Source organism: Brugia malayi (assembly GCF_000002995.4).
Source record: "Brugia malayi strain FR3 genome assembly, contig: Bm_v4_Chr3_scaffold_001, whole genome shotgun sequence".
NCBI lineage: Eukaryota > Metazoa > Nematoda > Chromadorea > Rhabditida > Onchocercidae > Brugia > Brugia malayi.
This window is the reverse complement of record NW_025062477.1, coordinates 3,708,495-3,941,977: the sequence shown is the minus strand read 5'-3', so window position 1 is coordinate 3,941,977 and position 233,483 is coordinate 3,708,495. Positions and strand designations below refer to the sequence as shown.

Below are 233,483 nucleotides of genomic sequence, written 5' to 3'. Positions count from 1 at the left end.
TGCTTAAAATGTTATTGCAATTTGTAAATTTTATCAATGAGACTTTATCATGAAATTTTATCATCAATTTATCATTTATCAATAGCTATAAGTAAGTAAGTTGGTATTGAAATATTTATTTGAAAAGTTTGATGAAAATTTTTTATCACAAATAGAAGAGGGAAGTGAAACGAAAAGAGACAGATAGGCTTTATGGCAAAGTTTTGTCACTGTGAATCATTGAAGTTATTGAAAGACAACTTTGACACATTTTTCTTTTTTTTTTTTCAAATATTTCAATCAATAGAATCATAAATTTTAAAATTTAAATCACGTGGAAATAATGACAAATGTGTGTCTATTCTCTGTTAAGCATAACAATAATAACAATTTTATTGTTAGATACTGATTGAATTGATTATCGGAAAATAAATTTTCCGGAATTTGGTTTTTTTTTTTTTAATTTTTTTTAATAAATATAAAAAATGTTTAATTATTTGTTATTTGTATTACTTTTTTTTTACTATTATTAAATAACAATGTTTAATTATTTGTTATAATAAAAATGTTTAATTATATATATTTGTTATATTGTAAATAAAAATTGTTTAATTATTTGTTTACACTATTTCAAATTTTCAGCTAAATATAATTCATTAAACCATAAATTTTCATTATTTCGAATAATTTTTGTTGTCATTGCTTTGTATTTTTGAAACGAAAATATTTTATTTTCAAATTAAATTAAATTTCAAAAAAAAAAAAGACATATCTCGACAAGTATTACAAATATATTTTAAAAAAAAAAATGTAATAAATTAGACAGAAAAAGGAAAAGAAAAGAATGATTATAAGAAGTTTAAATTGCAAAAAAAAAAAAAGAAAAAGTAATGAGTTAAAAAAAAAATTATAGAATAATTAAATTAAGCAAAAGAAAGAACGAATTAAAAAAAAAAAATCTGTACACATCTGAGATCAATGCAGCATGACTTCATAATTAAAATATATTTTAGTAAAATAAATAAGTAAACATTTGAACAATTTAAAAAAAAAAAACAAATCAATTTTATGCCAAACATCACAAAAGCTATGAAAATTTTGTGTAACAATACAAGAAAGTAAAACAATTTTATGAAATAAACACAGAAAATTAATTTCTTATGTGATGTTCTGTTAATGGCTCGTTGTAGATAATTTAAAATTTAAGAAAAATAAATAAATAAATAAATTTGAAAATAATTTAGTCTGAATTTATGAAAACATATCAGTAATTATTACCTTTAATTTAATATTTCTAGTACTAGAGTAATAAAAATGTGTAAATATTGTAATTATCACTGAGTCAGTAATATATTAATAGTATAAAAATAAAATGTAGTAAAATTTTTAATCTATAAAATAAATTAAATAATTTTTAAGCAAAAAAAAAAAGAAATAGCTCACTTCAATTATTATCTAAAATAATAAAAAATTAAAAAAGTTTTTAAATCTTTTTTACAATGTCATAAAATTCAATAATTATTAGTAGCTCAATTAACCCGCAAAATATTAATATCATAGTCGAAAATTGATTTTAATATTGGTAAAATAAATACAAGAAATGTTACGACAACAAATAAACAAAAATAACACAATAATATTACAATAGCAAATGGACAAAACAACTACTACAATAAATAAACCAAATGATATTACAATATGACAATAAGATAAAATAGCAACAGAATTGTTATTGAACATGAAAAGATTATGCAACATTTTTCATAAAAAAAAAAATTATATTACTTTTTAATTTAACAATTTCAATAAAAAATCTTTCATAACTAATTGATTAACATTTATGTATGATTTTTGTACTCATTTAAATGTTACTTATTGTTTCTTTTTTTAAATATTATTTAAATATTGTTATCAAAAATATATGTATATCTACTTTGAATTTTAATGACGAATTTTAAAAAATTTTTAGTGAGATTTTGAATTTTAATGAAATTCTGAACTTATAATATCATTTAGAGAAAAATGAACATTTGTATTAATTAATAAAAATATTTTCATGTCCACATTTTCATCGTTCAATAATTATAGCTTAAGCAAAATAGCAATAATTTATATCAAAAAAAAAAAAAAAAAAACAGTACTGTAAAAAAGGAAAGCATAACTGATAGCTTAAATAGTTTGTTTATATGACACTAAAATTCACGATCATTTAAATACAAAATTAAAAAAAAAGAATTGAAATGAAATGAAATGAATTAATTTACACAATTCTATAACAAAAACAATGGAATTCCCAAGAAGAACCATTTTTTATAAATGTAAATTTTAATAAATTACTTTTAGATGCTTAAATAAACGAATGTAAAAGCAAAGTACGATAAGCATTTAATGATTCATTTTAATAAAATGCTTAATTACTAATTAAATAAAAAAAAAATGAAATTCTGAAATTATAGCAAAAAAGTTGAAAATTTAATTTAAGAATGACATTTTTCTTTGCTAATTATGAGAAAATACATTCCAAAATTATAGTTCTTCAAGAGGAAAGGAAATTATTTATTGAAAATTAATTTCATATATAACAAAATTTAGTATATGAATGAAATAATATGAGCAAAATTAGATAGAAAATATTAAAAGGGAAAATAAGAGAGTAAAAGCGAGAGAGAGAGGGAGAGAGAGAGAGAAAAAAAAAGAAATCGTTTTGGATAAAATTTTTGGATGAGGAAAATATTTATGTTAAATATTTTAATTCCTACTTTCTATAACTAAGTATTTATTTTGTTTTCAAATTATCATTTCTTATCAACTGGTAATTATTAATCATTTATAATTTTAATAGATTAAAATTTTCAAAACAGAATTATAAGAAATTTTAAATTGATTTATACTAAATGCTATTTGTTTGCTTAAATTACTGATACTATTAAAATTACTGAAAAAAGGAAAAAAAAATTGTAACCTGACAAAATTGAAAAAAAAAAGTGAGATCACAGACAAAAGACCAATAATAAATAATTTTAAAAATAGCACTGGGACAAATTTAATATTGAAAAATGATTGATTCTTTTATAAATGTTAAGATATTACGGTACTTTTATGACAAAATTCAGTTATCGAACTATCGCATTTCGCCAAAAGTTCTATCATTTTTTGGGAGAAAATATGAGATTCCTGTACACCAATGGAATGTTTCATGAAGTAAATTAAAATCGAAATAGAATTATACTTGAGCTTATCATTCATTGAATCTGAAAAAAAAAAAATGAAAATTATGAAATGAAATGAAAAATTTTTGTTAAAAAAAATTTAATTCTTTCTTTTTCTTTTTTACATTATTGAAAAGAAAACCTCTGCATATTCTTAATATTATGTGAAAAAATATAATTTGAAAATGAAATTGATTGAAAAAATTTGCTAATTTTCTTTTCTTCTCAAAGTAACAAATAAGCTAAGCTCTGGCTTTCTAGAAAAGAAAAAAAAAACCACTGAGCATTATAAATTTAAAAATTTTTTTTGAAATATGCAGAAATTGAATAGTAAATTAAAATTTTGAAAAAGATTTTTTTGTTCAAAAATAATTAGCATGCAATATAATATCAAACAAAGATATAAAAACGGGAGGTCGTGCAAAAGGTGTCACACCTTTTTTCAGTGATCAAAAATAGAGAGTGTGTGCGTTAGTGCGACAATGAGATAGAAAGAATTCCACCAAAAATTCGTTGATGTATTTTTTTTTTTTTTTTGTACTTCAGATCCGGAATTCAGGATTTGCATTTTGTTGTTTGCATCGGAATTAACATTACTGGTTTCATTAAAAAACAAAAATTTTCTCTTCTTCTTTTTTTTTTTTTTTTAGCTGTCACAACATTACTTACCACTGTTACACAATCTCTAATTTGCAGATTTAAGAAAAGGAATTGAGAAAAGAGAGAGAGAGAGAGAGCAAAATTGAAATAAAACATAAATATTTTTTGTTTTTTTTTTTTTTATAAACTTTTGTCATTCAGCATTAAAACAAAAAAAAATAATTAAATAAAAGTTGACAAATTTAAATTAACCAAAAAAGAAAAAGAATTAATAATGCTCACTCTTCATTCATTTCTCTTATTCTGCAAAAACAATCACAATTATAGCAAAAACATCACAATAATATTTTTTTTTAAAAAAAAAAAAAGAAAAAGAAACAAAAAAAAAAGCTATGAATGAAAAATAGACGATGAAAAGCTTGTTGTAGGTAAGAAATTGATAAGATAATCTTACAAACAAGGATAACTTTAATATAAATATCCAAAATTGAACAATAGGATAGGTTTAGTTAGTTGTCTGAGATAATTGCCATCATGGTTCCATTTTGATGATCAAATTGTTTTTAGAAGATCAATGGATATGATAAATAATGATATGGGACAACTTTCACAACATATAACAACAAATAAAATTTAATATTAAGAAAACATGCATATCAAATTTACTATACATACACCACAATCATATTTAATACCAATTAATTATTTCGCTTATTAGCAAAGGTAAATAGTGATAGCAAAGCTTTGTGATTATGTCTCGTCAATTAAATAACACTTAATTATCATAATTGTTAAAAATTTTTACTTTTTTCTTTCTCTCTCTCTCTCTCTCTTCTTTTTTTTGATAAATGTAAATTTTGGAATTTTGCTTTGGTAGATTATTATGTTGAAATAAATTGCAAAAATTTTGATATGAAATTTGTCAAGCTTATCAATTTTGAAAATTGTATCACTAATAATGCTTTCCTCGAGAACATATCAATTTGATAATAAGAAGCAGCGCAAATTGTAAAAAAAAAAAAAAAAAAATGAAACTAAACGAAAAATATTACTTCAAATTGTCCAGAAAAACAAAACGATATCCAAGCAGAACACAAACAAATGAACGATTATTTAGAAAATATGCGACGAAATTTTTTTTTTTTGTGATTGACTAAAGAAGACAAAAACATAACGAGACACGACAAAAGTCTCTTCTCATGACTTGACAACACAAACTCCTTTTTTTTAAATTTTGTTTTTTTTTTTTTTGAACTATATTCATTTTTGCTCAGTACGGTTTATCTCTAGGTCGTTTCAATTGCACTTTGAGTCGTTTCATGCCAATTTGGAAGCCATTCATTGCCTGAATTGCTGCCATTGCTGAGGCGGTATTGTCGTAGGAGACGAAACCTGAATTGATAGGACGGTACTGTATTACAGTGCCAAGATTACTATCTTACTGTAACACCGTTACTATTTTAGTGATATAAATCATTGTGATGGTTGTATTAATGTGAAATTTTAATTCATTAATTATTCACGTGATACACATTCAACTATTACCTAAATATTGACGTCCGCATGCAACCTAATTAGTAAGATACAATGAAGTTACGTACTATATACATTTTATGAATCGATGAATTTTGCTAAAATGTGAATATTTAAGCAAAAACAAAAACAAAAACGAAAACAAAAAACAAAAAAAGAAAAGTAAACTCACCGAAGCATTTACTCTGATTGGTTGCCCTATCAATGAAAACTTTAGCGCTTATCACATGCCCAAAAGGCATAAACATTTGCATTAGTTCAGCATCACCGAATTCTTGCGGTAAATGATAGATGAATAAATTGCATCCTTCTGGACCCAAAACTAAAAAGAAGCCATTTAAATATTCGTTTATTTGAATAATTTAGCATGAAATAAATTTAATGATCAGTAAAATTTTAATTATCAAAAATTGCATGATACATTAAGAAGATTTCAAATTATGATTTGATATTTTATAAGCAAATAATGGAGAAAAAAAAAAAAACAATATGAAAGTATATGTGAAATAAAATAGATTTGAAGAAAAGTTTATATTTCTTTTGAAGAAAAGTTTATATTTATATTTTTCAAATAATGCATTAAAAATAAATGTTAAACAAAGAGCAGTGAGAAAATTTTTAGTAAAAGCAGAAACACAACATAAATAGGTATTAGGGAGAAGGATTCAGGATTGAAATAGGAATTAATTCCGGAGATTGCTTTTATCATTTCTCATTCTCATTATTTTCAATAACTAAATATAGTGGTTGTTGTTTGCGCCAGGAGAGAAAATTGCAAATCGATATAGTGCAAGCAGATGCTAACGAAGCTAACTGAACAAGCAAAGCAAAAATATGACAAAATTAAATTTCTATACGAATGAAAAGCGCAAATTTTCACATACTCTTTATTCATCAACAAAAATTTTTAAGTGTCATTTTTTTTTTTTTTTTTGCACATTCTACTTAATAAAGATGAAAAAAATCGTTGCAAAAATTTTGCATGCCAAAAATTTAATAAAATTAGATTTTCTATGATTGATTATTTCCGTAACTCTTTTTTTTTTTTGCAAAAATGTTAGATAAAACAATATTTCACGAATCTTAAAAGTTTTTCATAGCTGAAATTTTTCTCAAAAGAAAGTTAAAATTTGATTGAGAAAGCAGAGTATAAATATTTCAGTATTTAAGCTTTAAATCTAATCATTTTCTAACCAAAATATCCGAGAAAATAATATTTTACTTACTACTCAAACACAAATGTTCCTATTTCATATGTTTTTGCACAGTTTCAATTAATAATTTATTTAATATTTAATTTCTAGCAATGAAATAAATATTTTTATTTATCATTGATAATAGACCAAATTCATACCTTCTTTTTGCGCTCCTGGAAAAAGAATAGCTGCTTGCTGAAGGGCAATTGCTTGTTGCAAAGCTTGATTGTATGGATCTATAAAAAGAAAGAAAAAACACAATTTCAAGATAAATTTTTTTTCTAATTAAAAGACAATAATATATTTAGTATTCTGTAACTAAGTAATTTTACATTTCCTTAATATATTTTTTTTACCATGTAATTAATAAAGATAATCATTAATTTATTCACTTAGCATTAGGTTAATTCCTTTTAATTCATACATCCATAAATGCATTCTTACTTGCTTGCTGTTCAAGACTGACCAAAGGATTGTAAGCGGAAGGCAGCGTTACCGTAGATATTGTTCCGGCAGGTAATGTTCCGCTAGCTGGTAGCGTGTACGCTGTCGAATCAACAGCTACTGCTGCTGCAGTGCTTGAAGCTGCAAATTTGCTATGTTTGAGTTAGGAAAAAGTATCTATTACAAATAATTCTAATTAATAAAGATAATCATCAGATAGCAATAAGTATTAATGATTCACGTGAATACAAGTTACGTTTTACGTGAATATAATTTATTTTGTTTTTCTATATAACATAATGATAAACTTACGTGCATATTGTGTAACACTTGCAGCTGCAGCTGCAGCATAATCAACGGGTGCATAAGGTTGTGATAATGCGGAAATTGCTTGAACAGAATTAGCTTGCTGTAGTGGAAGTGCTGAGAGTGGCTGTAACGGATGTTGTGTCAGGAATGTTGCCGGATTTGTTGTTCCGGCTAATCCTGCTGCTGTTAGCTAAAATTGTGGATGATGATCTAAAGATAACAAAAGAAATAAGTAAAGAATGGAAAGAGAGAAAGAATAAGAAATTCAAAATTATATTTTATAACTTTTTCATTTTTCCTTCTCCTCTTCCTTCTTATTTCATTCCCTTGCGGTTAATTAAAAAAAAAAATGTCTCTGACGAGACAGAGATAAGTGCATTTGCAAAGATGGCACTTCTCAAAATAGCCAAATGCTGCATTTTTCATATCTGTCATTCATCTTAATGATTATAATTGAACCTATCTACCTATCATTACTAGTATTATCAATTCTCTCTCTCTCTCTCTTTCATGGCTTTTTCCCTCTCTTTTTCATCCCTCTCTCTCTATTCTTCATCTAAATTAGTTCATTCTTCTCGATCAATCCTTCTACATTATTTAAATTATTCATTACACACACACACACACGCACATCTAATGAGAGGACAGATGATATTAGCTGGAGCAGATGTTACGGTCATTTAAAATGTAACATTGAACAAATTTTCAATCTATTAATTTAGGCCAAACATACAATTAAAATATCAGACGCTGCATGAACAAATATTGTTATACTGCTATAAATTGATCATAGTAAACAAGCACTGAATTTTTGTAATGAATTGAACTGAGAAACTGACAAAAAAAAAACGTGGGTAAGTTGAAAAATTGACAAAATATATGGGTAAGTTGAGGAATAATCGATGATAGCTTACACACACAATTGCATGCATAATTTTCTCCAAAAAAAAAAAAAAAAAAAAAAAACAAAAACCTACCGCTGTTTGTGGTGCCATAGCAACCGGAAAATAAGCAGCTGCAGCTGTTTGCGCTGCTACAAGTGTAGCTTGCTGTTGTAGTAGCTGAAATTTTATGAATTAAAATATTTTTGAGTTCAAATTTCTGCTAACAATTTTCTATGAAAATAAGACCAAATGTAAATTTTTTAGAATAATATAGATGTGTTTTCCTCAGGGATTAATTAGCCAAATTTATATGAAACATTAGCAAATATCTCAGTTATTCAAATCTATTCTAATCTTTTACTTTATTTCTAAATATACTTTACAATTGAAATTAAACAATTAATTAAGGTTGTAGTTTAATTCTAATTAAGACTGTAGTTTAATTTTATCTTGGCTATATTTACGAACCTGTTGATATGCGGTATTATAAACGCCCGCTTGATTAACAAGTACCGGATTTAATAGACCCATTTGAGCAGCCATTTGCTGCATTCGGCGTAATTGTCGCTCTTTTTCTGTATCAGCGAATTTGACGACCAATGATGAGGAAGCACCTGGCATCGTTTGACTACCATGGAGAGCGTTAATTGCCATAGCAGCTTGTGAATGTGTCGCAAATTTAACAAATGCACATCCTTTTGATAGACCATCAGCACCTCGAAGTACGGTCACCTCAAATTTCATAAAATATTCTTTCTTTTTTTTAAATCTTTGAAAATGGATGTAATTTTTGCAATCTTATTGAATAAATTTTTTTAAATTCTTGTTAACGATAAACAGAATTTAAAATTTTAAGCAATGAAAATGACCAGTTGTAGTAGTAATAGTGTCATTCTAATAGAGAAAAATTATAAATAACTAATTTTTTCTTTATTTTTTTTTTCTGATCACTGAGAAGGTAAATTGGAATATATAATTTGAACAAATCAATTCAGTGTGCTATAATTTCAGTGCAAAAAAAAAAAGAAATACATTAAGAAAAAAAGAAAAAATTGAAATTTAGAAATTGTTACAGAGCATTTCAAACAAATGGAAAGTAAAGAAGAATAAAATTTGTCGTAAATCAATAAACAATGAGTTAAAAAGAAATGAGAAGGAATAAGATTTAAAGAAAATTATCGACTTTAGCCAGAAATGATGCAATTTGGAAAAAGAGGAGATGACAATAATAGATGATGAGGAAGAACCAAAAAGAGAAAAGTAATTTGTTTATTCTTTTTTTTTTTTTTTTTTGCTAGAGAAGTATGTAAGAAGAGAAAATGAAGAAAAATGTTAGAAGCCTAGGAAAAGAGAATCTGAGGAATTCAAAAAAAGGAATGCAAAGATTCAATCATCTTTTTTTCTCCCTCTCTCTCTCTCTCTCTCTCTCTCTCTCTTCACCTTTCTCTTTGTATTCAGTGAATTGAAAATGATTACTTGTTAGCTACTACTAATGTTTATCTCTATCTCATGGACAAAATTTATTATCCAGCAATTGATGATATAAGTTTACTTTGGAAGAAAATTTTCTTTCATATTGTAAACCTTTCTTTACTGAATTGAAAAAAAAAAAAAAAAATAGAAATCATACAAATACTTTTAAATTTTTAATAATTGAAATTAATCATTTGCAGAATTCTAACAAAATAGTCTTCAAGATATTTATCAAATTCGTAATCATAATGAATTATCAATTCAAATTTTTTCACAAAAAAAAAAAGGAAAATTTTTTTTTTGAAATTTACCTCATCAATGACACCAAAAGGAGCAAATAAAGAACGGACATCGTCTTCATTGTGTTGTTTGGATAACATTCCAACAAAAAGCTTTCTCTCTTCAGCATTTTTTGGTGATTCAGGACGACTTTCATTATCTGCCGGTTTTACCTGCATTGCTCGGTTCATCTAAAATTGAATGTAAATGTGAATGTCTTGAAAGTACATCTTTTTTTTTTTTTTCAAATTACAACTATAAATTTATGCGAATTAATTTCTTTCTTCTTCTTCTGATATATTAAACAATAAAAATTTAAATGATATAAGTTTAAATTTTCATTTTAAATTTGTTTATTGAAGGAACTTTTTTGAATTTTATAAATTGTTTACAAATTTTTTTTTTTTTTTTTTGAACAAATCTGCTTTTTGAAAAAAACAATTATGTGTAAAAAAGAAAAAAAAAACTTTTATTTCATTAGATGAAGATTTAGAGAAAATGTAAATTTTATTTGCAATACGAATCAAACTGAAATGTTTGAAATTTCTTAATATGAGATTTTAGAAGACTGAAGAAAATTTTTATTGAAAAAATTTGAAATAAAGGAAAAAGGAAAAAATGCTATTGAAAGAAAAAAAAATTAACAAAAAAAAAATCGGTTTATTCAATCTTTCTGAAAGTTGCAATGTAAACTTTTGCATATTTTAGAAAATTGTAATACTTTGAATTCTTCTAAACATTCATTCGTGAAGCTAATAGATTAGAACAATTAAAAATATAAATTAAATATAAATTAAATAAAAAAATTTAGAAAAAAACCATAGTCAAATGTTAATAAGACTATTAATAGCTATAAATTTGAAAAGTAGTAAATATCACAAATATTTTTTACTTAAAAACTTGCCTGAAGTGCAATCATTGTTTAGAAGAGTGCTAGCAAATTAATGAATTATTGGCCACAATGATTATGGATTATTTGTCTTGCTCCATTGTTTAATCTACTGTACGTTAAGCAGCACAGAATCAATTAGCTTCCGGTAGAAATAACCGGCAAGACACAGTGATGAAATGAATGGGATGGCAATAGGAGCTAAGATTGTAGCTAAGTTAAGCAATGGTCCAATACTGCTAGCATTTGGCTAATTTTCAAATTGAAGATGAAAATGAGAAAAGAAAAGAAGAGAAAGCTAAAATGAATTTCAAGAAAATATAAGAGAAGAGGGGACAGGGAGAGAGAGAGAGAGAGGGAGAGAGGGAGATAAAGAAGAAAGTTCAGTTCTTTTATAGTGCAGAGGATAAGAGAGGAAGGATTTCATTCCTAAATCGAACCAACTAGAAAAGAACTTCGAAACCTTTTCAATGATTGGTTTAAGCAGCATCCTTCTTTCTAAGCTTCTTTCCCTATCAAATTTACGACTGACAACGGAATTTTCGATAGGTAATGCAAATAAGTTTCAAATTTTCAAATCTGACATTTAATTTCGTTTTTCATAATGCAAAGTTAAATTTTTAGTTTCCGGAAGATACAAATGTTTGAATTTACCAGATTTCCGGTTTACTCAACTGTTAAGTAATGAAGAAAACTAAGAAATTATTCTCAATTAAGTTGCTTTACTATCAAAGACATTCATTCACACATGTATCCATACAGTGATCAAAGGATCGATATCACGAAAAGATCAGTATTTGACTTAATTTCGTATTTTTTATAAAATCATATTACGAAGCATTCTGTTTCTATTTATTGAAATCTAAACTTCATTTTATGCTTATTTGAAATAAAACATTTCAGTAATGTATGACTACTTGTTGACAAGGTTATTTAATGAAAGTACTTTAATAAAGGTAATTTTAATGAAAGTAATGAAAAAAATTATTGCTTTATCTACCTGTCACTAATTAAAATTGTCAACTTCCTTAACTTTCAGTAATAATGAGCATCAGGGTAATGCTAACTATCATTATTACTAATAAGAAGTCATAAGTTGGAAAGAGTTCATTATCTGAAAGTTTGAAAGCTATCATCAAATTTCTGAAATGTTTTTGACAACATTTTGAATTATTTGTTCATTTATTTTTTTAAAAAATTTACAAGGTTATAGAATTATGAGCTATTGGATGAAAGAATAACTTATATTTATGTTTATGTAAATATTTTGCAGATCAAGAAACTTTCTGATTGTGCTATTTTGCTTAAGATATTAGTATTATCATGAACTACCTTTGATTTATATAATTACATATTTACTTACTTTTTATATGGATACTATTTTCAGCAATTAATTCTAAAATAATCACTCTTATAAATCAAAAAACAATTGTTTGGAAATGAAAATATTGATGACAGATTCGAAAGTATAATTCACAAAATGATTAAACATAAGAGAGATATATCATATCTGAACTTTTCTATACTACTGTAACAAATATATTAAAAAAACAATCTTTTGATTTTTGTTTTTTCAAATTTATAATTGTTGAAATTTTATATAAATATGAAAACTAACTCCTGGAAGTGTCTTCTGATCGTGTAAGGCAGCTTGACATCTGACGGCACTGTCACGATGGCAGTACGTTAGGAATGCACAACCTTTGTGTAAACCCGTGTATTTATCTTTTAGAATTGTAAATTCATAAATTTTGCCGAAAGTTTCAAACAAATGTCTCAAATCTTTCTCTTCCAAATTGCGTGGAATCTGAAAAAAAATTTTGAAAAAATTTTATAGAGATTTATGAAAGATAACTGTTGATAGCAGTAAAAAAGTTTTTAAGTAAGAAATTTGTATTTCAATCTTGATGTAATTAATTAAATTCTAAAATTATAGATTCAAATATTTCTTAACATCTCTTTTATTCGAAATAAAAAAATGAAAGAATCTTTCATTCGAAAATTAAACAAACTTCATTTCCTAAATAATTATTCAAAAAACTTTTTCTCTCTGTCTTCACATTTATTTCAGATAAAATTATTTTTATTATATGAAATTATGTTTGTACAACAAAAGAATCGAGCTGTTGCCAAAGGGTCAAATAAAATTATTGATTGCTTCTTTGCTTATGGTATCAGATATATTCCAATAATTATAGCTTAAATTATAAAAAAAAATTTTCAAATGATTGCTTTTTATTATTTGAAATCACAATTGTACAAAATTTCAATTATTTCAAACTTGTTTGAGTTAAAATATTATTGATAAATTTATTAGTGTTGACAAATTTAATTTTAATCAGAATTTCAATCATTACAGTTATGATTGTAGTAGCAGTATGAAATGGATATGATAATATTCTTTAAAAAAAATAAGATTAAAACTTTTGATTTATCAATATGTTAAGCTATTTAATGATTTACACTATTTCTATGACATTTTAAGTATGCTAAAAGGAGAAAAATACTTAACATTTAACACAATTCTGAAATTATTCATCGGGAATTCTCGAAATCATTTATTCCGGTTAATTAAACTGAACATATCAAATCATATCATCAAAAAATTTCATAAAAAAAAAAAAAAGGGGGACGATGATTTCATTCATTTATGAAGAAGTACATGTAGTTTGCGGATTGAAAGCTGATTGGTTGATGCATAATAAAAATGATTGGCACACGTCTTTTTCTCCTTTCTACAGTAGTCTGCATAAATTTGTAAACAGATCTCATTCTTGTTTAGTTTATTTCAGATTAAATTTTGTATTTGAAAAAAAAAATAAATTTCAATGTTATTTTAGCACTGGCAAGTTTTATTTCTATCCCTATGGATTCTTCTATATGACAAATGATGAATGTTGGAGAAAAGGGAAAGTGATTTGATTGGAGGATGTAAGGAAGAACAAAAGGACAAAGATTATTTGATTTTTAGATCAAAGAAGAATTTGTATTGATTTTTTCCTGTTTTGAAAAAAGCAAAGTTAGTTTAACAGCTTGACCATTAAAGTGAGAGAGAAGATGTCAGATGGTTATGTCTGCTTTATCTGTAATAATAGACAGATGGACATCTGGTCACTGATTAAAAATTCACCAAATGGACAAATATTGGTTGAGTTCAGTGTTCATTTAAGGCTATATTCTTGTATTTAACAACAAAACGGAAAGAGGACTTACTTGTCCAACAAAAAGTTTGATAGTGTCAGCATCTTTCACCGGGAAACCATTACTATCGGTAGATGACGAACGACTCATCATACTATCACCATTCATTTTACTTCCCGATTGTTGTTGTTTATTTTTATTTTGCTGTTGATGATGTACCATTTAGGCATGCATAAATAAGAAATGAATTATAGGAATAGAATTTTTGCAGGTAGATGTTTTGTAGCAATTTTTAAGTAGAATTAATAATTTTTAAAGTAGAATTATTTAGTAGTAATTATTTAGTAATAATAAACAAGGAGCTTGGTAGCAATAGAATATCTTTGGATTTACTAATAATCCTTCTAATCTAATTAGAAATTCACAAAAAATATCAAATGTTTATGCACTATCACTTAGCTCCAAAATAGATAATGTCTAGAAAATGCAAAATCACAAATAACAGTAAATTTTTCAGCTCACAATAGGAATACACCAATAGTAATAATGTAAAAGCGCAATATATTGACTGCGGAATACGGAATGCGGAATTACGAATAAAGCTTGCACCGGCTAGCCGAATATAAATTATAGAATTCAAAAGCAGACATTTTTGTGCACATTTTCACCAAAATTTTTGAATTATCCAGTGAAAATACCGAGAGAATGCACGAAACAATCACCATTATCACAAAAAAAAAACCACACACCACAAGAAAGGGACGAGGAGGAGGCACATACTGACGGCGACAACAACGACGACGACTGCCTGAAAGCCTGAAAATAAGCGCTTACATCATGAATAGAAGGCTGGAGAACGAGCTATAATTGTTGTCAATACTAGGCTAGCGACTTTTTAGTTAGTGCTATTTGCATGCTGCAGTAAGGGAGGTGCTACTGCACAACCAGACAGCAAATAGATCAGGGATAGTAGATAAATAAGGGTACATAAATGGATAGATGGATAGATAGATAAATGGATGGATGGATGGGTGGGTGGATGAATATATTGGGTTGGAAGGAAGAGTGCCACTCTACTATTTCCTGGTTTGATGTTTCATTAATCATAGAAGCTTGCTTGAATGAGAAAGCTTTGCAAGGGAAAAGGATAAAAGGATCTGCTATGCTTCTTACATTTTGCTTTATCGAACAATCATATCAACTTGGCTAGAATTAGAATTTGCCATTTTCAGTCTGTGAAATGGACAGAGAGAGAGAGATTGCAATGGATTTGTTGGCTCATTTTTATGCTTAGATGAATGAATAAGGTAGGCTAATTTTATCGATAAAACTGCAGCAAGCAGGTAGATGGATGCAAGCATGGAGCAAAGCGAACAAGCAATTCACATATGCAAAAGGGTGGACTTTCCTGAAAAGCATCCATCAACTAACTACAAATTGCTTGCATTGCATGCAATTATATTATTTACTTGCTAACGCAATAAGTTACTAAATTAATGACACACAAGAATACATAATTGTCTTTTACTCTCTTTTAACATCTGAAAAATATCAAATAAATCAACGTGAAATAAAATATTGAACAAATCAGATTCAAAATAATTAGATATCAAATAAATTGATAAATGCAGCTCCGCTCAAAAGTAAGCATAAACTATCAGAGTACTAGAACAATTTCGAAAATTTCAATCACTATAGACTTGTTATCTTGCAAATAGTCATTAAATTAATTAATGAACTGAAAAATAAGGATGTAATTATACTGAAACATTGTTTTGTGTGTTTTTTTTTTTTTTTTTTTAAACAGTGATTTGATTATTATCCAAATAAACCAATGTAAATGGCAAATTTGGAAGTTCGAATCATTCAAAATAGATCATATCATATCTATTCATACTTGTATAACTTATTCTGAATAAATCATAGCTTAATAATTTGGCATTCATTATATGCTTTTCTAAAAAGTAATCTTTTATAAGAATTTTCTTTTTTTCATACTATACAAGGTGAAAGTTTTTTTGATTTTGATTATAGTAGTTATTTACAGAGAATTTATTCAATACAATTGCAAATTCTCCAAAAGAGGTTGTTTTCAAGAAATTACGAATTATATGTTATAAATGAAAGCATTGAATTGAACTGATAATTTTATGTCGAGAATCGAGAATCATTTTTTTCTTTTTTTTTTTGTAAATTTACTTTTATTTTACAGTTCATATAGCTGTACAGTTATTGTTTACTTTTCATTACGGTAATGTTCTGTGGGGAGAAATGTCCAATAGATTTACCTGTAAATTTATAGCTAACTAAAAACTATTTGTTTTAAATTAATCCAATTAATTAAATGATAAGAAATGAAATGTTACGAATGTAACATGCCTGAAATGAGTTTTTTTTGTGAACTGCTTTATTCTCAATGTTATTTTTAAATTAATTTTTATATTATATAAATATAATTTAATATTCAGTTTTCATTGCATAGTTCAGTTCAATTCAATTTTAGTACATTTTTGCTTCAATATGCTGGCTATTTATTTATTTTTCTAAATTCAATTTTTTCCTAAATTTGAAAGTAGACAAAAAAAAATTTTTTTTGATTAATTTAAAGTCAACAATAAAATATGCTAATGCATTTGTTCTAGGCATTTCAAAATAAAAATCTTTTATATGTTAGATGTTGAAGTATGAAATGATTGAAATTTTTATCAAAATACATTAAATGATTGTTCCAATTACTAGGAAATAATTGGAATAAATTACCATCGAATATAATTGAATATAATATATTAGGAAAAAAAGTGAAATTTATATTGCAAAAGATACATTTCATTATAGTTGTTCATCTAAATTTTATTATAGAATTGAGTGCAATTTAATAATATCAATTCTATGTGACAAATATTTGAAATTATTATGCTCAAGGTTAAATATTATTTAATTTTAAACTGATTAATATCATTTTGTGACAAAAGTTGAAATGTGTGCTGGTGTTAGTAACACATTCCTATCACATCGTCTCAAATTATTTTCTGTCCTATCATTTCAACAACCCCCCTCCTCCCTTTCTACACATAACACACACTGCACACAAATAGATTAATTAACCCTATTTTAAATCATTCCTCATTTTAATCGACACCCGTTCAACCTTTTCATAATACATTCTTTCATCACCACTAACACTATTATCATTCATTATCATTATCAGTTCATTTTCATTCTATCCCCTCACCACTACTACTACTTCTACTTCTGCTTCTACTACTACTACCCACTACTATTGTTGATGATTTTAATATTAAAGTGAAATCATATAACCTGTTTATAGTTATAGTGATTGTTGTTTGTATGATATAAATACTGACTCTTATTAATATCATTCAAATATTGAAATTTTAAATTTTCATTGAAATTTTAAGTTCCATTCCATTCATTTAATTATCTATTTAAAAATTAGTGCTTTATAGTACATTCCTGTTAATATCACTGCTATTTTTTTCCTTTTTTTTTTTTTTGCTCATTTTTCATTTCATTTTGCAATTAATTGAGAACAATTTTCATTGTTGACATTATGCCAGCACCTATTTTATTAAAACGAGATTGGCAACGTGATCATGTGTACCTAGTCCAATTTCCTCGAGCAGGTTGCATACCAAGTTTATCAATGTTTGCCTTAAAATTGGAAACATGGCTTCGAATGACTAAAATTCCATATTCGGTAAGATAAATTATTATTTAATTTATTTTATATCTTATATAAATATTTTGAATTAAAGTAATTAAATTGCATTATAATTAATTTAAAATAAGTAAATCGAATTGCAAAAATTTATTTGCTTTTGTAATATTTTAACTTTTTCTTAGCTTAAAATATGGATACTATCATTAACTTCACTTCCATATATATATATATATATATATATATATTATTATTATAATTTTAATTAAAAAATTTTTAATATGATGCAAAATTGAATTGTTTTACAGCGTTACATTCATTTTCATTTGCTTTTACAATAAGCAAAGTAATTTATTTCTTTTCTAAGTATCGTCATTTTCTGAACTTAATAATAATAAAGAATTTTTTAGAGAAAAACATAATAACAAATAAATCTCTCTCTATACTTCATATTTCAAAAATTCGAAGAATTTGGGTTGATGAGTATACAACATCTCAACTTTTCATTTGACTAATTAATTACATTTTTTATAATTAGTATCCAACTTGTTACCTTTGCTTGTTTAGCAAGAAAAAATTTGTTTACTTAAAGTTTAGTTACAGAGAAAAAAAAAACTTAGGAATATAATCTTTTAACTTTGACATAAAACCTAATACTTTCAAAATTTTATCTGTAAATTTTTGAGTATAAATAACTTTATTTGAAAGAAAAAAAAATTATTGAATGATTAGTGGTAGAGCATTTTTTTCGCTAAATTATTCTTCTTATTATGTATTTCTGTTGGAGAATGAATCAACTAACAATTCTTACTTTATATAAAGTAAGTCTATGCATTAGTAAATTAAAATTTAAATTAAAATTAAAATGAATTTATTGATTGATGCGAATAGAGGAGTACTATACAAGAGTATATTCTAGTATATTTCTATTTAATTGCATTTCTACAGAATATCAATAATGAATTCATCAAATTTTCGTCCAAAAAACAAATTCCATTTATTGAACTTAACGGACGACAAATACCGGACAGTAATTACTGCATCGAACACCTTTCTCGAGTTTTTAAGGTTCACTCTCAAGATTTTCTCATATCTTCATATATTTTCATCGTTAATGGAATTCATTTAAGTTGTGTTATATTACTTTTTACAGTTTTCTGCTAAAGTGTTGATAGGTTTTTCTTTCCGGAACGTTCCGGACAAACATTGAAATTGATTTTTGTTCTACCATAATAGATGAAAACTTGAACATTTTTTAGCTCTAAAAATTTCTCATTGTATTCTCTTTTGATTTTTTTCTTTTTTAAAGCTGTAAAATTCAATTGCATTTCAGATTGATTTGGAAGAACAATTAAATCCAATGGAAAAAGCACAAGCTCGAGCTTTTACATATCTCCTTGAAGAGTCTATAAGATGGTAATTTATAAAAGTTGCATTTCAGAATTTTCCTTAAATTATGACAATTTTTTGAAATCTAATTTTCGATCAATAAATCTTAGATGATTTCAAATAACACCTTATATAATTTCAATTAAAATGATTTTTACTTCACAAACTTTCCATTTCTGATTATTTTATTTTATAAGAGTAAGATATGTTATCAGAAAACTCTATGATGGTGGCATTCATAAATTTTACTTTTCAACCTTTATTTATATCACCTAATCAAAGTTTTACCTTAGGAAATATTATAATTATTAAAGATACAATTAATTTAACAAAAGATGAAATAATAAATGTAGTTTAATAAAAGATAAAAATTTTAATTCTTCAACATTCCTCAATGCTAGATTATAATTACAGGATTATACTTTATAATAGAGGTAAAAACAATAAATTTATGGCAACAGAGAAAGGTTTTATCAATCATTATAGAGGTGCTAAACGAACTCTTTTTCAATATGTATTTGTGGAACAATTTCGAAAAAAGGTATGTTTATAGTGAAAGTAAGAGTAACAATTTATTAATGATAAGACAGATAATGTGATTAATGATTAGATAAACTAAAGCATTGATGAAAATAACGATTGAAATGATGATTAAAGATTAAAATATTTTGATAGATTTGGAAATTATGCTATTATCAAGGAATTGGTAGGCATACAATTGATGAAGTGGAAAATATTGCAAAGAAAGATTTAACAGCATTATCAATTTTCCTTGGTGATAAACAGTACTTTTTTGGTTCATCACCAACAACAGTGAGTTTTTTCTTTTTTTTTTTTTGTTCCTAGAAATTTAATAAATAAAACTATTAAAGTTTAAAATCTCTTATTAAGTATGTACACAGATCATTTTATTTTATCAATTAAAAAAATATTGGATGAAATAAATTGATAGATTATTTAGTTTTAAAATTAAAATTAGTCATTGTTTTAAAGATTGTAACTCGTAATAGATTTGATGCTATAATTCATTGAAATTACTTTTTGAAAGTAAATTTCAATAACATTTATATTTCAGTTGGATGCAATTGCTTTTGGCAATTTAACACAGTTATTTTATACACCAATGGATAGTGATGTACTGCGAAAATATATGGAAGAAAGGACTCCAAATTTAATAAATTTCATTGAAAAAATGCGTGAAATATATTGGAAAGATTGGGATGAAGCATGTCAAACATTATCTCTTAACACTCAAAATGTTACTATCATTTGTAGTAATATTAACAAATGATATTTGCAAGAAGTAAATAGCATTTGTAATTAACTAAACATTTATTTATTACTTGTAATTAAAATTTATTTGCTTAAATGTAAGTGTTTGTTACAATAAAGAATGTTGGGAAGAAGAAGAAGAAAATTATGAATTGAAAGAAAGAATGAAAGATGGATAAAAGTAAGACTGTAGATAAACAAATATTAATGTTTAAAGAAGCTAATCATTATGTTAGCGCATTATAGATTAACTTTGTAAATGTTATTATTTGTGACTAAAATTATTTTTAAATTTTTATTTTTAAAAAAGAAAAAATGAGAATAAATTAGTGGATATAGTTGCATTAAGGATATTTTGTGTAAAATAATAAAAGTTTTAAATGATATGCATATATGAGCATATGAAAGTTAATGATAATGCAATCAGTAAGGATTATTGATTGATTGATAATTAATTTTTGTAAAATTCAGTGATTATTAATTGAAATTAAAAATTACATATACTTTTCGTTTTATACGTAATAAAATTTTACTTTAAAGTAACATTAATAGATGGTAGAAGCAGTTTAATGTGATATATTAGTATTTTCTTGTCCTAATACTGATGCATTTTTAGAAGTGTCAAGATTCATAGTTTAATTCAAAACTCAAATTTAATTTAAAATTCAATTTAATTTAATTTAGAATTTGAAATGATCCATTTAAACTCATTTAAAAGTATTACAAGGCAGAATCGAAGATCTCCTCTCTTTGAAAATCATTTTTCAGATATTTTCATCAAAAATTTCATCTCAGCAATTATTAAAATAATTAATTTCACTTGCATACTTATGTATTATCTCACTTGGCTTTTAATCCATAATTTGGCCTAGTTAGCCTAGTCTCAAACTTTCACTTACTTACTTACTTTCTTCTTCCATTTCAAATTAGCGCTTCAAACGGCCTCTCCTGCAGGAAAGATCGCATTTTCGGAATGCATCTGAAATTTTGATGCCAATTTCGCGAGATCCATTGATGATGATTGTAGGAGTTATAACGACATGTGGGTAATTTCAACTTAGTACGGGTAGATGTCGGGTATCTTTCTATTGGATAATCGCTTTGGAGGGTATTTTACATCAGGAACTTTAACAATATCGTAAAAAGATGAGAGTGGAAGGGTCGAGTAAGCTGGGTTTATCTGCTGATGCTAAGATTGTTGTTGCTATTTTGTAAGAGATTTAGACAGAAAGCTGAGCAAAGTTTGGAGAAGATTATTGCTGAAGAGATATTCATTTGATAATTGTAGAAAGTTGAAGATGGGACCAGCAGAGGAACGACATCGATGGTCTCAAAAGCTCGAGAATGTGCTAGAGGATCGTGATGCTTTGGAAGCATTCAAGAAATGGATGAAGAATGAGTCATCGTTAGCTGAACATCCTATCAATTTACATTTTGCCATAATAGCTTACAAGTAAGTGTTATTTAAAAGCTTTAAAAAAAAAATTGATACAACGGATGATTTTGTAAATTGAACCTATTTTAGATATTTCCTACAAAATATTTTCTCTTTTCTCTCTTTAGCTTGATACAGTGCTGGTAGCATTTCTTCTGGACAGTCAATTCTTCATATTGCACCTGTTGTAGTTGTAATAGCAATAAATATCCTTTCAGTAGTCATTAGTAGATTGATGTTTACCCTGCATATCCATTAATATATTTTTTGTTCTTGTAATTTATCTATTTAAAATGTTTAAGAAATATGTGTACGATGAAGAATGCTCGTGCTGCAGAACTTGCACGTAGTTTACACCAAAAATACATCAGTTTAAAAACGGGTGTTTGTTCTTTTTTACCTGAGGTATTAGTATTGTTATTACTTATCATACTTGTATTATTTATTATTGTTGTTTTATACTATTTGTTACAGTCAAAGTAATCTTTTGATTTTATTGTCACTAGTTGCTAAATCGACAAGAAAGTATTTCGGGTGAAAGCTCAATTAATTGTATTAGAGCGAAATTTGATGGTTGGTTTGTAATTTCTAGTATTTTAGGATCTTCGACGAGAAGTGAGCTTTCGAATCCATGCCTTTTCGGCTGGTGAGCCAGACCCAACAGTATTTGACTGTGTAATTCTACCGGTAGAGCAATATTTGCGACAGCAACATGCTCAGTTTGTTTCTTCCGAAGAGTTTATTGATGCTTATAATCGAATGGAGGAATATACACCGAAACCACCTCGTATTCCATCTTCACTGATGTCAAGTCGCAAGCAGCGGAAATCGTATCCTTGTCAACCAACTCTTACTGCCGAAATGTTGTTGAAAACACAACATGAACGAGAAACTACATTGGGTGAAAGGTTGGATTTTAGAGAGTTTTCTACGTTTCCAGTTAATAATAAGCGGTGATGTTATGTTATGATATTTGGATTTTCATCGATAATAATTTGTCCATATGTAATCTCCTAACGCTTTTCTGCCTTTGTAGATTACTTTAAGGTTAGATAGTGTTTTTCATTTGTGTTGCAGTGAAGTGGAGAAGTTATATCGACCAGTAATGAAAACACCGTACATTTGCAATGCAACAACTAGTAAAAATGATTCTGCAGTGTCATCGACTTTTTCAAGTGATGCTAACGGTCAGCATCCAGCCGTAAAATTAAGTACAATTCGAGAAGAGCAACTAAAGGGCAACCCAGCAACGCATACATTAGCGGTATGTTGAAATGTAGTTTAGAATGGAACAAAAGACTTTTGTTAAACTCACCTTGTTATAATTTAAATATGAAAAATCAAATCTACATTATCTATATTAATTGTAAGTTGTCGTCCTAGTACTTTTTTTTTTCTTCTGTATTTATGATGGAAAAGCAAGAAATAATTATGAATAATATCAGAGGGTGGAGAGAGTTGATGGTGGACCGATGGTTACTCACTGCACTGAAGAGGGTCGACGAGCTTTTGCTTCACTTCTAATCGAAAAATTGAATGTTTTAAGTGCTCGTCGAAAGAGAAATGATGTTATGAGTCAGCAGCTTCGTGCTATTGAAGTAAGCTGTAACTGTTTAAAACAGAAAATAGAAATCAATTTCTTTTGTCCCTTACGTTTTCAGGATCTTCAAAATTAAAATGAAATTGATATATCTTATAGAGTCGCAAGTGCTCAGCACGCGAAGTTGTGAACGACGTTGAACCAACAGCTGCTGAAGAAGATGATGAACTGGAACGATATGTACGACAAAGGATGGCTGATGATTCTAGCAAACCATCACCATCATATCATTCTCCGGATTCCCTCAATGCTCAATCACTTCGTTTTCGACGACGATCACCAAGTAAATTTGTCTTGGATTTTAAATATCCGTAAGATATATAATTAATTATAATGAAATTTGATGTCTTTTTTTGTCATCAATTTCTAATTAATAACAGAAGAAAATGTTAAATTTTACTCCTTGCAGTAGCTTATTTCCTATAGTAACATCTTGTGTTCTGTATTTTTAGGATCAAGCTCACCGGAACGCTTCCGACAGTACGTAGCTTCACCCATAGCTAATGTATTTTATGCGTCGAGTCCTTATAGCACAAATGGCTTTGCGCCACCACCAATTAGTCGACACAATCGAATGTCAAATGTTAATCCTGTTGCAGTAAAAGGAGCACGGTAAGCTGCTTACACACACAAAAAAAAAAAGGAATTTTTATGAAGAATATATTTTTTGGTAAAAATGAGATTTCGCAGTATGTAGTCATTCGAATTTTCTAGATGTGACATGAAGTCTATGGCTATTTATGATACCTCGGGTATCGAATCGATGGCTCCGTCATCTGTAAGTGAACGTGATGAAGCAGCACGTGCTGCTATCTTTCAGAAAGCGCGGATGCTTTCATATGGTGGTTGTGCAAGCAGCAGTAGTTCTGGACGAAGAAGCAGTCACAAACAACATCACGATTTCGGTTCACTATCGTATGTTGGATATTGTTGTAACATTTGAAGATATTCTTTATATTTATCACTGTTTTTCTTGCTCTTTAGTTTTTTTGGTTTTAGTTCTTCTTACTTCAGTTTTTACACTTTTATTGCTCAGGCGTTCACGAGGAGGAATGGATCCAAAACAGCTACTGACTATTAGTTATAAAGAGAAAGGACGGGTACCAGTAGTTGCACATGTTCCAGCTCATCCAATCACATTTCGAGAATTTCGTAAATACTTAGGAATTTCGTCAAAATCGAGTTTGCAGTTAGTTTTTTTGTACAATTGTTAAAGTCATTTCTTAAATTCAGTATATAAATTTCAAACGTTCATTATCTCGATATATATTTTGTGCATTTCTAGATTGCGCAAGTTTTTCTCTTAAAACACTTTTAAAGCACATTCGGTTTTTATTGCTTTAGTAAAAATCAAATGTGCTTCATCCTTTTCAGATTTGATTTTAATGTTTTTATTGCTTGATCTTTTCCAGATTTTATTTTAAAACTGCCTGTGAAGATGGTAATTCGCCCTATCAGCTGCTCCTTGTGAACGATGATGCCACAGTACTACCGGTATATGAAGGCCGCATAACAGCGGAATGCAAATCAGTCTCTGATTCCGAGTAGAAATCTCTTTGTTTATTTATTTGTCCATAAATGAAATAGTGATTATCAGGGTATCAATTACTAATTTTCTGAAATACTTATTTACCCTAGGCATTGATGTAAATCTTTTAGCACTCTTAAAAATTGACAACTGTTGCTTCAAACAAAAAAGTTTTTTCGTGATCTTTTATGGAAATTCGGGTTAGCTTTTTTTGCTAAAAAATTAGTGTGAAATTTCCTAGTAACTATTTACATGGACCGAAGTGATTACTTGTTTCTTCCAAACATTTCCTTCATTCGCTCTGCTTCCTCATCTTCTCATTATGAGTTCATTATTTTTTACCTATCTTTTCCGTATGTTCCATCTCTGTATTTCCGTAAATTTTTTATTTAACTGATTATTGTGTGTCACAAAATTGCAGTAAGCAATCGATATTTATTTGTATTGAGCATATTGTTAAAGGTATTTATAAATAATGGGTTTCCCATATTTTGTAGTTGGTTTCTTATTGTTTTATAAAATTTATATGATACTTTTTTATAACTGTAAATGTCTACGAATCGTGTGAGTTTCGAATTTATTAAAGTTTATAACAGTAGAATTTTATAAATTTGTTTTATGGCTTGTATGTCTTCGGAGTATACTTTTACGGTGATTCACTGTCATCTTATTGTACTGTGCTGTAATTCTGTGTTATACTGCTAATTCTAAAAGCTCAGTATAAGTTTATTATTATTATTATAAAGTTTGTTTCTAGATGTATTTGCCTTTTGCACCTAGATTTCGTATTATGGCAACTTTTGCTCTGTTATCGTCTTTGTTGATTTTCTGTACTTTTGTGTATGTATGTGTGTGTTTTTTTTCTATTTACATTACTATTTCGGTATAGTTCTATTTCTCTTCTGTCAATTAATAGTTTTATGAATTTTAATGTACTGTGATCTGAAGATTTTGTTGTAATTTTTTTTTTTTTTTTTTTTGCATTTTCACGCAACGGTACATCCTGTCATAATCGGCCACAATTCAGCTTGTTTTTTTTTTTCTTTTTTTTTTTTTTTTTTTTATGTTTTATTCGCCACAAAGGAGATTGCTGGTGAAATGTTGTACATTTCTCATTTATAGATGCTTTAGTTTTTCTTTTGCTTTTAATAAATGTGTACAAAAATAATTTCTTAATGTTTAATTAATTTTTAAGTTATGTTTCAACAAAGTATATGAAGTACTTATCAAAATTTATGCTAGGCAATAGCAGGAATGAGAATAACCTCTAAATTTCCCAGTAATGTTATTCTTATAATATTGAAGGTTGAAGGTGACATGAAAGTTTTGATATTACAATATTAAACAAATGTAGCATTAAACCCTATTAAATATTCTGAAAAGTTGATTTGAGGAGATTCATCAATCAATTGTAGCAAATCTTGTATAACATTTCTTCGAAATAAGAAAGTTAAATTAATGGAAGGAACTTATGTTATAGTGTATTTTAATGTATAGTAGCAAATCCAAAGTAAATACTGTTTCAGGACAATGGATAAAGAAGGTAGAATTGATGGTAATGTTTTCAATAAACATAATAATGAAAAGGGAGAAATCAAAGAAATTCAAGAAAGAGAAGAAATTGTCAAAATGTGGAAACATATGGACGAGAAGTTAGAAATGAAAGCCAAATCACTTAATCTTACAGCTATCAATGTCAAGTCGATATTACACGTGGGTTTCTCTTCAATTTTCTTCAGTTTCTGACATTTGGAAGAATCACATCACTTATAATGAACTAATAAAAAATTAAATTATCAGAACGATAATTCTGAAAAAGGATCTAAGTTATTTCTGAATAAAAAAATCAGAATTCCGTTGTCATAGAATTTTCAAAGTAATAAAAATTTCATAGTTTTTCAAAATTATATTGCTTGTTTGCAGCATATGATAAAGAATCCACAAGTGATATCTGTCATTATGGGATTAGATAAGAGCTCTGCAATTGCAGATCTTAAGTTGACAAGATCACGAACAAAACATTTATCCGGACAAGAAACGGTAATTCATGCAATTTAATTAGCTAGTAAAATGTGTTTACAATTGCAATTATACATAAATAGTAAACTCACCTTTTTTCATCTGTATAATTTGCACTGATTTTTTGTTAAACTTTATTTAAAAGTCTTTCAAATCGATGTTTTTGCAGAACATTAGTGTGAAAGAAGGAGATGTTGTGACAGTGCCTCGTGTTTCACGAACTTTCCTTGACGTTAATTATGATTCAAATGAAGATGATGATGATGATTATCTCCCTGAGCAGGTACTCTGTGTTATTCTTTGCTTTATAAGTTCGTTTCCTCTGATCAGAATTCCAAGGTTTTGTTTTACCTTTTTTTTTATTAGAAATTATAGTAAAATGAATTGATTGACTATGTCAGTAGGGTTTTTTTTTTTTTTTTTTTTATAATAAATTTAATGTCTCCAATTTTGGCTTATATTTTCAGGATGAGGAGGCGAGTGAAATAGAAGTAGAAAATGAAGCAGATACTGGAGAAATTTCGTTTGGTGTTTTGAATAATGCACTTCAGGTGTACTTTATTGATCTCTTTGGATTTCATATAATGATTACATATATAAAAGTTTTTATTTGTAAAAGAGCGTAGTCAGTTCGCTGTTTTAGGTAGAAGTTAGTAATGATGATGATGATGTGGCACCTGCATTACATACACGCTCAAAACATGAAAGTAACATTTATCCAGAAGATATACCAAACTTTGGTGATGATGTTTTATTGTACAGTGCAGTGGATGATCCAGAATATGTGGAATTCATTTCAAATCTGAACGATCCCTCAAAATATGATCTTGATGGTATTCATTTATTGTTTGTTGTTTTGAATGGTTATACTTTTCATTGCTCTCTATTGATAGCATAATGTATGTATTTATGATGCTTTTATTCATAAGTATCTTATTACAGAGGCCGAAGATCCAGAATATAATTTTCTTTCGGATGCAGATGCGGAAGACATAACAGAAGAGTATGAAATACGGAAAGATCGTGCCACAGAAATACCTTGTAAGTATATTTTCCATTTTATTCGCTAGCTGCATTACTATACACGAAGTTTTGTTATGAAGAGTTAATCACTAAGCAACTTGAAAGACTGATTGTTTTCTTCTTTTTTGCAGTACGAGAAGTTGAAAACTTGTTGCAAGACTTGTTGGAGGCTCGTTTATTGCCTTCACCTGAACATTTGGAGCAAACTATCGACTGCGTGAAGGTGATTTTAAGATATTCTTTCAAAATTGAAATTCAGAATGTGACCCTTATCACATCATAATGTTTTTATAATATTAGTAGTCGATAATTTCAGAGCATAGCTAAATTTATTTTTAGAAATTCAAATATTATGAAGCTCAGTTATAATACATCTTTCTTCACTTTGTATTGAGTTTTTGAAGTGATACTTTTTAGAAATTATATATAAATTTTTTAGGATGAAAATAAATCATGTCAGTTGGATAGGCAGGATGATTATAAGCCAAATATGAAGAAGACTAAAACAATGCTTATGGAATCTTTACCAGGAAATACTGAACCAACCACCGTTCTTGTGGATGCAACTTTGGATGATTTTCAGAAGATTTCGACATTGTCTTCATCTCTTTTATGTGCCAGTGTTGAAAATCCTCCTTTCTTTTCATTTTATGAACTTCAGCAGCTTATTGCTCAATTAGAAAAAGTAAGTATTGGTTTACATCATTTGCTATGTTTCAAAATATTTGTAAATATTCCTTTTTGTTAAAAAAATTTAAATAAATGCTTTTTATTTTTGCCGATTTATCAACGATAATTTTTAGTTAGTTGTTGTGCACATCTAAAATTATTAAAAAAAAAAAAAAAAAAAAGTTAGTTGTTGTGCACATCTAAAATTACAAAAAACAATCTAAAATTAATTTTAGCATGTGCAACTTTTAACTCAGTTTGCAGTGGGCTGTTATTTCAGTAAAGCAATGATCGAAACATATAATGCTTTTCAAGTTATGATTGTAAGTTTCAGGTCTTTGCAGTAGGTTTCGAAACATTGTTTAATAGGACATAGATTTTCATCTCGTGATTTTTTATGAATTTCTTTATTTTTTCTGTTTATGAAGTGAATAACATGAAATTATTTTCGCATTCTCTACAAAACTTGTCATGTTGCAGAATGAACTGAATGATTATTGTTTGAAACGCCCAGAACATTCTCTATTTAATATTGTAAATTTGGAAGATTGTATAGCTACATGCCATGATGCAATAGAATGTGAAGCTATTAGTGATTTTATTACTCATCGGCGGAAGTCCAGGAAATGTACGTTAAATTTTGATATAGATAGTAGATATGAGTATTTTGCGAATGAACAAAGTTGTTTTTTTCCTGAATAATCTTGAATTTTTAGTGCAACTTCCGTTACCAAGAACGATGTTCATTCTTTCTCGAAGTAGAGCATTGCTTTTTCCTGAACTACTACCACAGGTATAACTTTGTTATTCTTTCAAATAAAAAGTTGTTTACACAGAAAAATGTTTGTTGTCAATGAAATGATTACTTTTTAGGTTCGTATGGAGATTTTTCCCACATTTTATCCATATTTTATCCGAGAGGAAGAGTGTCTTCTAGCTCTTGGTTTGTATCAGTTCACTCATTTGAAACAATTTTCTGGAAAACGAAGATGTTATGCATTGATCAATGAGCATTTATTAGCAAACAAAACACAGTCACAGATACGGTTGCATTTGAAAAATTTTCGTTGCAGTAACCAACCTGTACATACGCTTTTCGTGGTAAGGATCCATTTTTTTTTTTTTTTTTTGTGATTAAAAAAATGATTTCAAAGACATCTTCTGATTGTTTAAAGTGGTGTTAAAGAGAGTGTTTTTATATAAAGTTTTAGCGAAGTAAAGTTTCAGAAGGCTGAAACGGGTATGGTAAACATGATTTTTCCGTTGGAAAATAGGTCGACCGCGATTTCTGGTCCCCCTTACTTATGGCCACAGCATCTTCAGCCTAAATGGCTCAAGGTTTCCTTAAGGAAATTTTCAATTTAGAATTACAAATTTTGCTCTATTCAGCAATATGTTCGTTTTAGCTTTCGGATTGAAGTAATAACACTTCAGTTTTTTTTTTTTCTTTTTTGCAGGCACTCGTTGAGAGACAAAATTATGATTTAGAATGTGAAAATCTTGCATTGGATGGTCTGACTTTTATGAAGATTACTAATGAAAATGATTCTCCATCACTGGTAAAACATTTTGTGCTAGTAATCTGTTTAGATTTTTCTTTTCGCTCTGCTGAATCTTTTGATATCGGCAACTGAAAATTTGATTTAAGTTAATTTTCCTAGATTATTTTAGTTAATCTTTCCCCAAATAACTATTTAGCTATGATCGTCTTTACAGGATCGTCCATATTCAGACCGTAGTTCTCTTTCGAACAGTCTTCAATGTCATACAGTAGATACAGATAATTGGACCTTCAACAGAGACGTACTGGCCATGTCAGTTACTTCGGATACTAACAACAGCTCTACTGGACATGCTTATGACAATGCTAAAATGAATGGACCAATGTCAACATGCGTTAACAATGGTGTGAAATTTTACATTTTTCATGCAGGATACGTAAACATATTTTATATTGTTAGTTTAATCATTATACATCAATATAGAACTTCTTATAGATCATACTGAAGTAGATGGTATTCCATCATCACCTGTTCGCAATCTTTTGCTTTTCGCATCCACCCCAGTGTGTGAAGTAACGAGCCCGTTACGCTCAAACTTAAATCAGTCAATAGTAAGTAGAAAATTGTCATCAACATCGAACCACTCAGCAGTCATTTCAATTGGGCATAGCAGATCACCATCAAACTCATGTTCCTTGAGAGTCGCATCGCCATCAAGTGAGAAGACGTCACCATCGATTTCACGTAATTCAAGGACTATATCATCTGGTAATGGCGAATCATTTAGTAACTTATTCACAATATTCAACAAATCGTGTTGTTTCTAGTTGGTTGTAAAATATTAAAACTCATTAACTTCATGACTAACTTACATCTCTACGATTAAATTTTTTGTTCAGCATTTTTTTGAAATTCAAGAATATAATAATTTATGAAGCTAAGTAATACCTCTGATTTACATTTTTCAGAGTCAGCAGATGTTGCCAGAAACCTTAATACGATCAAACCAGTAAGACTTGCACCATTCAAAAAGATGCCATCGACTAAAAGATTAGATAAAAACGAATATGAAGAAAGTTTTGATTCGGATCTGTATGAGTTTGACACAATTGATGAAACTGATGAAAGCAAGGAATCAAGTATTTCGGATGAAGAAGTTGCGATAGATTCGTCGTTTTCGCCAAATTTCAAGAATTCAATTTGTTTACAACAATCACCAAAGAGAATAAAACATAGCGGTAGTGATGATGATGCTTCGTCGTATTTTAGTACCGTTGATTCTGACTCGTCATGTTCAATGGAAGCTGATATACAGTATGAGAATGAGATGACACCATGTTCTTCTGCTGTGGTTATTGAGAAAAGTAAAGAAGTTTATGACGTTGCAGAAGGTATTTTGGAACTTTTTTTATTGAAAGATTAATAATATATTATTGGTTCTGTTCGAAGTTTTTAACTTCAGTTTCTCATTATTTCAAAACCATTGATGAATTGTTTCTTTTTTCAAATTGTTTTTGAGATCAATTTTAGATGAAGGTCATGGAGATTGTCAAGAAATTCGGTGCATAAGTCGGAAATCATTTCATTCAGGATGTTCCGATGCAGAAACTTCTTTGGACAAGCCAGAAAGTTCCTCAATGATATATAGATCATGTAATAAATACGCTAGTCCTGACAATGATTAAAAAAGATGTGGAAGTAGAATTGATTTTGGTTCAAATTTATGCTACTATTGCCGTTTGATGTGATGTGGCAGGCAGCATTGAATGATGAAGCTTTTTTTATAAAATCATTCGTGATATGCTACCTGATTCATCACAGTTATTTTTTTTTTTTTTATTAATTTGAAAGTTATGTATCACTTTTTCAGCAAAATGGGTTCCAAATACTCCAAATGGGGATACTGAATATTTTGATCCAGTAAGGTATAATTAATTTTTATTTTATTTTTATCTCATATGAATGGACTTGCAAATTGAGTTTTTTCTTTTTTTAATGAAGATTTAATTGTAAATTTTCAGATGGACACCAACAAATCCATTATACTGCAACAGTCTAATGGTGTTCGGCATGGAAAATAAAGCTGTTCAATGCGATCTTACAGCTTACAGTCCTAATAATGGAATTTTAGAGTACAGTGAAAATGTGACCAAGAATGATGTAATAACCCGACCTATTTCATGCGATTCAACTGCTAATCCTATTCAGGTGTTTGAATCTGTTCACTGCAGTAATCCTTCTTTTGCACAAGATAATGAAGAAGATGGTGGATCAAAAAAGGGACAAAATGAGCAGACGGTATCAAATGACAGAGGTCAGAGTAATGAAAGTGTCAGAGATGACCAACAACTACCGACTGATGCAACGGATGCTAGTAAATCATCGTTACGAGGCGATCAAGAAGTATGCTTTTATTTGATTATTTTATTGACTGATATTATCATTTATTGCGCATCTTAAGAAGGTACTTCATTGTTTGAGTCATTTTGATTTGATTTAAAAGTAATTTTGGAAAATAAAGTTATTTAGTGTGATTTTACAACTTTCAATCGTAATAATGATTCTTAAAGTTGAGGACACTAAAGATTACATTATTATAATTCGATAATGTAATTTTTACATAAATTTAGGGTGATGGTAGTGGTGGTGAGGGAAATGAACCTATAGATGAAGAGAAGCGACGAAAACGTGTACGCACTCGTAAAGATCGTGCAAGAGATGGACTGCATGGAATGCTTGATGCGGAACATCGTGCACTTCAAATAAAGTGTATGGCGCATGTCATTTTTAATGATTTTCAACAGCGTATGTTTATGTATCAAGACAAAGTAAGAGCTCTATGCGAGCTAATCGCTGAAGGTTCGATGTCTCCGGAGGTGAATAATTTTCATTTCTTTTTTTTTTTTACAAAGTATTTTGATTTTATAATGTAGATTGATGAAATTTCATATTTTAATTTGTCGGAGAATTTCAGATGTTCGAAAGGATGCACGATATTTTCGAAAAGGAACATGAACCGATGTATTTCCTTCTCTCTTTTCTCTTTCCGCAAAATTTACTTCCAACAAGTGTTCTTGAAAATCCAATTCGCAAGGCGTATAGTAATGCATTGGAGATGATATACAATATCGAGGTTTTGTATTTTAAAATTAAAAATTTTTCTGTAAAGTGCATGAACATGGTATAAGATTACATGATCTGGTACTAAAAGTAGCTATAAGAAATTTGGATTACTATAATCTTTATTGAAAAGTGTGAAATTTGAAGTTTACTTTGTGTTTCTTTTTTTCAAGTTAGGAAATGCTCATATTAGAGGTCATCAATTAATTAAGTATTCTTACGAAACCTTCAGCCTTCTGCTATTAAAGACGAGTTTGAATTTGTTAACTTCTTTTTCACCGCACCAAGTCTTTTCTTGCAGGCATTCACGTCTTTTGGAAATACGAGATTGTCCGCGCGCACTATATTCCGTAACGTACGTGATCTTGGTAAGGATGGTTTTTCTCCTGCTTTGATAATAACTGCTTTCCATTTGGAATATTTTGTTCATTTGCAAGAATGTCTTATACAATTTTTTATATATATTTCAAATCGTCTGGTTTCTTTTTCTTTTTGGAAGAATTTCAAGCATTTTTGAAACAACTAGGAATTGGTTTTTAGGATTCAATTGTACCTCTGAAGCCTTAACAACTCGTTTATCCGAGTTGATTGGTAATAAGGGTCCATTATGGGAAATTATTTCGCAAAATATTCCAACTCGTATTTGTCAGTCGAAGTAATTTTAATGTTATTATTGTATTTACCTTGCTGTTCTTGCTGTATTTTTATTTACATAATAGTTTTTCTTTGAAATAATAGGTTTGTTGATCATCAATAGTTCTTCAACATACTTGAATATCTGTAAATTATCGAAATGAAAGTCACTGGTTGGAATTTCAAAGAACAGAGATTTTTTGGAATATATAGATAATATTTACACAAATTTCAGTTATTCCGAAGCAGATTTTGAATATGTTGATTTATGCAGTTGGAAGAAAGTGGACGCCCCTTTTGAAAATGTCGATCTTACGACAGCGATTGGTGCTCAAACGGAGAAACATCGTTCCGGGGTTTTTGTTGGATTCTTGCGCAATCTCTTTACTGAACGGAAGTGAATTTTTTTTAATAAATAAATGCATTTTATCGTCTTGTTTACGTTGGTAATGTGACAGTGCCTCGATTTTAAGCTGCAACGTCAACGTTTTTTTTTTTTTTTTGTTTTTTTTGTTTTTTTGTTTTTTTTGTTTTTTTTTTTTTTTTTGTAAAATAAATGCAAGAAAATGGAAATAGCATTCTTATTAAACAAATTTTTGTTTTTTTCAAGCTTAATTCTAATTTAGCATATTTCAGAGGTAAGCTATATGAGGTTGTAGCAGAATGGAAACAAACAAAAATTACTCCATCAATTCCTCCACGCCGTCGACCTTCAGTAAGGAAAGTAAAGAAGCGTAAATACAAAATGCCAAATAAAGTGGAAATTATGAAGTTACCGAAAGCAACAATTCCGAAAGAGATAGCAGATATCAGTCAACCAACTGCAGGAAATCTAACGAATGATGTTTTGAGCATTATCTCTCCAAGGAAGAATACTGCAACTTTGCATTTCGTTCGAAAGCGTCCCATACAACCAGAAAAAATAGCTGAAACGAAGAAAAAACGAAAAAAATGCGAAGAAATTGTAATAAAACAGGGAAGTATTTTGACCGAGAATGATGATATCAGTAGAAATTTTAATGGGACTTCTGGAAGTGGTGCTGATATTGCATTGGAAAATGTTGCAGAATCTAAAGTTGTAAAAGCTGATTTAAATATGGATCCTTCGTGCAAAATTAACCCTGGCGAAGAATTTGTTCAATGCAGCATACCTTGTTCAGTTATGATGGATCCAATAAGGAAATGGACAATTGAAGAAGATCGAAAAATTTTGTATATTCATAAAGAAAACGGGTCTGATTTTGATCTTACAATGGCATCAGTTCAATTAGAATTACCCGAAATTCCTATTGATGAGTTGAAGCAAAGATTAGCATTTTTGCTTAGCATTTTGGAGCGTATGGAAAACACTGCTAATAAGTAAGTATGAAAATTTGCAATCTGATTTATTTTTATATTATCATTCAGTATGATTCGGCAAATTATGGCTATTAAGATAGCTTGTAGATCAAATACAATTTCAAATTTGGTTGACAAACAAAATATTTGCACATTTTAAGTTTTAATTTTCTGTACATTCTTATGTTGATCTCATTTTCATTTTTTTTTTATCTGTTCTCATTGATTTCTGGTGAATTTTGGCAAACGTATTCAATTTTGCAGTGGATATGTGTGTGTCTTTTACGGTGACTATTGTAAAGCATTTAGAATTAAAATTTATAGTAAGCTCTTTTTTTTTTTTTTCATATTAAGCTGTTTTTTTTTTTTTTTTTTTTTAGATATTTCAAAAAAATATTCACTTTAATAATTTGATAAATTTTTTAGATTAATATTATTGCAAAGAAATTTTTTGGTTGTATTAACTTTGTGTTAACATTTAGAATATTTTAGGAATTCCATTTATTTGCGCTGTTGTTTTTATGTCTATTTTCCAAAAATGAAACACTTTGATGGTTGATTTTAAAACATGATGAAAGATACTGGTATTTATCGATGGTATGATTGAAAAATGTTGTTTCTGTTTAGAAATTGCTGTGATGATGCAAGTTATAACGTATGATTATATAAATAGAAAAGGGATATTTATGGGTTTCTCCTTTCTCTTTCCTTTTCCAATAAAAGATCAAATATAAATTTTTGTTAAAAAAAAAGAATGGGAATGATTGTTGTCACTATTTTTTATGCATTTTTTTCTTCTGCTTATAACCACTTTGTGGTTCTTCAGCTTTTTGTGGCTCATATTGACTAGGCGGTGCTGGTGGTGCCTTTTGTGGATGAAGTGGACATGGGCAATAGATTGCATCTTTTCCAGGCATTCCAGGAATACCAGGCTGCAAAGAAATGGGAAATCGTGAAACGTAAATCTGAACAGCTTCAGAAATACACTAAAGCTGGAAAAGAATTTGAGAAAGTATGAAAATGGAAATCATAAAACTTGGAAACTTACAGAAAAGTATAAAGGAATGTGGAACTTACTATGCCTGGTTTCCCATCTTTACCATCACGTCCTTTGGCACCAGGTTTACCATCTAGTCCTGGTTCACCCGGTGGTCCGGGCTCTCCGTCCTTACCGTCCTCGCCTTTGGGACCTTCTGGTCCGCGTTGTCCATTTGGTCCTTTCTTGCCTTGTGGTCCAGTTCCACGTTTGCCATCTTTGCCATCCCGACCCGGTTTTCCCTTTGGACCATCAGGGCCAATCTGACCAATATCACCTTTTGGACCGGCTGGACCCCTTTGACCAGGCTTGCCATTCTTTCCTGGTGCACCGGGTGGACCTTTCGGTCCAGGTAATCCTGGTTGACCTACTGGTCCGACTGGTCCCGGTTTGCCAGGTGGACAATCGATACAACCGCCTGGAATGTTATAAGTTGCTAGCAAAGCAACTCCTGGTGTTCCAGGCATACCGTCTTCTCCTGGTAATCCATCTGCACCTTTCTCACCAGGTTTACCACGTGGTCCTGCTGGTCCTTCTGGACATTTCTTAGGTGATGGTCCACAATCTAAAAAAGCTCCATTAAAGAGTGAAGAATTTCTTAAAATTAAAATGATTTCAATAAAATGTACACTATGATAAAGCACTATGATTAAAGTAAAACTTACTGCATTGATTGTTTTGTCTTTTAGCTCGAAATACAGAAATATACGGGAAAAGTGATCGTTTGATATTATCGTATGAATTTACATTTACATATGTAATTTCACGCCATGTGTCCTCTGCTGTCATCTGCAAATTTACATTTTACTCAAAACTACTTAATACATTAAAATATCGTAATATTTCCATATAAAATATTTTTACTTCATTTTTTGTTATTGAAAAGTTAATTACTTTGAATTCTTCCATTTCCATCATTACATTAGTATTGAGTTCATTGATATCATGAAAGATCAATGCAACAGCAATTAGCGATAATATAATACAACAAACACTAGCGCTTGTTGCCACAGCAAACGCTGTTTTCATATTTTATATATTCTGAAAGAGATGAAAGAAGAAATTAATTTCGAAGTTAAAAAAAAAAAAAAAAAAGAATGATAAAATGATTGTTTGTATACAAAATGATACAAATGATTGTCTAAAATCTATACAAAAATTGACTGTTAGTAAATTCTATACTTTTCATAAGATAAGTGAATAATAATTTTACTTAGATTAAGCTAACAATCAAGAAAATGTATTAATTAATTTATAAGAATGAAATCTCGAAAAAGTTATTTAAGCGAATACTAACATTCTAAAAACAATGAAAAAATTACCATGTTTTTTAATGTATATAAATAATAAATGAATGAAATAAATTATTAAAAAATCTAACTTCCAGAATTTCTTTTCTTTAGGATTAAATTGTGTACATAGAGATTTATAAGAGAATGTAACTAATATTGAAATAATCAATTTGTGATACAATTGCAAAAGAAATAAAATTATAAAAATTTTGTTTGATTGAATCTCAAATTTGCTCACCGCATTATAAATAATACATTTTTGGCAATTTTATATTTACCAACTAAATAATTTAAAGTGAAAAATACCACCCTAAAATGAATCGTTTTCATCATTTGATAATATAACATAAATATTTTGCAATATTCTCTAATCAGTTTTAAATTTACAAATATTTCAAAACTAGCATTTATCTGTTATGAATGAATGAGAGAAGTTATGTTGATTAGCTTTAAAATGAAATAATAAAACATTGCTATATATGTTGCAAGAGGCATTTAACAGGTTTCTTATAAATGATAAATTTAGAACAAGAAATTATGTGATAGATTGTAGACTTGTTTTTATAGTAATTTAGTAAATAATAGTAAAATTTGTATGAAATTTAAAATTTCTATTTAACTATAAATTTCTTTTTTTTTTTTTTATTTTTGAAAAAGTGAGAAAAATTTTTAACAAATGGCTATTATAGTTGGACAATTTGAATGAAAATATTGCACTGATATGAATAATTTGAGATTGTATAATGTTTTGAATACGGAAATGTTTATAAAAAAAATAAAATATATGTTAAAATGATTAAAGTTAAAAATATTTTAGAGATTAAATGATAAAATGAAAAAAAAAAATTTTAAATAAAGTTTCTGAATTCATTTATCATAACATATAGCAAATTATTACATTGGTAGAAAGGCATGCAAATATGATAAAATCGATTATAATATCAAATAAATAACTGATAAAGTTTTTTTCATTATCAATTATCCTCTATACTCTTATCACTAATCATAACATAAATAATATGAAATACTACGAAGTTTAAATGATGACGATATTGAAGTAATATTTCATCAAATTATCAGTAACAAAAGTTGCCAATTTTTGGTAGGAATTTCAAAATTTCAATAGAATTTTTGCATTTATTTTATTGAATTCGATTCAAAAAAAAATTTTCCAAAGTTGATATCTGCATGAATAATTATTATTCTGTGCTGCAACATTGTTGCATTCATAGTTTTTCTTAATTCTTATCGCTCAGAATTGGCTTTTTTCTTTTTTGTTATATAAAATTCAATTTCCAATTTACCTAATTGGTTTAAGATTAATTTGTTTAAAGCAAAATAAGCAAAACGATTAGTATTATTTAGGCACTTACTAGTAAACAAATTAAAATGGCAAATAATTCTGAATTACCTATTATTTTTTTTTTTTTTTTTATTGTTAAAATGAAGAAGCAAATACGGATTTATTGATAACAGAAAACTTATCATTGCTTATTGTTATACTATAATTCTATTGTTTTTATTTTTGTAAAACTATCAGTTCATTAATTTATTCAATTTATTTCCTTCAGCATTCCATTCTAAGTTTACAATCTGAATTACCTATGAAACTATTCCGTTTTTGATCGTTTCCGAAATTTCGAAAGTTGTAACATCCGTATTTGCCTGCTATCCAAAACCGGTTGTTATCAGTTTGAATTCCAGAAGCTGTCAATAGTATCTGATAGGATGGTAGTCAGATATAAGCCGGAATATTGTATCTCTAAATTTATATTCCGTTATGTTCTCGTCTCTTCAGCAATATTTAATCTGTATTCTTATCACTAATCCATTCATAATTTGTTATATTTTTATCTTTCTTTATATTTTTCGAATAGTTTTAAAATTAAAACTTTAATCGTTTCTTTTAAATCCCACCGAATAGAAGAAGCTGCAGAAAAGATGTCATGAAAATCACAACAAATTAATGTTTCCGATTAGTTATTTCATGATACTTAAAATTCTTCATTCCAAAAAAATTAGAGAAAAAAAAAAATATAAGAATTATTTTCAGATCATTTTAACTTTACTTGAATGAATTTATTAGAACTCTGACATACAACTTAATAGATATTTAATAGATTGTGTGTTTTATTCAGAAAAAGAATGGTTAATCAGGAAATTATTTATGTGTCACTTACTTCCATATGAAACAAATCTACTCAATTAATCTAAATTTTAACAAAATTTAGAGATAATTAATTCTAACAAAATTTAGAGACAATTAGAAATTAGAATTAAAGAATATTTATTAAGAAAAGGAACTGCGCATAATTCTGTTAATGTTCAAAAACTCTTAGAAAGCTATGAATAATGAATATTTTATTTTCTGCCATAATATCACCTTCGAGATGATATTTTCGAAACGATATTGAAAATTTCTTATTAGATCCCTAAAATTTTCCATTAATGATAATGACAGGATGACAATTTGTCGTGTAGTTAGTTCCAAATGCACAAACATCTCTATTTTGATTGCATTTGATCGAATGATCCAGTGATCAAGTGATCTAGTGATCGGATGTCAAGTTAATCGAGACTGTCATATATTATGCCACAATGACTGTGACACATGATATGAATTGACCTTATGACATGTGTTGCTAACATTTCTGCTTGCTATTGGCACCTTTCTCTTTTCAAAGATTTGTAATTAATATCTGCATAAGCACATTTCATTAATAATAAGCAAGAACTGATTTCATTTTAAATTCATTTTAACACAAAAACTTGCATATAGAATATTTTGTTAATAGTTAATTAAAATACTATTTTTTCCGCCATCTTTTTGAAATTTTTTTTGCACTGTTTTCATGTCTTCTGTAAAATGAAAGAAAAAAAAAAGAATTCGTTACATCAGTGCAAATTTTTTTTTTAACACCACTTTTTTCTTTTCTCTGAAACTATTTCAAAGTATATTTTAGTGTAACATGAGTAAATAAGAAAACTACTGTTCATTACTTATCAGTTTAATTAGATAAGTGAAACTATACTGATGCTATCAACAATACGCTGTTTGAAATATTGACAGAATGAGGAAAAAAAGTGTTTTTAGTGATATACCAGTAATAGTCAAACATATGTATGTCAAATTGCTGTATTCCTATTTTATTATTGCATTTAGGATGATGCTACTTTCTTCGCTTATTACATCATTTTTCAGCATCAGATAACTGATACTGAGATCCTGAAGTGTCATAAGTAGCGAAGAAATTAATACTATACAGTTTTGAACTAAGAGGATTATTATTAAAGGAAAAGATTATGATCACAGAAGAGAAAATTAGGAAGAAATATTTGGTGGATCGATCAGTAAAAGTAAGTGTTTATAAGATTAGAACCATTTTGATAAGGCAAAATTTTTTGCACTGACCAAGCAGATTTCATGACAGCATTTCTATGCAAAATGACCAGTTCAAAATTTCCATATAACCAGGTCAGATATAATCGGATTGTTTGATGAACACAGGAATCCACTAACTATACCATTTTCATGTTTGATAGTGATGAATTTAACATCATTATTTGTAGTTTTCAGTATTATTTCTTTATATTTTATTTGAAAAATCTTTTATAAAACTACAAATTTCAATATCACTCTTCCATATGAAGTTTGTCCACTGAACTAATCGAATCTCGATAACACTAAACACTAAACTCAGGTGTCATAAGATTTTATTAAGAACCTCCAAGTTACTTTATAACTTCTATATTTTCAAAATTCGTGCTCAAAGACCTCACTATAACTATAGCAAAAACACAATTTTTAAAATCCAGGATGTCTAAGATTCTCGGATTCTACAAATCAGCTATAACAGTTTTATATAGTCTACCAAATCAGGTTTTTTAGGATCTTTAATCCTTGTTTACTGGTTTACAGCCTTTCACGTGTGTACTTGAAATAGCATTTTCTTAACTGGATTTCAACCAGATTGTCTAAAACTTGTATCTCAATAAAGATGGACCTAATTCTTTACGAAGGGAATGCGAAGACCAAAATATTTTAGAGAGATGTGAATTTAAGTCTTTTTTCTTTGAAGCAACCAAAAATTGCGGTATAAGCTTACTGCAGGTTCAAGATTTCGACACAAATTCGTCTGGATTATGTGGACACCTGATGAGCAGAAATCGATCCTATGATAGTGACAATTTTTACACCATTTGATGAAAGTGTAAAACTACTACTCAGAAGAATCCCAAATATCTTATATCAAAATGCAAAATATTTTACTGAGATTGAAAATTGTGAATACCTCTTACGAAAATTCTTTATAACTTCAGCTGCGTAAATTCTGTAAATCCATCAATACCTATTTTAGATAAACGCCAAAGTGAAATTGTTAGGAAAATATTTATTTTGAAAGAAAATAATGTACAAATTACCATGAATGTGCAAATTTAAAAGGGATGATAAAAGGAAAAAACTTCGTACTTCTGTATACCAAAAGTTTCCATCCAAATCACAAAATTAGGCACTTCTAAACTAAATTGAATTCTATTTATCTGAAAACTAAATTTTTTCTGGAAAGGAATACATTAAAATCACAAACAGATATAAAAATAATAATCTAGTGTTTGCGAACATACTCTTGGTATTCGCTATTCTCATTATTGTTTTCCTCATGGCAGACATTTTCCGAACTTCATTGGAAGAGAAATTTAACGTTTGAATCAGCTCTAATACTCAGCAGAATATTGAAAAGCATGAAAGATGTTTAATGAAAAGAAATTCGGAAGATTAGCTGGGATGATAATCAAAGGATAACATGAATTCCAAAAATTTACGTAATTCACCTAAAAATTTTTTGCTAATAATTTAGATAGTCACAGATAATATTTACAGAAACATTAGATTTTAATTTCAAAAAATGAATACCCGCAGACAAAAGAAGTAACGAGACTACATCATCATCTTTTCCCTCGTCCAGGATAAACAATTACCAGGACTTAATCTTCGTTAAAATCTAAAGAATTTAAATTTTCAGTAATTGCTTCGAACTTTTCAGACAAGCCTTGCTCATTGTTGATGTTTAATTCACTAGACATACGTAGACCAGCAATACCACGAACATCACCATCCAGACTAAGGTCTCCTTCTTCAATTCGTTTTATTGGACGAGTAAATTTACCTCTCCTACAGAAATACCAGAAGGAATTGCTAACAAACGAATAAAAGCACCGTGAGTACAAACATCTTTACCTCACTAACGAATTGAAATCTAAAAATCTAAGTTACTTATTGTAACTAGGAGAAAACAATAAAATTTACAATTCATAAAGATTTTCTTGCGCTATTATTGAACAAAAATCAAAGAATTCGCATAATTTTTCACAAGTTAAATATAGGCATACTTACCTGCCAAAATCTTTCCTGTACTGACACATACTGTCAAAATCAATGCAAAACAAGTTGCCCGCAATAAGTAGATCAATGCTGTGTAAAGCACGTTGATAAGCTTCTTCAATTTCGCCTTCGTGTCGACGCTCATAACGCCACCAGCCTCCATGACGAGCCTAGAAAAACATGTCATTTCTTGTGATATAAGCATATTGCAAATACTTTAAAAAAGACAGCATTTTAGATCCTCCATCTGACCACATAACAATGATTCACAGCTTTGTTCAGGCAACAATCACGACGCATCAATAAAATACTTACTCCATAAAACCATTGCACTTTGTCCGCATTCTTCTTCCGACTATCGAAATTTTCTGCCATAATGCTTACTGGTTCTCCAATAGTAGCTACTCTGTTTGTTGTCGGCTAAAATGACCAAAGCAATCGCAAAACTCCAGCAATTGTTGGAATTAATTTATTTGGGAATTCGCAAATTAAGAAAAAAACAGACCTGATCAGTAAGTGTTGTAAGTACTGGGTCACGAAACATATCGCAAGGAATGCATTTTCGACAAAGTGGACATGCTCCGTGTCTCAGGGCCACTCCTCGAATTTACTGGACATTAGAAAGTCAGTAATTTCATCACACTATGTAGATTTAAAAGTTTTTCTTATAAAATTGTTGTACCTACATGACTCTTTATCAAATGTACAGCAGTTATTCCGAATCTTGCAAAGAAAAGAACAAGGACCAACCTTTAATACATAAGAAACAAAACGTATGTCTACAGTCAGGTAATTCAGTTTTGTATGCAAATTCTTGATAACAAATTGGACATTCATCATACTTTTCTGACCTATCTTGTCTTAGGGAATCATCAACGTCAATTATTGGTTTTCCCACTTCTTCAATCCCATCTTTCCTTTCGCAATTCATTTGAACTGAAAAAATTTCAATCCGTTACTCATTTTAGAACATGAAAATAAGTGAAATAATACTAAAAATGAATCATACGAAGTTACTCAAAGGAATAGAATGTTAAAATGTTAAAATGCCTTGAAGATTATTACTAATTAGTAGAAATTGAAAGTTCAATGACATCAACTATTAAAATGTATGTTTCACGTAAAAAACATGGACAAATTTAATTTAATTAACTTCCAGAATGTTGCTTAGACAAAATTTCTGATGGAACACTGCATTGTTTCATTAATAGTCTCTCATTATAGCTCTCTTAAGAGTATCTGTACCTAGAATTGAGGTTTGTTTTGCTCTTATACAATGATCTGATTTGTCGTAAATGCAAAATTGCAAATTGCAACAGATCAAATCATTGGGAAGGAAAGTAAGCATCTCAAAATGATAAATTATGTGATTTTGTGCTGCAATCTAGCGACTTTATTCTTCCACTCTACCCTGTTCCCATTGTCAACTACGGTGTTCAATATATGATTTGCACGGAGGACATTAGGGTCATTGTTTTTTGATGTATGGCAGTTGGGATGACTTACTTGGGTTAAATTTAACTGCTTTGTAAGGTACTCCTCAAATTGTGCACACTCTAAAAGGTGCTGCTTAGGTTGTGCACACTCTAAAAGGCACTACTTAGGTTGTGCACACTCTAAAAGGCACTACTTAGGTTGTGCACACTCTAAAAGGCACTACTTAGGTTGTGCACACTCTAAAAGGCACTACTTAGGTTGTGCACACTCTAAAAGGCACTACTTAGGTTGTGCACACTCTAAAAGGCACTACTTAGGTTGTGCACAATCTAAAAGGCACTACTTAGGTTGTGCACACTCTAAAAGGCACTACTTAGGTTGTGCACACTAAAAGGCACTACTTAGGTTGTGCACAATCTAAAAGGCACTACTTAGGTTGTGCACACTCTAAAAGGCACTACTTAGGTTGTGCACACTCTAAAAGGTGCTGCTTAGGTTGTGCACACTCTAAAAGTCACTACTTAGGTTGTGCACACTCTAAAAGGCACTACTTAGGTTTTGCACACTCTAAAAGGTGCTACTTAGGTTGTGCACACTCTAAAAGGCACTACTTAGGTTGTGCACAATCTAAAAGGCACTACTTAGGTTGTGCACACTCTAAAAGGCACTACTTAGGTTGTGCACACTCCTGTCATTATGGGTGTGGCATTGTACTGTTGTGAATGTGTACGTTTGGGATGTAAGCAGGTATCATTTTTATTTTAAATCAAAAGGGCTAAAGATGTGAATTGAAAGGTTGTTTCCTGTTCTATTATAAAATCTGGTTGGGTAGATGAGTTGCTACATACTCATCATAGGCTCACATTTTAGTAGGCAATAATTTAAGCTTTATATGTTTGTCACAAATTGGATGTACTTTTATTCAGACTTCTTAAAAGTGTTAAATGCACTTTAAATGTTATATTTCAGTTTGAATTGTGCATTTTTTTTTTACTCTTTCGCATTTAATTTTGCGATACGTTTTTGGTATCTAAAAGTATTATGAATATTATAGTGCGTAAAGAATGCATTGCATTCGCCGTTTTGTGCGTAATTATAACACATCTTCCAGCTCTGGATATTGAACATAAAAAAGTTCGAAAAAGGTAGTGAATAATCGTGGCATATTGCTGAACAGTGAAACTGAATCATTTGTAAACATGGTTAGATTAAAGTTTTTGTCTCAGTTTGCTTTGGCATTATCGTAAGATGTTATACGTTAAATTTTTATAATGGTTGTTTTTTCTTCCAGGCTGGCGTACCGTATAAAACGGAGAAACCTATTACTCTTGACAACACCGAGTATCGCATTCGTATTACTCTCACTTCTCAAAACGTGCGGTCGTTGGAGAAAGGCATAACATTTTTTTTTTGCTCTTTTGAAACAATGTAATTTGAAGTGCTAGATCCTATTTCTATACTGTAAAGCACTCTGTTTAAGACCTGAAAATAAAACACTGAAAAGTTTTATTCAAAAAGATAATGATATAAACTGAAATGACATTTAATGTAATAAAAAGGGGGAAGTTTTTCAGTGGCAGTCAGTTTGGATTGAGCTTTCATAAAAAAATTTTTGGCTGAATTTTTTGGTCGAGTAGGATACTGTGTTGTCGAGCAGAAGTAGTGGGAATAGAATGACAAAGAGAGAGTAGTAGTATACTTGCAGAGAAGAATTTTCTATGTATTAAAATATTGTAGTTTGTGAGCAGCTTATCAATGGAGCAAAAGAAAAGAATCTTTTCATGAAAGGACCAATTCGCATGCCCACGAAAGTACTTCGTATCACAACACGTAAAACACCGTGTGGTGAAGGCTCAAAAACTTGGGATCGGTTCCAGGTTTGTTTATTCAAGGTTTTTCATTGAAAGTAAATAGTGGGGTTTCGACCCTAATTCATCTTTTCCCTCTTGTAAAACTTTTGCTAGAGGGAAGAAGGAATTAGTCTTAAATTATTTTAAGAATGTTAACTATTTCATATAATTTCAACTTGTTTTTTATTTAAGATGCGGATCCATAAACGTTTGATCAACATGCATAGTCCGAGTGATGTGTTGAAACAAATTACAAGCATTTCGATCGAACCTGGTGTTGATGTAGAAGTTACTATCAAGCATTCCTAATTTATCAATAAATAGAAATGATTGTTGTAAAATCTGAAAGTAGGCTGAGTCTTATTTATGATGTCTACACAGTAAACGACGTTGCTAGTTGTTGTTATGGAAAGGATGAATTCATTTAAAGTTTGTTATGGTTTTGGTCTTGTTTTATAAAGTAATAAATGCCGTTCCGCACTGTAACTATTTTTCCTGTATTAATCATAGAGGACCCTTGATTTACTAATAGGTAAAAAATGAGGAATATTTGCGAATTTCGCGATCCTACTTATTTTTTATGCTAAATGAAGAAAAATGGCGCTAAACAAGTAACTGCTTATGCATGAGTCTGTTCATGATACATTGGGACATCTGTTGGATGTTATTCAATTTCATTAATCAGCACGTTATGTAAACATTTTAAAAAAGTGTGAGACTTTCATACGTCAAATATCTTGGAATGCTTCCAAAATATTTTGGAAAATACGCAAGGAAGCTTGTTTTTTCACATATTTTCTTGACCTTTTGTGCCTCATTCCTATAATTTGTGGCGGAATAATCGAAGTGGATTTACGATAAGCAATCGTAGGGTAATGATTGTGTGAATTTAGTGGAGTATTACAATGATTACGTAGTTGGGTGCTATTCTATCCTTGTATTAACTTATCGTATGTTTTTCAGACTAATGGTCGTTGTGTAAGCTCTATCAGTTGTGCACTCAGTTTGCCTTTTGATTTTCTATTAATCCTGTGAATTATTTTTTATTCGTTGTAACATAGAGAAAGAAACATTTGTGAGGTAAAGGTTGCAAAACATTCAATAATATATGTAAAGATAGTTTCACAAAAGAAAAAAAATGAATGAACTTTAAAAATTCCGAATATTTGTATGAATTGATTGCTTATTAAAAACACAATCAGCATTATAAAATAAGAAACAATTATGATTCAAAAGTGTTCTGAGGAATGCAAGCAAAACAATATTGCATGATAGGGTTGGCCGAAGTGGATGGGGTGTTTTCCAGCGAAATAGAGCGAGCACCTCGACATCCAAAAAGAAAAAAAAAAAGAACAAAATAAAAAATAAATTAAAAATTTGGGATGACGTTGAATGAAGACGATCTTTGCTCTCAATTATATCATACCCGTGAATGACGGAATCTGTTTGTCTCTCGTTTTTTTTTTTTTTTTTCCCTATCTTTATACTTCCTTTCTTTTTTTTGGTTTTTTTTTTTTAAAGTAATTTTTTCGATCAAAAGGCCTTCATACGTTTCTTCTTTCCACTCGATATTTTTGTTGAAAATACGTCACATTCAATGATAGATAGTCTGAAAGAGATAATGGAAGAAACAATACGGTGACAATCGTTTCACGTAGTTCACGTGCTAACGTTAGTTGACGTATTTTTAATAAATCATTGGATAAAAATAATCTAATAATATTTTGAAAGCACGGATTAACATTACTAGACGACACGTAATAATTACTGAGAGACAATCGGGTTCCCGTGGTAAGCGATGTGTCACCTGGTGACCTTTCACCTTTCCGAAGAAAAAGTTGATGTTTTCAAGATAAGAAAAAGTACCCACAACTAAAATACAAGAAAAAAAGAGAGAGGAAAGAGAAAAATAGAGAGGGAGAGAGAGAGAGTTTAGATTAGCTTTTTGTATTGTACTGTGCCTGGTGTTTATTTGAAGAGAAGAGAAGAAATACAGAGAGTCAGAGAGCGAGAGTCACTTCCCTCTCTCTCTCTCTCTCTCGCTCCACTTGTTCATTCTGCTGTGATGATGAAGAAAATAGGACAGCCCATATCGGATGGGTGGGGTGCTTACCTCGGATGAGTCTACACCCATAAGAAATAGTGCCAAACAGATGAGAAATAGTGCCTGAGCAATTGCTCATCATGCAATATGTGGTTGACTTCTCAGAACTAGTCGCAACGCTGAACTGCTCCGCACCGCACGCATAATATGAATGAGTTGCCTGCAAGTGAATATTGCCCGTTTGGTTGGTTGGTTGGGTGGTGGTGGTGACAGGCGATGGGGGAGCTGCTGATAATGGTTCGTTTGGAGGAACGTGTTGGGGTGAGTGTGTGTGTGTTTGTGGGAGGGAGTGAGAGAAGGAGAGGGAGAGAGAGAGGGAGAGGAGACGAGAGGTGGAGGGATGCAGATACAACGGGCTGTATGCGGTCCGTTGTATTCGAACATTCAGCAATAATTTTTGTCTCATTCATATAGCATTTCGAAGTAAACCTGAAATGCATCCAAGAAATTAGCCTGGAATTCTTGGCTCAAATCAATTTTTGTAATATCATTTGGCTATGGCCAAGAATGAATGAATGTAATGTACACTTGTCTGTTCGTCTGTCTGTCTTATATGTAGCATATATTGATGGTATTATAGGATTGGATGAGAGACAGACAGATAGATAGACAAAGAGATAGATGGATAGACAGACAGGGGAAGGGAGGGGGTAAGAGATGGGCTGGGCTGTAATGGCGCTCTCCTTTTTCCACTGCTACCTAGTGCTGTGCTGATGTTGTGCTGCAATATGTCGAGGAGAGCAGTATAACGAATGGACGACGGGGCGGGGGGGACAAGGAGGGATGGCATCGAGTATTGAGAGAGAGAGAGGGAGGGAGAGAGGGAGAGAGAGAGAGAGGGAGACTTGGGTATATATCTATGTGTTGGGGAAGGTTTGGTTTCCTTGGAGTTATCAACCTGTTCACATACCTCATCTATTTATTGAATTGTGAACTGTTTTCTGGATTGGTAATTATTTTGCTTTTTTTTTCTTTCGGGAAATCCTGAAAGAGATATGAGAAAAGATAGTGTAATTGTGAAGAAGATAGAAAGAGAGAGAGGGAGAGAGAGAGAGGATAGAATGGATGGATAATTTTGCTTGTGTTGAAGATTTTTACAGGAAGGGTTGAGCAGGAAAACGGCCTATTATAATGGTCGCGCCAATGAATATTTGAATTTTTCAGATGAAGAAGACCTCTACTACTACTACTACTGCCACTACTGCTACTGCTACTGCTATTGTTGAGGCTTTTCCTCTCAAGACCCAACCATCCATGATGACATTTGTCGTTCTTAAAACTGTTGTTCACTGTCCCCAAAAGCAAAACTTTTTTTCCGCGAAAATTCATCGTTTCTTTTCTTTTGTAATTGTAATCGTTTGTTACTGTCTGTTGTTTGTTGGCTATTCCCTTTTTTTATTATTTTATTATTATTTGTGCATCGTACAATTATCACCTTAGGACTATCATTTATCACTGCAGCATTGCTATTCTCTGTCCATATGGCGATATCATTATTGGTATCCCACTACATTACCTTAGTTAATATTGTTTTAATCCTCTCTCTCTCTCTCTTTGGAATTATCACTAATATTTTGAGCTGTAAATGAGTTTGCAATGAAGGGAAGAATGTATGAATTTTTCTATTATAAAATAGTGATAAGCTTACAACTTAAAAAGATGTATCAATCAGATCATATTATTACTGCAAATGTAGTGTTGACCTGAGATGAGACAACATGACGCGATATTCGTTGATGTATTTCTTTTGTGATTCCTTTTTGTCTACAATTTTTATAAATTTTATTACTTGGATACGTACAGGATCATCTGTTTAGCACAATTTCTTTTTTGTGCCGTAACAACTTTGACCAGTGTAGCACACCTTCACCATTTATAGAAAACATCTGCGTCACTTATAGGAGGCAATCCTTGTTCTTTCCACTTGCTGCTAAGGGACTTTATTAATCTTGATAGAAATTTCTATTAAATTAACCAATAGCTTATGCACATATCATCAAAAACTTATTGTTTCTCTACGTTTAGCCTTCTTTGCCTTTAAAATTAACGTTTTCAAGTAAGGTAATGAAGAAAACGTACATATGTATTCTATTCTTTAGACGTCACAAATGTCACCTGAACTATTTCTATATATAATAGGCAAAGTGTAAGTGACGATTGTTCATTTCATATAGTTAATTAGAGTTATTCATTTCATATGGCATGCAGCTTTCTTTTTCCCACTGATATCGTTTGATGATAGCGAAATATGAGTCCCCCTGTGTGAAACCATTATCTTATATTAAAACTTAACAAAATTTGCGAAGCGAAAAGATGATAAAACATCTGGCGTTTATGACTTCATGGTTACATCACAGGATGATTAAATTTTGTGATGTATTTTTTTTTTCTTTCCTTATGTTTATTTATGAATTCCAATCAGTGACATTAACCTATTTGGTTAATATGCTCCTTTGTTTCAAGAAAAGCTAAGAATAAGAAAATCAAAAATAATTCAACTATTTGTTCATTCAGTATTAGCCTATTCCAAGAAGAGACGAAAATAAACGTAAATCTTTTCCATATCTTACATATCATATAATGTGGACAGTGAAATGAGTGAACTTTGCTGACCAATTCATCACCTTTTGTATGAAGTGTAAAAGCAATTGTTTTGATGATCGCTGTGGTACAGTGAAAGTGGGTTAGATATAATGTGTCATAATGTGGCAGTGGTTGGTAGTGTGATTAAATGATGAACGGATTTTCATGTCATTATGTACTCTTGGCAGTGCTTTTGGAGTTAGTTTTTCATTTGCATGTTGTATTTAAGTGCATCCATGCTCTAGCAGGTATTTTAATTAATTTTTCTTTTTTTTTTGTGTATGTGTGTGTGTGAAACTTAAGTTAATTTTGCAAGCATTATAAGTGAATGATGATTAACTGATAGGGATCAGAGATGAAAGCATCGTTTGGGAACGTTAAACATTTGAGAGTGTTCTAAATTAGAAAGCATATTTGTTATAATTAGGTAGAAAGCGATAATTGATGAGGTTAATTTCTTTTTGCGCGATAGAAATATGTGTTGACGATATATATATATATATATATATATACATGGCTGATTTTCGATATATGGTATGGTTATTAAATGATCTGGGCATTCGAACTAGATTTTGCATACTTTTTAGAGTGCTTATTTTATTAGGAAAGAAAATTCCTTGGAGAAGATCACTGAAAATAGTATATATAAATTCATATATCTTGTTAAAAAGGAAAGGTGTAAGATTCTTTCAGCACCTACCTTTGCAAAAGGTAGGAAATCGTAATTAATGAACTTCGAGACAGGTAGGGTTTAATAGTCTATGGTTATTTGAGTATGTGCTTTCATAGTCTGCTCAAACTTAGGCTCACCAATCGATGTGTTAATAGAAACATTTCAGTTGAAAAATGACCACATTAATTCGTATTGCGAATGGGGGGAATTTGTAATGATGTATAAGTAATGCTTCGAATATATAAGTCTTTTTAACATATCTCCATTCCCTGTATGTTTCTTTGTTTTATCTGTAATTGTTAGAATTTCTCTTCATTCTAATAGATTAAACCTAGATGGTAACATTGATTTCTGAATAAATGTGTTATTTGGTAGGAAAGATAATTCAATAATTTTATGCTTGGATATCTCCAATTATATTATATTTATATCCGTGGCGAGATGTTTCTGTCATTTATTTAATGCTTGTTATACTCTTTCAATTTCAATTAGTATTTCTTTCGTTTTACGTAATTCTGTTGGCACATTTTCAGGACATTAAACAAATTCTTATAAATTACAAGTTCTCACTAGCATTGGCATTCTTCCTTTTTGATATTACTCACATCGAGAATTGTGAGTTAAAAAAATGAAATTTATACACGTTTTATATGTGGTATATATACATACATGTGTGTTAGCACTTCGATTGTTCTTTCACCAATACTACTTTTTCTGTGGAAGCTAAAAAAACTAATGCGAAATTATGGATAGAAAAAACAAGCATGCAGCATCATGATTTGACGTCATGTGGAAGGGTGGGAATGTGTATTTTTCTTGTTTGAATATCAACCCGGGAATGACTAATTGCTACAAGTCAGTGTCAGTCCTAGCTGCAAAAGAAATTACAGATTTTTTTTTTTTATTTTTGAGATTCTGTGAAGAATTGCAATTGAATGGAATTATTTACTCCTGTGATATGTTGTTGCTTTTTTCTTGCCGCCCAATTGAAAATAAGTGGTATCTTATCCAGTTGGTTAACTCAGAAACTGGCAGACTTTTCAGAGAGAAATGGAAAAGGCAGAAGATATTGAAGAGGAGAATTAGTGATGTTGTTCTGATGATTTTTGATAACATTTAGGCTATACAGAGAGGAAATCCTTAAAATTGTGCAATTGTTTTGGTTGAGGTTGGTTTCTTCTAAGCCAGGTATCTGCCCTTCTTTCAGTTTTTTTGTCCACTCCATCGATATAATTTCCGTAAATGTACATATACAGTATGTATTAATACTAAAGATTCACAACTCATCAGATTTTAGGCGCTGCGAATTAGACTTGCAAAAAAGGTTACGCAGCATCGACATTATTAATACTGTTTCATTACTAATATGATACAACTATTACTCTATCACCATCATTTCATTACAACTGGTTGATTTCTTAAACGTAACAACACTGGTATTCAAAACGGTTATTCGTTGTAAACCGGGTTCAACTATACAAGTGGATGAAACTGTCCGACGAATGTTACAATTTTTCTAACTAAAGGGTAAAATTTTATTCATTTTTTGAATTATTTATATAATCCTGAGCCTCTGTAGTAATTTAAAATCGACGTTTATGCTGTAATGTGTTATAGCATTTAGCATTCTATTAAAATAGATTAACTGTCTATCAGTAGACTGTTTTAGTGCACCTCCGTATTAGGTTGTTGATTTGGACTGCGTAGCTTAAAATTTCGCTTTTATGTTGAAGGATTTAGGTTTCTCTGTATACTTAACTTTTGCAACTTCTATATTGAGAACATAAATCAAAATCTCCACTGTTACAGAAATGGCTACAAATGCGACATCTCAAGGTCCTTGTGCTGCTGAAACACCCAAATCAAGCAGTGAAATGTCACCTCAGGTAAAGTGTTCTCGATCAGTTCTTGAATGGATGGAATTTAAATTTCAGTCGAGTGTTATGTGAACGAAAAGAGTTTTTGCATTAATGGTAGTGAGCTTTGAACATAGAGTATAAGAAAGAAGAAATTTTGTTTGAAAAATGAAAGAGTATTTTTGAAGAGAAATACAAAGCGCTTGTGCAGGTTTAATATCGGAATTTGGTATTAGGTGAAATGTTGGAAGTGAAAAGTCTAAGAAATGGAAAAACAGCTTAAATGATAGTATTGGCTATTTGCCCCTAAAAAATTTTTTGGAGTTTTCGCATTTTGAGATTGATACTGGTAACAAGGAAAGAATAAGAATCTGGAGTATGCTTGACTACTTTCACTTTGAAATTCGGCTTCAGATATTTCCTAATTGTTGATTTCTTGCTGGAATTATTCTGAATTGCTTTTCAGCAGCAACAACAACAACATCAAACGGCCACACCAACACTGAACAATTTACTCCGTAAGGTTTAAGGGTGATAGATTGATCTCAATTTAGAAATTGAAAGAGATGAAGTTTGGAAATTTATTCATTTATGTTAGCAAATTATGGATTAAAATCTTCATAAACCACGATAAAAGCTACTTTAAATATTTGTACAGCTTCAGGAACAGAAGGTGCTGTTACGCCTGGGACACCCGTGTACAATATGATACCGCAAGGCCCACAGCCTCAGAATGTGCAGCAGCAAATGCAAATACCACCACATATTCAACATATGCTGGTTCCACCGCAACCTAACTTTTCATCTTCGGTTTGTTTTTAATAGTTTTAAACTATTTCTTCAATGTTTATGCTTCACTTTATGGAAAGCGTAAAAAGTCTGAAATTTTCAATACTGTGAAGAATAGTTTTTACAGCTTATAAACAATGAGTTTGCATAACATGCGTGCATATATGTTTTCTTTTTATTTATTTATTCGTTTGTTTACATGTATTTTTTATCCATTTCATTTATTTATATGTTTATTTACACGATGTGAGAGGTAGATCGAAATTCTATTTCGGACTTGTACTATTAAAACAATATTTTTGGAATTCATATGGCGAAAAAGTAGTGGTTCGGAGAGCTGATTCTCGATTTATTCGTTTCTGTGTATTTTAACCTGTTAGAAAAAACTTGTACTGGACTGTTTAACTAATCCTGATATACTTATATAGATGGTCGAAGGAGAGATGAGTTTTTGCTTTGATGTCAGTTAAAAAAAAAAAAAAAATTTTATAGTTGTTGCAAGTAATATCTACAACTTTTTAATTTATCGCCATTTTCCTTCATACTCGTCATACTTAATGCAATTTGGGAATGAAAGAATGAATGGATATGCTACTGCGTTAAAAATAGATTCATCTATATTAACAAAAAAAGAGTTTAGTATTGTGATAGTTTATTATTTAGAATGGACACCTAACGTAATTACAAAATATTTCTAATTTCTCATTACAAAATATTTCTAAGTGTTAGAAACATTTTATCCAAATATTAGTGACTACGGGTAATCTTGGCAAAAATTGTTTTACTGAAGAAAATGCCGATCTACTTCGTGCATGTGCAATAGTAAAAGTACTTGTAGGAAGTGCTTAACGCGGCGAGCACGCGTATGTAATAACATCTGACGAGCTTTAGTAACGTTTTTAACAATCCTTTTCAGTTTAACATCGAGCAGAATGAAGTAATTGGAAAATTCCAGTAGATTTTTTTAAGTAAAAATTTTGAATATTTTATGATAGGAAATGTTAAACTTCCTGTAATTTGATTTTGCGGATGACTTTTGATCTTTTTTGCATTGTAAGCCTGTGGGTTGATTGCCTGATGACGTGCAATTGTTTTTCTAATTTGCTTGTTAAAATGGGAAGAACTCATATCTTTTGGATGAATGAAATGATTAATGGAGATACTCGATATCATATGTTATAACTTCAATTATCCTTTATATTCATCTACATATATATACACACACACACACGCATATTAACATTATGATTAGTTCATTCATGGTTAATGGATTTGATTGAATTAAAAGAATGAACTCGCATTATATTGCTATTATTAGGGCCAGTATATGAGTTACTTTTTGTGCACTGCCATCATCATCGTTGATGTCTGATGCTTTTTCATCACTAATAGTTTTCTTGCTTAAATCTTGAGTACTTATTGGAAATATAGCAGTAACTGAGTTTGTGTTTCATGAGTCTTTATTCTTTGAAGTTTTCTTTCGTGATTCCTTTTTTGCTTCTAGAGAGCTTTCTTATGATTAGTTTTCTCTATTTTCCCCATTCATTATGTACCGATTTTTAGTGTGTAATGAAATATGTGTATTAACAGTAAGTTGGTAGCAAATTATCTTCCCTGTTTCTTTGACTGTGCATATTAAGCAAAATTTTGTTTTGATTTATGTTAGTATCACAAAATGGATGGAGATTGCTGTGCAGTTCACATGTGTACTGAGAGTGGTGGGAATTTCGGTAGCCGTGTGAAAATAAAAGAGATATCACCTTGAAAACAAATTGCAATACACATCGGTCGTTTCCGCTCTGTCCGATATATGCGGAGACGAGTTCGATTACATCATATGCAGTGCTCTTCATTATATCTCGAATCCTCCTGTAATTCCTTTTTATTGCTCTTTTCTAATATGTTCTTGTGCACTCGTGCATAGTCTAAGTGGTTTAGCATTTATGCGCTTCGCTTTTTTGTGGTAGAGTATTCATGATATTTGAGCTGCAAATATTCTGTAGTAGGAAAAGAAATATTGCCTACAATGATTTCTAATAGAAAGACAACAGAATAACAGCTGATAAAATAGTAAAGGCAAAATAGGAGGAGGATTAAATTATTGTTGTATTGTTAGATTAAGTGTAGTAGATACTTTGTTGTTACTGAATTCAAAACTGTTGAAATATTTCACTTTGAAATTGTTCCATTTTATATCATCACTAAGGCATTTATGTATTTTTAGGCATTTAATAGAATTAGCAGTAATATGTCACTAAGGTATGCGTAAGTGAATTGTGCGTAATTTTGTACTCGCAATGGAGTAGTGGAACTGGGCGGACTTGTCCGATAAACACACTAGATTTGACATGGTGCAAGTGTTTTTGTGAGATATAAAGAGTAAAACGTATATTAGATGCTGAGTATTCTAATTATGTGCGCTATAAATTGCTAAGCAGATCAAAGAAAATTAACAGGAGAAGGAGAAGTAGTGGTGTTACGAATTTGAATTTTTGTAAAATCGAAGAAAATAATAGGAAGAGGAACAGGGATTTTCAACGGATATGATGATGGTTCACTGCTTTGCCTTCTTGATCACTAACCAAAAGTTTCTCTTGTAAAGGACAAAAATTAGCCTTAATTGCTTTCCTCCTTTCTTCTATTCTTGATTGATGTTTCATACGTCAGTCGCAGCTGGGAACTGAATTTTCTGAAATTGACGGATTACGGTAGTAGGGAAGTGAGGAAGAGGGAGAAGCAGCTCAGTCCTAAGCATTTCAATCTCTTAGCAGAGGAAGACAAGCCTGATTTTCGTCCTCCCAAAATCATATTTTCTCCTCATTCTCTTCACTTGTTTATAAGTAAAAGTACATCTTTTCCTTTGTTAGCTGTATAGCCTTTCGAATTTTTCATTTTCCCAGCGGCAACTTTTTTTACTAAGAACTGCTTTCGTTTTTCTGTCACTCATACATACATTGTTGATGTGTAGCTTGGGGAGAGGGGGAAGTTTAATGTTAAATTTCTTATTTAGAGAAAAGATTCGAACAATACTACTGTGGCTGTGCATAGATAGATAGCTGTGTGAAGATGAAGGGAGAGGGGAAGAGAGGGAAAGAAGGGATGAAGTTCAGGATACCGTCACCATTGTCATTCAATGAGAGGAGAAGTGATCGAGGCCAGGCCATTGCCATTTCTCTGTTTCACTTCACTTCAAACTCGTTATTTCTGAAAGGACGACGATATGTTATATCTGCGTGCTCCCTTCCCTTCCCTTCCCTCTGTGGTGTATCTCATGATACTGCTGGGTGAGTGTGTATATATTCGTTAGTTCGGTGGCATTTCAGCGAGTCGTTCTGTGCGGTGCAGGAGCAGCAGTGCAGAGAGAATTTCGTTCATAGTCAACTTCTTTTTGCGAGATAAATGGCTCCTCGGTACATTCCCTTCGATTCCCCGATTATCGTTCTGTAGTCAACCAACAGCAGCACTAGTAGTAGTAGTAGCAACAGCAGTAGCAGCAGCAGTAACAGCAACAGCAACAGCAATCCACTAGTTCCGCAGGCACCCATCCCTTGGGGGGCCATCCATCGTGAATATGGCCCTTCTATCGCTGCTCCATCCAACCACCACCATCTCCTCCTCATCGTTGGTCGTCGTCGTTGTGTACATGCCTTTCTGCAACACACACACACACACACATATATACACATCCAGTATCGACATACCACACTACTCACACCATTCCACCGAGACATACATGAAATGAGCGAGGGACGCGATATGGAGGGGACCGAGTCGAATAAATTCTGCGTGAGGTTGGTCTGTCATTGAAATGAACCGCACGCCACTGACAGCAGTGTAGCACACTTGGCTCTTTATTGGGACATCACGACAGTGTTATGCTGCTTTTCTTTACTGTCCCTTCCAATAAAATGCTATCTTAAAATCATTAAAAATATACATCCACAACAGTACAGATAAATGATAATACTGATATAAAATCCATACTTACATACACACACTGATCATTTATCGAGTAATGACCAAGACGTTATAATATACACAAGCGCCAAAGGAAGCGCAAATGTGCATTCACTTACCAACATTTCTCATAGTACCGGTTATAAACTTATCAGAATATATGAAACATGACTGACTGGACAACAATTCTAAAGATGACAATAAACAAAGTAAACTATACAAAGGGGATACTATTAGTTACGATTCTTCTTTCAGTTGTTGTTTTAGGATTGTGTGTCATACAGTCTTCCTCAAACAAACAGAATCTTTTTTGAAGTTGTGAAAATGATACCATTTAATGACAAGTACACATGGTAAAGCATTGAGATTTAGTGAGGAATTTATCGTAATGTCGTGTGCTTCATGGGGGCGTGTTAGGAGAGGGAGAGAGAGGGTAACTGTAAAGGACTAATAGCAGTAGTGATAGCTTATCAATTTCATTTATTATTATTATTATTAATGATCTTTAAAGTGTTATTTTGTTGTCTTTGCCTTAAAAGAGAAAACGGGACAGTTATTAGTAAAATTCAAGGTTTGAATAATATCTATTTGTTACGAACATAATATGAACATTATCGCTAATATATGAATACTATATTCATATATTAATTGAATCGACAAAATCATGGAGTTAGAGCTCGTGAGTTTCAGCTTCTCCTTTCTAATAATTTCAAAAAAATCCCTCGATATTTCATTATTATTCAAATAAATACCTCTCTTGATGTTGATGTTTAGTATGTTTTGCATTATGTAAGAGTTAATAGAATTAGATAGCTCTCTACTTACATTTTCGTGATGAACATGAATAATTGGAATAATGGCAATTTTTATTGTGTAATCAAAAAAATGCAGTCAATATATAGTGAAGGTCAAGCATAGAGTTACATTTGAAAAGATTACATTTTGAATGTCGTGATGAAATGAATGATTTTTGTTAATAGAATGCGGTGAAGTGGAGAAAAAAACGGTAGTGTTTGATACTACTTTGAATTTTTATTTCAACATGCCTTGATTCCTCTTGTTGCATACATATTCCTTCTAAAGAAATTCGAAATAGGCCGTAACCAATGCATTGAAAATATCAAAGGAAGTAGAAGTAGTAGTAGATGTAAGCTATGGAACATTGTAAAGTTGTGTACACGAAATGAAATAGCATGATGTAGAATAGTTTTCTAGCTGCGGCTTCATTTTGAAAACGAGGAATTTATTGCTTGTTGGGGAATTCCCCATGCACTTTTGTTTAGTTGTTTAAGAAAAAAAAAAAAAAAAAAGAGAGAAGGTTTGAAGTCGGAAACACGTGGTCATATAAAGTGTATATGATGCGGTGTGGGGATAGGGGATGGTTTTGGGTCGTTGATGTTCTTAGGGAGATGGGAATAATTTGTATGTATGATATGACGATCATCAAATGGTTGCAGGGTGGGGAAGATGGATAAGAAGCCATAAGGAAGGGGTGCGAAGAAAGTATATGTTCATAAATAATTGCACACCCGTAAGACTAGTGGCTTAGGTATTGCCGAAATGCAAAACCTAGTGACGTCGCTATCAAACATTCATTTCAATAAAGAACAGTTATTGAAGAGATGGGCAGAGTGGAGGATGTGTTTGTTTTTTTTCCTCTTCTTTTTTTTCTCTTTTTTATACTGATTATAGATTTATACTTTTTCCTGCTTACGAATTTATTATTGGTGAGCCAGAAGACTTGCATAATTACGGAGTGGATTTGAGGTCTATTTCTGAATTTGAGTTAAAGTTTTCCCCTTTGTTTTAACTTTTGCTTTTTTTATCTTATTTTTTTTTTTATCTTATTAGAAATCGACTCCCCATTAATGTCCTCAGTGAATTGCAATGATTTAAAAAACGTAACCGACAAGTTAGAGAGGACCACTTTGGAACATTGCTTAGTCCATCTTTGTCTTATTTATTTGAATACGATTATGCAGTCATAATCAAAGATCTCGTATAAAATTCATTTTTTGTGTTTGGGTTAGGCCTGTTTCGGACAACTGAAGAAGTGAAGAAACAATTCCAAAGTTTTTTTCAGCAACCGTCATCACTTGCGAACGGTAGCTATAGTAGTCCAGGTTCGGTCGCTCTTCAAAAGGGAAATGTGAAGGGGAAGACCGGAAGACCGGATTCGCGTGATGTTGTGTTTTCACCGGCTGCTGGTCAAAGCGGACCACCACCACAAATACCACTGCATATGCAGAATTCGCCAGTTGGTACTGCATTACCCGGCTCTATCCGAATGGAAGTACCATCATCTAGTTCAACACTGGGTAGCTGCTTGATTTTGCTTAAGCTATCTTTACTTCATTAATTTTAGTGGACAGTTTTTTGAAGCAAATTAATGAAAATTTTCAAAGCAAGTTAATGAACATATAATGGGATTAGGCGACCTCTGTAGAAAATGTTTGATCATTTGAAATCAAACGAATCAAACATTGATAAGCCAGAAAAACTATTCGCTACTCTTGCCATTTGTAAGCAGAAACCTTGCTTTCTATGATATTTATATACAAACTTTTTGTCTCAGGGCCTCAACAAATGCAGCAACAGGTGCCTAATCAACAGAGTATGGGTCAGGTGCCACCTTCCGGTTAGTTCTTTTATTTTAAATTTTTTTAAAAGAAGTTATATATGTATAACACTTCATTTTTTCTAAATTCAAGATATAAGAAAATTAAAACTTTGCTCTTCTTACAGCATATTCGCCTGCTGTGTACCCATCTTATTGGCCGCCACAGCAAATGCGCTACATGCAACCAGGAAATGTTCATCCAGGCCATTATTATCCAGTACAAAATCAAGGTCCCATGCCACCATCAGGTAATTTAGGTTCGTAGTTCTATGTGATATCTCTTGCCTTTAGCAATTAATGATTGAAATATTACAAGTTATGTTGCAAAATATTTTCCAGCCTTTACTGGATATGGCATGCCACAGGGAGCACGTCAAATGATACCAGCAAATTCAGCTAAAATGCAGCAGTCATCACAAATGGAAATTCCACGCATGCCAAATGGGCCGGTACCATCTGATTGGCAGTCCAGAATGAATATTTCAAAATCTCTTCCGGTAAATGGTTAACGAAAGTTTGCTCATCATAACAGAAATGTCATTGGATTTGCTATGTTTATTCATATCCAGTACAAAATCAAGGTCTCATGCCGTGATAATTGCAATCTTTTTCATTCCAGAAACTGTCTGTCTGTGATAACTTAAGATTATAGTAAACCCTTCAATTATTACATAATAGATAATACAAAACTGGACCATTAAATATGGATTATTCTGTATTTTTTGCATTATAGGAAGCAGTACAGCAGACTGTTTCTGGACAGCAGGCATTGACCCCGTCTTCTGGAATGCCAGCACCTAGTCCAGGTGGCGCGTCTTCAGCCGCGGATGAATCTTTAGAGGATTCTAAATCTTTACCTGGTGCTTCGCCGAATCCATGGCCTCATACACCGTCACAGATGAGCCAAGGACATGTAAGCGTTTGTTTTGGGATCTTGAAAGATTTAACTTGAACAAGCTTTGCTGAAAGACTACACTTTTTCGTTGCAGAGAACCCCGGTGCCTGCAAACCGACCAAATACACCCACAGTGAATAAGCGGCAAGATTCAACGTCGATTATTGATAGATTAGTAAGTTTGTTTTCTTGGATATTGAGTGTAAAAAATGATTTTTACTCTCAAAATTTGGATTACTAGAACTTAATACTGTACGAGGTCGAAAAATCAATCTACAGAATGGAATGTTGAAAAACTACTTCAGAATTTTGAAGACATAATTTTCTTTTTATTTTCTGAGAATATCTTAATATTTTAGGTGGGGCCTGTAACTGCAATGAACCCGCAACATATAATGCCTGAAAGGAGAGCTTTCTTCGAGAAATTAGTCCAATTCTGTGAACAACAAGTACAAATTTATCTGCTTGATAAGAAAATTGCAACAGAAGACTGTCGTTATTCAGTCTAATCTCACAGAGCGTTATTTAACCGTAAACACTGTGCTAAATTATTTCTCTTTCACTGTTTTCGGGAAATTATTACCCGTTAATTTTTTCTATGTTCAGGGCGAACCAATCACGCAGGTTCCACAGGTTTCAAAACAAACGGTTGATTTGCATCGTCTTTATTTAGCTGTAATGAAACGTGGTGGTTTTGAACAGGTACTGACTATGTGTCATCTTTGAATATGTCATTTGTAAATTCTTGGCTTAATGGTTCTATATGACTTACTAGTAACTTTCTTAACATTCTGAAAAGTCTTGCTGGATTTTCTGCATTCAAGTTGAATTTTGGTTATTATTATAGGTAACACGTGATAAGACATGGAAACAGGTTTGTACAGAAGCAAATTCGGAGATGTCCGAGTCGTCTGCAGCTGGCTACCAGTTGAGGCGGCATTACCAAAAATATTTGCTAGGATTGGAATGTTTGGAAACGGGCAAGAATGCTAGTGAGGTAGTTGCATTTGCAGAACGGCTGAAAAAACGTCGAAAAGACAACAAGGACCATAATGCGCAGCAATATCCAGGGCCTGGTATGCTTAAATTGGTCTTTAGTATATATATATTATAATGAAAGGTGTGTGGAGTTAGTGGTGATGATAGTTTCCGTGTTTGTGCTGATTTCAGAGTTTTAGACGAAGTTCACAAATATGGGAAATGATTTTCTCACTAATAAGTAGAAAGAAATTGGGAGATTGAAAATTTTAGAAATTGAAGGAAAAAATGATTTATTTAGAAATTGGAGAAAAAATGTGAAAATAAGGCATTTTTGTACTTTTGTTAAAACTCTGTTTTATGAATACCACTTTTCTCAGTTTAGGAAAATACTTTTTAATGTGGTAAGAGCATTAATGTCTGCTATTACGCCTTAAAAGTTTGAAGTTAGTCCCGGCTTTTAGTTCATTTGGTCGCAAGAAATGAACGTTGTTAGTGCTAAAAACTTTATTGGTCACATATCGTATATTTCTTTTCATTACTTATAATTTTATTAGTTCATACACTCATAAAAAATGAGAGGATAAGATTGGCTAAAAGATGATAAGCTTCTATTTCGTTCTGATAAGAAGTGAAATGAACTGTCTTATTTTGGAATTTTATCTTTGTACTTTTTTCATTGAATGATATTATTTCTTTTGTCCTGCTTTGCACTACTGAAAAATAAGTTTGAAGAAGAATTTTATCTTGTTTCTTTTTTTCCTTCCCGGCATTTTTTGATAGACAAAGATTGAAGGAAGGTATTATAGATTAGTCATGCATAGCACTTTCTTCTTCCCCTTCTCATTGCTCTCTGTTTTCTTTTATTTCATCTGCTCTTTCGGCAGCATTCCGTATTTGTGACGTCATCAAGATTTCGTTTGCTTTGGCTTGTTGCCACTAGCCTATGTGTTTCGCGAAACCATTATTCCCATAATAAATTTACGACATTTTCTTTTATTCAAGAGGCTTTTTTACATGTGATAGAAACGTTCATTGAAAAGAAGAATTGGTGGTAGTTAACTTTTAACTTTTTCACAATTTTTTCTAACGACTTATGAAATTTATTTCTTCACATTTAAATATTTCCAGTTAAGTGGATGTTTGATGTCGACGACATAGGCTTACGCAGACTTAGACTTTTAATACTTTATTGTATCTTGATTCAGAAATTTTCGTTATCCTCGTTTTGTGTCATTCATATCCTTTCGTTTCTTTTTTACTATGTTTCTTCGTCATTTATTTTTTTGTTTCTATATTATCTGGGAATCCTTTGATTGTGTTACCAGTTATTTGTTGGTCATCATACTTTTTGCACTTGAATTAAGTCCCTTACTGTTCTGCAAATTTATCAGAATGAAGTGCAGAAAGATATTTTTAAACCTTCCACTGCCTTCACCTTATTACGAATGAGTTTTAATTGGTTAAGTCAGTGTCCAAAATTAAAGACTTTGTGGTCGGACATTTTGTGTTCAGTTAGTAGGAATTTGGCATGATATCGTCGCTAACATTTCGTTATATGTCTTGATTAGAATTGGTTGTAATTTAGTTTGTTATATACGAAAGTGATTACCTGATGTTATTCATAACAAGTATTAAATTGTATCGGTAGTACCGCTTTTTTTTCTAATGATTTTTTAATGGATACATTGGTATGGGTTTGTGTAGTATGGAAGCTGGGTGAAATCTAACTGGTTAGAATTTATGCTCATCGCATAATGAAAGAGTTAAGTACTGTTGTCAACTAAGTTTTTTCTTCTTAGTGTGAGCATGGTTGAGCTCTCATTTGGTGAACTGTTCCAGTATAGACGATTAAGATTACGATCAGTCGGTAAATTGAAGGTGTGCGAGATTGGCGAAGCAAGCCAGCCATTGGTAGCAATGCTTTATACGCAAAGCTTTTTTGTCCGAAATTCGAACAACAGCGGCTTCCGATTTTTTGTTTGCAAGTTTTTTTACTTTAATACTTAGTTTTAAGGCATTTTGAAAGTATTGGTCGACTTTTTTGTATTGGTCTCTCTGGAAGTAGCAAAATTTGGATAGTTTACTTGAAGGAATTTACATCGGCCACTGTTTTTAATGTAGTGTTATTTTATGTGATATCCAGCTGTAGTGGGATATTTGTTTGGACAGGCATAATATTGTAATGGAAGTTATTAATTCATTATGTTGAAGGGATAAAAGCTGTGATTCCACTAAATCTGTTGTTTGCTGAACTTTTTTATGAGTTATTTTTTTCAGAGGGATAGGTTCCTCTTGATGGTTATTGCTATGTTTTTCTTGGATTACAAACAAAATTTGAATAAACGGAGTTGCAGATAGTAAACATGGGTAGAGTGTTTGCTCAGTTTCCAGACTTCGTTTTCATTCTTCCCTGTATTTCATGCAAAAATGAGCTTAAGGTGGCATTTGAGAAGGTAAAAAAGGTAAATAAGCACACTGCTTTTGTAAAAGGGATAGAAGGAGAAAGAAGGGGACAAAAATGCAGTAGAGCTAGGTGCTGTTTCAATTTGATGTGAAGGCAGTTATTTTTTTATTTGTTTGATATTGGTACATACTCTTATACAAATGTGTGTTTTTTTTGCTAATGATTTAATATTTATTGTTCATGCTCGTGAGAATTATGCTAAAGGGAAAATAGGCTGTAGCGCCTCTTTTTCAAGTTCAAAATGAGTCATAAAGAAGCGTAAGTAATCAAAAGTATTGATACAATTTGCGATCTAGGAATGATCTAGGATCTAGGAATGATAGGAATGATCTGATGTATAGTGAAGTCATAATTCAATTTGAAGATAAGAAAAATAACAATGGACATTAAAAGATATTAAGAATTGCTCGACTGAGAATAAGCTATGAAAATTTACATTCAGCAGGAATTCTAAAGATATAAGTAAAGTTAACGACATGAAATCGCATCAAGCTTTCATGAATATTCTTCAAAATTTATAAACTCCATCCATTTAGTCAATCGGACTACACTTATGTATGACTATACAACATCTGGAACAAACTTAAAATTGTGAAGCAACTTTACATGAAAATGTGTAGCTACGTGCTTACGAACTAGCACTTTAAAAATTGGATGAAATGAGACAAGTTTTGCTTCATTGTCGTACTTATTCCTTCCTTTCGCTAACCGATTACCACTTTTTTGATCGTCTTGATGAGTTGTGTGCAAAATTCTACAATCAGCAATATGCAGAAAATTATTTCCCAGTAATATGTCCCAAAATACAGATTAAGTGTAAAAGTGAGTTCGGAATAAAACTGCTATCGTGAATCTTATTTGGTTAATAAAGAGACTATTTGGTAAATAATTGAAATAAGTTAAAGTTAACGATCTGAAATCACATAAATCTTTTACAAACATTCTTCAGAATGTGAGAACTTCATTCACTAAGATGCGATGGGGAGTAGTAACGAATATCTGAAGGAATATAAATAATTGCTCCATTCATTGAAGAGTGAGAAGAAAAGGCAGAGATTATATGCACCATGTTTAAATTGTTATCCTCTTTTATTGTTTTCGACGAGTCTTTATCTCGAAAAATCCCTATACTTTGAAATACAAAGTTTTTCTTGCCAAACAACAGCTCCATCTCTTTCCTTCTTACGAGCATTTTTTTCAGACTCTTGAACTCTTTTAGTATTGCTACTATTATTTAGCTATAGAAGAACTGTTCTTGAGGTGTTTCGGATGAAGGCCATCAATTTTAATAAGGCATTTAGATAATATGTGAAGCATTCTCCGGCTTATCATATCTTTTTCTGATCGGTACTGGAATTGTTCTACAAAGAAAATGTTGAAACTGCGAGGAGATAGTACAATGAAATCTTTAATGAATTTATTAATAGTGCTGAATTAAGTATCCATTTATGAGACAGTTGATGTTTTTATTTAATGTTGATATTGGTGCTCGTTTAAGTGTAGGTGCTTCTTTGTTTGCAAATACTGTGTTATTCATCTGCTATTACTTCCTTTTAGAGAGTTTTTTTATCTGGTAGCAAGGGATTATAAAAAGATGGTGATCGCTCAGAGGAATCAAAGGAATTGAGTAGGGACTTTTATACCATATATTACCATCAAAATATTGCACTATGAAAATTTTGAGATGTGAATTCATCATTCCACTCCTTTTTGTATTTGTTTCATGCAGTCATTTTTCTTTTTACAACTGTTACGTTAAGAAAGCTAAAAAAACTAAGAAATAATTTGTTATCCAACATACTTTCAACTTCTTGCATCTATATATTTTACTATTTGATCATCATGCTACTCGCAAAATGCATATCCTTAGCATTAACCGAATCTGTGAATGATAATTGTTGTCGTCTTCATCATCGTTTTTTTTTTTTTTTCAAATCATAATGACTAGAGGTATCCATATCAGTCTTTTAAAGTATCACCAACAGACAACTAAAATCATTAGATATAACTGGAGCAAGGCAGCGATTAAATGTGTAAAGGAAGGAGAGAGCACAGCAGTGATAGATAGAAACATGGGAGGGATGAAAGAAAATGATTTTAGTTACTTATCTAGCTGCACGAGCTGTATTAGAGTTATAGCCTAGGCTGCTAGACTGTTGTTTCTATTCTTTATTCTACTAGAATGTATTTGCTAACTCATGCTTGGCTAATTTTCTGTTCCAATTGGATAATGTTAATGCACTTCGGGCTTTAGCATAACTACCGAAAATATCTCAAAGTATAGTCATTGTTTTTTGAAATAGAACAGTTTGGATGGAAACAACAACAGATAATAGGAGCAAATTTGCAAATTACTCTGAACGATTAAAGTACTTTATCTGTCGAATCATTTGAACTGGTGAAAGGTCGTTGTTCCCGGTACCTTTCTCTACTTTAATATTTAGTTTATATTATAATTTTAATAACCATTTCTGATTGAAGGAAAGTATTTTTTTAATTTTCTCTGCTATTGTTGAAGTTATTTTGTATTAGCTGCATGAACTGTATGTGACTACTCATTTTTCGACAACACTTAGCAATGTGACAGTGTAGTTATTCGCCTGTTTCTCATGATTGCTGGAAAATTTTTCTGGAACACTGTCATCTTTATCAACGGATGTTTTTCTTGAATCAGAAAATGTATCTATGGCGAAAAAATAGCATGATCAACAACAAATTTGCAAGTCAGTGCCTTATTTCCAATGCCCAATTTTCTGCATTTATAATTTCCTGTCGATTAATGATTATTGCTGTTTTATGTTATGTTGCAGTAGAGTGTAGTATATGCATGTTCATATACTGTTAATAGTCTATACCATTTGTTGTCCATTATGAAACAGATAGCTCTTCTCTTACCTAATAAAAACTTTTCTTTTATTTGTATTGATAACGTTAGGAGAGCTTACATAGTTCTTGTTAACATTTGCCAGTATCTCATGCTCATCACCAATTGAACTTTTAACAAATCATTTTATTGCGTACATCAGAAATCTTTCTGCATCAATTTTTCCATCCAGAGTAAATCATAATCTCTGTCTCTCCCCATCATATCTTGATTGTTTTCAACATGGTTCAGTACTACTACTATTTCATTTCCTGTTTTTCCCTCTAGAATCTGTCAGCAATAGTGTATGTTTTCATTAGAATACTGTCAACCTATATATCTCATCTACTTGCTATAATCTTTATTCTTCCTCTTCGCAGAATTTGGCTTCTTATGATATCTGTGGTATGCAGTATCAATGCTGTAAGTCAATCATTGATGATAATGCAACACTGTACACATAACATGCATTGCATTGCTATCAACAGCAGTAATGCTGTGTACAGCTACAGGAGCAGCACAGAAATCAACAGGACCTATTATGTTCAAAAGATAGCAGCGTAGGTTGTACTTATCAGAAGCAAGGTGTACATATGTGGAGTTACCGGGCAAGATCATATCTGAGTAAGCTGGTTTTCTCTCTGTTTAAAAATTCATCGGAACAATATATATATATATATAATATAATATAATATAATATCTGCTACTTCAACCTCTCGATTATATTCTCTCGAAAGGCAGTTATATCTCTCTAAAAGTATTTTTGAGCTAGTTGTAAGAGAACTTCACAATGGATATGTGATGTGTACCGGTCTTCAGAAGTAGGCTTATCTATATTCTTTATTCCCATTTAAACTATTTGTTTGAATAGCGGCTCATACTGCTTGCTAATGAGTACATGTATCGTTATTATCTGTTTTTTTTTTCACCTGTTACAATATATTCGTTGACTTCTAATACTCTGATCTAGTAGCCGATCGTTATGTTGAAATAACAGATTGCTCATATGTTTTTCTTTCTGTTTTTTTAAGTCGTATTTTAATACGTAATAGGCGATGTAGCATTTAAGTTTTTTGTTTGAACTTTTTGAATGAATGGCAAAAGCAATTACAATGGAGTTGTTCCTTTTGTTTTTATTTTCCTTTATTTTAATTCAGCTGACTACATTCATCGTTTTTTTTTTTACCATTTCTTCACGTCATTCCTTTTTGTTTTGACGTCTTAAATTTATGTCACTGTCATTTGTAAAAGCACTGCTTTATCACTTTCCATTATTTCTGAGACGAATAATTGCTTGCTGCCTTATCTTGACTCAGAACAGTCCATTTAAACTTTGGTAATGTAATATGAGAAACCTAGCATAGCCTAACACATCCTTGGTATTTTTAAGGAATTGTAAAGTCCAGTTTAATTAAAATGGGGAAGAGTGAAGAGACTTTCTAACATCCGCTCGATTTACTGTACGGTGAATTTTGAATATGATTTTCTTCTTTCATTTTACACGAATTAGTCGATAAGAATATTCATATATTTGAACTTCACACTTGAAATCTTCGCGGTTTTTTCTTAAGTAAAAAGAATTTGTTTTCTGTTGCTTGCAACGGTAAGAGGCACTTGGTAATGGTTGAGAAAAATAGCATTTGCGGCAATAAATTATCATGTTGAAGAGAATATTTAAAAGAATATTTATGTTGGCCCTATGTAACTGTTTGTATCGTATAGCTTTTTTGAAATATAGTTTTACTTAATTTTTCGTTTTATCTAGTTTTTTGCTAGTATTAAATGCAAATGAACTTCAGGCCAGCCAGGTCCGGCAGGATATGGTCATTTGGGAGATCCGAATGCAGCTTACTTTTATGGCAGTGTGGATCCAACCATGCAAGGACGGCTGCAAGGCCCGGTTGGTTGGCAACCTCAAGGTTATCCACCTGGGCCTGCAGTCACCGGCCCACCTGGTGCTCCCATGTATCATCCTGGAATGCGACCTAGTGCTCCAATGCGACCTCCTTTGCCACCTCAAATGATACAGGTAAAGTTTAGTTTTTCAGCTTTCCTTACACGTTAAGCCTGTCAGTCTAAAAAGGTGTCATAGCGCTAAATCAATACTTAGTGATAGGGATGTGTCGATTAGTGATATCATTTTATAAGCGTCATTTCTTTCTGTATATTTAATAGGCTGACATAATTGTATTTCAGCAAGGTCCAGTAATAGATGAGCAACAGAGGTACGAAGAACAACAGCGGCAGCATTATTTTCACCAACAACAAGCAGCAGCATATGCTGTTCAGCAACAGTTACCGCGTACAACGACTCCGTCTACCTTACAAGTCAGAATTTTTACTTTTACAGACTCTAGAAAACACATTGGCAAAAGAAAACATTTTTGCTTAATTATTCTAACTGATGCTACCTATTACTGATGCTGGTTTATTTAAAATCTAGATTCAGATTATTAATTGTGCTTGTTTTAGTCGATGGTCCATCTTTTTGTATATTACTGATATGTAAGATTGAATTTAATAAAGGTTCCTCCATATATAAAGTAATTGGGCATTTTTGAAATGTTATTTAATAATGCCTTTTTATTTCGCATCCAGGTTGACAATCAGCAGGGTCAAGGTTCGCAAAGTCGAGCACCAAGTACAGGCCCACCACTGGCTTCGACTCCAGATAGTAATAGTAGGCAATCAACTGAAGATAATACGCCTTTGCGACCACCAAGTCATCCACAACAAATACCAAATGCGACGACCTCTTGTAATATCCCTCCATCTGTACCCTCACAACAGCAGTCTTCTGGTTAGTTATTTAAGAAACTGGTTGCTTTACTAATGTCTTAAAGTGGTTCTACAGAGAATTACTTTAGTAAAATGATTATAAATTCGAAAGCCACCATGATTAAGACTACTACTTCTTGATTACTGTAATTATATTGGCATCTTTAAATTTACATTGTTAAATTCACGTGTTTAGCAGTACCCTATTATGGACAACCTCACGCACCTCAAATGTATGGTGCAGCAAACTTGCGTCCAGGAGCGGGGCCTCCTGGAACACTGTCAATGAAAACCGGTAGTTATCATCAAACTTATCCACAGTCTCAACCCGGATATTCTGCTCACAATTATCAGGAAGGTTACCAAGCAATGCATCCTGGCGTAGCAACTCAAATGTACCAGCAGCAGGTCATTTTTTCGTTCGCTTATGTCTTTCCAATAACTTTTATATAGGTAAAATGAGTTTGAACTTTATTGCAGATGTGGAATTCCCAACAAATGCAGAGGTATTCAGGACCGCATGCAAATATACCCACTTCATCCTCCATGGGAAACGCCCAAATGGGTGCTGCAATGGTACCACGGGTTTCCGGAACTCTACCTCCTGAGATGCAACAGCACTATGCTGCAAGACGGCCTCCTTTTTGCTTGCAGACACCTGGACCAGCCATAGCTCCTGCTGTTCCAGGAACAACCAATCGATTAAGGGTTAGTTTCAGGTGTTGACATCAGTATGACAGTGTAATATCATTATGAGATGCTATCATTTACCTTGTAACTTGCATTGCATTAGCAACGTCGCAAGCTTTTACTGATGAAATAAGAGTGGTTAAATAAATGATACAAGCATGTTTAGGAATATCATGATTACAATTTTTTTTTTTTATCATGCAGTAGATTTTGTTAAATCGATAAAAATTCTAGTATTCGACTCCGTCATCTAATTCGACAACACATCAGCAGTTGCAGCCACAATATCCATCGCATTCCATGGTGCAGGTATTATTTTTTTGTTTTGTTGAGTCTTTCAAAATATGCAAATTTTGTCGTCCGCTTTGCAAAGATGAAATGTTAGGGTCGTATTTGTGGCGCGTTACGCATGTTCTCGTATTACTTTGAAAATAGGAAGTGATTTCTGTTACTGCATCGTTTTTTTGCGCTTATCATCAGAAGACAGTATTTCAATGTATTGCAGGGGGGTCGCGTAGTTGGTACATCGTCGAATCCCTTTCCGCATATAGGGCCATCGACATCAACAAATTTCACTGGAATGCATAGTACTACTGGATCATTGGGACAGTCGTCAGCGTCAGCTATAAATGTTGTTCCTAGTGGTATGCCTGCGTCTAATGCTAGTTCAGCTCCGGGTACTGTGGGTACAATCATACATCCTTCATTTGCCCAGTTCACTCAACCTCAGCCTATGCAATTTCCGGCAGGCAGTGTTGAAGCAACAACAATCAGTCAACGAAGGAGACGGAAATTGGTGATGAAAGATTTGATGCGAGTAAGTCAAAACTATTTACCATGTCTCTCAAGTTTTGGTTAAACAACAGTTGTATATTTCCCTATCTTGTAGGTGAGTACGAAACGTATAACGATGGCTTTACGCAGCGGTTTAGAAACGGAATCAACATGGGCACTGAATGCATTGAATGTTATGCTGTACGACGATTACGCTCCTCCTACGATGTTGAATCATACTCCTGGACTTTTGAACGTACTGGTCGAGCATTTCAGGGCATTGTTGTCTCTTCTTTATCCGAAAGTGTTTGAGGTTTTTATTTCTTCTCTCAAAAATATGGCTCAATTTATTTCTTGGTTGTTCTGTTCAAGTTAGCTAAAGAAAGTTTGAACAGTTTAATCTGCTTAGAATCTTGATTATGGTGTCGTCTGCCTCAATATATTTTTTATGAAGTTTATTGAAAATTTTGTATTATCCTCAAAATTAATATAAGTTTAGGTAGGCGCAGAATCGAAAGTACGAACAACGGATGATGAATATAGTGAGTTTTGGATACAGTCTTCAAAATTGGAACATACAGCAGCATCTTCATTGGTTGCTTCACGTAGCTTAAAAAATGAACCGACGAATTTCACAAAGGTGTCACGTACAGGTGAGTTTTACAGATGAGTTAAATGCTTAGACCAAATGTTTGTGGCAGACTAATGATGTTAAAAATATTTCGGTGGTAAAATTTCATGTTTAAAAAGAATCTTCAAAATTCGAAAAAATTTATAATGATGTTTTCGTTGCTTATAGCTCTGCGAAATCTTTTTAGGTCGAACAGTGCATATTGAGAAAAAGGAACTACCTGAACGTTTGAAACGAGCGAGACCAAGTGGATGGTCATGTGACATCGCGGATGGTAGTTATTTAACTGAAATTTTAGTAGGATTGAATAACAGGCGCTGTAACATTTCTAACTTTATATTGTATTTACGAGTTTCTTCATTTTCCAAATTGTGTGTGCACATATTCTAAACTCTCGATTATTATTTTCTATTTACAGAGACTCTTTCATTGAATTACCACGAGTCGCGAATGTTGAGTGGATTGGGAGGCGAAACATCTTCCTATCTAGCAGCTCGACTGATTACTGATATCGAATTCAGGAAACAGTTTAAAAAACCAAGGTTTTTTGTGAAAGAAATGAATGGAATATCGAAATTAATTGAAGCTGACATTGATGAAGTGGCATATTATAGCAAAATTGATAAGGTTGCTTGATATTCGTAAAATAATATTTTTTCATGATCTTCATCACTATATTCTTATGAAATTGAAGCAATGCGCATTCTATCTTGATGTCTAATTGTCATTAACACTCGTAATTTTACTATGTGTTGAATTTATTATTTGCAGTCAATGCGAATCATTCCGTCGGATTTGGAAAAATTTAGCGATGAAGATGAATACAAAAATGTAGTAGAGTTAAAAACTATACGACCAACGGCACTTTGCGTTCGTGATGAATCGCGATTACAGCTTGTAAGTTCGACTAAGAAGAAATTTCATTTAATACTTTGTCATTGAACGGGAACTGTGTACGTGTATGATTGCAAAATTGCCTTCCATTGCGAATGTTTGTTGTTATGAATCTATCTTTTCTACAGTTTCTGTAGCTATTTAAAATAATTTTTTTATATCTCAAAATTTTTTCCATATATAGGTGAGGCGTTGCTTGGCAGTTTCGAATGTTTTGCGTGGCTTGTCTTTTCTTCCTGGTAATGAAGGACCAATGGCTAAACATGCAGGACTTCTTTACATCATTGGGAGATTGTTACGACTTTATACAGACGAAAGAACGCTGAAATTACCAGGGTCACTTGCGAAGCAGTTGTCAAAGAATGTGAGTTCTGATTCCGTAAATCAGTTTTCTAATTTGACCTAATATTATACCACGTTAGAAAATCTTTGAATGCTTGAATGTTATTATAACATTACTTTTCGACTATAGACCATTATAATTTATGTCCTTATAACGTGTTTTGTTTTTAGGAGGAAATCCAACCTGTTCTAGCTGTTGGCATGCTTTCGGAAGCAAACCGTCGTTTGATGGAGCCCGGAGATTTACTAGAATCGGATGATGATAATGCTTTATTACTGTTTGAAACAGCTTGTCAGTTACGAGAAGATGCATTTGTTACGCTTGTGCATATTAGTGTTCAGGTGTGTTGTCTTTTAAACGACTGGTTACTGTAAGTTCGTTTAATAATAATGTTTGATAGCTTTTAATTTGACTTCTTTAACATACTTTGCATCTTCTAGCTGGATTTGATTGATTTTGAGTCAGATGTTGCTTGGCCATTATTTGATGCACTTATTCATTGGTGTGTAAGTAAGTGTGCTGAAGCGAAAGACCCGCTGATTTCAGCTGGTGTATCGCCAAGGTATGCTTTTTTTTTGCATGTGGTTACATGAAGTTACTATTATATTATTTTATGTGCAGAATGTTCTATTCACATGAATTTTGCATATATTGATTTACTATAACGGATTTTATAAGAAGTCTTTGCACTGATTGCTTTGATAGCGAAGCCAACATTATTCACTTTTCCAATGTATGGCTTTAAAGGAACTATGCTTTGGAAGCCTTGTGCAAGCTGTCAGTAATTGAACACAATGTTGATCTTCTGCTTTCTACGGGTCCATGGTCACGCTTAGAAAGTTTTATCAAAATGTTGGTGGGATTGCTTGCTTTGAATGAAGAAATACCAAGCAGGTTAGTGATTTGAGCTTTTTTATTCTTAAATTTGTTTATCGTGACGGCTCAGTTAAACACTGCATGTTTCCATATCAGTTCTGAAAATATACTCAATTAGGTCATTAGTATAAACCAGAAGGGAACATTCTATAAAATGAAGAGATATTTCATTGTCTTGTTATAATTCCTTTATTCACACAGGTTTTTATGTTGCGTTTTTACTGACTGCTGTTTTACATCTTCAGAGAATTTGCGATTGTTATACTTTGTGCACTGTGCACTATTTCCGAACCAACATGTTATGTTGTGGCGGCCGAATCCCCAGCTGTACATTATTTGGTGGCATTCCTTGAGATGGGCGATGCAAATATGCATCAGGTTTGCAGTGAGATTGTTTTATTGCGGGATTATTTTAAAGATACATAATATTTATCTATTAATTGAAACTTCCTTTTTTTTTTATAGGGTCGATACTTTGCATTTCTGACATTCTTGAAGCTAGAATCATTTTGAAATTGAAAGTGATGTTTCAGATAGCTCAGCAACATGGAATTCAGGCGCTTCGAGATAATCCGGAAATGATGGGTACTTCGGTCCCGATGTTAAGAAGGGCAGCTTCTATTCTCCAACAGCTCTGTAAAGTGCCAGCTTGCCGACAACATCTCATTCGTCATCAACAAAGGTTACTGCAGTTCACAATGTCACATCTGGTATGTTGTTAATCGGTTATTATTATTTCGTTTGTCGTGGTTTTTCTACCCTTATTTATTTTTAAAGATCTGGTTAGAATGCTTTTAATTATGATGATAGTTTGAACTGACTTTTTTATTTGCTGCAATATTTCTAGTAAATTCGCGAAAGTTTAATTTAATGCTGCAGATGGATTCACGAGTAGGACAGACCATCACGAATGTCCTGTACGCAATGCAGCACTTTTCGGATAAAGAGAGGGGGAGGATTGAGAAAGGCGATGAATCAGATGAAGAGGGATTCCAACGAAAAGAGAATAAATTAAGTGTAAGGACGAATGGTGATGTGAAATCTTTGAAAAATGAACTGGAATCAAGAGATTTCCCTGAAAATAACTCCATGAAACACAACGGTCTTCCGAAGGGTATTTTTTTAAGTTCTTACATTTTTTCTCCCTCCTTTCCCAATTTTTTAAATTCAGTCGAAGCGTAATATGTATTCCGGAATTCTCATCTATTTTTTATTCAGCATAATTTTTCTGTGGTGACAGTGTTCATGGGTACTTCCTCAAACCATTTCATTTGACCTATTACTTCATAAGATTGTCAGCGGTTTGGATTACAAAAACCACATAATTTTCTAAATTTGTTTAATAACATGTCTATGGTTTGGTTGCCTTATTTTCTTACTGCAGCTATGGTCTTCTAATAACCATTATTAAGTGACATGTCCTTTTAGAAAATGCAGTTTGGTATTTATTTTATTTTATTTTATTTTTTTTTTTTAGTGTTAGTGGAAAACGCTGATGGTCATGGAGATTATACGAAGCAAACGAAGGATGATGTATCGCCACGAGCAGCAAAAAAGCAGAAACTGGAAAATGGTCTTCTGACTTATTTACCAAGCAACAAGGGTAGTATTACCAGTACTTCAGCACCAAATTCTCTAAAACCTTTGGTAAATGGTGATGTGAAAGCTGCTGTAACATCTATCCAAGCTGTTTCCAGAAGTACGCCGGCAACACCAGCCGGTTCGGTACAAGCAGTTGCGTAAACTTTTTCCACTGACATTTCAGAGATTTCTCATCCCTTAATCCTACCGAAATGTAGCCTTCTGAGACAATGTGACATTATGTCATCATTTCTAGAAGCAGGAAAATGAGCTCAAGAAAGTATTCATTGTTGTTTTAACGGGTACTGCTTTTTATTGCTTTTTGAATTTCATGTTAGGTGTTCCTTATGTTCATTTGTAATTGTCTGACTTTCTAATTTAAATTGGGGCTGATGAGGGATTTTACTTATATGCGCTAAAACTTATAACGTGCGAGAGTTTTAGGTTTGGATTGAGGTTATACCGCATTATTTGAATTCAGTATGTCGACTGTTTGTAAACCGTGTTGGAGCAAGAAAGGGAGGCATCCCTTTTGTCAGCTCCATCCTTCGTTTTCTTTTTTTTTTGTTCAGGTTTACCCGCGACTTTTATCGTAACAGTTTGTCGGGGATTATTGAAAATGTTTTTAAGAATGGTCATTTTCAAATGTAGTTTGTCGCTTGTGTTTATTAGTTTGGTATATACACGATGGTCCATTTCATTGTCTTTGATCGGCCGAAACAATAAATTCGGCATAGTATGCGGTGTTTTTTTTTTTTTTTTGTCTCATAATTTTTGTGGTAATAGTAATGTCGGACTTTATATGTGTATATCAGTACCATTCAGTGATTTCATATCCTATTCCGTATACTCGTTGACGCTTAATATTTCTACCCATTGTTCTTGGTTATCATATATTTTTCCCGGATGGGCACAACTTATTGTTTTTCGTTTGTTTATTTTTGTGCTTGAAGCATGCCTTTTTGCCATCAACATGCACAAACTTTCATGTTTTCATACATTTTAAGAAAATATTGTTTTTAAAGAATTTTGTTTCAAATGGACAACGGCAGTTCCCTATTTTTCGACTTTGTTGCTTATGTATTATATATGATGCCTGGCTAGCAGTTTTAAATTCCATTTTAAGCATTTTAATTGCAAAAGTTTCAAGATTTTTCATCAGTTCAGTGCGAATGTCAAAACAAATCCTTCAGTGTTTTCAAGTATATTTAAATTTAGAACTAGTCAAGATTACAAGATTACATAATTTTACTTCTCCATGAATCGTTCACACGATTCGTACACTATTTAATGATGTTTCTATGGATTGTTCTCATGATCCTTACTACCGTGGAATACTGCTACTCTATTATCCTTTACTAATATATTTTCTTACATTTTTTTTTTTTTTGTTCATGTTGATTGAGCTGTTTTCGAAATGATATGTATTATTGTTATTACGTCGTTTTATTTATTTATTTTCGACTGTTTTGACACGAGTTTTGATATAAAAGTATTATATAACACTGTTTATCATTTCATAGAATTTTTGTGGTGGGAGAGCAGTGAGTTTTGAATCTTATTTACCTTTCATACGTAAGATTCTTTTACATCTAGCAAAGGAATTGCAAAAAAAAAAATCTATACAATTGTTTGAATCTTTTTAGCAAATAATTATTCCCAATTCTTTTGTTATTGAACGAGTGGCAAATGATGTAGAGTTAATGATGAGGAAGTGAATTTGACATTTGGTTTGGATGGTTTTTTACATTTGTCAATGTAAACAGAATATCATCTCTGCAATACGTGGGCAACAACTTCAACTTATTGTTTTACTAAGCAAGCAAGCAATCTGAATCATTCATGAATGTAAAATTATTCTCATGAAATTGTTATACATTTATGTGAATAAATCTAACGGTCAAATAACTATAAATTGTATATATGTTTGGTGTGTTACTTTTCATATATAAATATTGCATATTGATATTAGTTGATGATTAAAATGAATAAAATAGATGGAGGAGATTTGTGATCAAAATATGTCAGAGAAGTTAGTAATACCATGGACAGGAATTTAAATGGAAGTTTAGATGAAAGCAGTAAACATTACCAACGAATAACAAACAACATCTAGTGAATTAAACGAAAAGAAAAAGGAAAGGAAAGAAGTAGTAGTTGACATTAGTGGGCTTTTAAAAGATAGATCAAAGCTTAGAAGCTTAGGAGAGGAAAATACCATAATGCAACAGAGAGGAGAGGATTAAAACAAAATTAGAAACAGGTTCAAAGGTGACAAAATTTACAGTGGCGCTAATAGAACAACATGCTTTAGAAATTCATTTCGTGAACAGAAATGAAGACTGATATTTGTTTTAATAACTAAATATTATTAGCATATATATATATAAATAATATTAAAGAAGAATGATATAAGGTTAAAAGATCAATCAAAGTGTTAGCTTAGTTAATTAACATATACTGCCCGTTATGTTGCCCATTTGCATGGGCAATTTGCTACTGTAATGCAGAAAAGTGAGAAAGTTTTCGTGATGTGATTAAGAGATGTAAAGTGCATAAAAAAGATTGCCATTTCGCATGAATGATAATGACTATGATGTGAGCTGTAATAATGAATAATATCATAAAAAATTGTGTTAACAGAGGTAGAAATTTTCTTTTTTTTTTAAAATTTGAATAATCTAAATTGGATAGTACTTAAAAGGGACTAAATATTAGCAAAATAAAGATATTCTACTATAAGTAAATAACTAAAATATATGAAATAAAATGATGAATAAATATATGATAATTGATAAATATGAAAATTACACGAGAAATCTCGAGTAATGAAGAAATCTCGAGAGAAGCTTTTGATTGCAGGAGTACACCATATTGCTAACGAATGCAATTACTCGTACAGTTCACCTTTTTCTTACTTTTTTTTTTTAAGTAAATGAACAGTAAACAATTATTTTATAAAAATGAACAATAACAATTACTTATCAATATCATTTTAAAATATTCAATTTTTATAAGTTGTTTGGATTTTTCACCATTAAATTAATTTTTAACTCTCAATAGCACTTCAATCTAATTCTTCTAAACTTTTTGGCTTTTTTTTTTTGATTGCATTTATAAAGCTTACCATTTCATGCTTTTTCCTCATTAATTTATACTTTATTTTTTTTTCTAATTAATTCTCAGTTAATATTAATATTGAACAGGGAACAAAATATTTCTAAAATTTAAAATTTGAAAATATATTAATGATTTTCAAATAAAAATTGCTATTGTTTAGAAATGATTCAGAACGAAGCCACTTGGAATGTTAACTTCGAAATAATATTCTTTTCATTGTGAATGTTTGCATGTTGAGCTTGGTTTCAAATGAATCATTGTCACGCATCTCTCATACTCTCTCATACATTTATTGTTATCAATGTTGTTTACTATTGTTGATTGTTTATTTGTTAGTTAATTTTTACATTTTGTATAAATTAAAAAGTTTTAAACAATCAATCAGTTAGTGAAAAAAAAAAAGGTGAAGGAATAAGACTGGCATTAAGTATGATAATTTTAATTTTTCTAGTATATTATTCATTCTTCCTTTGGTAATTAACATTTGCTGGAAGAAATTCGCTGGAAGCGCTGGTGCTATAAGTAAAAAATAATATTGCGACATAGTGAATGCGCTATAGTCGTGAAGTTGGAGTAGCGGAAACAAAAATACGATTCGAGGAGTCTCAGCCACTGATGAGCGAATCGGTTGCCAGTACTAGCAGGGACGACATCTTTCTGTTGCCTCTAGCAAGTACACAATCGTCCTCCACAATAAATCATTTCGCCGGATTTTTCGACACCATTATGTTTAGGTTTATCTTTATAATCATACACAAATGCAACACGAGTTTTTAATTTCCATAAAATTTTATGTTTCCACTCATTGTTATAGTAAAATTATAATTTTTTTCTTTTCCCTTCGTAACTTTTAACTATAGACCTTTAGTATCACCGTATTTCTATAGCTTACATTTATACTTAGAAATGAAAGAGAAATTTGCTATGAATGTGAAGGAGTTCTCATCATAATAAATAATGTTTTCAATATTGCTATGGCTTTAGGTGTTGCTGGAATTTTCTTCGCCGACGACGTACATTGCATTCTCGAACAATAAGAGTTGGTCATGGACCAGTACTGGGTTCTGCGCATTCATTTCCTCCCAATACAGTGTGTAATCAGAAGTACAACATGTTCACATTTGTCCCTTTGGTTAGACATTTATAAATATTACAACATATGCAGTATTTCAAATTTTCCGTACATTCACAAATAGTTTTATAGGTACTTTTTCAACAGTTCAAGTTCTTTCTGAATCTTTACTTTCTGCTAATGGCTTGCAGTCAGTTTATTCCAGCAATTCAAATTGGAGCACCGATCACTTATTGGGGACCACTGGTAAGAATTTTTCATTGATTAAATAATACTAAAGACTAACTGTCCAAATTGTAGGGTTTTGTGCTAACGGTAACACTGATTCGCGAAGCTATGGATGATTTTGTTCGATTCTTGAGAGATCGAGAACTGAATAGTGAGAAGTATGAAAAGCTAACAGCGCAAGGCATCGACTATATATCAAGCTCGTAGGTTACTTTTTTGTGTATGTCAGTTTCTTTTTTCATACCCGTTATGACGCTAGAAAGGATTTAGATTTTTGTTTAACAGGAATTAAAGTCTTGCTGTTATAGGAATATCAAAGTTGGTGATCTGATTATTATACAGAAGGATAAGCGTGTACCTGCGGATGTAGTGCTTTTACGAACTACTGAGAAATCAGGCGCCTCCTTTATTAGAACTGACCAATTAGATGGTGAAACTGATTGGAAATTACGGATTGCTGTTCCTGTTACTCAAAATCTTGCTTCAGATCAGGTACCTCTCTTTATGCTCCATACCTTTGCTTAGGTAAGAATTTTTCATTCATTAAATAATACCAAAGACTAACTTTAGTGTGAGATCTCGTATCATTTCAGGACATATTCGATCTTAATTTGGAAATTTATGCAGAAAAACCACAAAAGGATATTCATGACTTCGTGGGTACCTTCAAGGTGTGGTTGCTTGCACTTTTTTTGACTGAGTAAAATTTTTGACCTGAATCGTCTAGAATGGAACTTGTTGAAAGTATTTGTTTTGCTTCAAAGTGATATATTGCAAAAATTTTAGGTAAGTTCAGAAGACTCAACACAGGACGGATCGTTAAACGTCGAAAATGTTCTTTGGGCTAATACGGTTCTTGCTAGTGGTCGTGTGGTGGGTGTTGTTGTGTACACTGGTCGCGAAACCAGATCTGTTATGAATACCACTTTGCCGGAAAGTAAAGTTGGATTGCTCGATATAGAGGTTAAATCTACTCTTACTGGTTTAGTTGTTAAGCTATATTTCAGTAATGAACTAAATCGACGGCTTTTTCAAATTTTGTAAATTTATAATTAGAAGTATGTTGTGATCTTTTCTTTTGATTTTAGGTTAATAATTTAACGAAGATATTATTTCTATTTGTGGTCGTGCTAGCTTCTGTTATGGTCGCCATGAAGGGATTAGATAAAAACTGGTACCTGTTCTGTAATCATTTCTATTGATCAAAATTTATATCGTATTGTTATAGAATTGGAGAGGTAATCTGTTTTAGGTACCGATACTTGATGAGATTCATTTTATTATTCTCATACATAATCCCGATATCACTGCGTGTCAACTTGGATATGGCTAAGCTGTTTTATTCATGGCAAATCGGAAGAGACCGTCACATCAAAGGTTATCACATTTATTTATTTTCTTTTTTACTTTAATAAAGTCGGTTTCTTATTGTTTCAAATTTATAGATACCGTTGTACGCAGTAGTACCATTCCTGAAGAATTGGGTCGAATTTCATTCCTGTTATCTGACAAGACGGGAACATTAACAATGAATGAAATGCGCTTCAAGAAGATTCACCTAGGAACAGTGGCATTTAGCAGCGATGCTTTTGAGGTATTTCTGGTAGTGTTTTTTTGACAGAACTAAAGATCGATTATGAACAAACTTATCTTTGACTTTTCAGGATGTTTCTCGACATGTGTTGTCAGCTTATTCTGGGAAGCTTGGTCGTCATTCATTTTCTAGTAAGTTGCAGACGGCAGTAGAAGCTATCGCACTTTGTCACAATGTAACGCCAACAGAAGAAAATGGTCAAATTAGTTACCAGGCCGCCAGTCCTGATGAGGTTCTGTTTTCGGTGTTCAGTACAGTCTTAGACATGAAACTATATCGGTATGAGGGAAAAGTATTTCAGGTTGCACTGGTTCGGTGGACGGAACAAGTGGGTGTACGACTGGCACAACGTGATCTAACTTCAATGCAACTGCAGCTTTCAAATGGTCAAACAAAAAGTTTTCAAATCCTTCACTTATTTCCATTCACATCTGAAACAAAACGAATGGGAATCATTGTCAAGGTCCGTTATTGTCTTCTAACAGTTATAAGCTTAAATATCGTTTGAGCATTGTGCAGATGTTTATTTTTTCGTTTTATTGGTAATCATTACACTTAAATATTTAGGACGAAACGAGTGATGAGATCAGTTTGTTGATGAAAGGTGCAGATACGGTAATGGCTGGAATGGTTCAGTATAACGATTGGTTGGAAGAAGAATGCAGCAATATGGCGAGAGAAGGTTTATTCTTGTAAGTTCTATGGAATGATAAATTTGTTTATAAATCCTTTACAGGATTGCGCACTTTGGTAGTTGCGAAGAAAGTTTTGTCGATGGAACAGCTCGCCGATTTCGAAAAGCACTATCATCAGGCCAAGATGACAGTGGTTGATCGAAGTGAGCATATGGCTGCGGTGTTAAGACGTTTAGAGACCGATTTGCAGCTAATTTGTTTGACTGGTGTCGAAGACAGATTACAGGTATTACTGGATTAGTGGGCTAATAATCATATAGTGATTGTGAAGTACACCGATATTAGCTATATGATACTGGTTCATTTGACAGAACAATGTTCAGTTGTTTGATTAGTTAATCAATTGAATTTTTATTTAAGTGGTCTTCCAATTCTGGATAATTTATATGGGATACGTATGTCTTTTTTTCTTCTCAGTATCATCTTTATAGTTTGATGAAAACTGTATATCTTTAGCATATAACACTATTAGATTTAATAAAACATATATATATATATCAAAAAAAAGAAAAAAAAAAGAATAAAATAAATAAAAATGATTAGTAATGAGCTTGGTTCATTTTATAGGACCAAGTGACGACATCGTTGGAGCTGCTTCGAAATGCAGGGATCAAAATCTGGATGTTGACTGGAGATAAGCTGGAGACTGCGATCTGTATCGCAAAGTCATCTGGACTTTTTTCCAAGACAGATAATGTCCATGTATTCGGACAAGTACAGACTAGAATAGATGCCCATAACGAACTAAACGCCTTGAGAAGGTCTTTGATATTTATTTTCTAGGATAATCAGAAAGAGGAATCAATGTTATATTTCTCCATTCATGGCCTTATCAATCAATCACTTGCAGGAAAAACGATGTGGCATTAGTTCTTTCTGGATCTGCCCTTAACGTATGTTTGCAGTATTATGAGGCTGAAGTGGCGGAACTCGTACGTTTCTTCTTTTTTACTTTATATCTTTTCAATGTTTTGTTAGTTTATAGTCTTCCCTCTTTCCTTAAAGAGGAATTTACGGCATCATTCTATTTTTCCTCTTAAAAAATGTGTGAAGCGTGATTATCTCAAATTCATTTTTATCCGAAATATTCTTATTATAATAAGATTGATGGAGTTGTTGTTTTGGATTTTTTGATGATCCAGTCTACCTAATATATATATATATATATATTTTGTATATATGTATATAATTTGTCAAGTAACCAGGTTTGTGGTTGCACGGCTGTGGTATGCTGTAGATGCTCACCAGAGCAGAAAGCTCAACTGGTAAATTTGCTTCGGAAGTATCGTTCCCCTTTACGAGTGGCTGCTATTGGCGATGGTGGTAATGATGTGTCTATGATTCAAGCAGCACATGCTGGGATTGGAATTGACGCTCATGAAGGTCTCTGAATATTAAAAGCACAGAATTAGAAAGATTCGCTAGGCTAATGAGTTTCTACATCATACAAATTGTATATCTCACTTATTTTTGAGAATAACTACTTTATTTTATTACTGAATAAAATCACTTTAATTTCAAGTAAGTTTCGTGAAACATTCTGTAATAAGTTTCCGAATAAAAAGCGACTAAAGGATGACGGATGAAGATGTGTAACCTTTCTAGTCATACATAGCCAAGGAACAAGCGGACTATCTAGGATGCGGATTTCCAATAAAAATAATTTTTGTTACAATAAGAAATGAAGCATGTCACGACAATATCAATTGCTCATTTCTGTTTCTTTCATCTCATGTTTTTCCCTATTTTTCCATATACGTTTATTTTTAGGAAAGCAAGCATCTTTGGCAGCTGACTTTTCTATCCCTCAATTTGCTCATATCTGCCGCTTATTGCTTGTTCATGGACGTTATTGTTATAAGCGTTCCTGTGCACTCTCTCAATTCGTCATGCATAGAGGTAAGTCCAGGTACTGTTTATATTTTTCTTGCCACTGAATTCCTAAAATAGCGGTTTTTCCAGGTCTCATTATATCGATTATGCAGGCCATTTTCTCTTGCGTATTTTATTTTGCTTCTGTTTCGTTGTATCAAGGTGTACTTATGGTTGCGTGAGTTGATTTTTTATTTTCTTAGTTTTATAATATCATTTCGATTTGTCTATACTCTTAAATGCGGATTTTCAGTAATCTTTTTGTAATAAAATACCTTGCAACCTTCAAGATGTTGTTTAGGTATGATAAATTTTTCTTATCATTGTCAGTAATGCTGATTGTTCTTTTGGTGTAGACTTTCGGAAGCCCTTTTGATCAGTTTGCTGTTCTTTGAAGTAATCCCTTTTGCAGATATTCGACTGTGTATACAATGCTACCGGTATTTTCGCTGGTAGTCGATCGAGATGTTACTGCTTTGAATGCTTTAACTTATCCTGAGCTTTATAAAGAGCTTGGCAAAGGACGTTCTCTTTCCTACAAAACTTTCTGTATATGGATTCTTATAAGTATTTATCAAGGTCAGATTTTTAATGAAAGAAATGATATTCCTTCACTAAAGACTTGCATTATTTATTTACGAGTATATAAATAATGATTGTTCAGGATCAGCAATTATGTATGGCGCATTGCTTGTATTCGATTCCGACTTCATTCATATTGTATCTATCAGTTTCACCGCATTAATCGTCACTGAATTGATTATGGTTGCACTTACCATACATACCTGGCATTGGGCCATGCTTCTCGCTCAGGTTTATGTTTGTTTTCTTGCAAGCAAAACAAAATATTTTATTGCAGTTCATCTTTTGCTTATTTTGCTGCAATGAGGATTAAAAATTTAACTGTCTACTTGTGAAGTATACTCGATTTCCAACAAATGATAACAGAGAGCTTCAGTTTTGGGATACTAATAATTACTCCTTATATTATTTTTTAGGCCCTTTCGTTGAGCTTATATGCGGGATCCCTACTTGTACTGGATAATTTCTTTGACCGCCAGTTTGTTACAACATGGATTTTTTTGTCAAAGACAACAGCAATAACAGCAATTTCATGTTTTCCACTTTATATCATCAAGGCACTTAGAAGACGGTTTTCACCTCCATCCTATGCTAAAGTGAATTAGGTCAAAGCATTTTTGAATCGTTAAATTTCTTCGGGTGCCACTTTATCTTTTGTTTAATAGATGTAAACATTGAACTCCATTTGTACAACAAGTGAAAAACTTACATGTAAAAACAAAATGCCGAAAAGAGAGTCAACTGTCAACTGATTGGCAGTTCTGACATACGACAGTTATCAACTTTCTTTTATTGGTAGAATATGTATACAGTATTCGATGTTACCTAAATGGATGTGTATATAGTACTGTGATATTTATTTCCTTTATCATCAAGATTTCTCATTTGTTTATAGTTTTAACATTGTTAGGCATGGACACATTGTTTAGCAGTTAAGGGAGTCGGATTGTTGGTTGACAATCCCATATATATGTCTTTGACCCAAATAAGTGTTAATGAATTCGGTCCTCACTCATTACCTGGGTGTGACTTGTGCAATATTTTGATTATTTAATGTGCAGAATAAATAATTTCAGCGAATTATATCTATAATTGTTTGAGCGAGAAACTCTTCTTTTATAAACACTATCATCAGTTGAGAATATTTCACTGGTATCGAATAAATATACTAACATCATATCTTTATTGCTCTTCCAGTCAAAACTTCAATAACCTTAATATTTCTTCTTTTTTTTCCCACTGCTTAGTTTTCATCCAATCTGAGTCATATTTCCGGATCGATAAATATGCAAGTACTGTGGAGACCGCTGTTGCATAAACGTGCGGTGAATTCATCACATATTTACGCTCATCTTTTTTACTGCTCAATGAAGTAGTTATGAATTTTACAATGAACTATTAGTGAACTAGTTACAAACTTTAAAAATATAAAAAAATATGAAATTTTATGAATTCTGTCATGATTTTGCTACAAACAGTGGCGAAAGCTCAATTAGAGCAATCTAATTCAGGACGTGGATGGCGGTACTAGCGGGTATTGGATATTTGTTCATCGCATTTTCACCTTCAGTTGTTATTTTCCGACGGGTAATTGCCAGTGATCCTTTGCGAATAATACTATTTGTTTTGGGGTATGTTTTAAGTTCTCGGTAATTATTGATTATATATACGTTATAATATTCATTCAGTTGAACAACCGTTACAATCACTATATGGTTGTTAAATCTTGTGTGAGAGAAATCAATTCATCCAAAATATTGATATTTATCTTTTATTTCTAGCATTACATGTTGACTAACAGTGTGTTTGATTACATTTCAGTTAATGTACTTATTTCGTTTTCTAGTGCATTCTTTTGGCTGTTATCGTTATTACTATCAGCATGTATATGGTTTGTAATAGTACCTCTCAGGGAGTATCTGGTTTTTGCGGTAGCTATTTCAATCGCATTACAGGAAGGAGCCAGACTTCTTCATTTCATCCTTTTAAAAAAGGCACAAAAGTGATAATTCTGGTAATTTCATATAAAAACAGCACCTACTTACTTACTATTTTCTTTTATATAGATAAAACATCTTAATATTCATCCAACATTTAGACTTATTGATCTTCACTTATTGTAGATAATTCTCTTCTCTTTCGAACCTACATTTAATATGTAAGTTGAATCATATTTACAATAAATGTGAACTAATTTCATTAAAAATACTTGTTGGAGACTGTTCCTGAAGATAATTATACTTCTTCAGGGGTCTGAACCATATGTCAACTGCTGGCCAAAGAATAACTGGTATGCATTCTCTGCGACATGCTCGTCATATTTTGGCCACAGTGTGTGGCTTAGGAATGGGCATGATGGCAGCTTTATTTCTCATTATCAATGTGATCGCTGATTTTTGGGGTCATGGTACTGTAGGTTTACCAGCTACTGTACCGTATGTATCAGATCGTTTCACAGTCAAACTTCTCCCAAATGATCAATATTTCCCTGTACGTTTTCCTAAAAAAAAATTTATCATCCATGATAATACTAAATGGCCTCGGAAAGTAAAGGAAGAAGGAAGAGATGCTAGATAATATTCATAGCGGATTTTTATATGAAAGTAAATGTGAAAAATTCGGAGAACATTTCATTTTTAATTTTAATTAATATAGTGAGTTCTAATTTTGCAGATAACATATTCTATATCAGCATGCATGGTCACATTGTGTCATGTCTTCTGGACAGTCATATTCTGGGATGGGTGTCATAAGAAAGGTACTACGAACACCTGGTGGATGGGTATTTGTTTTGCTGTCATCTCACACTACGCTATGTCTGCTTTGGTAATTGTCCTTTTTTTTATCAATGTCACTTTCTGTTTAATGATACGCTCGATAAAAAAAAAAAAGTGCTTTTGGATGGAAAAGAAAGATATCTCTTCCAATGCAGGACCATATATTTTAGCAATAGTAATTACAGAGTTTCGGAAATCGAACGAAATATCAGATGGCTGTAATGTGCATGCAGGGAGTTATCGTTCTAGTAAATGCAGTGATCTCGTTCTTGGTTATGGGTGTCACTTGGTCATTACTAAAACGCAGGACGAAATTAGCATTTTGCAGAATGTTTTGCGTAAAAGACTGTAACTCAGAATCCATTGATACTTCTATTTCGAGATCAGAAAACCCTGCTGAAGATAGGAGATCTAATCCACTCCATATCTGTACCTAATCTGTAGTCTGTGTTTCCTTCTTTGAATAATTAGTTTTAGTTACTAACCACTCGAAACAAACAGTTACAAGGTATCGCCATCCTTCATCCTCACTATTTAAAATTCTATATAAATTGTAATAGTGAATGGGAGTAAACATTCGTTTTTCACTGCTGTCATCATTCCTATATCTTTATACTATTGTGCATTTGTGAATTCAACGTATGATCTCTTCTGATGCTTTATTTTGCACTCCAAATAAAGTCGTAATTTCTCATATAATCAATCATTCACAGTCATTATGCAAAGAAGTTCGAATACTGGTTCTCCTTGTATTCTGGTATATGTTGTAAGAAAATTATTAGTGCATCAGGGTAAAGTTGATCACTATTGTTATCGGTAGGAAAAAAATTTATCAGGAATCTGACTTCAACTGTAATTACGATTTCTCGTACGATATAGAGGTAGTGCTAAATTAAACCAAATCGAAAAGTACTGCTGACCGGATATGTTCAGGAAGACGGAATGGATACTAATAACTCTAATTCTTATATAGTAGAAGTTTTTGCACATAAAAACGAGTTTAGATGTATTTCTGTATCATAACATTTCGTTACTCGACAAAACAACTGGATAACATAAGTGGAGTTTTGAATAATCATGTATGTATCAGGGTAAAAACTGCAATAAGAATTCATAGTAAATAATCGGACTACGATTAGAAGCACAAATACGTTAGTTTTGTTACTTACTAAGTCTCATAATGATTATGACTCATCGTTGACAAATTGTTGTTTCATCCGTATACTATTAACATGTGGTTAAAATGTGTACTACGATTAGAAGAAAGGTGGCTTTGAATTGCTGAATTAGGTAAATATTTAAATGCAGTGACTTAAGAAGGTTACAGCATGATATTATATGTCTAAAAGTCTGATTCATTATAGTATCTTCTACCACTGAAAGCTTTTGAATTCAAAGGTTTTAAGGTTAAGAGTTCAAAGGTTTCTTAAGATATCGTTCTTTGTCTTAGTATTAGAGAACTGAAAAATCTATGAAGTTTCCGATTTAACTATTTAGCGGATCCTCAATTCCATGATTATATCATATTAAATTCTGAGGAACAGCTAGATATATGACTTGTACGAAATGTTCCATGACCATCCCATATCTCCCAATTAAGTGTTACTATCAACGTTAAACTAAAAAGAGAAACTTCACAGAATCATTGTAGATATGTCACATCTAGTAGATACCTATTAAAAATTAAAATTTATATTAATTCACATGAATCACTAAAATAGCTCCCTTAGGGAGGTGAAGATTGATGAATAAGAAGTGAAGTGTATCTCAGCAATCAACAAAAACATTTTTGAAATAACATCTTTCTAGCCTTTGTAGCCTGTATACAACAAACAAATAGATTAATTAAATTTTTTTTCTTTCGCAAATTGTACGAAAAAAAATTTCACTATTCGAAGGTTTTTTTTCTTTTGCTTGCACTGTAATAGCAAAATATGCATCCAGTTAGGCTAATTCCCTTCTTCAACATATCTACCATAGCATTTTCTAATTCACATTTAAGCTTTACAAAGCAAATTATATTTAAATTCATACTTTCATTGCATTGCCTCAAGAAATGAGAACAAAAATTAATGAAGCATACTTAATAAAATTGATAATCTTTAATTGTCCCCATGAACGAGTATTCTACCGTTGTTTTCAAAGTACAACACCTGAAACTCAAAATTTTCATTTGGATGAAAACAACGTGACACATACTATTACATCGTCATCCACCGCGACTTCTTTAACTTTAGCAGACTTGAGATGAATCCAATCTTCGAGTAAGGTTTGTTAAGATTTCTTTCAAATCGCTGTGTTACTGCTGTGATTGGGCGTTATGAAAAAAGATGATTCATGTCTAAGAGATATTGTTTCTATGTCACAGTTTAAGAACTAAACTGCATTGAACAACTGTCTGAATTGAACTGTTCACACTTTTTGATTATTGAACATAATTTATATATAAGACTTCGAGGAAAAGTTGTGTATAGAATGGAACAGAAGGAAAGAGAAAAAGCTTTTTGAATGTAGCAACTGTTTATTTCGGATGAAAAGAAATCGAAGATAAAGAAAACTTTGTGAAAGAAGTAAACTGACAGAGACAAAATTGTTATTGCAAGTTATAAAAAATCAAAATTAAATCATGTATTAAATTGTTAGGAGCATCAGATTAGTGGATTTTGAAGTTTACGATGATTTGATGAAATTGTATGATAGTAACGACGTTTGATTCATAAATGTGAATGATATATTTCAGCACGGAAAAATGGAAACGCTATGTATGGAAGAAGGAGGAAGTGGGAAAATTTTGTGTTGTCAGTGTGGTGCGTCGATTGAACCAAATGCGATGAATATGTGCATCGCATGTGTGCGATCTCGTATTGATATTACAGAAGGAATACCGAAACAATGTAAAGTTTGTGGCACGGTTAAATATCATACAAGTGAAGCTAGTGGTTGCTCGAACTTAACCCTGGAAAACATTGCTAACTGCTATTTATTTGTTTGGTATTCTTATGGTTCTGTGTTTTATTCTTGCACTTCTTTCAGATCGAGCTTTTATGTGTAAGTTCTGCAACCGATGGTTGATACCACCGAATGGATGGTTACATGCAGAGCGAGAGTCAAAGGAACTGCTTTCCATATTGCTGAAAAAGCTAAAGCCAACAATGACTAAGGTTTTACCTATCCTATTGAATCTGAATTTATTAAAATATAGATATATGGAAGCATTTATTTGTATTTTTTAGGTTCGCCTTACTGATGCTTCCTTTTTATGGACAGAACCACATTCGAAAAGAGTGAAACTCAAGCTGACTATCCAGAAAGAAGTATTGACGGGCGCAGTCCTCCAACAAGTTTTCATCGTGGAATTTATTGTTATGAATCAGGTATATCTTACTGCTAGTTGCTTTCATCATCATGAACGGACGCCATTATGTAGTAATCTCTGCTTTTTATTCCTAACTTCAGGAATTTCTATGTTGCTATCATAAATATCAAATTATGTTAAGAATGTGATAGTGATTCTCGCTCATCACATCAAATCCATAGGCTGTATACTCTTTAAAATATGAAGCTATTTTGAGTTATATAACAAGCAGCTGTTTAAATCAACATCATGTTCTGAAATGATTTAATTATATATAATATGTACTGAATGACAAACATTAGTCGCCTTCCTGTTTGTTTAGATGTGTGATGACTGTCGACGTGCCGAAGCAAAAGATTTCTGGCGTGCCTGTGTTCAAGTTCGTCAGAAGTGTGAATTTAAAAAGACGTTATTTTATTTGGAACAACTAGTCCTGAAACATAGTGCCCATCTTAACACAACGACTATCAAACCTGTACCTACAGGAGTCGATTTCTTTTATGCAAAATTGCAGGACGCCAGGAAATTCATTGATTTCATCACCTCTCATTTGCCCTGTAGATATTCATATGCTCAGGTATGAACATTTTGCTTTTTTTTTTTTTAAATCATTTTTCTCAGTTCCAGTTTTAAGGTTCTGCTGTTTTAATTCCACTTTGAGAGCCATTAGGAGACTTTTGATGAACTAAAAACGAACTAAGTGTCGAGGTATTTGTTCTTTATCTGCGCGATGGACTGTCCGCAATTCTTATTACTGTTTACTGGTTAACGATATGAGTTATAACAATTTATCCTGAATAGTCGTGATGTAATGTATTATTAGTCAGAAATTAGTATTTTGTATAAAATATGCAAAGGGGATGGTATTAAATTGTCTGAATTTTAGGAACTGGTGACACATGATGCTAAGAGTAATATTTATGACTATAAGCACACTTTCTGTGTAGAAGTCGTACCGATATGTCGCGGTGATTTAGTGTGTCTACCGAAGAAGACAGCTCAAGCTTTGGGTAACATGAATCAGCTCGTTGTATGCTTAAGAGTGAACACAGTTATCACTGTGATTGATCCAAGCACTTTGCAAATGGCAGATATTAATGCGTTAGTTAAAAAAAAAAGTTTTTTTCTTCTTTTCTTGATATATATTTCTTTGCAATGCAGTGATAGTGATAAAAAAAGTCAGTTGAAATTTCTTGAATTTTATGATTTTTGAGTCAGGATCTTCAGGAATACAGTTATTTTTTAGGACTCAATATTGGCGTGATCCTTTTCAAACTTTATGTCAATCGAAGCGGTTGAACCAGTTTTATGTAGTGGACGTAGAGGATATTGATTTTATTCAGTTGACTGCAGGATGTAGCCATTTGTCAACGAAACATCGTTTAGCCGATATCTGGGTAGTTCCTAGTAATCAGGTATGCGAAAACTTCTATATATTCTGTTACAACTCCCATTCCATTGAGAGTTCATTTTTATTTGCCTTAGCATTATTCACTGATTGTAAAACTAAAGTAAACTTGACGATGCTAATAATTTAATGTGCTCCCAGTAATAACAATAATAACTTGAAATTTATTTCTTGCAGATTGGACAAGAAAATCAAGAAGTCTGCACGCGGTCTCATCTTGGACATTTGTTAAAACCAGGTGACCTTGTATTAGGTAAAATCTTCGTTCAACCCTTTATCTTTCTTTCTTTAATTTTCTAATCCAGTTTTGCTTGTTTTTCTTTGTTATTAGTTTGAAAAGAAAAAAAAAATTTTTATTCTAATTGAAGGGTACGATTTACGCAGTAGCAACGTAAACAGTGCGTTGCTAGATGATATGAGAACGGATAGGATAGCTGATATCATCTTAGTTCGAAAAGTTTACGATCGGTCTATACGACAAGAACGACGTAATTGGAAATTAAAACGACTGATTCAAAATGATGGTGATGTTTATGACAGCTCTTCTATGGAGAACGAATTTGAGGTATGTGTATTAACGTTTCTATTAGAAGAAGTTATATCTTTTGCAAAGTATCTTCATCATTGTTTTTATTCGCGAGAAGCGAAACTCATTGTTTTTAGCTAGATGATCCATTGTATTGCAGAACTTTCTGGAAGATTTGGAGGAAGATGAGCAGATGAGGCAGAAGATCAACATTTATCGGGATAATGCCAAACAACAAGCAGCTTATTCTAAAGACATCGCATCAGATTTGCCACCGGGTCCTTCATTACATGAAATGTTGGATGACCTTGATCTCAACGCTGATGTTGAAATGAACTAATAAAATAACTCGTTTTCTTACATTTGTAATTCAGTCAATTAGCCTTATTTCTAACCGAATCTTGAATGGTTGAAAGACATATTATACCTGTGTTCTACAGTTCTTCTAGTATTATTTTCATTTTTTTCAAAATATCAGGGAGAACCACATAAATCAAATAACAGGATACAAGAATGTGTAGTTGTTGTTTATTTTCTTTTTTGATACGAATTTTCCTTACTGAGATGCTATTCCATGGTAATAAATCAACTACTTGTTGTCCCACTCTTCTTTTTCTTTTTTTGCTGATCATTTCCGCATATTAATATATCTGTTGTATTTTGTTTTATTGATAGGAAATCATCCAATCGATCTTCGATTCGTTATCAAAAACATTTTTCATGATATCCAGTAGGGAGAACGCAACATTTTTTATGACATGCTAAGGGTCGTGCCATAGAAGCGCTTTACAAAATGGTACTGATAGTTCAAATCGAAACTTTTCAAGCATTTGAGTAAATGTGGAAGTTCGACTTCCATATGCAGTTTTGTACATGGAATTTCTCCATGTAATTACACTCTGATAGTAGGTTTTGCTGACTTATGTTTCTCAATTGGACGGGAAATGTCCAACATATGTTAAATCGGAAAACTGTAAGAAATACCGATCCTGAAGGCATGTTTGAGGGGATTATTTATTATGGATGTACGGATACTAGCAATTACACATATCTTTAAATCTTAAGAGTTAACCCAAACCTTGAAAGAAATTATAATGAAGGCAAATTATATGAGAGCAATTATAATGATGGCTAAGCCTATTAATGCGGTTGGTTGGTGTGTTGCAGGAGCGGTAACAATGATGCGTCGAAGAATCGATAGTACTGGAGCCAAATTGGTCGCAACATAAAATGGACTCTCTTTTTACAAATAGCAAATAGCTGATCACTATTTTGGATGATATAATTGTAATTGCTGCATATTTGGCTGACTCTTCCATTGCTTATTATTCCGCTCATATTAGGCACTTAGTGATGTTATTCTGAAATTTTTATAGAACTTATGGATGAGAAATCAAGTCCAGAAGAAACTGGCCAACTAGTCTATGAAGTGAGGTTTTTTTTTTTTTCTATTATATTTTCTTATTTCAGATATGCCATTTTCATTATCTTGAAATTAAGTTGTTCCTAGTTCACTAGAATTATTATCTTTTTTTTTAAATTCGAATAATTCAGAGAATTATCCAAAATAATTTATTTTGCTAAGTGTCTGTAAAAGACTTTTTTCCTTGTCTTTATTTTATAGTTTTTTTTTCTTTTTTTTTTATTTGTTGGAATTAATTTTGTGTCACATACTTAATTTTCACATATTGAAATTAATTTGTCACATATTGATGGTTTGGAAAAAGGTTTTTTTTTAATGTGGCTGAAACTCATTTAAAGTTGTCTTTCAGGCTGTGATGTATGAGAACGAAGAACTTCTTCGAGAGCTATTGGAAGCCAATCCAGGGAAGGTATATTATAGAGATAAGCATGGTAGAAGTGCTTTGCATATTGCTGCCCAAAATGGCAACTTACCTATCTTGGATCTTCTAATAGAAGCTGGTGGTAGAGAATTTTGTTTAATTATTTGTTAAAGCAATCGTTTGCTCATAGCTTCTGTACGATTCTCTTCTCAGTCATTCAAAAGGATGTATTCCATTTTGTAATAAATGATGTTTCAATGTGAATGTATTTGTTCTGTTTTCAATTAGTTATTTATAGCGGACGTAAATAGTATGGCTGGTCCAAGTGCACTGTGTGCTACTCCTTTACACGTTGCCGCAGTTGCGGGACGTTTAGAAGCGGTGCGTCATTTAATTGAAGCCGGAGCAGAGCTTTTGGCTACTGATCTTAGAGACCATTGCGCATTAGAATTAGCGCAAATGGCGAACCAATTCGAAACTGCTTGTCTTCTCATCGATGCTATCGGTTTGTTTGATCAAATTATTACAATGTAGATGTTTAATTCCTGTCTAGGGTATATCAGCATTTAGGATCAGATAAATAGAAGGAATCATAAAGAATGACAGGAAGAAAATTTGGAGTATACTTAGTTTGTTGTTTTCTCTCTAGAAGAGATATGTAGGTGTTTGCAGAATGGTTTCTTCCGGAAAAAGCTAGTTGGTATTTTTTCCAGGCTTTATTTTAATCATTAATGTTGTTGTAATGGATAAATTTTGGTAAGAATTACTAAGAATATTTCTTGCGGCTTGGTATCCATTCGAAATTTTTATGATGGTCTTAAGAAATTAGAGAGATTTTAATGCTTAGTTATTTTAGTAAATTAGTCTAAGTTCGATTGAAAGTCATAGAACCTATCATAAGTCATTTCGTTTACCATTTTCTATGATTTTTTGTTCAGAATCAGTTCGCAATAAAACTCGTCAGTTGCATGATGATCTCGTCAAATCTGCGGAAGAAGGAGATATTAGAACTGTTATTGAAACTTTGCCGAATCTTACTAGTGCCAACTATGATGCTGTCCTGAACGGTGCGACATTGGATCGCAAATGTGTTCTACACCTGTATGTTTCTTCTTACATTACTCTCGTTCTCTACCTTAATTGCATGACATTGCATCGAGAGATCTATTCACTTTTATTTAAAATTGATCATTTTATTAGAAATTTTTCCGCCAACTGTGAATTAATTTTGCTTTATTAAATCACGCATAATGCTTGAAATGGTGAAATGTCTTTTCTCCTCTTCAAATGGGGATATAATTTTATTGGGAGCATTGTTATTTTGGTCATCAGTGAAGCAAAAACTTTATACCCCATTTCATCCAGCTTTTGATGTAAAGGAAAAACAAGTAGTTGCGCATTTTCATGAAAATGAATTGCCTCCTTTCTATTGGCAACTCTCTATAGTTCTTTCTGTGTGTCTCATTGACCTACTGAACATACTTCTTAGATGTATGGTTTACCACTGTGAAGAATTGAACGAAGAATGCTTCTTTATTTAAACACCAGTGTCGTTAACTGTGAACAAACTAATTTTCGTCGCACGATATGGCATGAATTGAGTAGTTCGTTGTTATTGCTTGAATTGAATACATTTTAGAAAGACCAATTTTTTTAATTGCAAGGTAGTTCACAAAGCACTCACTTATCGATCCTTTCCATCTATTCAGTTTGCATCAAATGTTATATAGTCATAAATAAGTTAGCCTGGTTGACAACTGAACTGATCAGAATTTATGTTGATTGAAAATTTTTATAACTGTTCTCAGTTATTTTTTACTTCCTTTTTGTCTTCAACTCGAATTATGAAAATGAATTGAGAAATAGTTTAATGCTTTATATTACTTTTGTCATTACATGACCATTTTGAACTTGAAGAAGTCATTCTAATTTTTTAAGCATAATTTCCATAAGCATGAATTAAATAGTAAACAATAAGTCATTAGCATGATGTATATTGAATATGTACTAGAAAACATTTTTGCATGAATATTCAAATGTTAAGCATAGACATATATGTTGGAAATAGATCCCAAAATCGACGTATGAAAAAGCATCATCAATCATGAATAATGAATTTAATATTTAGTAGTGATAAGAAAATGATTTTTTGGGAATTACAAGTTTTCTTTGTTTATAAATGAAAATGTTTTCTAAATTATTTAAGTTTTTTTCAACAATGTTAATTTTTGTTTAGGGCTTGCTTAAATGGAAGAAAAGAAGTTGTTGAGGCTTTACTGAACGTTCGAGGTCATACACTTATACAGCCAAATACTCACGACACAGTGTTACATGCTGCCATATCATCCCAAAAAGCGATCATCGTAGAAATGATTCTTAAGGTTTGTCTTTATATTTTCTTGTTACATTTACAGATAGTTCATATGTTCTATTGCTGATATAGATGTTTCAGGCTTTTACACATTTGGTGACTGCAAAGAATGCGGACGGTAGTACAGCATTGCATTGTGCATCACAGTGTGGCAGTTTAGATATCGTTAAGCTGTATGTTTCTTTTCAGAATTATCACAGAAATGTGCATAATGTGATGATTTTACGATAGGGAATGGGATTAGAATAGGATAGTTTTTGCTTGCGAAATTTAATAAGGTAGGATTTTATTGAGGGAGACTGTAAAAGGCCGGGAAAATATGATTTGTAAATTCACACTTATTGTTTTCGTGGTGTCATCATTCTGATGTTTTTTTTTTTTTTTTTTTTTTGGATAATTTTCTTACTTATTCAGGTTGCTAGAATTTCCATACGAGGAAGATGTTCTCACAAAAATTGAAGATATTTCTGGACGTTTCAGCTATCGTTTCGTATTAGACGTTAACGGACTGGATGCACATTGTCGTACTGCTCTATACCTTGCGGTCGCTAATTCTTATTATGATATTGTCAAGTATTTGCTTGAGGTTAGTATTTGATATAGTATCAGAAAACTTCTTGCCTAAGAACTTTTCTTGTAATGAAATTGATATTTTTTAAACGTTTCTATACTTCGTTTGTTAACTTTTTCTTTTAGGTAGAATTTCCATCGATGGACATTGATCAGAAATGCCCATTTGAAATTGATGTATACTGCAGTGGTGGGAAAACTCCACTTATGGTGGCCGCAGCAAACGGTGACATAGCTTTAGTGAAGTATGTATTCCACTTATTGTATCTTATAGAATAAATTCTGACTTTGATGTTCAATTTAATTCTAATATCTCTGATCATAAAAAAGTTAAAAGGTTATAATATTCTGAGTGCTTGTCTATCATTGTTTAGAGTAGAATCACCATATTCATTTACACTTAAGCTTACCATGTTTTTCACAATAATTGATTTCATTAATTAATGTCCAGAAACTATTCTGATAGATCTGTCATATTTCTATGATCGTTGCTAAGGTACTCATCCCTTTCCTTAGAGTCGCAAAGTATTTTGTATTTGAATGTAGGATAAGACATTCTAATTCAGTGGTCTCAGTACTATTCATCAAGGAGTAATCAGTAGTAATGACATTTTGATTCCACCATTTATTGTTTCCAAAAATAATAACTTTATAAGATATAAGTAATATGGATGACGAAAGAAATGATTATTGCTGAAATAACAGTTTTCAGACTACTAGTGGATCATGGAGCAGATGTAAATCTACCTTGTGGACTCACAGAAGCAGATATCAGTAGTGTAGATGGTGCTCGATGTATTGGTTCTGGTGCTCTTAATGAAGCATGTCGAATTGGTTGCGTCTCTTTGGTTCAGTTTTTGCTGCAGCGAGGAGCTGTTGACCACGAGAACGTTGCACTCGCTACAGCCTTCAAAGTATAATTTTTATCTTTTCTATTGAAAATTTCCTTTCTTCATGTTTTATTTCAGTATAATCGGGATTCATTGGCGAGGCTATTTCTGTTACGTCTTGCATTCGTGGATCCGGAATACCGTGTCAATAAGAAGAATATAGATTTGGGACAGATGTCATCAAATCGTAATCAACTATCTTCAGCTGTTTATCCCACAACACCTTGCATGCTGAACTGGCATAATGCAAGCTTAGAGGCTGTTTCGAACGATTGGCTAATTGCCGCATCTCTGCAAGTAAATCAGAGGCTGAGGACATCACGGTGAATTATTCTTTATCATCAAATACAGTTATTGATTAGTCGAAGTTTAAATTTCGGCTTTGCATGAAGCTCCCGTAATTAAAAACAAATTATAGCTGAATCTGTGAAATTTGCAGAATGGCGTTAGCAGCTCTTACACGAATCGATTTGTCGAAGAATAAAATGAAGATATTAAGTGGACAACTACTACAACTGCCTTCATTAAGAAGTCTGAATGCAGCGAATAATGAAATTACGGAAATTGAGGTTCCTAGCGATGGGTTTCATGCTCCGCTCTTAGAAAGCTTGCTACTGGAATTTAACAAATTGTCTGTTCTACCGGATGAAGTATTTTTTTTTTGAATAACTGGTTAAATTTGTCTATTATTTTACATTCCTATTTTTTATTTCTACAGAACTTCACATTTTGACGAAGAAATACAGCAGTATTTTAGACTGCCTTTAAAAATGATCTTCAGTTTCCTCTTGAAAAGGAGCAAAAAAGGAAAAAAGAATGATACACTTTTTATTTTCAGCTGTTCACAAACAAACTATCAATGCTGAATTTTCTGGATGTGTCGCATAACAAACTATGTTCTCTTCCGGAGACTCTGTGGTCTGCATCGAGATTGCGAGAACTAAATGTATCCAACAATATTCTTTCCGTGTTGCCGGCAATTGGTTTTTTACAGTTTCGACCTTCGAGTAGTCTTTCTGAAACTGAGCAGCCAGAATCACTCTATTCGGATTTGTATACTCATCAAAGCAACTTATCAACGGATGACTCTTTGAGTATTGGAGGACGCAATGATGACTCCAACATTACTATTCATGAACTAAAAAGGTCCTTTGATGATTAATTTCTTCTACATTCTGCTATAAAAAAAAAAAAAAACTTACTGCATGTGATTTTGTTTGATCCATGGAATGTTTAGATGATTTTTATTCATCTTCAGGCATAACATATGGCAGACGAGCATTCGACTAGCTCGATCGGAGGAATCAGATACCGAAAATGGGCCTATGTTTTTCTCTTCCATGATTTCTGTTTTCAATGTGTCGCATAATAATGTATGCGTTTTATAGCTTCCATTTTATGCTAAATCTGCAGTCATTTTTATTTCTGATTATTTGAAGAAAAAATTTACTCTGATCATGCATTAAGTACAAATATTAGCAGATTTAAAGGAAGGAGCATTACACTTCTTAGCTTTTACTTATTTACGTATAGATCAAAGTGATGCCGTCGTGCTTGGCATGTTGTTGTCCGTATTTAACAAGACTCAATATATCGCACAATCAATTGACATCTCTTGGTCCAGTGCAGTGTTTACCTTCTCGATTAAGACACTTAGATGCTTCTAACAATCAGCTTGTTACTGCTTTCGAGCGTCCAACTGCTGTGCAGTTAGTGTGTCACGCAGTTAACACTTCATCAAATGAAATCTCACCAATGAGACATACAAGTCCTTTACGTAATTCACGTAAGTTTCATGATCTTTAAACTTTTTTGATGAAATAATTGATGCATTTTTGGTGTGAACCAAACGTGGGTTGAATTTCCTGTTTTTTCGATTTCTGCTAATCGATGGTTCTGGTATTCTCGATTATTGATATATTTTCATCAAAACTATTCAAAATTATTGATATATTTTCATCAAAGTTGTTTTTCCTAAGCTTATTTTCTCTGCCGTAAATTCAGTGTTTTAGGATCTCGCTCAAAATCAGCAGTTCGTAGTCAGCGTTCGTTAAGTGTTGCTCCAGCTGGCGATACATTATGTGATACATTCATTGATGCTTGTTCTCATAAGCAGCACACGAGATTAGAATCATTGCGCACATTTCTGGTAGCTAACAATCGTCTTACGGAAATTCCTCTTCTTGTTCCCAGTTCGAAGATCATTTCATCCCCAAAAAAGAAGCAGCGTGAAAGCCGGCAGAGATGTTCTGCGGTACAGTTTGTTTTTCATATGTTAATAGTTAATGTAGAATTGGCAAAACATATTACTGTTTTCTCATGTCAGAATAAATAATTTTCATTTGTTTTGAAAATCTTACAGGCTAGGAGGCAGATACTGTTTCCTGCTCTCACAACTCTCGATGTGAGTAATAATTTCGTGTCGAACGTTCCTGCAGCATTGTCCAACTTGGTGTCTTTGTCCGTATTAAACTTGAGTGGAAACAGTGGCATTGAAATGCTGCCTCCAGAATTAGGTCTTCTTAGTAAGTTTCATTATTTCGTTGTCACTTCCTTTGAGTCTTACATTATTACATGAGCTATTATTGCATGGGATTATCACATGCATTAGGAAATCTTATTTCAGGTAAACTTTGGAATCTTATTTTGAAGGGTTGTTCTTTGCGAGATCCGCTGAAGAGCATGGTGCATGTAGAGAGTTACAAAACTGTTAATCTCATTGCATATCTAAAATCCGTCTTGGAAGAGTATGTCATTTTTGTTAATTACTTCAGCTATTTCTTTTCTTATTTTTCTTCATCTTATTATAAATGATTGCATAAAGGTAGTAAGTATTTACAGTTTTTGTTGGTCTTTTATAGCTTTGAATATTAGACATTCAATACCGTCTATCCATATCCTTGTTGCAGTTCTCGTCCTTATACACGGCTTAAATTGATGATCGTTGGAGTGCAAGGAATTGGAAAAACCTCACTTTTACAACAAATTCGTCTAGAGGGTACTGTGGGCAAAAGGACATCACCAAATGATGTAGTTGTTTTATAGTGCTATTGATTGATTTTCCGTTTTATTTTTATTTTTTCTGGAACTTTTTAAACTGGTTACTATAGTGTTGATTCTGCAGTTAGTATCTTATCTTACATACTAATTTGTTTACTTTCGTTTTCCATGTAAAACTCTCTGAAAGTGAAAAATTCATTAAAACCGACTGCAGAGCTGGTCAAAAAGAATGGGACATAGTACAGGCAGCGGCGGAGATCGTACCGCAAAGGGTGCCAACATTTCCACAGTGGGTGTTGACATCGGAGAATGGACCTTTGAGCCAAAAAAGACGAAAGGTTAGAGGACAGAATAGTAGAAGCCTATGTACTAAGTTCGAAAATGTCGGAATATGTGATATACTAAGCCCAATGCGTTTGTTTGAATTCAAATATAACAAAAAAAGAAAAAGAAAAAAACTCCGTCTTACCCACTTTCATAAACTATTGACACATTAGTGTCTTGCTTCTTTTTCACATATTTCTCATTTTATAAGTAGTTTCTAGCAAAATTTTTTAGGAGAACCTACTTTCGGTCCGCTTACATTTCGTACGTGGGATTTTGGTGGACAACGCGAATACTATGCAACTCATCAATATTTTTTATCACGACGTTCTTTGTATATATTGGTTTGGAAGGTAACTGATGGTGAGACTGCATTGCCAGATTTGCGTCAGTGGCTCGTTAATATACAGGTCATCAAATTTCATATTTTATTTATCTCCTTCATTAATAATCTTAGTTTTGGCATTTTATACACAACCGAATAGTAACAATTCGTAAATGCTTTACTTTTACATTTACATAGTCCTTTTATTATTTTACATCCATTATCTAATACTTTTCAAGTCTCATTCTATCTTAGTGTTTATAGGCTCGCGCACCGAATTCCCCAGTAATCATCGTTGGTACCCATGTTGATCAAATCTTTTCGAATTCTGAACGTTTTCCACCTACTTATCTGGAAGATTTGAATGCACTCATCAGAGGTTTGATATTTTTAAACATTTTTTTATTAAGTGTTATTAGAGGACATGCAATAAATTTCGATATGGAGTATGCAGCTCCTTCGAGAGTATTTGCTAAAATTTTTCCAGATTGAATACTTTTCAGCTATATGGTTTCAACACTCATCATTTCTTCTGAATATTTTCCATGTTCCATAAAGTTGTCATATCCTATAGCAACAAAATAAATCTTTAGTAAGATTGTAGCTTTTTTTTTTCTTTCATGATTTTATGAGGATGAAGTTATAGATCATTTTGTTATGGTGTCCGATGCAGACAAAAAAGGTTTACCACGAGTTGTCGAATCATTATTTGTCTCATCAAAAACGAAACAGAATATTCGTGCGCTTTGTAATTTGCTTTATCATACTGCTTATGATATTCGAACGGCGAATAGCAAAGAACGACTCCTAGATCAGAAGATTCCAGCTTCTTATATGGCATTAGAAAAAGTTACTTTCATGTATTTGAATATAGTGTCAACTTTTCCATCATTTATTCCATGATAAATAGTTCTTTTTTTTTTGCGTAACACTTAAGGCATTAATCGTTAGTCAATCATTTTCCACATTATTTAGTTGCTTTTCATTATTTTTCATTTCGGCTATTTATTTCTAGCTCACTGCAGTTGTTTATTAGATAGTGGTTGAACTGGCAGATGAACGACGTTCGAAAGGAATAGAACCAGTTATGAGAAATAGTGATTTTCGCGCTACTATTCAAGAAAGAATGCTGAAAAATTACGGTCGTGCATTCCGTGATGACATCGAATTTAACCACGCCTGCTCATTTCTCCACGAGAATGGTTTTATTTTGAAACATTTTATCCAAAAAATCCAAAAAAGAACCAGTGCAGTGGTATTGTTATAGAAATAAAAAACAGTTGTGTTATGTGCTTCAGATAAATTCAATCAGGAAATAAAACTCGTATAGATATGAACAAGGTGATTTGCTAAGCTTGGTGTTAATGAAAGAAAGTATGATTAAGTTTAATGAAGTGTTATGGTTATTGTAGGAGTAATACTGCATTATGAAGATGTGACTCTGAGAGAGTTATATTTCTTGGATCCACAATGGCTGTGCGACATCCTTGCTCATGTGATAACAATTCGAGAAATAAATCCGTTTGCGCGCAATGGACTTATGAAAATTGACGATCTTCAAGTGTTATTCAAGTCACTCAACTTGAACAACTCTGCTATTAACCTAAGGTACACCAGATTATTAGTAGTTTGAAACTCAGTTTGTATCTACCTACATTTTGATATCACATTATTTGCAGGTCCCACATTATATCCTTACTGCAGAAATTTGAGGTTGCACTTTATTGGCAGTCGCGTTCACTACTGATCCCTTCTTTATTACCTGACGAATATCAATTAAGAGGTGGTTATCCAGGTTCAAGAGTTCTGGTTAATTTTTAATTCACATTTGCTATATTTTTTTAATAAGACTGTAATTCTTATTTTCCTAAAATACATGTCGATTGATACTTGATACTTCTTATAGAAGTACTGGGCAATTTATATAAATAGATCTCATTATTTAGTCTTCTAGTAGTGTATTGATACATATTCATTTCTGTGAGCATTTGGAAAGACATTGATTTAAAGTAAAATCAGATACATTATTTCGTTTACAAATAAATCAAGCGCCTTCCTTCATCTTTCCTTTTTCATCTTTTAAATCAGTTTTCAAAATACTCCAAAAGTGTATATAAAATAAGTTTTCATACATATATGTGAGCGCTTACTTGTTCATAATGATGACATTTATACAGAATTTTAAATGCACTATTTCTTTTCCTCTCCTTTAGTAATCCTTTTTATACATCTTTTTATATCTCTTTTTCTTTTTAGTTTATGTTTTTAATTTATTCCTGCTATATATTTGCTATTAATCTTCAATTAAAAGTTACGGTGTTGTGAAAAACACTGCCTAATAGTTAATTTTGTATGAATGATAATTGAGATATAAATTCATAATTATAGCTTTTCCTCGGGTAATCCTTTTTATACATCTTTTTAGTTTATGTTTAGAAAAAAATAGAAAGTTTATGTTTACAAAAAATAGAAATATGAACTAACATAGAAAACTTAAAGGTGCCAACAAGGACTACATCGTGGCAATTGACAGTTAAGCAACGAGAAGCAAAAAATAGCCTCATAATGAAAGCATCACATCTGCAGATGCAGACACTATTTTCTCAACGAAATTTGGGTGGTAAGCGATATCGAACAACAGTACCGCTAACTACTATTTTGAATAGTCACGAGAAATCTTCAGCATCAGTTTCAGTTGGTCGTAATGAGTCTGGTTGTGATAAAGGAATTCCTTTAATTGACGAGCACAGATGTACTGTAAATATGGAGTACTTGGAGCAAGTAAGCACATATTAGCATTTTGTAGTTTCTGGGACTGTTTCTTTAATAAATAGGCTTAGTTAAGTTCAAGAGGTACAGAAGAGTAACTTGATGTGGAAGACACTGATTTATACATTGCAATTATATTTTTACTTAGTAAAATATTGTAGGAAGTAGTGCGTCGGATCTATATGATGGCATACATACCTTCCGGCTTTTGGTCACGGCTAATGACACGGGTACTTGTCGATGATCATATCACAATGTGCATGGAACGTTTACTGGAAGTTGAATATTTGTCGGAAGATTCTTCGTTAGAGACACTAAATGAACTCTGTGATAGGAAGTTTCTTCCGTATTGGCTACTTTGGCAGACTGGTTTTGAGGTGTGCTTTTTTCCCTAATTTTTTTTTTAATCTTTGCGGTGAGATTTCCATGCAGTGTATCTCATTATTCATTTATCTCCTTTTACATCTGTTTTGGTCTCCTCACTCATTGTTTTGGTGGAAATTATTTATTCCTATCCTATTTCAATGTCATTCTTTGTATTCATCCTGTAAAAGATGTTCCATATATTTCTGAGCAGCATTTATTCATTTGTGTCCCCCGCTTAATCAAAAAATAGATTTGCAAAATACTATTGTATAAAATTGAATTGAAATATTTTTTTTTCTTACTCTACTTTTATCATTACCGTCATGTTTTCAGATCTTGGCATTTGAAAAAACAATATTTGTAATGCGACAGTTTTTGCCGCTTGCTGAGGTGCGAGACGTTCATTACGAAACAGTTGAATGGCGTTGTTGTGCAGAGGATAGTAATTGGCGTACGTTAGATATAAGTGGTTCCTCGCTGATCGAAATTATCATTCCGGCAGTCAGGTTCCATTCGTATTTAGTACTTGATTGCTAATGCCTTACCACATCAAACAAATGCAGAACGGTTTTTCTTTATTTCAGGATAAATTTAGTTAGTGATGAAAAAGAATATGTTCTTCGGAGTAACCGTGCTGCAGTGACCCGTCTCTTAGCTCTCATTGTGGATATTATGGATACTTTGTTGGAAGATTGGTATATATTTACCTGCGTTTGATAATTTCGAATACTCAATTGGAGTTATTTTAGTGATTTCTGAATTGATTTGATTCCTTATTTAAACATTTCAGGTATCCGTCATTGGGAACACGTTTTGTACATACTTCGGAGGGGTGTCTCCTTGTAAATCGTCTTGTTCCATGTCTCAAATGTGCCAGCAGTACACGAAATTTGGATGCTTTTTTTAAAGTTAAGAAGAATGACGACATAATATGGTAGTTTTTCTTGATTGTAAAGTTTCATAATGTATGAAATGTTTGTTCATGTTTATCCTTCCGTTTTTTGCCCATTTGCTAATCTTTCTGTCACTGCTTTCTGCTTTAGATCAAATACTCGACGTCGATGAAAAAAATATTACTTCTTGTTCATTCAGTGTTTGTTTATAAATGATACCTCATTTTAGTGATTCATCACCAAAGCATAAATTACATGCATTCATGGTGGAGGAGTGTATCCTTAGTGCCCACGATGGAGTCAATTTGAGATGCCCATTGCACTTCGACATATCTGTTGTAGACATTGCGCCTGATACTGTCTTCTTAGATATCAATGAGGATTATCTCATTCAGCCTAATTCTGTGAAGCGAGGTAAATTGATCGGGCACGGTGCATTTGGTTTTGTGTTTAAGGCTGCTCTCAAAATTTCGGTAAGTTAAGTCATCAGTCGATAATTATGGAGCTGACAAATAATAGTTGATATAGTATTTCATCTTTTTTTAAGCATTTAAAGCATTCTTAATTCTGATTTTTTGCTAGTAATGGATGAAAAGATTTTCTATGAATCAAAAGATTAAAATAGTGTAATCTCTTTTTGATGCTACTACATGTTCAGGATGCGAATGCACAAGATGTTGCATTAAAAATGTTAGAACCAGTGGAACCAGGTTTGGGTGCTCGAGTATCATCCGTTTCAGCATATAAGGTAAAACGTTTATTACACTAAATTGTATGTAATAATGCATATATAGAGAAGATAATGTTGGTTTTTTTCTTAAGCTTTACAGTTGCAAAAATTGTGTCTGTTTATGGGAGATTTCCTGCAAGTTGCTCAGACATATTCAAATTGTTTCAAATCGTAGTAGCATTTGGAAATTGTCCATCTCTGGATTATCTATATCTTTTTTTTCTTTTTATTTTTACTATTTTAAATAGGCTTGATTTTTAGGCAGCATATACGAAATGGCAACGAGATCCACTGCAGAATGCTTGTCGTGCATACTGTACATGTCGACAAGAACTGAATGTGCTAGCATCACTTCAGCATTCTCACATTACTGCGCTGATGGGTGTATGCCCACGACCTTTGGCACTTTTGGTTGAATTAGCCCCTCTTGGTGCCTTAAATCATCTCCTCAACAATTACAGGCGAAGCGGGGCTCGGTTACGTCTAAGTGTCATTCAAGATACTGCCAGTCAGGTCCTCTTTAACGATTTCGGAATATATTTGATTGATCTGCTTAATCTTTGAAATGTATTGCAACAGACATAGCTAGATTGTTTTGAAATTTGAATTGAAAATAAACTATATAATGTTTGTAATTTTCAGGTAGCCAAAGCTTTGGAATATCTTCACGAACACCGCATTATTTATCGTGACCTGAAATGTGAAAATGTTTTGACATGGCGATTTCCGCCGCCATTTAGTACTATAACGGATGTTCTTGTTAAATTGGGCGATTATGGTATATCGCGAAGCTCTTTTCCTTCTGGTGGTGCTAAGGGATTCGGTGGAACGGAAGGTTTTATGGCTCCAGAGATAATGCGATACAACGGAGAACAAGAATACACGGAAAAAGTAATGCTTAAATCAATTATATCTTTGTTTATCTTGTCTTTCAAGTTTTTTAATTTGTTACGTAGTATAGGCGGACTGCTTTTCATTTGCGATGTTTTTGTACGAGCTGATCAGTCTTAAATTACCATTCGATGGCCATGAACAACTTAAGGAATACGTTCTGGATGGTGGCCGACCGAGACTTACTCCTTCCGTAAGTTTATTTTTCCCTTAATGTTCACTGATAACAATTTTAAGAATGAATTTTTTGTTCGAGTTACAAAAACATTTATTTATTCTATTTTAAGCATGCCTAAAAATCAATAAGTAATTCGACTTTGGCTTTTTGGATTATTTTGAATTCTATTTAATTGAGAATTTCTATAATTATTTTACAACTGTGCATTGGAAAGTTACTTATATTGCACTATGCCTGATACATTCACTAATTATATCAATATTCGAACATTGTTTTTTGCTTCATTATAGGAATTGTTATATCCTTGTAACGTGCTTGATGTAATGGTTGTCTGTTGGGCAGCACAGCCAGTGGATCGTCCTTCAGCATCTCAAATTGTCTCTATGACTACAGCTCCCGAATTCACTCATCTACTGGATGTCATTTCTTTGAATGACCCTGATTCTGCTGTCAATTCTAGTATTTCTTTTTCTAGTAAGTCACTCATAAGCACATCATACTCCAAAAGAAAGTGCTGTAAGAGAATCCCTCAAATCTTATCAACTTTCAAAGTTTCATGTGCTCTTGCAATACGCACTATTTTAAATTCTCTTTCATTGGTAATTTCCATAATTATTTTACAACTTTTCGTCTCTTTATCTTTTGCAAATCACAGTATGTAGAAATATCACAACCTTGTATATTAGTTTTATTTTTTCAGCTGTGGATGACGTGGAATTTGGTTCCGCAATAGAAGACAGTGTTGAAGGAGAAGTATGGATGAGCAGATCAGACGGATCTGTCACTGTTGTTAGTTGCAATCAGTACGGTTGGCTAGATTCTAAGGTTGCTTCATCTTCCATAAGTTTTGTTGTTTGATTGTTTGAAAGATACAGCATATGAAATCAAAAATTGGTAGTGTTCTATTAGTAAAATTGTAGAGCATCATTATGAATACGGACAAGACAGTAATATTGGCGATGTGTGTGGTCGCCGACAATGTATGGCTTGCAGAATCGACTGGAATACTAAGGATTTACTGGTTTGTTGATATCGCGTGTTACTTTTATTAGTTTTAATGAAATTAGAAAAAGGAGGACTGTATCTTTTTTTTTTTTCGTACTTTTTTATCTCTCAAAATTCATCTATTTATAGCCGCTCATCATATTCCGAACTTTGGTCGTTTTCAATATCACGTTTTCTCCCTACTGCACATCTGTCTATTAGTGTCATTTCATTATCGGTTTTTATTGCTACTCCGCTATTAATATTAGTTACTCTTCCTTCTGCGTTATTACTTGTGAAGGGTGATCGTATTACTGATAATCCTTTCGTCTCTTCCATTGGTTTATCCACCGTTCATTCATCAGCTATAATCGATTATGGCCAGAATGGGAAGTAAGCGGTTCTAATTTTGTTTTTGATCAATATGTGAAAATATATGTTGTTGGTTTACATTTTATTTTTTCACTTTTGGACTTTTTTTTTTGATTATAAATGATGAAGTTATGTTCTGATAAATTTCGATTTCTTTCCCAACCAGATTTATTTAGTTGTTGTTTCATCAAATCAATTTTAATTCCATTAGTTAATTGATTAATTTGTTTGTAATCTAAATAATGATGAAAATGAATAATGTTGTCATATATTAGTAGTTATGTAATGAAGGAAAAGCGATGTATGTAATAACATAATTGAATTACCGCGTCGATTTAAACCCACCAGCATGATCATATTTTAAGTCTTTTTTTTTTTTACTTTCAGGCAGATATGGACGGGACACGAACATTCCTCCATATCCATTTATGATGTAACTTTAGAAAATCAACTGGTATTATCTGCAAACATCTGTCATGAAGAAAACCAAGTAAATGCAGTTGAGAAAAGTTGTGTGTCGCATATGGTAACTGCTGAAACAGATTCAGCGCTCTTATGGTCTGTTCTCTCTCATGGAAGCAAAGTAATTTACTTGTAAATAACATTTATAATTGTTTTTTTCTTTTTATTGACAAGATTGTTACCTGGTACTTTCCATATTTTAGCACCTAATTTTCATAAAGGGAAATATGCAATAATTCTGTATTAATATAAGCTTCAAGAAGTTGAAAAGAATTTTGTAGTGGTTTTACATCTTCTTTCCTTATTATTAGTATGATTTTAAGTGAAATGAAAGTATTGTGATCAAACTCGTTCTCCTTTGATCACCTCGAGTAGTATTCTGCAATAATAGTTTAGGAAATAACGTAGTACACATCTGTAGGTGTATCAGTGGTCCACTTCATCACGAATGATTCGTAATCGGCTTGACTCCCGTAAAATTTTGCCTTCCTCGGAATCAATTTCAACCTTGGATATTGAGGCATCTCGAGATGGTTATGTTTCTGCACTTGCGTTGCTAGATAGGACAGATGGTGCACAACTGTATATAGGAACAAGCAGAGGAGCAGTAATTGTTGCTCAAGCTTTCGAGGTAAGTAAAGTTTTTGTCGTTGTGGCTTTAATGTGATAACTGTTTTTCTTGAGATAATATTTTGCAAAGAAACTAGAACAGCATATAGACATATGTTCCATCAATCAACATTTCATAGCTTAAAATATGAACTTTAAGATATTGTTTTTGCACGTTTGGGTAATTGTCTTATTCATTCATGGCATCAGAGTTTGAATTACATCCATTGGGATACTTATAGTGAAAGTTTTGTATTTGTATTGTTGAATATAAGTACTATTGTAAGTACATCATTAATAACGTGGTATCCATGTTTCAAATGATGATGAAAGTTGAAATCACTAATGTATGAACCGAAGATCATTTACAAAATAAGTTGAATTATAATGTTGAAATGTTTTGAAAAAAAAAATTTCGTTTCCTGTTGAGATCATTCCATTTTACTCAATTTATCTTTTGTTAAAGTTGAAGTTAGAAAATTATATTGTTGAATGTTGATACTGTACTGCAGATGCGACCACTTGCTGCATTCCGGCCATATGTGGAAGATGTACATACGATAATTGTCTTGGACGTAGCTTCAGCTCTAAATGAATACATACGTACTCGTAAAGACCTTATCAGTGTGACAAGCTTAGAAAAACGAAGTTTTGGTGCTAACAGCACTGATAGCGGTGATAACTCATTAGAAGGTGTTAGCCGAGTGAAGGATCGCTTATCAGAAACAGTAAATCGTTTTAGGCAGGGTACTACCGAGCGTATGTCTTCCTTAAATAGTTACGTAATTACGATTGGAAATGGATATAGGTTTGTTATCTCTTTAACATCTTTGATCAACTGCAATTTGTGATAAAATTAGGGATTTTATATTTGTGTTACTTGATCTGATGTAGAGCATTCCTTTTCTTTTGTGCTAAATGATAATAATTTTGTCTTTAATAAACTTTCGGACTGAAAACATTCAGTTTTTTTTTTTTTTTCAGTTGAAGTTAGCACATTACTATAAATAATTTAGATAACTTCCAGATGTCTGATAGATCGATTTACGGATCGGAAGCATCAGGGTTCAACTACTCTTCGCCGAGATTCGCACTGCGCAATCATCTGGCGCACAGATGAATGGGTTTCATAACGTTTCGTTCAAATTCCAATTTTTAAACCGTTCCAATCAATTTGACATATCATTAGATATCACATCATTGTTTTCTGTCTTCTAAATAGATGGCTTTCTAGTCTCCTTAAACCCTTCTACCATTTTCCTGGAATTTTTTTCTATCAGTTGGGTTTTTATTTTTCTTATATTCTTCACAATCTTAGCAGTAATACCTTCAAAAAATTGACTTTGGGTAAAGTTTTCTTTTTTTTTTTTCAAATTGCCCGTGTGTTTATTGTTTTATAATTTTCAGTTATCTGTAGATTTTTCAGCAAATGCTTATGTGTTAAATGCTCAGTAAAAAAGAGGAAGTAAGTAGATACCGCATTTTGTAAAGTACTTTCAGATGCATATTACATTGTATAATATGTGATATTGAAAATGATATGCTAATATTTTCAGCAATTAATTCTCGCATTCTATTTAGTATCATTTGTCGATAAATAATAAACAGGTTGTGCATCCGTTGACGTTTCCTTTTTGTTCCGCTGTTATTATGCTGCTTCAACTGAAGTAAAACGTTTCCTATCATTTCGATTTTGCACTGATAAAATTTTTTCTTTGTGAAATCCTGAATTATTCCTTATTTTGATTATATAGGATCTTTTTTCAAGATTTAACGCAAGAAATATCGGAAGTTAATTGAAAGGTTAACAGGAGTGAATGGCATTTTTGCGATCGACAGATTTCAGACAAAAACGAACTGCCAACACAATGGCTTGTCTTCTTCAAGCTATGGAAGGTAGTTCGGTAGTCGTTGAACTGAAGAATTATTCTACTGTGCATGGTTAGATCTAATACACTGACTTGCCTGTATGTTTATTTGAGTCATCATTTGCTCTTATAGTTATAAGTACCGCTATCCAAGAAAAGATTTTTATCTTTGCTTTCTCATACACTCGTTCTCTCAATACCATTAAAGCAGAGATGAAGGTGGAAGCAAAGGAAAAGGAAATAGAGAATTATTAATTATTGAAATGAAATTTATCAATAAAATCTGAGTCTTATCCTTCATTGCATTGGTAAATTCGTATACACAATATCATATCTGTTCTTTCTACGTAGTACTGATTTGATTTAGTTTATCTGCTAGATATTTTTAGACACTCAGTGAGCTTCCTGCATTAGTAATGCTAGGAATATTCTACTGTTTTTGTTTGGTTATTGCTCTTCTTCACTGTTTCTATAGACATTCAATAATTTTATTATTCGAAGTAAAATGTTACTGTTAATGTTACTATTGTTGTTATTGTAATTTCAGGTATTCTGGCGGGATGTGATGATGCTATGAATATAGAAATGAAGGCTGTTACCGTCCATGATTCCAAGCGTTATTCTGCGCCTCTTCATTGTGATAGTTTTTATATACAAGGCAAATTTATACGTTTCGTACACTTTGATCATTATTTCAGTGCTGCCAAAGTAATACACAAATGGTTGAATGTTCCTCAAAAATTCGGAGGACCATTAAGAAAAAAGATACGTTAGATTATGTATGTACCTCACTATTTAAATTACGGGTTTTGTGACTTGTTATACCCAAATTCTGATTCTTTGTTGTTTCCTTAATGATACTTTTTTAATAGAATAATTGGTTGTGAAAATGAAGGTAAATATAAGCAAATATGTTAGTGGTACCTGCTTTCCTAACACAGCTTCTATTACTTGTATATAAAGCAAGAAAAAGGATAACATTTGAAAAAAAAAAAAATGCCAAAAAAGATGAAAAAAGTGGCTTTCTGGTTGAAATGCCCGTTTTTCTAAATAACACCATATCATAATTATTGTTGCTATGCTACTGACTTATTAATACTACAAATTTTATTTGTTATGAACCTGGGAAATTGTAGTATTAGCATACTCATTAGGCTAATTTTATGAGTGAGTTTATTTCTACCAATGAAAATTTAATGATTATTGTAGAACAGATACTGATTCATGCAATCACACTAATCATTGTGATGACAAGATGCCTAGAAAATTTAAGATTATAGATATTCTGAAGAATACAGCAGAGAGAAATTGCAAGGAAATGAGAGTCTAATACAGTTAGCATTTTTACCTGAATTTACTTGTAGTACGAAAAGAATGGCAGGTTAAGCTTCAATTGTGCACATTAGATGCATCAGTATAAAGATAGAATTATTTGGCATTTTGTTTGATGAATATTGTTAAGAAATAATTTTAACTAAATACAGACACAAATACACATCCCTTTAGGTAGAATTCCATTAAATAATGACATTATTATAAATTTGATAAGTTTTGTGCTCATTTCACATAACGTATTATCTTAGAAATGAGAAAAGGAAAGACAAAATAAAGAAAAATGAAGAATTTAAGTAATTTAATTAACTGATTAATTAACATTAATTAATTTTATGCTTATTACTATAAAAAAAATACTTTACACATATGGTTCATATGTTATTCACAATATTACTTGTGTTCGGAGTGGATTGTCATTTTGCTGGTAGCACACTAATAATACTATCATTAATACCTGGTAATAGACTGTTATCCTCTAAAGGAATAAATCTCCAATAGAATTCACTTTCATATGAAACTGCTTCTTGTCAGATTGTCTCACAGTCGATAAGCGTAATATCTGTTTTGAAAACTGCAATAAATCTTAATATTTTCTCAAATCTGGTCTCTTATCTATGTACTTTCCCATCTCTCATTTACAATTTCAAATAAAATGATACATTTTCGAGAGCTAACAATCTTTTGAATGAGATAAGTAATACTTAAAAGTAAGAGAACTTCGCATGGATAAGAAACAATGTTATCATACACTCTGTAAGCTATCAGCAATCTATGCGTTGCACTACCTTCCATCTTTTTCTACATTTTTATCATCCAACAATCTATGCTATAAATAAAAGAACAACTGCCGTTATTCTCAATTTGCACCTGTAAACATATCTATACCTATTGCTTATCAATTAATATCACTGTCCACCTATTAAATTTACATCTTTATATCATTTTTTACCTTATTCCAGGATATGCTTAGTATAAAAGTCGCATTTATTGATAGTGACACTTCCAGAATGCTAGGATGAATATATCATTATTATATTATATGATTTGAATGCTACATTGCAGTTGTATCATTCACATATTAATGATAATTTCGCCATTTTCTATAAGTCATTACCTGTACGGTCATAGTATTGTAGTAATAAATTACTTATTTTACCTGTAACATCTCTTCCCAACAATTTAAGATTAACTCACTCATTCCAATTACAAATCCTTTCAATAAAAATGAAAACATTTAATGTGTGTTGGGACTCAAATTTTCGAAATGGCATGGACATGGTGATAGCCTTGTGGTTTCCAGTGATCTGATGACGTAATTGATATGTTGCGTGGGTGGTGTGAATGTGTGTGTTTGTTGTTTATAATGTGTCTTGGGAGTGACGTTGTGAGGTTTGGTTGGTGTTTTACTCCTTAATTTTATTTATTTTCAGTAAAATAGAAAAACATGGCATATAGAAGAGATGATATGCATGGTGAGAGCGACGTATTTCGCAAAATTCGCAATGTCTTCACTTCGCTGAATGATAAACTGTAAGATGTTACATTTCTTATAACAGTAATAATCAGTAATAATTAATTAGTTCGACACTTAAGCTATAATTTTAAACTCGTTATTGGAATCTAAATAGTGGGCTATGCAAATAACATCCATCTGTAGTGATACTAATTGTGATGGTATCTTGTAATCATAGTTTGTCTTGCATTCAATGAAACTATATGTAATTCAGTACTAGAAAATTTTTCTTTTCATATGTTTTTAGTTAATTATTTGCATTGTTACCTTCATCAACTCCTTGTTTTAGGGAGAAGGATGTGCAGAAGCATCTGCAGGCTGTTTATGGAACTTTGGCATTGGGTTTAATGGCAGCAACCGTTGGAGCATTGCTTCATTTGTTTGTCGATTTCCTTCGTGATAATTTCTTTACTTTGTTTGGTTCTATTCTACTAATGATAGCATTGCTAAAGACTCCACATAATCATCATAATGAACGTAAACGACTTGGATATTTCATTGCTTTTTGCGCTCTTTCTGGTACGTTTTTTGTTAGTCTTTTAGAAATGTGCTGATATCCTTATCAGGTAATTTCTAATTGCTGGAATTTATTTTGCATTTAGATTGAATAAGTATCTGCTTGCATCTAAAATCATTCTAGGTGTAAGTTCTGGTCCGGTCATTGAAAAAGCTTTGATGATCGATCCGTCAACTATTCTCACTGCATTCCTCGCTACTGCAGTCGTATTTAGCTGTTTCACTATGGCAGCGTTGCATGCACCTTCCACAAAGTTTCTTCACCTTGGAGGTTTCTACACTGTTTGCTTGTTTTTTGAACTAGCTCATAAAGAAAGTGTAGAAATTTTTTATGTTCATTAAAAAAAAAATGAATTGTTAAACATAATATTTTTTTTTTTGTAGGCATCATTACTTCTGGACTGCTATTCATCATGATCACGGCTCTATTTTCACACTCGGCATTTATGCATACCACTTGCCTTTGGTTAGCTTTTGTGATCAATTGCGCTCTCGTACTCTACGATACGCAGTTGATTTGTGAGAAGCGTCGTCGTGGTGACACAGATTACATACTGCACACCATTGAACTTTTCGTCGATTTTATCAATCTATTCCGCTATATACTTGCTGTCCTCAGTGAGAAGAAGGTACGGTTTCTTATTCATTTTCAGGCAAAAAATCGAGCTCATAATTTCGTGTGAAGCTCAATTATTTCTTTCCTAGAGGAACATATATCACTACTATAAGCTACAGAATCTACATAAGAGTTTCATTTTTCTGATTCCACTAGCTTATGACTGAGAAGTAGCAAAAACAGTTTTCCCTCTCTCAGTAAAAGTTCTAGAAGTTGAATTTAATGGTCTTGTTTTTTGACCTTCAAAAAGATGTCGTTATAGATAGTAGAATGGTTGTTTCATTATAATTCTTTTTTCTTTTTAGGAGAAATCGGATCGTAAAAGAAATGACTGAAAAGCAGCAAGAACATTTCTCTTTATCTGATTTTCTTATTATTCGCTTTCTTGTCTTTTGTAGCGTGTTCTACATTTGTATTCAGTAAAATTTATCCACTCTGTATTTCATTGCACGGCGAGCATAAAATTGGAAAGTGTCTCACTGTATTTCTTTATGATTGAAAAGCAGAAAATAGAAACAAAGAATGCAATGTTTCATTTTTATTTATAAAATCTCTCAGAGTAGAGAAGCACTGTGAATACATACAAAAGGTTATCAGTACATAAAAGATAAGAGGGAATTTTCAAGGAAATATGTTTCATCTTCGTTGTGGTATCGTTGATTACGCTTGTTACTGAAATCCAACTCTTCCAACTTCTAAAAAGAACGATATTTCCAATCAGTGATGCAATATTATTCGGAACAATTCCTCTGCGTGTTTCCTTTATTAAAAGTGGTAAAAGAATGTAAAGTTTTTGTCGCAGTTCATGAGATTTCTGAGAAGTATATTCAGAACTTATATAATCTTTTCATAATTCCGGAACTGGCAATATTGTAGTGTGATGCAATGAGGAAGGAAGGAAGAAAGCGTAAACGTAAATTACAACTAGAACTGAGAGAATGAAAATTCGCAATGATTTTAATGACGTTGCAGTTTTAGCTTTTGTCCAATTTGTCCTGTTAAATAGTTGTTCGTTTCTGTTGATGTTTTAAACATGTAAATAATTTAATACGATTTATCAGGATGCTAAGTGTGTCTATTGATTAGTTAGAAGTGTGAAGAAGGAAGAAATGAATTCAGGCGATGATTCATCGCAAGATGGCGACTTTTGTTCTGATGTATTGGCGGTAAGCTGTATGGTGCTTTAATTGTATTAGGACATAGTAATTAAAGCTTTCATCTGCAAAGGAAATATTCATTCATAACTTGTTGAAAATGAAAATTGACATTTTTGATAATACTTCCAGGCGGTTGGGATGACACCTGGTGGTAGCTCTTCTTCACACAGTTTAATTCAGAATAAAATGAGACATGCTGACCGATTTTGGGTACTTCCAGGGGAAAAGATACAAACTGAGGGTATGTTGATTATTTGACTTTTTCTCCTAGCTGAACTGAATCAAAGAGCTGTGGTAATATCTCAGATATCTGTAAACGATTTATTCTCATTGGTTTCTCTCCTTGTGGTATATTTTATAGGTATAACAATTCATTAACTTATCCAAAAATAAGTTGCTACCGTTGGTTGTACTGTTGTTAATTTTTTATTTTTTGGTTAGTTGTGCTCTTCATATGGCTTAATTTGCAGAGACAAACATTGGTTATATGTCACCGGTAGGTAAAGTGAATGGTAGGGTACTCGTTACCAATTACCGGTTACGTTTTGAAGCGAAATCAACTTCGGAAAATCGACATAGCAAGGTTTTTCTTTCTTTGTTTAAGTATTTCAAATAATGTTTCAAAAAAAAAAAAAAATTTAAATAATATTCCAAATAATGGTTGGATTCTCATCCAAGATGAATACTTATAATTGGCTAATAATGACAAAAAGCTTTTTCAGTGTTGTCAATTTGATATACCTCTGGGATGCATCTCACGGGTTGAAAAAGTTGGCTATTCTACAGTAAGCCGCGGCGAAGATTCTTACGGACTGGAGATCACTTGTAAGGTGACTACTTTTTTTGAATCCGTTAATGCTGTCAGTGTCCATTATTTTTATATGTTTATTGCAGGACATGCGTAATATAAGATTCACTCATCAGCAAACGAATCACAGTAGACGTCCACTTTATGAAAGTTTACAGCGATTTGCTTTCCCAGTTACCAACAAAGCTGTAAGCTTCTCTTTCGAAGTCGATGCTTTTATTCTATTGCTAATAGTATCATCGGGTTCTGGTTTCAGTATCGTAGAATGTAAAAGTTAATGATGCATGGTTTTTAGCTCTTTGCTTAACCTAGATTGTTTTTACTTATGACTTATGAATCTATTACGTACATCCCACATAGTCAATTCTTTTTTTTTTTTCTTATTACATAAACGAAAAATGTAACAAACTCACTTGAAAAGTGATATTTCAAAGCTTTTAAGAGTAAATATTTATCTAATTCATCTGTGCTTGAATTCATAATTTCAGGCTTTCTTCGCTGTATCTTTCAAGCCTGATTGGACTTTCAATGGTTGGAACGTTTATGATACTGTCCGAGAATTGAATCGAATGGTAACAAATTTTTTCTGTACATTCAGTAATTATTAATACCTTATAGAGGAATGTTTGATTGCATATCTAATTTCGGTACACAAACTCTAAAACGAATAGTGTCAGATGTATTGAGTATTGCAGAATGTACCAAACGAAACTTGGAGAATCACCAAGATAAATGATCGATATGAATTCGCCGACTCATATCCTGCTTTGGTAAATTTATAGCATACAATTTATAGCATGACTGTCTTCATAATAAGAATTTAATGATTATACTATTTATGAAAATTTAAAAATTTAACCGATCTATTTCAGTTAGCTGTACCAGCAACAGCAGTGATAGAGGGTGAAGATTTTTTGCAAAAAGTTGGTGAATTCCGGAGTAAGCAAAGGATACCTGTAAGTAACCGAATTTTTATCTGAATGATTTTAGCATATACTTTAATTACTTCCATATTCATCTCATTAATGGGGCATTCCTGGAACAGGTCTTGTCATGGTTGCATCCTACTTCTCAAGCATCAATAACACGATCATCGCAACCAATGGTTGGCGTTACGTCTCGAAAATCTGCGGAAGATGAACGGTATTTAATCTTGGAATGCTTTTATAAGTGATTTGATGGTAGAAAAGTGTTCATAGCATAGTTAAATAAGCCTTGAAATACTTCTTTTCTTTCCTATAGTTTGGGTCGCTAATTATAAAATTATTTTTCAGATATCTACAGATGATTATCGAAGCGAATGCGCATGCTCATCAGCTACTTATATTTGATGCTCGTCCGGCCGTAAACGCAAAAGTCAATAAAGTGCGTTTTAATAGATGCTTTTATTTCTATATCCAGAACTAGTTGCCTCAAATATAGTAGAAATGTATTTGGTAACTTAATTTTTGATATTTCTAGAAGAAATCATTTGATCCTTTTCATTGATCCTCAGAAATAAGCAATTTACAGTTTATAGGCAAAAGGTGGTGGTTTTGAAGATTCATATGCGAACTGTCGACTGATATTTCTGGATATACAGAACATTCATGTGGTTCGAGAATCGTAAGTTTGTTTAATATTTTTTTGCTTCTTTGTTCTTGTATACACTGGCGTGTTCTTAATTCAGTTAAACTGCCGAACTTCATGTTTTGTTGCTTCAAAGGGATAGTTGCCATTGTTTTACCATTTTAGAAGTGACGGTTCAGTTTCCGTCAACTTTTTTTCAGTGGTTTGACCTTAATTAAACTGTCTCAAAAATCTTATATGTATACACTAAAACATTAATTTATACACACAGGAATATTGATTTGGATCTTTCTTTTATATGATCTTTTCTATGTAATCATAGATCAAGTTTAACCCTCTATCTAAGAATCTATGTATATGTATTAATATTAGTACTATTCTAAGAAGGTTCTTAAAGCTCCTATGTGTAACAGGCATATTTAATTAACAAATAGACATACTTCTACTGAAAATGCTAAAGAATGTTTTGAGAATTTTAATCTATCAAAATAAGCAGTGGTTGATCATAAAAGTTGATACAGTCAAGAGTCGTTACAAAAATCTATGTGTGCTACGGGCTAATCTTTTGTATATCTGGCAGAAATTGTGATCCGAATTTTCTAACAAAAAGTCATTATGCGAAGATAATGGAGAAATGCTATTGCAGGCTAAGAAAATTAAAAGATGTATCATATCCTCGTGTCGATGAGAAAAACTGGTTTCGTATGTTGGATGAAACGAAATGGTTGAACCATATTCAGGTTTTATCTACCTTCTTGATTTTGAGAACAACTGAGATTGTCCTAGAAGAGTTTCTTTCTGAATTTTCTTACCATGATTATTTAGGATATTTTTTTCACCGTAATGTCAATAGGTTAAAATATTTTCTTTTTGCTAGGCTATTTATCTATGTTTTTGAAGTTGACTCTATTTTTGTAATTTTCTATATAGCTTCGTCCCAGTTATATTTTCTTGGTTGTGATATTTTGTTAACGATTGTGTACTTAGAAAGAATTATGTTTTGGAATACTAAAATAAGGCATGAAAATGCTGTTTTACAGACTGTTCTGGATGGTGCAACCCAAATTGCTCGCGAAGTTGAAGATAACAAAGCGTCTGTTCTGATTCATTGTAGCGATGGTTGGGATAGAACTTCCCAGGTATGTCTTCAGTTTATTACTTCTTTATTAAATGATTCTACAAGTCTAGTTTTTGTGAACACTGGTTGTATCGATATAATTAATTTAAGTTAACTTCGTTGGCGATGCTGGAGTTGGATCCGTATTACCGAACTATTCAAGGATTTGCAGTATTGGTGGAAAAGGAATGGTGCAGTTTTGGCCATAAATTTGCCCACGTATGTTACATCAACTAGAATCAATTTTCTTTTTGTTTTTGTTCTAAGAAAGAATTTTTTTATCTTTCTAAATTAATAAATGAATTAATAAATAAACAATGCCATTATAGCGTGTGGGACATGGAGAAGACAAACATAGTGATAGCGAAAGATCCCCCATATTTGTGCAATTTATTGATTGTGTGTGGCAAATTATGAATCAGGTAAGAAAGCTGAGTTACATACACTTGCAAAATTTGATTTAAGAGCTGATGAGTTGCACTTTTTTCATTTCGAAGTTTTCTTCTAAATTTCATACTACCAGGAGAAGACTAATCCATATTTGCTTTACTGTCTTCACATTTTTTCAGTCTAGATGCGTTTGTTTTTAATAAATATACAGTTATACTATTTCATCTTAATGGTTAACTTGCTTATATCATTCAGTTTCCATATGCTTTCGAATTCAATTCGTTATTCCTGATAACAATATTGGATGAGTTATATTCTTGTCGTTTTGGGACATTCTTATACAACAGTGAAAAGCAACGGCATCGCGACCAAGTACGTCTTTCAGTAAAAAAATCTTTTAATTGATTGCATGATGAAATACAATATACTGACTAAATCAGTTAAGGACATTCATTCTCTATTCAGTCAAGGTTTTTCAGCGCGTAAAGGAAAATACAGTATCGCTATGGTCTTACGTTATTACTGAAAGAAGGCGTTTTCTCAATCCATTCTACAACCAGTATCCTCGATTTGTCGATATTTTGCGTCCTAACACTCGGTTAATGTGTATTAAAGTTTGGAAAGACTACTATTTCCGTTATAATCCGGCAATTGTTGCACAGGATCACATGGTAAAATGCAAATTTTTCTTGACTTGAAGCTGTATTTAATTAACTTGCCTTAGGAAAGTTTCGACAAGTTCCTAGCCATTTATAACCGACTTGTAATGATATTTCACTCTTTAAATTTATGTAGTCTTATCTAGTTTGCCAGAATTATTTATCACATTCTTCTGATATTTCACCTTTTTTTGGGAGAGTCTGATTAATTTTATGTCGAACTCTTCGGCCGTATGTTTGTTTAAAAAAAAAAGTTAGTCCAATAGAGAAAAATGAAACGTTCATAATAATAGTATAATAAATTTTGTGCCATTCATTAGCCAAAATAGTTTGTTTCAGGATATTGAAGCTCTTGTGAACGAGAAGATCCTACAGAAGGTTGAAGCTTTGAAAGCTGAAGTGATTATGCATGAGCAGGCTCTTAGTAAAACTGTTCCGAATCCATAGTTTAGATAACATGTTTTGTGATCAAAATGAAGGAGTAAAGTGGACTGAACTGAAAGAAAGTAGTTATGTTCCAGAGAGAGCATATTTAAGAATGTACTATACTTGAAGTAGGGAGAATTAAATTTAGATCAGTAATAGTAGGAGGGCTTCATTTGAAAAGTGCTGATCTTATTAGTATCTCAAAGGAAGAACAATCCGAATGACAATGTCTTTCTTTTTTTTTTCATTTTTTGTAAAACAGCGTGTATTGTTTTTACCGCTTTGTATGATCAGATTCAATTGTATGGTCAGATATTATGTGATTTCATTGAAAAAGAAAAGCCCAAATAAAATTTAAAATGCTATATGATAAAATAGTGAATAAAGTAGGAACTACAAACTTGTATATTTTCTCGAAACTAACAAAAAAAAAAAAAGATCTTACTTTCTCGAATACAGATTTCGTTATTAAGCTGCAAACTAGAATTAATGGTACATAAAGACTCCAAAATGTGTTAGAGTGAGAACTTTATTCTCTTCAACAATCAAAACTAAAAAAAAGATCTTACTAATCCTTTAGTTGTGTATCATATTTCTGTATCTGTTCTGATACGATTTGATCAGAGGATCAGATTCTGTTACGTATGACGACATAACCAGTTATACCATACACAAATAATCATATAACAGTTCCTTTTATGTTAACGCTTTTGACCAAAAAAAATGCGAATGTATTTGAAGACTCCAATAATCAACCTTTGTGATCAATATCCAGGTCAATATGGTTGATTAGTGGTGACTCTTATTCCTATGCTTAACTCATTAATTCATTACACAGCAAAAGCAAATTTTCATTGGACATCGACAAATATAATTGAAAGAACTCGATCTTTCACTACTTCAAAACAGAATTATCAATAAACTTATCGAATTACTTCACAATGTCATTATCACTATTACTAATCAGCTATCAAAAAGCTGATAAAGTGTTATATAGTATTATCAGTGTATGGTTTACAATTTCAGTTATCAATGATAACAATATAGTATGCAATTTCAATATTGATAATAATTCAATCTATAATTACGGAAATAAATGATACAATGATCGTAAAAAGAGAAAACACTGAGCAGTTAAAATATGAAAAGTAGAGTACGAAGTGAGAGATGAAGCTGATAGGAAAGAGTTTGCTATTTCATCCGGAACATTTTAATCTTATCATTATCGCTACTTCATCCGGAACGTTCTAATTTTATCATTATCGCTACTTCATCCGGAATATTTTAATCTCACCATTATCGCTACTTCATCCGGAACATTTAATCTCGTCATTATCGCTACTTTACCCGGAATGTTTTAATCCTATCATTGTCGCTACTTCACCCGGAACATTTTAATCTTATCATTATCGCTATTCCATCTGGAACACTTTAATCTTATCATTACCGGAAATTTCCGACTCTTGGGGTATTCCAATTTTTGCAAATTCATTTCTGTTTTTATTGCAATATATAAACTGACTATATGGGACGTCGGTTTTCATACGGTTTGAATACATTTTCCTGCGATGTGGGATGAAAGTGATTGATGATTTATTCGTTGGTAGTCGGGGAGATAGAACTTTCTCTGTTGTATGCAGTATTCTTCGTTTTTACTTTTTTTTTTTTCATTTATTATTATTCCTTCTATTTTATATAAACTTATTTTACAGTTAAAATGGCCGCAGGAGCAGAAGCAGTAGCTGAATGCTTAAAACGAACGCTGGAACCAAACGCACAGATACGACGGATTGCGGAAAATGATTTGAAGCAAATGGAGCAATTGCCTGGTAAGTTGCTCATAATGTTAACTAATTATATGTATAAATTGATATTTATTGGAATGCTACATATAGTTTCACCTTAATAAATGATTATAACTTTCTTTGTTGAATTTTTCAGTTAATTTTTTTTTTTTTTATTGAGTTAAGCTATTCGTTGACAATTTGTTTTTCTTATCATCTTTTCCTGTGAATTATTTTTTTGGATCATGATGTTTAATAATAGGATTTGGGATGGTTTGTTTTGAACTTATATTCAGTCAACAAACGCTTCCCGCAGTTGCATTGGCCTCGGCGGTATCACTCAAGAATTTTGTCAAAGAAAATTGGGTACGTATTTTTGATTCTTTTTTCGATGGATTTTCTCGTATTATTTTCTTTTTCATTAAAAGATTGCAATAGGTATGGTTATATCAGTGGATTTTGCAGCATTTTAATCGTTTATGATTGTTTTTTGCATGACTATGTTTTTTTTTTTTTTTTTTTTTTTTTTTTTTTGTCGTCGATTTTTGATGGAATTTGAAAGTGTGGATGTGAAAAAAAAAACACAGTATTCTTGTTTTCCATCTCCGTTTTAAAAAATCTACACTGATAAATTTATGTTTTGTATTATTCAATGAAAAAAGCTAAAGTAGATAAACCAAGAGATAAAAGTATAAAATATAGCAGGTTTCATTATGCTACTGGATACGCCTTATTTTATGCTACGGCAATGCTTTAACCTTAATGCTTCTTACTGCAATTATCAGTATCCAGCATACTCTTCCAGAATAAGGAGAAATGTTTGGTTGAAATAAACGATGAAGAACGATCACAGCTGCGGTCAAGGGCACTGGAAAGTATGCTTAGCACTTCAGGTACAAATTTTTTCATATTAGTTAATTAGGTTATTTAGTAGTAGAGGTGCATTCCGGGATCTGATCGAAAACTATGATATGAATGAGATACATCTTCTCTAACATTTTGTTTTTTCCTGATTTCTGTGCACTGTTATGTTTATTATCATATGATACAGCATTTTATTAGAGTATTTGCAGGGAATATTCAGAAGCAGTTGTCGCAAGTGGTGTGTGTTATGGGAAAGCATGACTTTCCTGAAGAATGGCCTGATCTAATCACAATTTTGGCCCAAAATCTAACAGGAATTGATCTAGATAAACTTACATCAACGTTATATACACTGGATGAGCTCTGTAAGAAATACAGATATGAAGTGAAATCTAATAGATTATGGCAGGAATTGGTCATTGTCTTGCAGGCGGTGAGTTTTCGGCTACAACCTGAATTGTGTTTGACAAAACGATTGCTCATACTTTATATTTTGTTCTTTCGTTTAGATAGCAGCACCATTAACCGATTTATTTGCAAAAATGATAGAATGTATCCCAAATAAGGATTTGATGTCGGAAACAGAATGTCGGTCATGGATTGAAGTTACTACTCTCATTACGAAATGTTTTCATTCTCTTTGTTCACAAGATTTGCCGGAGTATTTCGAGGTAATTTCTGACCCAACTGTTGTCAGCAATCTATGATTTTTTCAAAACCGAAACTGTTAAAAGTTCTTAATGTGTATTATCGTGTGACATCTCCAGGATCACTTAAATACATGGATAAATGGTTTTATGGCACTATTGCGATTGCAAATTCCTCAAATGGATGCAGCAAGCATCGATTCAGAGGCTAATATTCTGGATAAACTGAAGTGTTGTATATGTGAAATTATCACGCTTTACTCTCAAGTATGTCTGCATATTGCAAATTTAAATATTTTCCTTCTAAAATTGTTTGAGAAATAAAACTTGATTACAGCGTTACGAGGAAGAAGTAATGCCTTTCATGATGCCGAGTGATAAGAGTTCGGCTACACACGAAAAAGTAGAACAAGAGTATTGGCTAATAGAATGTATTTGGCAACTACTAGTTTCAATCGACGAGAAAGCGAGGTTCATTTTTATTGAAAGCAAGAAAATACATGTGTTATCTGGATAGAACAGGAGAAGCACATAGGCGTAAATTACTAATTCTTTTAATTTTTAGGTATGACACTCTAGTGAACGCATCGCTTGGCTTTCTATCCTCGGTTTGTCAACGATCTCAATATTCAACAATTTTCGATCACGAGGAGATGTTAAGGACGCTATGTGAAGATGTAATAATTAAGAATGTAATGTTAAGGAAATGCGATTTTGAGCTTTTCAAGGACGATCCTTTTGAATATATGAGAAAGGATATTGAAGGTATCTTCATGAGAACTTTTTTTATGATCCTACGTAATCTATTGGACGAAGTATAATATTTTTTATTAATCTGTCATTTAACTGCATTTCTCTTACTTCATTTGAAGACCTGATGATTCACTCTCAAACAAAGCTCATTTTTAATCTCGTGGATTACTGCTAACAATTTGAACTGTCAGCTTTACTTTTGCAATTTATTTCATCTTATTAGTACTGAGATATTAAAGGACGGGATGGGTTCGTGGAAACACAAAAATTCCGAAACTTTTTTATTAATTTTGTAGATGAGATCGTACTGTAAATTCAGGTTTAACATATTCATGAACTGGAATTACCCTTGTGACGCAGCTTCGAAACTTGCATTGCTGAGTATTCCTTTCATTAAAAAAAAATTTTTTTCAGGTTCTGATATTGGTACACGACGTCGTGGGGCAAGTGATTTCTTGAGGTCACTTTGTCGCCGACCTGACGAATCTCGAATTTTGGCTATCTTATCAAGGGTATTACAATCATTTTTGCAAGAAAGTGTAGCAGATCTCACTAATAACTGGTTGAAGAAAGATGTCGTTTATTGCTTAATAACAGCAGTTGCGGTGAAAGCAGAGACTGTAAAGCATGGTGCGACTGTTACTAGTGATCTCGTAAGTTTTATAAATTTCTTATGGTATTATTCGAAATGGGCAGTGGTTTAAATAGGAATGCTCTCACGTTGCTTTGGATTAAAAATTTTTTTTCAGGTTGATGTAGTCGATTTTTATCAGACACACGTACATAGTGACATATTTATGGATGATGTTAATGCATTACCAATATTAAAAACTGATGCACTAAAGTACATTGTCGTGTTCCGGAATCACTTACGGCCAGACCATTTGATAGGAGTTGTCAGTGCATTTTTGAAATTACTTTCTTCACGTCATACAATCTTGCACCAATATACCGCCTATGCTCTAGAAAGGCTTATGCTTGTGAGATGCAAAGAAACTGGAAAGGTGCATTTCTGTAACTTTAATTCTTTATGTGCTTTATGTTTTATTCTTTATCTATTTGCTCTGAATGTACGTTTTCTTTAAGCAATTTTTATTTTTTATCAAAATTCTCCAACGTTATTTAAGGTTTTATTAACACATGAGAATGTACCATTGGGTTCACTGATTGTTGCTTTATTCGCTTGTTTTGAAGCTGATCCGAAGGCACAGAACTCACATTATCTCATGAAAGCTTTAATGCGTTGCTTCAATATTATCGACGTAAGAAACGCTTATTTGTGGTTATCTTTCATGTTATTTTTCTTGTTATTTAATCTGGAGAGATTTCCAGTGCTCAAATTTATAATCGTTATACAAATCCTTTCTATTTTCATATATTTTGAAGAATGTTATTTGTTTGGCTTTTTTAACTTCCTTTTGAAAAATGTTGCTAATTCTGCAAATTTTAGACAAAATTATTTCGATTATTCTGCACATTATAAAAAGCCACTTTTAGCATTTTTATTTCTAGTTTATTTGAAGTTATCTCCTATTTTGTTTCTGTTTCTCCTACTTGAATAAGAAACAATTAGAATTGCAGTGATATAAAAAATAAAAAAAATCTTTTGTTACATAATGTTGTTAGAAGATTCTGAGATCATTTTTACCGCCACTATATACTTTCATCCTATGACTACTTTTATTTTTTGTTTTTTCTTTTTCATTTGGTTAGTATGAATTTTATTACAGACGGAAACGGCAAAAAGTTCTGCCCACATTGTTGACAAGCTGGCTACTATGATTGGTGTTGCTGTGAAAAATCCAGTTAATCCATTGCATCTTCATTTTGTCTTTGAGTCACTGTGTGTACTGATAAAACAGGTTAGTAATGCATACACTTATGCTTCCGGAGAGAGAGAGAGATTTGTTAAACGAATTACTTTGCAAATGATTTATTCAAAAATTTATAGCTCCATAGTGAACTGTAATTGACATTATTTTTGAAATCTTTTGCATGATTCATTTTTGTTGAGTTACAGGTTTACGCAGTAGTGGATGGTGGCATCGATAAGTTTGTGGTGCCCCTTATAGAAAATATTTTTTCCTCAGATGCCGTTGATTTTGTGCCATATGCACTACAAATTACAGGTTGATAATTTTGGATAAATTTTGTCATTGTGGTAACAATAGATAGCAACAAAACTGGAAAGAAAAATTTGCTTGAAGTTTATTACAGCTCTTTTATTGGATCAGGCTGAAGCTCAAAAACAAAAGACAGGTACGTCGTGCGTGGATAGCTATTTACCTTTCTTTGGTAATCTTATGAAAGGTGAATTGTGGCTGCGAACAGCTAATATTCCTGCTGCATTATTGGTAAGCCTGAATTTTCATTGCTTTCCAATCTCATTCGCTTTGCAATGAACATTTTGAACACATTTTTGTTTCTAGGTTATTGAATCGTTTATGCGCAGTCACGGAAAACATATTTTGGATAATTATTCAAACAGCCTTTTGGCGGTCTTCCAGAAGTTAATTTCTTCGAAAGCTTTAGACCAACACGGTTTCCAACTAGCTAGTATATTCCTTCACTATGTAAATGTATGTCTGTTTTTTTTTTTTTTTTTCTTTTTTTATTCAAATTTAATGTTAATAACTTTAGTTGTAAAGGAAATGATAAACCATTACTAGAAATCAAGATCTTTTTATTTTTTAGCAGGTTGATGTATTAACGGAATCCGCACTCCTAATCCCAATGTTACGACGAATTCAGTTCACGAAAACAACCAAATTTATGAAGAATTTCGTTCTCTTTCTAGCTCGATTTGCGATTTTACGAGGAAGTGTAGTTCTTTGTCAGGTATGGTTTCGTTTTTTTTTTTGTTTTTTCTTTTTAGCAAAATAAACAAATTTCACGTTTTGTATAGGTTCTGGAATCAATACAAACGGGTATGTTTATGATGGTTGTTGAGAAAATTCTGATTCCTGAATTGGGCAAAATGTACAATACTACAACCTATGATGAAAAGCGACTGTGTTGTATTGGTTTTGCCAATCTTGCAGCTGACACAGTGGACAAATTAGGGTAAGTTGATATCTGTCATTCACTTCAAGGTTTATTTAACGAAATATCAGTTGTGCTCCATTAGTTTTCTCATTCTATGCACATTCATTTGAGAAAAAACTACGCATAATTGTAGCAATCTTGGTTCATTTAATTTGCATGAAACAGCCTCATTTTTGTAGTTTGACTGATTTGCATCTATTCGCTTTTATAGACTGCAATATGGAATATTGGTTGAATCATTAGTACGATTAGTGGAGGCTTCTGCTTGTGGTCCAACTCCTCTGAATGCAGATGATGTTGAAGAACAGGGAATAGGACTTTCCACACTGGAATTGGAACGGAATGATCCCTACTGCAAGCTGAGTTATGCGCAACATCCGGATGTAATTGCTGCAGAAATTGTCAATTTTAAAGGTTTTTCATTTTTTTCTATCTTTTTGGTCAATAGTGATCTTAGCATGCATGCATCAATGTGTTTATTTTTATTACTTTCCATCTTGGTTACTGTTTTTTTTTTTTTTTGAGAGGGAATTTCTTGAGACTGTTCGAGAATCTTTCTTTTGCTTCAATGAATTTAAAATTCATATGATTTACTCAGGACCTTGCGAAGATGTGGGAGCAAGTTTTCATCAAGTACATACATGATTCGCTATCACTATTTACTTGCTCACCTTTTTCTTATCCTGACTCATTTTATACGCAGTGATGAAGATTTCGATAGTTACAGTTGTTTTGTTGCAGCATATCTGGCTGAAGCTGTAATGGTACGCGCTGTAATTCTTAAAGCAGATTCAGCAAGTTGTATTAATGAAGAAATACGCGGTTTCCTTGCCGGATATGCGCAGCAAGTTTAAATTTTGGGAATCTCGAGTTTTGTTATTGATAAATGTTCATCATCAAATTATTGTATCCCTAGCTTTTTATGCTATTTTATTTTAAATTTTCCATATTTTGATCCTTAATCACTCTCGCTTCCCTCTTTCAACTTGATCTTTTTTTGTGAAATTGGAAATACATCGATATATTTATATTGCCCAAATATACAAATCAGATCGTAATCGTATGTGGGTATTGTGGGCACCTTATGAAATCTTTACAATTTATTGTTATTTTGTTGTCTGCAATTTGATGTGCAAATTTTGGATTGTGAAATAAATGATTACATTAAGAAATTGCAGAATTGCTCATAATATTCCACTCATATACATTAGACAAATTCTCTGGAATGACTGAAGATTTATCCTCATCACAGTATAAATATATGCGTTAGCTTTTTTTTTTTTTTTTTGACTATGCTATTTCTATCTGCTCCTCCGAAGCTGTTTTCTGAAGAAAAGAAAAAATAAGGAAATACATTACTGGAAAATCCGGAATTTGATCCCTTATTCCAATTTGCGTTTGTTTATTCTTTCGTAAAAAAAGATTCATGATGAAGTCTGAATTACTGTAAAATGAGAACTTAAAGCATTTCCAATTAACATTTTTTGATGCTGAAAATTTTCCACAAGTTTGATTAGTAATAATACTCTTTCTGTTGGCATTTTGGCTAGCCTATCATCTTTTAACTCAGTACTAATTCGGATCGTTTTAGACTTACTCGCAGTTTCTTTTTTGTTTGATGTTGTTAGGTCGTAATATTATCAAAGGTGACAGGCCCTAAATAACATTCATGAAACATACAAGCATTTTCAATTAGCCTGTCATTACTGGGCTACTTTTTTCTTTTGTGGCCAAAAAATTCGAACACTATAAATGTGATTATGTCAAATTTTTCCTCCTATTAATCATGTTACTACTCTATTATGTCCATTAGATCTATTAATGTTTTCATTTAATTCACAACCTCTTCTCATCGGGAATTATTTCACTAAGTAGCCAATGGTCATTCATCATTGGTGTGTAATCTCTTCAAGGTTATTTTCTGCATCAATGAAAGACATCAGTAAATTACCCATAATAATTTGATCAACTAAATTTCCTCCTATTAGTAGGATTACTTGACCACATACATACTTATAATCTACATGAAGCTTTTGCCAGCATAAGAGTCTTATTGATGAGTTGTCTTGAATCATCTCGTTTTTACCTTTTTCTGTTTACTGGACAACAGCAAATGCAATGGACGTTTGAGAAGCAGTGTTTAAAATTCAATTACAAGCAGCATTAGCATTGCTCCTCCATTCCATACATACCATTCTTTATTCATGTCCTATCTACTAAAGCGATAACCTTTCTTTCTTTCTTACAATGAATTCAGTATTCTTTTTGAAATAAGTTTATTGATCCTATATAAAGTAATGAGGTAAAAAAAAAAAGTAATATTTTCAAATAAAAGAGTAATTGTCAAATGAATTTTGCCCCAAGTGAACATTCTTGACAGCAAGAAATAAAGGTTGAAGAAGTGATCATAACTGAAGATAAAGAAAAAAAAACCAAAATGTTAGCTAAATTTGGAAACAAGTTTGTAAGTAGTACAGATAGACAAGACAAATAGACGTTTTTAATAGATTTGACGAAGTTTCTCGTGTAACTTGTAGCAAATATATTTAAGTTTTAAGCTAATTTTCAGAACTTAATTTTAACTCTATCAGTAAAACCTCTATCCCTCTTCTATTCTTTCGTCGAGACCTCTACTCATCATTCAATTTATCAAGACCTAATGCTCATCATTTATTCTTATTAAACGTTATTCTTTTCCATCTGATGTAGACATCGTAAAACTCTATACTATCCTAATTCGCAAAATTTCTCAACTACATTTTCCAGTTGTTGATGAACTAATTTAAATACTAGTATATCAATACTGATTGTAAGTATACGATTATTATGAATATCTAGGAATCAGTGTAAATACTGGAATAATTAACGATAAGAATAAGTAATAGAGGAACTTCATTTTTTTTTTTTTTGTGAAAACATAGAAACACAAATGTTGGATGAGTTAAGTAAATGAAGTATGAATAATATTATATCCACTGGCAATATAAGAATAAACGACAGATATGTGAAATGATATCTGACTTTCAGAGTATACAAGAAATGAGTGCTAGATTTTCGAGTTCGAATCCTTTTTGAATTAATATTTCAGTCTGGATCTGAATTCGGAACGATTTTCCTCTGTATTCCACTTATTTCTTCCCAATGCTTTTTCAACATCTATTTCTCCTCTTCATGCTTTGCATATTTTGTTTTGTTTCCGTCATCTCTCTCAACTGTTGGTACTGTCACGGCAAAATGGTGGCAGAGGAGAGTTGGATGACACCAGCTGGTAGCTGTTGTGACTTAGATGTTACCGAATGCAATCGTAGCTACTGCTTCTTTGCAGAAGTGCGAGGTTCATCTCCTTTCTGGATTTCTGGATGCACCGACGATGAATTCAATGGTAATCAAATTAAATAACACTCGTAACATTTACTGTCAATGTTCACTGGGAATTTTTTATCAAATTAGTAGAAATCCACAACAAACTAGTCTCCTAACAGATAACTGTAGTTTTTTATAGGTTGTGATCAACATGATATACCATATAACTCGAATCTCTTACGTTGCCAATGTCAAACTGACTTTTGCAATCCAATCGACAGGATACCGCGTTGTTTTAAAGAATTATCCAATAATACTGCAACAAAACCTCCTGCAAGAGTATATGACATAAACAGTGTTTCGGAGAGTAATCAAATTAAATCATTCAGTTCAATAATACTTCTCATACTAGTCTCAGGTTAGTAATATTTGCAATAGCTGTTATAATAATTAATCTGTTACCTATTAAAATTTAAATTAAAATATTGAATTATATACAGCATAATGCATTTCTAGCATCCATATATATGTCCACTGTTAATCATCTCATAAAATTTATTATATTTAGCAAATAAAACGAACTTATCATATAAAGTAATCATATTTAATGCAATAATTTCAGCTAAATTTAATGAGAAGCAATAAGGAGTAATTATTTTACTTTTAGGCACATTAATGTATTAGTGGCAATGAAGTAATCAACGATCGCAGTGATAAATTCAAATTTCTCTTTCTCTTCATATGAAAGTATTCTTATCAAATTGAATTGCATAGGAACATTCCTTACGAATTTATTAAGTAAACAAAACCGATAGATACAATTACCTACCTCCGTGATCAAATGAACCAGTAAAACACCCCTTCAGAGCTACCAACCTATCAACTAATCAGGGGAGAGGATTCAACTCTCTTCTTTTGCGCCCCTTCTCGGCCGGGTGGGTATTTTATGGGCTGATGGACATGAACGTTCAGTGGTGGTACTAGGTTAGCTTCTCAGTATTGGTACGTAGTGACGTAGATTTTTAAGCTACGTCAGTATGTCACACGTACTTTCGTTACACTAACTCTATTTTGTCAACACCTTAACGTGTCACCATCTTAACGAATTGTCTACTTATTTCTTCCTTCCTTTAATATCATTAATTATATATTATTATCTGTTATTATTTATAAAATATCATGTTTGCTGTTATTGTTGTCGTTTTGGTATGCTTTATTATGCGTATATTCATTGAGCATTGAATAAACTTTGTGAAATTCTTCATATACATACCACAGAAGGATGGTTGAATGTTGATTGATATATGTTATAACAATTGTTGACATAAAGGAATACTAGAAAATCAGGAGCAACAATGAAAAAGTATAGGAAACGTTCAACGTTAACGAATTCTATCCTAATTGATGACTAATTCATGATCATGATACTTTATCTCTTTTATGATACTCTCTTACCGCGTTGTATCTTAGCTTCTATCTTCAGCAGTGACTTTTATCACCTTTCATTTTAAATGTTTTTACCCTTCATTATTTTTTAACTGATTTTTGTAGTCTTTTCTATCTGCTAATTTCTAAATAAGGAGGATTACTACGAAATTCATAAGAGAAAGAAATAATTGTGGATGTTTTGATGATAAGTAATCAATGGCATTTACTATTATTGTAGACTTTATTCAAAATGAGACAGTGGTATAGTAACGTGAGTAATGAAGTAACGAACTAACTACTATGATTCATTAGTTCGTAAAGTGGTATGATGCTTTTATTTATAGGAAACAATGGAAAGAACGCAATCAGCACTTATGGATGTTGATAAAAACTACTACGATATAAGAGATATATTGGCGTGCAAACAAAGTCTTAAATGTTTATTCTCCAGTCCTCTTCCTCGAGGTGAATTGTTTTTAAAAGTTCTTGATGGGAATGCCACTGGTTTGCAGAACTAGACCCTCCAATACACAATCACTTTTTTTTTTTTTTTTGTAATTCACAGTTTTAGAGATCTTCCACTTAATTGGTCAAAGAGCCCCAGATATGGAAGGAGGTTTCTTTCGAGCAGATTTGCCACTTTTCATGATCAGGACTTTGCCGAATTGTAGGGTATGTTTGCTGTTTAACGGTGGTATCTGTGAGAACATAAAGAGAAAACATTCAGCATACAATGATAATGAATATATACAGGTTGTACCTCCAACCGAATTCAGTCCAGTACAAATGCAAGTTTTGCGTGCAGCACCAGAGCATGTCGATGTGATGCATTTGAATCAGTTCTACTTCATCCTTTCGAAACATATTGTCAGATTAATTCCAGGTTACTTTTCCTGTTTGATATTGACAGGTGTTTTCTCGTGCATGACTCAAGCCTTCTATGCAAGCGTTGGATTTCATTAATGCAGAACTATTTGTATATTCATAATTCCTGCAAATGTTGCAAAATTCCTCCATCTTTTGTTTCTGCCTTCTGTAGTAAGAAATTAAGATGCCGATTTAAGAGGAAAAGTTGGGTATCTGGGGCTACTTAATCAGTTTGTTTTCAGATGAAGATGGACGCTTTCTGGCAGAAACAGCACTGTTTTCATTTCTTCAGCGTAGTGGTTGGATCTTAAACTGTGCGTTGCATCAAGGCGCAAAGCCAAAGAAAATTGACTCAACTGAAGTGCAACTTTATCGAGAAGCACTCAGGTGTGCTATGCAGTTCAGTCGCTGGTTCAATTCGAGGCAAGCCATTTGTCGTAAAAGAGACGGTAGTCATTTAGATTGATGTCGTTTCTTTTATCAAGGACTTTCTCTTTCTTGTCATATGTCGTTTCTTTTACCTAAAAGTGTTGCTGGTGATTTAGAGGATCTGATGTAATTTTCACCACTCTTGTAATTTAAAGTTTAATATTATTCTTCATTAATGTTCTGTGCATTAAATGAGTTAATAGAATATGTATTACAACTATGGGTTTATATTTTGTTGACCGAACTACTTTGTTGATCTCAGTCTTTTAAGTTTCATTTTTTTTTTTTTTTTTTTTTTTGTTTCAAAATCCAAATTTATTCGTATATATTATCCGTCAGGAGCGCACAACAGCGTTTTTTTAATTATTCTTTTTCTAAATTAAGCATTATCTATATCTAGTATTTCCACTACGTTTCTTATACTGTTTATTCCTCATCGATTAATTCCAATCTCAACACAAATGTGTAGCTTATTTTCCAGCTTGAATTCATCATGTTTTCTGGGTTAGTTCATATGCATTTGTACCTTTCTCTGCAGTTCCTTACGTTACTTACACTGTTTCCTGATTGTATGTTAACTGTATTATGTGTCTGTGTGCCTATGTATCGTTACCATTAAGTACCTTCAAATTCCATGGCCTGAAAACTGTTAGGTCGTTTGTCTTCCTAGGTTAATTGACTTTTCTTGTGCGTATTTTTTTCAAAAAACTGTAAGTTTAGGTTTATAATATCTTCTGTGTATTTAGTCTGTTTTATGCTTTTTTTTTTTTGTGATTTAGTCTGTTTTATACTCAAAATTGTTTTACTGCACCATCTACTGTTTAGATCAGTTATATACTTTGCTACTAATGTAGCATGCAGCTATGACTACGCTCTGCCTGTATGCATAAACAATCCAGTACAAAATACTTAACGTAAATGTTTTGTTCAGTTGATGGAATTTGCCAGTGTGAAAGCAAACATTCCAGAATTAACAATGGATGCACTAAGAATGAATATGACTTATGTGACTCTTCGCTTGTTCCTTTTTTGATATATTACTTTCTGATATATTACTAAATTAAAATCTTAATCGTACTTTTTCTCATATCTCACCGCTTGAAATTTCTAGATTTGCTAACTGAAATATGCATATCTGTTATTCCTGGATCTCTTGCTCACCATATTTTGTTGTAGATATTTTCATATTTATCAATTGATGGAATAAAAATTTGTTTGATTATCTATTCTGAGTAATTAGTACCTAATGGTTATGACCACTGCTTTTGCTAGAGTAGAATGAGTAGGTATGATTGCAAGAGATACCAATATTTTTCATTACTTTTCATAAATTACATTCAGGCTTAGTGAATCGTGAGCTGGGGTATTATTTGAACTAAAAGTTATCATATTTGAAATGTGAGGAGAGACTGAGGACAATACAACGACATAGGACGGATCCATCAATTTTGATAACTATAAGTGTGACATCGACGTTTGCATGTCCCTTCGTTTTAATACTCAGAAGGAACTGTTATTGCATATAATCATTACTCAGTTCCACATTTTGGAGTGATTATGCTTACGAGTTTGCTTATAAGCTAGCAAGTTTTGGCTTCGTATTATTTTTACCGTTGGTATATTACAATTTAATGTGTGTAGGTGGGAGTGCTTTCTTTGTTGGAAAGGTTAAAAAATGTTCGACGCTTTACATTTTTTTTGAATTCATATTTGATTGCAGATTGTGTGGGTGTTGGTCGTTTCAGCTAAGATTAAACAATGCATTCCTTCTATGAGGATATTAGTAAGCTATTTGGTCTCGAACTTTATGATGATGTCATCACGCTCTATGAACTATCATATGCTGAGCAAGCTTTAAGTAACATTCAAGCTGCAACTGTGGTCTCAATGGTAGCCGAATCCTATTATCAGCATGATAGTTTTATCAAAAGCCAAGAGGTATGTTCGCTTCATTTAATTCTATGATCTTCTAAAATAAAGAAGGATGATGAACAATTCTGATTTCAGACTTTTTACCGTGCAATTACGTTGACAAAGGCATTGTCAAAACCAGTGAACAAAGATTTGGTATGTTTAGTGACTTACTTGGAAAAGAATAAACTATTTTGAAATTATTGGGATAGATTTTGGAATCCAATTTGCAACATTTATCTGGATTGAACTGCTTTTCAGAAATTTTCTGAAGCTGAATTAAAGTACCGACTTCATCGCTGTTTGCTAAAACAGCGTAAAAGAGAGGAAGCAATGGGCGTCTTGGGTAGCATTGCCGAGGAGGAAATGACTCCAAAAGTTTGTTTTTCATCTTTTCCCAGAAAAATTTTCGAGTATTCAGTGATATGAGTATTTGTATTTGCGTTGCTGTTTATTTATTACTGAATGTTGAGAAATGAAATGTCATAAAAATATAAGAAGGAACCTTTCCAAAATATTCAAAAAAAAAAATTTTCCAAAAAAAATTTTTACGAAACTTTTTATTAGTTATTAGATGCGGAAAAAATGAGTTAACTGAAATGTAGTTATATTATTTAATAAAAAATGTGATTTCTGTTGTGTTAGGTTAATGGATGAGTTGTGAACAATAAAATGTGAAAGTACTATCTATATTCTGTCTGGTTTTAGGTTATATCAGCATTGGCCCGTCTACATCACGTACCTTCGAATGATTATACTAATCGTGATAAGGTCAAGACGGTGGGAAATGCAATGTTGTACCATAAGTGAGCATTTTCGATTTGTCGTTGCGCGAAGTGTCACAAAAAGAATGAAATCTCAATAAATTTCGAATTGTTTAGCAATTATTAGAAATGGAACAGCAAAAATATACTAAAATAAATTTGCAGAAAAGTAGTTGAATTATGTCCAGAAGCTATCGATTCCTTATCATGCATCGTACGATATGGACTGAAGGAAGGAGTTTGCACATCTCATCGTAACCGTACGGTTCAGGCTTGGCTTAAGGCACAAGAAGCTGTTGCTGAACAGAAGCATTATGATGCAATTTCTCATCTCTCTGCTGTACCTCCTGGAAATTTAAAGTGAATTTATTTCCTTCATTGATGCAAATCTTAATTCTTACGCAGTGTGATATAAGCACTCTCTATGAGTTTTTTCTTTTTATTTGTTGCTCGAAGGGCGGTGTGATAATATTTGATCCTTGTGACAATATTTGATCATTTCCAAATACGTGAAAATTCTTCATAAAAAGATTCTGTAATTGATCATTATTTTTTTCTTGAAATAAAGATTCAAAATATGGATTAGCAACAGTAAATTATTCAATTTCAGGATATTGATTGAATTAGGACGGTTACACTATACTGTGGGAGAAAATCAGAAGGCAGCTGTATATCTACGACGAGCACATCATTTAGATCCTAATACCTCTTACTCAATGGACATTTTGGCATTTATTTTGGCACAGGTTTGATTCTATCAAACGTCTCCTGATTCCATCTACAAAATCATATAATTTATATTCAAGCTCAAGTTAATGAATCCATTATCGTGCAGACAATGAGACAAACAAAGTAGTGTAATATCCATTACGTTTATTATCATATTAAATTTTTGCGTCAAACTTTCTTTTCTTAAAGTATTTTACATATATGAATTGAAAGCACAGCAGATGGAGTCAAATATATATATATATATATATATATTATCTAGGTAAAATGTCGTAGTAGACAAAAAAAAATTTCAGGAGCAAAACTATAAAGATTTGGAAAATCTTGCAGCTACTTTGATGGACGCACAAGAAACTCCTGAAGCTTGGGTGGCATATGCTTTTCTTGCTAAGTGCCAAAAAAGATACGACAAAGCACTGTATTTCACAGAGAAGGTACAGTTTTACTTTTGGATAGTAATATAAAAAGGTACTATCTCTGTTCTGTAGTGAACTTGATCTATATTTCAAACAATTCAGGCTTGTAAATTGGCGGATTGGCATGTACATCCAATGGCAATTTTATTGAAATCTCTTATTTTAATCGATAAGAAGAAATTCGACGAAGCTATAGCAGAATTGCGTGATGCTCTCGTTATCCATCCTGCTAACTATACTCTCTATGAAGCGCTCGTTCATGCATTTCTTCTTCAGGAAAAAACTCAAGAGGTTCTTATTTTGATTAATTATTTGTTTAATTCGAAATACCATTCATTTTCTTTGATTATATAGTTTTTCGAAGCATTTATTCTTGAATGAGCAATTTATTTAGAAGTATGGCGAGTCGAAACATTGGTTTGGTAGTTTGGACGTGAATCTTCTCTTTTTTTTTTTTTTATTTGCAGTTTTTAAATTTTAAGTTTTCTTTTTTTTTGAAAGAAACCATTATGCATAAACTTTTTGATCATTGGTCACTACGTCGTCATTCCCAAATTCAAAAGAGAAAATATGGCAATTTTGAATGATTTAGGCTCGAATTGTTGCTTGTACATGTCGACACATTCTTGGTCAAGATAATGCTCGGGCATTATATCTTTGTGCTACTTTAGCTGCTAAGGATGAATCCACAGTGAAGGATGCGCAGAAACTTCTGGAAAAGGTTGGGATTATTTGATTCAAATGCTATGGTTTTTTTAAAACTTTTTTTACAATCTTTACATTTACTCTAGTATGTATACAGGAACGTGCCTGAGTAATAAATTAGTAGCTGTCATTACGATATTGTATTTGTTACTCATTTTGAACCCAGAATTTATAAGTTCTACTATAGGAGTATAATACCTGAAGTCCTCATTTATTTCCATGAAATTGGAAAGATTATCGAAGATAAATAAGCTTTCGACCAAATGATAGAAAGGTTATGCAGGAATCTTCGCATATAAACTTTTTTTGTATCTTTACTAGTATCTTATAAAATTCTGCGTATAGCGTAATCGATCAGTATAACTATGAAAGATTCAATTTTTAGGCAATAGCGATATCTCCTCATTTATTAGATGCTGTATTTCTCCTTGTGGCCCTTTACGACAAAACACAAAGTTATGAGAAAGCAATTGCATTACTGAAGAAGCAAACTGAGGTAAAATGCTGTTATTAAATGTCTTTTTTTTTTCTGGTTGACTGTATCGTTAGGAGTGAAATATGCATACAACTACTTATTTACTCATTAATGAAGAGATTATTCTTTTGCTGTTCTGTTTATATTTGCTGAAATCTCGAAAAGATGTTCGTCATAATTCATTAAATTATTCATTCCGATTTCAGACGACAGTGAATAGCCGACTTCATCGTTTACTTGGTGATTTCCTGACCAAAACGAATCGTCCAGTTGATGCATGCCACCAATACAGGTTGGAAAGCTATGTTGTTACATGTTGTATAGTTTTTATAATTACATCTCGTCATTTTCATTCTTTCCTTTGTCATATTGAAGTATTTTTGTTTTTCTGTTAGATTATAATTTTATATATAAGACTTTGATAAATGGATTCCATTTTTCATTCTTTTCGTATGTACGTTTTTCCCAATGCATATGCAGATTTCTCTGCACAAAAAATTTTTTGTTTATATTACTTTCACGTATTGCTGTATATGATATACTTGTACGTGTATTTGATCATTTTGTATTTCATCAGAAACCATTATGGAATCATCTTGTATATTTTTTAGTATAGAAATAGTACTAAACTAAATAGATAAATGCTTGCATTTTATATGATGATGCGATATTTTAAAGCGTAGGTAATAGTTACTACTGTATTTTATTAACAATTCATTTCAGGTTAGCGGTTGATGGTGATGCAAGTGCAGCTCAAGCAATGGATGCATTAGAAGGAATGCCTGGAATAAACACTCCAGAATGTTTAACATCTGTATCTTGTCCTGGAGCACCACGACGTCGAACTGGTCAAGTATGTCACAGTGATCAGACACTAGTTACTGAACGAAACATTTAATAATCTATACGATTATTAGTAGTAGTATCATATTACAGAGAATTTGAAAAACTTATCATTTGTTCCTTTTGTAGATTATTGTACAATAATATGCTCTGCAACTGTATAGCTCATTTATTGCTTTGCATGATAATTGATGCTGATATATTTGAAGAAAAGGGTATTATAGGCATTCTGAAATCGTAAACTTGTATTAGGCTTTTATTTATTTATTTTTTTTACTAGGCTTTCATTTGTTTGTTTTTTTCTTCAATTAACTACATTAGGTTCATTATTCACTTCGACACTGCAAATGTTAGCAGTGCTGCATATGTTTTTAGCACATTTCTGTACTTTGTTTATGTACTGATATTTACAATAATTATAATCAATTGTGCAACAAGAATGTATATATAGAGAGAGGGAGAGAGAAAGGAAGAAAGAGAGAGAGGGTCAGAGACAGAAAGAGCTAAAGAGAAAATGTGCTTGACAGTAAACAAATTGCCAAACCAATGCTCATGCGATCTAATTTCGAGTTTGGAGGGGTTTTTTTTGGTCAATTCTCTGATTGTTAAATTTTATGATTTTTTACCGGAAACAAATGTTAGATAGAAGAGTAACATAGAATGTTCGTTCATTTGTATACATGCATTCTCAGTGCAGTTGGGAAACAATTTTTCTTACATTTGTTATTGGATGTTTCAGAATGCATCTAATGCAAAATAAACTGAAACAAGAATATTTTTTTCTTAAAAAAAACATCAGTTCACATCCTTTTTACAACCATCCATTGTGAAATGCTCATCTAATTAATAATTATAGTAACTTGAGAATGATGGTGAGACAGTCATTGCTTCTGGAAACTATTGTGAATGGTTCGAAATAGCTCAAAAGCATGCGATGGGTTGCTTGGTTGTCGTATTTCCCTAAGCAGGAAAACATATGCAATAAATTATCGGCAAGCGTTAGTAGGTTAGTAATATATATCTGTATTGATAACAATCTAATTATCTGTAAAATTGCACAACCTTCTGATAATATAACCACGGCTGTATTGCATTTTTGACATTATATTCCGGCAGCAGTTTGCTCTCTTTCTTATTTCTTTAACAGAAAATATCTGTATGCATTTATATAAACATATATCTTTCATCTCATTCTCTTTAGAGTTAGTGTAATTTATGTAAGTAATGACCAAATACAATTAAGTACAAAAATTAATTACTTATATTGGAATAGGAGTTAATCAGAGTGAGAAAATGGATAATCTTTAACATTAGATTGAAAGATTCGGGATGCTTTATTGAAGAAGCATTGAAATGACAATTTTTAAGGCACTATTCTCAAACTTTTAGGCATTACAATGTTAGATTCAATTAAAATGTAGTAGAAATTCGGTTTAATAATTATTGAAAGTAATGAATTAAAACTTTGACTAAATTTGTTAAGGAATGCCAAAGATAAGTATGAAAAATGTCATTTTTATACTCTTCACTGCGTGTGGGATCTTTGCTTGTCATCTATCACGTCTAATTGTCAACTGCTAGCAATGCTGGGTGCTGCAGCTCCTTTGCTTTTTGAACTATGTGCTGATGCTCGCAGCATTTGCGCTTCCCTCTCTACTCTAAATTATTTTCATTCATTACTACTTATTTTTCCACAAACCTGTGATGGCATCTTTTTCTAACACGGTTTGTTCTTTAATTTCATTTTTTGTTTGCTCCTCTTCAAGCAAATGCTTATAGGAATGTTTTGAAAACAAAAAAAAAAAAAAAAGAGAAAAAAAATATTGACATAAGAAATCGTCAAATATTTTTTGTTGAGTATTATTATGCATCCTTAGTTCGCTGTGCCGAATGATTGCAAAATTTCGATCATGATGGTGATGATATTTATCAAAAAATGAACAGGGAATCGAGTTTTCTTACTTTACAACTTAGAAGAATATTGTTCAATGATACATCAGTAATGGCCATCACTATGTTAAAATTGTCGTTCCATCCTTTAATGATATAACCGAAAATTTCGGTAGCTATAGACAATGCAAATCCGGTATTTTCAATTTGTTTGCTCCCAAAAATGAAAGTGGAACAGAATGAATTGCTCAAAAAAAGAGTTATTGTTAGATGAAATGGTGGTGTCTCTACGAGACAAAATTAAAATGAAAATTTTTAGTATATGCTTAGTATTGCAGAATTTTTCGTCCAATCCAAAATATGATATTCTTTTCCCTTTCGATAAATGGAATCTATTCAATGCAAAACTTTCTCTTCAATTTATTTCAATGATACTAATCAGAAAAGTTTGAGCATAATATTGAAATAATTGAAGTTACAGGATGCAATGAAAACGCATTCAACTCTGGATTTGGCCAAACGAGCAGCAGCGTTTGCAGCTGGTGAACAGCATGTAAAAAGTGGTTGTCGAATTGGTGTTGGCAGTGGTACCACGGCTAAATTTTTAGTTGAATTTTTGGCTGAAAAAGTTAATGATGGTACGGTGAAGGATATTATCTGCGTACCTTCTTCATTCTCAACTCGCCAGTGGTTAATCGATTATGGTTTACAAGTTATTGATTTGGAGAAGATTCTCGATTTAGATTTATGTATTGATGGAGCTGACGAAGTAGACATCAACCTGAATTGTATAAAAGGTAGTAAGTCATTTCGTTCTCTACACAATACTACGGCTGTTCTATTGCATGCTGTTTGCAATACTATTCTAACGTAAACTGCATTATATGTATAAATTTAGAAGAGTTATCATGCAGAAGTAATATACGAATGTTCAGGTGGTGGTGGTTGCTTAACTCAAGAAAAAATCGTGCAGACATGTGCCAAAAAGTTTTATATCATTGCTGATGCCAGTAAGCAATCAGAAAAACTGGGCGATAGGAATTTTCCCATTCCAATCGAAGTTGTTCCATTTGGGTAAGCTCTTCACTATTACAGTACATTTATCCACGTCTGTCCGTTTATTTTTCATCATTATTTCTTATGATTTAGTACAATTTGCCTGGATACATCATTTATGAAACTGGTGATAACAAGTTAGCATATTATTCCGTTTACTGATTCAACTGAAAATGGTTTAGACAAAGATGTGGTAGGCAAAAGATGTCTTTTTGGCTTGTTTGTTGTTTTTAGAAATATCTGTTACGCTACTAAGTCATCGTAATACATATTGTAATAGGTATTATTATATTTCACTGTGTCAGAAATCAGTAACATTGATGTTTCGTTTTACAGATATGCGCCAGTTTTAAATTGGATAAAACGTCAGGAAGGTGGTGAGGTTGAGTTGAGGACGAACAGTAAAGAAAAGTTGGATCCATTTATTACAGACAACAACAATTTTATTTTGGATTGGAATTTTCCGAAAAATAAATATGTGACAACGGAAGATTTATCAGCTTTGCATACACGTCTGAAATCATTACCGGGTGTTGTCGAAACGGGTCTTTTTATAGGTGTTGCTGAGAAGGCTTATTTTGCTACTGCAGATGGGAATGTTACGGAAAGGCTAAGACCAGATCCTTCTCTTCATTTCTCCCTAAATCAAAAATCTTCGCTTCATTAAATTAAAAAAAACTTAGTAGGGTTCAATTCGCAGCTTTGATTTTTGTAAAAGGAAACATGTTTAGTGTATCTGTGTTATCTTGCTTTTAATGTCTTTGTAGCTACCTCCGTATGTTTAATCTCAAAAATTCGTAAGTGAATTTTATTTACGTATCCATATACAACTTGGAAAGATAGTTGCTGCATTCTTGAAATATTTTTCTTCTGAGAATGAAAAAATGTCTTTATACTTTTAGCTATTAACTTAAACTGTAGATAATTTCATGACTTTGGAGAATTAACTTAGCATTAATTTCATAAAAAAAATATCATTTGAATCAATTAGGACAATTTTTTTCTTTTTGAATAAGAACTCATCATATAATGATTGCATTGATGGTTGTCTGTGAACAATTGATGATTAATGATACTTACTCCTAAATTGGATTGAATTCAATCATTAGTAATAATAGTTTAATGTTTTTTTATCATAATATCCTACTTTTTGTGCATAAATGAAACACAAATATGAACAATAATATGATATATTGTAGAGTAGTTATGTTGTTTTCTCTTGATATATGTTAAACTTTTGTATTAAAATGTATTTGCATGCTTCTTACAATTTCTTTCTTTGCTACATTTCTTACATTTGTGAATTTGTTTGTACCTTTGTTCAAGGAGATTCAAATAATATTCAGAAATTTGTAATTCCCTAGAAATTTTTTATATATTTTATCATTGCATGCTTAATTTGAAATATGCTATGAAATAAATTTGTTTTATTGAATAATATTTATAAACATTACATGTTTTTCTCGTAGTTTTGTAATTTTTAATGCTTTTCAGAAGCATATTTTATATGCATAAACAAAAATATGAAGATGTTTAGGAAAAAAAAAAGAAGTTTATTGCTAGTAAATGCTACTATCATATTCATCTTCATCTTAAATAATCATTCTTGTTATATAAATTATTAGTTACTTATTGGTTATGCATATTAGCAATTCTATTTTATATTTTCTTTTGTAATGATTAATAGACAAACATTTCTTCCGTTTGAATCAAATAGTAGTTACTGAAAAAAAGTAAGATTTTTTTTTTTTTTTTTGCTACAGATATGATTAAATGGTTTATTTAATTTCTTCGTCATTGGTATTTGTAAAAAGTGATGGAAAATTGCATTCGTAATAGTACTAACTTTACAATATAGACAATTGAAATAGGATGTTTTAGTAAATAACTAATTATGTGGTATACAGTTTCATTTATTTTCAAAAATATAAGCAAAAGTGAATAATAGTATGTATGTCCAAAGACATATGATATAACCATATGTATTTGTTGAATCGACGAAATATTTATAGTTGGAAAATTAAATTTACAATGATTAGGAAGCAGTGCGTGATTTGTGTATTCTAATGAATTATAGATTGTTCAGAGAGCTATGGAATCGGTTCTAGAGACTCTTCTCTTCACATTCATTGATCCTCCGAATGTTAAAATATCACCTCCACGATGGCTCAAGGTTTATTCTATACTTTTTTATTAGAATCTTTTCTGTTATGTTACTTTTGCTTTTGTCACCTCACAATAAATTGGTATAAGTTAGTCTTATGGCATTATAAGTCTATTCTCAAATGTTTTGAAATATTTCAGATACATCTGTTACATTTTTTTAGATGCCTTCACCGATGCAAGTGTTCGCATTAGTTATGATAACCTATTTCTTCGTCACTGGAGGTGTCATCTATGATATTATCAATGAACCTCCAAGCATCGGTAACTGTATAACTCTGTGATCACTTAATTTTATTCCTCTAGTAATCCTCCCTTCTTAATTATTATCACTGCAGGACAAACAACTGATGAGAGAGGTAATGCGAAACCAGTTGCTATAATGCAATATCGAGTTAATGGACAATATATTATGGAGGGTTTGGCCGCAAGCTTCATGTTTTCTTTAGGCGGTACTTTTTTTTTTTGTTTACTGAGTTTTGACACGATATGACCTTCGCCTATTTTAAGAATTTTTAAGAACTTGGAAACAAATTGTATTTTAGCATGTAAAAGTAGTGAAGGATTTTGTCAACTGTATTTCAAACATTTCAAAATATTCGTTTTCTCATCCGTTATCACTAGTTCTTTCAGGACTTGGTTTTATCATATTGGATAAATGCAATAATCCACTGACGCCAAAGTTAGATCGGATAATGATGTTGGGACTGGGTTTCGCTTGTGTTCTCATTGGTTTCTTAGCTACGCGGTTATTCATGAAAATTAAGATGCCATCGTATTTGCAAGGTATTACTGGCTAATGGACTCCTTTATATTCATTATTCGTGTCATGTATGCAATAGAAAGTAATATTTTTGAGTTTTTCTAAAAGCACTTTTGTTGGTAAGCATTTATCGCACTTTTGAAATTAAAGATAAATGTTTGTTAAATTTATATTGCTTTAGTGGTTGTTACCAATCACAGTTTTCCCTTAGGCAAAAAAGAAGAAAAAATAGTGCACTGTTGAATGTTTTTCGACATATGAACATCCAAAGAATACTGAGTTTGCTTTCTTTGTGACTGTAAATCGTATACTTCCGTTTATACACCATGACGGACTCTATCATCAATTAAAAAGTCATGGAATCCAGTTTTTGATTCAAATCACTAGTTAAACTGATCCGAAACAAATAAAATGTAATGCTGTAAAGTCGAAAAGATTTGCAGTAAGATGATGAAATGGATGATCTATTTTTCGTAAAATATCGTTTTATGACATGAACTATGATATTTCTTATAAATGTTTTATTTTTATTCTAAGTTAACTGTGATATTTCTTATAAATGTTTTATTTTTATTCTAAGTTATTTATTCCCTTGTGGAAATAAAATTTTTGTTGTTAAATATTTATATGGTAAATTTAAAAGAGATAGGTAAATTGGTTGGTTATCATAGTCTTCTCCAGATTTACTTTCTCAGTTTCTCTAATACTGTTCAATAACTTCATCCAACGATACTTTTTATCTTAATAAAATAAAGATCAATCTCTATCATAGCTTTCTCTGCAAATTATTCCTTTATTTGACTCCATAAACTACTCCAGTCAAATGTATTTTACAACACGATGGATTTTTACTAAGACTGTAATATGTGTGTAAATTGGATTTGACAAAATAGGAAGAAATTTTCCACACATGTTTTTCTTTATAACATCAGGAAAGCCTCTCTGTTAATAATATTAACACTGGATACAAACATTCCGATTCATCGATCAACTATTAGCATAAATTTAAAAGAGTAGAAAAGACTTACCGGTTATTGAAAGAGTTTTTACTGTTTTTCGTACTTTAATCACTGCTGAAACATTTTTCGTTTTAATCTTTCCGGTCGTATTCTCAGCCTTTTTAATCCTTTTTATTTGAGTGATGTGGCGATAATCTTTATTCCTAAACCATTAGCTGCAAATGAATAGAAAACTTTTATCTTAAATTGAGTTCAAAGTTTTTTTTTTTTTTTTTTTTAACAATTTTGCGTATGAAACGTAATATGGAATTACAATAAACAAATACGAAGTGTACTAGATGCAATATAACTTAGAGACTATATGCAGAAATGATTATCTGGAAGTAAGACAAAATGCAAACTAAAAGGAAGAAAGAATTAAAAATGGTAAAATTTCAAACCAAAAAAGTAATAAAAAAGTAAATAAAAAAAGCACAGTATTTTTACTTGTTGCATTTAATAGTCAAAGATGGATAATCCGATAGTAGAAAAATTCTTGAAGAATTGAATTTGAAACTGTCCAAAGCAGGAAGTTATTGAGTCAAAGTTAACTCAAAAATACTTTTACTGGAATTGCACTGTTTCCTGTAAATGAAGTTTCATCGACAATTTGCAATAGCCAACCTATACAATACTAATATTTCCTTAGCAAAAGATATTTTCATTTTATTCTTGATGAAATAACAATTACTGAAAAAGTTGCGAAAATATCGCAGCAAACAAAGTAAGTAACTAGGCAATAAGATATGATAGAAAACAAACGAAAAAAATTGAAATCCATAATAAATCAGAAATTATAAACAATCAAACAAAGATGAACAATTCGTCGAGAGAAAAGAATCAGTAACATTGAGAAGATTTTTCATTTTATCAATTTGTTTCATTCTCAAAAATGATAAGAGTTAGAAATCAATCAGTGTAAATATGAATAGACTACTTCAAATTTTTGTAACTGTCAAAACTATCCTGAAATCTTCTGTCTCCATTAACAACACATTAATTAAGATTATTTAAGAATAATTAACCTAATAATTAAGAAATAATTTTAAGAGTAATTAAGAAATAAGAATTTATAGATAGCAAAAAGCAAATGATAACTGACTTACTTACAAGCATTATCAATTTGTTATAAGAAATGCTTTTATTGCACTAATTTATGTAAAAGTATCTTTTACAGAATTTAGCCAACAAATTGCTGTAATTAAGACAACAGTTTGCCATGAAGTGAATTCACACTATCCTGTTATCTTTAAAATGTTATGGAAGTTTTTATATTTTCTAAAGTAAGTTACTTCCTAGATGATAAACTGAATATTATTCTCAGAAAAAAGCATTCTAATTAAGACAACAAAAAAAAATCCTAAATTAATACATGAATGTTTTATTAACACTAATGAATGTTAACAGTTACTCTTATCAGTAAAGTGGGTGATTACTCTCTGCCATAAATTATCTGAATCTTTCTTAAAACATTCAAAATCTTTGTAATATATTAAAAATCTATTCTTCTAATTTAAACTTTAAGCGAATTAGCCATCCCATCATTCATCATCCACTATGAGTGATAATTCTGCTCCATTAATAATGCTTATTCGAGAGCTATCAGAGGACAATGTGTAATTGTGACAGGTGACAGAGTGGGTGACATGAGGTAATAGTGCACAGTAAACAGGGAGCAAGTAGAGAGACAGATGGATGGAATAGTATTGTGCAAGATTGAGAGGACGACAGTGAGCGAGAATGATAAGTTGTCATCGAAATGAGTTCTCGAACTGAGGGAGTAATCGTATGGCGGAATGTTACGGTTCTGTTGTGTTATTTTCCGCCTCAAAAAGCTTCAGGAATTGATGGAACAGTATTTTTAGAGTATATCTGATGACAAAAGAAGGAATTGTCATGAAAAGTTGAACGGTCTTATTGTCTCGACGTGTCATTGAAAGAATTGATTTCTTCTGTTATTTGTGTAGTGTACTGTTTGGCTTGGTATAAGAGATGTTTCATTTCATTTGTTTAGTGATGGATTTTTATAAGACTTGACGAAAGATATTATTAAATTAGAAACACTATATTGTCCTTTATCAAATCTTCAAATAATATATTTCATTTCGAAGTAAGGCTGAGGGTCTTCAAGGCATTTCTGATTTATTCTTACAGAAGTCTTCGAATACAGGACCGAAACCTTATGTACATTTCAGCTAATGATCGAGTAAATATGTAAAATGGTCATGTTTAGGTGAAAGATATTATTGATAATGCTAGTATGCTAATGGTAACTCAAAAAGTTCATCGATTCAAAAATTGTTCCTTTTTTTATCTTAAATAAGCGTTCATATGTTTCAGCATGGTTTGTCCATCGTCGGCTGTGGTCATAGCTCGCCGGCAATGTCAATCATTTTTAATAGTTAGAACAGTACGACACATAACAAAGAGCGGTGGAAGTAGTAATGATTCGGGTTCAGGTACAGATGATTGGGAAAATAACAACACCAGCAGCGAACACATTCTATTTCGTCAACGTATTCCGTTGCACGCATCCGTTCCGTTGACTGGCAAACATGTTACAACAAGGTGGAATATCTGGCGTACTTCATCCTGTAACAGTCGTTGTGACGAGTGTGGCAAACCACTCAAAAACATTCCATCATCGACGCGTGAGTAATAATATTTATTAAAAAAGGATTAAATATTCTATGTGAATATCCATAATAATCCTGAATAATGCTGTGATTAAGATTTCTATTCTTACTGCTATGCATTTATTAGTGCTGTTGTATTAAAAGTTACAATTGCTGGTTTAGTTATTGTCAACTACAAGTAACTTAGTAGTTCAAAATCCATCAAATATTTCTTGTGTCTTTTTCAGCCAGCTCGCGTTATCTGATTTGTGAAAACTGTCGGCGGTTATTTAGCTGCGGCCCGCCAGATGAGGATGATGAAAAAGGAAGTATTTTAAAAGCAAGTGAAGCAGACAAGAAACCGCCGTATCCAAAAGAGGTTGCGTTTTTAATGCTCGTAATTGATTTCACCAGATTTTCAATATGCATAATTTGAAGCAGTCAGAATTCTATGGAACTAGCAATAATAAATAATTTTTCAGATTTATGGTTTCCTGAATAAATATATCATCGGTCAAGAACAAGCTAAGAAAACGCTTTCAGTTGGAGTTTATCAACATTACTTACGTCTGTATCATAATATCGAGAATAACGTTAGTTCACCAGCCATGAATAATGCGGAAGGGAATCGGCCGCGCACAGGAGCATCTTCATCTGGTGTATTGTATCAGGAAGATTATAGTAGAACTAGTCGCGCCGACATTCGTTTTTTCTCGGAAGTAACGGCTCCTCAACAAAAACACCGAATTGGTTCACCAGTATTTCGTCCACTTCCTGAAAACGATGTTCCTATCCGACTAGAAAAGTCTAACATTCTGTTACTTGGTCCGTCTGGTGTCGGCAAAACCTTTATCACTCAGACATTAGCCCGTATTTTGGATGTACCCATTGCGCTATGTGATTGCACATCCATGACTCAGGCCGGGTAACATTTTCTTACTTTTCATTATATTTAAACTATGTAGAACATCATAATTGTTTCTTTGGATAGGAATGACAATTTACATTTGTTCGAGCTAATTCATTATAAAGGCAAACTGTAGATATAAAAGTGCTTCCCGATAATTTTAACTAAAACCAAAAAAAGCATATTCTACTATTAAAGTAACGGTCAGCTCTATATCAAATGTCTGAATCAAATTACCGAATCAAAATATGAGAGCCACAACAATGAAAATATATGCTTAACTATAGATACATGCTTATAGTTATGTTGGCGAAGATGTGGAAAGCGTTGTGCAAAAACTCGTGCAGAATGCGGGTGGTAACGTGGAACGTGCACAGCAAGGGATTGTTTTCTTGGACGAGATAGATAAAATAGCTGCAGCACATAATGTACAGTCTCATGCATTCAGAGATGTTAGCGGTGAAGGCGTACAACATGCATTGCTCAAATTAGTAGAAGGTAAGAGTTTATGTCTCACATTGTATCAATATGTGAGTTATTTCATTGCGTGACTTAATCGTTTAGAAAGTTCAAGTAATTCTTGGATTTGTAATTTACTGTTGGTGCGCTACCCTGAAAAAAATAGTAGGTAGTTTTTTTCCGAACCTTTGTTATGCTGTTCACCTGTTATCGTCTACTTTTAAGCATGCTAGGAAGAGCTCTATTGTTTCTCTGTTCACTTCAGGAACATTGGTGAACGTAAAGAGTAGTCGTAAGTCAATGAGCACGCAGCAAGACTTCGTTCAGGTTGACACAACAGATATCCTGTTTGTCGCATCGGGCGCATTCACCGCTTTGGATCGTATAGTCGGCAAACGACTTGATAAGAAAACACTTGGCTTAGGTTGTTTTTATTAAGTAACTCAGATATTGTTCATTAGTGATTAGACTTGGTGAAATTTATTAGCGTCAACTTTATTCATTGTACGAAATTCTGAGATTTTTTTTTTTTCGGTATTACAAATTATTTCTCATTCTAGCGTTTCAGGTGCAAAATCAGGAATGCAGCGAATAACCGATGATGATAAGCTAGAAGCAGCAATTTCGAAGAAGCGAGACGATCTTTTGCGACAAGCGGATCAAGGAGACCTTATAAGTTTTGGCATTGTACCGGAACTTGTTGGACGTTTTCCGGTTATTGTTCCTTTTCACAGTTTGGATAAGGTCTGTATTAGCTTCTTTTTCTAATTATGATTTAGTTTGATAAAAAATATCAACTTAATCGATAGCATCTAGTACATGTTGAAATGTACGCTTTATCTGGAAATGACATTAATTGCTAAACTAATAATTACAGGGTATGCTAGTCAGAGTATTAACTGAGCCAACGAATTCACTTCTTGCACAGAAAAAACTTGAATTTGCTATGGATGGTGCAGATCTTTCGTTTTCCTCTGATGCACTTGATGAAATTGCTGCGCTTGCATTAGAGCGTAAAACTGGTGCACGTGCATTACGTTCCATCGTGGAAAAGGTTTGTTAATCATTTGCATCACAATCATGCTTATTATAAATTCATATGGAAATGTTTTCTTACAATGATCAATGCACAGGTATTACTCGAGGCGAAGTTTACGGTACCAGGAAGCGATATCGAAAGTGTTCACATAAATAGAGAGTGCGTGCAAGGTAAAGCTGATTATGTATATACGCGACGTGCTCAGCAGGCTACAGGTTAACGATAATGTGTTCTGTTAAAGAAAGGTTAATATAAGGAGTGATGTAATCTGTGGTTTCGTTGACTTCATTTTAATAAATTCATTTAAAAAAGCATTTAAAAAAAAAATCAGTGCGTAGAGATAAATCCGAAGTATACTTTGAGTCTTTCACATTCCTAGGGCCTAATTAGCATCTATTGGTGAAGTTCATTGAAGAACGCTGTGTTATGTAATCAATTTTTCTGTTGGTGCAAGCTTTGATTTTATGGCCATCTCCTTGTTTTTACATTTGTATTTCTTTTTTACTTCCATTTTATATTCTTTACACTCAATTTTTATATATTTCTCACTTTAAATTTTGTCCTATTTCTCATCCATATTTTAATAAAGATGATCAGTGGGACAATTTGCATTAATGTATATTGGGTAGATCATAATTCCTTGTAAAATAGTAGGCCTATTCCAGTTTTTATCCATTTTATCAAAAACAAGTTTTTTTTTTTTTTTGAATAAAGTATATTGGTTTTATTGTTCGAACTGAAAAAATGAAATCCCTTATTAATTAGCTTGCAAACCTCGAATTCATTCTTCAAAGAATGCAACACACAGGGGTATTGGTTAATGTACAATTTATGTATGATTACTCATAATAAATGTAACTTGGATAACAATTTTAGAGAATTCTAGAGTTCGAGTATTGTCATCATTAATGATGCTAAGCCAAATATGTAATGGCACTTAAATCTTAGAAACTTTTATTGCACATTAGGTTATTATCACTGTGTAACTTTCCATTATGGCAGTACTGCGATGCATTCATTTCCACAGCCATAAATAATTGGAAAAGAATAAATAAACCAATAGGTCAACATGTCCTAAGGATCCTTTCTAGCATTTCAAACAATTTTCTGGTATCATTATCCATAAACACTCGATCTTTTGAACCAGCAATTTTTATTAATTCTTCTTCGTTCACCGGATGCTAAAAATGAAATATCTGTTTGCTCACTTTTTCACATATTGCTAGTATTATTAATTAAAAAATAGATTTGACTCGGCTAAAGAATTCATTCTATTCATTCTATTAAAGAGTCATTAATTTCATATTTTTCCAATTTGTCAAAAGAAACTCTCATTATTTCATATACATAATAAAAGATTATTACTCTACCTGGCTACCAATTGCAATAGCAAATATATTTGGAATTAAATTTCTTAATAAACTAGCTGCTTCTGTAGTATCTTTTTGTCCAAAACCATCGGTGAATATAATTAGAAGTGGTATTGCTTGTTCTGGTCTTGCACCTTTCTTTGTTGAATATTCTGTTATTGCCTACAAGAAATACATTCTTCATTCATAAAAGTTAACAGAAAGAAATTAAATATGAAATATGTTTTTTTGTTTTCGATACAAATTAAATTTCTATTCAAGTATTAAATTTAAAAAAATAATTTTACAGAAAAAAAAAAAAATACCTGTAAAAGTGCAGTATGTATTGCTGTTGTACCACTGCTAAAGGAAATTTCATGAAGTGCTTTTAGCACTTTTTCTTTCTCCTGTGGCTTATCAAATGACCAAACTGTTTTTACTTTCTCTTTTGCTGCAAATTTAACAATTGCTACATGTGCGTTATTTGCGCCTATTCGAAGTCGATTTATTATTTCTGCGGCAAGTTCCTTCTCACGATTAAATGTTTTCTCCACTGAACCTGATGAATCGATAAGCATAATAACATCAATCTCGCAACCTATAATTAAAAGATTAGCAATTGAATTAAAATTATAATTTTTCATAATAATCAAAAATATTTCAATAAAAAGAAAGAACTAACCCGGTAATGGAATAGTAGTAGTAGTAGTAGTAGTACCATCTGGTTTAAAAGTGGTACTTAAAGAATGTTGCTTGAAATTGAAATTTGAAGTTGTTTGAGCAGAACGATGTAAATTTTCTGATATTTCTTTTAGTTGTTTTTCTTTCGAATTTTTTCCATCCAATAATAATGTTTCATTCTTTTTCTCTAATTTATTTAACACTGCGATAGATTTCTCTTTTGTAATATTTCGTTTAGTTGTAGATTTTTTCAGTTTAGTTGTAGGCCGTGAAATTTCAATACTTGCTACAGTAGTTTCTTCTTTGATAATAACCTAAATTTATGCAAATTATTGATAACTCATATTTTAAATTAGAAAATGTGAACGAAACAAAAAACAAAAGCTTTTCATTAAAATTTAACGAATGATATATAAATTTTTTCATGAATTTAACCAACCTTTTCACCTTCGAATCGTTTTAAATTATATTCCAATTTACTACCAATATCTTTTTTTCGTTCTAAAGTTTGATTTTTATGTGCAGAAGAAGTACTACTACGAGTAGTTGTAGTAGTAGTTATTGTAGAAAATTGATTAGCATGTGATGACATCTAAAATAATTAAAAGATAAAAAAAAATTTTTAAATGTATAATTTTGTTAAATTGTAAATCGATTAGATAATTACTAATATAGGTGTTATAATTAAAGAAGGAATAAAAAAAAAAAAAAAAAGGAATTGAAGAATTTAGGAAAATTTACTCTTCCAAGTATCTCTTTTTTTTTTTACTAATAAAATTTATTACAATTCTTTTAAATTGTATGATTTGTTTATTTTAAGAATGTTAAAAATTAACAATACCCGAACACATCGAGCTTTATTAGCAGCTTCAACAGCATCAAATATTACTTTAGCAAATATAGCATTACGATCATAATTGAAGACATTATCTGATGAATTTGTATATTTTGATAATATTTCAACATTCATCAATTTACCACTATCTACTGCATATGTGCTAAGATTTTTTGCCTAAAATAAAATTTCGCGTTTTCTTTTTTTTTTTTTTGCTTTCGATTTATCAATTTAATTTCAAGAAATATTTAAAAATATCATAGGTATGTTTATGAATTCAAGCAATATTATATTTAATTGAATGGAATATAAAAGAGAAAACAACAAAACGGCAGGTCCCGGGGAGATTCGAACTCCCGTCGCAGGATTCAAAGTCCTGAGTGCTAACCACTACACCACGGGACCATGAACACGTCAGCCTTCAAATTTTAGAATATGTAGCAAAAGCGAGATCTTCTGTCATCGTGTCACCTTGTCACCACCTTTCAGATGATCGTGTCACCTGGTCATCTTTGAGAGAGTGCATAGGTCAATTAATCGATTATGAATAAATTCTACTCACTCTTAATTATCACATAACTTACAATCTCAATATCGAAATAGCATGTCACATCTTTACAACTGTCACCAAGCATAATTATGTAAATATCCGAGAAGTACTTGAGGGGACCTTCTTCCCCTTCAATCGTGGCTAATCAGTTTACTTGCATATTGTCACCTACCTTCCTAAATCAGCTGATATCTCATTCCTAATCACTACACATCACTTACTATGAAGTAAGACATACAGAGGAAATATCCGGAATACCGGATTCTGTTATCATAACTATGCCTACATTTCCTTTCTAGCAATAAATTTTCTGGAAACCATCACTCTCCTCCCCCCTTCCCCTCTCCCCCTCCAACAACAAGGTAACTTTCCAAACAAATGAAGCACTAAGGTCCCGGGGAGATTTGAACTCCCGTCGCAGGATTCAGAGTCCTGAGTGCTGACCACTACACCACGGGACCACATGTAGATCACATTAATTGACTTCAATTTCACTTTTCGAAATAATTAAGTAATAGGTAAAACATACAGCACGTAAATGCTTAATAGCATTACTACGCTCCTTCGGATTATCTTCTGAATGCCCATCACCAACAATAACAAGCATACCACGGGCATCTTTACGTCCTTTCTTGTATTCCCTGAACACATCAATCGATTAATCAATCAATCAATATTGCTATGTTAATGTACATTGTGTCATTTCCACTAATATTTCATATTGCAAACATTTGAATTCATACAAAATGATAACACTCACTGAAGTGCAAAATTAATAGCCTTAGCATAAGATGATTTGCCAATTTTAGGTTTAATTGATTCCATTTTTGTGAAAATACTTTCTCTGTTCTGCAGATCACTCATACTAACCACCAGTTGCGGTTGTCTGCTAAATGTTATCACGGTGATCTTCACTGGATCATTATGTTTTATCACTGGTAACGATCCTAAATAATCATCACGCATATATTATCACAAAAATTGAATTGAATTATCAGAATTTATCTGAAAATAAAATTGAGCAAAATATTCATTTGTAAACTCTAAAAAAAAAAAAAAACTAAATTATGTTTCTCTTTTTTCTTTGTAAAGAAAGAAATGACTAACCAAGAACATCTAATAAAAGATAACGATTGGAAGAGATCGATTGTTCACTTTGATTGATCTTTTTAATAGCATTATCAAATAGAATAATAATATCCAAATTAGGAGTAGTGCAAATTTGACTGTTCAAATTTTTCTTTAGCACTTTTGTATTATTCAAATTTACAGCATCAATCTTTTTACTACATTCTTCTCCACCAGTAAGCAATGAAACTATATCCGTTAAAAATCTAAAATTAATAAATAAAAATTTCACAAAAAAAAAAAAAAAGAAAAAAATGCATCAATAAATAAAAGAAAATTTTCAGTAAAAATTAATAATAACCAAACCTTTCGGTAGAATTATCTCTATAAATTCGATTTATATCACCAATATAATGTTTTAACTCGCGTAAATCAATACTTTCACCAAGTGCTACACCAAATAGCTCTGCACCAGTACTTTTTAGAAGTTTACTTGCTTCAAGTACCTTCTCCCATGGATCTTGTGACATTCCATCATTCATCAAAACAACAACCTAAAAAAAAAAAAAAAAAATCAAACATTTTTTGTTTAAAAACATTATTTAATTATAATTTGTCAAATTTTTATAAAATATTAAATCATAATACTTGTATAGCATCCGATCTTCTTCCTCTCTGCAAATCTTGCACTGATAATTCAACAGCTTGAGCAGTAAAAGTACTTCCACCATTGTATTTGATATCTTCAATTGCACGACGTACCATCTATTAAAGTAACAAAATAAAATTGTCACAACACTTTGTCATATATATTTTTTTTTCACGTAGAAAAAAAAGAGTTAAAGTAAAAGAAAGAGAACGTAAACTAACCTGTTTATCCCTACTCAAGTGTTTGACGTAACGTATGTCACAACATTTTGTCATACATATTTTTTTTCTCACGTAGAAAAAAAAAAAAGTTAAAAGTAAAAAAAAAAAGGAAGAAGGTATACTAACCTTTTTATCCCTACCCAAACCAAGTGTTTGACGTAACGTAGGCACGGAAGTGAATGAATTTATACCCACTGCTACGTGAGTTTCATCAGCATCAATGGGTAAACGTTCAATAAGTGAAAGAGCTAATTCACGTTGATGTTCAAAAACTTGTTGACGACTGCTAGATGCATCCAAAATTATTTCCAAATCCATTTTTGAATATTTACATCTGCAAAAAAGTAAACAAACTTTTTGATATACCTAATTCATTACTTATATCAAAGAAAGAAAGAGAGAGAGAGAGAGAGAGAGAGAGAGAAAGATAAATTATAAAAGAGATACTTCTTTGATTCCAATGATTTTGCCAATTGTTTTGATTCCATAAATTTACCATCATTCATTGGAGTAGTAAATTCTTCTTGTCTTTTATTCAAATGATTCTCTTCTTGATTTACACTACTACTACTACTACTATTATCATCAATTGAAGATTTTCGTCTTGTTAATTCTATTTCATCCGTTAACTTTTTGTCTTCAGCATTTTTAGGCAATTCTGTCATCAATTCCATCTGTAAATAATTATTTTTATTTTTTTTGTTTTCCTTTACATTTCAATAATTTTATAGCCTATTAGTAAATATGTATCATTAACAAAATACATTGAAATATAATGTCAACAAAATGATATCACTTCGATAGATGATAACACTGATAATGTAAATTTGAACCAAAAAAAAAAAAAAAAAAAGAAACTTTCAAATGGAAGTAAACAATTTAACTTAGTCAAAAAAACAACTCTAATTTTTTAGATCCAATTAATTATGGTAGTATTAGTGGCATCTTCGTCCTATCTTTCTTATTCGAATATATTCTACAACTGTTAATATCACTTCTTATCATTCAGAACAATTCCGTTCCTTTATTCTTCATTCAAAAGACTAAAAATGAAGAAAAAGAGAGAGAGAGGAAGAGAGAAAAAGGGGGATTTACCTGTGCAGGTAATGAGAAAATTGATGCAGAAGGATCTTGACATTTGAGTAGTGATATTGTTGCATCTTCCAGAAATTGCTTTTCACTATCATTCACATATACTAGCCATTTATTTCTTGTGTACAATTCTAGTTCTCTTTAATTTTTATAATTGTATTTATTTATAGTATTAATTTTAATTCAAAATTTGCATATTAACTTTATGAATAATTTTAATTAAATTATAAAAATATAAATTCATTTTTTACAAGCATCTTTCTTCTAAACAATCCAAAAATACCAAACATTAAATCATCTTTTTAATCCATTTACATTATCTCATCATTGCTGGCTAAAAAAAATTTATAATTGAAAAATATTTTTTGAAAATTTAAATTTGTTATTTTCATTTATTTCATTAAGTAGTAGAATAAATTTACCGGAAATAATAATTAGAATCAGCAGAAATTGCATAAATGATAGCATTAATAGCATGAAGACGATCAGATGCATCTAAAAGATCTTCCCAACGATCTTGACTATAACCATCCGATATAAGTACAATCATTCTTCTATAATAGTTTTCATTTCAAAAAATTATGAACTGTTTTTGAAATGAACAAAAATAAATCTTTTCATTATTACACTTTGATATTTATAAAATTAATTTTAAAAAAATAAAAAAACAGAAATAGTTTTTATAATATTTATTTTAAGAATTAATATAAAATAATTATTCTTTCTCAAGAATAATTGTATTGTTAATAACGATAATACAATGATTATTTATTCATTTTTGTTTTATAATTCCTGAAAAAAAAAAAAAAAAAAAAAGAAAAAAACAGGAAAAAGATGGTATTCAGATAAAAAATGATTTTAAATAAATATATGAAAAATGTTTGAATTTACCTAACATTTTCTCGTCCTCTTTCTTGAATTTCTTTGATAGCTAAGTTAACAGCACTCACTGAAGACGTATTCCCACCGGTATGAATGAATGAAAGTAAAGCGTTTAATATCTAAATTAAATAATATTTTATAAATAGAATTGAGTATAATTAATAAATAGGATAGAAACTATTATCAGAAATAAACCTCTTTTTGACTGTTAAATTCATTAAATTGAAAATTAATTTGAGCATTAGAACTGAATGATATAGCAGCAACATGAATTCGTTCATTGAATGCTGATGGCGGAATTTGTTCTATCTAAAAGTAATTCATTCGTTACTTTAATTTGAATTTAATCTTTTGCGCTTTTTGCGCTTTTTTCATATTTTGCTACCATTCCTTCTGACTTATTCTATTAAAATAAATTTTCATAGGTCATAAATGAAAATGTCACTAAAATGTCACAATTTTCGTAGGTTATAAGTAAAAAATATCACAACAAAATATTATAAACAGATTTTTGAAAATTAAATACCAATGTCGCAGCTAATTGTAATTGTTTTTGAAAAGCTTTCTCAACACTTTGCGATGTGTCCACAATAAATATAAGATCCACCAAACAATTGGGATCTTCTATTTCAATCTGTAAATAAAAACCATAGATTGCTTTAACTAGTAAAATGAAATGACACATTCTTATGGCTAAATGTCACATATTTACAACTTAATTAGACATCAAGCATTATGAGTAAATTCTTATCTGATAATTGATAATTGATAGGCAGAAAGTAGCATCGAATTAATCATTTATAATGCTATCTTTCTCTTCAAATAACAGCCTACTTATACACCCCCTTAGATCCTCACAAATGTTGACATTTCGTCGAAACCTTCGTTTTCATTTTTGCAGAATGTTGATCGAAATTAAAGATGGAATGGTGTGTTTCATTTTCCATAGTTGATTTCACTATCATATTTGGTTTGTTTGTTACAATTTGAAGTTCGTCTGAAAACATTCAAATTTCAGAAATGCTAAATGAAATTTTTAAAAAGCTTTAAAATTTATATATTTATTAAATAATTAAAAAAGAAAAAAAAGTTACCATTGAAAAATGTCGTAACAGTAGGTTTTTCAATAAAATCATTTTTCACTGAACTGCTTCCATTCAAAAGTATGTATTTTGTGAATTTCTGCAAAAATGAGAAAAATAATAGAAAATAAAACAATAAAACAATAAAATTTGAATTTGAAGTTATCATAGCTTCTTTTCTTTTTAAATGAAATTTTTTTTTAAAAAAAAAAAACAAAGGAAATAAAAAAAGTGTTACCTTTTTGTAATTGCCGACAATAATTATAAATGTATCCTGATTACTAGCATATAATGAAAGTTCATCTTTTGAATAATTATTTGTGATTGGAATGACAAATACCGTTGCGCCTATTTCTACAAATAAAATAAATTTACAAATAAGTTTATTTGAATGAAAAATAACAAAATTAAATAAACTACTTTTGCAATATTTAATTACTTCAATAAAGCTTAACTTTAAGAAAATAAAATAAGTAAATTTCAAAGTTTTTTTTTTTTTTAATGCTTTGTCTTTTTTTTCAATCATTCTCAAAAATAAAAATTAACGTTGAAGTTTAGCAGTAGTTGTAGAGATTGTTTCTATTGAATCTTTCGTGCTACCATCTGTAAGAATTATAAAAATGTGTTGTCGAGAATTTTCATCAGGAATGTTTATTTGTTGTAATGCAGCATTCACAGCTGAAATATTAAAAAAAAAAAAAATTTTTTTTTTTTTTGAATATTTCATGTTGAATTAATTGTCTTAATATTATTGAAATTTTTTTTTAAAATCAAAGTATAATTAAATTTGTCATATTTAATCAAATCTAGCAAAATTGATCATCTTATTCTGATAAAATAAAATTTTTAAATTGATTTCTTTAAAATTAAAATTAAAAAAGAAAAAGCCCCTTAGCTTAATTAAGAATGATAAGTATAGGTTTTTATTAATTTAATATAGTTTGCATAATCATATATAATTGCCTGAATTAAATTTCTAGCACAAATTTGTTATTAGACTTTGTAGCTCAAATTTAGACACAAATTTTAAAGTTTTCTAAAAGTATTCAATTCAATATATTTCATTCGTATTATTTACTATTTACATATTTCATTTGAAAATAAGAGAGATCAATGTTCTTTTGAATAGAAACTAAAAGATTATTTCTTGCAATATTATCATTTTCTTTTCAACTTTACCTGTAAGCTTAATTTATAAGCTAAATTAGCATTTCTTACCTGTTGATACTGATACATTGCTATATTCATTTTGAAGTTTTTCCACAATATTCAAAATATTTTCCTTTATTATTGATTTGTTCAATTCCACTTGAACGTGTGCTTTATCGTTGAATGTTACAAGCAATATTCGAATTCGTGATTGAGAATCAATCATTTGTAAGCTTCGAAGTAATTCTCGCAAAAAATTTTTCGAATTCTCGAAATCATCATCTGCTAGTATTGATGTGTCAACCAAGATGATAAGATCAATGGAATCTGTAGCAGCAATATTTGAGAGCAATAAATTTAATTATGTAATTATATGGTTAATCTATTAATTGTTTTAATTGGTAATTTTTTTTTAAATTTTAATTTTAAAAATCCATAAAATATAAGAGAAATCATTTTAGTATTTCATTGATATTTTTGCAAATTTTAAACTATCACATAGATTTTTTTTCTTTTCCATTATTCATTACACATTTCTAATATTAATTCCGAAACATTTGAAATTGCAATAATATAATTTAAACTTATCAGACAAATAATTAAATATTGTAACTTCAATAATTTTATATATATCAAAGCTTCTACAAAGTTAATACAAAAGTATAAGTATCATTATCAATTGTAAAATCTCATATAATTATTTGCATTATGATAATGCATGCGTGCAAATAGCACACTAATACTGCAGCAAGTGCAGGTTTTAATATAAATGTATGCTAGAAGTGCACGAATTCTGCATGCAACTAACTAATATGAACTGCAGTCATTTGAATAAATAGTAAGTAATATTGTATTTTGTTTATAAAATGGTACCATTGTGAGTTTGAATAGATTCGATAATTGGTAGTGATCTGATATCGATCAGCTCATCAGTCTCATCTATTTTACCTTTTATTAGTTGTTTACCTGAAATTAAAAATTATCATTTCAAGCATTAATTATTGATGATAATTTTGTTTTATCAATTAAATGATAAGAAATACTACTTACTTGTATCAGTAATGAATTGGTTAATACGTCCATCTACGTAAACTTTCCATTTATCTCTTGTAAAAGCTTCCAGCTCAGCAAATCTATATTGTTTACTTGTTGTTATTGCATAAGTAATTGTTTCGTGTAATTCATGCAATTTTCTGAAATTGTTTATTTCATTGTTATTTGTAAACAAATTTTAAAAAAAATTATTAATTAAATGATTGTGTTAAAAATTAATGAAATATACTTAGCAGTTTGTATGATAGAATGCCATGAATCTTGTTTACTACCATCGGAAATCAAAATAATTATTAGTTGAGCATTTGGTCGTCGAGATTTTTCGGCATACTGCAATGACAACAACGATTAGTAGTGATAAATGATGATTAGCAAAAGATATTCTTAAGAAAATACTTATAAAAATTTACCTTAATAAATACTTATCTAATAAGGTAATATAAAACCTGAGTTAGTAATGTGATTCCATTCACCAAAGAAGAATTAGTGATTGTATATTTAATAGATTTGAAATGTTGTAGAATTTGTTTTTTGGTTGTCGCTTTGCCCCATTCTAGATTTAATTTTGCTTCCTAAATATTTCAATTTATCTTTTAAAATAAAATTGAAATTCTTTGATATGATCAAAAAAAAAAAAAAAACTTAAACTTAACAATAGATCAATTAAGAGAAATATTAGAAACATTGAAAATATAAACTTTTATACGATGATAACAATATGAAATTATATTACACAAATAGTAGCATTTATTTCAAGTTCTGTTATTAAAATTCGAAAATGAATTTACTTCCTTCCAATACTTAATAAAATTTATATTACTTATCCATCTTACTTTTTTTACGTTACTATTTCAAACTAAACATGTTGAATAGCATTCATAAGTTATTCTCGACATTCATTTTAAATATTTATTATCTAATAGTACTTAATAATACTTACTTGATTTATAAACTTATTAATAATACCTACTTGATTTATAAACTTATTAATAATACTTACTTGATTTATAAACTTATTAATAATACCTACTTGATTTATAAACTTATTAATAATACTTACTTGATTTATAAACTTATTAATAATACCTACTTGATTTATAAACTTATTAATAATACTTACTTGATTTATAACTTATTAATAATACCTACTTGATTTATAAACTTATTAATAATACTTACTTGATTTATAAACTTATTAATAATACTTACTTGATTTATAAACTTATTAATAATACTTACTTGATTTATAAACTTATTAATAATACTTACTTGATTTACAAACTTATTAATAATACTTACTTGATTGAAAGTTACAATAGCTATTCGGATTCGCTCTTCATTGATATCTTTATCGATCATTTTATTAACCAATTCTGTTGCTAATTTTAATTGATTTTTTAAATCATCAGATGAAGCAGGCGAAAGATCAATGGCAAAAAGAAGATCCAAATTAGCAACTGGCTGAAAGATCTATATATTTAATAATTATTAATTATTATTAAATGGATAAAAATTGAAACTATGTTTTTAATTTAATATAATTTAGTAAAAAAAAAACAAAAACAATAATAATATAAATGAATTAGCAAAATATGTAAGTAAGAAATTAATTACTAAATGCTAAATGAATATGAATTAAAATTAAGATATTAATTAAAATATATATAATATTATAGAATATTAAGTACCTTAGCAGTAATATTTTCTTCATTTCGTCGTTCTTTTTCCACAATTTCATTGATCATTAATTCATTTTTTAGATCATTGATCCTTTTTTTGCTATTTGCTAGCATTTCAGTATTATTTGCTTTAATAATTGACAAATTCAAATCATCCAATGAATTTGCAAAATTTGAATTAGCCTTGTCAGATGGTTTTACTTTTGAAATTGAATCCTTGGCTAATTCATTTTGTAGCTTCAAATTTACGTCAGTCATAGTGTCACCATCAAGTACGCTTAATCTTCCTTCCGTGACATTTGCTACAGGTAAGTTTGCTCCTACACATTGATTAATTAGCGAAGAAATTGTTCGAACAAATCTGAAAAAAAAAAAAAAAAATGTTTCGTAACATATACTGCAGTACTTGCAGAATGACATGCAGTGCATGCAACATGCATGCATTAAAGATTTTCACATGGATTTATTGATAAAAAACATAAATACTTACCGATTTTGTTCTGCCTCAACATAGACTCGATTGATATCACCTGTATAGAGTGTTAGCTCGTTTAAGTTATGATCTCGACTTATTGGCACAGCAAAAACTTCAACATTTGCATTTTGTAAATTTTTACCAGCCATTTGCGCCACATGCCAAAGTTCATGTCCATTTCCATCCGATATCAAAATGAATATCTGTAGCAGATATATATTTACCTTATAAATAAGTTTAATATTAATTGTAATAAGATTACAATTAATATTCCTCAATACCTTCATTATCAATTATCATTATTAGAAGAGTACTAATTGCGCACCTGAATTGCATCATCTCTCCGCCATCGTAATAAATCTGTGACAGCTAAGTTGACAACTTTTGCTATTCTTGTACTGCCACCGGTAAATTTGATTTTATTCACTTTCTCCATAATTTCATTAGGAGTTTGACTAATTTTAAACGGAATTACTACATCAGCTGATGATGCGAAACGTATCACAGATACCTGTAAAAGATTAAATTAATTTATTACATCACAACAAAGCTATCATATAATAAAAATGATTAAATTTAACTAAATAACAAAGTTGAATGAAATGAAAATACCTGGACACGTCCATCTTCTAGTGCTGCTGGTATCAAAGAACTAATTAAATCATGTACCAATTTGCGCTCATCCTCAAACACATTAAAGACAGAACCGCTTGAATCCAAAGCAATCACAATATCTACCTGTGAATTAGAAATCATTTTGAGGGAAGCAATAAGTAAATAGAAGATATTTAGCATATTTTATTCAATTTATATTATAAATATTTAAAACTAACTTTGTTAGCTTTACACGCTGCTTCTAAATTTGATTTCTTTTTTCGTCCTTCTTCTGTTCCATGCACTCGAACTGCTGCATGCAAAACTGCTTGCAAAGTTGTATCGTTTATATTACTATTTGTATCGAATGATTCGGAAAAATGCATACATCGAGCAATCGTCTATATTAAACATTTTCATAGGAAATTGTTTTAAAAAATATATATAAATTAATAATAATAAAAATTAATAGTATATATAATAAAAAAAAAAATGATACAAAATTAATAACAAAAAAAATTTCACTATATTATATTAATAAAATAAATTATATTGACAAAAATATATTGAAAAATTAATAATATAAAATCAATAATAAAAAGAGAAAACATATTCATTATATTATATTAATAAAATAAATTATATTATATTATGTTAACAAATATGTAAACAAAACAATTATTGCTGCAACAATTATTTGCTTTTTATATTTAATATATATATTTAATATATGTTATGTAAACAAATAAATAAGTAAATAAATAATAATAACCCAATTCCATGCTAAATTTTTTTAAATTTTTGCAATTCAATAAGTTAAGTAAATCAAATTAGTATAAACATTAATTAATAAATGTTATTGTTACTGTTATTGCAATAAGTTAGTATTGTATTTGAAAATTTTTAATGAAAATTTGTAAAAAAATCTTTTCTTCTCCATTTCAAATATTTTTTATCAATTAGTGACATACTTTTCCTAACTCCTCAAAAAAGACATTACGATCAGAATCTGTCGCATATACGTGTTTACGATCTGTAGTATAACCTATAAGAGCCGGAAGATTTGCATTCTTTGTTGATGCAATAGCAAATAGCGCCACACCAATGCGCTCTAAGTTATTTCTAAAATAAAAGAAAAAAAAAATTTTTTTTTTTTTTGAATCTTTTGAAAAAGATAACATTCTATTCATTAATATGCAAAATTTATTATGATATGATCTTATCACTTCTGATATGATTTCTTTTTTTTTTTTTTTAAATGAAATACTAAGTAGCACACTTACCTAGCTTCCACCGTTTCAGCTATCAGATCAGCAGATATACCATCATGAGCTAAGATGATTAATTTGTTCGAGGTAGGACGATGGCTACTGATAAACTGCTGTGTAGCTAATTCGAATGCTTGTGCAGGTGAGCTGTCAAATTCGCTACGAGCGCTCAGTGTATTGATGTAATCTATTACCTGTATAATAAGACATACTTACTGTTTACTCTATTATTATTATCACTATTATCATTAATTAGTCATATGAATTGTATAATAGCTGCTACTATTTATTAGCTATCAAAAAATTAAAAACAATTTATTATAATAGCTAATTAGCAATTAAAAATTAACAGCTAATTAGCTATTAAAAAATTATAATAAACGGTTAATTAGCTGTTAAAAAAATTAAAAAACAGTTTATAATTATAGTTAATTAGCTATTAAAAATTAAAAACAGTTTATTATAATAGCTAAATGGTTATTAAAAAATTAAAAACAATTTATTGTAATAGATAGCTAATTAGCTATCAAAAATTTGAAGCAATTTATTTTAGTAGCTAATTAACAAATTAACAACAGTTTATATAATAGCTAATTAGCAATTAAAAATTAAAAAGTTCATCATAACAGCTAATTAGCTATTAAAAAATTGCAATAAACAGTTAATTAGCTATTAAAAAATTAAAAAAACAGTTTATAATAATAGCTAATTTATGTATTTATCGTTTCATTTTAATCAATTCAAAATGATTAAATACCTCACAACAAACCTTTCTAGGTCGAGAAGCAAATGGTGATACAATTGGTAGTAAAACATTGGGGTATTGATGAAATGCTATAATACCGTACGAGGTATCACGTTCCACTGATACCTTTTCTAAATACCTAAAGAGGAACTCATATTATACTACAATTAACTACAGCCAATCCTTCTCTTTCCAATTATATATGACAATTATAAAATGACACCTGTCATTTTGTTTACTACCTTTATGTGCAGGTAATAGTAATAATATTGAATTGTCACATGCATGTCACTTCATGATACTGCCTGCCATCGATATATGACAAAAGCACTTGTTTGTCATATCATCATATTATGGTATCTGTTATGCCATAATTTCTGTCGCATACATTTTGATGCTTTTTCCTACCTTAGTACATCCGGTAAGAACAATCATGTAGCAGTGACCATAGCGCCCACCTGATAATATCAGTAATTCTATTCCGCTGTTTGTTGAAATCGGTGGTGGTATTTCGTTCATTAATGTCCACCAAAAATATCACATCTAGTGGTCTTCCTTTGCACTCTGCTATAAATTACAAATTAATTGGTCATTTTGTTCATCAAATAAAATATTATTTATTTGTCCATCAAATGAAAAAGCAAAGCAATCAAGAATTACTTTTTGTTATTATCATTTTATATCAAGAAAAGTGCAGAATTAATTAGCAGTCATTTACATGGTTACAACTGCGCAATTAATTTGCTTCAAAAATCATTGCCGATTTTCTGAATAAGTTTAAAATTTGATTATTGAGTTGAAAGATACAATTGTTCGTTGCATCATCACAATAATAATAGTATTTTTATCATTACTGTCAGATATAAAAAAAAAAGACAAATTCGAGAGGGCGCAAACAAACCTTTATTTGAAATTTGTGCATTTAGCGCTATAGCAAACGATAACAATATAAACACCTGAAATATTCCAAATATAAACTTTTCTAGATCAGTAAAATTCAAAAGAACAAAGAGAAATTCATTAGTTTTTTACACAGTATTTGTAAAAGCGCAATTGTCCTTTTTTTTAACAGTCATCAGTTAATTTGAACAAAATGAGTAAAGAAGACACATACCGATAAGAAAAGATGCGCTTTCGTCATCAACAATGGCTTTTCGCTTTCAGTGAATTTCTCTTTTCTTCGTTTCAATAATTATCGCTCCAAAACAAAAAAAAAAAAGTAATGCAAAGAAGTTGAAAATCACAATTTCTGTTCAACTTTGACCTTCTTCCTAGTAAACAAAATTTATTAGATGTAAACAAAATTTATTAGAATTTATTAGATGTTATTAGATGCTATGTGAAATAATTTAATTAATTATTTGCTAACATATGACAGCAGAAAAAAAAAAAAAAACTTTATTCTTATCTCCATTTTCACATTTAAATCAATTAAAATCACTACTATCCAGAAAAGAAAAAAAAAACATTTGTATTTATAGAGTTGTCATTTTTTAGTGTCACAAAATCTGATTTGCGATTTGTTTACATTTACAGTAAAAGAAAGTAATAATAAATTTTTTGCAAAATATACTATAAAAGAATATACTTAGCAAAATAAATTCAATAAAAAATTACATTTTCAATTCTTTTCTCGAGAAAAAAAAAAAGAGCGAAAAGAAAAGAAAATCTTTTATTGTTATGCTGTAATTATGATAAAAATAAATGAAAATATAATAAAAAATAAAAAATAAAAAACGAAAAAAGTATAAAGAAGATAGCAGCAATAGAATTTGATGATAAATTAATGAATGGACGTAGGCAAAAGTATCATCCAATTGATGATAGTTGATGATAAATTAAACTGAACTAAACTGATTGTGTTCACTGATCATATGAAAGAAAAGAAAAGGAAAGGAAGGAAGTACTACGAGTAGTATGATGATCAAAAGGAGACAAATACACTAATTTAACTAATTTATTATTCATTCAAGAAGAAAAGAAAAGGGAAAAAGTTTATCAGAAGTGAATAAATGTATCAGATAAGTTACAGTTATAGTAAGTTTAATTAATATTAGAATTTTATTCAATGATAAATTATAAAGTATTATAATTGATGATAGCAAATAAAATAGTAATTAATAATACTTATTATTGGAATTTTATTCAATGATAAATTATAAAGTATTACAATTGATGATAGTAAATAAAATAGTAATTAATAATACTTATTATTGGAATTTTATTCAATGATAAATTATAAAGTATTACAATTGATGATAGCAAATAAAATAGTAATTAATAATACTTATTATTGGAATTTTATTCAATGATAAATTATAAAGTATTACAATTGATGATAGCAAATAAAATAGTAATTAATAATACTTATTACTAATAATAATAAACAATTTGTAAGTGATATGAAAGGGAACAAAAGAGGAATGATAGTGATAATTTGTTGATTAAATATTTTTCCCTTCAGGGTAATTTATTGCCAGCAATTGAGAAGAGACAATAAAATATATCAAAACTATTGCTGTATTGTTAATCATGATATTCATTGAACTTGAATAGTTAAATTTACTCTCTTCTTCATACATCCGCATGTTAGCGCTTTATACGCTGTGTTCATGCGCAATTGTCCGTCTTCTTCTTCAGATAAATTTTTGAATAGAATAAAAATAAAATTTCATAGTAATATAAATTATGATAATGATGATGAAGCAGTAAGTTTGAAATTTTAATTTTTTTAAAAGATCAACAAAAACAAATTTTTTCATATATATTCTCTTATTCATTTTTATATTTTCATCTAAAAAAAAAAGAAGAAAGAAAATGAAATCTGTCAATTTTCTCTCCTGAAAATGAAAACTTCAATTTTATGCATCTTCAAAAATAAATGTAAACATTTTAACCTGAAATTTATTTTTTTAATTTACATGATATAACTACCTTTTTTTCCAATTTTCTTAGAAAAAAAAAAACAAGAAATTTATAGTTTGCATAGAAAATAAGAATTAAAAAAAAAAACTGCTTTTCATCTTGTTGTATTCTTCAATTCGAAATGAATATTAGTTTTTGAATTTTCTTTTTTTTTTTTTTTTTAGGTACTTACACAAGGTGACACGGTGCCGTGTCACATCATCTAACATCAAATGAGATTACCTGTTTCGAGATTCGAGATAACATATGTCTTTTATTAATTTTTGAAGAGAGAAAATGCAACAAAAACATAACTTTTGAATAATTTTAAATTCTACAAAAATGAAAATACAGTCTTTTTTTAATTTATCGATGTCGCATGATTAATAAATAAATGTCTTTCAAAGCAAATATTTACAAACAAAGACGATTAACAAGGAAAATTTAAAAAATAAAACGATACAGCGTCCAAAGATTAATGGTTCCATACAATTTTAATGTAAGATCACACTCTCTTCGTTCACCGCCTTTCAAATATTCAAATATTCTCAAAATTTTATTTTTAACTGAAAAAAACTAGGACTAATTTTTTTTTTTTTTTTTGTTCTAATGCAGAACGTTTAACAAATGAAACTGTTAATGTCAAAATTTCAACTTGTTTTGAAATTATTTACTTATTCCCTTTCAAATAAACTTAATTAATTTGAAATTCATCAAATCTTGTGTATTTGAAAATGAATATTTGAAACTCTTTGGAAATATTTTAATTTTCATGAAAACAGCAATGGAAAAATTTTTATTGAAAATTTCATCCCAAAGAATTTTTGAAAGATTTAAAAATTTTTTTGTTTACTAAAAGTTTTATTTCCTCTGCACCATTATCTTCCAATACTGATTTGCATAGATCATTTAATTTTTTTTTTTTTTTTTTTTTACTTTAAAATACTTTGGAAAATAATATTGATCGGATGAGAGGAATGTTTTGTCGGTCTGTTCTACTTTTCCATTCAATAAACTTTTTTGTTATCAGTGGCTGAACAATATTTATCAAATTATTATAATTATTATCAGTTCAGATTTGCTCATTTACTGATAGTAATAATTTTATTTTGTTATGTCACTTTTAATTTTTAAACTGATAAATTTCAAAATTAGATATTGAATATGAAAGTTATTATTTGATTTCACACACAGTTTTGTATTCCAGAGCAGTTAATCATTATTTAAATTATGTCAATTTAGTTTACATTTTTGTTAAACATGTATTTGATGTATAGGTCTCGTAGTAAATTAATTTAGCAGATTTAATCGTATGATTTTAATCTCAAATTTTTATCGGCAATTTCATTCAACTCTTCCAAATAGAAAAACGATCCTATAATAAATATACTTTCAGAATTGCCATGCTCAAATGAATCGGTCATTCATTAAAGGATGCAAAGATAATTTAAAAAAAAAAAAAAACCTTTAAACTAAAGTTTAATTTACGAACTTTAGTTGCAATTTATAAAAATTTAACATTTATAAATTATATAACAATATTTTGTAAATAATAAAAAAAAAAGTTACAAATTTATAAGCATTTAATTTACTACTTTTCATTACTGATAAAATGACTCATTACTGATGGTATCAATAAAATTTTAAAAAAATTCCTAAAATAAAAAAAAATCAAAAAAAAAAAAAAAAAATGAATAAAAAAACAAATTTTCTGCCTGTAAATGGTATTGATAATTTTTTGTTTTGTTTTCTTTGTTTGTTTGTTTTTTTGTTTATTTTTTTGCCAGAAGCTATATTTTTCTAAAATTTAAAAAAAATTATTACTAAAATTGAATATGATTACATAAGTTTGATATGAAATTAAAATGTACTGAAAAAACTTCACAAAATAATGAATGATTATCATTTATTTGTTAAAAGAATAATAGTAAATGATAAGAATCAGATAACTTTTCCGGCAAAAAAAAAAGAAACCTTTTTTGATCACAAAAGTATATTGCTTCTGCTACGGTTAATATTTTTAACCGGTTTTTCTTCTCTTCTTTTTAATCACTCATTTGAAAGTAAATTCATTTTCCGTTCTTCTTCTACACTCAATCATTTTCTCTAAATATTTTTAATTCGTGGAAAGATATCAATACTTTATCTCCTATTTACTATTATCATTCTTATCATACTTTAAACTATTATCAGCAGCATTAATTATCAGTATTAACTATGATACTACCATCAAATTATTATAGTGATAACATATTGATAATACGTTATTTAAAACAAACTTAACTATCAATTAAAAATGAATAAAACTAGAAATAATGTGATTCTATATTTTATTATTTTAACAATTGATTTAGTCTTTTTTTGAGAGAGAGAGAGAGAGAGAGAGAGAGAGAGAGAGAGAGAGATGAATTACATTAATTATAATGAAGCATGCATTCCTTTCTTACCTTTGTCTTCTTTCATTAACCTAATTTTCAACTTTTTTTCTCCACAGCTCTAATAATCGTTATCAATATCACTCTTATCAGTCATGTCACATATTATTCAATAATATCTTAATTTAGCAACAACAATAACAATAACAACAACAACAATAAGAAAAAAGAAAAGTTTAACAGGAAAAAGTATCAAATGAAATTAAAAATATTTTTCTTCAAGAAAAATGTCATACATTATAAGAAAAGAGGAAATTGCTGTATGGATTGATGGTAATAAGATGAATTAAAAAATTGTTAGGGTATTAAAATTTAATAGACAGGTCTCTCTCTCCCTCTCTCTCTCCCTTTCTCTCTCTCTAATGATATATCTTAGATTAATTTCTGATCCCAATCCTAAAAACTAGATATGAAAGATAAAGTGCGTAGTTGGATGGATGAACATACTGATGTGTCATCATTATAACTGAACTGCTGACCCATTACATTCTTCCCGAAAAATTTTTCGTTCCCGAAAAACTGACCTAATGTCATCCTGTCACAAATGTCATCCTTTTTCAGTTCTTTCTCTTCAGCAACAGCAAATAGAGCAATGCAATTATCATCATATCTTTTCTACAATATGGCAGTTCATTTTCTTTACTCTAACAATAACAACAACAACAACAACAAAAAACTGTTATCATCCTGACACAATTTCTGACATCTAACAGAATTACCCATTTCAAAAAAAATTTTTAATCATTTTAAAATGAGTTTCTCTTTCTTCTTCTTCTTCATCTTTCTCACTTTCATTCGTTTTCTAACTTTCTTCATAAATTTGAAAAAAAAAAAAAAAAATCATATTGTTCAAAAAAATCAAATTTTTACAATAATTATTTCATATTTTTTTTTGACAATTAAATGAAGATTTGAAAGAGAAAAAAAAAGAAAAAACATAACAAAAAATTTTTTGATTGTTCAATCAAAGAAATTAAATTGATTTGACCTGAGTGAAATTAGAATAATTATTTATATCACAACTAAGTTTGCTTTGTTTCATATATTTATATCATAATTAAGAATCTTTTAGATGGAATTCATCGCCAAAAAAAGAAAAAAAAAACAATTTGTTATATGTGAAAGTATAAAATTAGATTTGTTGTTTTAATTATTTCAACAGATTGTACAATGTGATAAACAATAGAAATATGATATGATGGATATTTCAAACTAATAAAATAATTTCAAATTGATAATAAAAATTATAATGTAATCATTTCGAAATACGATGGGACAAATGCGCCAAATTTCATTCATGTAAAAGGAAAACAGAAAGTATTATAATTTTAGGATTTTTTTTGTAAAATTAACAAATCATGAATTTGTTTCATATCTAAAAACAGATTGTTTTGTATAAAAATGGAATTTAAAAAAAAAAAAAAGTGACTAAAGTAGAGGAGAAATTAGAAAATGAGCGCTGTTGGGGGGCAAGGGTCGAAGAAATACCGATGTTGAACCCGAGGAGGACATATACTACTGCTCTTAGCACTTCAAGGTCAAACATTTTCAATGAATAAAATAATTAGAAAAAAAAGAGAAAAAAATGTCGCACAGTAAAATGAAATGATTATCAAACCGTTTTCATTGTTACCTCAATCTTAAAACATAATAATTCGAATTGAAATTTAAAATTAATTTTGAAACATTGATATTCCTAATATTAATATTTACATCTCATAAATACTTTATTTCAAGTATTCCAGATGAGATATGAAATTATTTCATGTTTGAATTATCTATTTCAGTTTTGGATATTCACTTATAATACGTGAATATGTTACTTTTATCCATTCACATTTAGCTTTTCAACAATGACTGATTTCAATTATTTTTGTTCAAAATGAACTGAGAATTTCATTTGAGTGTAAATTTCTAACAATTATTTACTTAATTTTATCAACATGACATTATATAATTAACTAAATTATAATTAACTAAAAGTGAGCACTATATGACAACAGAAACATTACAAGAAAAAAGAACATTAAGTATTCACGTATAGTAAGTAAATAAGGCACTTCTATAAACAAACCGGATAGCTTCTTGTAATTCTTGTTACTCATTTTCCGGAAAAAAAAACCAGAAACTGTAAAACAAATGTATGAATATTTAAATGAGTTATTTTAATATGAATGTTAATTTTCGTGGTAATGATACAGCATCACTGTACAAACAACGATCAATACATCCATTCATCAAAATATTCCCGAGAGTTATCAGGATTAACCTTATTCATAATAATACTGTAATGAAAGGGTAAACTTATTTTATTTTAGAACAGCTTCTCTCTAAAACTCGTTTTCTTAATAATCATCTCAAATAGACAGAGAGAGAGAGAGAGATAACCGGAAAACTTAAATTGGGGATATTTTGTTGCATGGAAACAATTGTCATGCAAAAACGACACTTATACTTTCACCGGTCAATTCTCGAGGGGCACCCAACTTGGTGCATATGTACCGAAAAAAAAAAAAAAAAAAGGAAAAAACGACACAATTTCCGTAACGAAAGACATTACGAACAACGATAGTTACACAAAACATAAAATTAAAATTAAAAAATAAAAATGAAACCATAAAACGATGTAAAAAAAAAAAAAAAAACGATGAAAACGTGCAAATATTATACAGGTTGACGTGAAAAGTAAATATCACAGTAGAAATGAATGACTAAACATCGGTAATTTCATCGTTACTGCTTACAAGCATCATTTTATCATTGCTCTCTTTTAACATTCTCTTTGGTGGCATTGGTGCATTTGGCCTTAGATCTGAATGTGGTGCTGAAATAAATGACACAAATTTATAACATTTAACAAAATTTATCTTTTTCTAATCATTGATAAAAAAAAAAATAAAATTATTGAATTAATATTATGATTAAATAAACAACAACAACAAAAAAAAAAAAAAAAAAAATTTACCAATAACAGAAGACGAGGGTTCAGGTTTCATATCAACGGAAACAAAAGAGTGTACACGAGATGGTGCATTACTGTGTATTGTTGTTGTTGTTGCTGGTGATGTTGATGATACTTCTGTCTGTGATGTAATTACGGTAGTAGAAGACTGCATTGATCGATTATCAGATGATTCTTCCATTTCATATACTGGATTTGAGAATGTTGTTGATGAAGCTACAGTATTAGCTTGTAATTGTACCATACCGTATTCCACTGGTGTTGCATCACTCTACAGTAAAAAAAAAGAACAATAAAAAATAAAAAAAAAATAGAAATGAAATGAAAAAAAAAAATTTTTTTAAATTTCTATTAAATGAATTGAAAAAAAAATTTCTAGTGAATAAAAATGAAAATTTAAACTTACTGGTTTAGGATCAAGTACCGGATTGCTAAATGAGATAACATTTCCATGAAATGAAACAGTTCCATCAGCAGCTTCATTCTTTTTGAATAGCAATAAACGTTTTCTATAAAGATTCGTTCCCACTAGAACCATTAGCGCAATACAGCAAGCTAGCAAAGAAATGAACAATAGCGCTGCTAATAAAGCATTCGAACCAAATCGACCAATTAACTGAAAATTTAAATTTATTGCATTTATTTTATTTTATATGAAAAAAATTTTTTTTCTTTTCTTCTACTCAAACAATCATACATTTTTGTTAAATTATTCGCAAAAATTAAACTAATCTTTAAACTATATATTATTAATGTGTTATTGTTAGAATGTATAGCAAAGAAATTCTTTCTTTCTTTTTTAATCATACAATTATGCAGTAATACCAACAATAGCATTTGACAATGGCATTTGATATAATCGTGGTTGACACTACATTACTCTACTATCATTTCCTATTCAAATAATATTATCAGTTAATCACGAGATAACCTCCATTCTTGAATCATAAAAACAAACACACCTGTCGAGATACAGTAGAACCTTTCTGACATTGTTCTCCCTCGAAATCACCACAATCACAATAACCATCCAACTGGCAGATACCACCGTTCTGACATTCACACTGCTTCGGAATTGGTAATTCATCAACTCTAGTACCGGAACATGAACCATCCTGGAAAGATAAACTTTACAGATGAGTTTCTTGAGATAATAAAAAAAAAAAAAAAAAAAAAAACAAGCTAATAAAGACATATGATTAAAATGTTCAAAATTAATATTTATATATTTTTGAGAAATATCTGATGAAATTTCATGATGAAACTTCAATAACTATTTCGAAAAAACATTTTCCGTTTTAACACCTTAAAACACTGATAGTAATTAACTAATTAATTACCTTCCCATCTAATCTCTTTCTTTTTTCGTATGTAAGATGCATAATAATTTCATCAAATATTACAATTTATTATTTACTAGCCATTATGTGTCATCAATAGCTTTAAAAAAAAAAAAAAAAAAATACGTCAATAGTACGTATCGTCAAACAATCTAAACAAATCGATGCTTTTCGTAACTAGCTACCGTAATAGAATTAAGAATACCTATTACACTGAACATATATTTAGTTTTCGAAGTTACGATAACATGTCACGTCTTTCACGTAAATCTCTTTTAAATTAAAAATGCTAGCTAACTTAAGTTATTAATCTTCATTCAAAATGAACCAAATTTAATTTCCCTTTCAATAATTTTATTATTATTATAATTTAACTTTCAATATTATTATATCAATATCCCGTTTGATTTTTTTTTACATTATTAATAATCTCTTTTAAAGGCTCTGCTTAACTTCTAATATTGATGTACAATTTCTGGATCACGTATTAATCTTTCTTTTCTTCATTAAATATATATTTCAAACTAACATCAAGTTGTGGTGATTCATCAGGACATAAGCATGTGTATGTATTTCGAGGTAATTCAGCACACAAATGACTACACGTAGCTTCTGCGCAAGTTGATACAGCACGTGACGTATCACGAGCAAAACGTTGATGTATACGAATACTATGTGCATTTGGTATATTAGAAGCTAATACGCTGATACGACCACGACCAAATTTATCCTAAAATTATATCCCACTTCTTTATAATTCATTTCATTATTTCATTTTAAGATATTAAGAAAGAATAATTATCACAGATACCTGAACAAATAAATCTTGGCTTTCTTTAGAAGCCCAATAGAGATTATTCTCGAATACATCTACTGCCCATGGCATTCGATTATCAATAATTACTGTTGTTCGCTTTGTGCCTATAATTTAATCATAAATTAACTTCAATGAGCAACACAAAAAGATCATTGATTTTTTTTCAATCAAATGAATGATATAAAAATTATTAACCATCTGGTAAGACTGATTCAACTTTGCGATATTTCGGATCTGCCCAGTATATACGATTGTCTTTACCTTCATCAACAGCCAATGAAGTTGGCGAATAAATGAGATCTTTTACAATAACCTGAAAAAAGATGATTTAAAATAATAGATGTAAATTAAAACAATATATTTTCAGCTAGAGATAAATATTTATCGTTAGTTTAAATTTATTTACACAAATTGCTTTCTAATATAGTTACAAATGTCAGAGTTATATTTCATTTTCTTTGAAAAATCAAATATTTATTTCAATTCATACATTACGATGTTTTCCATCCATATCGGCACATTCAATTTTTGCATCAAATCCGGCATCCGCAAAACATATTCTTCCGATCTGTGGCAATGTAATAATTGCAGTTGGAATATGAAGTCGTCCCTTAATTAAAGTTCGTAAATAACGACCATCCGATTTTGCCAAATAGATTGTACCACCACTGCCTTTATTTATTGTTTGCTCCGTTTCTCTTTTTTTCCTGACTATAAATCCTGCAGCTTCATCATCTGATATTGCTGCGAGATATACATTCCTGTAATACAGTATTTGATTATTTATATAATCGATTTCAAAAATTTTTAAATTTCTCTTAGTGTTTCTTTTAACACAAAACAATAATCTACTATGTGTAATAATTTTTGTTTTGGAAGAATTAATTTCATAAATTTGTATGATTCAAACTATCCACGCTAAGTGAAAAAAAAAAAAAAAAAAAAACGAAAAATTACCCTGTAAGATAATCAATGGAAAGTGCAGAGGGTGACGATTTCAAATCTTTAAAATCAATATTAAGTTCTTGACCAGCATGTGACTGATTACCTGAAAATATAAAACTATTTTAAAAAAATAGTAATATTTAGAAACACAAAAGATAAAGCGAAAAAAAAATCTTTCTTCATCTTATTATTAAAAATATTATACCTAAATGAATGGATGAATATTACTGAGAAACAGAAAATGATTATGTATCAAATATAACTTAAAAAAAAAAAAAAAAGGTACCTTTAGGTAGAGCTGATCGATAAACTTTGCGCTTTTCACTATCAATCCAGAACATTAGCTCTCTACGTGGATCAAAATCCACTGCAATAATATCATTCTGATCAAGCATACCTGCTGCATGACGATTTGTTTCACCTGCATGTGCAGGATTCAACTGCACTACTTCACCATCTGCAGCTATCATTATCAGTGGTGGATCACTCTGCAAATTTTAATAATATTTAAAATTTAGCTGATATGCTTTTTAATAATAATAATAATAAATAATATTTTACAAAAAATTCAAATTTTAATAAGAAATATTTTAAAACTAAAAAAAAATTTTTAACTTATCATTTAGTTAATATAATGAAAGATTAGCTTTTTCTTAAAGATAAAATATGATATAAACCTTAGCACGACAATCTTTGCCAGTCATTGCTCCTACAACCACATTATTTTCATAATCTTCAAGACAGCGACAAAGATATGATCCTTTGGTATTCATACAAATCTAAAAATAAATTTTTTTTTTTTCAGATGAAAAAACCAGTAGAACCATCCTATTGTGCATTCATTAATATATCAAATATAAATATCATTCAATAAAACTAAATTGTTGAATAAGTACTTAAATATTACCTGAGTACAGGTATTATTTCCCATACATTCATCAATATCAATACAGTCATATGGATCAACCGGATTCGGTTGAAAACCATCTCGGCAATGACAGTAATAACCATCTTTAACATCTGTACACAAATGTTTACAATTTCCATTTTCATTATTTGTTTCACATGTAATTCCTTTTCGTTTTGCTGTAATAATTTCTCATTAAAAAAGAAAAGAAAAAAAAAAAAAACATTTTGTAAAATAGCAAAATTTTAACAAATATTAGCAATTAAATGAGTATATTTCATTTAGAATGAAAAGTCTAAAAATTTTGAAAGAAGAATTAGAATAAAAATTAGCTTTATCTATGATGACACTAAATCATATCACAATTTGCTATTTGTTTATCTTATTTTAAAATTAAATTTTTAATTTTTACATACCACATCCAATTTCATCGCTAGCATCACCACAATCATCGTTATGATCACAAGCCAATGATGCATTAATACATTTACCATTGGTACATTTAAATTGATTTGTGGTACAATCACCATATTCAGAGAATGAGCTACACATGGATAAATGCTCATCTGAATGATCAAATTGTCCACAATCATTGACACCATTGCACAACTGTAATGGAAGCAAAAATAAACAAATAAATAAATAAGTAAACAAATATTTCATTATTAAAAAAAATATCATACATACGAAGATATCATTAATTGTAACCTGTAAAATATTAAGACAAAGTCTAGAATGAGCACAACGAAAACGAAGAGGTGGATCACAGAGAGCGCTTTTGCAGTGCTCATTTGTCTCATCTGAATTGTCACCACAGTCGTTATCACCATCACAAATAAATTTACGTGGAATGCATACTGAATTACCGCATTCAAATTCAAACGGACTACATTCACGACGATTTGGCTAGAAAATAATTCAAATTATATTACGATGATTTAGCTAAAAAAATAATGTCAATACCAAATGTAAATAATAAATGTTTAGAGAAATGATAATTTTTAATGTTTTATTTGAAATTACAAATACTACAAAAAGATTTTATTTGCATATAATATATTCTCAAATAATATTCTCACATAATTTTCGCAGTGACTTTCATCAGAAGCATTTGGACAGTCACGTCGACGATCACACCAACGATGTTCAGGTATACAGGTACCATCGTCACATTTCATAAATCCTTGATTACAGTCACGTAATTTGCACTGAGATTCATCTATACCATCACCACATTGTAAAGTACCATCACAAACCTGTAATTTATTCATTTTTTTTGATTATAAGTCGAAAAATGTTCAACTAAAAATTTCACTAACAGACAATTTGAAAAAAAAAAAAAACATCGAAAATTAGTTATTCTAACTTATCTCATCTTTTTCCTTTTAATCATGAGTTTGAGAAATAACGATACAATTATGTGAATTTATCATCTTACCTTATTTCCAGGAATGCAACGACCATCAGTGCATCGAAATTCAGATTCTGAACATGGTCTTGATGTACCACCACAAGAAGGATCTGTTTCATCGGAATCATCACCGCAATCATTTTCGCTATCACACATCCATCTTCTGCGAAGAACAAATTTATCTTATCATGATAAATGATAAAAGATTGATTTATTTGATTTATTAATTGATTTTTCAAAAATTCAATGCTTTTTAGTGCACAGAATAGAATTAATATAATACTAACTTTGGAATACATTTTCCAGATGTAGCACATCGGAATTCACCAATATCATCACAAGTTGGACAACGATCTCTTATTTCATCGGAATTATCACGACAGTCATCCTGTCCATTACAGAATGCCCAATTCGGTATGCATCTATAACGGTATGACAATTAAATTTTAATAAGCACAATTCTGATATCAATATCAAATTTCTATAGAGAATCCTAAATTCATTTCAAAATTTCTAATGAATTTTAGTTTAATCACTTTAAAGGACTAATTAAACAATTTCGAATATGAGAATGACTGGAAAAAAATGCTAATTAAAACTTTTTTTTTTTATGTCAATTTCTCTTTGGACAAGTTAAAGAGAGAGGGAACCTGTAGGAAGAAGAACATCGAGTCCATCCCTTGCGACATTCAATACTGCTACATTCTGAAGGCTCATCTGAACCATCACCACAATCATCATCGTTGTCACATTTCCACATTTTTGGTATACATTTATGATTTGAGCAACGAAATTCTTCCGCAGTACAATTGCGCTCCTTATTTCCTTGAAATGAGAAATTAAAATCAAACGCAAAAAAAAAAAAAACAAATCAATAAGCATTCATAATTGAAAAAATTACTAATTAATTGCATGAAAATTTATTAAATTAATCCATAAGTTTTATATTTATGATATGAAATGAATAAAATGAACAAACTGCATATAGCATCTGCTTCATCGGATCGATCACCACAATCATCATCACCATCACAAATGAATCTTTTTGGAATGCATTTTCCGGTTGCTGAACATTTGAACATCCATGGATCACATGGCTTATCACATTCTACCTAAAGATTAGAGAAAATTCAAAATTTGTGCTAGAAAACTGAAGATAGTTTTTGTTTATATTATATTATTTTATACATTTTCTTTAAAATTATTTTATTTTTCTAAAATATATTTTATTATTTCTTAAATATATTTTTTATATATAATTATATAATTTATTAATTTTTTTAATTGTATTATATTTTATACAATTACGAGTACATTTTTAATGTTTATTTTTTGAATAACAAACTATTACTGCGCTAACCCTGTGACATCTATGTTCTTTAAAAGGATAAAGTAATGAAAATGAAAAATGATTACCTCATCAGAACCATCACCACAGTCATCACTACCGTCGCAAAGTTGAAATGGTCGTGTACAGTTATGATTGTTGCACTGAAATTCGCCAACAGCACAAATTCTCGGTCCTAAAAAATAATAATGGATAATTTAAAGTTAATATAATTTATATACATTTTTTTTAAAAGTAAAAACTTTTAGTGGAAAGATGAATAAGACAATGAAAATTGTCTTCCATAACAGATATGAGAGGAAAATAAACCTACCGCAAATGTCTTTTCCGGGTTCATCACTACCATCACGACAATCCGGCTCTCCGTCACAATACCATAATTTTGGAATACATTTAGCATCATCACCACCACATGCAAACTGTCGATCAGTACAATGAGGTTCACAAGTTTTATTATCATTAAGCAGAACAAATTGATCAGGACAAGAACATGTAAAGCCAGGATCATGTGCAGATAGTAAACATAAATGAGAACATTCACCATTATTATCACCACATGGATTCTTATAATCCGGTTGACGAAATGGATGAACAACCTGAAATAAGGTAAATTATGATAAAATAAAAATTTAACTTAAGCCTGAAAAAAAAAAACAAATGATTAATTAGAAGAGAAAATTATTATAGTTTGAATAATCCAAATAAGAATTCAAAAATTAAACAAAATAACCCTAATATCATTTGGTAATTGTGTCGTTATCTTTAGCACTGTTTCATTCATACCAGTCCATTTATTCACTCTAATAATTTCTCGTAAATTCCAATCTGACCAAAATAAATAATCATCAAATACAGTCATCGATGAGATATGTGATGTACGTTTTGCTGGAATATGATGTCTAGCTCCACCATTCAAATTCATGAAGCCAACTTCATTTAAGTGCGCATCTGCCCAGAATAATCTATAAGAAATTGTTTTGAAAAAATGATAATCGAAATGAACAATAATTTAAAAAACTTAATTGCATTTAAAATGACTACAATTTTACTGGCTATATTTTATTACTTTATCTTATCCTAGCCATAAGATTGTCAATTATTGGCCAATATTCCATCATAAGATTGACCTTTCGGGCACTTTTTTTATACATACATAGGTAATATAGTATACTGCCGGAATATGATGTTCAGCTCCATCATTCAAATTCATTTAAAGATCAAGATCAGCTACTTACTTATCAGCAAAGAAATCAATAGCAAGTGCATTTGGCCAGCCAAGATCATTTTCAGCAAGTTTTTCAATTGGGTCAGATAATTGTGGAGAGCCATCCAGTGATACTCGACCAATGTATGCTTGCAAACTCCATTCCGTAAAATAGAGATAACCTTTTCCTGGATGTATTACTATTGCCTGAAATTAGATTATTTAATATAATCTTTACTTAACACACAGATAAGTGAAAATTTCAAATAATTTCAAAAAAAAAAAAAAGAAGTAAATAAACCTTTGGTTGAGCGATACGATCACGAATAAGTGTTCTACAATAACGACCATCCAATTCACAAACGCGCAATGAACGTTCCTGTCGGTTCAACATGTACAATTTGCGCCCAATCCAATCAATTGCAATACCTATAATAAAAATTAAGTTTATATTTCCGGTTTCAATAAGAGTAATTTTATATATATATAAAACTGCTGTATTTGACGAATGCAAAATGTTACACTTACGTGTAATAACACGTAAAAACTTATTCTTTTTATTCTATGATTTATAGAACATCACTTTTTTTATTTCAATGTGCAACAATTTCATACATTTAAAGATCAAATGAACAGTTCACTTTTCCTAATTTTGTTTGTTTACTTGTTTACATTATTTAGCAAATAATCATAATAAATAAAGCTAACCTTCAGTACCAAAGACATTATGTCTTAGAACGACCTCATAAGAATCAATTGGTTGATCTAGCTCTTCCATACTAACTCTGTAGAGTCTGAGTTTACCAGAATCCACAAGATACACCTAAAATATAGTAGTAATATTATTCTATAAATATTTTTTTTGTTTTTTATTTTAAAAAATTTAATCTCGAATTTTTATAAAAAAAATTATAAACAATTAATAAAATGACTCAATTAAAAATATTACCTATCAAAAATGAATTTTTGTATAATTTAATTTACATATTCCCATAAATTTTCCCAAAAAAAGATTAATAATTTAAATAGCTAAAGAAAGAATAATTTTAGATAGCTCTTACTTTTCTTTCTTTCATATCAATATCCATTGATATAACATTTTCAAATCCACGAGCTACTAACTCATAATTTTCTCCATCTAACGTAAGTTTCCGTATGTAATGTTTATTTGCAAACAATAACCATGGTTCAGGATCCTAAAAGAATTTTTTTATTTCAATAAAAATTTTATTTCAAATTAATAATCATTCTACTATTTTGCCTCCTTCTTTCTTTCTTTTTTTTTTTTGATTAAGAAAAGGAAAAATTTTTTAAAACACACCGTACTAATTCGTTTACATGTACGATCATCACTTGATATAGCATATCCATCAGTGCACCAACATTTGTAAGTACCAATTTTGTTTTCACATTTTTGACTGCATTGTCCAAGACCAGCTAAAAATTTGTTAAAATTAAATAAAAACAAATAGATGAAAAGAAAAGAAAGAGAATTTGATTATGATTTATAAATTATTTAACAAATGTTTAAAAAAATTATGATATATAAATTATTTAAGAAATATTTAACAAATGAAAATATGAAAATTTCTAGAACTAATTGCTAATTAATTATGTGACATGTTCAATATGTAATCATGTAATAAATAAAAGGAAGTTTGGCTTATTAAATAAGTAATTTCATTTAATTTTTTGTAAAATAAGTAATTTCACTTAATTTTTTTGCCAAAAATTTTCATCTATTATTATTGGAATGGAAAAACATACAAGATAGAATGATGAAATGAAGAAATGTTTGATATTTTTTAAAATTTATCAATAATAATTCTTTGATATTAAAATCAATATCAATAATAATTCTTAAATATTAGTTAAAATCTTAAAAAAAAAAAAAGAAACAACAGATTAATATTCACTTTCACATTCATCAATATCATGACATGATTTTTTGTCATCCTTGTCGAGAGCAAATCCTTCGAAACAATCACAACGATAATCAATTGGTAAATCAACACATTTTTGCTCACATAATGGCTTTTCCGCAGTGGTACATTCGTTAATAACTGTAAAAATTTCTCACATTATATATTTTTATTCAGTTTTTTTTTTTTTATTTTAATAATTTTTAAAAATTAAATTGCTTACAGCATTTTGATGATTCATCTGATCTATCCAAACAATCATAAATTCGATCGCAAACTTTCATTTCTGCTATACATTCACCGCTGCTACAGCGGAATTGTCCAATAGAACAACTATTTGCTATCAATGCTGAAGCACTCTTATCAGTACAATCCTGAAAATAGTTCTCATTTAATCATGAACCAAATTAATTGATCACTAATTGAGCTAACAAATTAAAATGACAAATAAATCAATGATTGTCACATTATTTCATTACCTTCTCATCACTACCATCATCGCAATCATCATTTCCATCACATTTCCAAGAATTAGGAATGCATTTGTTATTGCTGCATTGCCAGAATTCAGGTTGACATTGTGAGTAAGCTACAATTGAATATTTTAAAGTATTAAATAAAATATATATTAAAAAAAAATTTAATATGTGAAAATATAATAATAATTGAATTAAATATATAAAAGAAAATTTATATGTGAAAATAAAATAATAATAATAATTAAATAAAATATATAAAAGAAAATTTAATATGCGAAAATAAAATAATACTAATAATACTTACTACAATTAGGATGTTCATCAGAGCCATCAAGACAATCATTATCGCCATCACATTCCCATGAAGCATGAATGCAATGTTTGTTAGCACATCTAATACACATAAACAAACATATATTCCAAAAATTTAATAAAATATTAAATTGAAAAGGTAAAAAAAAGTTGGAAATATCTATTTTAAAATGAAATAAACCTGAATTCTCCTTTATTACATTGTTTCTTCTCCACTCCACACAATTCCTTACTTTCATCTTCTCCATTTGCACAGGTAACATCACCATCACAAAGCCATGCTTTTGGTATACATTCATATTTTGGTTGACTAAGATGAACATTTGATTTGCAATGAAATTCCTGTTCAGTACAGGTACGATTGCCTAAAATGAAATAACTAACATTGAGTATTATTTCCTTATCATTTATCATTTTTATTTATAATAATAATTCACATACCACAATTATGAATGATACTTTCATCACTTGCATCACCACAATCATCTTCACCATCACAAATGAATGCTCGACTGATACATTTTCCATTATCACACTAAAAAAATAAATCAAGAAAGAAATAATTTCAAATAAAATTTAATGATTTCTTGAAGTGAACCTGAATGGATCATTCACACCTGGAACAAATATTCTCCCAAGCAAATACGCTTTCCACTAGAATCTGTGCAATTTGTATGATTTTCATCCCAAGCACCTTCACCACAATCATTGTCACCATCACATTGCCATGTTTCCGGTATACATCGACCACTTGGACAACGAACACTGAAATTTGCATTATATTAAACTTCTTTTTTTTTCTTTTCGTTTTAAAATATGATAAAATTTCTTTTGAAAAATAATAGATATCATATCATATCATATCTTGCTAATAACAAATGCTTTATATTATAAAGTTAAAATTTAATGTTATTAAAAAAAAAAAAAGTTTTCATGTTACAGATTAATTGAAAAAATAAAAGTATTAAAGGTATAAAAAAGATTTTAGTAGATATTTTATCAGTAAGAGAAAATTTTATTAGATATCTTATCATCAAGAAAAACTCACTAATGCATAGCACATGGTTGATTCATGCAAAAAAGCTTATTTTCATCTGCTTTATCACCACAATCATTATAACCATCACAAAGATCTGCTGGTTGAATACAAATATTCGTATTTGGGCAACGTAATCGTACACCACGGCAATCAATGGGTAAATTTGGACATGTTTCCTTATTTTCATCTGATACTTTCTCATCGTGACAATCATTATGACCATCACATACCTAGGAAGTAAATATATGGGTACCAAAAATACATTCTATAAATGGAAGATAAAAATTTCATTTTTTTTATCACACATATTTCCAACAATATCTATTAGAAGAGAATAAAGCAAATTAAAAGTCATAAATTTTCTAAGTTTCATTTATTTTAAATAGCTAAATTTTAACACAAATTGTACTCAAATAAATTCTAGAATGCCTAAAATATTATCGAATATGTAAATGAAATTTGAAAATACTTTTATTTACTTTACCTTTGTGCTATTAATACAATGTCCATTAGAGCATTCAAAATGTCCAGAAGGACAAGTAGTTGAGGTAGTGATGCAATCTAGTTCATCTGAATTATCACCACAATCATCTAAATTATTGCAACGAAGTTCAGCTTCAATACAACGTCGATTGGAGCAGAGAAAATATGGCTCTGGGCATACTCGTGTATCTAAATATTTATTTTTAAAATAAATTTTGTTTAAAGAAAACAAACAAACAAAGAAACAAATAAATAAGTGAATAAACTGTCAGTAAAGAGTAAATATAAAAAGTAGGTAGATCTTCTTTTTTTCCTAAATTCAAATAGAAATATAACTCACTGCAATATGTTGGATGCTCATCTGAACCATCGGCGCAATCATGCTTACCATTACATGTTGCGCTAAGCGCTATACAGATACCATCACCGCATTGGAAGTTATACGGTGGTTGACATGTCTTAAAAATAAAATATTAAGTAAGTGATAGTACTGCAATAGATAGTAACTTTTATATATTATATATATATTTTTTTACTAGAGATTTCTTACCCAAACATAATTTTGTTTTTGTTTATTTCAAAAGTAAAAGTAAATGTAACAATTCTATCTTTACGATGCAATGACAAAATTCCCCAGAATTGCAGGTAATCTTGCCCAAACATAATTTTGTTTTTGTTTATTTCAAAAGTAAAAGTAAATGTAACAATTTTATCTTACGATGAAATGAGAAAAATTCCCTAGAACTGCAGGTAATTAAAACTAACTTGAACAGTTTCCCGTGGTACACATTGAGTAGCAATATCTTTTCCAGGTTCTGTGACAAGTTCAAATGAATCATTGCAAGCGCACTGTACCTTTGAAGCTATCGTTTCACCACTTGATGCAATTACATGACAAAGCTAAAATAGAAATATCAATTTTTATCTTTACATATTATCAAATTATCATTTTACTATCTGAATTATAACGCAAAATGGTGATAGTATTAGCAATGCTCGTCAAATATTAACGATTTCTCAAAATGATAATTTGATAATTTCGTTTAATTAACTCATTTGCAACAAAAATTTTTAATTATAATAAATACGATATACAAAAAATATAATATATACATATATTAAATACCTGTTCACAACCACCATTATCTTTTTTGCATAAACCTGATGTGTACGTACTGCAGAATTGATTACGAGTTCGTGTATCTGCTTCAGAAGCAATAACTCTTAATGTTGATGGAATTCGTCGATCTGATACTACATTTTGATAATCGATACCAGAGTTCTTAAAAAAAAAAAAAAAAAAAAAAAAAAAAAAAGATTAAAAAAAATTTTTTCTTAAACTAATGAATATGTATAAATAATTTGATAAGTAAAATGCTACCTTATTCATACGAAATATTCCATTTGCAAGTGGGTCACTCATATATAACCAATGACCCCATATATCGAGACTTTTAGCACGATATCCAATACCAACTGTACGTCGATTTCTACCATCATAATCTGATGATTCAATATTTAATCTGTAATATATTTCTGTAATTATCAATTTATTTATTTATTTACTTTTTTGTGTTTAGCAAACTTCACTCAATTAAATCAATTAACAATTGCACAAAATTTCATTTCTTTTTTTTTTTTTTTTGTTAATAATTAAATAGTAAACAAAGATAGTTTTAAACAATAGCAATTATTACTTGTTAATATCAGCCCAATAGAGTCGTTGCTCTCGAAAGTCAATAGCTAATGCTGCAGGTAAACTTATACCTTCCTTCAGAATTACACGTCGATCACCACCTGCCATATTAGCACGTTCGATACGTGGCTCATATATACCTATAATTAAATTTATGCATTTTTAAAATAAAAAATTTATAGCACTGTAAATATTCACTTCATTTTGTTATATTAATGCTAGCAATAATATTAATTATAAATTTAATGAATACAATTAATCACAGAGTTTTTTGTTTTTTTTATGAATGAGAAAATTAGAGAGAATTATTTATTATTATCATGCAATAAATGATTAAAAAATTTGAATAGAATTCTAGCAAATTTATGCAAAAGAATTAAAAAGATTTGAAATGAAAACAAAACAACAACTTTTGATGTTTAAAATTAAATATTTAAAATAAGGGAAAATTGACTTTTTTACATTCATTAAAATAATAATAAAAATTAACTTACCGCCAGTTATCTTATAACCACTATCAGACCAGAAGACAAAACCTGCACATGGATCGAGAGCTAATGCATATGTCCAATCACCGTTTGCAATTGTTGCTGCATGCTCACCTTGCACATTGATGACATACACTTTACCACCCCTGCATTACTAAAGTTCCGACTGAGAAAAGAATGATATTTGATAATTAGCAAATATTTTAGTTTCGTTATAAAGTTAAAGTTAAAAATGTTTCAAATGAATTCTCAAAATTATTTTCTCAATAAAATTTCTATTTACGAATCACATAAATTCTTTTTCTTTTTTCCTTTTTTTGGACCAAAGACATAAATAATACTTTATATCCTTTTATTTAATTTACAAATTTTATTAGCTAAAATACAAAATTAGTTAAAATTTCACAACAGTTTAGATTTTAATGATTGCATTTTCGAGTTTACTATAAAAGAACTCACAATATTACTTACTAAATTACTCTATCGATGCCTTAGGATACTCAATAATTTGATGTTAGTAAACAAACATTTTCACAGTTTGTTAAACTTTAAAATCTATTTTGCACTGAATCAACAATTTAAGTATCGTTTGTGCACGTTTGTGTCACAAATTGTCGCTTAAAAATCATCAAAAAACTATGAAAATAATGCACCTGCCAGTTGTGAAATATAGTTTATGTGTCAACCAATCAAGTTTCATATCCGAAATATGTCGCACTGAGTCAGCAATTTTACTTTTTGTAGGACCAAAAATAAGTCTGTAATTTAAAAAGAAAAAATTAATGAAATTCAGTTATGATATCAAACACAGTAATATTAATGTAAATATCACTTTAAATAATAATTTTAACAATCGTTAACCTTCGTTTAGTTGGTTGATTTATTGTAAACCAAGAGATATTTGCGCCATTTGCAGACTCCGTAACCATATAAATACGTCGTAAATTCACGTCAACATCAAATGTTTGTAAATTTTCAATTTGAGGTAAAGCTTCTTTTAATGGATTTGGTGCTTTTACGTCTGGTTCAATTGGAGTATCCACTATATAGTTACTATCAGCAAACATTAGGAATGTTTCTGGTTCTGCAAAAAAAAAAAAAAAAAAAGCAAAAATCCATGTGTTAAAGAATTTATTCATTTCTTTTTAAACTTTAAAAAATGACAGCTTCATTTCCTTACTAATTGTAGTATTACCTAAAAATGATGATATTTATTCAGCTATTGATAAGTGATAAAAGAGTGATTGATACCTTCACAAGATCTTCCCTTCAATACGCCACGAGCGCATGCGCATAAAGGACTTTGACTACCCGGTGAGGCAAAACAAAGTTGGGCGCATGGAGTCTTCCTCAAATTATCCGTTATTTGACAAGGTGATGATGCTTTTGGCTGTACTGATTCATCAAATACAACAACATTTCCTAGATCAGTTAGACCAGCAGCAATTGTCGTTGGTGATAGTAATAATGATGTCTGATTTGGGCTACTAAAATATGCAACTTCTAAAGATTTAGCATATTTTTATAGATAATGCAAAAAATTAAGCAAACTATTTTCCGAAATAATATCATACTATTATTAGCTGTTAAATTGATTCATTCATTTAAAATTTGTTTAAAATATTTCAATTTAAACTATTTGCTTTTTTTTTTGTTTTGTCAACATTCAACATTTAGCATTGTCTTTTTTGGCTTTTTGGCTTCTGAGCATCATTTTATTGCTTTTTTTCTTTACAGGTGCTACTAAATTTTTCATTTCTCACAATGAAACAAAATATTTAGAATAAATTTTAAAGGTTTTTTTTTTTTTAAATGAAATTTAAAAAATGATGGAACATTTCAAAAGATAGTGCAGACATTTGGATTAAACATTTATATTATAAATTATAAAATAAGTATAAAGCAGAATACTCAAAAACTTTATTTCCCTCCCTCTCTCCCTCTCTCTCTGATAACACAACTGATATGATCTTATTTCTGATATCTAACCTGGATGCAGAGAATACTTTTTCTAAACGATTATCCGTCCAGTACATTGTTTGTCCAAGTAATGCAATGCCTGCTGCGGCGGCAATGTCACTTCGTACCAGTTCCACAGGACCGCCATCAGCTCGAACACGATATATTCCTAATCATTAAGATTTGATTAGCTGAGCAGTAATTTCAAAAGAACATAATGAAAGTCTTAAATTATATTTTATCTTTAATTAATTTTTTTTTAAATTTTTTTTAATTATTATATTTTAATTATAATTATATTAATTTTTTCTTAAATTATATTTAATTAACTTTATTTAAATAAATATGTTTTATCTTAAATGTCTTTAATTAAAGTCCTCAATTAAATTTCGACAAAAATATAAAAAACAAAAACAAAAATATAAAACAAACTGTAACTTACCATCAAGTTTAGCATCAGTCCAATAAATCATATGACTATTGGAATCGATTGTTAAATCTGTCGGTTCAGCAATATTTTCATGTACAATTACCTGTCGATGGCTTCCATCCAGGTAAGCTCGCTAAATTTAATATCTATTATTACTAAAAAATTTGGAACATTTTTTTTTTCTTTTTGTATTAATCATTGAAAGATAACAATTTCGTGCAAAGATTACCTGAATAGATGGTTTTTGACCTTGATCAGCCCAGTACAAATATCTACCAATCGGATCAACAGCAAGAGAAGTTGGCGTTTCAGTTTTTGTTGAGAGTAAAATTTTACGATGTTTACCATCTAGTTGACAAACTTCAATATGTGTTCGATCCGAGTCAACATTGATAAAATATAAGTTATCTGCAACAATAACAATAAGAAAGAAAAAATTCACAATAGTAAAAAATATATGTTAATTATGAGTTAGTGATAAAATATTATCAATTATTATGCTATTTTAGCAATTCAATATTTATATCTCTAAATAAACGAATAAATTTCTTAATTAAATTATAAAATTTCAATCAGTAATGAAATTGTTGAAAGACTTACAATTAATCCAGTCGAGAGCAATGCTTCGTACGGTAAATGAACCAAAATTATCTCTGACAATATTCTTCACTTCACCACTACCCAAAATAACCTTATAAATGCCACGATTTGCACCTGATGTTTCTGCTACGAATAACGATTTACTCTCAAATTCATAATCAACTGCTGCAATTGATGTACCACCAATTGGTTCCATTGCAACTGATCTCTTTTGTTCTTCTTTCAATCTGATAATTATTTTATTATTAATAAATTGATCATTTCCTATTTATCAATTTAATATCAAAATTACTAATTGTATGTTAAATAATTAAATAAACATACGGTATTCCAGTAATTTGTGTCTTTGTAGCTACAATCAAGAATGACTGGTCGAAAAGTCTACAATGAGTGGCGCTTTCTAGCACATAACCAGTTGCGCACATGCAATAATGTTGTGAAAATGCTTTTGGAATGCATAAATGTTCACAATTACCATTATTTGTTCGACATGGATGTGAATGTTCAGCTGTAAAAAAAAAAAAAAAAAAAATTGAAATTGTTTAAAAGATTTAATTTTTTCTTTCTTTTTTTTTTTAAGTACTAATGTTTGCTTTAATAAATAATAAAAGTAAATATGAATTCAAAAACTTTTTTCTTGTTACATTATTTTTATTACTGAAATAAATATGAAATTAAATGATATTGTTTAAATAAATAATAATAATATCATACCACTTCGACCAGAAATAGCTTTGATATTGATTAGCTGATCAATATTTTTCTTAAAATGTTGAAATTGTGATAATTGACCATCACTGGACAGGGTAGTTACTTCAATACTATCAAATGCACTATCTGCATAAAAAAGTCGATTGTTAAAGAATGCAATACCACGTGGTTGCTTTCCAACATCATTCAAAATATAATGACGATCTTGACCATCATATGTCACATATGATATCTATAAAAATTAACATTAACGTTTTGCATTTCTATTTTTTTTTTTCAATCAATTTTTTTTATTTAATTTATTTTTTTATAAGGAAAAAAAAAAAAACAGAAGTATAACTTACTCGACCAGCTTTTGATTCTGAGAAATATAAGCGCTGATTGATTGTATCAAGCGCTAAATGATTCAATTCAGTGAGTTCATTTGAAACAATAACCAATGCATTTTTACCATCTAAATCAGCTCGAGCTACCTCAAAATAAATCAAATCACACATTAATGTACTATCACAAATTGAATTAATCATACATATATTAATATAAAAATCAATCAATCAATCAATCGATCAATCAATTAAACAAAGGAATTAATTACTTTTGGTGAAATAGCACCGCTACCACGATCTAACCAGAAAAGAAGTCCACGATCAGAATCGATTGCTAAAGCAACCGGATTGGCTACTGCTGTAGGAGATTGATTATTGTTTAGCACAGTTGCACGATACTACAAATTATAAATAATTAATTATCTCTATTTCAACCAATTTTATTAGCAAATGAAGAAGCAAAGAACATAAGAAAATATTTTCTAACTTACTTGCATATCTTTGGTTCGTACTACTTCAATTGTTTGTGAAATTTTATTTGCAACATACATATTTTGTCCAATCCAATCCATTGCCATTGCATAAGAATCATCGGGAATTTGTGAAGCAATTATCTAAATTTTATTATCTCTTATCAATTTATCAATATTTTTAACTTTTATCAATACTTTTTTAGCATTTATTTTCTATTAATTAGGGTAATTAATTACCTATGTTCGATTTATCTAAATTTTATTGCTTTTATAAAATTATCTTTTCATAAACTTTCAATATTTTTTTAACATTTATTTTCCATCATTAAAATTAGGGTAATTAATTACCTGTGTTCGATTTGTCGCAGATGGCACTACTTGAATAATTCGCGATTCTGGAAGACTATTCGGACTAATTATTCGACCCGTTGTTGCATGTTCCAAATAAAATATCTGAACAAAAAAAAAAAAAGAGGATTTTTTCCATCAAAAAATAAAATTATTAACTTAAAAAGACAAAGTTTACTTTTTATTTATGATTATTAAAAAAATTTTCTCTATCATAGAATTTATCTATCTCTTACTGCAATTAAAAATTTACAATGTTTTTATTACCTCCGCAGATTCCGGATCATAGTCTGCGTCATACGCATTACTAAGACCAGCCAATGGTATCATTCCGGAAAGTGAAGGTGTTCCGTTCACTGCATCATCCATAGATAAGCCAAAGATATTTGTCTTCTGGATTAGCATCAGGAATGGTTTCATATCACTGATACAGTTTTTACCACTTGTATCCAAAATTTTACCTAACGGACATTTACATGTGCTTTTCTGCAAACATAAAAATTTGTTGTGCAATTGTTTAATTTCTTTGTTGATAACTGTACAATTGCGCTAATAACAAATCTATTAAATATTAATGATAATTAACTGATAATATAGAAATCATGACAAGTACTATGATAATGATAAAAGTTAGAAATGATAATAAGAATCATTTTAAAAATTGATTTTCTTTACAAGATATCATGTAAAAATGTAAAAAATAAAAAAAAAAAAAAGAGAAAAAAGAGAAAAAACTAACCATATCTTTACCGATTAAGCAAAGATCAGAGCAATGATTAGTAGCACAAGGATTCTCGAAATGTGGTTGTAAAACAGGATGTACTGCAGTAACACCAAGAGCTTTTGAGAATGTATGTGATTGATATTCTGTTGATGTACCATTTGGATATTTTGGATAAAGTTGAAGTCGCTGTAATCGTCGATCACTGTAGTAAATAATATCTTCAAATATTGCCAAAGCATGTGGATGTTGAACAAATTTTGTTGATGATAATACTTGTGTACGACCTGAAAAAAAAAAAAAAAAAGAAAAGAAAACAAAAATTATTTATAAGTTTTTTTTTGATAATAACAAATAAAAATTTAAAAAAAGAAAAAAATCAATAAAAGAAAAACTATGAATTATGTATGTTTAAAATTTTCTAATATAAAAATAAATAATAATAATAATAATATATTCAAAACAAACCATTTCCATCATAATTAACAAAATCAATATAGTCCAATTTACTATCAGCAAAATAAAGACGATTAGTTGTTAAATCTAACGCAATTGTATTTGGCCAATAAATTTTTGAATTTACCAATACACGTCTCTCTGAACCATCCATATTTGCTCTTTCAATACGTGGATTCTATAAACATATGCATAAATAAATTTTGAAAAAGTAATATTAAGCAATCAATTAAAAAGGTTAATTTAGCAAAATAAACATACCTGACCCCAGTCAGTCCAAAATAAAAGACCTTTTCTTGGATCTACAGCAATACCACGTGGTTGATCAACATTTTCATGAATTAATACCGCTCTAAAAAATCGATAATGCATTAGCTTAAATAAGTATTTTTTTGTAAATATATTTTTGTAAACATGTTTATTTTCTTTTTTTTTTTCAACATTTACAAGCAATGAAATAACTAAGATATTAAACAAATAAAAAATAATAGTAAATAAAAACAAATTTAGTGTAAAAAATTCACTCGTGCTAATTAATTAATTAATTAATTAAATGATATAGAAAATAAAAAAATGGAACCTTGCACTAGATCGTTCTAATGATGCTACTTCTATAGTATTTAGACTGGAATCAACCCAATATAAATTACGCGCAATCCAATCCAATGCAATACCTTCTGTCACATCCAAACCTTCACTAATAAATACTGTCACATTTGTACCATTTCGTGTTGCAGAATAAATTTTCTTTTCTCTTATATCTGACCTAAAATATAATTTATTTATCTAAAACTTTTAATATACATTTAAAAAAACAAATTGCGGGAGTTTCTCGAGAATATGCAATATATAAAAAGTAGGAAATATAAAAAGTAAACATTTATCTTTCATATGCAAGATTAATGTTTACTTTTTACATTAACAAATTAACAAACCAATAAATTCGATCTTCCACTGAATCCCATGCTAATGCAATCGCATTCTCCACTCGTGCTTCAAATGTATGCCAATTCTCGAGAAAACGATCAGACCAATAAATACGATTACGATTTGATACATAGATACGCATATCCTACATATATTGAAAAATAAATAAATAAATTTATTATACTTTCATTCATTACAATTATAAAAATGTAGTTAATATATTTTAATAAAGATTATTGTAATTATTACTGATAAGAATGAATATAAATATATTATACCTGAACACCATCAGTAACTTTACAAGTTCTTTTATCAGCATCTAATGTATAACCTTCCTCACAACTACAGGTAAATCCATGCTTTTCATCAGTACAATTTTGACTGCATGAACGAGCATCTAAACATTCATTTTCCGGTTCACATTTAGTTTTATTCACCAGCTGCAATATTTGCTTTTCATTAAGTTACTAATTAAACTTACAAGAAGTAAAATGTAAGATATTAATTATGCAAATATATTAACAAAAAAAAAAAAATACTTATTTTTGTATCTGAAAAATAATAGTTCATTCTTTTGCAACTTTTTTTTTCTGCATTTATTCTTAACTTTTAATTTTAATTTGTATTTTGAAAAAAAAAAAATAAAATAAAAACAAAATATACCGCTTCACCAAATGGACATGAGCAAAGAGGACCATCAGGACTCATATGACATTTGAAAGCACAACCAGCTCGATCTGCAGCACAAAGATCTCGAGCACAACGTCCACCTTCATCGGTACCACCGGGACAATGATCTTTACCATCACATAAATTATGAAATGGTATGCAAATATCTGGAGATCCTGGACATGCCATCTAAACAAAGAAATGAATTGAATGAATTTAAAATGAGAAGTTCATAACTATTTAATAGTTTAAACTATTCTCTTATAGGATTTCTTAAACTCAGTTTTTTAAATTTAAAAATTTTTGCTTTTTATCCACGTATACAATTCAGCAATAAGTCTCACATATATTTCTAAAACAAAGAAATAAATGAATTGATGGAATTACAATTAGAAATACTCTAATCCCATAAATTGTTTGCATCATGTTTTCTTTTTTTTTATCATGTATTATCACCACCAAAACTAAATTTATAAAGTGTTGCTGATTATTTTGTGATCAAAGATTCAAAATAACTTAATATAAAAATAGGGAAAAAAAAAGATACATGTTCAAAAGGACATCGAATGGAAAGTAACTGAGAACGTTGACAACCATGTTCAGCATCTTCATCACTATTATCACCACAATCATTCTCACCATCACAAAGCCAAGTCTGTAAAAAAAAAAAAAAAAAAGAAAATAAACAAATAAATAAAAATAGCATTAACACTTCCAAACATTTACTCAAACTTTCATTCAAAATTCATCAAATATTATTATTATTATTATTATTTATATTTCATTTTTATATGCAAAAATACTTGCGTTAAAAATGCAGCGACCATTAGCACATTTGAAATGATCTGAAGCACATTGAGTGTTTGAACATAAACTTTCCGGTTCATCACTACCATCTTCACAATCCTGAAATATTCATTTTGTACAGCAGTCCGGTTTTTTTATCAAATTAATCTTATAATCAGGTAAAATAGTAGTGAGAGAAATTCTGCTTTATTGAATATAAATTTGCTAAAATTTATTCTAAATTTAAAGAGGACAAAAAAAAAAAGAAAAATGAAACTCAAAAAAAAAAATTTGAATTACTTTTTGTCCATCACATTTCCATGCTATCGGTATGCAAAGTCCATCTGAAGCACATGTAAATTCATTATGTGTACACTTATCACTCTGAAAATAATAATACATTTACAAATGGATTTGTTTATTTCAATTTCTTTCCAATTGCAAATTTTTCAAAATTTTCAATCAATAAATTTGAACTAAATAACTAATCAAAACATTTTTAATAAAAAAAAAAAAAAAACACCTGAGAGAAACAGCTATCTTCATCTGAACCATCATCACAATCCTGTTGTCCATCACAATGATTCTTGAGTGAAATACATTGTCGTTTATTAGCACAACGGAATTGATCAGGACGACATAATGCTGATGGACATCTCTCTTTATCTTCATCAGTATTATCATAACAATCGTTATCACCATCACAAAGCCAATAAACCGGAATACAACGACCATTACCACATGTAAACTGTAAATGAAAGTAATAAATTAGTTATTTATATTTATTATTTACCTCTCGGTTTCATTTTTTTTTCTTTTTTTTTTTTGTATTAAAAATTTAATTTTTAATATTAACACAAAAATTTTATCATTTTATATTGTATTAGCTGCATTTTATACTATTAACATCTTTTACCAGTAAATCTAAGATTGCAATTTTTAATTAATCATTTTCAAAAGATTAATTACCTGATTGGATGAGCATGTTGTATTCGAGCACATTTCTAATTTTTCATCAGAACCATCACCACAATCATTATCCGAGTCACATTTCCATTGTTCCGGAATGCATCGATGATTATCACATTGAAACTTTCGTGCTGCACAAACCGGAATTTCACCATTTTTGCAATACTATAAATACAATATACAATTTTAAAGATTTCAGAGTAAAATTTCAAATGCAAAAATCATTTAAATAAATCTTTGTCAACTAATTCAAAAACGAGCATATCTATATCATTCTTTCATCATTGTTTATTTTATTTTAGGAATATCAAAAATGTTACATTAAGTTTGAAGTTATTATTAATTCAAAGTTATTATCATTTAAACTAATCTTACCTTAACATCTTCATCAGAATAATCACCACAATCATTATCACCATCACAAGCATATTGTTGAGGTATGCATTTCTTTGTATTATTACAACGAATTGTATTCGGTGGACATTCTTTTTCAACAAAACATGGCTTATCATCTGATCCTTTCTGAAACTTTCTCAAAAATACTTTTAATACTTTAGTTATATCATAACAGTCTTATCACCAACAACCTTATCATCAACATCCATATCACAGTACTGATAATGATAAGCTATAAAAGATACCTCATCACTACCATCGAGACAGTCATTTTCACCATCACATTTCCATTCATTTGGTATACATCGTCCATTAGCGCATAAGAATTGTGATGAATTACTGGCACACAATACTTCAACAATTTCACGACGATCACGTTGACAAGTACGCATATTCTCTGGATTTATTTTGAATCCTAAATTTGATTTATAAAAATAAACAAACAGAAGGAAGGTTTAATAACTATATCATTTTTTTTTTTTTTTTTGAAAAGATTTTTTAAAAAATTAAAAAAACTTGCCTTGCCTACATCCACATCTTTTCACAAGTGGCTGAGCTTCTGAAGATGACGAACTATTGGGAAGTCCAAAACAAAACTGAGAACAATCACTTGAATGGCATGGATGCTCAATAGATGGATCAGGTATCGGTTGATTAGCTGGTGAACAGGCCTACAAATATTAACTCTATACTTACTTACTTACTTACATTATTCTTTCTAATAATGAAAAAATGGAATAAGGCCAATAATGTTAGCAAAATCCATTATATACTACACAATTACATTTTAAATTAGAATATATGGTAATACCTTACCTTCAATGAAAAAACACTTCGATCTTTGCCAGTAAATTGGCGGATAATTCGACCTTTACCGCCATTTCGCTTATTTACACGACGTATTGAATATGGCCTTTGATGTACATAATACAATTCATCTGCAATTAATTATTCATTAAAAAATTAGAAATAATCAGAAAAACAAAAAAGAAAACAAAAACAATGTATAAGTTATTAAAAGAGGAAGAAATAATAATTGAAAGTAATAATACTAATAACAATATTAATAATAATAATATAGTAATTAATAATAAAATAATAATAATAGTATTAATAATAATAACCAACAATAATAATAAACCTTTCTATGATTAAACAGTATCAATTACCTCCAAGTACAGCGATAGCAACTGGAATTGGATTGTCCACAGGTATAACATATGGATTTGACCCATCAAAGTTCATGCAATTAATCGTCTTCAATAAAGTATCACCGTAACAAAGTCGATCTTCCGAGAAATCGATAACCATACTGGACGGTCGTCCGAGAGTTGTATTCCGTATAATGTGACAATTACTTGCATCTGTAACAATTTTATTGTCAATTACAAAAAAAAAAAGTTTGTTATAATTCGTTAGCTAATATAAGTGAGAAATGCATCATTTTTTGCTTTTCTTACCTATCATACAACGATAGATTCTTGCAGGTCGTTGAGCTTCCGCAAAGAATAGAATTCCACGCCACGGATGCACAGCAACAGCAACCGGATCACGTAAACCGTTCAGCAATTGACGATGAATTAGCTGATCCGGATGAACAAGACCCTAACAGTATATGTTTACATTAATAAGTAATACTAAGTAATATCATCTTTTTAGCATGAATACAGAAGAAAATGGACCAGAAAAGAGAAAAACTATTGGAGAGAGAGAGAGACACACACACATTCCTGATCATATTTCTGTCTACCGGTAATACTGGATCAGGTTAAATCAATAATAATTTCTCAAAATTGCTACCATTCTCTCTCTCTCTCTCTGCTTCAAAAATAAATTCCATTATATAGCTAACCTGTTCAGATATTTTGACAACTTCAAGACTATTTCTGATATTGTCAACATAATAAAGTTGCTTTGAAAGCCAATCAAATGACATTGAAACTAATCCATCATTATGGGTTACTAATACCGGGGCAGAACCTTCCCCATCTGGTTTTACCCTAAAAAAAATGACAATCATCAAATAAGACAACAAAAATTAAGGCAAAAAAGCTATAATTTGTTTATTTAAGAAACATACAAATGCAATAAGACATTTTTTTTTTCAGCAATTATTGAAATGTATATCGTTGTAGAATAGAATACTTTCTGATCAGATCAATATAGCTAATAATAGGTAATACTTTCTGATCAGATCAATATAGCTAATAATAGGTAATACTTTCCGATCAGATCGATATAGCTAATAATAGGTAAAACTTTCTGATCAGATCAATATAGCTAATAATAGGTAATACTTTCCGATCAGATCGATATAGCTAATAATAGGTAATACTTTCTGATCAGATCAATATAGCTAATAATAGGTAATACTTTCTGATCAGATCAATATAGCTAATAATAGGTAATACTTTCTGATCAGATCAATATAGCTAATAATAGGTAATACTTTCTGATCAGATCAATATAGCTAATAATAGGTAATACTTTCTGATCAGATCAATATAGCTAATAATAGGTAATACTTTCTGATCAGATCAATATAGCTAATAATAGGTAATTTATTTGCTTAATATTTGTCTTTGTAAATTCCTGCAGTACCCGGGTAATGCTAACATATGTAAATGATAATAAAATATGTGAGAGAAAGAGGAAATAATGTATTATTACATAAATGAAATTAATAACATATCAAATTAGATGAATCATTTGATCGTTGAATATTTTTTTGATAAATTATTTTTATGATAATTTGTATAATATGAATTACCTGTAAACTGTATTGTCCATGATATCAGCATAGAAGAAGCTATTATCATGAATATCACATTCCACTTCAAAATACATTCCAATACGACGTTGTGAAACAGGTGATATAGGTAAAATTGCTTCACTTAATGAATCTTGATCTATTTCTGGGAATATGCCACGTACTACTTTATTACTACTAAATAATAAATAATCGGTAGAATCAACGCAACGTTTTCCATCAATTAATTTCTGAAATTTTATAATCATTTATATTAAAAAATAAAAAAAAATAAAAAAAATAAATAAATAAATAAGAAAAATTAATTTGAAAAAAAGAATATAGTTACTTATATCTGAAAAACATCAGTACTAATTAATTTTTATATTATAAATATTTTATTTATTAGTAGAATAACCTTTCATAATTTTATTTCTAATAAAATTAAAGAAAATAAAAAAATAGAAAAAAAGTGAACCTGTCCTATAGGACAAATACATCGATAGCCAATACCAAGTCCACCAGTATCTTTACTTAAAATACACATTCCTTGACAATCTGCTTCAACACATGGATTATCAATTTTTAAACCAAGACAATCACTTTGTTGAGGTCCAGGTTGAGTCATCGGATGATATGCTACAATACCCATCGGAAATACATTATTTTCCTTCTTTGTCCTGTAAACGTTTCATTCATAGCATTAGAAATTAATCTTATAAAAATGTCACAAAGAAATGTCTCATTAAATTATTCCTTTTTTTAAAAAAAAAAAAAAAAAATTTCAAATAGATGAATGATGTAATGGCTTATCAAAAATTATCAGTGAATAGCTTAGCTTATCACATTATAACTGAATGAAAAAATAAATCACCAAATAATATCGGTCGGTGAGCCAAACTTTTCAACACGCATAACACCAAGACGTGTCCAATCTGTCCAGTATAGATATTGATCAAATATTGTAAGACCAAATGGATGTGGTACCTAAACAAATTTTTATTTGTTAATTACTGAAAGATAATTATTATTGTTAATTATTATAAGTTGATTATTACTTTTAGATGTAAATCACACTAATGATTAACTTTATCAAATGTTTGTGAAATTTTTATTTCTTTCCTCATTTGTCTACCTGTTCTGAAGGATATGAATGAAATAATTTTTCACTGTACAATAATAAAGTAACAAAGTTAGCCCTCTTAGCTTCATAATACTATAAATTTCATCAAAAATGCTATTCTGCAATGATTCAAATAGAATTTTATCTTTCTGTCATTTAGTACACTTTTTTTGAAACTATTTGCATTGTTTTAGATATAATTTTGATAATTCAACAAGAGCTACTCTTTAGTATTTTATCCAAATAAAGAAAAATGATTAGAGATAAGTAAAATTCTATAAAGTATATTTCAGGGTATAATGGATAAGTTAACAAAATACCGTACCATGGTATAAGACTATAAAACTAGATAGATTCCAGTTACGAAAATTGGAACTATTCGGCACTGTCATATACGTACTAATCGTTAAATTAAAAGTTTAAAAAAAAGCTATTATGAAAAGAGTAGATTGAGTGACCAGTGGTCAAAAATTTACACTGATTTATAGATGATTTTAATGATTAGAGTGAATCAAAATATGCAAAGTTGATGTTTAAATGGCATTTAAATTAGTTGAGAATAAAAAAAAAAAAAAAAAAACTAACATTATTCATCCCTTGGATAACTATTCTTCGATCTTTTCCATTGTAATCGATTGATTCCACTCGATCAACTTTCGGATCAACCCAATAAATCCGTTTAGCGGCAATGTCAACTAAACTTCACATCACTTAATATTGATATTTTGGACAGCAGCATGAGAAGGAAGTAGGAAAAGCATCATTTTCTTCACTATGAATAAATATATTTAATAACAAAATAATAATAACAATAACAATAAACAATAATAATAATGATAATAATAATAGATAATAATGACAATAATAATAATTAATAGATAATAATAGTAATAATAATAATAATAAATAATAGTAATAATAATAAAAATAAAACTGACCTACGACACCACTCACTTGGTGTGTGTGACTATCAACTAAAGTACGCCGTCGAGTACCATCCATTGCTGCACTTTCTAATTTGAATTGATTTGAAAAAAACATCTCACTGCAAAATGATTTTAAAAAATGTTTAATTTAATGTAACTTTAAATGAGTAATAAATTTTTACTGGCAGTATTAGCTGATTTAAAAAAAAATCATAAATTTAATTAATATGAAATTATATGTAAAAGAAATTGAAGTGATCAAAAATTACCCTCTAATTGGATCAAGAGCTATATCTAATGGTAGTACTAAGCCATCAGCAATTAGTACAGTTCTTCTTTCACCATCAAAAGTTGAAATATCAATTCGTCTTGATCCTGACTCAACGATATATAAATGATTCGTAAGCCAATCAACAGCCAAATTTCGTGGAAAAATTAAATTTTTCAAATCAAGTTTCCTGAAATTAAATCATTCCTTTCATTATAGCTTACAAAAAAAAAAAAGAAATATCAACAATATTTTTTGTGTAATTTAAAAAAAAAAAAGAATAAAATAAAATAAAAACAAACTTAATATTATTTATATCACCACTATCATCAATATCAGCACTGAATGCTGAATGTGACAATCGATCGGTCCAGAACATCTTCTTGTCACCAAAGTCAAATCCAATACCATAAATAAATTCACCGCTAACCAATTTTTTTGCTTCTTCATTTGGATCATTTGGATTTATCCTGATATAAAACTTCCATTAAAATAATAAACCTATTCAAGTATTTATTAAAATACAAAATAAAATTAAGCATCGATGATTGCTAGTTTATAGTCAATTGAACGTCTATATTAAAAGGTTGAAATAAGAAAAATCTAAAAAAGTTAGATTAAATATTTTAATGGACATTTCTCATGTTAAATTAAATATTTTAAATTTAAATATTTTAAAAAGTTAAATTAAATATTTTAATGGACATTTCTCGCCAAAATTTCATGCAATTTATTCATCACCTCACACAGATAATTTAACAATTCTAATAGACCAATAACAGGTAAACAATCAACAATGAAACATTTGAAAGAAATAAATACCTGTATAATCCCTCTCTCCTAGCGATATATAATCGCATAGTATTCGAGTCACGTGATAAACAGTATCCTCGTAGAGTACGATTATCATTACCAGGTCCATGCATCATTTCCAGGTGATAGCATTCACCAAGACATGAACAGGTAAATCCGGGACGATGATTTTGACAACCTTGATCGCAGTAACCCCATTCAATACATTCATTGATATCTGATAAGCAGATAATTTTACACTTCATCACCATAATAAGATAATTATGTAAATAGTTAAAGTATGAGTTATGAGTAGATAAGAAAAATATCATAAAATATTTAGATACATTTTTAAATTTTCAACTTTCTTTTTTTTTTTTTTACATAAAATTTTAGTCTTCATATGTATGCCAACTTATGTGATTCAATTTTAATTCAATTAAATCAATGAAACAATATCTGTATTAGAAAGTTTCAGTTGTTTTTTTTTTTTTTATTTGAGCTATACTACTATTAAATTTTTAAAATGATAAAAATTTTTCTTAGATTTATAAAGCACTTTTCTAATAGTTTTTGAAAAATTTTTTTGTACCGGAACAAGTTCTATGAAATCGTTCATCCAACTTATAGCCAACGGGGCAAGTACAAACACCGCCAGATGGTGATGAATGACATCCGGCTTGACATCCCAGTGATGGACAAAGATTTGATGCTGAAATTTTAATTTTTATAAATTCCAGTTTTATAAATAAAATAGATAAAAAAAAAAGAAATGAAATGAATTAAGTGCTATTTATCTTTTCCTCTGTTCACTAGCAGATAAACATAAAATTTCACAAATAATAAATTGCAAATAATCGCTGAAAAGCGGGTAATTCTTTTTATTTCATTTCTTGTCAATGATTACAAATTTAATTTTTAATAGTTATAAAGAAATTAATATGGAAAAAGAAAAAAAAAAAGAAAGTATTAACAGCAATTCTTTTCATCGAAACCATCCAAACAATCATTTTTTCCATCACATAATTTAGTTTTATGAATGCAGTGACCCGAACCAGGACAATTCCATTGCTGTGGTGGACAAAGATATTGTCCACATCCTTCTTCATCAGAATTATCACCTGTAAATTAAAATTTTCATCATATACAATATTTTTAGCTATAATTTAAAAACATGTTTTCATATATTTTTATATTTCAATTGGAAATTTTAAACAAGCAATTTTACAATTGTCCAGTTTTGTCAATAAGTTATACAAAAATCAAATTTAACGCTTTTCACTTTTTAATAACTTCTTTTTTTAGGACAAATGAAAGGATCAAAATCAATCATTTTAGAGAAGAAAAATCAATTAATATATTATTTGTAAACTAATTCAAAAGATAATAAATTTAAAGAATTATTTTCAATCACAGTAAATTATTAGTGCTTTTTTCTTTTTTTTTTTTTTTTTCAATGAGAAACGATAACAAATAATTTCTTCACTTAAAGCAAATTTCATAAAACGAATTAAATGATTTTTTATTAAAAATCAATCATTAATATAATTTAAAATACTTTTCATAAAAACTGTAAAGCATTTCTTTTTAAACAAAGAAAAAGCAAAATTCAAACCGCAATCATCGTAATAGTCGCAACGAAATTTTCGTGGTTGGCATCGTTTATTCTTACATTGAAATTCACCACCGCTACACTGTTTAAATTCTAAAAATCTTATCAATAATACATTTTATATCATGATTTCTTTTTTCACATCTAAACGTAACACGTAGCTGCTATATGTAGTAAATTGAACGTAACACGTATACGTTTAACAAGAAAAGAAATATTATATATCATAAAAAAAAGAAAAAAAGAGAATAATTAATTTACCACATGTTGATGGTTCATCTGAACTATCAGCACAATCACTTGAACCATCACAAACCCATGATTTTTGAATACATTGTGATTGATCAGCACAACGAAATTGATATTGAAAACAGGCTGTATGATTATGTGGACAGGAATCCTAGAATTTTTAATTAAAAAATATTTGAACAAAAAATATATCAAAATTACTAGGATTATTTAACTTTTCATAAAATATATTTTCTAATGATAAAAATAGAATTTAATCATTGAAAATATTTGTTGGAAAAAAATATCTGACCAATGAAATAATTGGTTATTGGCTAATCACATCAAGAAAAAAAAATTAGGTTGCAAGGAAAGAAGAGCATATTTAAATTATGCTTTTTATTAAATATTTTGAAGATACTTTCTTCTTTTTGTTTACTTATAATTAGTACAAACAAAATTGTACGGGGATCAGTTGTACTTGCAAAGTAATAATTCTTGCAGCTTTTTTCAGCAGATCAGTTTAATAGAACTACAAATTATTCAAAAATATTCCCTAATAATAATTTTTATGATCAAATAACATTATTCAAAATGCTACAAAAATGTTTTAAAATGTTACAAAAGAAAAAAAAAAATTGTCAGAAGTTCTGTGACCTGAAATACGTATAATTGAATAAGTTAAACGGACCTTTTCATCGCTTAAATCTCTACAATCATACTTTCCGTCACATTTCTTTGATATATCAAAGCATTGTCTTCCGTCAGCGCATTGGAATACGGAACCATCGTTAACGTTGCAGGATACACTTGGCGCCGCTGCAACATACACAGATCGGAAGAGTAACTTATAAAATTTGTGATTTCATAAGGTAATGTTATCAAGTATCACAGAGTAATGTCTTGAGATATCATATCATATGTGAATTACTAATTAAGTTAATAAATGATAGAAAAAACTAACGACAATCCACTTCATCCGAACCATCTGCACAGTCTGTAATATTGTCACATCGTTGATATTCCGGAATACAAGAAACTGAACGCCATTCATATTTGTCACATTGCCATTGATCCGGTTTGCAACCAGGATGTGCTATAATAAATTTATAATTATTTATTTTTCACTATGATTATGTTACTCAAAATTCTTGAAGATATTAAACAAATGTATTGTAATTGAACTTCATCAAATCCGATTCAAATATTCGTTGACTTAATTAATTAGTCCATCGTAAATGCGATTCAAAAAGTAGTCGAATATATATATATATATATATAATACATTCTACTAATCAAATCTGATCCAGTTTGTTAAATGAAAAATTTAAAAGGGTTAATCAAACTAACGGCAGTCCTTCTCATCTTCGCCATCTGAACAATCGCCTGACCCGTCACATTTCCATTCGAACCTGATACATTTACCATCGTTACAACGGAAATCGTTTGTTGAGCAACCGGTAGTACCGGAATGGACTGATGTTGAGACTGAACCAGATAATGGCACCTCAACTGGCGAAATTGGTGAATCCACTGCAATTATCGTTACTACTTATGATATGAGCAAAGAAAATTATTTACACATTATTTTTTTGAATTTTTGAAATTGAATTATCTCATATTAATGATTCAGCTTGATAACATTCACTAGCAGTCTAACAAACAATAAATGTCAACAAAACAAATTCATTACTGTAACATCAAATGATAACCTTTGTAAAAAAAATTATTCAGGTTTATAAAAGAAAAGAATTTCTAGTCATATCAAGTCACTTTGTTTTGTTTGACATTACTTTCCAGAAATGTTATAATTTGGAGGTTAAACCGCATGAATCACAAACCGGTTTTCTAGTCGAGTGACAAAAATAGACTTTGGGCTTCGGCTCAATTCTAACTTTTAATTTTAACCTTCAACTTACTACTTGCTTATTAATGACGTAGCATTTGACGTCTTTACTAGAGAATTTGAATAGTTCATATCAAGTTAAAATTTAAAAAACCAAAAAATAAATTTTCGAAGAATTTTATTTTTGTAAAGTTTATTTTTTTATAATATGCTGGACAAGTAATTCTTTAAAACAAATGTAAATGAGATATGCAGCAAAATCAAATTATTTAATAATTTACAATTAATTATTTGTAATTTAATAATTTGTGATTAATTATGAAAGGTAGTGGGATAAATGTCACAGACGAAAACTTCCACAAACTGACAGCTTCCTCGAAATAAATAACAGAGACACATAAGAAATTTCAAAATGTAGATAAGAATCAACAAGCTTGTCACCTATGTGATAAATTACAAATTAGAGATGGCGTCAGTTAGATTCATAGCATTAAGAGTTAAATTTAAAAATACTATGAAAATATGCTAGCATACATTAATTTTGTATCTCACGAAAAGAATAATTCATTTTTAAATGACCTTGAATATTTCTAATTAACATTGTTAATTAGATATTGAATAGTTTGTCATGGATTTTTTAAACTTTTCAAATATAATTGAATCATAAAACTCATACATTTTATGTACCATAAAAGAACGGAAACAAGATGAAAAAAAAAAAAAAAAAAACTTAATTTCTATTTACATCTTTCACTGATATTATATTTCATGTAGAAATGTTCCCTTGCAAATATTTTAAAATTGATGAACTATCAATGAAAGAAAGATGACTGATTTCAAGGGACCATATATTGCAAGTGTAATGTACTTTTTTTTTTTTTAAATCATTTTTAACAAATCAATAATGACAAAAATGATGAATACAACTATTAATGCATGATGAAGAAATGGAAAGAAATATTGTTGCTTTCTAATTATTACCTTTTACATTTTCAAAAAATTTTCTTATCCTTATCTCTTTTATTTTCCCTAATATTTTTTAATTATTTAAATCGTTTTTTTTTTTTTTTTTTTCACATTAGAAATACTTATAATATAATTTTTCACATTGCTCAATGTAAATGATATATTGAAGAAATGATTCTATCGGTTGTTTTTATTGATTTCATTAAATTTTCATTTATTTTTGAAACAAATATGAACAATCATGCAATGCTTGATCAATTATTTTGTATATGATGAATTATTTTTAAAAAATTGTCCAATATAACAATCCTTTTTACTACTAACTATTATAATTATTTCTGATTAAACAAAAAAAAAAAAAGACTTTCCTTCTTTTATTTTTTATTCTTTCCTTTTTTTTTTTTTTATTTTTTCCATTTTTTTCTTTTCTTTTTTTTTTTCTCATAACCATAACAAAAACATAAAACGAAAATGGGAGAGCAAGTGATGATGTTTTGCTATTTCCAATAGAAATGATAGACTATTGTAGCATTCACTTCTACTGATCATCTCTCCTCCAATCACCTCTCTCTCTCTCTCCCTCTTTATCATTGATATTTTCTATTTTCTTTTTTTTTTTTTTTTTTACAGACCCCAAATTCAACCAACAAAAATTTTTTCTTTTTTCTTTTTTTTTTTTCTCACTGCTACAGAACAATTTTCACTTTTTTCCTTTCAACACAAAATTATCAATAAAATTATTGAGAAAAATGAAGCATTTGAGGGTAGAAGGAATGTGACGATTAGTCATCAATGACTTATCATATTTTGATATGAATTGTTATTTTATCTCAAAAGATGCAACAAATGGCATTTTTTGCTAGAAAAGTCTCGAAAATATTCCAAAGAAATATGTTAGAAAAGAAGCAATGTAATTTTGTAAGAAAAATAAATATGGAATGACTAATTTCATCAAATAAAAATTACTAAACTTATAAGCTATTTATGGCTAATATCATCATCATCATCATTATAATAATAATAATTTTAATATTTTGTAAAATTATTAGAAATATTCTATAAAAATAGAATAGTTTCATGGTATTTTTTTTTCTTTTTTTTTTAAAAAAAAAAGTTACATTAATTGCTTTGGTGCAATAAATTTGTGCAGCTATGTCATTGTTATCAACAAAATTATTGACAAATGTGAAAAAAAAAAAAAAAAACTTGATCTGCATATGTTTGAGATGTTCCATACAAAAAAAAAAACATTTTGATTAAATTAGTTGAAAAATTGAATAAAGTAAATGACAACAAAGAAAAAAAAAAAGAAGGAAGAATTTATTTGTACAAAAAGGAAAATCAATTGAGTGACAATTAAAATGAAAAAGATAAATAAAATGTTTGTATTGATAAATGATGTAAAGAAAAATTATTAATTCTTAACAGCAATAGAAAAACTAGGAATACATGGAGATAAAATGAAGTGTGAAAAATTTTTTTGACGAATCAGGAAAAAGTGATAAAGTAATCCATCCATTTAATAACAATCACTCTTCTATCATTACAATAATTAAAATCATTCATTTCTTTTTTTTTTCTTTAATATTAAAACATTAATTAACTTTAAAAAAAAAAATTATGATAGTGATCAGTTGTGATAAAATCCTGAATTCAGTTCATTTGTGATAATAATTGATAAAGTTCATTAGGATAGAGCAAGTTAAGCTATTCATTTATATCATTAATGCAGCGAAATTATCCATCAGATATCATATATCAGTTGTAAATAATGCATCAACCGGAATTATTCAACGATAGAATAAACAAAGAGATAAATTTTTAATACTTTTAATACATATAAGAAACCAGATATTTCTTTGTAAGATTAATCATAACTCAAAAATACTAAATTGATAGGTATTAGTTGAGAATTTTATTATACATTGGTAAATACATTAGCTATTATTATGGAATTGCGCTTTTTCTTTATGCATTTTTTTTTTTTTTTTTTTTCATTTATTCTAAGTTTTAAGATAATTTAAAAACCTGTTCAGCTGATATTATCATAGTGTGATAACTTGAATAGGAATAAAAAAATCCATTCCATCAATAAATGATAGCAATAAACAGTTTTAGTAGAGGAAAAGTAATTGTAGGGAAAATATTTTATAGTGAGCTAAAAATTAATGAATAATTCAAATTGGTCAAATAGATTGGTGCTCTATGCTATATGATAAATAATATTATTATGTTGAAAAGAACATAGAGGTAGGTCATTTGAATATACAATTATTCTAACAGGATACGCTTCTAACAGTATACAATTGATATTTTTGGATAGAATTTAATAATTTCCATCAGAACGATGACCATTTGCTATAATCAATCAATCAATCAATATATATTATTTTAATATTATTTAATTAATATTTAAATTGAATTTTTAACAAATTCAATATTTTATACGTGTCCATTAATAGCTTTTGAATAGAAAGCGCAATTATTTGAAAAAAAAAATTTTTATGAGCTTTTAGTATTTAATTTATCCTCCAATTCCATACCTGATTTTTAAGTTAAAAATTAAAAATTATCAAAAATATTTCAGGTGTCAGAAGTTATCTTTAGTTAATGAAATACACTGATAAGAATTAAAAGTAATCGTAATACTGTCAATAGTAGATTTACTTTTCATTTCTAATATTACTTTTCATGTTACATTTAAAAACAATAAACATTATGATATAATAATGCTACTTTTTTTTATAACGAAAAATTAGAGGTAAGGAAATCCATTTTAAGTATTAGTATTACAAATTTTATCAATTTTACATTGAAACTTGTTTTTGTTTTTGTTTTTGAATATTTTTTAGACAATTTTATTTGCACATTGCTCAATTTTGCAGCAAATTTTCAGGAGCATTTGTATATTTGAAGTAAAATGAGAAAATGACTGTAGTATCTTTTGAAGAAATATCTTTATATAAAAGCTCTAGCATAAAAGGTTGTAAAGGTCAAAATCATCATACAAAGTCATAATCATACTGAATGCCACCAAATAAGCATTTTTATTTTAAGCTTTTTCTTATTTTTTAATCGATTTTAAAATTTTTCATTTTTTTTAAAATCTTATCTTTTTTAATAACTTTCTTTTTTTTTTTTTTTTATTTTAATTTCAAGGGGACTATTTTTACAAATGTCATCCATAATATTACTGTGCTTATAACAGAAATCACAGGTGTATCCCATTCACCTTATTTTTGTCATCCCATACATACATAGATTCATTTACTGTGACATCAAAGCAAGAGAATTTTCTAGCAATAATATAATCACAATCATAGTGTCAACTCTACCTTCTCAACCAAATGTAAATACTGTAATTCCAAACAATGAAATAATGAAAACTGTTGTAATAACTTAAACAATTCCCCTCGATCTCTTGCACAAATTCCATTCCATTAGGTATACATCAAACTCAAGCAAAACAACAAATTTAAAAAAAATGCAACGAAAACCATTCAATAAAAAAAAAAAAAAATGATATTTGATGTGATAAATTCATTTTGTACTTTAATACATTTTAATTTTTGTTACACAAAAATTTTTTTTGTAGTAATAACAAATAGCAATAGATTCAGCTCAAGTATTAAACCAAAAAATATGACTGATCAAAATAGATAATGTCAAAAAGAAGAAAAAGGAAATGATATTAAGAATAAATTAATAATGTAGCAATGAAAAAATGGAAAATAATATTGTAAGATATAAATGATAAGAAATGAATAGAAAACCTTGTATGGGTATAAGATCCGGGTTAGCTGCCCATGCTTGTTGTATATTTTCCGATAATATATAACTCAGATAATATAATAATAGTAGCATGCTCTAATACAGAAAATCAGTGAAATGGTGAGATAGAGAGTAAATAGATGTGATGTATTTATTATTGGGTAAATCGTTTTGTCGCCTTATACGACGATTACTACCACATCTGAAATAAAATGAAATGAATTGAAAAGAGCAAAAATATGTGATTAAAAATAAATTTATATTAATTTCACATATATTAGTTGTAATTATAAGTTAAAACTTTTTTTTTTTTTTTGAAAATTTATAAATAGTAAAGATATAATATCAATAAAAAGAAAGAAAATAGTATAAAATGAAGGAAAGAATAGAAATATAAATTCGATTGTTTCCTTTCCTTTCTTTTCCTTTTTTTTTCTTTTTTTTTTTTCAAATTAGATAAAATGATAATATTTTATCAATTATCACCTATCGCCGCCTATTATTTTACTATCTTCAAAAAGAATGCAATGATTTGGAAGAATTATTTGTTAACAGAAATTGATGCACCCAACTCCTTCTTATTTATGTTGTTAACAACGAAAGTTTTAAGACTACAAAATGAGAGACGAAAATTTGAACAGTGTTGCGCATGTCAACAGAACAAAAGACAGTGCGGTGAAATCAATTTCACAATCCAATTAATAAATGTTTGTTTCGAAATTGAAACTACTAAGACATTAGAGAGCATTCAAGATAGAAAAAGAAATTTACAGTGTAAGGCGGGGAGAAGAGGGGAAGGGGGAGGGGGAAGATGGGAGGGATAAATGAACCACTACCACCAACCACCTACTACCATCTTCTTTTTTCCCTTTCCTATCTTAAATCATATTATCACGGCGAAACAAAATGATGCTACGGGGCGGGAAGGAGAAGAGGGGGGAAGATGGGCGGGTGAAATACGTGTTTCCAACAAATTCTCTCACTTCAACGATGACAATAACGATGAGGACGATGACAACGATGATGGTGATGGTGGCATGCATCCCTACCCGATCCCCTTCACATCACTCTACACCTCGATCGGCAACACCACCGGTCGGTCATATTGCAGTGCTACTATCTTTACCGACCGGTAACAAACACCATCACGAATAGCGCACCTTTCCTCTTCTTTCAACTCTTTTCTTCTTTAATTGGCGCTATTATAGAACTCTGCAAGGCATGCATTGGCATGCATCTTCTGCACTTCAATGAGCATGCAGATATAATCTAATTGATTCTCTTCTCTTTTCATTGCTTACTTCCATATATAATTTTAGTAATAGCTTTTAATTAGTAGAAATTATAAAGCTATTAAAATTATTAGCTAATTTGTTATATACCATTTCATTCTCAACGTTCTATTCTCAATTGTACAAAAGTTAATTCTTTTATCTTTTAAATGACGAAATCTCTGTCCGACAATAATCGATTTGCTTTTTCATTCATTTTCTCTCTTCTTGTCCTGCACTGAAACCATAGAAACGATTTACCACATTATTTAATTGTTCTCTCAAAATTTTACATCAAAATATTAGAGCTCAGCAATGATCGATTTTATAAAGACCATCTAATATGCGTAATGTGCCTAAAGAATGTATGAAGAGTTAGCGCTGTGGACAAAGGTATTTTCTAATGTACCAGCAACCTCCGAGGATTTTTCTCGATTTTTCATATTTAATTTTATCAAGTTTAAAGTTATATTTTACTAGTGGGAACACAGAGTAAATTGGATATTTGAATGATACAAGGTCAGTTGGAATTGGAATAGTGAAGAGGATCCTTTATCGGTCATATTACTGACCATTTTGATTAATGGATGAGAGGAGAGGACAGGGAAGGTAAACATATATACAACCTAAAATGATGATAAAAAGCAATTGAATGATTAAATTTAGTGAATACATAAAATGTTTAAAAATTGCTCACGTGGTGATTGACTAAAATAGGCGATTCCAGATCTCCGTACAATACAAACTTAAAACTTTTTTCTTTAAAAAAAAGAAAAAAAAAATATTGAAATGTTGAAATTGCTTGCACGCTTCCCAGAAATATGGTACAAGTCAGATTCTCACTTATCAATTCTACGTATAGTCTCCAAATGTGATACTTTTAACGATGAGTGTTTTCACGTCAAGCATAAATAAAAGCGCAAAGAAATAGCATAAAAAAGCATCGAGAATAACAAGACTTTAACCATATAGCACACATTTACGCCATCGACAACATACAATGCCGCCCAGAACACCACGGAAAGAGCAAGGGGGTTGTCATTTGTCTCGTCAACGAACTAACGAGCCATCATCATCACAAACCTGATTTTAAAAGAGTGGTGAGCAAAAAGCGATCATTCATCCCACTCCATCCATCGTCCACAACTCAGTTCCTTTTGCATTCATTTTGATAGTATCAGCCCATCAAATTTATACATAGCAACATAATGACCAGACTATACCATTAATGATGACCATCATATTATCAGTAGTAATGAGGAAACGATGTATTTCAACTGAACATCAATAATTCACACATTTAAATGGGCGAAACGGTCAAAGATGATAGTTCAGGTCAAAGCTTCCGAAGAACTGGTCACGTCATCTTGTATGATCCCGATATAGACTAACAGAGATTTACTCTATATATAGTGGAATAGAGCTAGTGATACGGATTATATATTTTCGAAGCTGAACAAGAAGGAATTATATTAGCAGCTGTTTAAGAGAAGTTATTCCATCGTTACTTTTCACTGAAGAGAATTTCAGACTGCTCAAACAACATTTGGAAATATGCAATAAATTTATCAAAAATCCATGTAAAATATGAATCATGTACAATGAGTATTCAGGCACTTACCGTGAATGAACTGGCTCTCACCGATATTGTAACGGTAAAGTTGAGATAAATTTCTGTAAGAAATTTACAAATATAACTTAGTAATAAACGAATATTGGAGATCATCTTCAACAGAAAATCATACTTCCATTACGAAATAATTTACTTCGTTGCTAGTACCAGTTCAATTTCACCGGAAAGTAAGGAAGGATCATACAACTTAATTTTTCTCTTCTATCATTAACCTGGTTATCTTATCTGATACAAATCATTCTCATAATATTCCAGATCGGGTATTTCGTCTACGTTGAATAAATCTTCATTGATTTCCATATTTCCAATACCAACAGCAGTTTCTTCCCACTGAAATTATGGAGAACATATATGAACTATTGTTAGGTGTTAAATGAAATTAGAAAGTATTAGAAAATATAAATCATCGATAAAAAAACGTTCTTTTCCATGCCGCTTTAATTTTCAATAGAACTTAAAAATGAAGCGGTATTTTAAGAAAATAAAGTAAACATGAATTAATCTGATGAAAATAATGTGGAGTGTAGAAAAATATAAAAAAACCTTTTCGTCGTCATATAGGTTGTCATCCAACATATGTCCTTCGTCATCGATGCAGTAAAAAGTGCGCTCATTGATTTCAAATGCTTTTATCTCTGCCTAAATAAACTATTACAATCATAAAAACGAATAAACTTATAATTATATTCTAAATTCATCAACATTTCGAAAAATTACTCATATATGAAAAAAAATTTCATTATAAATACACATGAAAAAGACAGTTTTCAAAAATTCCTTATATTGTTTTTTGGTAAATATTAAAATGGGAATGTAAAATAAAGAAAATAAAAACCTCATCATTATATTCCTCTTCAAATTCTCGCTCAAATGCAATACCTCCTTCCATATCTCCTTCATCTTGCACCATTAATTCTGGATTGTACGTGAACAAATCACGGCCACTCATTCCAACCTATAATACCCAAAAACAATATAAAATGCATATCGTCATAACCCTGAAAAAATTTGCCATGTTAAAATGTCGTATCGTTAAAGACAAATTTTACATAGTTGCTAACAGTAAAATTAGAAAAACAATAAATATTTAATTTACATAAGTTTCATTATAATTCTTTCTCAATAATATGCCATTTCAAAAAACCACCATTTAAGAAATATTTCGAATAAAACTTGTATTCATGTGAAGCTAGTAGAAAGCTACTGCATAGAAACTAAAAAGTAGATATGCTAATAAACTAAGGAAATCTCACCGATTTACCAATCCTAATGTTTTTCTTTTTCTCTTTCTCTTCTTCTGCAATTTTTTTCTTTCGCTCTCGCAACTTCATCTTCTTCCAACGAATAAATGTATCCAGCGTTACTTTTGTAAGATTTTCTGGCTTAAGTTGTGTACGCTGAAATATTACATATAAAAATCAATTCTACAACACTTTAAACACTACCGGAGCTCTAAATACAATACCTCTTTCTCGAGGAGTTCTTCCAGGCTGATTTCATTTAATTGTTTATGCTCTTCCAACTTCTTCCTGTCTTTTTTCAGAATATAACCTGATGGCAAAGCATGCCTATAAATACAACCATCGCCATTTGGACATTCCCAAAACCAACCATATTTGTTATTCTCAACAGCTTCCAGAAAATATTTACATACCTGAAAAAAAAAAAGCAAAATTCATACCGCTAAGGAAAGTTATTCAGAAATATATGTCTGTTCCGTGCATCGCAACTTACAATATCTGTTTGATTCGGCCTTTTCCTATCACGTTCTCCATGTTTCTTCTCAGCAACTTCGCTTAATTTAGACTCATCCCAATCATCTATATTATCTGAAATCATAAATGTCACTAATTCCATTCTTTTAGTAAAAAATGAAAACTTGAAAATTCGTAAACATTGAAAGAAAATATTATTTTTTTTTTTCTGAAAGATTAACGTGATAACATATTGTAAACAACAAACAAAGGTAACAAACAAAAAATTACCGTCTTCTTTTGATAAATCTCGGCTATCAACATAAAGATTCTTCTTAGCTGTTTTCTGTTCTTTTGATAAATCATGACTAAATTTGCACTTTTCACCTTTGTGGCACATTCCTTGTTTGTAAAACAAACAAACCACTGATTTAGGATCAACATCTGCAAGAAATGAATCAAAACATAAAAGCTCCATGTCATTATCAAAAATACATCACAGAAATGTAATTAGCATTCTTTTAATAAGTAACATAGACTAAACGAAAACAGAGTAAAAATTTCGCATTCTTTGAATATTGAAAATAACATTTGAAGCACAGCAGCATGTACCATCAAAAAAAAATTTCCTAGTAATTATTCAAATTAAGACATACCTCGCGCTACCTTAGGCATTTCAGTTACCGGCTTCAAAAGTTTATTCAAATCTCGTAGTTCACCATCAGCTGCTTTCTTCTTTGCTGCACCCTTTTCTGCATTGTTCATATTACATTGTTTAATCTAAAAACAAATTTACTGATCAGATCAAAATTACAGCCAAGTGTCGAGTCTATTGTTCTAGATTTGATAGAATCCCATTCCTTATCTTTACATATATACAACAGCGAGAGTATTACCACAGTACAGTATTTAAAAAAATCATCAAAATTTTAGGACTAAGAAGTTTTAGTATCAAAAATTTACTTCAAATATTTACTAAAAAAAAAAGCAAAGAAGGAATACAGCAAAAGAGCCAACTATTACTATATAGCTCATAGCAGAGCTTTACCTAAGCGATATAACTTACCTGATTTGTCACTTGTTGTACATATTTCTGTGTCTTTGCTCCTTTCTTATTTTTCAGTCCAAATGTTTTATCTTCAATTAATTTTTCCTTCTTTTTCTGTTCCACTTTTTTATTTGGAGCATTTTTTGGTGGCATATTGAAGAATTTTTTTCCTGAAAATTTAATAAACATTACTTATGAATGAATCAAATGCATATATCAAGTAGAAAACTAAGAAAAAAAAAAGTACAAATTATTATAGAATAAAATTTATGAGCAGAATATAAGATGATTAAAAGACATAGTAAAGAGATTCAATGGTGTCCCAGAAATATGCAGGACGTTCCAAAATTTTACTTCAAGCCACAATAGCCTAAACTCTGGGTTGAAACATTCAACTACCTTAAACTTGGGTAATTAAACCGTCGATCATACGTAAGATGGAAAAAAGTAAATACGTAAATGTACAATGAAAAAAAAAAAAAACTATTTATAAGCAAGCAATGTTTCTAACAAATGTTATCAAAAAAAATTTTCAGACAATTGTATCTATCACTTATCTTTCTTTGCTTATGATTAGATTTAAAGTTATGAAGAAATATGCATATTAAAAGTATACTATCCATTGCAAATCATACGATCACTATTTATTGTATTATCATATGACCTAAAGTATTTGCACTGAATCAATATAATATGAAACTGCTAAAGGTTAAAGGTTACGAGAGGCAAGAAGAAGAAGAAGGAAAAGGACAATTCCCACCTCGTCAACTGCACTGAATGAAATTAACAACCATTGTCAACTATTATAGAGCACAAGTAGTAGCAGTAGTAGCATTCACGTTGCATGCTGTACATTGTGAAATGAATTTTGGTGACAGATTAGATTGACAGGATTACTATTTATTTGCTCTACCTAAATTACTCTTACTAATATTACTTTTAGTATTACTTTTCAAATCGAACTATCTCTTCTTTTATTTAAAGAAAAAATTACTGTAGAAAATTTATGTGTAATTATTTTAATCTGAAATTTACTAATTAGTATTGTACATTTCATCACTATCCATTTACCTACTACTACTGTATTTTTTTATTTTATTTTCAAATTAACATGTCTTTAGCTTCCTCTACCTAAAAAAAAAAAAATTGTTGTTTATATGTAAATATTTTAGTCTAAAAATGATATTAATTAGTAAAATGAGAACATTTTATCACTTAGCTATTATATTTTTTTTTTTATTTTCAGATTAATATAAATTGTTATGATATGCTACAACGCGTCTATAGATTATTTGGTGATGATGAAAATGCTGATATGTCAAATTTGTCAAATTCACCTCCTACAGATGAAACTTCAGAAAACCATGTTTGTTGGTTATGCATTTCATATTTCTTCTTTTATTTACTTCTTTCTTTTGCTTCTGATTTCCATTTATCATGATGAAACGATGATAATTTAAGTGTAGAATCGTCGAATTTTAACAAATTCAAATGATGATAAAGTAATAAAGGATGGCATAGGTGTGTAGAAATAATGTTTGACAATTAATAATTAATATCAAATAATAAAAAATGATTTTATTTCCAGTTTGTTTCATCGTTATCCTGGGATCTACGATTACAATGTTTTCTGGGCTGTCTCTGTCTGTCAATAATATGTTCTTTAGCTGGAAGTGCCTTACTTTTTACATGGAAAATTACAGGTTTTACTGTAATGATATCTTTGGGTAGTATTCTATCACTAGTTGGGTTCGTTTTTCATATCAATTATTTTTAAAATGTTGTTGTTGATAAAAAAGCATAAGAAGAAATAGTTCAGTGATTTTATGTAGATTGTGAAAAAAAAAAATGTAAAAGTCTTCCTTCTCCATATCATTTAGACATATCATGAATATTCTTTATACATTTATTTCTTATTTTTTTAAACATTACCAAATTATCATTCGTTTCTGTCGATATTTTTGTTTTTTTTTTTTCAGATTAGTAAAATTAAGTATTTTTCAGCAGTTTACTTCTTTTTAGGACATGTTTTTTAATGGGTCCTTTAAGACAATTGCAAAAAATGTTCGAACGAGGACGTTTTCTTGCATCGCTAATGTATTTACTTTCTATCGTCTTAACATTATTAGCCGGTCTTGTTTTATCAAATCCTCCTCTGGCACTTGTTTTTGTCATTGGACAGTACATTTCAATGGCTTGGTATTCTATAACATATATACCATTTGCACGGTATCATTCTTATCATTTTGTTTCTATATAACATCTGTTTATATTATCAATATTTCTTGCAGTTATCACTACAGAAAGTATTGCGCTAAATAAGTGTAAGCTAATTTTTACAGTGTACAATGTTATTGGTGGAAAATAATTCTACAGTTTATCTGTAAACAATCAATGATAATTTGTTATTATGAATTTTGTTGTATTATTTTTGTGTGCATTTCAGAGAGGCAATATTATCGCTGTGCTGCAAATGCTTTAGCTAAAGAATTAGTGAATAAATTTCCAGAAATAGAACATCATGAAACGGCAAAAGATATGATTCAGATTTACATTCCGAAGAATATGATTTTTCTAGAATATATATTTTTTCTCTTTCTTTTTTTTCTTTTTGTAGCCCATATTTTCTTTCAAATGTAGATAATACTCATCCCTGATCTCACATTCATTCTAGCAAAGAGACATGCAACATTTTCTCACTTTGGAACTGGACATTCTGATGTTTTTGGATGAAGACATGAATTTTGTCCTATTTTTCAGCCTTTTTTTTCTTTTTTTGTTATCTTGGTACCTAGGTACAGTTGGTAATCGCAAATCTACTAGCATTTCATACAATCTACTTAAATCACCTAATAAAATAAAAAGTTTGCGCCAGATGTGAAAGTAATTATAAACCTAGCCAGAAGTTTTTCCATTAGTTTACTTTGGATTGTATTTTTCTTTTTTTTTTTTTTGAATTGGTAATGGTAATTGCTAGAATGCAGGATGACAGGGAACTATTGTATTGTAATTTGTACTCTACTGTACAAATATATTGTACTCTTTCGAAATTCTGTGATTTCTTTTTTTTCAATTTGTTGGATTAGATCGATATTTCAACGCTTTCTATGATATATTGATGGTAAAATATTGCATACATTTTATTTAACTTTTGCAGTAAGTATTATATATTTACTCAACAATGGTACACATTTTGTATATCTATTTTTCATTTCTGATAATTTATCTGATTTGATCGTATCAATTACATAATTTTTTTTTTTTTTTTTTTTATTGCTTTACTGGTAAATGTAAATTGCGTTTTGTTGCACTATTTTACCCTTTGATTTAGTAGTTATGAAAATTACAATTAAAAAGAAAAATGAAGTTACAGAGCAATCATAGAATCAGTAAACCGATCTGATTTAAGTATTGCAATGCTATTGGTAGTACTATGTTCATTTCAATTTAGAATATATCCTATAATATTGTATTCAATTTAACTTATTATTTAGCAGAATATATTATCATTTTTAGATATTTCGTTCTTATTTTTCATTTCTTATTTTGGTACAGTAATGCTTGCTTTTAATATATCTTTCTGAATTGATTGATCATTTTGATTTGATTTGATTTGATTTTAGTTCGTATAATTCCATTCCGTACAATTTGTAGACAACTTTTGAGTGTTGGCCAATTTAACTTTTAAATGTTTATCAATTTGTTGCTTTTTTTATATGCGTTACTTGACTATGTCACGAATTGTTATTCATAAAAATAAACTTTTTGCTCTTTTTTTTTTTTTTTCAATCAATTTATGATGAGGCAATTTTCTACATTTCTAATTTTCCACCACTCTTTGGTGGGTTTTTCTTTTCTTCAGAAAAATTTTTAAATTAATGCTTCTAAGAAGCAAACATTGCAAATGTTTTTGAAGAGCCTATTCCATATCATTTAAAGTAATTAATGGGTACAATTTTGTAAGAAATTTAATTACAAAAATTTTGCTAGAATTGTTAAAATCAGAATGATATCAAATTACAATGAAATAAATCTCAAAAAATGTGGCGCACAACTTTTTATTTCCGCCAACTACGATCATAGTTCTAAGAAGGATTAGCATACGAACAAAATGAATTGCGACTGCTTGAAAATATGTTATTTAGTGAATGATTGAATAATAAATATCACATGAAAAATTGCTAAATCCAATTCTTATTTCTGAGAGAAAAGGAAAAAAAAAAAAAAAGAAAATAAAAAACAAAAATAAAATTTGATTTAAGTCAGAAGAGAATAATGAATGAATCATAAACTAAAGATGAAATTATTTATGCAAATTTAGCCTAATTATAAACATATACCAACAAAAAAAGAAGGAAAAAAAAAAAGAAAGAACAACTCGGTGTTAGTTTTTTGTTGACAATAACTTTGGATTAATTATTAAAACAATAATATTTATAAAATTTGATGTGAACATTGTAAGAAAATTTTTGAAAATTGAAAAACTTGTATGAATTTGTTACACTACATCTAGTTTCTGATAAAATTAAAATTGTTTCATTCTGCTTTAAATATTATTTTCCCTTGAAAAGCTACCAATTGCTACATTTTTGTGCTTTCATACTTAGCATCGATGCTAACGAACGAAATCACTGTAAATTGTTGTCGCTGTATTTGACAAATATTATGACAGTAGTCCCTTTGTTTATTCCATTGCTCTGAAATAGTCAGCGTACGTTTTACCGTATTATCTTAGCTAGACACGTACGTTTTACCTTATTATTTTAGCTAGACACGTGCATGTTAACTTATCATCTTAGTTAGACATGTACTTCTTAATTTATTATCTTAGTTAGATACGTACGTTTTAACTTATTGTCCTGAACACGTACGTTTTATCTTATTATCTTAGCTAGACACGTTCAACTTCGTATTTCTATTCAAACTGCAAACTACTAAATCACTCAATTCTCACCTGTAATTTGACTTATTTGATGGAAACAATTATGAATCATAGAAATTACAAATGAATACACTTTGCTTATGCTATCATTTCATAGAAATTTAAAAAAATAAACAAACGAATCTTTCAAATTTTTAACAAATATTTACACATTTGAAATAATTCAACTAATTTGCACTTTAATTAATTGAAACTGCCATTGTTTTGCTTAAATTAAAAAATACAAAGATTATGATTGAAAATACTTGTATCTTTTTATATAATTTCAACACCATTTTCTTTTTGAATTTAAACACAACTGCTTTCGTAATATTAATAATTTATAAAATGCTAAATTATCAATAATGTCTTCATTGAACAAATAATATTTTATAATTAAATTTTCGGTATTTGAAAATATTTGGAAAAAGTTTTCACTTTTTAAAAACTTTTGCTTATAAATAGTAAACTTGTAGATAGTTTTGTTAAATGTTCAAATGGGTGAGTGAATTTGTGGCAAAATTTCCAGTGGTATAAGTACAAGCATTGCCATATATCTATCAGAAAATGAAAATTCACAATCAAATTATCACCCTTGTCTGATATTATTAAGTAAAATTGATGATAAGGTGTTTGTTGAGAAACTTTCGCTTTTATGCCGTAGGGTGTAATGTCACATCGTCCCGTAAAATTACGCCTTTTTCGCATATTTTTCAAAACAACACACATATATCACATTCATTTACCAACTATTTAATTTGTTTCATTTTTAATCCATCAATTTCAATTTATTAACTCTCAAATTTTTACTCAAAGGTTATTCATTTCACTTTCATCCATTTATCACTTATCAATTTCTCTTTTCTTTTTTTCTCCCTCACTACATTCTAACAGTCTTCCAATTATCTATTTGTTATTAATTTCTTTTGAACAATAAAAATTACAGCAAATGAACGATAATTGAATGATATGAAATGTTGGAGAAGAAAGTTACAATTGATTAATCGATCAGTAAAGTATTTATCATATTAAGAAGCATAAAGCATTAATGTAAGTTAAATTAGTCGAAGCATTTGAAAAAGAAATAATTGACGAAATATTAAGCATTAGAAATTCCCGCAATGTCACATATATTTGTCATTACTGGAATTTCTTCTATTTCTACTGGTATTCGTTCAATTTTTTTCTTTTTTTTAAAATAGAATTTCTTTTTTTTAAATTTGTTCAAAAAAAAAAAAAAAATCTTCATGAAATAGCTTCTTAAAAAGCAGAAATATTCCAAAAAATGATCAGTTTATAGAGAAACTTGTTATGCTTTCTCTTCTTTCCACTTCATTTCTCTTTCTTATTTTATTTCAAATCTATTTTTTTTTGATTTATAACAAATAGATGGATCATCGTTATTTAACGCAATAAAATTATTCGTCGTATATTGTTATACTTTATTTTGTATATAATCATTTCAATTTATTAACATTCTTATCTTTTGAAATCGAATAGTCAGATTGATAATAGCGCCTCTAAATAATATTTTAAAATTAAATCGCACACTAAAAATTCAAAATTTCAGTAATGCATTCACAATCATTCCTTATCATTTTCAATTCGCTATTATATCGATGGTATGTTCAAGGAAGTGAAAGACCTATTGATCTTAAATGGAAATTACCGGTAACACCTCGTTTCATCCTGAAAACATCAAATTTAAACAATCCAAAAGACGAAATTCAACGTCGATTTCCAACACCGTTAATTGGCCGTAGTTCAATGAAACAGAAATTAAATCATTTTGATAAGAATGATGAACGTAAATGGATACAGGTAGCTTATTATATTAATACAATTACTGATATTAATATAATTATCTGATATTAATACAACTACTTGATATTAATATAATTACCTGATATTAATACAATTGCTTGACATTAATAAAATTACCTGATATTAATACAATTGCTTGACATTAATAAAATTACCTGATATTAATACAATTGCTTGACATTAATAAAATTACCTGATATTAATACAATTGCTTGACATTAATAAAATTACCTGATATTAATGCAACAACCTGACATTAATGCAATTACCTGATATTGATACAATTACCTGATATTAATGCAATTACTTGATAATACAGTTACCTAATATTAATATTATTACTATACATTTTCTTTTTTTTTTATACAAATGGGAAAAAAAATTATACTTGCAGTTTTACACACATAGAAAATCACCATATCAACGACCTGATGGTGCGGTATTTCTAGTTGTTGGTGGTGAAGATGGTGCTGATCGTGCCTGGTTGACAAATCAAGGTCTACCATATGTTCAACTAGCAGATCAAATTAATGCTAGCATATTTATGCTCGAACATCGATTTTATGGTAACAGTCGTCCAACAAAGTAAGTATCTTTTCTATTTTATATTACTTAACCATAAATTAACTTATTAATTCATTAATTTGGTTGGTAATTAAAATTCATTAATAATTCAAATACACAATTATTCATTAATTTCAGTGATACTTCTATTAAAAGTCTAAAATATCTTGATGCAAAGCAAGCTGTCGAAGATATTGATAAATTTGTTGAAGAAATGAATGTACGAGAAAAATTAACAAATCCAAAATGGATTACTTTTGGTGGAAGTTATTCAGGTTAATTTATTATTTAAATTTTTTGCTTTTTCAGACATGATTTTATTTGAAATTATTGATAAATAGCTGTAACATTATTTTTATTCATTTATTTTTACTTCTAACTTATTTAATAAATTTGATTTGGTGTTTGATTAAGTAAATGAATTGTTACTGACTAATTAAGCTTAAAAGAATTTTTTTCTTTTTTTTTTGGTACAGCTGTTAGTTTCATTTTCAAAAATCAGAATGAAATTTTCATTTTCAATTCGTACATTTTCTCATCTTTTTCCTTTTATCATTATCTCAAAGAAAGATGGAAAGAGAGAGAAAGAAAATGTAACAAATATCGATAAATGTATTATTTCCTTTCCTTGTAATAAAAGCAGCTTCAATGTTTCAGTTTCAAGTTTCAAAAAATTTTCTTTTTTTTTCAAAAAAAAAAAGAAAAATTTTTTCAAGAAAAAAAAAGGAAAGAAAAAAACGATTATCAACAGAGAGAGAACAGGCTTTGTAAATGTTTAGTAATTTGCTTGTGAATTAATTTAAATTTGATGAAGATGAAGAATAAAATAATTCAAATTTGATACATTTTACGAAAAGAAATTTTTTCTTGTCGCAAAAATTTTATAGAAAAACTTTATAGAAAAAATTTTTAAAAAAAGTTTTTAAAAAGTTTTATAGGAAAAACTCTTTCTCCTGTCGCATTTATCATAAATTTATTAAAGAAATCAATTAACTATTGCAAATATAAGCTTTAAAATCGTAAAAATAACTAACTTTATACAATAGCAATCTATAAAAGAAATTTAGTATTTCTTTCTTACTGCCCTGTTTCCTTGTGAAACAAAGTAAGTTTCCTTTCTTGATGGTTCAGATCGTTGACTTCTTTGTCCTCGATACTGGTAGAATCTCGAGTTTGTACTGGTTCCGTTCTGTGTACGTGTACTGTGGGAGTCTTCCTAAAATACTTTATTTTCAAACCTCAAGCTTGGGTAATTAAACCAAAGATTAACATTAAATATTATACAACATTACAGTAATGAATTGATACATAACACACAAATGTAACTTAATTATAAAACATTTAAAGATATAAGCAAGCTAGACACCTCGCAACCGAGTCATACCAAACAAGGAACTATAATGAATGGCTTTGTAAGGAAGAAATTGGGAGGGATTTTATGGGTGTTAAGGTTACAAAGTGGATTAAAGTCACTTAAACAATAGTCTTTGTTCAACACGTTATTACAAACATTATTTCTTCAGAATTAAACTTTAAAAATAAAAAGCATAAAATTTTGATGCTATTTTATAGGTAATTTAGCAGCTTGGGCTCGAGAGAAACATCCTCGAAGTATACGAGCAGCAGTTGCTAGTTCAGCTCCTTTACAAGCTAAACTTAATTTTAAAGGTAACACTTTTAATTATATTTATTTCACTTCATTGTTTCTTTTTTTTTTTTTTTTAATAAGCTTATAATTTTTTTTAAAAAAAAGAGGATGAAAACATTTAACAATATATTTTATTTGATTTTGTATTATTTTAACACAAAGAATTACAGAGTTCGAAAGGCAAATTGAAAAAATTATTGGCAAAAAAGGCACTAAATGTGTCGCAGTGATAAGAAAATTATTCCAGAAAATGCGACAAATGTCAACGACACTTGAAGGCAGACGTGAACTTGTAAAAATATTTCGGTACTGATAATTTTCATTTTTCATTCTTCTTTTCAAAAAGTGTTTTTCTTATTTTGTTTTGTTAAACTTTTACATATTAATTGAAAGAGTAGATGGTTTAATTTTAATTTTTTATTAGAAGATTAATTTGCATATTCTTTTCAGATTAGATGATTCTTTAATTCGACCAACAGTATCCGAGAAAGATATTGCAAATTTTTTTCTTGTAATTAGTAATTATATTAGTTTCATCGTAATGCATAGTGGAATTAATGTGGTTTGTGGTTTGTTGTTGTTTGTTATGTAATCGATGAATTTTATAATACTATCAAAGTTTCATATAATTTCATTTCTTTTAACTTTTACAATTTCAAGTATTTTCTTTTTCTTTTTTTTTTTTTTACTTTTAACAATTTAAAAAAAATTAAAGCTTTAATTAGAGAAAATAAACTAATCGAATATTAATTGCTTTAAAACTTACTGTATTGATATTAATTAATTCAAATATTAATATTAATTAGGTCAAATATTAATTATTTTTAAAGTTTTTTTTTTATAGAAAGATCATCGCGATTTACTAACTTTGGATGTAATGTGTAGCAAATTAACTGATTCACCATCATTAGAATCTATCCGAGTACTAATTGGTATGGTTATGATGTCACAAGGAAAATCATCACATTCAGCTATTGATGTTGGTTACAATAGTTTTCTTGATTTTATGCGTGATGAACGTTGGAATACACGTAACGCACAACGTTAGTATCTATTCTTTCTATTTTAAAAATAAAAAGTTGACCTGAATAGATCTAATCTTATTATGAAATGAAAAAAAAAATCTGATAACAATCTAAAGAGTAGATGTAAATTTTACACTAATGATTATTTATTGAACAGATTGAACTTAATCATGAATACCAAAATGTAAATTTAAATTAACTCACATTAATTAATTTAATAAAATAAGATAACAAAAAATAATAAGTTAATTAGAAATTTTTGTAATATTTTAGAGAATTAAGACAAAGGGAAAAAAAAAAATGAAAGAAGAAATGATTGATTATTTTTTAGCTCGTGCATGGCTTTATCAAAATTGTCATGAATTTGGTCATTTTCGAACAAGCGAAGAATTAAATGGTTTATTTGCTGGAACTTTACCGCTAAGGTAATTTATAAATTTTGAATGAAATATTTTTATATTATATTATTTTATAACGAAATGTTTAATTTGTTTTAAAAATATTTTCAATTGGTCAACATGCTAATGTGTAGTTTCTTCTTGGCACGTTGTACGGATGTATTCGGTGACCATTTCTCTCTTGAAAATACGGAAAAAAGAATCGCTGAAACAAATGAATTTTTTGGTGGAAATAAAAATTTTCAGGTTTGCATATTTAAAATTTTTGCTAAAAATCATTTTTGATAAAAATTTTGTAATTTGTTAGGTAAATTCATGATAATATCATTGATAATAATTAACATTTCTTGGTTTTATTTTTTTTTTCCCCAATGCTATTATCAACGAAAAGAATGATATCATTCTTGACTTCATTTTATAATTCTCGAAAATTTAAAATTATACTAACAGGGAACAGATGTGATACTATCCAATGGTTCGGATGATCCATGGACTTTACTTGGTGTATACAATGGTACCAGTGCTATTAACAATTATATTATTTGCATCGAAGGTTTCTTTTATTTTTTTGAATAAATGATAAAGTATTATTAAAATTCTTTAAAAAATTTAATGGCACTCTAATTGAACTAAAAATTAGCAAATTCTCTTATACACTAAGGAATACATATAGTAATAAAGTTAAGATAAGCATGAAACACTATTAATTTTCAAAATATAAGTATTTAAAATTGAATATATTTGAAAAATATTTGAAATTGAAAAATGAGTAAGATATTTAATTGAAGTATGTTACAGGGACAAGTCATGTAGCTGATTTCTATCCACCAAGTAATTCTGATTCAAATGCACTAAGAACTGCACAATATAGGATAATACAGGTGATCGAAAGTATAGTACTGTAAATTGTTCAACTGATTGTATAAAATATTTGTATTTATTTTTGAAATAAATTAAATGTTATTAATTTCAACAATTTCATCACATATAATTTATTTTTGTCAAATTCAATCAAATCTCTGTGTGCCATTTCAAAACGAAAAAAAAAAATCTTAAAATTTAATCTATATGTTCAATTTAAATTATATTTAAACACAATTGACTATTTCATGATCATTTCAAACATTCAAACATTTCTTCATAAATTTTGAGTTTTTTTTTTTTTTTTTTTTTTCACATCTTTCATTGCTTTACTAATATTATTTGAAAAGAAAAAAAATCATTGGTTAATTTTGATTAATGCATTTAATAAAAAATTAAATATAATTTAAGTT

The 233,483-nt window shown here is 30.1% G+C and overlaps 28 protein-coding genes and 4 non-coding genes across 48 annotated transcripts; 23 read left to right on the top strand and 9 right to left on the bottom strand.

The window, feature by feature from the left end:
- Positions 1–5,058: 5,058 nt before the first annotated feature.
- Bm2262 (RNA binding protein, putative) lies at positions 5,059–14,158 on the bottom strand (the record flags this gene model as incomplete). Of its 2 annotated transcripts, XM_001896938.2 has the most annotated exons (10): positions 5,059–5,180; positions 5,494–5,643; positions 6,676–6,753; positions 6,962–7,102; positions 7,274–7,460; positions 8,248–8,331; positions 8,623–8,886; positions 9,939–10,097; positions 12,414–12,602; positions 14,009–14,158. In XM_001896938.2, 10 exons carry the CDS (start codon positions 14,156–14,158, stop codon positions 5,059–5,061), a joined length of 1,524 nt encoding a protein of 507 aa, XP_001896973.2. The 2 variants fall into 2 exon arrangements, with proteins under 2 accessions (XP_001896973.2, XP_042935847.1); XM_043079913.1 differs by lacking the exons at positions 9,939–10,097; positions 12,414–12,602; positions 14,009–14,158 and having other exon boundaries at positions 8,623–8,808.
- A 3,349-nt stretch (positions 14,159–17,507) lies between these two features.
- Positions 17,508–20,295, top strand: Bm6893 (failed axon connections protein, putative; the record flags this gene model as incomplete). The annotated part of the gene is made up of 6 exons (XM_043079912.1): positions 17,508–17,654; positions 18,564–18,683; positions 18,949–19,031; positions 19,419–19,545; positions 19,680–19,817; positions 20,080–20,295. 6 exons carry the CDS (start codon positions 17,508–17,510, stop codon positions 20,293–20,295), a joined length of 831 nt encoding a protein of 276 aa, XP_042935846.1.
- A 1,279-nt stretch (positions 20,296–21,574) lies between these two features.
- Positions 21,575–24,859, top strand: Bma-pry-1 (Uncharacterized protein; the record flags this gene model as incomplete). Its single annotated transcript, XM_001902630.2, has 10 exons — positions 21,575–21,729; positions 22,014–22,116; positions 22,312–22,619; positions 22,789–22,975; positions 23,157–23,309; positions 23,411–23,594; positions 23,764–23,923; positions 24,026–24,226; positions 24,348–24,500; positions 24,724–24,859. The coding sequence occupies 10 exons, from the start codon at positions 21,575–21,577 to the stop codon at positions 24,857–24,859; spliced, it is 1,740 nt and encodes a 579-aa protein (XP_001902665.2).
- A 1,510-nt stretch (positions 24,860–26,369) lies between these two features.
- Positions 26,370–35,168, top strand: Bma-gon-4 (Uncharacterized protein; the record flags this gene model as incomplete). Its single annotated transcript, XM_043079911.1, has 26 exons — positions 26,370–26,552; positions 26,763–26,879; positions 27,028–27,141; positions 27,326–27,409; positions 27,502–27,691; positions 27,801–27,899; positions 28,013–28,104; positions 28,321–28,566; positions 28,787–28,873; positions 29,031–29,178; positions 29,267–29,343; positions 29,424–29,651; positions 29,778–29,888; positions 30,008–30,109; positions 30,267–30,456; positions 30,548–30,820; positions 31,021–31,443; positions 31,583–31,705; positions 31,923–31,977; positions 32,074–32,455; positions 32,683–32,928; positions 33,027–33,185; positions 33,474–33,540; positions 33,713–33,827; positions 34,041–34,202; positions 34,442–35,168. The coding sequence occupies 26 exons, from the start codon at positions 26,370–26,372 to the stop codon at positions 35,166–35,168; spliced, it is 4,800 nt and encodes a 1,599-aa protein (XP_042935845.1).
- Positions 35,169–35,916: 748 nt separating this feature from the next.
- Bm8024 (Nematode cuticle collagen N-terminal domain containing protein) lies at positions 35,917–37,208 on the bottom strand (the record flags this gene model as incomplete). The annotated part of the gene is made up of 4 exons (XM_001896935.2): positions 35,917–36,075; positions 36,221–36,744; positions 36,845–36,968; positions 37,074–37,208. 4 exons carry the CDS (start codon positions 37,206–37,208, stop codon positions 35,917–35,919), a joined length of 942 nt encoding a protein of 313 aa, XP_001896970.1.
- Positions 37,209–42,457: 5,249 nt separating this feature from the next.
- Bm7236 (WWE domain containing protein) lies at positions 42,458–43,785 on the bottom strand (the record flags this gene model as incomplete). The annotated part of the gene is made up of 5 exons (XM_001896934.1): positions 42,458–42,644; positions 42,867–43,024; positions 43,170–43,274; positions 43,360–43,454; positions 43,605–43,785. The coding sequence occupies 5 exons, from the start codon at positions 43,783–43,785 to the stop codon at positions 42,458–42,460; spliced, it is 726 nt and encodes a 241-aa protein (XP_001896969.1).
- A 1,705-nt stretch (positions 43,786–45,490) lies between these two features.
- On the top strand, positions 45,491–46,450 carry Bma-rps-20 (40S ribosomal protein S20 (S22), putative; the record flags this gene model as incomplete). 2 transcript variants are annotated; one of them, XM_001896933.2, is made up of 4 exons in its annotated part: positions 45,491–45,493; positions 45,583–45,685; positions 46,029–46,168; positions 46,334–46,450. In XM_001896933.2, the coding sequence occupies 4 exons, from the start codon at positions 45,491–45,493 to the stop codon at positions 46,448–46,450; spliced, it is 363 nt and encodes a 120-aa protein (XP_001896968.1). The 2 variants fall into 2 exon arrangements, with proteins under 2 accessions (XP_001896968.1, XP_042935844.1); XM_043079910.1 differs by lacking the exons at positions 45,491–45,493; positions 45,583–45,685 and having other exon boundaries at positions 46,073–46,168.
- Positions 46,451–48,461: 2,011 nt separating this feature from the next.
- Bm11192 (Uncharacterized protein) lies at positions 48,462–48,854 on the top strand (the record flags this gene model as incomplete). The annotated part of the gene is made up of 2 exons (XM_043079909.1): positions 48,462–48,506; positions 48,660–48,854. The coding sequence occupies 2 exons, from the start codon at positions 48,462–48,464 to the stop codon at positions 48,852–48,854; spliced, it is 240 nt and encodes a 79-aa protein (XP_042935843.1).
- A 4,458-nt stretch (positions 48,855–53,312) lies between these two features.
- Bma-let-526 (ARID/BRIGHT DNA binding domain containing protein) lies at positions 53,313–76,655 on the top strand (the record flags this gene model as incomplete). Of its 6 annotated transcripts, none has more annotated exons than XM_043079904.1 (32): positions 53,313–53,387; positions 53,824–53,875; positions 54,022–54,167; positions 60,187–60,421; positions 60,679–60,741; positions 60,849–60,980; positions 61,063–61,220; positions 61,457–61,636; positions 61,713–61,793; positions 61,978–62,067; positions 62,225–62,320; positions 62,466–62,694; positions 69,726–69,955; positions 70,123–70,254; positions 70,525–70,726; positions 70,901–71,112; positions 71,185–71,412; positions 71,629–71,703; positions 71,900–72,211; positions 72,284–72,481; positions 72,668–72,821; positions 72,987–73,073; positions 73,218–73,426; positions 73,571–73,696; positions 73,878–74,057; positions 74,207–74,377; positions 74,477–74,598; positions 74,784–74,930; positions 75,158–75,290; positions 75,446–75,622; positions 75,792–76,026; positions 76,390–76,655. In XM_043079904.1, the coding sequence occupies 32 exons, from the start codon at positions 53,313–53,315 to the stop codon at positions 76,653–76,655; spliced, it is 5,133 nt and encodes a 1,710-aa protein (XP_042935838.1). The 6 variants fall into 6 exon arrangements, with proteins under 6 accessions (XP_042935838.1, XP_042935839.1, XP_042935841.1 ...); XM_043079905.1 differs by having other exon boundaries at positions 54,016–54,167; positions 60,849–60,971; XM_043079907.1 differs by lacking the exons at positions 53,313–53,387; positions 53,824–53,875; positions 54,022–54,167 and having other exon boundaries at positions 60,346–60,421; positions 60,849–60,971.
- Positions 57,838–57,938, bottom strand: Bma-mir-5883.1. The gene has a single exon (XR_006228167.1). It is a non-coding gene; the product is annotated as a pre-microRNA Bma-mir-5883.1 (primary transcript).
- A 3,507-nt stretch (positions 76,656–80,162) lies between the features above and the next one.
- Positions 80,163–86,261, top strand: Bm3876 (putative phospholipid-transporting ATPase IIB, putative; the record flags this gene model as incomplete). The annotated part of the gene is made up of 22 exons (XM_001896928.2): positions 80,163–80,347; positions 80,598–80,745; positions 80,818–80,931; positions 80,986–81,116; positions 81,222–81,405; positions 81,507–81,584; positions 81,700–81,876; positions 82,002–82,087; positions 82,166–82,290; positions 82,359–82,507; positions 82,578–82,739; positions 82,809–82,970; positions 83,075–83,189; positions 83,244–83,428; positions 83,770–83,963; positions 84,053–84,134; positions 84,408–84,585; positions 84,973–85,101; positions 85,165–85,252; positions 85,487–85,653; positions 85,739–85,887; positions 86,073–86,261. The coding sequence occupies 22 exons, from the start codon at positions 80,163–80,165 to the stop codon at positions 86,259–86,261; spliced, it is 3,177 nt and encodes a 1,058-aa protein (XP_001896963.1).
- A 913-nt stretch (positions 86,262–87,174) lies between these two features.
- Bma-aph-1 (gamma-secretase subunit aph-1, putative) lies at positions 87,175–88,870 on the top strand (the record flags this gene model as incomplete). Of its 3 annotated transcripts, none has more annotated exons than XM_043079903.1 (5): positions 87,175–87,287; positions 87,503–87,547; positions 87,906–88,146; positions 88,330–88,482; positions 88,619–88,870. In XM_043079903.1, the coding sequence occupies 5 exons, from the start codon at positions 87,175–87,177 to the stop codon at positions 88,868–88,870; spliced, it is 804 nt and encodes a 267-aa protein (XP_042935837.1). The 3 variants fall into 3 exon arrangements, with proteins under 3 accessions (XP_042935837.1, XP_042935836.1, XP_001896962.1); XM_043079902.1 differs by having other exon boundaries at positions 87,503–87,658; XM_001896927.2 differs by lacking the exon at positions 87,503–87,547.
- Positions 88,871–91,182: 2,312 nt separating this feature from the next.
- Bm13959 (NMD3 family protein) lies at positions 91,183–94,062 on the top strand (the record flags this gene model as incomplete). The annotated part of the gene is made up of 9 exons (XM_001896926.2): positions 91,183–91,327; positions 91,467–91,594; positions 91,667–91,807; positions 92,111–92,365; positions 92,675–92,889; positions 93,035–93,203; positions 93,374–93,449; positions 93,565–93,761; positions 93,883–94,062. The coding sequence occupies 9 exons, from the start codon at positions 91,183–91,185 to the stop codon at positions 94,060–94,062; spliced, it is 1,506 nt and encodes a 501-aa protein (XP_001896961.1).
- A 1,041-nt stretch (positions 94,063–95,103) lies between these two features.
- On the top strand, positions 95,104–112,373 carry Bma-lrk-1 (the record flags this gene model as incomplete). Of its 3 annotated transcripts, XM_043079900.1 has the most annotated exons (44): positions 95,104–95,151; positions 95,495–95,648; positions 95,805–96,011; positions 96,445–96,607; positions 97,743–97,887; positions 97,959–98,050; positions 98,292–98,463; positions 98,574–98,692; positions 99,160–99,361; positions 99,416–99,660; positions 99,777–99,987; positions 100,176–100,483; positions 100,596–100,710; positions 100,871–101,123; positions 101,350–101,591; positions 101,700–101,862; positions 101,964–102,084; positions 102,247–102,367; positions 102,552–102,675; positions 102,896–103,071; positions 103,251–103,365; positions 103,633–103,835; positions 104,023–104,188; positions 104,399–104,594; positions 104,666–104,795; positions 105,486–105,606; positions 105,682–105,767; positions 105,917–106,132; positions 106,455–106,627; positions 106,706–106,816; positions 106,912–107,055; positions 107,244–107,487; positions 107,673–107,762; positions 108,006–108,257; positions 108,387–108,635; positions 108,706–108,828; positions 109,104–109,287; positions 109,514–109,638; positions 109,734–109,834; positions 109,948–110,190; positions 110,557–110,752; positions 111,053–111,262; positions 111,753–112,048; positions 112,268–112,373. In XM_043079900.1, the coding sequence occupies 44 exons, from the start codon at positions 95,104–95,106 to the stop codon at positions 112,371–112,373; spliced, it is 7,461 nt and encodes a 2,486-aa protein (XP_042935834.1). The 3 variants fall into 3 exon arrangements, with proteins under 3 accessions (XP_042935834.1, XP_042935833.1, XP_042935835.1); XM_043079899.1 differs by having other exon boundaries at positions 105,486–105,767; XM_043079901.1 differs by lacking the exons at positions 95,104–95,151; positions 95,495–95,648; positions 95,805–96,011; ... (35 more) ...; positions 109,734–109,834; positions 109,948–110,190 and having other exon boundaries at positions 110,693–110,752.
- Positions 112,374–113,057: 684 nt separating this feature from the next.
- Bm4852 (Sm protein) lies at positions 113,058–113,882 on the top strand (the record flags this gene model as incomplete). The annotated part of the gene is made up of 2 exons (XM_001896924.1): positions 113,058–113,181; positions 113,656–113,882. The coding sequence occupies 2 exons, from the start codon at positions 113,058–113,060 to the stop codon at positions 113,880–113,882; spliced, it is 351 nt and encodes a 116-aa protein (XP_001896959.1).
- Positions 113,883–115,887: 2,005 nt separating this feature from the next.
- On the top strand, positions 115,888–117,423 carry Bm8022 (Uncharacterized protein; the record flags this gene model as incomplete). Of its 2 annotated transcripts, XM_001896923.2 has the most annotated exons (5): positions 115,888–115,973; positions 116,246–116,475; positions 116,597–116,743; positions 116,857–117,101; positions 117,394–117,423. In XM_001896923.2, the coding sequence occupies 5 exons, from the start codon at positions 115,888–115,890 to the stop codon at positions 117,421–117,423; spliced, it is 738 nt and encodes a 245-aa protein (XP_001896958.1). The 2 variants fall into 2 exon arrangements, with proteins under 2 accessions (XP_001896958.1, XP_042935832.1); XM_043079898.1 differs by lacking the exon at positions 115,888–115,973 and having other exon boundaries at positions 116,304–116,475.
- Positions 117,424–118,197: 774 nt separating this feature from the next.
- On the top strand, positions 118,198–123,235 carry Bma-mtm-1 (Myotubularin-related protein 2, putative; the record flags this gene model as incomplete). The annotated part of the gene is made up of 18 exons (XM_001896922.2): positions 118,198–118,254; positions 118,375–118,486; positions 118,716–118,828; positions 118,968–119,075; positions 119,140–119,241; positions 119,542–119,625; positions 119,749–119,823; positions 119,926–120,009; positions 120,099–120,196; positions 120,328–120,418; positions 120,573–120,658; positions 121,269–121,362; positions 121,663–121,761; positions 121,851–121,958; positions 122,069–122,161; positions 122,385–122,501; positions 122,609–122,800; positions 123,128–123,235. 18 exons carry the CDS (start codon positions 118,198–118,200, stop codon positions 123,233–123,235), a joined length of 1,821 nt encoding a protein of 606 aa, XP_001896957.2.
- Positions 123,236–124,931: 1,696 nt separating this feature from the next.
- Positions 124,932–131,161, top strand: Bma-xpo-2 (importin beta family protein 5, putative; the record flags this gene model as incomplete). 2 transcript variants are annotated; one of them, XM_001896921.2, is made up of 19 exons in its annotated part: positions 124,932–125,043; positions 125,261–125,364; positions 125,804–125,891; positions 126,072–126,295; positions 126,372–126,533; positions 126,630–126,776; positions 126,847–126,980; positions 127,075–127,274; positions 127,677–127,915; positions 128,012–128,266; positions 128,390–128,524; positions 128,993–129,124; positions 129,283–129,391; positions 129,480–129,616; positions 129,692–129,841; positions 129,957–130,100; positions 130,168–130,325; positions 130,519–130,721; positions 131,049–131,161. In XM_001896921.2, 19 exons carry the CDS (start codon positions 124,932–124,934, stop codon positions 131,159–131,161), a joined length of 2,946 nt encoding a protein of 981 aa, XP_001896956.2. The 2 variants fall into 2 exon arrangements, with proteins under 2 accessions (XP_001896956.2, XP_042935831.1); XM_043079897.1 differs by lacking the exons at positions 129,957–130,100; positions 130,168–130,325; positions 130,519–130,721; positions 131,049–131,161 and having other exon boundaries at positions 129,480–129,521; positions 129,692–129,699.
- Positions 131,162–133,541: 2,380 nt separating this feature from the next.
- Bm8021 (Uncharacterized protein) lies at positions 133,542–134,294 on the top strand (the record flags this gene model as incomplete). Its single annotated transcript, XM_001896920.2, has 3 exons — positions 133,542–133,689; positions 133,810–134,028; positions 134,278–134,294. 3 exons carry the CDS (start codon positions 133,542–133,544, stop codon positions 134,292–134,294), a joined length of 384 nt encoding a protein of 127 aa, XP_001896955.2.
- A 1,094-nt stretch (positions 134,295–135,388) lies between these two features.
- Positions 135,389–136,371, top strand: Bma-psf-3 (Uncharacterized protein; the record flags this gene model as incomplete). 2 transcript variants are annotated; one of them, XM_043079895.1, is made up of 4 exons in its annotated part: positions 135,389–135,503; positions 135,610–135,710; positions 135,792–135,921; positions 136,148–136,371. In XM_043079895.1, the coding sequence occupies 4 exons, from the start codon at positions 135,389–135,391 to the stop codon at positions 136,369–136,371; spliced, it is 570 nt and encodes a 189-aa protein (XP_042935829.1). The 2 variants fall into 2 exon arrangements, with proteins under 2 accessions (XP_042935829.1, XP_042935830.1); XM_043079896.1 differs by lacking the exon at positions 135,610–135,710 and having other exon boundaries at positions 136,148–136,151.
- Positions 136,372–138,092: 1,721 nt separating this feature from the next.
- Positions 138,093–142,232, top strand: Bm8019 (TPR Domain containing protein; the record flags this gene model as incomplete). Its single annotated transcript, XM_043079894.1, has 12 exons — positions 138,093–138,272; positions 138,342–138,401; positions 138,507–138,623; positions 138,954–139,051; positions 139,175–139,369; positions 139,620–139,755; positions 140,035–140,172; positions 140,257–140,445; positions 140,747–140,875; positions 141,245–141,355; positions 141,541–141,626; positions 142,058–142,232. 12 exons carry the CDS (start codon positions 138,093–138,095, stop codon positions 142,230–142,232), a joined length of 1,614 nt encoding a protein of 537 aa, XP_042935828.1.
- Positions 142,233–143,881: 1,649 nt separating this feature from the next.
- Bma-rpia-1 (ribose 5-phosphate isomerase, putative) lies at positions 143,882–145,790 on the top strand (the record flags this gene model as incomplete). Of its 3 annotated transcripts, XM_043079892.1 has the most annotated exons (4): positions 143,882–143,902; positions 144,549–144,864; positions 145,003–145,141; positions 145,460–145,790. In XM_043079892.1, 4 exons carry the CDS (start codon positions 143,882–143,884, stop codon positions 145,788–145,790), a joined length of 807 nt encoding a protein of 268 aa, XP_042935826.1. The 3 variants fall into 3 exon arrangements, with proteins under 3 accessions (XP_042935826.1, XP_042935827.1, XP_001902978.1); XM_043079893.1 differs by lacking the exon at positions 143,882–143,902 and having other exon boundaries at positions 144,555–144,864; XM_001902943.1 differs by lacking the exon at positions 143,882–143,902 and having other exon boundaries at positions 144,555–144,867.
- Positions 145,791–147,215: 1,425 nt separating this feature from the next.
- On the top strand, positions 147,216–148,086 carry Bm8018 (MGC80783 protein, putative; the record flags this gene model as incomplete). The annotated part of the gene is made up of 4 exons (XM_001902944.2): positions 147,216–147,296; positions 147,451–147,550; positions 147,625–147,738; positions 147,920–148,086. 4 exons carry the CDS (start codon positions 147,216–147,218, stop codon positions 148,084–148,086), a joined length of 462 nt encoding a protein of 153 aa, XP_001902979.1.
- A 3,302-nt stretch (positions 148,087–151,388) lies between these two features.
- Positions 151,389–154,287, top strand: Bm4855 (ATP-dependent Clp protease, ATP-binding subunit, putative; the record flags this gene model as incomplete). The annotated part of the gene is made up of 8 exons (XM_001902945.2): positions 151,389–151,698; positions 151,911–152,041; positions 152,145–152,587; positions 152,871–153,067; positions 153,294–153,452; positions 153,597–153,772; positions 153,906–154,082; positions 154,162–154,287. The coding sequence occupies 8 exons, from the start codon at positions 151,389–151,391 to the stop codon at positions 154,285–154,287; spliced, it is 1,719 nt and encodes a 572-aa protein (XP_001902980.2).
- Positions 154,288–155,131: 844 nt separating this feature from the next.
- On the bottom strand, positions 155,132–170,580 carry Bm8017 (von Willebrand factor type A domain containing protein; the record flags this gene model as incomplete). The annotated part of the gene is made up of 39 exons (XM_043079891.1): positions 155,132–155,248; positions 155,438–155,599; positions 155,743–156,014; positions 156,099–156,411; positions 156,537–156,689; positions 156,939–157,109; positions 158,012–158,123; positions 158,243–158,429; positions 158,590–158,816; positions 158,917–159,104; positions 159,199–159,315; positions 159,547–159,754; positions 159,868–160,094; positions 160,516–160,651; positions 160,935–161,066; positions 161,404–161,513; positions 161,590–161,703; positions 161,921–162,028; positions 162,276–162,391; positions 162,489–162,576; positions 162,715–162,830; positions 163,023–163,154; positions 163,695–163,952; positions 164,499–164,591; positions 164,676–164,818; positions 164,908–165,008; positions 165,125–165,250; positions 165,978–166,139; positions 166,367–166,718; positions 166,848–167,035; positions 167,158–167,343; positions 167,445–167,570; positions 167,666–167,827; positions 168,398–168,548; positions 168,710–168,888; positions 169,464–169,578; positions 169,898–170,006; positions 170,341–170,395; positions 170,554–170,580. 39 exons carry the CDS (start codon positions 170,578–170,580, stop codon positions 155,132–155,134), a joined length of 6,039 nt encoding a protein of 2,012 aa, XP_042935825.1.
- Bm14512 lies at positions 157,266–157,337 on the bottom strand. The gene has a single exon. It is a non-coding gene; the product is annotated as a tRNA-Gln (tRNA).
- Bm14511 lies at positions 157,872–157,943 on the bottom strand. Its single transcript has one exon. It is a non-coding gene; the product is annotated as a tRNA-Gln (tRNA).
- A 6,909-nt stretch (positions 170,581–177,489) lies between the features above and the next one.
- Bma-lrp-1 (Low-density lipoprotein receptor-related protein, putative) lies at positions 177,490–216,276 on the bottom strand (the record flags this gene model as incomplete). Its single annotated transcript, XM_043079890.1, has 91 exons — positions 177,490–177,602; positions 177,744–178,011; positions 178,147–178,356; positions 178,703–178,855; positions 179,610–179,810; positions 179,892–180,001; positions 180,093–180,210; positions 180,388–180,658; positions 180,855–180,945; positions 181,129–181,330; positions 181,520–181,621; positions 181,750–181,928; positions 182,166–182,358; positions 182,458–182,655; positions 182,829–183,005; positions 183,188–183,323; positions 183,448–183,582; positions 183,811–183,985; positions 184,140–184,272; positions 184,577–184,683; positions 184,822–185,104; positions 185,239–185,470; positions 185,744–185,919; positions 186,014–186,141; positions 186,421–186,535; positions 186,774–186,908; positions 187,034–187,149; positions 187,629–187,775; positions 187,858–188,008; positions 188,114–188,223; positions 188,418–188,506; positions 188,607–188,790; positions 188,867–188,960; positions 189,043–189,190; positions 189,474–189,694; positions 189,949–190,136; positions 190,288–190,405; positions 190,713–190,847; positions 191,074–191,229; positions 191,329–191,470; positions 191,645–191,783; positions 192,138–192,277; positions 192,785–192,889; positions 192,993–193,215; positions 193,383–193,618; positions 194,121–194,259; positions 194,533–194,653; positions 194,750–194,928; positions 195,121–195,347; positions 195,445–195,628; positions 195,835–196,063; positions 196,176–196,304; positions 196,427–196,555; positions 196,649–196,771; positions 196,979–197,083; positions 197,246–197,464; positions 197,718–197,986; positions 198,168–198,333; positions 198,417–198,507; positions 198,736–198,921; positions 199,091–199,227; positions 199,361–199,522; positions 199,746–199,940; positions 200,299–200,406; positions 200,559–200,657; positions 200,838–200,921; positions 201,061–201,285; positions 201,507–201,671; positions 201,882–202,028; positions 202,148–202,317; positions 202,423–202,573; positions 202,719–202,840; positions 203,072–203,266; positions 203,363–203,507; positions 203,755–203,902; positions 204,673–204,902; positions 205,130–205,331; positions 205,526–205,638; positions 206,360–206,469; positions 206,713–206,819; positions 206,970–207,158; positions 207,271–207,438; positions 207,791–207,998; positions 208,353–208,472; positions 208,735–208,881; positions 209,376–209,465; positions 209,634–209,772; positions 210,292–210,419; positions 210,565–210,696; positions 210,951–211,133; positions 216,186–216,276. The coding sequence occupies 91 exons, from the start codon at positions 216,274–216,276 to the stop codon at positions 177,490–177,492; spliced, it is 14,289 nt and encodes a 4,762-aa protein (XP_042935824.1).
- Positions 216,277–219,303: 3,027 nt separating this feature from the next.
- Positions 219,304–221,982, bottom strand: Bm3651 (AT31705p, putative; the record flags this gene model as incomplete). Its single annotated transcript, XM_001894213.1, has 9 exons — positions 219,304–219,417; positions 219,631–219,726; positions 219,923–220,042; positions 220,341–220,484; positions 220,553–220,741; positions 220,822–220,916; positions 221,073–221,225; positions 221,438–221,561; positions 221,848–221,982. The coding sequence occupies 9 exons, from the start codon at positions 221,980–221,982 to the stop codon at positions 219,304–219,306; spliced, it is 1,170 nt and encodes a 389-aa protein (XP_001894248.1).
- Positions 221,983–222,145: 163 nt separating this feature from the next.
- Positions 222,146–222,250, top strand: Bm15543. The gene has a single exon (XR_006227932.1). It is a non-coding gene; the product is annotated as a small nuclear RNA Bm15543 (small nuclear RNA).
- An 846-nt stretch (positions 222,251–223,096) lies between these two features.
- Positions 223,097–224,315, top strand: Bm3653 (Uncharacterized protein; the record flags this gene model as incomplete). Its single annotated transcript, XM_043079889.1, has 4 exons — positions 223,097–223,195; positions 223,418–223,578; positions 223,852–224,058; positions 224,276–224,315. 4 exons carry the CDS (start codon positions 223,097–223,099, stop codon positions 224,313–224,315), a joined length of 507 nt encoding a protein of 168 aa, XP_042935823.1.
- A 4,007-nt stretch (positions 224,316–228,322) lies between these two features.
- Bm3448 (Uncharacterized protein) lies at positions 228,323–233,114 on the top strand (the record flags this gene model as incomplete). Its single annotated transcript, XM_043079888.1, has 11 exons — positions 228,323–228,571; positions 228,969–229,159; positions 229,277–229,413; positions 230,711–230,806; positions 230,957–231,092; positions 231,237–231,348; positions 231,631–231,829; positions 232,143–232,236; positions 232,344–232,455; positions 232,660–232,762; positions 233,008–233,114. 11 exons carry the CDS (start codon positions 228,323–228,325, stop codon positions 233,112–233,114), a joined length of 1,536 nt encoding a protein of 511 aa, XP_042935822.1.
- Between the last annotated feature and the right edge of the window lie 369 nt (positions 233,115–233,483).